The sequence below is a fragment of the Geotrypetes seraphini genome, chromosome 11, assembly GCF_902459505.1.
Source record: "Geotrypetes seraphini chromosome 11, aGeoSer1.1, whole genome shotgun sequence".
Classification (NCBI taxonomy): Eukaryota; Metazoa; Chordata; class Amphibia; order Gymnophiona; family Dermophiidae; genus Geotrypetes; species Geotrypetes seraphini.
This window is the reverse complement of record NC_047094.1, coordinates 65,846,746-66,076,650: the sequence shown is the minus strand read 5'-3', so window position 1 is coordinate 66,076,650 and position 229,905 is coordinate 65,846,746. Positions and strand designations below refer to the sequence as shown.

Genomic DNA, 229,905 nt, shown 5'->3' with positions numbered 1-229,905 from the left:
AAAGAAAAATCTGATATAATCCCTTGCATTATTAAACAAACTTGCATATCTCCTCAGATTATTAAGAAATATAAAAGACATCTTCCATTGCTTAAAACACTTCCATGCTTTGAAAATAAAAAATTTATTTTTCCTCAGTCTAGAAATAGAAATTTAAGTGATTGGTTGTGCCATACATCTAAAGAAAAATTTGAAAATGAGAGAATAGAATCTATTTTAGGACACAGCCCATGTGGCCATTGCACTAATTGTAAAATCATGGCCACGATTTCTAATTTTATCAATCCAATTGATGGAAAAAATTATACCCTTAGACAGACTTCTACTTGTCAAACAGCCAATGTGATATACATAATACAATGTCCATGTGAATTGTTTTATGTGGGCCAAACATCACGTAACTTAACGATAAGAATAACAGAACATAAAAGCTGTTTGAATACACGTAAAATTACAGCACCAATAGTAGCCCATTGTTTAAGTTTGGAACACAAGTTTGAAAGTCTGAAATGTTGGGTCCTTGAGAAAGTCATCCCATCAATGAGACGAGGAGATATTAGGAAGCTTCTATGGCAAAAGGAACAACAATGGATAAATTGTCTACATACTATAGAACCACAAGGTTTAAATTCTGAGCATGAATGGCAACCTTTTTTGTGAATATGCGGTTTGTTTTTCTTGATTTTGCATGTTATCCGAAATGCTGATGTTTGACCTATCATTCATCGCGTTACAGCGATGATGTCATGACGCCCGACTCCTTCCTGTTTTTTAAAAGAGCCGGGCTCGTATCTCAGTCTGAGGTCCATTTTGAGAGAAGCAGGCCTCCCGTTATGCAGCTGAGAGCGTGGAGATAACCTTGTTTAAACGGATCCCCTGAAGTAGCCTGCTTTCAGGCGAAATAGAAGATCTTTTCTATCGGGACGAAGATTCTACCTTCAGATGAGTGTTTAACTCTCTTATATATGTTATTACGCAGGTTTTACAGCCACGCTATGAAATCCTGTTTTGAATGTGTTCACAGCTGAAGCTAATTGCCATAATATAGTGAGTTTGGGACTGTTTCACCGAATTATAGAACATTTATGGACGTTGAAATTCAAATCCTTTGAGTATCTTTGAACTTTGAATATTATCCTTCTAAAGAGACATTGAAGTGTGAAAGTAATTTATGATTGTACGGAGTTTTTTATAAACCCGTGATGAGGTGGGGAGCTTAGGGCACTTGTGTAGTCCCGGTGACCCACAATTGAGGTTTATTTTTCTCCGTTTATTTATGATTTTGTCAACTGTCCTGTACTTGTTATTTATTATTCTTTTGGTGTGAATGAATCCCTACTACAACTATTTACAACGTTTATATCTACAATTTTTCTTCACGGAATACGATTGTACCTCTATTATATTTAGTATTCTATAAAAAGCACAATGTGAAGAATAATAATAATAATTTTATAAGAATCATGCTTAGTGTCACCTAAGTGGCATTAGGCATCATTTTAGGCACACTATTTATGCCAAGATTTTCTTGGCCAAAATATTAGGTGCACAAAAGTGCCTAGGTCAAAAACAGGCACCTAACTCCAAAACATCCATGATCTACCCCCTAACCACACCTACTTTCAGGTAGGCACTTTGGGCAAAGTGTTTAATGTTTAGACTAGAGAATCACAACTACCAAGTTAAGCACCTGTCAGTTAATTCCTATTCCTATTAACATCATTTATGAGGTGTTAAGTGCCACATATTGGCACCAGTTGAGCCTATTAATTAGATGCCTACATTAGCTAAGTACACCGCTATAGGCACTTATAACTTTAAGTGGACTTTATAGAATTCCCCAGTTATTTAATAGAACTAAGTACAATGTCTCTGCGCCTTAAAAAAAACTGAACATGGAAATAAATTTAAGGAAACCTGAAATTGAGGGGGGGGGGGGTGTTCTTGGTCAAATATAGCCTATAATTCATTTTATTCTTTGTTCTAAGAATATAGATAATGATGCTTTTTTGAGAAGATCTCAAAGGTATGTAGAGGGTTAACTTATTCTAAGTATTCTTTTCTATTTTTTTGTCTGAGGACCTTGAAAATCAGTTTAATTTAGCCCTGTTAAGGTACTAGTAGCCAGTGTAGTTGAGGATGAACTGATTGTCTGAATTGCAGACTTCTTATAATCAAAATGTAAACTAAACTAAACCTTAAGTTTATATACCGCATCATCTCCACGGATGTTGTAGAGCTTGGCACGGTTTACAAGAACTTAAAATATAGGAAGAGAAGGAAAAAAAAGGTTTACATGAACTTATATATAGAAGAGAAGAGTAAGGGGGGATAGAATTACATTTTAGTGAAAAGCCAGGTTTTCAGTTGCTTGCGGAATAATTGGAGGGAGCCCAGGTTCCACAGTGGGGTAGTAAGGTCGTTCCAAAGACCTGTGATTCTGAAGAGAAGGGATTTTCCCAGTTTGCCTGCATAGCGAATACCGTGTAGAGAGGGGAAGGATAATTTATACCTTTGGGCGGGTCTGGTAGTCAGGACTCGAGGAGTTATAAGATAGTGGGATTAAGGGAGGAAGGATGCCGTGAATGATCTTAAAAGCCAGGCAGGAGCATTTGAAATGGATTCTGGAAATCACTGGGAGCCAGTGAAGTTTGGCTAGGAGTGGGGAGACATGGTCAGACTTGCGTTTGCAAAGATCAACTTGGCTGAAGTATTCTGGATTAGCTGGAGTCTTTGAAGACTTTTTTTTTATAGACTTAAGTAGATGGCATTATAGTAGTCTAATTTGGAGAGGATGATGGATTGGACAAGGACGGCGAAATGTTGTTGGCGAAAATAGGATCTTACTTTCCTCATGCATGATTTAGCCAAGGAGTTGAGGTGGTCATTGAGGGAGAGAGAAGAATCGATAATGATGCCAAGGACCTTGCTTGAGAAATCAAGCTGCAGTGCAGCGCCTGAGGGTAGTGCGAAGAGAATAGGCAGGTGTTCTAATTTTGGGCCGAGCCAGAGTAATTTTGTTTTTGATTCATTCAATTTCATCTGTACCAAGAAGGACCAGGAATGGAGTCTCATTATGCAAGCTGCAATGTTCTCGTGGAGGTTGGTGAGGTTCTGGTCTGTCTCAAGAAGGGCAAGGATGTCATCAGCATATGTGTAGATTGTTTCAAGGGGGGGATAATTGGAGGAGTTTCAGGGAGGACATATAGATGTTAAAGAGAATAGGGGATAGGGGTGATCCCTGAAGGACACCGCAAGATGGTGTCCAAGGAACGGACATGGTGCCATTTGTGTTGACAGTGTAGGAGCGAGAGCGTAGGAAGTTTGAGAATCACTTTAGGACGGTGGATTCAATTCCTATCTCGGAAAGTTGATAAAGTGGTATGTCGTGGTGGACAACATCGAAAGCTGCAGAGAGATCGAATTGTAATAGGACAGCGAATTTGTTACGAGAATGTAGTTGTTGCACCTTAGAAATTAAGGAAACTAGGAGGGATTCGGTGCTGAAGCTGGGTCTGAAGCCATATTGGTAGGGATGGAGGATGGAGAATCTCTCTAGGTAAGATGAGAGCTGGGTGGCGACTATGGCCTCTAGTAGTTTAGTTAGGAGAGGGATATTTGCTATGGGGCGGTAGTTAGATTGTAAGGAAGGGTCGAGATCGGCTTTTTTCAGAAAAGGGGACAAGGCAATGTGTCCCATTTCTGTGGAGAACAGGCCCGATAATAAAGCAGAATTTATAAGTCTGGTAAGGGAGGAGATGGCCTGCGCGGGAATGTTTTCGTAAAGGTAGGAAGGGAAAGGATCCAGGATGCAATTGCAGGATTTCAGTTTGCGACAGAGTTTAGAGATCTGGGATTCGGATACAAGTTCAAAGGCAGTCCAGGATCTATCAGCAGGAATAGGGTTGGAATCGTTGGGAGGCAGAGAATTTTTAAGAGACTGCTGGGGGAAAGAACTCCGTAAGGTAGTAATCTTTTCATTGAAAAATTTAGCTAGGTCGTTTGCGGATGGGGGGAAAGGGGAAAGGTGGAGTCGTTTTTTGAGGTTAGATTGCGCCAGATGTTGAACAGTATACTATTTTGTTTTTTTTTGATCTAGTGATTTTATCTCCATAGAAATTCTTCCTTGCTTTTTTTAGTACTGTGTTATAGAACTTGATGTTGTCTCTCAAGGATTGTCTGTCTGAAGGGGCTTTCGATTTTTTCCATTTACTTTCCAGGCCTGACATTTCTGCTTTAATTCCCTGTGGTATGGAAGATACCAGGGAGCCTTGCGGGAGTGGGAGATAGGTTTAGTAGACAAAGGGGCAAGAGCACGGTAGGTAGTCCCGGAAAGGGTTACCCAATTATGCCAGTTGGAATCTGGGTCAGCATGTTTAGGAAAAGGGGGGAGTTGGCTGAGAAACTGGGTCCAGAACAGTTCACTCGTGATTTTTTTGCGATAGGTGATAGTTTGTAGGTCGGGGTGGAGTGCCAAGATGAGACATGAAAATGGGAAGGCAGAAAGAGCCTAGAAGATGATCAGACCAGGGGACATGTTCCCAACGGGCCTCTTCGGCAGAAGTTTTGTGCTCGGTCAGGTCAAGGAAGCTGATGATGTCTAGTGTATGCCCCTTATCGTGGGTAGGGGTGGGCGAAGGAGCGGTGAAGCCTAGGGAGGTGAGAAAGTCTTTAAATTCGATTGCATTCTTGCTGGTGTTATCGTCTAGATGGAGATTAATATCTCCATTTGTAGTCTGTGGTCGAGGTCAATAGGTTGTAGAGTTGGAGGTCGAGTGTTGCAGCTCGAATGGCTAGGAGGTTGTCGAACAGTTTTTTTCTTTTGACGTTTTTGGTTGGAGGGTGTGTGAATGGTTCGTGAGTTCTCCTATGTCTGTTTGAGGTGGATTGAATTATTTAGCTGAAGAAATTAGTTACCCCCTCATCCCACACACATTAATTGTCTTCCATTTTTGTTCCCATTATAAAAAACACTGATAAGTTCCCAGAAAAAAAATACATTAAAATAAGTGAAAACATAGGCCCCTACAGATGAGAACATAACATAAGAATAGCCTAACTGGGTCAGACCAATGGTCCATCATGCCCAGTAGCTCATTCTCATGGTAGCCAATCCAGGACATTAATACCTGGTCAAAACCCAAAGAGTAGCAACATTCCATGCTACCGATCCAGGGCAAGCAGACATAGAGAATATCACTCTACGAGGAGAAGCTGTACTGCTAGGGGACTTCAATATGCCTGATGCAGACTGGAACTCATTTTCAGCGACAACCAGCGGTAGCAGGAGGCTCTTAACCTCCATAAAGGGAGCACGTCTCAAACAAATGGTAACGGAGCCCACTAGGGCCCAGGCGATCCTCGACCTGGTACTCACCAACGGGGAAAGCGTTTCAGAGGTCTCAGTAGGAGATACGCTAGCCTCCAGCGACCACAATATAGTATGGTTCAACCTTAGGAAAGGCTTCCCTAGATCAAACACGAAAACAAAGGTACTCAATTTCCGGGGCACAGACTTCGCACGCATGGGAGATTTCGTCCATCAGACGCTGCAGGACCAAGTGGAGACCGATGATGTAGAAGCTAAGTGGTTAACACTGAAATCAACCATACATGAAGCAACTAGCCGCTTCATAAAATCAGTAAATAAACGACAAAGAAACAATAAACCCCAATGGTTCACCGCGGAGATCTCGCACCTCATTAAGGAGAAGAAAAAAGCGTTTCTCTCCTACAAGCGCACGGAGAAAAGAGAGGCAAAAGTAGAATATAGGACCAGGTCTACAGCGGTCAAAATGGCAGTTAGGGAGGCAAAACTTCGAATAGAAGAAATTCTGGCAAAAAACATTAAAAAGGGGGACAAATCCTTCTTCAGGTATATTAGTGACAGAAAAAGGAACACAGGCGGGATAGTACGCCTTAGAAGACCAGACGGAAGTTACGTGGAAGCAGATTCCGATAAAGCTGAACTACTGAATGAATACTTCTGCTCAGTCTTCACCTGTGAGGCACCGGGACACGGTCCCCAGTTGAAGGCAACACAAAGCACAGAAGACCCGTTTCAGAATTTTGAGTTCACACCAGGTGAAGTTTACAGTGAACTGGCAAGACTCAAGGTGAACAAAGCCATGGGACCAGACAATTTGCACCCAAGAATGCTCAGAGAATTGAGCGATGTCCTGGCGAAACCGTTGGCTGAGCTATTCAATCTCTCCCTAAGTAAGGGGAAAGTTCCCCTGGACTGGAAATTAGCTAATGTCGTTCCTCTGCATAAAAAGGGTTGCAGGGCAGAGGCTGCGAATTATAGACCGGTGAGTCTCACATCAATAGTGTGCAAACTCATGGAAACACTAATTAAAAGCAAATTGGACACGATCTTGAATGAAGGGAATCTTCGGGATCCCAGTCAGCATGGATTCACCAAGGGTAGGTCCTGCCAATCCAATCTCATCAGCTTCTTTGACTGGGTAACAAGAAAGTTGGACTTGGGAGAGTCTTTGGACGTCGTGTACCTGGACTTCAGGAAAGCTTTTGACAGTGTCCCACACCGCAGGCTGCTAAGCAAGATGGAATCGATGGGGTTAGGAGAGACACTAACTGCATGGGTCAATGATTGGCTGAGTGGCAGACTTCAGAGGGTAGTGGTTAATGGTACCCTCTCTAAAACATCGGAGGTGACCAGTGGAGTGCCGCAGGGCTCGGTCCTGGGTCCACTCTTTTTCAACATATTCATAGGGGATCTGACTCAAGGGCTTCAAGGTAAAATAACACTATTCGCCGATGACGCCAAACTATGTAATATAGTAAGTGAATGCAGTTTACAGAATTATATGGCGCAGGACCTGCTTACATTGGAAAGTTGGTCCTCAACCTGGCAGCTAGGCTTCAATGCTAAGAAATGTAAGGTCATGCACCTCGGAAGCGGAAATCCATGCAGGACGTACTTCTTGAACGGAGAAACTTTAACTAGGACTTCAGCAGAACGAGATTTAGGAGTAATCATCAGTGCAGACATGAAAACGGTCAATCAAGTGGAGAAGGCTTCATCTAAGGCAAGGCAGATATTGGGTTGTATCAATAGAAGTTTCGTCAGCCAAAAGCCTGAAGTCATAATGCCGTTGTACAGGGCCATGGTGAGACCTCATCTGGAGTACTGTGTGCAATTCTGGAGGCCACATTACAGTAAAGATGTGCGCAGAATTGAATCGGTTCAACGGACGGCCACCAGGATGATCTCGGGGCTCAAGGGTCTCTCGTACGAAGAGAGACTGAACAAATTGCAGCTCTACACTCTTGAGGACGTAGGAAGAGGGGAGACATGATCGAAACATTTAAGTACCTCACGGGACGTGTCGAAGTGGAAGATGATATTTTCTTTCTCAAGGGACCCTCGGCCACAAGAGGGCACCCGCTCAAACTCAGGAGCGGAAAATTTCATGGCGACACCAGAAAGTATTTCTTCACAGAGAGAGTGGTTGATCATTGGAACAAGCTTCCAGTGCAGGTGATCGAGGCAGACAGCGTGCCAGACTTTAAAAATAAATGGGATACCCATGTGGGATCCCTACGAGGGTCAAGATAAGGAAATTGGGTCATTAGGGCATAGGCAGGGGGTGGGTAAGCAGAGTGGGCAGACTTGATGGGCTGTAGCCCTTTTCTGCCGTCATCTTCTATGTTTCTATGTTTCCCCCATGTCTTAATAACAGATTATGGACTTTTCCTCCAGGAATTTGTCCAAATCTTTCTTAAAACCAGCTACACGATCTGCTTTTACCATAACTTCTGGCCACTTCATTTTTAAGTTTAGATCTTTCCTTTCAAACAGAGACCTTGCTAGATGTCAAATACAGCACAAGGTAACTTCACATGGACTTAGCTGTGCAGGAAATGTGAATCTCCTCATACACCCACCATATAGTGCAAAAATGTGCAAAGGTCTGTTTTTTTCTTTCGATCACTACATAGCCTAATGCCACACAAGCAGCGCTGTTACAAACATATTCTGTAGGTCAATGCTAAGGATAACAAAGTTTCCTTCCTTGGACCAGAAGGAGATACTGATAAACCACTGGAAGAGATCCCAAAACAACACCCAAAGACCCACTCAGTGTGTGAATCAGTTGAGTAGAGTGGACTAACTGGGGGGTGGAAATGGGCCCGGAGTTTGCTCAGCAGAATTTCCCAGACCACCTCTTCCTCTCAACACATTGACACGCTGCCACCACCACACTAGGAACACTTCACTGGGTAGGCCAGCTATGCTATAAACTTTATAAAACACATTATTATATTTTCTTATAAAGCACATATTTTAACTGAACTCTCTGACATCCTCAGCCTTTCCATTCACAAAAATAGAAGGAAGAAAAGTTCCCATTTCCTGCTGTCTCATGTCCCCGGCCTATACAATATTTTTTTCTGCAGACCCTTCAAAAGTCTGACCAAATCCTCGTTTCACTTGCATTATAAAGTACTGAGGATGCCATCTCTCCCCAATCCCAGGTCCTAAAGTCTAAGACAGTAGCGCAAACTAATGCTGCCAGATTCAGGAAAAAAAATTTCGATTCGACTCAGCCTATTGAATTGGTTTTTCAATTCGATTTTCCTGCCCAGTTGGGTGATTTTTTTTCAAAAATCCTGGTGGGTTTTATAGCTTTTTCACCCCCTTTGGCTTCTCCTAACCACACTTGCGCTGTGGTGTAAATAAAATAAAGAAACAAAAAGGACTTTTCCTCTCTCTGTTAAATCCTAGCTCACGTTTGCAGTCCAACACCAGCTCTGGCAGGATACACATTTCAAATCTGACATATTGTAATCACAAAACAGAAAATAAAATTAATTTTTCTACCTTTTGTTGTCTGGTTATATTTCAAATCTTGTTGGTCCAAGGCTCTGGTTTTCTTCTGATAACTTGCTTGCCAGGGTCTCCTTCTTTCTTCTTTCTGCATGCTAACCATCCATCTGCCAACTCTGTCATCCCTTTCCATTTCCCTTCCCTCCCCAGGAAGTCTGGTATCTTTCCTTTTTTTCATCTCCCTGCACAGATCCACCTTTTCTTAACTACCCTTTCATCCGGCATCTCTCCCTCCTTCCCCACCACCCCAGAATCCACCATCTCTCCCTTTCTTTTCCCAATTACCCTCCTATCCAGTATCTCTATCCCTCCTCCACACCATCCCTTGTGTCCAATTTCTCTCCCTTTCTGTTCCTTCCCTCCCTAAATCCCATGGTCCATCATCTCTCTCCCTCTCCTCTATTTTCAGACCCATTATTTCTTCCCCCCCCCCCCAAAGTTTGGCATATGCATGTCTCTTTGAACACCCCCTTCCCTCCTTGTACTTCTAAACCAGGGTCCCCCCTTAAAGGTCTGCCTGTCCCCCCTTAAAGGTCTGCCTGTCCCCCCTTGAAGGCCTGCACCCCCTTGAAGGTCTGCACCCCCCCCCCCCGAAGGCCTGCACCCCTCCGAAGGCCTGCACCCCCTTGAAGGCCTGCCTCCCCCCTTGAAGGTCTGCCTGTCCCCCCCTTAATGGCCTGCCTGTCCCCCCCTTAATGGCCTGCCTGTCCCCCCCCTTGAAGGCCTGTCCCCCCTTGAAGGCCGGCCTGCTCGCCCGCCCACCCCACCCTGAAGGCCTGATGCCCCGACCCACCCGAAGGACCGCTCGCCTCCCTGGCCTCCCCGCACCACCTATGAAGCAGCCCGCAGCAGGATCGCGATGTCAGCGATCCCTGCGCTGCTTCGGCGCTGCTTCCTGCGCCGCAGTCCCACCCCTCGTCTGACATCAGAGGTGGGGCGGGACCGCGGCACATGAAGCAGCGCCCAAGCAGCTCAGGGATCGCTGACATCGCGATCCTGCTGCGGGCTGCTTCATAGGTGGTGCAGGAAGGTCAGTGGGGCGAGCGGTCCTTCGGGAGTGGGGGGGACTGAACGGCAAGGCCGGGAGCACCCCCCTCAGGGCTGGCACCCGGGGCGGACCGCCCCCCTCCCCCTCCCCCTCCCGTCCCCTCCTTAGTACGCTACTGCCCACTCAGTATTTATATAACTCTATCATATCTCCCCTGAGCTGTCTCTGCTCCAGGCTGAAGAGCCATAGCTGCTTTAGCCTTTGCTCAGAGGGAATTGATTGATTGGGATTTATTAACAGCCTTTTCATGAAAAGATTCACCCAAAGTGGTTTACAATACATTGAATAGTAATCAGGTACTCTTAAGTACTTTCCTTATCTGTACCAGCAGGCTCACAATCCTATCCCTTTTATTTTTGTCACCCTTCTCTACCGTTTCTAATTGCACCATATCTTTTTTGAGATGCGGTGACCAGAATTGCACACTGTATTTCAGGTTCAGCCACATCATTAAGGGCATTATAACATTTTCATCTTTGTTTTCCATTCCTTTCCTGATAAATCCTAGCTTTATATTTGCTTTCTTAGCTTCCACCACCCACTGAGCAGATAGTTTTAACAAATCCTCAACAAACCCAAATGATCCTTTTCCTGGGTGGTGATGTCTAACAGAGAACCCTGTATCGAGTAGCTATAGTTCAGGTTCCTCTTTGCCACATGCATCGCTGCACTTGCCCACATTAAATGTCATCTGCCATTTTGATGAAGTTTCCCAGTCTCACAAGGTTCTCTTGCAATTTTTCACAAACCTTTTGCAATTAACAACTTTAAACAACTGTGTCATCAGCAGATTTAATTATCTCACCAGTTATTCCCATCTCTAGATAATTTATAAAAATGTTAAAAAGCAGTGGACTCAGTATAAACCCCTGGGAAACTCCACTATTTACCTCTCTCCATTGAAAATATTGACAATTTAATCCTACGCTCTATTCTCTTCTGAGAATATTGACCATTTAACCCTATGCTCTGTTTTCTATCTTTTAACTAGTTCCTAATAAACATAGTAACATAGTAGATGATGGCAGATAAAGACCCAAATGGTCCATCTAGTCTGCCCAACCTAATCCATAATAAGACATTACTTCCTATCCCATGAATTCCTAATTTCCTCAGAAATCTTTCCTGAGGTACTTTGTCAAATGTCTTTTAAATATTCAAATACACAATATTGACCAGCTCACCTTTATCCACGTTTATTCATCCCTTCAAAGAAATATAAGATTGGTGAGGCAAGATTTCCCTTAATTAAATCCATGTTGGCTTTGTCTCTCCTATTGCCCACCACTTATGAGGTATTCAGGAAACGCCTCAAAACTCACCTATTCCTGAAATACGTAGACAGCTGACCCACTTCCCTCTTTCCCCTCTCTTGCCCTTTCTCCCCATTGTTCCCACATCCCTTAAGTTAACTCAACTTGTACGTCAACTCAACTTGTACTCCACTAATCTTTTGTAAACCGCATAGAACTTAACGGTATTGCGGTATATAAACTGTTATTATTATTATTAATCCATGTTTATGTACAGTCATGTGAGAAAATTAGGACACCCCATTAAATATTCAGTTCTTTCTTAAGAAATGTTCACATATTGATGTTAAATCTTAAAAAAAAAAAAAAATCTATCTCTGGAAGAAAAAGTGATGTAATTCCAGGTAAACAACAAAAATTTTCCTTGATTTACTCATGAACCAAAAGATATCCACAAAAATGTGTATTCTAATTGAGGAATAGATTAGGACACCCTAATACCCCTTTGGCTGAAACAACTACAGGGAGATGCTTCTTGAAGTCATCTACACTTCTCCCTCAATATTCGCGGGGGTTAGGGGCAGAGCCAGCCCACGAATATTAAAAAACTGTGAATAATATTCAGGCCAGTTCTGATCCACCCCCTGCCTTCCCCCGGAATCCCGGACCTTACCTTAAGCCCTCTGAGACTTGCCGGAACCGTACCTGGTGGTCTAGTGGGCTTTCGGGGCAGGAGCGATCTTTCTACACTCCTTCCCCGTGCAGATCACTCATAGGAAATGGCTGCCGTGTGCTCCCGTCATAGTCTCGAGAGACTACAGGAGCTCACGGCAGCCATTTCCTATGAGTGAGATGCATGGAGCAGGAGTGTAGGAAGATTGCTCCTGCTCCGAAAGCCCGCTAGACCACCAGGTAAGGTTCTGGGGAGTCTCAGAGGGCTTAAAAATAGCCAAAAAAATTAAAAACAATAAAAAAAAAATCACGAATAACCGAATCCACGGATACTGAAACTGTGGATTCGGAGGGAGAAGTATACCAGTCTCTGACATTGGTCTAAGTTTGGCCCACTCCTCAATGTAGAATTCTTTCAGCTGTGAGTTGTTTGAGGGTTTTTTTTCATTTACAGCCTGTTTCAAATCACCCCACAGCATCTCAATGGGATTAAGATCAGGGCTTTGACTCGGCCACTCCACTTCTTAGTTTTCAGCCAGTCCGTGGTGGATTTACTGGTATGTTTTGGGTCATTGTCATGTTACACAGTCCAGTTCCACCTCATAAGAACATAAGAATTGCCACTGCTGGGTCAGACCATAGTCCATCGTGCCCAGCAGTACACTCCCGCAGCCTTACCTGCTTACGTTCTGGTTTAGCAAGAACTTGGCTAACTTTGTCTTGAAACCCTGGAGAGTGTTTTCTGCTATAACAGCCTCCGGAAGAGCGTTCCAGTTTTCCTCCACTCTCTGGGTGAAGAACTTCCTTACATTTGTATGGAATCTAACCCCTTTTAACTTTAGAGAGTGCCTTCTTGTTCTCCCTACCTTGAGGGTGAACAACCTGTCTTTATCTACTAAGTCTATTCCCTTCATTATCTTGAACATTTTAATTATGTCTCCTCTCAGTCTCATTTCAAGGGCGAAGAGGCCGTTTCTCTAATATCTCACTGTACGACAACTCCTCCAGCCCCTTAACCATTTTAGTCGCTCTTCTCTGGACCATTTAGAGTAGTACCGTGTCCTTCTTCAAGTACGGCGACCAGTGCTGGATGCAGTATTCCCGGTGGGGGGGCGTTAATTTCTTACAGACTGTCTCACATGTTCCTCAAGCACCCTCTGATACAAAGTAGAATTCATGGTGGATTCCAAGATGGTGAGCTGGCCAGGTTCTGCTGCAGCAAAGCATCCCCAAATCATGACACTTCCATCTCCATGCTTCACAGTTGGTATGAGGTTCTTTTCCCGGAATGCAGTATTTGGTGTACTCCAAACTTGTCCTCTTTTCTGGTGTCCAAATAATTCAATTTTAGACTCATCTGTCTATAGAACACTATTCCAAAAGAACTGGTGTTTGTCTATGTTCTCTCTGGTAAACTTCAGTCTGACCTTGATGTTTCTCTTAAGAGAGCAAAGGTTTCCTCCTTGCACACCTCCCATGCAAGTTAAATTTGTGCAGTCTCTTTCTGATTGTAGAGGTATGCACTTTCACATCAACAGTAGCAAGAGCCTGCTTCAGGTCCCATGATGACATTTTAGGGTTTTGTGAGACTTCTTTTAGCATCTTGCTCTCTGCTCTGGGGGTCAACTTGTTTGGACAGCCAGACCTAGGCATGTTGGCAGTTGTTTGGAAAGTCCTCCACTTATACACTATTTTCCAGACCGTGGAATGGCTAATGTCAAATTATTTCGAGATCTTTTAAAATCCCTAACCAGACTTACAAGCTGCTACAATCTTCTTTCTGAAGGCGTCAGACAGCTCTTTTGACCTCACCATGATGTTCATACTCACCGTTGCAGTCAAAAGCACACCAAACTAAATGTCTGAGGTTTAAGAAGGGCAACCCTCTTTCAAAATGCTGAGTAACGATGTACTAATCATATGCACTTGATGTGATACACCTGTGTGTGATTTGAGCCACTTTAAGTGGGAGGATATGTGGGGGGTGTCCTAATTTATTAGAATACACATTTTTATGGATATCTTTTGTTTCATGAGTAAATCCGCCTTGAACCACAAGGTATTGGCAGAATAGAAATCATTAATGTAATGTAAATCAAGGAAAATTTTGTTGTTTACCAGCAATTACATCACTTTCTTTTCCAGAGATAAATAAAAAAAATTGACATCAATATGTGAACATTTGTTAAGAAAGAACTGAATATTTCATAGGGTGTCCTAATTTTTTCACAACTGTATATGCTCTGTAATTTTGTTCTTTATAACAGCTTCTACCTATTATGCCAGCACCGACGTCAGATTCACCAGTCTATAATTTCCTCCTCGACCCTTTTAAAATATCAGTGTCATGTTTGCCACCCTCCAGTCTTCTGGTACCATGTTGGATTTTAAAGAAAAATTACAGTACAAATTACAAACAACTCTGCAAGTTCATTTTTTCAATTATATCAGTACTCTGCGATATATACCATCCAGTCCATGTGATTTGCTACTGTTCAAGCAGTCAAATTGTCCCATTACATTTTCCGGTGTTATAAAGATTTGTTTCAGTTTCTCTGATTCATCAGAATTGAATACCATTTCTGGCACTGGTATCTCCCCCACATCTTCCTCTGTGAAGACCGAAGCAAAGAATTTATTCAATCTCTTTGCTATGGCCTTGTCTTCCATAAGCACCTCTTTTATCCCTCAATCATCTAGCGATCAGATTCTTTTCCCAGCTTGTTTTTTATTATACCTACAAAACTTTTATTATGTGTGTTTGCTTCCAATGTAATCTTCTTCTCAAGGTCTCTGTGGTAATGTGTGGGAGCGATGTGGGAGCAAGGTCTTCATAAAACACAGACAAGATGAAACAAAGCTCTTTATTAATATCTCTTAGGTTCAGGGGCAAACTGCACAGTACTCAAACTCTCAGTAAATACAGCTTCTTGGAAAGATGCACAAACACAGGTATGTCTCCATCCAGACCTCCTAAACAGGATTCTTATATAGCCAAAGGTAAAGCTTGTCCTACCTTAGCTGACTTCTCATGACTTACACACACAAGAGAAACCCAAACTCCCAGGCAGCTTCCTTCTTCCCAGAGCCTATAATTAAGGCTTACTCCTGAAGACCTCTTGCCTCAAAGTCTCTCTTGGAAACCTCTTCCTTCAGGGCTTCTCTATTCTGTCCTCCCAGATTTCCTCTCTTGACACAATTCCTCCTCTAGCTTCAGCCTCTCGCTCGTCACCTGTAAGCTACCACTGATGTCAGCAGTAGGCGGGGACAGCTCTATCCCTGCAGGGGCAGCAGCTGCGATGGCAAATGGAGAAAGAATGAAGCACAGTCACAAACAGCAGATGTTACATCCCAATCTGGCACATAGATGTTCCTTCCTGGACAGCACAGTGGTCTGAGAACCTGGGGGACCAGGTTCAATTCCTTTTGCAGTTCTTTGTTACTCTAGGTAAGTCACTTAACCCTTCATTGCCCCATGTACAAAAATTTAGACTGTGAGTCCACTATGGACAAAGAAAAGTACCTGCATATATGAAAATCGCTGAAAGGTGGTATAGCAAATTCATGTTGCCTGAGTAAGACCTGGGCTTCAGTGTCTCTCTCTCTCTCTTATATTTTTAAGTTTTTAGTTCTATTTAGTTTCTACTTTATTTTGTTCCTTTCATCTACCTTATTCATAGTTTTACAGGGTTCTGTACTTTTTTCTTTTAATTTTCACTCAGGCGAGTCAGAAAACATCTTGGATAGGAGTTTGACAGTTATAGAATCACAGCATAACTGTCTACTAACCTAAAGGCCTGGAACGGTTCATTTTCAGCAGAGGCCCTTCCTATCTGCGTGTGGTGACTGGAGATCACTGCGAGGCCAGTGGAGGCACAGTGGATCGCTGCTGGTGGTTGCCTAGGATGGGGCGTCGTCTGCTCTCTCATTAGGGAGGAGCTGGTGGTGTCTCCGGATCCGTGGAGTGGGACCGTGCCTGGACTCCTCCTCCCAGTTGTCCGATGGAGGCAGGGTGCTATATTCTTCAGGAGCTGCCCATGAGCATCTGCCGCCGAGAGCAGTGCAGCCCGACGCTGGATTGTTCTATCTCTGTGCATCTTCTTCCTGGAAGCGATGAGTCAGGGCTGCAGCAGCTGGAAAGCCCGAGCTGATATCTGTCCCATCTGGACTTTTGCCATTGGGATTATTTAAAATATGCTTAGGCAACAGAGCTGCTTCAGGAAATTGGACTTCTGCCAGACTTATTTGATTTTGTTTTTCAATTTTTTCTTCCAGTTTATGAATTATTTTAAATTTTATTCCATTGTTTTTACCCCTATTCTTTTTATTTTATTAACTGAATTCTATTGTTTTAACAGTTCCTCCCTTCTATTCCTTTTTACATATTACTTTAATTCATTTAGATATCATTTACATAGATGTTGCTCCAATCTATTAAATATTCTACATACTTCTCTCCACTCCTTCCTGTCCTCCATAGTCCTCCCTACCCTCTTCTAAGCCCATCCTCTGTAATGTCGCCTAGAGCTACATAAAAACAGTGAGCAAACGGTGAAGAAACAATAGACCCCAATGGTTCACTGCGGAGATCTTGGACCTCGTTAAAGAAAAGAAGAGAGCATTTATTTCCTACAAACAATCTGGGAAAAGGGAGGCTAAAACAGACTATATAGCCAGGTCTAAAGCAGTCAAAATGGCAGTCAGAGAGGCCAAGCTTCGAATAGAGGAAAATCTAGCGAAGAACATTAAGAAGGGGGACAAATCCTTCTTCAGGTATATTAGTGACAGAGAAAGAAACACAGACAGGCTAGTATGACTTAGAAAACCAGATGGGAATTATATAGAATCAGATTCCGAAAAAGCAGAACTTCTAAATGAATACTTCTGCTCAGTCTTCACTTGCGAGCCAGATTTCATTAACAGGCTCTTGATTCCTTATTGTCCTCAACAATCTCTTCGCTCGGTCAGTCAAAATTTGCTCTCAATTCCCTTTCTAAAACATATCAATACAATACATTCTAATATTTTTTCTGTAGTATCCCTTCTTGCTCAAAGATGTCTTTAGTATATAATCGTCCTTTTAAGAACGCTTTAGATGTATCCTGATGCATTCCTGTATAACTATTAAATCCTGTCTTCCCTCCCTTATGTTCCATCCTTCTCCTTTCTTTTCTAAATTGTAGTTCTTCCCCTTAGCCTTTTGTTTCTGTTGCCTCATTGGTTTTTTTTTTTGTATTTTGCATAATTTGTTAGGGTTTTTTATGACATTGACCATATTAACTTTACTATGTTTTTAATGTATGGATTACCTTCATATGGTTTTTACCTTTGTAAACCGCCTAGAAGTTTGATTAGGCAGTATAACAAATTTAATAAAACTTGAAACTTGATCATCTGCAAAAAAGCAAACTTTTCCTTCTAACCCTTCGGCAATGTCCCTCACAAACATATTGAACAGGATCAGCCCCAGCACCGATCACTGAATGACTTCACTACTCACCTTTCCCTCCTCCGAGCGAATTCCATTAACCACCACCCTCTGGCGTCTGTCAACCAGTTTCTAATCCAGTTCACCACTTTGGGTCCTAGCTTCAGCCTGTCAAGTTTGTTCAAGAGCCTTCTTGCTGAAATTAAGTAAATTGCATCTAGCTTATGCCCTTGATCCAATTCTCTGGTCACCCAATCAAAAAATTCAATCAGATTTGTTTGCATGATTTACCTTTAGTAAAACCATGTTGCCTCGGATCCTGTAACCTATTTGATTTTAGGAATTTCACTATCCTTTCTTCCATTATTTTTCCAATAACTGAAGTAAGGTTTACCGGCCTGTAGTTTCCCACTTCATCTCTATGACCACTTTTGTGAATACGGACATCTGCTCTTCTCCAATCCCCAAAACCACTCTCGTCTCCACAGATTTTTGAATAAATCTTTAATAAGATCCGCCAGAACCTCCCTGAGCATTGTTTCACCATAGGAAGAATAATGCATCTGGTCATGCCCCCTTTTTTTTTTTTTTAATGTACTGATCTTTGTATATAGCTAGAGGATATTTGTTTAGATGAGGGGTCATGACGTTTGGTTTTGTGTGCTTTATGATGTTATGATGGTGTTTCACTTTGTACTTTATGTTTTCAAAAATAATAAAAATTTATTTAAAAAAAAAAAAAAAAAAAGAACCTCCCTGAGCTAGATCCCGTCCGGTCCCATTGCTTTGTCCACCTTCAATTTTTCAAGTTGTTCATAAACACTTACTTCCGTGAATGGCACGGTATCTACTCCGTTCTCATGTGTAACTTTGCCAGACAATCTCGGTCCTTCTCCAGGATCTTCTTCCATGAACACAGAAGTATTTAACATATTTGATTTTCCTCATCAGTCTCCACATATCAATACATATCATCTTTTAGTCTCGCAATTCCATTTTTCATCTTCCTCCTTTCACTAATATTTCTGAAAAAGTTTTGTCTCCCTTTTTTATATTTCTAGCCATTTGCTCTTCCACTTTCGCCAGACATCTCTCTCTTGGCTTCTTTCAGTTTCACCTAGTAGTCCTTTCTGTACTCCTCTTCTTGGGTATTTTTATATTTCATGAATGCCAACTCTTTTGGCTTTATTTTCTCTGCCAAAAGTTTAGAGAACCGTTTAGGTTTCCTTTTTCTCTTGCTTTTATTTATTTTCCTCACATAAAGATCAGTAGCCATTTTTATTGCTCCTTTCAGCTTAGACCACTGTTTTTCCACTTCTCATATGTCCTCCCATTCTAACAGCTCTTTTTTCAGGTACGCTCCCATTTTACTAAAGTCCATATGTTTGAAATCTAAGACTTTGAGTTTTGTGTGGCTGCCCTCCACTTTAGCTGTTATATCAAACAAAATCGTTTGATGATCGCTATTTCCCAGATAGGCACCCATTCGAACATTAGAGATACTCTCCCCATTTGTGAGGACCAGATCTAGTATCGCTTTTTCCCTTGTGGGTTCCATCACCATATGTCTGAGCAGTGCCTCTTGAAAGGCATCCACAATCTCCCTAATTCTTTCTGATTCCGCAGATGGAACTTTCTAGTCCGCATCCGGCTGATTGAAGTCAATGAAATATAAAGAGTTCGCCTGTTGTCCTAATTAGAATAATTGACAATAAATTAAGACTATAAGTAAAGAAATGAGCTAGGGGTGGGCGGGAGAGGGGAAACGGGAGGAAATGGAGACTAAGCCAGACACTGCCAGAAACGATCTCTAGCAGAAGGTTCACGCTTACAAAATTGTATAACTATAAAAGGTTATTATTCTATGGAGACTAGCTAAGTAAAGTAAACTGTCTATAGAAGGGAACCTACAATTTAGCTTTTATCCCCAAACCTATCAAAGCTCAGACAATGACCTCTTTCTCCGGTCTTCTCGCAAGGAAGTCTGCAAATATGTCTGGGAGGGGATGGAAATACTCAAGCTTGTACCCCTCCTGAATAATGTTCACCACCTAGCGGTCTGTGTTAACCTTAGCCCATTCTTCCCAATAAACCATTAACCTCCCTCCTATCTTGGAGGTTATGGCTACCGACTTGGCATCATAATTGCTTTTTGGGTGCCCTTGTGGCACAGGCTTCGGAAGACTGGGGATATATAGCTCCCTCAAATCTCTTCCTCAAGCTCTGGAAAGATCTCTGGGCCGATGATCCTGCTGAGTACAGATTAAAGTGACTAGAGCCACGAAAATAACTGACCTCCTAGAGGTCTTTGGTCTGCTATCTAGAAGAGAGTTGAGTTTTCAAATCTGTACTATAACCATCAGATCATTCAGCCCCTTACCAAAGAGCAAATGACCTCTGAAAGGCAATTTGCTCAGAGTCGCTTTAGAGGCAGAATCTCCTTTCCACTGTCTAATCCACAGCATTCTTTGGTAAGAAAAAGCATATTCAGAGATTTTACTGAGTACTCTGAACAGATCACACAGTGCATCTGCCATGTAATCCACTCCCTCCATAAGGAATTGAGTGTCTGCGTTGCTTTCTCCTGCAGGGGTCCAACGTGACTTCGAGTTGCAACATAGGATGCCACTGCTACTGCAGCTTCAAATTGTCTCCTATGAACAAAATCCTGCATATTCTTTAATACAACTCCCCCTTGCTTGGTAACTTGTGCCACTAGGCAATCCACTTTAGGCGAGATGAAAAGCTGTTGAAATTTGGCTTGTATGGAATACTTCTTTGTCATGGCCTTTGCTACCCAGAGGGGATCCTCTGGAACATCCCAATGCTACATGGGCATCCTATTGATGTCCAAGTGGGAGGGAAAGCATGTAGTCTTAGCTTTAGTGCTGCTCATAAGCGAGCACTGAGTCATAGAAGACTGGGGCTACTCTATCTTTAATTCTAAGAGATACTCCATGATTTACCCCTAAGAGTGCTGAGGGCTTAAGAAATCTGCACACTGTTGGGTCACTATCTGGTCAGACTCTGGTATCGCTACTGCTGCTACTACTACTACTACTACAATTTATCAACTTATATAGAACTAAAAGGCTTGCGCAGCGCTGTACATTTTGACATTTAATAGACGGTCCATGCTCAGAAGAGCTTACAATCTAACTTGGACAGACATGACATATAGGGTTAAGGATGCAGAACCCAAGGAGTTAGGAGTTGAAAGCAGTCTTGAAGAGGTGGGCTTTTAACAAGGCCGTGTACACTGCCAGAGATGGAGCCTTGTTCCAAGCAAACAGCACAGCAAGGTTGAAGGATGGAGTCTGGAATTGGCGGAGAAAGAGAAGGGCACAAATAGGAGGGACTTGCCAGCTGAGCAGAGCTTGTGGGGGGGGGGCGACATAGGGGGAGATAAGTGGAGAGAGATAGAGAGGGGCAACAGAGTGCATTGATAGGTCAGTAAGAGAAGTTTGACTTCTATTCAGAAACATGAGAAGCCAATGAAGTGACTTTAAGAGAGGGATAACATGAGTATAGCGGCTCTCATGGAATGAGTTGTGTAACCGAATTCTGGACAGAATGGAGGAGAGTGAGATGGCTAAGCAGAAGGCCTGAGTGTAGCAAGCTGCAGTAGTCTAAGCACGAGGTGATGAAGGCATGGATAAGGATTTTGGCAGTGTGCTCAAAGAGGAAGGATCAAATTTTGGTAATATTATAGAGGAAGAAGCAGCAGGTTTTAGCGATATGTTGTATCTGGGCGGTAAAGGAGAGAGAAGAGTCAAATATGACCCCGAGATTGTGAGCAGACAAAACAGCAAAGATGAGCATGTTGTCCACAGAGACAGAGAATGGGGGAAGCAGGTAGGTAGGTTTAGACAAGATGAGCAGCTCAATTTCAGCCATATTCAGTTTTAGATGGTGGTGAGATATCCAGGCGGCAATGTTAGACAGGCAGGCTGAGATCCTGGTCTGGGTTTCAGTAGAGATACTTGGTACGGAGAGGTAGATCTTGGAGTCATCAGCATAGAAGTGATACTGGAAGCCATGGGAGGAGATCAGCGCTCCAAGTAAGCAAGTATAGATTGAGAAAAGAAGTGGTCCCAGGACAGAGCCTTGAGGTACGGGACGGCTATGGAAGAGGAACCACCATTGCATACACTGAAGGTGTGATGGGAGAGATAGGAAGAAAACCAGGAAACAGCAGAACCCTGGAATCCCAGTGAGGACAGCGTATCAAGGAGTGGGCGGTGAACAACAGTATCAAAGGTGGCTGATAGATTGAGAAGAATGAGGATAGAGTAGAGACTTTTGGATCTGGTCAGAAGGTCATTGGAAACTTTAGTAAGGGCAGTTTCTGTGGAGTGCAGTGGGCAAAAGCCTGATTGAGGAGGATCTAGAATAGCTTGGGAGGAGAGGAAGTCCAGGGAATGGTGAACAGCACTTTCATGTAACTTGGATAAGAAGGGGAGGAGGGAGATGGGGCGATAGTTGGAGGGGCACGTGGAGTCCAGTGAGGGCTTTTTGAGGAGGGGTATGACAACAGCATGTTTGAAGACATCAGGGACAGTTGCAGTGGAAAGAGATAGGTTGAGGATATGACAGATAGGAGGGATGACAGCAGGTGAGATAACATTGAGTAGATGAGTGGAAATCAAATCGGAGGAGCAGGTAGTGGGTTTGGAGTAGCAGATGAAGGAGGTCAGCCAGGGTTGGGGCTTGGCACGCTTAACAGGACATGAAATTGGAGGAGCAAGGATATCTAGAGCAGAGGAGAAAATGGTACTATAGGAGAGAACAGCTTCATTGACGTGTGATATGATAGTTGAGGAGAGGGATGAGACAGCGGTGGAGAGGGCTCCAGCGTCAATAGTTTGAAAGTTTCTGAACATGTTTGGTGGCAACTGGCCAGATCTAGGGGTGGTGGTGTGATGAATAGTGAACGTTAACAGGTGATAGTCGGAGAGGGTAAGGGTGGCTCTGCAGAATTTGGTGGTCAAGAAGCTGTAGGAAAGAATTAGGTCCAGGTAGCATCCCTTCTGGTGTGTAGGGGTGGTGGAGCACAGCTGGAGATTGAATGAGGATGTTAGGGCTAGGAGCCTGGAAGCAAAAGAGTAGGAGGGGTCGTCGACATATGTTGAAGTCACCAAGGATGAGTCTGCTAATAAGGACCCTGACTGGGAAAGTAACAGCATAGAACCTGAAATCTCCTCCTCTGTCTTCATCAGACTGCCCTCCTCCCAAAAAAATATCTCAAGCATGGCTTTGCTGCAGGGCACATGCGCTCTATGTGGGAGAAATCCCTGCCACTACAGTTGCCAAGACCCCCAAGGTGTTAATGCGGCAGCTGTAATTCAAGTATGCTTCCTTACATCATGCTAATAAAATCCAGAGCAAAGCCCTGATCAGGATGCCTCGAGGGACCCTATGGGCACTCCTATTTCCTTCTGGAGGTACCTATATTGGCGTAGCTGCGCTTCACCGGGGCTGCACTATCGGCGTTTTTCAGCTCTGACCAGGATTTCTGACATGGGACCAGACTATCTGGGATCCCCAACCACCAGAGGGACCCAACCCCTCACGTGCTGTGCTGTATGTGGAACATGGATGGTCCTTGGCCAGCCATTCACTGCAAATCTGGCATGAATCCAGAGTATCCTGGCCTGAGGAGTCCATCTAACCTGATTTTGCGCAAAATTGAGGTGTTTTGAGGCAGACAGATGCTTTTATTCAAAAATTGGGAAATCCAAGATGGCTGTTTCAGCAGCGATGTTGGCACTACAAATGGCATGTGGGAACTACACTTGGGGAGTCAAAAACTAGCAATTTTAGGAGTAGGGGACCTTGGCTCTTGTCCCAGAACTGGAAAAAAAAACAAACCCTACTTCTGGAGACACCTCCTTCCTCTCCCTCCCCCTGATTTTGTTTTGTGGGCTGTTAGCCCTGTACTCACTGTGCAATGCTGTGCTTTAAGCTGCCTAGGCTGACACTGCAGCCAGTTGAAGAGAAGAACCTCTGCCTCAGGCAAGCCTGGAAACCAGATTTCTTGTTTCTTCCGACTGCCTCTCGATCCCTCAAGCGGAACTAAGACCTCAACCCCCACTGGGAGGGGAGGAAACATAGTCAACCCCAATCCTGGAGAACTGCCACAGAGCTGCTCAGCACTGTGCTCAAGCCCACTGGAGTGAGCCTTGCTCCCAAGGGATCAATCCCTGAGCTCCCGGACTGTTAGTACAGGCCGGCCAAGTGGGTACACTGAAAGTCTGTGTTCTCCCACAGCCTGAGATGTCCCAAGATTGGGAGCCTCTGCAGCACCAAAAAGCCGCTAGAATGGATGAAAACCCCAGAAAAGAAACACGAGCAGAACAGATATTCTCTCTAGATGTGAGGTGGTAGGAGCCATCTGAGAAGTACAGGACAGCCCAGAAAGGAGGTGGAGCAGAAGCATGCAAATGAGACTCTCAAAACACACCATGCGGATGAAGGTGCATAAACCCAATGATTCAAGACTGACATTCCTACTGAACTAGAATAAGCTCTTACCTCTACCTCAATTACTACAGGTTGATTTTAATGGATCCATGGTTCCTTGTAATATTTTGCAAAGATTATGGCAAACTGTATATTTGTCCATTTACTTCCTGCCCTGCATTCTCTCAGCCAGTGGTCCTAAACTGGCTAATAAACTTCAGAGGGAGTACAGCCTGAATCTAAACAAACTACTAGCAAGAAGCGCCAAAAAAGTTTAAAAACCTACAGGTAAATTTTCAAAAATATGCAGGAAAATAAGAAAGTAGGAAAAATGTATTTCTTCTATGGACATATTTATTATAGCTCAAAGGACACAAAAATGCATATTTTAAGGGAATAGTTTGAATAATATTAGGGAAACAACTACACAAAGATAGAGAAAGGAATAGAGGAGCCTGCTCTCAACCATCAGTGGAATGTACCCCCTTTTTTTTTTTTTTTCCAAAATATTTATTAGTTGCTTAGCATACAATTAGATACAATAAAAAGAACCAAAAACTCTACAGGTATAAGTATGAACAACTAACATCCTTTTCTAATGTCAGATAAACAACAATAAATCTAAGCAAAAAGAGAAAAATTAACTGCATCAGTCAGTGCAGAAAACAAAGGAGAAAGACTGCACTTAAAGAGCATTATCTGCTGGCCTTTGATTTAAAAAGACCTAATAGTCATGCCATTAAGAGGATTTTATTGGTTAATTTATCATTGTCAGAGCCTCTTAGTATCGTAGTAATAAAAGTACTGACATATTGTAAACAATTTTTCAATAAACTTGTTTTTCCAAAACTCCGACCTGCATTTGACTCATTTCTGAATGATTTAAGGAAAAATTCATGGGTATGCGTGCAGCAGCAAATCCAGTCCCTCCTCTGTGGTGTGTAGCAGGACCACAGGGAGCCTGCCCTGCAGGAGGCTGTTTGTTGAATTTGAAACCTTCATTTTTGCGATTGCGCCGCCGTGCTCTAGTGCGGCTTCCTGGGCGGTTGTTCCAGGGACGCCCCTGTCCTCTTCCTCTGGATGGGTCTGCTTGCAGCTCAGATGGTGGAGGCACTGCCACCCACTGCTTTCGGGGTGGAGACACTGCTGCCCGCTGTTCATGGGGTGGAGACACTGCCGCCCACTGCTCATGGGATGGAGGCACTGCCGCTCGTTGCTCATAGGATGAAGGCACTGCCGCCCGCTGCTCATAGGATGGAGGCACTGCCGCCCGCTGCTCATAGGATGGAGGCACTGCCGCCCTCTGCTCGTAGGATGGAGGCACTGCTGCCCGCTGCTCATAGGATGGAGGCATTGGCACTCGCTGCCCATAGGGTAGAGACACTGCTGCTCGCTGCTCAAGAGGTGGAGTTATTGTTACCCACTGCTTACGGGGTGGAGACCCTGCTGCTCGTTGTTCACAGGGTGAAGGCCCTGCTGACCACTGCTCACGGGTTGAAGGCCCTGCTGACCACTGCTCACGGGTTGAAGGCCCTGCTGACCACTGCTCACGGGGTGAAGGTCCTGTTGACCACTGCTCACGGGGTGAAAGTCCTGATGACCACTGCTCACGGAGTGAAGGCCCTGCTGACCACTGCTCACGGGGTGAAGGCCCTGCTGACCGCTGCTCATGGAGCAGAGGCACTGCCGCTCGCTGCTCATAGGACAGAGGCATTGCTGCTTGCTGTTCAAGGGATGAACGCATTGCTGCTTGTTGTTCAAGGGGTGGACGCCCTGCCGCTTGCTGCTCAAGGGGTGGACGCCCTGCCACTTGCTGTCCATGTGGTGGACGTCCTGATCCTCGTTGTGGACGCCCTGTTCCTCGTTGTGGCCGCCCTGTCCCTCGCTGCTGACTGCCTCCTCCTCGCTGCTGACTGCCTCCTCCTCGCTGCGGACGGCCTCCTCGCTGCGGACGGCCTCCTCCTCGCTGCGGACGGCCTCCTCCTCGTTGCGGACGGCCTCCTCCTCGTTGCGGACGGCCTCCTCCTCGCTGTGGACGACCTGCTGCTTGCTGCTCACGGGGCAGGTGGCCTGCCGCTTGCTGCTCGTGGGGCGGATGTCCTGCCGATTGCTGCTCATGGGGCGGACGTCCTGCCGATTGCTGCTCATGGGGCGGACGTCCTGTCGACTGCTGCTCACGGGGCGGACGGCCTGCCGATTGCTGCTCACGGGGTGGACGGCCTGCCGATTGCTGTTCACGGGGCGGACGGCCTGCCGATTGCTGCTCACGGGATGGACGTCCAGCTCCTCGCTGTTCACGGGGCAGACGTCCAGCACCTCGCTGCTCACGGGATGGAGACCCTGCAGCTCTTTTCTCACGGGATGGAGACCCTGCTGTTCGTTGCTCACGTGATGGTGATCTTCGTCTGCTGTAGCTGGGCTGTGATCTGAAAAGCAATGAGAAGAGAATAATGCTTTAAAAGCATACTGTTATGAACTGCTGCTCCAAGGATCTGAATGTGATCAAGAGTTGAGAGCAGTACAAAAAACACTTTGCCTAAGTTTCCAATATGACAAGCAGAGCTGGGAGTAGCAACTGACTCTGGATCATTTAATTTACCTGCATATAAACTTAGATGCTCAGCAGTCATGTTTTACATAGTTCTCCTAAGTCCAAGTAAGTCTAATCAGAGAATGCTTTTTAGCAGACATATCTACAGCTATAAAGGGGGGATGGATTGCAGAACTCTAAGCCATTAATGAGTTTTAAAGTTTCAAAAACTTACTTGTGATACAGGCAAAAATATAAGCCATGTATTCAAGTAATATTTGGCTACCTAGAATAATACATAGGTTCATAACCAGCACAATGGGAAATTACAGTATTGATAGAAATTAAAATTAAAATATTAGTGCTGGAGGCATGGTAGACCCTGGGGGAGGGAAAAAAAGATGGAAGGGAAGAAGACAGAGATGCCATACTATGAGGAAGCAGAGGGAAGATGACAGGTGCCTGTTCAAAGGAGGGGTAGGGCGAGGGTGGAGGGAGAGATGGAAGGGAGAGGCACAGTTTATGGTAGAAGCATAGAAATAGAGCAAATTCCATAAGGAAGAGGCAGAGAAAAGGCAGACTGTGGATGGAAAAAACAGAATGATGAGAAGATGAGGAAAGCAGAAACCAGACATCAAAGGTAGAAAAAAAATTTATATTTCTTTTCTTTTTTTGCTTTAGGAAAAAGTAGTATATTAGTTGTGTTGATAAACATTTATAAACAAAGCCCTACCAGATGAATATCTCTTCCTCTAGTTCAGCAGCCAGAACTTTGATTTATAAAATGACAGGGGTTCATAGGGTGGACGAGTTCCAGGACGGGCAAGGCAGGCGCAAGGGAGGCCTCAGCCTCCCAGCCCCTCCGCAAGAACTGGACAACATCCAGGTGAGAAACCAGAGAACCCCTGAATGAAAAGGGACCTAAACAGGAGAGTCCCACAATCTGAACATGCAGAGAAGAGATCGCCAGACCCTTCCTGAGGCCATCCTGCAGGAAGTCCAGAACATGAGCCACCGACGGTACCAATGGGTCCACATGAATCCTCCAGGCTTTTTCGTTGGCCGATACTGTCGATTTCCACTTGCTCTACAGGAGCGTGGCGATAACCGCAGAGGAATAACCCCTGGCCGTCAAGGCTGCCCGTTCAAGAGCCAGGCCATAAGACCAAAGCAGTCCAGATCTTGAAGTGCAATCGGGCCCTGCGTTAGCAACCTCTGATGACATAAGAACATAAGCAGTGCCTCCGCCGGGTCAGACCATAGGTCCATCCTGCCCAGCAGTCCGCTCCCGCGGCGGCCCAAACAGGTCACGACCTGTCTGAATCACCAGAAGGGGCCCCCTTGCCACCTTGGTTTCCTATTGAGTCCTATCTTCCCATCGAAGTCCTAACCCTCCGGTCTTGCACATGCACGACCTGGTTGGGTTTCTATACTTATTACCTGGTTAGCTTTCTCAGTATCCCACGATCCCTTTATCCCTCAGGAATCCGTCCAGTCCCTGTTTGAATCCTTGTACCGTACTCTGCCTGATCACTTCCTCCGGTAGCGCATTCCAAGTGTCCACGACCCTTTGGGTGGAAAAAAACTTTCTTGCATTTGTTTTGAACCTATCTCCCTTCAGTTTCTCCGAATGCCCCCTCGTACCTGTTGTCCCCTTCAGCCTGAAGAATCTGTCCCTATCCACCCTCTCTATGCCCCACATGATCTTGAAGGTCTCTATCATATCTCCCCTGAGCCTCCTTTTTTCCAGAGAGAAGAGCCCCAGCCTATCCAACCTCTCGGCGTATGGGCAGTGTTCCAGCCCTCTTACCAGTTTCGTTGCTCTCCTTTACTGCCATGTCCTTCTTGAGGTACGGCGACCAATATTGAACGCAGTATTCCAGATGTGGACGCACCATGACAAGAAAGACGCAGACCTCTCTCCGTGCTCAACCTCACAAGGTTTGCATACCAAGCTTCTGGGCCAATCCGGAGCCACAAGGATCCTGTGAGAGGATACCCGGCGCAGAATGCTCCCTATCATGGGCCACGGGGGAAAGATGTACAGAAGTTCCCCAGTGGGCCAAGGTTGAATCAGAGCATAGAGTCCTTTGCTGCCAACCTTTAGTCTGCCACTGAAGAATCTGTCTGCCTTTCTGTTCATTGATGACGCCATCAGATCGAAGGTGGAACGACCCCAGCGGCGAACTATCACCGTGAACGCCAGCCCTGACAAGGACCATTCTCCCTGGTCCAGAGTCTGATGACTGAGAAAGTCTGCCTGTCATGCGGGACCTTGTCATAGTAACATATAGTAACATAGTAGATGACGGCAGATAAAGATCTGAATGGTCCATCCAGTCTACCCAACCTGATTCAATTTAATTTTTAAAAAAATTTTTCTTCTTAGCTATTTCTGGGCAAGAATCCAAAGCTCTACCCGGTACTGTGCTTGAGTTCCAACTGCCGAAACTCAGCTAAAACCTACTCCAGCCCATCTACACCCTCCTGGAAGAAATACCCGGTTCAGACCTGTGTGGAACTGGATTCCCAGGTACTCCAAGTCTTGGGTCAGCTCGAGGCGACTCTTCTTTAGATTGATCACCCATCTGAGATGTTCCAGCAAAGACACCACTTGGCGAACCGCCAAGCAGCCCTGCGCCCACGAGGGAGCTCTGATCAGCCAGTCGTCGAGGTACGGATGCACTAGCACACCCAGAGATCGCAGCTGGGCAGCCACCACCACCTTGATTTTGGTAAAAGCTCTGAGTGCCGAAGCCAAATCAAAAGGGAGAACCGCAAATTGGAAATGCCTCCCGAGAACATGAAACCTCAGGAACCTCCGATGATCTGGGAAAATCGGAATGTGGAGATACGCTTTTGTGAGATCCAAGAAAGCCAAAAACTCCCCGGGTGCCACTGCTGCTATGACAGAATGCACAGTTTCCATCCGGAAACGCGAAACACTCAAGAATGCATTCAATGCTTTGAGGTCCAGAATTGGTCTGCAATCAACGGAGTTCTTTGGCATGATGAAGTAAATCAAGTATCTCCCAGAGCCCAAGACGTCCCGTGGGACCGGCTCTATGGCCGCTAGATCTAATAACCGGCGCACCATAGTGCACACCTTGCTGGCCCTGTCCGGATTTCCCTCGGGAGAGGACATGAAGAAGTCTGCCGCCAGCCAGAAGAACTACAGTCAAAGACCTTCCCTGAGCACCTGTAGGACCCACTGGTCCGATGTTATCTTTAGCCATTCTGGAAGGAAGGCTGAAAGCTGCCCCCCCCCCCCGATTCAGTGGGGGGGGGGAGGGGCCTCTCCTGAGCCCTGGCGTTATACTTTTCTCTTGGAAGGAACAGAAGGCCAAGAGTTGGAAGGCTGTTGGAGTGCTACACCTCCAATGTGAGGTTTGTAGGACATTCCGAAACACTGTCCCGCTACAGGGGGTCTAGCATACTGTGAGGTTCTCCAGAAGGGATGAAAATTCGGCCATCCCATCCCCCTGGTAAGACAAGGTCTAGGGCCAGGAAGCATCTTACACTTACGATCCTGCACACTTACATAGAAACATAGAACATGACGGCAGAAAAGGGCCATGGCCCATCTAGTCTGCCCACACTAATGGCCACCTCCTAACTACCTCCATGAAGAGATCCCACATGCCAATCCCATCTTTTCTTAAAATCTGGCACGCTGCTGGCCTCAATTACCTGTTGTGGAAGATTATTCCAGCGATCAACCTTTCGGTGAAGAAATATTTTCTGGTGTTGCCATGAAATTTCCCACCCCTGATTTTCAACGGATGCCCTCTTGTTGCCGTGGGTCCTTTAAGGAAAAAGAGATCCTCTTCCACCTTGATACGGCCTGTGACATATTTGAACGTCTCGATCATGTCTCCCCTCTCTCTGCATTCCTCGAGTGAGTACAGCTGCAACTTACCCAGTCGTTCCTCATACGGGAGATCCTTGATTCCTGAGACCATCTTGGTGGCCATTCGATGAACCGACTCAACTCTCCGCACATCTTTTTGATAATGTGGCCTCCAGAATTGTACACAGTATTCCAGATGGGGTCTCACTATGGATCTGTACAACGGCATTATGACCTCGGGCTTACGGCTGACGAAACTTCTACGGATACAGCCCATGATTTGTCTAGCCCTGGATGAAGCTTTCTCCACTTGATTGGCAGTCTTCATGTCTTCGCTAATGATCACCCCCAAGTCACGTTCTGCTGCAGTCCTTGCTAGGATCTTACCATTTAGGGTGTAAGTCCTGCATGGATTTTTGCCGCCAAGGTGCATGACCTTGTACTTCTTGGCATTGAAACTTAGTTGCCAAGTCTTTGACCAATGCTCCAGCAGGAGTAGGTCCTGCGTCATACTGTCGGGCATTGAGCTTTTGTCGGGCACTGTGCTTTCATTTGTTGTGCGGTTGCCTACTATGTTGCATAGTTTGGCATCATCGGCGAATAATGTAATTTTACCTCGAAGCCCCTCAGCCAAGTCTCTTACGAAGATGTAAAATAGAATCGGGCCCAAGACCGAGCCCTGCGGCACTCCGCTGATCACCTCCGTCGTATCGGAGAGGGTACCATTTACCACTACCCTCTGAAGTCTACCTCTAAGCCAGTCCCTAACCCATGCGGTTAATGTTTCACCCAGTCCCATCGAACCCATCTTGCTCAATAACCTGCAGTGTGGGACACTATCAAACGCTTTGCTGAAGTCCAAGTACACGACGTCCAGGGACTCCCCTATATCCAGCTTTCTTGTTACCCAGTCAAAGAAGCTGATCAGATTTGATTGGCAGGACCTTCCCTTCTTAAAACCATGTTGATGGGGATCTCGTAGATTCTCCTCGTTCAGGATCATATCTATTTGGCGTTTGATTAGTGTTTCCATAAGTTTACTCACTATCGATGTGAGACTCACCGGTCTATAATTCTCAGACTCCGTCCTGCATCCCTTTTTGTGGAGTGGAATGACATTAGCCATTTTCCAATCCAACGGGACTCTTCCTGTACTTAGGGAAAGATTGAAGAGCGCGGATAACGGTTCCGCCAGGACGTCACTCAACTCCCTGAGCACCCTGGGGTGCAGTTTGTCCGGTCCCATAGTTTTGTTCACCTTGAGTCTTGATAACTCCTCGTAGACACTGCTGGGCGTAAACTCGAAATTTTGAAACGGGTCTTCGGAGTTTTCCCTCGCCGGCAGCTGATGGCCGGATCCCGGCACCTCGCAAGTGAAGACCGAGCAGAAGTATTCATTTAAAAGTTTGGCTTTATCGGAGTCCGATTCTACATAGTTCCCGTTGGGTTTCCTAAGGCGTACCATCCCATTTGTGTTTCTTTTTCTGTCACTAATATACCGGAAGAAGGATTTATCGCCCTTCTTGATATTCTTCGCAAGGTTCTCCTCCATTCGGAGTTTGGCCTCCCTGAGTGCCGTTTTGACCGCTTTTGACTTGGCCAGATAGTCTTCCTTGGATTCTCGCTTCCCTGATTGTTTGTAGAGGATGAACGCTCTTTTCTTCTTTTTTATGAGGTCTGAGATCTCCACAGAGAACCACTATGGTCTATTGTTTCTTCGCCGTTTACTTACTGAATTGACGTAGCGGTTAGTTGCTTCGTGTAAGGTTGATTTCAGAGTTGACCACATTACCTCTACATTATCTGTTTCGGCATGGTTTTGTAGCACCCGATGGACGAAATCTCCCATGCTTTTGAAGTTTGTGCCCTTAAAGTTGAGGACCTTGGTTGATGTGCTTGACTTAGTGAAACTTTTCCTGAGGTTGAACCATATCATGTTGTGGTCACTGGAGGCCAATGTATCGCCTACTGAGACCTCTGTGACACTTTCTCCGTTGGTATTAGGTCTAGTATCGCCCGATCCCTAGTGGGCTCTAATACCATTTGTCTGAGTCTCGCTCCCTTTATAGAGGTTAATAGCTTCCTGCTGCCACTGGTCGTAGCGGAAAGATTGTTCCAATCCACATCAGCCATATTGAAGTCTCCTAACAATACTGTGTCTCCATGCAAAGTGATATTCTCAATGTCTTCGACTAATTCTATATCCATGTCCTCCTGTTGTCTTGGTGGTCTGTATACTACACCAAGATACAGGCATTTGTCCTTCCCCCTAGCCAAATTCACCCAGAGGGATTCCCCAGTGTACTTGACATCTGCGATTTTGGTAACTTTGATGTCCTCTTTAGTGTATAGTGCTACCCCTTCTCCCGTTTTGCCCTCTCTGTCCCGCCGAAGTAAGTTGTATCCCGGTATAGCCATATCCCACCATGGGAGTCTGTGAACCAAGTCTTGGATATTGCCACCACATCTGGGTCGGCGTTCCTCATTTCAGTCTCTAATTCCAGAATCTTATTGCCCAAACTGTGGGCATTAACGTACATAGCACTCCATACCTTATGTTTGCTATGTCTCTGTGTAGATATTCCTGTTGAGCTAATTGGACTCCTATAATACTGTTTGCAATGTGTGTACTTACCTCTGACTCGGAAATGCAGTGTGCACTTACCTCGGACTCAGAAATGGATTGGCAACTTACCTCGCCAAGTTGGTTACTTGCGACAGCACATGAGTGGTTACCCTCCCCCAACTTACCTAGTTTAAAGCCCTACGAAGTACACGGGCTAGTCGGTGTCCAAAGACGTTCTTTCCCCTTCTGGTCAGGTGAAGTCCGTCAGGTCCCTGTAGTCCTTGCAGCGCCTCCTCATGGTTCAAGAATCTGAAGTTCATCTCCCTGCACCATCCGTGCAGCCAGTCGTTTGTCCTCTGGATACGACCCTCCCTGGTTCTCCCTTTGCCTCTCACTGGGAGGATTGAGAAGACCACCTGCGCTTCCATCCTCCTCAGCTTCTCACCCAGGGCTCCAAAGTCTACAGATATGTTCTCCGTGGTGTTCCTGGCAGTGTCGTTCATTCCAACGTGGATGAGAAGCATGGGGAAGTGGTCATGGGCAGTGTTCCCTCTAAGGTGAGCGCATGAGCGATCGCTCACTATTTTCAGTGGCGTCGCTCATACGCTTTCCCTTGTCGCTCACTCGAGGGCGGGCAGAGGTGAGAGGAAGCGGCGGCGGCCTGTAGTTTAAAGTTAAAAGATGCAGCGGCGGCTCCTCTCAAGATCCCCGACTGCATCGGACTTTCCGACGCAGGTGGGGATTTGTGAGAGGAGCCGCTGCTACGTCTTCAGTGTCCTCCAAGGGGGGGGTCGGTCCGCCCTGGCTGTGCACCCGCCCTAAGGCTGCAGTCGGAGAGGAAGTTCGGGCCAGCCAATTGCTGCCTGGCTGGGCGGAACTTCCTCTCCGACGGCAGAATTGACGTCGGGGGAAGCTGGTCGACCCGGTGTGAAGCAGAGAGAGGTTTGGGCAGCTGTGGCGGTGGCTTTGGGGCCTGTTTCCCCCGATGGTGGCAGCAGTGGCTTTGTGGAGGGTAGGGAGAAAGAAATAAAGAAAGGGAGCAGGCAGGGAGACAGAAGGGAAACAGAAAAAAAGAAAGGAGGCATCAAAAGAGAAAAAAAAAGAAAAGGCAGGGAGAGAGGAAGAAAAAGTTAGGGAAGGGAATGAGGTCTGGAGGAGAGGAAGCATACAGGCTGAAAGAAGGGAAGAAAGATTGGATGCACAGTCAGAAGATGAAAGTGCAACCAGAGACTCATGAAATCACCAGACAAGGTAGGAAAAATGATTTTATTTTAAATTTAGTGATCAAAATGTGTCTGAATTTATATATGCTGTCTATATTTTGCACTATGGCTCCCTTTTACTAAACCGCAATAGTATTTTTTAGCGCAGGGAGCCTATGAGTGTCGAGAGCAGCGCTGGGCATTTAGCGCAGTTCCCTGCGCTAAAAACTGCTGTTGTGGTTTAATAAAAAGGAAGGGAGGTATATTTGTGTATTTTTGTATGGTTATTACTGAGGTGACAATGCATAGAGTCATCTGCCTTGACCTCTTTGAAAAAACCCAGAATAGGAATGATAATTAACATTTTCTCAGCGTATAGTGTGCTTTGTGTTTTTTTATTTTATTGTTGGTAGATCATTTTGACTTGGTCATTTTAAAGTAGCTCGCAAGCCCAAAAAGTTTGGGCGCCCTGAGCTAGAGTGTTGAAGCTCTGTATTTCTATTTTATCCCCCCTTTTACAAAACTGTGGAGCGTTTTTAGCGCCAGCCGTGGTGGTAGCAGCTCTGATGCTCAGAATTCTATGAGCCTCAGAGCTGTTACCACCGTGGCTAAAATCCACACTTCAGTTTTGTAAAAGGGGGAGGGGTTAGTTTGTGATGACATATTCCATACTAGGCGAAGGTGTTTTCTGGGTTCTGTGTGTTCAAAAGACATGGTTTTCTGTTAGGATTGAAGGTGTAGGATTGATCTGTGTTGGTCTGGCTTGTTTAGTTTTACAATGGGTGTATTGATGTACTGCTCACTACAATATGTAAGATGCTGCCTTTTCCTAGGTACTCATGTGTGACGTGTGGCTTGTTACTAAAAATCATGTTTTTCGTACAGATGGGGGGGGGGTGCCAAAAAATGATGGGCCCTGGGTGTTACATATGCTAGGTATGGCACTGTATGTAAAGATACCAGAAAGCTGGCAAAACAAAAACTTTAAGTAAATTGTTATTCTTCTAAGTTTTGAGTATTTAACCCTCCCACAATCTCATGGGCACTCGTTTCAAGTTTATTGAGATTTTGATTTAAACGCAATATCAAATATTTTCAATGCGTATAACAAAAATAAATTTGGGGAAATAAATAAAACCATTTGAACAATAAACATACAAACATATCCATGGATGATTAAAAATGCATAAGGAGTACAAGGATAAACTACATTTGTTTAAAAATGCGTCCTCTGCGCCTGCTCATAAATTTGTGGAGTATGTAACTTGTCGCTCATGCATATTTTTTTTTTGCACACACCTCATCAATCCTTAGAGGGAACATTGGTCATGGGGCTTGATAAGTCTGTCTAGGCAGGCGGTTAAATCTCGGATCCTGGCTCCTGGCAGTCAGCAAACCTCTCTAGATTGCATATCTGGTCTGCAAATTGGTCTCTCGGTGCCCCTCAGCAGGGAATCCACAATGACTACCACTCTGCACTTCTTTGGGGGGAGCTGATCTGTTATCTCCGGAACCGGAATCGTCTGGTGGACAACTTCCTGTACCTCATTGGCAGGTTCCTCCTGTAACAGCTGGAATCTGTTCAAGGTGATTAATGGGGTCGATGTTAAACTGCCCTGTGAACGAGAGAAAGAGACAGAAGAGGAAGGTCTTCTACGTTTGCCGGGGGAGGAAGTTACCAGCTGCCAGGAGTCAGCGTCTCCATCCTCTTCTTGTACCCATCATTGGTTTCAGGGTTGCAGGTTCGGACAGTTTGGACGTCCTGAGGATGGTCTTGTCTGGCTCAGAGTGCCATAAGGTCATCCAAACCCTGGCCAAGTAAGAGCAAATCTTTGAAGGGCAATTTGCTCAGTATAGCCTTGGATGACGAATCACCCGACCACTGGCGAATCCATAACATTCTCCAAACAGAAACTGAATAAGCTCCCAGCTTAGCAAAAACTTTCAAAATATCATAGAGTACGTCTGCCAAATAATTTACTCCAGAAACCAGGAAATTGAGATCCCGAAGGACAACCTCCTCAGGATCCTGACGAAGTTTAGTATGAAATGCCCGAGCCACAAAGGAAGTGGCCGCTGCCACTCGCACTCCCGCTGCAGCGGAATAAAGAAGACGCTTCATGACAAAATCCAGTCTTCGGTCCTGGACATCCTTCTGGTCAACCCCTCCATCCAAGGGCAAGGAGGTTCGTTTAGTGGCTTGAGCCACCGCCAAATCTACCCTGGTTGGCAGGACCAGGTGCTTGGAAAATTCTGAAGCCATGGGATACAATTTAGCCATGGCCCTAGTGCACTTTAGGGGACCCTCCGGGGCCTCCCAAACCTGCAAGAGCATTTCTGCCAAATTCACATGATCCGGAAATGCAGCGGAAAGCAGGGGCTTAGAACTTATGACGGAACACTCCGCCTGAACCACTGAATCAAGTTTCAATGGCCGCAGAGATTCAGCGATAAGATCAGGAAGGCGACTGGACTTAAAGAGCCTGTGCACCATCTGATCCTCTCCCAGATCATGGGAATCAGTGTTCTAGGAATCCCTGAGATCCGTCAGACTAGCTGCGTAAGCGGAGCCCGCCAAAGAGCCGTGTGATAGCAACAGCATAGAAATTGATGCAGGCACCGAGGCAATAGCAGGAAGTTGCCACTGTCATTCAGGCGGACCAGCAAGGGAGCAGACTGACATGCTGGAATCCAAAGGCTGCACAGACTGTTGCACCAGAGTCTGAGGAGGAGACACAAGCATAGACCGCTTTCGCAAGAAAGCCTGATGCATCATATCCACAAATTCAGGCGGAAAAAAGGCCCGAGCGGCTAAGCCGATCTGTGGAACTCAGATTTAGAATGTTTTGAAGACTTATGAGACTTTTCCCCAGAACTGCGCTTGCATTTTGCGGAAGCACCCTCCTCACCCAAAATTGGTGTCCCAGACGCTGGAATTGCGTCTCCGGAGGAAAGCAGAGCCTCCCCGGAGGATAGTGAGGCATCTACACACAGTCCATGGGCTGCAGCGCACGTGAGACATGGCTGTGAATCCATCCGGCATCTGCCACATTTACGGCATAAATCCATGCTATCCTATCCTGAGGTAGCCATCTGTGAAGTTTGGAGCAAAAACGAAGCTTCTAAGTCCAAAAAATATAGTTTAAAAAAATTTAAAGAAAATCTACGATGGCCACCACGGGTGCCAATTTTGACTAAAAAATGCTTGTTAAAAACACAGGAAAAAGCAAAAAAACTGGAAATTTTAGCATTTTATAGGTTGGGGGACCAGGGCATGCAGGGAAACCCCCAAAACCCTGATTTGAGCACCATGTCTCACGTGCGCTGCAGCCCATGGACTGTGTGTAGATGCCTCACTATCCTCCGGGGAGGCTCTGCTTTCCTCACAGACACCACAGAGACATGTGCTGCAATGAAAGTCTATGGCAGCCTGCAATACACAGTACAAACAAGGAGATCAGTACCTCAGGAGCTGATTAAACTGGATTTTTCAGGTCTTCTGACCGCCTCACCTTCCCTGCCACCTCAGATCACGACCACCAGGACCCCTCAGGGAAATCAGGGAAGACATGTGTCGGGGTTCCGATCCCAGAATACTTCTTTGGAACCGCAGCAGCCTGCATTCTACCCCTTTGCAGATGAACCAGGGGAGAGACGGCTCCCGATCCTAGAGACCCGATCCAATCTGCAAGCTGTCCAGAGAGCTTACTGCAGTTTCAGGCTTACAGAGCATCCTTTAGAAGCAGACAAAATTTAAAATGTCTGCGATCTCTCGCCAAAGGATCACTTGCACAGAGTTGATCCGCAGTACGTTGGCAAAAAAAATCAACAAAGACTAGGAATTGAAAACAAATCATGAATAGAATTAACTGATTTCAACCATGCAGCAAAGCTGCAGGATCACAACTGAGAAAGACAGGAAGCTCCTGGCCAGGAAGCCCAAAGGGGAGGGATCATCTTTTAGTTGCCCTGCAGTAGAAGCTATCAGACATACAAGAAACACTCTAGTTCAGCCTCCAGAGGGATTGTACAAGAAAGATTATTCAACAAATCTCTGCAGACAGGAGTGGTTCCTGGGGATTGGAGGAGAGCGGATTAGTCCCTATTCACAAAAGTGGTGATGAAGCGAGAAACTACAGGCTGGTAAGCCTCACTTTGGTTGCTGGAAAAATAATGTAAGTGTTGCTGAAAGAAAGGATAGTGAACTTCCTAGAATCTAATGGGTTACAGGATCTGAGGCAACATGGCTTTACAAAAGGTAAATCGTGCCAAATGAACCTGATTGAATTGTTTGATTGGGTGACCAGATAACTGGATTGAGGGCATATGCTAGATGTAATTTACTTAGATTTCAGCAAAGCCCTTGATACGGTTCCTCATAGGAGGCTCTTGAACAAACTTGAAGGGCTGAAATTAGGCCCCAATTGGTGAGCTGGATTAGAAACTGGCTGTCGGACAGATGCCAGAGGGTGGTGGTTAATGGAAGTCACTCAGAGGAAGGAAAGGTAAGTAGTGGAGTCCCTCAGGGTTCGGTGCTGGGGCCGATCCTGTTCAATATGTTTGTGACATTGCTGAAGGGTTAGAAGGAAAAGTTTGCCTTTTTGCTGATGATACCAAGATTTGTAACAGAGTAGACACCGAAGAGGTAATAGAAAATATGAAAAAGGATCTGCAAAAGTTAGAGGAATGGGGGTCTTTCCTTATTTGCACCTGAAGGTTAGGCCTCTCTGACATCATCAAGCCTGATCCATTGTCTGCAAGAAATCATTCCAGCCTAAACCTAGCAAGAGAAAGAAGAACACATCTTTGCTATTTCTGCCTGATGCATTCTGGGTATGTACCAGAACTGTATTCTAGTCAAGGACATCCAGCTATGCCTTACATGATCTGCCTATGTGAATCTTGGGGGAGTTATGCTCCTGTGCTTCTTATCTAACGAAGGCGCCTCTGTCTCACAGCCGGTACGAGACTCTATACAGAAAGGCTATTCATCTAAGTTATGTTTATGGATTGGTCCGGAGAAGTCATCTGACGAGAACCAGATAGAAGGTGTGAATTATTAATTAGTCTATGCCAGGATGTGAGGGAACTCGCATCTTATCATAGGTTACTCTGCATTTTCTATAATAATTAAGACCTGAAAAGTTATCTCTTGTGACTCTCTGCCTGAGAGAAAGTGAAACCGGACTTTTATACCTCTGGATTCCATGGCTGCCAACCTAAGTTACAGCTTCTACAGTTGCTGACGGACTGTTCCTAAACAGAAGGATCTCCATATCTGCTGAGCTGAGGGAAGACGTCTTCCATTTCACCTGATTCTGTGCTACAGCCTAATTGGATGGTGAGGATAAGGAATTATATGTCTTTTCAGCTGGGTTAGAGGGAGAGAATCCTATTGTTTTTAGGATAAGAATTCGTAAAGCACCTGTGGTGATAAGCGATATATTTAGTTTGCTGCTAATCAGGAATTATTATTATAAGGAATTATTTACATTACATTACATTAGAGATTTCTATTCTGCCATTACCTTACGGTTCAAGGCGGGTGTAAGAATTAGTTTATCTCATTTATCTAACAAGTGTTGTGTGATAATTATGTACTGAGTTTTATATATGTAATCGGATATTTTGTGAACAATATTTAGTTATTGCAGCTGGCTTATGAATTATATTTTTCTATTTTCATAATAAAAGTATTTCTCATTAGCCTGGGTCTGGTGTCGTGTAAGTAGGCAAAGGTAGCTGAACCTGGATGAGATATTATGGTCTTCCCTAGAAAACTAACAGGCACGTATTTGTTTATGTAACTGATTAGTGCACCATAAATCTTTCTACAGGTCTAATATCTGGCAACTAAAATTCAATGAAAAGAAATGCAGAGTAATGCATTTGGGGATTAATAATCGGAAGGAACCTTATATGCTGGAAGCTGAGAGGCTGATATGCACGGACGGGGAGAGGGGCCTTGGGGTGATTGTGTCAGAAGATCTAAAGGCGAAAAACCAGTGTGACAAGGCTGTGGCTGCTGCCAGAAATATGCTGGGCTGCATAAAGAGAGGCGTAGCCAATAGAAGGAAGAAGGTGTTGATGCCCCTGTACAGGTCATTGGTGAGGCCCCTCTTGGAGTATTGTGTTCAGTTTTGGAGACCATATCTGGCGAAGGACATAAGAAGACTTGAAGCGGTCCAGAGGAGGGCGACAAAAATGATAGGAGGTTTGCGCCAGAAGACGTATGAGAAGATTGGACGCCCTGAATATGTATACCCTAGAGGAAAGGAAGGACAGGGGAGATATGATTCAGAAGTTCAAATACTTGAAAGGTATTAACGTAGAACAAAATCTTTTCCAGAGAAAGGAAAATGGTAAAACCAGAGGACATAATTTGAGGTTGAGGGGTGGTAGATTCAAGAGCAATGTTAAGAAATTCTACTTTACGGAGAGGGTGGTGGATGCCTGGAATGCACTCCCGAGAGAGGTGGTGGAGAGGAAAACGGTGACTGAGTTCAAAGAAGCGTGGGTTGAACACAGAGGATCTAGAATTAGAAAATAATAGTAAATATTGAACTAAGGCCAGTACTGGGCAGACTTGCACAGTATCTGTCTGTATATGGCCTTTTGGTTGAGGATGGGCTGGGGAGGGTTTCAAAGGCAGGGAGGATGTAGATGGGCTGAAGTGAGCTTTAACGGAGACTTCAGCAGTTAGAACCCAAGCACAGTACCGGGTAGAGCTATGGATTCTTGCCCAGAAATAGCTAAGAAGAAAAAATTAAAAAAAAATTAAATTGAATCAGGTTGGGCAGACTGGATGGACCATTCGGATCTTTATCTGCCGTCATCTACTATGTTACTATATGTTACTATGACAAGGTCCCGCATGAACGACTACTTTGAAAAATTGGGAGCCATGGAATCAAGTGTGAAATACTCATGTGGATTAAAAACTGGTTGGCGGATAGGAAACAGAGAGTGGGGGTAAATGGACAATACTCGGATTGGAAAAGCGTCACGAGTGGACTGCCACAGGGTTCGGTGCTTGGACCCGTGCTCTTCAACATATTTATAAACTACCTGGAAATTGGTACAACGAGCGAGGTGATAAAATTTGCAGATGATACAGTTATTCAGAGTGGTGAAGACACAGAAGGATTTCGAAGACCTCAAACATGTTCAAGAAATAGGCTGCAACATGGCAAATGAGGTTTAATGTGGATAAGTGTAAGGTGATGCATGTTGGTAACAAAAATCTTATACACGAATACAGGATGTCCAGTGCAGTACTCAGAGACCCCCCAGGAAAGAGACTTGAGAGTACTGGTCGACAAGTCGATGAAGCCGTCTGTGCAATGTGCAGCAGCGGCGAAAAGGGCAAACAGAATGCTAGGAATGATTAAGAAGGGGATCAAGAACAGATTGGAGGAGGTTATCATGCTGCTGTACCGGACCATGGTATGCCCCCACCTGGAATACTGCATCCAGCACTGAGAGATTAGAGAAACTGGGCCTCTTCACCCTTTAAAAGAGGAGACAGAGGGGACATGATCAAAACATTCAAGATAATGAAGGGAATTGACTTAGCAGATAGAGACAGGCTGTTCACCCTATCCAAGGTAGAGAGAACGAGAAGGCACTCTCTAAAATTAAAAGGGGATAGATTCCGTATAAATGTAAGGAAGTTCTTCTTCACCCAGAGAGTGGTGGAAAACTGGAACGCTCTTCCGGAGGCTGTTCTAGGGGAAAACACCCTCCAGGGATTCAAGACAAAGTTATACAAGTTCCTTCTAAACCAGAATGTAATGCAGGTAAGACCAGACTCAGTTAGGGCACTAGTCTTTGACCTAAGGGCCACCGCGGGAGCGGACTGCTGGGCACGATGGACCACTGGTTTGACCCAGCAGCGGCAATTCTTATGTTCTTCAGTTAGTGGAGGATGTTCTAGAATACAGTTCTTCAACCGCCGGTCCGCGGACCGATGCCGGTCCACAAAAAAATCTTGCCGGTCTGCGAAGGATTCGGGCCCCCGCTGCAACAAAAGGTGCCGATGTCAGCCGACTTGCAACTTCCTGTTGCCGTCGCTGTGCCGGGACTCCTGCCGCGTATGTTTCCTGCCTTGTCTCCGCACCTCCAGACCACCAGCGGCAGCTCTGTGTGCTTTTAACTTCGGCACAGAACTGCCTCTAAGCAGTTTCATGAGGCAGCCTCGGGGCCTTTGCTATGCCGGCCCGCTTCGATGATGCAATGTGGGCCGGCCTAGCAAAGGCCACAAGGCTGCCTCATGAAACCGCGCTAAACTACTGCTTAGGGGCAGCTCTGTGCCGAAGTTAAACGCACACAACTGCCGCTTGCCTAAAGACTCTTGGGCTGCTGAAGGAGGGCAAAGAGCAGCTGTCCTGGAGGTTTCCCTTCCTCTCACCTTTGCAGGTCCCTTTTTTCCACGTTTTATTTTTTTCTTCAAACGGCAACGGGCCCCAGCATCGACATCAAGTATGTTCCACTGTTCCTTGCAAGTGGTTCTGCTCGGCCAAAGCTTCCCCTCTGACATGAGCCACCCTCAGGGGAAAGAAAGTGACCCGCAAAGGTGAAGGGAAGGGGGGCAGATGATGGAAGTTGGGGGGGGGAGAGAGAGAGAAGGGGCAGATGATGGAATGGAGGAGATGAGAGAGAGAAGGGGACAGATGATGGAAGTGAGAAGGGAGAGAGAGCAGAAGGCAGATGGATGTCAGTTGAGAGGGGAGAGCAGATGCTGAATGGAAGTGGAGAAAGAACACATACTAGATGGAAGGAGGAGATAAATAAAGGGGAAAGAAAATAGTAAGATAATGGAAGGGTGAGGGAAAGGGGTGACAAACTGTGGGTAGACACAGTGAAAAGAGGGAAACAGGACTAAATAGTAATAAAGAATTTAATTTAGATGGAGGCAGAAAATAGAGAAGGAAGACCAGAGAAGAAAAGGGAAGAGAAAGCAGAGAACGACATCAGATCTGAGTGGAGGAAATGAGAAGAGAGAGATGCTAAAAACCACAGGGTAGAGGGAAGGTACAGAGATGCCAGACCATGAGGGGAACAGAAGGAAGATGATGGATGCCAGACCAAATTGGGGGGGGCAGGAGGAGAGATGGCAGGGAAAGACAGACAGTGAATGGAAGGGGCAGATGCTGGACTGAAGAGACAGAGAAGGTTATTATGCCGCTGTACCGGGCCATGGTACGCCCTCACCTGGAGCACTGCGTCCAGCACTGGTCACCGTACATGGTACTACTCGACAGGGTCCAGAGAAGAGCGACTAAGATGGTTAAGGGGTTGGAGGAGCTGCCGTACAACGAAAGATTAGAGAAACTGGGCCTCTTCTCCCTCGAACAGAGGAGATTAAGAGAGGACATGATCGAAACATTCAAGATACTGAAGGGAATAGACTTAGTAGAGAAAGACACTATTCACCCTCTCCAAGGTAGGGAGAACGAGAGGGCACTCTCTAAAGTTGAAAGGGGATAGATTCCGTACAAACGTAAGGAAGTTCTTCTTCACCCAGAGAGTGGTAGAAAGCTGGAACGCTCTTCCAGAGGCTGTTATAGGGGAAAACACCCTCCAAGGATTCAAGACAAAGTTAGACAAGTTCCTGCTGAACAAGAACGTGCACTGGTAGGGCTAGTCTCAGTTAGGGTGCTGGTCTTAGACCAGAGGGCCGCCACGTGAGCGGACTGCTGGGCATGATGGACCACTGGTTTGACCCAGCAGTGGCAATTCTTATGTTCTTAGGGCAGACGCTGGATGGAAGAGAGTGAAAAGGCAATGAAAGCATAAACCAGAGACGACAAAAGATAGAAAAAAAATAATTTTATTTCTATCTTGTGATTCGAATATATCAGATTTGAAATATGTATCTTGCTAGACATAACTGGGTAGTGCAAAGCCCATGCAGTGCTTCTTTAGCTTCCAGCTGGCTTAGGGCTCTCTCTGACCAGGGGGCAGTTGCCTTAGTTCCACTCCCCTAACACCATTCCTGTCATGTGTGACTGTGGTATTCTGTTACATGATATTTGTGTAGCATTCTGTAATAATTTGGCTTATTCAGTTTTCTTGATAGTAGAGGGGATATATGTGAAGGGGAGGGGAGACAGGGGTTTTGTTGATCTTTGCCCTGTATTATTTGTATTTATAAAATGACAATTGTATAGAATGTTTTTATACTTTAATAAAATATGTTCAATGTAAAATCATAACTATTTGAGGCTTGTGCGGATGGGATCAGATGGTTTGTGGGACCAAGCTCGCAGGGACGAGGCGGCGATGGTTTTTAAAAAAAATTTCAGTCTTAGTAGTTTGCCGGTCCACGAAATAATTCTTTTATTTCCACCGGTCCATAGGTGTAAAAAGGTTGAAGAACACTGTTCTAGAAGATTTTGAAATTAAAAAGGAACAGATCCTCTTGGAGACAGAGAAGATTGCTGAACATTCTAGAATGCCTTAAGAACATGGCCTAGAATGCCTTAAGTGGCAAGTCACAAGAAAATTATTTTCTTCTCTTTCTCCATCTGTTCGTTGACATATTAATCCAATGCTCCAGGACTGATCTGATATGGACGCTAAGAAAAATGGCTTTGCTCCTAATTAACAACCATGAGAAACTTTAAAGTTAGGGGCCCTACTAAATATTTACTCAAAATCTCAAGAAGGTGTTCAGACTAATTTAACTTCTTGGAAATCATAGTTTGAAAGCACAACTGTAAAAACTAGTGCTATCCGATTCAGGAAAAAAAATTTTTGATTCGATTCAGCCTATTGAATAGATTTTTTGATTCGATTTTCCTGCCCAATTGGGTGGGTTTATTTTTTCAAACATCCTGGTGGGTTTATTTTTTCAAACATCCTGGTGGGTTTATTTTATAGCTTCTTTACCCACTCCACCCACTTTGCCCTCTCCTACCCATACTGGCACTGTGGTTTAAACAAATTAAACAAAAAAGACTTTTCCTCTCTCTGTTAAATCCTAGCTCATGTTCACGGTCTAACACCATCTCTTGCAGGATACACATTTCAAATCTGACTTATTGTAATCACAAAACAGAAAATAATATTATTTTTTCTACCTTTTGTTGTATGGTCATTATTCAAATCATGTCGGTCCCATGCTCTGGAATATCTTCTGATAACTCACTTGCTAGGGTCTCCTGCCCATGTGTCGTTTTCTTCTTTCTCCATGCTAACAATCCATTTTCCAGCTCTGTCCTTCCCTTCCCTACCCTCCCGGAGGTCTGGCATCTTTCCATTTTTTCATCTCCATCCCCGCAGCTGCAGCGATGGACCCCACCATCCCCAGATCCACCATCATCTCCTTTTCTCAACTACTCTTTCATCTAGCATCTCTCCTTCCTTCCCCACCACCCCAGGGGCCACCATCTCTCCCTTTCTCTTCCCAACTACCCTCCTATCCAGTATCTCTATCCCCCCCATACCATCCCTTGTGTCCAACTTGTCTCCTTTTCTGTTCCTTCCCTCCCTAAATTCCATTGTCCACTATCTCTCTCTCTCTCCTCTGTTTTTAGACCCATTATTTCTTTCCCCCTCCCCTCTCAGTCTGGCATATGCACAACTCTTTGGATCCCCCCTCCCTCCGTGTGCTTCTACACCAGCACACCCCCCGAAGGCCCTAATATTTCCCTCTTTCTAGTGTCCTCCGGCTTCCCCTTTGGCCTCCCAGTCTCACTTTCAGCTAAATACAGCAGCCTGCAGAAGATCGCCGGTGCTGTAGTGATCCTAGCAGGATGCCGTTGGCCTCCGCAGCATGTTCCCTGTGCCGCAATCCCATCCCTCATCTGACATCAGGGGCAAGACTGTGGCAGAGGGAACATGCTGTGGAGGCTGACGGCAGCCTGCTAGGATCGCTACAGCACCAGCAATCCTCTGCAGGCTGCCATAATTCGCTGAAGGTGAGACCGGGAAGCCAGGGGGGAAGCCGGAAGACACTAGAAAGAAGGGGGGAACATGCAGGCCTTTAGGAGGGCCTAAATCTACGGAGCCGAGGGTACCCAGCGTTGGTGCCTTTGCAGCACTTCCCTACTGACCCTCCCCCCCTCAAGCAGAAGCAGCAGCAGCAGTGGACGTACAGCAAGAGGCAGCGCTGCCGCTCCTGCTTTAGGAGACCTGAAGGCATGGGGAGGACGGTTGGTCACTGTATCGGCGAGCCTAATTTTTATTTTTTAACAAATCGATTCACCAAAGTGATTCGATGAATCGATTCTAATAGGCAAATCGGGCAGCACTAATAAAAACTCGTGATTTTGTAGGACAAATAACAAACCATACACACACAAAAGACACTCACCCCCGATCTCTGCTTCTAGATCTGGACCTGAAAAAGAGAAGAAAAATTAGGGTAGAAAATATGACACTGCATTTGCTATTCCCTGTTCATAAAGCACCATTCTACACAGCATTATACAATCAGAGAGATGGTTTATAAAAACCTTATTTGCTCATATTCTGTGTCCTCATCACTCTGTCAAATCCAGCCAAATCTGCATTAAATCCCACTACAAGCAGATAAAGGGAAAGAACCAGAGCTCTCTGTAAGGTATGCACAGTTTAAGGAGTAGGTCTGTTCCAATAGGCTCTGTCTTCAGCAGATGGTGAGCATGCACTGAATTGCTACTGCATCAGGTTTTGGCCTAAACTCCCAGGGAAACAAATACAGGTGACAGAGGAGGAGATCTGAGTGTCAGCTGGATTGGTGATCACCATTCCAATCAAATACCTCTCCCCCTCAAACATTTAAATTGGTGTGATATACAGACCTCCTTCACAGATGGAAGAAGTGGGCAGAGATTTAACAGTAGACATTCAGAATAAATCTAAAAAAAGGGGAAGTTTTACTAATAGGTGATTTTACATGCCAGATGTTGATTGGGTAACCCTATTGCAGAGTCTTCTATTTGTGTGATGCTGAAAGAGAATGCTAACAGTAACTACATGGTACTATACTCCTGGCAAACTGAAAGTGATGTTTCCTTATACAGCTATCGATGTGTGTTGGACATATGAAAAAAGTCCATCTCTCAATACCACATTTGGTGGCCTGTGAGAAGATCCAATAATTCTGGACTGTGGTCACTAATCGTTTGTCTGGGGGTTTGGGGGAACTTTTTTGAAAGATCCTAAGTAATGCTTACTAGGCTTGGGTAATAAACATGAATCTAAATAGCAAAGACAGTTAAAGAGTATGAGTGTCTGCAGCAAAAAGTGTAATTACAATTTCAGCCCCTTCACAGCAAAACTCTGGAGCCAAGATAACTGACTGGCTCTTGAAACTGAGAACTGTGGAAGAGATGGAGAAACTTAGCGACAGAAACCTGGGACATTATGACCCAACACATGAAGAATGGTCACAACTAACCCTGATTGTTGATGATATGTAGGATTAGGGGAGGGTGAAGGGTTACTGCAATTAGTAAAACAATGGTGGGTACTCTGAGGTGCTTGGATGATAGAGAAGGGAATACACCAGAGGGGGCTGGGAGGTTGTTCTGTTTTTTGACATACCCCAAATAAATGTTATTTTGCTTACTGGAATGTTTATATTTGTACTGCCTATATTCTTTGATAAAAAAAGAATATTGATACAAAAAAAAAATCAAAATCAAGATCGGTAACACTTATAAATATTAAGTACAACAAAGTACAAAATACATCTAAAAGTAAAAATCAAAACAAAAAAAAAAACACATGCAGAGTGTTATAAGCTTCCAGTATACATTAGGCAAGAAAGAGATCGTGCAGTTTAAAAAAAAAAAAAGTTAAATCATCACCTATTTTGTAAAATGAAGTATGATGATTGATACTTTCTACATGACCTAGTACTTTTGATGATTTTGACATGTCTATTTTGTCTTGGCTTTTGTTGCTATTTATTTTAATTATGTATGTATGGTTATAATCTGCCTTGTTTAAAGGTGAAATATAAATAATAAACTACAAAAGACAAAACAATATTAAAAATATTAATCACATAACTGGATGATATTCAAAGCAATTTAAAAACAACTATAAGAGGCTTGAATGTCCCTCTAAATGTCTTTTCCCGGTCGCTAGTGCTGTTTAGCACTGTCTTCATCGGGACAGGCAGTCCCGCAGCAGCCCGACCCAGCCAGCTGAGAGGGTCCTCCGGGGAGCCTTGAAAATCGGAGCAGCTGCCGAGGGAGCCTGTCGCTAGTGCTGTTTAGCACTGTCTTCATCGGGACAGGCAGTCCCGCAGCAGCCCGACCCAGCCAGCTGAGAGGGTCCTCCGGGGAGCCTTGAAAATCGGAGCAGCTGCCGAGGGAGCCTGTCGCTAGTGCTGTTTAGCACTGTCTTCATCGGGACAGGCAGTCCCGCAGCAGCCCGACCCAGCCAGCTGAGAGGGTCATCCGGGGAGCCTTGAAAATCGGAGCAGCCGCGGTACGCGGCCCGCGGTCGCGAGCCTTGGGTCGCGAGCCGAAGGGGCGTGGCTAAAGGGGCTAGCCCCTTTTGAGCCCCTTCGGAGCCTAAGAGGAGCAGGGAGCAGGATTACCATCTCTTCAGCATGGGTAAGAGGAAAGCTAAGGCAATACCATCTGCTGCAACAACAGGCCCGATGGATCGCCATCTTGTGGTTCCCATCTTGCCTCCTGTTGAGGAACAGGTAACTTTTAATATTCAAGCTGTCTCCTTATCCTCTGGGGAACCAACACCACCTCCTCAACCATCATATTCCTTACGGTTAGAAGAATCTCCTTCCCCTTTTAAGGAAGGAATAATTTCTTCTTCCCTTCAATCATTGTCAGTATCTGGTCTGGAGGTTTCAGGACAGTCCCTGGGACAGGCTAAAGAACTAACCCCAGTGCAGATGAGTACTGGGCAAAGCTCGGATGCTCTCCCCAGGGATAAAGTGATCACTCTAAATGATGTTTGGCTTAGTATTAACAGAATAGAGTCATCTTTACAAAAAACCGTTTTGAACTTATGTCAATTTTCATCTGATGTAACTGTGAAAATTAAAGAACAAAATAATAAAATTGGAGAAACAGCTGTAAAGGTTGAAAAGTTAGATCAGGCAGTAGGTAATTTACAAGTTAGCGCTGTTTCTAATATAAAGGATAGTATGATGTTACATGCTAAGTTAGAAAAAATGGAAAATGCTATTAGAGTTAAAAATCTTCGCTTGCTAAATTTTCCTACCACACATTACCTTTCTGCAATGGAACTTTTGAAAATGTATTTGAGGGAGATATTACATTATAACAAAGTGGAGACCTTTGAGGTCGATAATTTATATTACATTTCAAGAGATTCCAAAGAAAAGGTAGAGGAAGGTGGAATGGATAGAATAGTATCACCAGAGAGTCTGAATGTATCACAGTTTTTGGAGTCTTCTAAAGACATAATTGAGAAACGAGCAACTCTTCTCGTGACCTTCAAGACAGAACTTGAGAAACAAGATATTTTGAAATTATATTTCCTGAAAAAGCAAGAGATGTTTTGTGGTCAACGGGTGATAATTTTTCCAGATGTCTCTAGACAAACCTAGTTTAAGAGGAAACAGTTCCTTCAGCTAAAGCCTAAGGTTTTGGCAGTCGGAGCTACTTTCTTCTTAAAATTTCCATGTAAATGCCTGATATCATATGGAAATGATAAATATGTGTTTTTTGATCCAGCCCAGGTGGAAGATTTTATCAAAGAGAAACCTTTGTTGAAAGTTTAATTCCTTATTTTGGTTTACTTTTGGAGGATGATGTATAATATATATAATAGCCATTTGCCTGTTCCTAGAAAGTAGATAGAAGTTTTGCTTTGATGTTTTATTTGTACTGGCGATCACTTTTAATGTGGACTAGGATACGGTTGAATTAGTTTTCTTATATTATGTTAATTCCTATTTTGGAATTTACATCTTGTATTTTGTATTTTTTTTGTGTTCATTCATGTATGTTTGTTACAGAGATATTGTAATGAATAATCCAATAAATAAAGAAATAAAAAAAAAAAAATAAATGTCTTTTCCCTAACAATGAGGGTGATTTGCTATTTTTCAGATCACCCAGCCTATCATGGCCAGGGTGGAAAAACATACAGTAGCCCAGTCTCTGGCCCTGGTTGAAACAGAGCATCTAGTCCTGCACTTTGCACTTCTGGGATCACATATTCGACTGAAGAATCACGTCCTTTTGTTCTTTGAAGTTGCCATGAGGTCAGACGCCGGATGACCCCATCATCTCACAATGGCCTAGAATGCTTTCAGGGACAACGACCACTCTCCTGGATCTAATGTCTGTCTGCTAAGATAACCCACTTGAATATTGTCCACCCTGGCCATATACACCGCAGAAACTACAGGTGTTTTTCTGGAGCAAAATGCTCCTGGTGCCTCCCTACCTGTTGACATAGGCCACTGCAGCAAAGATTGCAGTCAGTGCAGCACAAGATGAACAGCTGAGGTAGAGTCCATTATTCTTGGATTGGGTCACTGTTGTAATAGTCGAACAAGCTGGCGTCCATCAGGATGACCCAGAAATTGATCTGGAGCAGGATTCCCTTTGCTAGAGACTGTGGGCGGAGTCACCAGGTCATGCTGCTTCTGGCTGGCACTCTGGGCACTGTCCAGAGAAGTGGAACTTGCAGGGAGTCTAAGGTGAGACAACAAGGCATCCTGGAGGGGACACATGTGCATCTTTGCCCTGGGGACCACCTCTATAGTGGCCGCCACTGACCCAAGAACCTGAAGGTAATGCCACGCAGTACGCTCTAGCTTGGTCAGCAGGTCTGTAATCTGACTACGAAACTTCTGGAAGAAATACTCGGCCTTCTGCCAGGTTAAATAAGACTTCCAGATATTCCAGGGACTATGTCGACATGGCTTTTTTGAAAGTTCACAATCTATCCCATATTTGTCTCCACAACTGCTACTATCACCTTTTCTCCTTCCAGTCAGGACAGTGCTCTGATGAGCCAATCTTCCAAGTACAGATGCACTTGCTAACCTGCTCTGTGGAGATGAGAAGCAACTACCATCATAATTTTTGTGAAAGTTCAGGATGCTGTTGCTAGCCCAAAGGGAAGTGCTGAGAACCAACAGTGATTCTCCAACACACAGAATCTCAGGAACTGTCTGGGTTCCAGGAATACTTGGATGTGAAGGTAAGCTTCCATCAAATCTAGGATGACCAGAAGCTTTCCTCGCTCCACCGCTACGATGACAGACAGAATAATCTCCATCCAGAACCAAAGAACTCTCAGGGTTGTGTTGACATGTTTGCGATCCAGGATGGGCCTCCACTCCTTTGTGTCTTTCTTGGGTACCACAAAACATATGGAATATCTACCAGAGCCCGAGTCTTCTAGAGGGATAGGTTCAATGACTTGAATATCTAGCAACCTTCGTAATGTTGCCTGGACCTTTTCTGCCTTCTCTGGCTAGCCTGCTGACAAATCCACAAGCCAGCTGGAAAAAGGGTGCACAAACTATCTTGTAACCCTCTCTGATAATCTCCATGATCCAGTGATCAGACATTATCGATTCCCAGGTCTCCAGATAGTACGAGAGCCAACCTCCAAACTTCAGAGAAGCGGCTTGAGGGTTTGTGTCATTATGCAGAGATATTCGAGCTGCCAGTCGGACTATAGTCAAACTGATCCTCAACCCCCCAGGCCAAGAAGCAAAACACAAAAAAAGAGGGCGAGGGGAGGCAAAACTGCAGCTGACACCTTGAACAATCCAAAGGACCTCTATTGATATCTAACAACCTGTGCTCAAGCTCCCGATCAAGTCAAGGAAGCAAACAAGTGCCAAGGGCCTGGAACCCTGTACTCCACAAATCTTCAGCAGGCTGGTTGTACAGGTATCATTACTAGGAACTATCTCCATCAAATCTATCCCACTACATATGGAATCTAAAATTAAATTACTTGGCGTCATTATTAATAGAGATCTCTCCTTTCACGATCATATTAGCTCTATCGTAAAAGTCTGCTTCTTTAAACTCCGCATCATCAGATCATTAATTTCCATTCTGAATACTGACTCTATTACCATCTTGACCCACTCTTTAGTAATTTCTCACCTAGACTACTGCAACTCTCTCCTTAATGGCCTCCCTCAAAAAGAATTACGACGCCTTCAACTGATACAAAATACCGCAATAAAACTTATCTATAAGAAAAGCAAATTTGATCATGTCACTCCTCTCTTAAAGGAAGCCCACTGGCTTCCCATTTCCCACCGTATCACTTATAAAATTATTCTACTCACTTTCAAAATCAAACTCTTACATCAACCTACATTTCTCGACAAACTCCTTATTCCTCAAAGTTCCACTCGTACATTAAGATCATCAGACCACAAACTTCTCTATATTCCATCCCTAAAAGACTTCTATTATACTCGCAAAACAAATTTCGCTATAACCGCCCCTACATTATGGAACTCACTTCCACAATACCTCCGCGACGAACAACAATTAGCCAAATTCAAGACCAATCTAAAGACTTTCTTATTTCGGGACGCTTTTAATCAAACCTAAATGTTTTGGGTTTTTTTCTCTCTTTTTTCTTTCTCTCATCAGGCAAGCATCCATCATTTTCACGCTTCCCCTTCCCTTCGTTCAATCCCCCCCCCCCACTTTTCCCATCTCATCTATACAATGTAACTTTTTCCCTTTCCTCCCCTATTGCCCTCACACTCCAGTACGTCAAGTCTTTGTCATTTACGTTTAATTTTAGACATCTTTATGCACATTCTACTACATTTAAACTCTTTATTAATTTTATTGTTAACCGGCCAGACAATTGTTTGATGGTCGGGATATTAAAAACTAATAAACTTGGAAACTTGGACCTTGAAGGATACACTTATCAGCTGCAGACTCCAAACAGGCAAAGAAGTCCCTTGAAGCCATGCAAAAAAATCCACAAATTAAAAAAAATGAAAAAGACACACTGCAAAACAATAAAGAAAAAATAGAGCAGATCAGAGACACCTTAATGCTCACCTGCAAAAGGAAGAACTGAAGGGGGCAGCAGAAACCATGGAGAAGGAGTTGAAGAGCAGTGATTAACATCTTCTGCAAGTATGCTTGAAAGCACAGATGACTAACCCTATGGTTAAGCAAACCAACCCTATTGCACTGGAAGTGTGGATAGATATTGAGGGGCTCCAGAGTGAGTGCACTTGTGGGTCTGTAAGAGGAGTTTGAACTGTATTCAGAAATGGCTGGAGAGTCAGTGAAGCGATTTGAATAGAGGTGTAATATGAGAATGGTGGCTCTTGTGGAATATAAGTTGTGCAACTGAATTCTGCATAGATTGAAGGAGAGTTAGATCTGTTAGAATTTTGCAGTCTGTCTCCACATTCTGGACAGGTGAACAGTAGTATACCCCTACTACTAAACCCTTCCCTATTACCCTTGGAATTTCTATCCATAAAAGATTTCAGAGTAGAACTTTCATCTTGTGCAGCTCTATAAAATCCTTAATAGTGTCAGCCCTCCAATTTGCTCTGCCTTTTCATGTTAATACCCAAGTATTTAAGGTTTGTACTTCTTGTATTATGGGAGTTTTTGTATTGTGGGAGTAGGTTTTGTTGATGGAGTAGGTTTTGTTGATGGTGTATGTAATGTTTGATGTAATGTTATAGGGCTAGATTCACTAAGCTCACTGATCGTGTTCCGACCAGTTTGCGACCCTGATGCGATTCACTAACTTTCTTGCCCAATCCAATCCGCACCCAATCCGATCCGGTCATGCAAAGTAGGAAGGCAGCGATTCACTAAACAGAAGAAGGAACGCCAATTGGGCTGGCAAATCCAAAAAGAAGCGACTGCTGAGGACCAGTCGCTCATGTCCTTGCCGACTGTCCTGCTCTCTGCCGCCCTGAAATCCCAGCCCTGCACCTCTGAAATCCCAGTATCAAAACAAAAATAAAACCAACAAAATAAAATATTTTAAATACATCTCCCTAGTGCAAAAAGCACAAGAAGGCAAGTTCTACCGACTCTCCTGCTCTCTGCCACCCTGTCTCTGCCAACTTTCCTGCTCTCTGCTACCCTGTCCCTGATGACTCTTCTGCTCTCTGCCGCCCTTCCCTGCAGTTCAAGCCTGTGGTTTTAACCCACGGATTAAAAGCGTGTTCCGTTCCTGGCTACAGCGTGTTCTGCTCCATTAATACCCCCCCTTGTGTTGATCTCGCTTGTGAGGAGAGCGGACCACATCTACAGGCAATGAAGATGACTGCGCAAGCGTCTGGATCGCTCTGCAGCGATCTGTGGGGTTGCTGTAGGGCGTGCGCCAATTGCATTAAGTTGCATGAGGACTCGCAGTGAATCGGTCATCCAAGGAGACTCGGCCACGGATCGCCCACGGATCGGATCAGTGAGTTTAGTGAATCTAGGCCATAGTTTTTGTATGTAAGTTTGTAATCTGCCCTGGTTAAAGGCGGTATATAAATGAATAAACAAATAAACATCCCATTTTGTACCCTTTTTTCTACCAGGTCTCAGATATTACTTTATGTTTACGTTTGGTCATTTTACTATTATATTCTTAACAAAATTGTAAGTTTTAAGTTAACTATACTTGCTGTACATTGCTTTTTCTCCAATAAATACATTAATTTTTTATTATGCCAAAATATCATTCTTTAATGCCATAAAGACACCACCAGAGGGAGCCACATCGCGGAACAAGTTAGGGAGCTCGAGATGTTCATTGAGGAGGCCTGCAGGATGGTGGAGGCACGAGACCACCAACACACCAGGAGAGAACCGACAGTTGGACAACAGGAACTACCAGACACCATGGGAATAGGACCTTGCGGAGGACCTGGGCAGACAGAGGAGGAGGAGACCCATCAGAGCCAGGAGAATGGACTAGCGGACTGCGCAGAGGACACAGACCTGAGACCAGGGGCGGAGACACAGCTGAACCCAGACGACGGACGAATGGACTGCACATATGACACAGATCTGAGACCAGAGAGACAGTTAAAGAAGGGGAAATCAGCAATCGTGGTTGGAGACTCAATCCTGAGAGGAGTAGATAGTCACATATCCGGAGGGAGAGAGGACCGACTGGTAACATGTCTCCCGGGGGCAAGAACAAAGGACGTCATCAACAATATCGAGAGGATCCTGGAGGGAGCCGAGACGGAGGAGACAGCAATAGTGATCCACATAGGAACAAACGACATCAGCAGGAGAAACTTCAACAGGACTACACTAACTGACCAGTTCAGGATCCTGGGGAGGAAACTGAGACTAAGGACAAGGAGGATAGCCTTCTCAGAGATCCTGCCAGTACCGAGAGCGGACACAAGGAGACAGAGCGAACTACAAGCAATTAATGCTTGGCTGAGGAGATGGTGCGATGAGGAGGGTTTCCACTTTGTTAGGAACTGGACTACTTTCCTGGGGAAGAACAAGCTCTACAGAAGAGATGGACTACACCTTAGCACAGCTGGGACGAGGATGCTGGCACGCAACGTCCAGAACGCCATAGACTTGGCTTTAAACTGAAGAGAAGGGGAAAGCCGATAGTCGAACTGACCTCGACACATCGGACATCAGTACCTGACAAGGATACTGACCTGGGACATTGGGAAGGAAAGCTTGGGACTGAGTGTGTATGTTTTGAAAAAGGACATCGGACATCAATACCTGATAAGGATACTGACCCGGGATATTGTAAGGGAGGACTTGGAACGGAGTGTGTATGTTTTGAAAAAGGACCTAAGGACGCATTGCAGGGACCGAGGGCACAAATGGAACTCGTAAGAGGCACCAACATGGAACAACAGGAGCCAGAGGAGCAAGGACCTTGTGAAATAGAGACCAGAACTGAGAGAAAATTACAAGAACAAGTGGTGCAAGGGAAACAGGCTGAGGACGTCACAGACACACAGCAGCAGGAGGAGGATGAAACTCGAGGGCTGGCAAACCATGAGGAGGACTGCAGGAGTACCAAAACACGAGGAGAACAAAAAGAGAGGGCAAAAAACTGGGTCTTAAACTGCCTGTACACAAATGCTAGGAGCCTGAGGGCCAAAATGGGAGAACTAGAAATCACTGCTAGCAAAAAGGACCTAGACATAATTGGAGTCACAGAAACATGGTGGACTGAGGAAAATCAATGGGATGTGGCCATACCAGGGTACAAACTATACAGGAGAGACAGGGCACATAAAAAGGGTGGAGGAATAGCGCTGTACGTAAAAGACTCCATACCCTCAACCAGGATGGAAACAACAGTTCAGGCGGATGGCTTGGAATCACTATGGGTTAAGCTACAGGGAGGAACTGGGGCAGACATTAAAATGGGTCTGTACTACCGCCCACCAGGACAACCTGAAGAAATCGACCAGGACCTGGAGGCAGAACTGAGGCAGGTATGCAGAAGCGGAAAGGTGATGGTGATGGGGGACTTCAACTATCCAGGGATAGACTGGAGTATTGGGCACTCAAACTGCGCAAGGGAGACCAAATTCCTAGAGGTCATGAGGGACTGCTTCATGGAGCAACTGGTCAAGGAACCAACACGGGGTGACGCCACTCTTGACCTAATCTTCAACGGACTAGAGGGGCCAGCAAAGGAGGTGACAGTATTAGCCCCGCTAGGTAACAGTGATCACAACACGATCCAGTGCAGGCTAGAAATTGGATCATCAAAGGGGAAAAGAACCACAACGACAGCACTCAACTTCAAAAAAGGAAATTATGATGCCATGAGGGAAATGGTGGGAAAAAAACTCAAAGGTAACATAGGGAAGATGGATTCCGTAGAAAAAGCCTGGACCTTACTCAAGGGAACTGTGCACGAAGCGCAAAACCTGTGCATCCCCAAGTTCAGGAAAGGGTGCAAAAAAAACAGAACAAAAAACCCAGTGTGGATAACAAATGCAGTGAAGAAGGCGATAAGCGACAAGAAAGCATCGTTCAGAAAATGGAAAAAAGACAAAACAGAGGAGAACCAAAAAGTGCACAAAGAACACCAGAAGGAGTGTCACCGAGCGGTTAGAAAAGCAAAAAGAGAATATGAAGAGAGACTGGCAGAGAAAGCAACAAACTTCAAGTCTTTCTTCAGATACGTCAAGGGGAAGCAACCGGCAAGAGAAGAAGTGGGACCATTGGATGATGGAGACAGGAAGGGAGTGGTAAAGGAAGAGAAAGAAATAGCTGACAGGTTAAATGAGTTCTTCACGTCAGTTTTCACGAGGGAAGATATAACTAACATCCCAGAACCTGAAGAGAGCGGAAAAGGAGACCAAGATGTAAAACTGGTCAATTTAGAGGTAAGCCAAGAAGATGTACTCAAGCAGATAGACAGACTAAAGAGCGACAAATCTCCAGGTCCGGACGGCATTCACCCAAGGGTACTCAAGGAACTAAAAAACGAAATAGCGGAGCCACTTCGACAAATATACAGCCTATCCTTAAAAACCGGAGAGATCCCGAAGGACTGGAAAATAGCAAATGTCACGCCCATCTTCAAGAAGGGCTCAAGGGGAGACCCAGGAAACTACAGGCCAGTGAGCCTGACCTCAGTCCCAGGAAAGATGATGGAGGCACTGATTAAGGACATCATCTGTGAACACATCGAAAACAATGAGCAGCTAAAACCGAGTCAGCATGGCTTCTGCAAGGGTAGGTCATGCCTCACAAACTTATTGCACTTCTTCGAGGGGGTAAACAGCCAGGTGGATAAAGGGGAATCTATAGATATCATTTACCTTGACTTCCAAAAAGCCTTCGACAAGGTACCACACGAAAGGCTGCTTAAGAAGATATGGAACCACGGGGTACAAGGGGTGATCCACCGATGGATCAAAAACTTGCTGGCGAACAGGGAACAGAGGGTTGGCGTAAAGGGCCATTACTCAGACTGGAAAGGGGTCACGAGCGGAGTTCCGCAGGGGTCGGTGCTGGGACCGCTCCTGTTCAATATCTACATAAACGACCTAGAGGCGGGAACCAAGTGTGAGGTTATTAAATTTGCAGATGACACCAAACTATACAGCAGGGCTCAAACCAGGGGAGACTGCGAAAATCTCCAAAAGGATCTAACGCAGCTGGAAAAGTGGGCCGAAAAATGGCAAATGAGCTTCAACATAGGGAAATGCAAGGTCATGCACGTGGGGAAAAAGAACCCGATGTTCACATACAGAATGGGGGGAACACCGCTAGGGGTCAGTAACCTGGAGAGAGACCTGGGAGTGATGGTAGACGCAACACTGAAGACATCGGCGCAGTGCGCTACAGCCTCAAAGAAAGCTAACAGAATGTTGGGTATCATTAAGAAGGGTATTACGACCAGGACGAAGGAAGTCATCATGCCGCTGTATCGTGCAATGGTGCGGCCGCATCTGGAGTACTGTGTCCAGTACTGGTCGCCGTACCTCAAGAAGGACATGGCAGTACTTGAGGGAGTACAGAGAAGAGCAACTAAACTGATAAAGGGAATGGAAAATCTCCCATATACCGACAGGTTGAAGCAGTTGGGACTTTTCTCACTGGAAAAGCGGAGACTTAGAGGAGACATGATAGAAACCTTCAAGATCCTGAAGGGCATAGAAAAAGTAGACAGGGACAGATTTTTCAAATTAAGGACCACCACAGGTACAAGGGGGCACTCGGAGAAATTGAAAGGGGACAGGTTTAGAACAAACGCTAGGAAGTTCTTTTTCACTCAGAGGGTGGTGGATACATGGAACGTGCTTCCAGAGGCTGTTATAGACAAGAAAACATTAAATGGTTTCAAAGAAAGTTTGGATAGATTCCTAGAAGAAAAAGGGATTGAAGGGTATAGATAGATATAGACCACTACTCAGGCGATGGGCCTGATGGGCCGCCGCGGGAGCGGACCGCTGGGCAGGATGGACCTATGGTCTGCCTCAGCGGAGGCAACTTCTTATGTTCTTATGTTCTCTAAACTTATTTTTTCCAGAATTCTGGCATTTGCATAGACATGTTAAAGTATGCTTTAATTTATATAGACAAACTGCTTATTAGCAGATGTTACAGTCAATTTGGAGTTGTTCATATCTGCATATTCTGTCTTTGGCGACCTCTCCCAGGGTAAGTTTTTCACATATCCTTTGAACCATGCACTTTTGAGGAACATAAGAATAGTCTTACTGGGTCGGACCAAGTATCCCATCTTCACAGTGGCCAATTCAGGTCACAAGTACCTGGCAATTCAGGTCACAAGTACCTCGCAAAAACCCAAATAGTAGCAGCATTCTGTGCTACTTATCCAGGGCAAGCAGTAGCTTCCCCTATGTCTGTCTCAATAGCAGACTATGGACTTTTATTCCAGAAATGTGTACAAATCTTTTTTTTTTTAAACTAGCTACATTAACTGCTCTTACCATATCCTCTGGCATTGCATTCCAGAGCTTAACTATTCTCCGAGTGAAAAAATATTTCCTCCTATTGATTTTAAAAGTATTTCCTTGTAACTTCATCGAGTGTCCCCTAGTCTTTGTAATTTTTGATGGAGGCAAAAAAAAAAAAAAAATCAATCCACTTATACCTATTCTACACCGCTCAAGATTCTGTAGACTTCAATCATATCTCCCCTCAGCTCTCTCTTTTCCAAGTTGAAGAGTCCTAACCTTTTTAGTCTCTCCTCTTACGAAAAGAGTTCCATCCCCTTTATCATCTTAGTCGCTCTTCTTTGAACCTTTTCTATTTCCGCTATATCTTTTTTGAGATAAGATGACCAGAACTGAACGCAATACTTAAGGTGAGATCACACAGAGGCATTATAATATTCTTAATCTTGTTTACCATACCTTGTTTGCTTTTTTGGCCGCCGACACATATTTGGTGGACGGTTTCAGCATACTGTCTACAATGACACCCAGATTTTTTATTGGGCGCTGATTCCCAAGGTGGACCCTGGCATCTGGTGACTATGATTTGGGTTATTCTTCCAAATATGCATCACTTTGCATTTGTCCATATTAAATTTTATCTGCCATTTGGATGCTCAGTCTTCCAATTTCCTAAGGTTTACCTGCAATTTTTCAGAGTCTGCATATGTTTTAACAACTTTGAACCGTTTAGTGTCAACTGCAAATTTAATCACCTCACCTATTGTTACTATTTCCAGATCAAATATAAATATGTTAATAGCACCGGTCACAGTACAGATCCCTGCAGCACTCCACTATTTATGACAGATATAATTTGAGTTCTTTACTCTATCAGCACTCCTGGCTTTCTTTCACTATTACTGAAACCACTCTATTGGGACTCCCTAAATATCCTGCTTCAAGGATACTCCACACCAAACTATCTGATCCTGGGTGACTGTCTGCTTCCCCTACCTTATTTTATAAGCTTCTCTATCTCCTTTTTAAACATTAGTGTCAACAGTCTGATTCCATTCCAGTTAAGGTGGAGTCCATCCTTTCTGAATAGGCTCCCCCTTTCTCAGAAGGTTGCCCAGTTCCTAACAAATCTAAATTCCTCATTCATGTACCATTGTCTGAACCACACATTGAGAGTTCAGAGCTCTGCCTGCCTCTTGGGTCCTGCGCATGGAATGGGGAGCATTTCTGAAAATGCTATCCCAGAGTATCTGGATTTCAGCTTTCTAGCTAAGAGCCTAAATTTGGCTTCCAGAACCTGCTTCCAGAACCTCCCTCCCACATTTTCCTATGTCATTGGTAATTACATGTACCAAGACAGCCGGATCTTCCCCAGCACTATCTAAAATTCTGACACTTGAGGTTCAGGACCTTCACACCAGGAAGGTAAGTGACTAGGTGATCCACGCCCACCAGTCACCCAGCAATCTACATGCTTAATGATCGAATTACCAACTATAACAGCTGTCCTAACCCTTCCCTCTTGGGCAGGTCCTGGCTATAAGATTATTTCTTACTTCACTATGGTGATGTTCTCATTTTAGGAGAACCTACCCCCCCCCCATCTTTCAAGACAGTACAGGGGCTGCCAGATTGACGGTGGGACTTTTCTACAACATCCCTGTAGGTCTCTTATGTACTCTTCCTCAGCCCCTCCAAGTCTGCTACTCTAATGTCAAGAGAACATTCTCTGAGAGCTAGGAGCTCTTTGCAGTAAGCACACACATATAATTTCTCACCACCTGGGAGATAATCATGTATGTGACACTCTGAGCAAAAGTCTGGACAGCATCCCTCTTGCTGTCAGCTAAAGACAAAAGTCTGTGAATTCTCAAGCAGGCAGAGTTTCAATTTTGCCGGATGGTCTCAGGACTCAAGGATCTCCCGTATGGGGAACGGCTGGATAAGTTGCATCTATATTCACTCGAGGAACGCAGAGAGAGGGGGGACATGATCGAGACGTTCAAATATGTCACGGGCCGTATCCAGGTGGAGGAAGATATCTTTTTTCTAAAAGGTCCCATGGCAACAAGAGGGCATCTGTTGAAACTCAGGGGTGGGAAATTTCATGGTGACACCAGAAAATATTTCTTCACCGAAAGAGTGGTTGATCGCTGGAATAGTCTCCCACTGGAGGTGATTGAGGCCAGCAGCGTGTCAGATTTTAAGAAAAAATGGGATTGGCACGTGGGATCTCTTCGGGGAGGGAGTTAGGGGGTGGGACATTGGTATGGGCAGACTAGATGGGCCTTGGCCCTTTTCTGCCGTCTGTTTCTATGTTTCTATGTAAATGTAAAAATACCTGCAAAGGGGACATAACTACATCAAATTTAAAACAATAAAATGAGGAGAGCAGAACACACACAGCTGCAGTCATGTGTAAAGAAGGAAAAGACTATAGAGGGCACTAAACTGTGAAATACACTGGAGGAAAAGTGAAAAATCCAGAGTGAATTCCTTCTGCAGCATGCAAGTATGAGGAAATAACCCTATTGTCTAGAATGTCTCACCTATTGCACTGGAAAAGCAGTTAATAAATCCCAATCTTAAATAATAAAATGCTAGCCGCGCATGCGCACTTGCCTCGCATGTTCCCTGATCCCTTTTCTGTCGGGATATGGCAAGACAAGTGCGCATGCACGCTTATTACGTCACTGACGGAGAGCAGCGAATGCAGGAAGCGGAGTGGCCAGGTAAACAAAACAAAAAAAAACAACCGAGCGAGCCGGGCCACTGAGAAAGCGCGGGAGACCTGGCCGCGGCTGCGGACGGGTAAGGAGCTGGGGCAGTGAGCCTTCCCTGCGGCTGAAATGGAGCCTGGCCACCCTCCGCGACAGACCACAGGAGTCAGAGTCCTTTTCTGCTCACTCCCCTTCCTGCGGACCCGACTACCTTGGCGATTCAAGCAGAGTGTGCAGCAGTCTTCACACGCTGCTTCGGGCCCTTCTACTTCCCTGATTTGCTCTGCCGCGTCTCTGATGATGTCATCAGGGACGTGCCAGAGTAAATCAGGGCAGTAGAAGGACCCGAAGCAGCGTGTGAAGACTGCTGCACACGCTGCTTGAATCGCCGGGTAGGTAGTCAGGTCCATGGGAAGGGAAGGGGGGGGCGCAAGGACTCTGGGGAGAATGGCAGACACCGGCCCTGTACTAACTCCCGTGGACAGGGGGAGCAGGAAGGGGTGCTGATGGACAGGGGGGGAAATGAAGGGAGGCCTATTTCTGGACAGAGGGAGCAGGAAGAGGTGATGATGGACGGGGGGGAAGGAAGGGAGGCTTATTGCTTGACAGGGGGAACAGGAAGAGGTGCTGATGGGCAGGGAGGTAAAATGAAGGGAGGCCTACTGCTGGACAGGGGGAGCAGGAAGAGGTGCTGATGGACAGGGGGGAAATGAAGGGAAGCATACTGATGGACAGGGGGAGCAGGAAGAGGTGCTGATGGACAGGGGGGGAAATGAAGGGAGGCCTACTGCTGGACAGGGAGCAGGAAGAGGTGATGATGGACGGGGGGAAATGAAGGGAGGCCTATTGCTGGACATGGGGAGCAGGAAGAGGTGCTGATGGACAGGGGGGGAAATGAAGGAAGGCCTACTGCTGGATAGAGGGAGCAGGAAGAGGTGATGATGGACATGGGGGAAAAATGAAGGGAGGCTTACTGCTGGACAGGGGGAGCAGGAAGAGGTGCTGATGGACAGGAGGGAAGTAAAACAAAGGGAGAAGGGCTGCTGCTGGATAAGGGGAGCAGTGAAGGGGGGGTGGTGGACACAGGGGAGGTAAAAATAAGGGAGAATGGACAGGAAAAAGCGGCTAAGGAGACAGAGAGAGAAAGAAATAAAGACAGACACACATATATTCTAGCACCCGTTAATGTAACGGGCTATAAAGCTAGTAAATAAATAAACTTCTTTCATTACTGTGATCACTAACCGTCTCTTTGGTCTTTCTTCCCGTACTTTTGCTGTCCTCCTCAAATGTTCAAGATCTCGCTTCTGTCTTTCTGACACACCTTTCTAGATTTGCAAAATAAAGACAGATCCTGCAATTAAAAAAAATCTTTGGAAGAAAATAGCTTATAATGCATATAATATCCCGAAAACATATATTATTCCCACACTTCAAAAAATGTGTCCACTATTGCAGTAATAAGATACAGCACCAAAACTACCATGAAGTCATAACATGTACATTGTACATGGATGCTTCAAGTTCAGTGACCATACCACTATTTGTTCTGGTCAAATCAGCTCTCAATGAATAGCCAATTTAAACTGGCTCCACAGTTATGCTCATATCACTTTACATCATTTTGCTCCAAATAAACAAAGCAGGTGTCTATTAAATTATCCAAATATCAGTGAAAGCCAGCAAATAGTGAAATAAATGTTCATAGGTCTAAAATATCTATTTGAAACAAGATTGTGACAAAATAAACATTTTTGTCTATAATAAGCACAAAATGGCACTTATCTTGTAAAAATACTACCAAAAAGTCCAACAGGATGGGAACCCACAGGCACGATGCAGCAAAGAAGACAGTGGGAACGGACAATGAGCAATCCACCATAGCCAGCAGGGTAAAATCAAGCCTTCTTTATTTCAGTCTTTATTACTGTACATCCTAGATTTAAATAAAGAAGGCTTGATTTTACCCTGCTGGCTCGCTCATTGTCCGTTCCCACTTATCTTGTAGACACATTTTTTGAAGGGTGGGAACAATATATGGTTTTGGAATATTCTATATTCTACCTTTATATTGGGTTTTGTTAAACTCTGAAGAGATTCTACACAATACAAAAATACATATAAGCTAAAAGTGTTTTAAGGGGATGAAGATAGACGATCAACATGACACCAGAGAGTGGATATCACAAAGTATGAAATTCTATAGAGTGAAAGACAACAGACCCATCAAGTCTTATGAAGCTAGAGTCAAGCTTCACAAGGATATGATACAATAAGTGCTAGTAAACAAAGGCTGGGTCTTCTAGATCCATGATTAAAACTGTCTAAGTTTAGTATTCACTGCTTTACAAAAACTGAGGAAATAAAAGGTATCTATATCTAAATGTCTTCTTAATCAAAACTGAAGCCTCTGTTTTAGCATGCTCCTTATCATCAGGGATTTATGGTTATTTGAAATTTAATCTTACCTGTTTATTTCCTTTCCTTGAAGTCCACTAGACCAGTCCAGATGAATAGGCTTATGCTAACTTGCCAGCAGATGAAGGCAGAGAACATAACTTTGCAGTGACATCACCACTGGCTATAAGCCACTATGCCAATAAGACAACAGCCCAGTAATTTATAACAAAGCTTGATAAATTCAAATAGTCCCCAAAATATACTAAATTAAAAACATCACCACCTAGAACCAAGGAAATGGATGGTAGTCTTGAAAAATACTATAAAATAATAAGGAAAAACCACATAACACACTCACAATCAGAAAACAAGAGATGAATTTGTAACAGAACAAAAAAAAAAAAGGCTAGATAAGAAACAAGCACTGCAGTACAGTATTAATGGCTTCCAGGGTGGGCCCTGGACTTGTCTAGCAGAATTCAAGGAAAGGAAATTAGCAGGTAAGATTAAAATTTCAGCTTCCTTATCATCCTGCTAGACAAATGGGATGTACCCAAACACCTCTATCACTTAGGGTAACAAGAAATCATGGCTGTTCAAAGTACGCTAGCTCCAAAGGCAGTGTCCTCTCTTGCTTGTACTTCTAGTCTGTAATGCTTCACAAAAGAATACAGCAAAGACCAGATAGCCTGCAGAGGAATGGTCTGATATTCTTCCCACGAAGATTCTTATGATCTAGTGGAGCGAACCGAAGCTCTTCATAAAAAAGACTGAAGCAATGGCCTCCTTCAACATGCAAGCCAAAGAAGCCTTTGACACAGTTTCTGCTCAATATGGTCTGTGAAACAAGATGAAGAGGTGCTGACCTGTAAAAGGAATCTGTAATCCTCATAAGAAAACCCAGTGAACATTTAACTTGAGCAATTTATTTATTTGGTTCGTTTTATATCCCATCCTCCCTAACAAGCTCAGAACAGGAGAGTGTGGTGCAGTGGTTAGAGCTACAGCCTCAGCATCCCAAGATTGTGGGTTCAAACCCATGCTGCTCCTTGTGACCCTGGGCAAGTCACTTAATCCCCCCATTGCCCCAGGTACATTAGATATATTGAGAGTCCAGCAGGACAGACAGGGAAAAATGCTTGAGTACCTAAATAAATTCATGTAAACCGTTCTGAGCTCCCTTGGGAGAATGGTATAGAAAATTAAATAAATAAATGAGCACTTTTTGTCAGCTTACTTCTTGGAGGATGCATGCAAGGTTACAGCCTGACTCATGGGAAAAGGGGAGACTACCTTGGAGAGAAAAGATGGTACTTCATGGAAGATAACTGCAACCAGCAAAACAAAACCAATAAAGATCCCTGCATGACAAGGCTTGCTTGCAGTTCTCAAATGTAGTGAACTGAACAAATAGCCACTGAGAAAAGCACCTTAAGAGGCATCCTTCAGAGAAACATGGCTCAACAGTACTTTGAACAGTTAGAAAGGCAGCACCATCAAGACATTCAAAACTAAATTTGAGACCATTAAGGAACCATAGCCTTAAACAGGGGTCTAGTCAGTCACCTCCACACCTTTTTAAAAAAAAAAACCAACCTCAGCAAAGAGCCCTGCAGCCAATTTCCAAAACAAGAAATTGTTTCCAGCTGCACTTTCATCAAGTTAACAGTCAGGCCCTTAAGAGATCCTTCTACAGAAGAAATATGACAGAGAAAAGATCAGCCTTGAGGAAAAGGTCCACTATGACTGTGCAGAGCTCCTCAAAGTGCTGTTAGATTACAGGCTTCAAAAGGTGATGACTGCTGGGGCATACCACTTCTGCACAAACTGCACCCTTTCAAGTGTGAAGCCATAAGATAGAATTAAGCCATCAGGATAAGACCCTCATGCAAGTCTTGGGCTGAGAGGGAGCTGGAGAGACTCGGTCACTGCAAGCCTCATGAGATTCACATACCATGGCCTGTACAGCCAGTTGGATGCCACTAGGACCACAACCATAGGGTGATTTTCTATTTGTTGGATCATCTAACCTATCAGTAGCCAAAGGGGAAAAGCATAAAGCAGCTAATGTTTTGACCAAGGCTGCATAAGTTCAACTGTCAAGGAATTGAACTCCTACCAGAAGAGTTGAATGCATTTGACATTGATTCACTACCAGATCCATAAACGATTGATCCCAGCCCTTGACAACTTTTTGAAAGATCTCCTGACTTAGTTCCCACTCTCCCAGAACAAGAGTCTGGCTGATAAACTCCATCTTTGAGAGTTATCCACTCTTGTAATGTGAGTTGCTGTGAGCCCCGTGAGGTTGAGCTCCACCCAGCCAAGAAGGCAGTTCATTTCCTGAGCACCTGCTATGCTGTGCACTCCTCCTTGTCTGTTGACATAAGCCACTGTGGTTGCATCAACACAGTGCAGATAAACTGCCAAATGGCTCTGGTCTTGAGCCTATTTACAGACCACCTGGATGCCACAGGAGACCAGTTCTCCTGAGCTACCTAACTCAGACAATGAACTCCCCAGTCCTACAAACTCGAAATGGATAAGAGTAACTAATCTGGAGGTTCCAAATCCATCCTCTTGATCAGATTCTCACTGATCAGCTGCTATGTTAGGCTTGTCCAAACCTGCAATGTTATGGGTAAGCAAGACAAATGCCCTCTGTATGGACTGAATATGTACTTTAGCCCATGGCACCAGCTCCAGAGAAGCCACCAGGGACCCCGAGAACTGGAGATAACTCTGTGCAGTTAATGATTAGTGGCCAAGGAGACTCTTGACCTGGGCCTGCTGCTTGACCAATCATGAACACCTGGCCTATGCTAGTGTCAAAGGATGCAGGAAGATACTTCAAGGACTGGATTGGATGCAACTTGATTTTTTTTTGTAATTCACGAACCTACCTAGCAACTCTAGGAGGCCCACAACTCTGGTGGTGGCGGACCATGCTTCCTGCTCTGACTGCCCTAACCAATCATCCAGATACTAGTGAACTAGAATCCCCTTTGAAACAAGAAGGCTGCCACCATTACCAGAATCTTAGAAAAGGTGCAGGGGGCTGTGGCCTACCCAAATGGAAGGTTTTGAACGGAAACCCCAACTCAGGAACACAAAAGTGCAGAACTAATAATCCTTTAGATCAATCTTCAAAGCAAAGCCCAGGGAGCCAATGGGGAACCCCTGAAGATCTGTGGGGTGGCCCCCATCATCATTCAGGATTTTTTTTCTGCTATGTGTTTCTCTATCCAAGCTCACTACAGAAAGGGGAAATGGAATAAGGAAGAAGAGCCACATGTTTGGACAAGACATTTCTCAATAGACATAGAAACACAGAATGTATTTGGAAATGACCACCTACTTGAGGATATCCCCAATGAAATGTTTTAAGGTGGACAGGTAAGGAGTCTGTAACTGGTCAACAGTGTCTCATCTCCATATGGGATAATATTTGATGGCTCGCCTTCAACTCATGTAGATTCAAAGTAGTTGTGACTTAAAAATCAGTGAAGACCATTATTTTAGATATATCAGATGTGAAGAGACACCATAATCACTGGATTTCAAGCATTTCCATGAGAAAACATAAAACCCAAAGTTGAGCACTGATCCTTCTGATCCTTTTTTGGGAACCATAATATATCTGAAATATTGCCTGTACCCTCAGCTTAGCCTATGGCAGCAGCACTTCTGTCTCCAAAGTCACCAGTATGGACTCTGCCTTTTTTGTGCTTGAAGCACAAGGGGAGACGAAAATATTAGGAATGGGAGAAGATGCTCTGAGGCATTGTCCACATGAATGAAACCTAGGAACCAAGCATCCAAGGTGCTGTGGGACCACTCTTGATAAAAGGGCTGGAGATGCCCCTCTATCAGCTGCATGTCAAGAATGGACCTAATGAGGCTCAATGGACAAATTTTGGAGCCTTGGAGGAACCAGAACCTCTGAACTCAGTTTTCCATGCTCCTCAAAGGGGTTGCACTTGGCTGTAAAGAAGTCCAGCTGCTCATGACTACTACCCTGGCAGGTAGCAACTGGGATCCCAAAGTTGATTGGTTTTTGAGACTCCCTATGAATGAATATGACGAATCCTGAAGTAACATCTGGGGCTTGGACTCCCCCAAATCCTTCACAAACTGTTTCAACTCCTCCCCAATAGAAGTCAACCTAAAAAAAAGGAGATTATGTCCTTACCTTGATAATATCTGGAAAACCAGTAGATAGGTGTGTCATTCTGGACAAGTGGGTTATCTCCCCATGGCCACGAGCCACATGCAGAAGGAATCCACTCTGGATTTTTTCTGTGATCCTCCTACTTCACTGGGAGCTCTACGGCCACCTGCAGTTAGTACCCAAACAAGAGCTCCATCGACATTATGTGAAGTAAGGACCAAAATGGGAAATTTCCCAAACAAGGCAAGTGTTCTGCTCAAACATATTAACACTTGTACACTCAACGAACAAGTAACAGCCAACAGAAGCATCATAAGAACTGCCGCTGCTGGGTCAGACCAGTGGTCCATCTTGCCCAGCAGTCCGCTCATGCGGCGGCCATTAGGTCAAAGACCAGTGCTCTAAATGAGTCCAGCCTCACCTGCGTACGTTCCAGTTTAGCAGGAACTTGTCCAACTTTGTCTTGAATCCCTGGAGGGTGTTTTCCCCTATAAGAGACTCCAAAAGAGTGTTCCAGTTGTCTACCACTCTCTGGGTGAAGAAGAACTTCCTTACGTTTGTACGGAATCTATCCCCTTTCAGCTTTAGGGAGTGCCCTCTCGTTCTCCCTATCTTGGAGAGGGTGAACAATCTGTCTTTATCTACTAAAGGAGCTCAGATAGTACCCTGTAAACACTACAAACATATTCTTCAGGGCCCAAAGGGCTGACTGGTATCCAAGATGCAAACTTGGATAAGCATAAACAGAATGACACAGTAGGCAGGTGCAGGAAGGACAGGGCAGGGGTCCAGAATAACATATCTATCTACTGGAAAAGATATTATCAAGGTAAGGAAATCTCTTTTTCCAGTGTAATAGGTGTGTCATTCTGAACAAATGGGACGTGCAATAGCTGTGTTATTCAGGACAAAGCAGTCACAGAAATCTATGGCAGGTTGACTGTGCTGGCCCCTAACACTGTATGCAGAGTGGACCAAGTCACAGCTCTACAAATCTCCTCTGGAGAGACTGCCCTAGCCTCTGCCTATGACGAAGCTACACTTCTAGTCAAATGCACCTTAACAGAAACAGAGGGCTGTTTCCCACAGAGAATGTAGGCTGGCAAAATGGCCTTACAGATCCATCTGGAAATCATGGCCTTGGAAGTAGGTGTGCCTTGCTTAGTCAAATGAGTCAGCACAAAGGGATGGTCAGAGAGTCTAAACACATTGGTGCCCTCTAGAAATCGAAGAAGCACTATTCTCATGTCCAACTTCTTCAAAATGCAGTTCTGTTTCTTAGAACCTGTAGGCTAGAAGACAGGTAAACACACCTCTTGATGAACATGAAACTCAAAAACCACCTTCAGCAGAAAAGAAGAAACAGTGCATAGGGAGATTCCAGTCTCTGAGATCTTAAGTAAAGGCTCTCTACAAGAAAGATCCTAGAACTCTGAGACTCATCAGCTGAGGTTACCGATACCAGAAAACAAGTCTTTATCATCAAGTGCAAGAGGGACACTTCTTCCAGTGGCTTGAATGGAGCATTGGTGAGGGCTCGCAGAACCAAATTGAGGACCCACAAAGGTGGTCTGATGCGAAGAATACCCTTCAGAAATCTGGCGGTCTGGATGAGACGCCAGCGTAGGTCTATGGCTCCAAGCTCTGAAACAACACTTTGAAAGAACACTTTGAAAGAAGCGGTGCTAACGGCTCACCGAGACCAGCAGCAGTATCGGGAGCCCCTCTCCAGCAGGGCACCTGATCACAGTTACACCCCTCCCCCGATCCAGCAGGGGAGAACACTTTAAAAGAAGCAGTGCTAACGGCTCACCGAGACCAGCAGCAGTATCGGGAGCCCCTCTCCAGCAGTCACAGTTCCACCGCATGTAGATCTTCACATTAATATTGAAGAGTGTCAGCTCAGGAGTGGCGTGTGAGCACCGCTCCGCCTCTCCCACGACCCAGCAGGGAAAAAAAAAAAAAGATTGCTTTCAAGCAGCGGGCTGACATCTTTTCGCCAGCCCGCTCAGGAGAGGAGTGCGATCACCACTCCGCCTCTCCCACGACCTAACAGGGAGAAAAGATTTAATCTCCTCTCCCTGCTGGTAACGGGGAGGAGGTCGAGATGGCTTGACCGACCTGCATGCTGGTCCGATGTAGTCCCTCCATGGCGGCATGGGCTGGCTCCCGCCTTCATCTGCCCTCAGCACGCCGTTGTTGCAGCTTGAATTCAACGGAGCTGGTCCTATGCTGGTTCGGGAGGGGGCGAAGCAGTGCTCCCACACTCCTCTCCGCTAGTGGCTGGACATGAACACAAGGAGCCGAAAGCCAGAACTCTCCCATCCACCATGAAAAGAAACAGGACCCAATTCTTCAACTCTTAACCGCCACAATAGAACCATTCAGGCATCAGGCAACGGCTCCCTCAGCTGCCAGATCGGAGCAACTGTCAAACTGGAAATCGGTAGGTGAGCTCAAAAGAAGCAAACACTAACGAGACTGGAAGTTCCAAATGAAAACAGCAGAGACAGAACAAAAAACCAACAAAAAAGAAATTTAAAAGAAAAATCAACAAAGGCAAAATAAAACAAAAACAAAAACAAAAGCAGGACAAGGGAGACAGCACAGAAGATGGCCTAACTGGCCACCATCTTGTTGGAATATTCATTTCTATCTCTATCTCCACCTCTGTCTTTATATTTTTATCTTTACTTTTTCATAAATTGTTTCTTCAGGTACTTTAGTTAGATTGTGAGCCTTTGGGACAGTTAGGGAATTTCCAAGTACCTATCTTATTTATTGTATCTTTTAATGCATCATTTTTGAAAACCGCTTAGAAACCTCACGGTTATTAGCGGTATATAAGAATTAAATTAAATTAAATTAAACAAGAAAGCCACCTGAAGTGAAGCCACAGTAAGGCCCTTGTCAAGGCCTGCTTGGAAAAAACCTAACAACTACTGAAACTGGAGCTGAAAAAGGCTCCAAATGTTCTTGGGTGCAACAATGCTGGAAAGTCATCCATACTTTAGCATATGGAGAGATTGTAGTCGACTTCTTAGACTTGAGAAGGGCGACAATGAACACTTCTGAGTAATCTTTACACTCTAACACTTTGACTTAAGAGTGTGCTGTAAGAGCAAAGTTATCTGGATCCCCCATGCATACTGGACACTGAGAAAGGATATCTAGATGCAACTGCAATCGGAGGCTGTAGACCTGTTCAAAGACACATAAGATCTGCATACCATGGCCTGCGAGGCCAATCTGGAGCCACAAGAATGACTCTTCCCTGAGGAGTTGCAATCCTTTGAAGGACCCAGCCTTTCATGAGCCAGGGAGGGAAGACATACAGCAGGATGCCCCGAGTCCATGGCTGGACTAGAGTGTCTACAGACCCTCACTTCCAGGCTCAAATCTTCGACTGAAGAATCTGTCTGCTTTCTTGTTTTTGCTGTTGCCATGAGGACGAAGTGTGGACAATCCCAGTGCTGAATGGCCTGAAACACTGCCATTGACAGCATCCATTCACCTGGGTCCAAGGTCTGTCTGCTGAGGAAGTCGGCTTAAACATTGTCCATGCCTGCAACATGTATTGTCAATAGCGCCTGGAGATGATGCTATGCCCAGTAAAAGAGCATGCAGGCTTCCAGAGAGATGCACTTTTGGTGCCTCCCTGGTGACTGACATATGCCACCACTGTAGCATTGTCGGAGAAGAATCTGATCGCTTGACTTTTGAGAGTCTTCTGCAATTTCACCAGATCGAACTGGATGGCATGCAGTTCTAGCCTGTTGATCAACCACTTGTTCTGAGAAGACGACAGTTGGAATGGGCTCGCTAGCCCAGGAGACTGGCATCTGTCGTTACAACCACCCAGGAAGCAATCTGCAGAGGCACGCCCTTGGAGAGGAACTGAGGACGGAGCCACCAATCCATGCTGGCTCAAGCCTCCAGTGTCCATGGCAGAAACTAGAGAATGACACAGTGGTTGTTACCCATGGTTAGCCACGGGTAACCCGCCGAAACGGGGAGAGAAAAAATAGTGGTCGCTGTGGGGACGGGGACATGGCCATTCACCGCCCTATGGAGCAGTGAATGGTCTTGTCTCTGCAGTGAAGCAATCATGGATCGCGCGGTCCAGCATCCCCACCCGATCACCGCATCCTGCCAACTCCCTCACTCCACCTCACCTTAGGTGATGACTTTAATTCTTCTTCTCCCAGTCGCACGCTTTCAATAAGCTGTGCACGCGGCTCACGCGGCTGCTCGAGTTGTTGAATCTTCTCCTCTGATGCAGCTTCCTGTTTCCGGTTGCATCAGAGGAGAAGATTCAACAATTCAAGCAGCCATGCCTGCGCGGCTTATTGAAAGCGTGCAGCTGGGAGAAGAATTAAAGTTGGCACCTAAGGTGAGGTAGAGGGAGGGGGATGGCGGAACGCTGCGATTGGGCGGGAGGTGGGCTGCTGGATCGTGTTCCCGGCTCACACTAGGAAGGAGGGAGTTAAAGGGAAAGAGATTCTGGGCCGAGGGGATGAAGAGGGAGAGAAGGAAACCCACAGCAGGAAAGAAAGGGGAGGACAGGCAGGTGAGCCAGATGCTGGAAGCAGGGGGGAGAAAGAGGGGAAGAAGCTAGATGGGGTTGCAGAGAAGAGACACATTGGTGTAGAAGAGGAAGAGAGGGGAAATCTGGACACAGGAAGGTAACAGAAACAGAGAAGAAATTATGTATATGGGGGCATAGGGATAGAGACATAAAGGGGAGATACATGGGGGGAATTATGTGCATGGGGGCATAGGGACAGGGACATACATGGAGATGGTATATGGACACAGGGGGGGGGGCGATGCCAGATACACAGGGGAGATATTAGAAATGGGGAAAATAGGAACACAGATGCAAGATGGTTTGTCGGGATGGGACGGGGACCAAGCTCGCAGACTCCGGCGGTTTGCACAAATTACATTGTAATGCGCCATGAAGATAAGAGGGAGGAAGGGAGATGGTCGGACCGCGCGAGGGGTGCTGAACGGCAGTAGAAAGGAAGACACTGAAAGGGGTGGCGAGAGGGAAGGGGGTGGTGGAAAGGAATAGAACAGACGCTGAAGGGAAATGTGGAAGACAGAGTGGGGCGAAGACGCTGGAAGGAAAACAGAGATGCCAGACTATGGGGGGAGCGGAGGGAAGAAGATGGGTGCCAGACCAATTGAGGGAAGGGGTGTGAAGGGAGAGGCACAGTAACAGAGCAAATGGAAGACGCAGAGAGAAGACAGACAGTGGATGGAAGGAATTGAATGAGAAGATGAGGAAAGCAGAAACCAGACAACAAAGATAGAAAAAAAAAATTCTATTTATTTTCTTTTTTTTGCTTTAGGATAAAATAGTATATTAGTTGTGTTGATAAAAATTTATAAACAAAGCCCTGCCAGCTGAACATCTCTTTCTCTAGTTCAGCAGCCAGAACTTTGATTTATAAGGAAGGAATAAGCTAAATATTGCAGTACTGAGGCTTGTAATGGATGCTATGGGGACAGTAGTCGCGGGGATGGGGCGGTGACGGGGACAAATTTTTTCCTCGTGTCATTCTCTAGCAGAGACTTCTGTAAGGTGGCTGCCTGTGGAGACCAACGGGAAAGTAACATGTTCTGGAAAGGTCACATGTGGGCTCTCACCCAAGGCACCACATCTATCTTGGCCAACATGGACCCCAGGATTTGAAGATAATCCCACGCCAATAAAGTTAACTTTTCCAAGAGACAAGAAATTTGAGAGCACAGCATCTGTCTGCATGCCTTTGATAAATAGACTTGTCCAACAGCCATGTTGAGCAAGATCCCAAGGTACTCCAGGGACTGAGTCTGTGTCAAATTGCTCTTTTGGTAATTTACAATCCAACCCAGATCCTCCAGGATTCAGATCACCTGATTCACTGAGCGCTGATCCTCAGATAAGGGGACCCTGATTAGCCAGTCATCCAGGTAGGGATGAACTTAAAGTCCCATCTTGCACAGGTGAGATGTTACCACAAACATCCATTTGGTGAAAGTGCGAGGAGCTGTCACCAGGCCAAAGGGTAGAGCTGAAAATTGATAATGATTTTCTAGAACATGAAATCTGAGAAACCTACTGTGGTCTCGGAAAATGAGAATATGCAAATAGGCCTCTGTCAGATCTAAAGAGGCTAGGAATTCTCCTGGAGTCATCACCACTATGACAGATTGAACCGATTCCATGCAAAAGCACTGACCTTTGAAAGCTGCATTTACATAAGGTCCTGAATGGGTCTCCAATCATCAGAGCCTTTCTTTGGCACAATAAAATATATGGAGTATCTCCCTGGACCTGAGCCTTCAAGTGGCACATGTTCTATAGCCTGAATGTCTAATAACCTTCTCACAGTGGCTTGTACTTTGACCGCCTTTTTCAGGTACCCTGCGGGCGAGTCCACAAACCAATCCATCAGAGGCCGGGCAAATTCCAGCTTGTAGCTGGACCGAATGATGTCCAGAATCCAGTGGTTAGACAAAATCTGGAACCAGGCCTGCAGGGATGCTGAGAGCCTCCCCCCTCTATGAAGAGGGGCCTCCCTCCGCCTTGCGTCATTACGATTTCTTGGTAGATGGAGCAGCATAGGAAGCAGAGGCCTGGGTATGCCTGGATCCAGAAAATCTCTTCCTGTAGCCCTGGAAGAATCTCTGTGAAACCACGAAAATTAGAGCACCCTGAGCCTCTAGAGGTTCTGGGTCTACTATCAGGCAGGGTCTTGGGGTGATGATTCACTACACAATTCATAAGATCATCCTGGCCTTTACCAAATAATAGTTACTCCTTAAAAGGGAGTCTGGAAAGAGCAGCTTTAGAGGTGGAATCACCGGCCCACTGTCTGATCCACAGCATTCTACGAGCAGAAATTGAATAAGTTGACGCTTTCCCAGGACACGTATAATGTCATACAGGGTGCCATTTTTTATATTACCATCCACCAACCTCAGATAGCATTGTGTATAGCAGCTATAAAGTACATTAATATTAGTTCTTTTAGGGATTTTCAGATTACCACCCAAGTAGCATAACTTCGTGGTGGTGAAGATCCTCATTAATTCCGTCTTAGCATTTGTCTTATCATAATTATTTGCTTTAAATATGCAGCATAAATAGAATTTGATAACTTAGCTTATATGCAGTTTATCCCCTTGCTGACACGTTTCGCTTAAATTTTAAATTGTTGATACTTATTTTTAAAACTTTGGGTGCGTTAGCGTTTTTTGTGCATGCACGAAATTATCGCGCAGTACGCTTCTAGAATAATGCCAGCTCAATGCTGGCGTTAAGGTCTAGCGTGCGCTATTCCGCACGTTAAGGCCCTAACGCAGCTTAGTAAAAGGAGCCCTTTGTCTGGCATATCGCCTGTGTACCGTATTTTCACGCATATAACGCGCGCGTTATACGTGTTTTTACAAACCGTGCATACCCTTGCGCGGTATATGCGTGAGCGCGTTGTACAAAATATTTTTTACATAGTTCCCCTCCCCTGACGTCCGATTCACCCCCCCCGCAGGACCGCTCGCACACACCCGCACCCCCACCCCGAAGGACCGCCGACTCCCCGACACGATCGGGGCAAGAGGGAGCTCAAGCCCTCTTGCCCCCCCCGACTCCCCGACACGATCGGGGCAAAAAGGAGCCCAAGCCCTCTTGCCCCGCCGATTCCCCAACTCCCCGACAATATCGGGCCAGGAGGGAGCCCAAACCCTCCTGGCCACGGCGACCCCCTAACCCCACCCTGCACTACATTAAGGGCAGGAGGGATCCCAGGCCCTCCTGCCCTCGACGCAAACCCCCTCCCCCCAACGACCGCCCCCCCAGCCGACCCGCGACCCCCCTGGCCGACCCCCACGACACCCCCAACCCCCTTACCTTTCTGTAGTTGGCCGGACAGACGGGAGCCAAACCCGCCTGTCCGGCAGGCAGCCAACGACGGAATGAGGCCGGATTGGCCCATCCGTCCCAAAGCTCCGCCTACTGGTGGGGCCTAAGGCGCCTGGGCCAATCAGAATAGGCCCGGGAGCCTTAGGTCCCTCCTGGGGGCGGGGCCTGAGGCACATGGGCCCAACCCGACCTTCAGGGTGGGGGTGCGTGCGAGCGGTCCTTCGGGGTGGGGGTGCGAGCGGTCCTGCGGGGGGGGGGGGATGAATCGGACGTCAGGGGGGCATCAGGCTTTCAGGGTGGGGACAGGACTTCAAGGGGGAGAGGAGAGTCGGGGCGGGCGAAAGAAGAGTCGGGGTGGCCAGAGGAGAGTCAGGGCGGGCGGCTGGAGAGTCGGGCAGCATGCGCGGTATACGGGTGTGCGCGGTATACAAAAATTTCTGTACATAAATTTGTGTTTTCCGCGCGCTGTACCCGTGTGCGCGTTTTACACGGGTGCGCGTTATCTACGTGAAAATACGGTACTTTCAGCAAGCCCTACAGTTTTATGAATTGGTCTGTTCCCTCAGATCTGTGGGGAAACAGCAATTGACATTGCTCTCATTAACGAAAGTTTGTTACTCAAATATTGTAATAGTCCTTTGTCCTTAATTGGGCCTTTACTATGAAATAAATTACCTGGCAATTTGTGTCTTTGTTATCTATGCTTGAATTTAAGAAGTTATAAACAATCTATTTGTACAAGCATATGTCTGATGAGAATAATGGGGTATAGAGTTGTGATTCACAATTATTGTTTGGTATATATCTGTTTGTTAAATTGTGGATGTTTTTATTGTTACCCATTTAGTTAGTGAATGCATTATAAATGAGAAATAAACAAATGAACAGCTCAGCTAATAGGTAGAATACTTGCTTTGTTGTCCTGCAGCTTCCTGCATAGGACAGCTGGACCGCAAGAAGTCTCTGACCCAAGTCAATGCTCTGAAGGAGTCCAAGCTTCTCCCATGTGAAGTTTTTTTGCACTGCAGTCCCTGCACTGGCAGCTGCACTTGGCACTGCCCAATATCTTTGCATCCAGGCTGCCCAGCAAATCTATTGGCACTGCACAGTCCTCTCTACTGTGGCCAGACCCATACCAACTCAGCAAAACAGCTCACCAGATCCTAGTCTTCACTACAGACTTTGCTGTCAGCCTAATAAAGAACTTTTTTTAAGTTGCAGCTCCAGGCAAACACGAACTATTGACACTCACCATCAGCCTCACAGTTTGGGTGGGGGGAGAGGGAGGGAAGAAAAACTATGAATACCAAGCCTGGAGATCCAAACATACCAGGAAGCGGAGGCTCCGTGAAGTATTCTGTGCGGCCCCGGTCAAGGGCGATGCAGTGTTTTCCTCTGCTGCCCCCGGGTGTTTACTGTCTTGCCAGCTCCCTCCTCTGTCTTGCTGCAGCATTTATGCGGCCCCAGAAACATATTTTTCAGCCAATGCGGCCCAAGGACACCAAAAGGTTGGACACCCCTGACCTAAAGGCTACTGCCCTGGGAAACAGGTCGATAAGCGCTCAAACTTCAGACTAAGCCAAGCCTAGAGAACCTTAACCTTGCTAGACCAGAACAGTATGTACCATCATTTGCTGAAAGCAGAGAATAACTGGGATGCTGTCTAATGGGCACATTGACTTATAGGCAGTAAAACTGCAATATTGTGTTATCTGCCTCCATCTGCTAACAAGGTTATCATAAGCCCATTTGTCTGGACTTGTCTAGCAGGATGATAAAGAATGACTTCATTCACCGTAATCTGGATTCATTTATGAGCAGTTGTATAATCTTTGGAACCGGAGATCATTTACTGCAGTTGGGAAAAGCTGGAACTGGTTTTCCTGTGGATTGTCCTATTGGTTTTAGTCCATGCAGGTACCCATAAAGTAAAAGATCTAACTGCATTAGAAAAAGTGGAATTATTATACTATAATGTTCATTATTTAATGCCGTACTGCATACCTATATTAAACATTGTGGCATACAAACCTTCATGGAATAAGCACTGTAGACATGGCCAGAAGAACTGAAAGGCCCATCATTCCCTTCACAATTTAAAAGAACAAAGGGAAAGAGGGAAGAGAGACATAGATGGGCCTGTCACAACAGAGCAGTGTTCCAATGGTTTTATAAATAACCAGCATGGAGAAGTGGCATAATGATTAGAGCAGTGAGTTAATAACCAAGGGAGCCAGAGTTCAAATCCCTATCCTCCTACTGAAGCTCCTTGAAACCTTGGGCAGATAACTTTACCCTCCATTGCCTCAGATACAACTTAGATTGTAATCCATCTATGGCAGAGATGCCCTTTGTACCTGTATATAAATCTGCCCTGTGCTTGGATTTGGAAAAACAAGAGATCAAGTCTAACATACAAATCCAGACATGTCAGTGTTACAGTAGGAGGAGCTGGCTTTCAATGAATGTGGTCACACACAGACAGCATAACTGTTGCTGATTTGTGTTCCTCCAGTAATTACTTATTTCCATGGCTGTTTCTTTGGCTCCCGTGGCAATGAAGATGACATACAACTAGCATTCACTCACTCTCTTCTCTCAACTGTTTAATATAGGCACATCACCCTTCTGCCCTTAAATCCTCAACAAGTCTTATCCTGTAACAGAAACTGAAATGGTGCTTACCTGTAGCTCTGCCAGTTTGGTACGAATGCGTGAATATCCAGTGTGCAATTTGCCTTGATAGTGGTCAGTAAGATAGTCATCATCTTGAAAACAAAGGTATGCAGAACAGACCTCACAGACACGCAACTTTGGCACACGGAAAGGAAGGTTTGGCATGGCATTTTGATATTCTTCCTATTTAAAAAAAAAAAAAGGGCATGTTTCCTGCATGAAGGCAGTTAAGGTGAAATTTAGTCTTACCTGCTGATTTCCTTTTGAATATTACCAGACCAATTCAGACAAGTGAGTTTAAGCTCTCTGTCAGAAGATGGAGACAAATCCTGAATCTGTCTCCTTCCTCCCATAAAGTTGGCACAGGCGTAACTTCAGTCAGTATGGTCTAATAAAGCTCTAGAAAAACATATCCTTGACCATGATTTTTGAGCTACAGCCTCAGAAAAATCACAAGAAAAAAAAAAACAAAAAAACAACAAGTTAAAACCATCACAGGATTGAAAACCAAACTGGAAAGGCAAAGGAATAATGCTCAACGGAACACCCAGCTTTCACTCCCTCAAACAATATGTACATCCCAGGCCTAGACTTCTACTAACCCTTTCTAATTCAATGTCTTCTTTCTTGTGACAGAATGCTTCTGTATCAAGGCTTCTGGAAAGGCCCTGTACTGGTCTGGTAAGACTTAAGGAAAGGAAATTAGCAGGTAAGATTTAATTGCACCTTCCTTATCACCCTTACCAGATCAGGCCAAACAAAAAGGATGTACTCATGCTCAGAGTTTTGAAATAAATTCTTAGATTAATTCTTGCACAATATGTATATATTTTGATAAACATACAAAATAAAGAGATGTCTTGACCTGTGATGGCATAAATGTGTTTGTGTACATCAAACAGTAACCCATCTAGATCACTGGGTGGAAAGGGATATACATTTTAGAAACAAATAAAACGGCAGCCAAGTTTGTAGTTTGCATTAGCTTCTGAGGTCTTTTCCTCAATTATTACATAGCTTAGAAGATTACTTTGAAGTTTCTATATCTAAAGGCTTATCATTCACTAACTGTTCACTCTACTTGTAGGGATTGATGTACTCAAGATCCACCACTAACTATTGAGTGCAGGCAGAAGTCAAGATGGCACAGAGTATTTCTTCCCCCAAAAGAATCCTTTTCTTTCACCTGAACATCCAATCTATCATTTGGCGAAGGGATGCAGTAAGGCCCTGCCAATATCTGTGGATAACATCCTAAGTATTCTGCCCATGTAGAAGCCTGTGCTCAAGCAGAATGAGATCAGAACATAACTAACACAAGAAATTCCTTACAAATAAGAAGCAATGGCTTCTTTAATTCATCTAATGATCATAGTAACATACTAATATATAATAAATGTCGGCTGATAAAGATCTACACAGTCTATCCATTCTACCCAACAAGGTGGCCAGAGTTGAATTTGGTATAAGTTCCAGTTCTTCATGATTTAACACTGATATACTTAATCTCTGACTCTCTCTGACAATTTTGGGGTATAGACTGTAGTCATCTGCCCAGCACTGTTCCTACGTCCCATCTACTGGAGTAGCTGTCAAATCCCACTCAGTCTTGATGCTTTTCAGTTTTTGCCATAAAGTAGGACTTGAACCTGCAAACTGGTTCTATGTCTGGGTTCACAGACTACTTTAACCATTAGGTTATATCTTATAGCCTTGGATGCATCTTTAGGTTATATCTTATAGCCTTGGATGCATCTTTCTCCCTGTCTATTCATGGAAAGAAATTACACACCTTAAGGTAGTTCAGCAAAACATGCTTTACATTCAAGAGATGCAAGACCCCTCCCCTTTTTTCACAACAGAAGGAGGACAACCCTTGATTCAGGTGGGAAAGTGACAGAGCTCTGGCAGAAATGATAATACCAGCCAAGTTTGCTGTTTTCACAGGAAAAGATAAAGAATCTTTTCATGAAGCTTGCCTGCAGCTCTGAAAAGCGATGGACCAAACAAATCACCACCAAAGACTGTTTCCAAGGTTGCCTCGCTGACTGATTCAAACAACACCATAGACAAGGTCCAAAAGGACCAAATTAACATCCCAGTGTGGAATGATGGGGCAGTAATGGGAGTGTTCTTATGTTCTTTACCTGTTTAATGAATCTTCAATTCATCCGCATCCATGACTAGGAGCTTCCAATAATGCTCTCCTGAAAGTTAGACAGAGCCATCATCTGGACCTTTAAGGAATACAGATCATTGTTCAACTCCTGCAGAAGGTAAGATAGATAGTTCCTTACAATTTCCTGCATTGAGATGATGGCCCTCTATTGAAATCATCCTTCAAATGTCTTCCAGACCCTTGTATAAGCCAGAGAAGTTGAACATTCTTGGCCTAATGAGGCATAGATAAAAAACTGAAGAATATCCTTGCTTTCTTGGTCTGCACCTCTCAATAGGCAAGTCATAAGTGAGTATGAAACTCGATCTTCTAGAAGAACTGGTCCCCAACACAACGGACCCTTGCTAAAATCAAAGCAAATAGGATACTCCATCAGAATTCTGATGAGATCAACATACCAAGGATGTCTCAGCTATAATTATAATAATCAACCCTCACAATTCATCACCTTCTAAATCAAAAATACTGAAGATAATCAGTGGGCCACAAAAGAGAAAGGGTGTCTTTGCCCAGAGTACCTGTCTTCCCTTCTGCCTTAATTTATTTATCATTCATTAATTGTTATACCGCTAAAACTGACACACAGGACTAAGCAATTTACAATCTAAAATAGAAACAAGGAAAATAACCATTGGTATACAGGAAAGAATCTCATTCATGAAAGGACAATAAGCAAGCATCTTCAGGGAGAGAGAGAGGATCACTCAGCGACAGTCCAGGACCCAGTTAAGAGGAAAAAGTGTGTTCAAAGAGCTAGGTTTTTAAACAGCCCTTAAACTTTTTGATGTGTCCCTTAGCACACAAGTCCAGAGGATGGATACTACAAATAACAACGCACAGTCACAAGTTGATTCAGTTGATCCATGCAAGGCCCAGGTATAACCATCCAGTAATTGTTTAGGGAATAAGATATTGTCAGAGAGGAGAGGTAATCTGGGGATCCTTGACAAAAAGTATTGAAAGCAAGGAAAAGTGGTTTGTATTGGATTTTTGGTAGGCATCTGGAAGCCAATGATAGTGTTTTAATAAAGGCGTAACATGATTTTTGGAATAGGAATGAGTTAAGAGGTGTATAGCTATAAAGTCTGAACTCTCTTAACAGATTCATTGGCACTGAGAAGCACTATGTTACAATAATCAATTCTTGTTATCAACAGGACTAGAATTAATGATGAAAAAAATTCTGTTACAAAATGGGTGAATGGCACAAAATTTCTGTAATATAAAGAAGACAGTCCTACAAAGGGAAGAGACATGCAGGGCAAATGATAACTTAGATTTCTTATGACTAGCCATCAAATCCATTTAGGGCTTTCCCCCACTTTTGAACTACTCTTGCAAAGACCTTGTCTTCCAGTTTCCAATCTCCTATGTCCAGACACTGTCAACTGAGAAAGGTTGGCTTGCACACTGTCCACCTTTGATGTGTGAATTGCCAAAAGGACTGACAAATGCGTCTCAACCTTCTTAAGAAGCATGGTTGCTTCCTGGGCTACCAAAGAACTGCTAGTACTCTTGCTTGTTCACTCAAGCTACCACTCTCATGTTGTCAGACAGAATCCATATCGTTTTTCCTTGAATCCTAAGTTTTTACCACACTGGAGCTCTCTGGATTTAAGACAATTTATACGCCACTTTTCCTCCATCTGGGGACCATCTGCCTCTGGCAATGAGTCCCACTGCCACTGAGTCTGGCATCCGAAGTGAGAAACATCCATTCCAGTGTTCATCAATTCAGACTGACTGCTAGAGGCAAGGACAGCGAAATGTCCAATCTCTGCATCCGAGGTGACCAGTCAGAGAGGAGTACTCTAAGCAGCTGCATATTGGCATGCACCCATGGAATCACATCCAGTGCAGAGATCATAATGCCCAACACCTGCAAGCACTGCCCTGCTTCCAACCTTTTCCAAGGAAGCAGTTCCTGGATCTAAATGTGCAACTTGGCAACCCTCTGATTTATCATATGAGCTTTGCTTTTCCAGGTAACAAACTACACATCTAAATATTTGATTTGCTGCACCAGATTCAGCTGGCTCTTTACTTCACCACCCAACCTAAGGACTTCAGGGTGCTTACTAATGTGGCGACTATGGTAAGGTTTTTGCTATAAGACATAGCCTAGGATTAATTACTGTAGTTGTCAGGGTACAAGTGTACTAACACAGTGGTTCTCAACCCTGTCCTGGAGGACCACTTGGCCAATCGGGTTTTCAGGATAGCTCTAATGAATATGCATGAGAGAGATTTGCATATAATGGAGGTGACAGGCATGCAAATCTGTACCATGCATATTCATTAGGGCTATCCTGAAAACCCGATTGGCCTGGTGGTCCTCTAGGACAGGGTTAGGAACCACTGTACTAACACACCCTTCTGCACAGATGGGTTGCTACAAACACCATCACCTCAGAGAAGGTTGTGGGTGAAATTGTCAAGCAAAACAGCAAAGCCTGAAAATGAAAATGAGCACCCAACATTGCAAATTACAGAAAATACTGATGTGTGTATTGAACCTTGATAAGATCCAGGGAAATAAGAAATTCCTTGATAAGAAATGCCTTGATATGAAATAAGAAATGCCTTGATAAGATCCAGGGAGATAAATTCCTCCTACTGAACTGCTATATTGATGGATACCATGTTTCCATTCTAAAAATGGGCCTTACGAATGCTCACTTACTTACCCAAGATTGAGAATAGATCTGAATGTGCCATCTATTTTGGCATCATGAGAAAAACAGAGAATATCTATCACATTACACTCTTCTGGTGGAACCTGGACCACTATACTGAACTGAAGCAGCCCATCCAGAGACTTATGGTAACCTTCTGTGAGGAGAATCTCCTGAAATCCCAAAGCTCTCCGGAGCACAGGTCTCGTGAATAATCTCCTGAACCCAATCGTCAAAAGTGATCTGGCCCACTCTTTTAAAAAACTGGTAAGCCCCCCCCCCCAACCACTGCAGAAGTTCAGTGTCAAGTTGCCTACCCTTCACTGGACAGATTTGGACCCAACAGAGATTCCAGTGGCACCTTCCCTTGTATCTCTTTGTTTCCAAGAAATGAAGTACTTCAACCACCATTCTCATTCCACTGGTTATATTCTGATCTGGCAGAGCAGAATCTCCAAAGGTCTTTCCCCCTGCTCCTGAAGGCTCACAATTTTCAGGAGCCCCAGCGTCAGAGCTCCTGTCGGAGGTTAATGATTCAGAGTAGTTTTTGTGAGAGTTATCTCACTCCTTGTGCAGCAGAGGCATCTTCAGCATGGGTCCAGGAAACATCCTGTTTCCACTCTGAATAGAAACACTAGCCCCCTTGCCCCATCTGGTCTGAACTCTGCTGTATAGAACAAAGCATCATCAAAATAAATCTGGAAGAAAATCCATTCTTTCTGTAGCAATTTCTCAAGGGTAGCAGAGACACTAGGCCTTCTCCCCAACCTGCTCTCTCTCCATGTGGTTGAGAATCAAAAATTCAGTTTCTAGGGCCTTCACACATTCCGCTCACCAAGCTCTTGCTCCAGCCAAGTGCCTTACAAAACACGTGAAGTCAAATTCAGTCCTTGCTAGTGGCAGCTGCATCTTTCAGACACTGGAATTGAATAACGCTTTTCTTAAACGCAATCCATTTTTGTCAGTTTTGAAATATGTGATTAACTTTGTTCATCAAGGCAAGATTCATTTACTGTAGTATAATGCATGAATTTTGGCATGGGAATAAACTACAAATCTTGCCTTGATGAACAAAATTAATTGCAAAGCTCAAAACTGACATAAAAATGAACTTGAGTTTTGAAAAATCCTATCCCCCTCATGATGCTCCAGTGCACCAAGTCACACTCTGATCAGGAGCTACACTCCACTTACCCATCCCAGAGCCAAAGTTGGAAAGTCTCTTACTGTCTCAGAGGTTTTCTGATCAAAACTCTAGAGCTAAAACACAGAACTCTAACCCTACCACCCCAAACAGAACTCTAACCCCACCACCACCAAACTGAAGATGACCACAGCCAATTCAAGGGCACAGAACCCCAGTCAATCCATCCAAAGAGATTGCTCTGGGGAGTGGGGGACTAGGAAAACAGCCCCTCCTGACTAGGAAAAGATCCCCCTAGCTTCAATCCCTGCTCTGATGTGGAAAGTAGAGCAAACACCTTCAGAACCTTTGGCTTACTTATGTGGTCCACTGTACCAGATCAGATCAGACAACTGCATCCACCTGCTAGAAAGAGAAATACTGACTGAAGCTTTGCCTGCATCAACTTTATAGGAGGAAGGGAGAAGCTTCAGAGTTTTTCTCTGTCTCTATGTACTGGCAGGGGAACATCCACTTGTCTGGACTGAGCTGGTAAGGACAATAAGGAAGTAGATCTTAGTGATTACTTACATCACCACTTATTAAAAACAAGAACAAAGCAGACCCCTCACAGATCACTAGAACCCTCATGCCGTCACTGTAAAAAACCAAACATGGAATCACAAAGTACCAGATGTACAGCGTGAAAAACCAACAAGGAGCACCAGAAAAGGAATAATGTCATTTATACATACATATGAATAAACCACTAAATCCCACATAGCATTCAATGTCATCAATGAAACTATTTTTTTTTTTTTTTAAATCAAAATTAAATTAAAATCACTGCATTACATTTTTAAGAATATAAAATAAAAAGAGATTAGGTTCTCTCCTTAATATCTTTTCCAGTAGATAGACAGGGATGGTATGCTGAACCATACATAGGGTTGTCCATGCCTGCTCACAAGCATTCTACAGAAGATGTCAATCACAGCTTTACAGCTCCGCCGCTCCCTGATCTCTGCTGACCCCTTTAGTTCGTACCAAATCCAGCAACAGCCCTACAGACGAAGATAGGAGAAGGAGGGGTATGGGAAATTTCCCAACACCACTCTGATTTGCTCAGCATTTTAAGACAATCACTGCCCAAACAGTAATGTAGTGAAAACATTAACAATGAATGTAAGAAAAATACATATTAAACAAGAGCAAAATAGTCTGAATATTTATGGAGCTCAACCATTCTTCCCTTTTAATTATATATATATATATATATATATATATATATATATATATATATATAGATTCTTCATAATCCCATAGTCTGTTTGACAGGAAAAATCTTAGCTGTGTAGCTGACCACTAAGCTTGAGGCAGAAAGCAGACATATCAGATAATTACTGGACAGGGGGTTCAGCATATCATCCCTATCTGCTGGAAAAAATATTATCAAGATAAGAACCTAATCTCTTTTTCCAGTGCAATAGGGATGGAATGCTCAACCATAGGGTCATACCTAAGTAGTCCCCAAACTCTAGGGTGGGATAGGGTGCTTGTAGTACTGAAGACAAGAAAACAGCATCCTCCTGTACTGCTATATCCACCTGTAGAATTTGGTGAAGATTTAAAGGGAGGGCCAGGCTGCTGATCTACAAATCTCTCAGGAGGCACCCAAATCCACCCAAGAGGAGGCCACTCTTCTTGTTGAATGCACTTTCAACGAGATAGGCAGTTATTTGCCGCAACAGATGTATGCAGAAGATATACTACTCTATGAATCCATCTAGAGATGGTGGCCTTGAAGTGGGTCTGTCTTGTCTTGACTGGTTAACATGAAAAGATGATCTGAGAGACAAAACTCATTAGTCACTTCCAGGTAACGTAACAGGACTCTTCTGATGTCTAAAACCTTTAAGGTCTTGTCTTTCTTCTTGGATCCTGTGGGGTGAAATGCTGGCAACATGAAATGCCAAAACAACCTTCAGTAAGAAGGAGGAAACCATAGGCAAGGTTGTTCCTGCGATCTTGAGGAACAGCTGTCTACATGACAGTGCCTGAAATTCTGAAACTCTCTCGGCAGATGTAATTGTCACCAAGAAGACTGCTTTCACCAATAGATTCATAAGGGAGGCTTCCTGTAAAGGCTCATACATTCTAGGATGGAAATGAGTCTTGAATCGGTGACCTTAGTCTCAAGTCACCATTCAAGAACCTGACTACGTCAAGATGGGCTGCTAATGAAGCTCTCTTCTCTCAGCTCCGGAAACAGAAGAGTCCTGCCACTTGAACTCTAAGGGATGCCACTGCCATTCCCTTGTCAAGGCCCTCCTGTAGGAATGCCAGTATTGATGATGTGGGAACATTGCCTGGCTCTAACTTTTCTATGTGGTACCAGCACTGAAATGTCTCCCATGCTCTAGCATACACTGAAACCATCGTTGGCTTTTTGGCTCTTTGTAGAGTAGCAGTGACCATTTCTGAGTATCCTTTTTGGACTAGCGCTGTGCACTCAAGAGCCATGTCGTAAGACCAAAGCGTCCCAGATCAGTCGCTGTAAAAGTAATTCTGGATGCACTTTGAGCTTGAGCCTCTGCTCCTTTTGTAGTCAGACAAGATCCTAATACCAAGGGCGCCTGGGACAATCTGGTGCTACAAGCACTACTGGTTCCTGGGTGATGAGCTATCCAGCGGATCACCCGGCCTATCATGGTCCAAGGGGGAAACAAGTACAGTAGTTCAGTCTCTGGCCATGGTTGAACTAGGGAGTCTAGCCCTGCACTTCCAGGCTTGTGTCTGTGACTTAAGAACTGATCCACCTTCTTTTCTTTTCAGTTGTCATGAGGCTGACTGTTGGGCAATCCCATCTTCTCACAATTGCCTGGAATGTTTTCAGAGACAACATCCACTCTCCTGAGTCTAATGTCTATCTGCTGAGATACCCTGCTTGAACACTGTCCACTCTGGTCACGTGCTCTGCAGAGATCGCCTGAAGTTGTATTTCTGTCCAGCAGAACAATACCTTTGCCTCCTGTTGGAGCACAGCACTCCTGGTGCCTCCCTGTCTGTTGACATAAGTCACTGCCATGACACTGACAAAGAAGACTCTGACTGCTTTGCCTTACAGAAAAGACTGCAGTTGGAGCAGCGCCATTCAAATTGCTTAGAGTTCCAGCCTGTTGATAGAACACTTCTGCTGAGATGGAGCTCATTGGTGAGTGTTGCAATGAATCCCCAGCCGACAAGCTGGCATCCATTGTCAAGGTGACTCAGTAATTGATTTGAAGCAGAATCCCCTGTGCCAGAGACTGTGAATAGAGCTACCAGATCATACTGCGCTTGGCTGCCGCCGTCCAGGGGAACAGAACTTACTGCGAATCTCTCTGAGGCAACCAGCGAGTTAGCAAGGCATCCTAGAGGGGGATCTTATGTGCCTTTGCCCAGGGCACCACCTCTATCATGGCCGCTATTGACACAAGGACTAGAAGGTAATGCCACGCAATAGGTTCTGGCTTGGTCAACAGGTCTGTAACCTGACCATGAAGCTTCTGTTTGCGTACTTCAGGAAGACTTGGACTTCTGCCATGTTGAATAAGACTCCCAGATATACTAGGGAGTGTGTCAGAACCAGGTGGCTCTTTCGGAAGTTCACAATCCATCCCAGTCTCTGCAGCATCTCCACAACTGCCGCTACTGCGCTTTCTCCTTCCAGTCAGGATAGCACTCTGATCAGCCAATTATCCAAATATAGGTGCACCTGCCAACCCTGCTCTGTGGAGATGAGCTACCACCACTATAACCTTAGTGAACATTCTTGTGTTCCGGGAAAATCAGTATGTGAAGGTAACAACCATCACATCTTAAGGTGGCCTCCTTACTAAACTACTGCGATGACGGACTGAATGGTCTCCATTTGAAACCGAGCTACCCTCAGAGTCACATTAACATGTTTGAGATCCAAGATGGGCCTCTACTCCTCTGAGCCTTTCTTTGGCACCTTCTTCCTTGGGGAAGAACAAATGCCTTTTCTTGGTCTGTGAAGCATTTACACCCTTATGCTGCACAGAGCTACTGTCCCGGGGTTCCTGAAGGTGTTTCAATCTCCTTGACAGAACTGTCTGCCATTCTCCAGCCCTAGAGACCTATGAAGGGGCTAAGTCTGAAACTCCTGTCCCTCCACCAATGCCACGCAAGCATGGTGCAAAGGAGCTTTTCAGCTGCCCATCCAGCACAAATAAGGCATGATATATGAATAGTAGGGTCTGAGGACTCCATCCCTACCAATTTTGAGGAAATACGAGGTGTTTTAAAAAAAATTTGAAAATGTAAGAAAAAATAAAAAAATTAAAAAATCATGAAATCCAAGATGGTCACCGTTACTCAGTGCCCAAAAATGGCTTTAAAACACTTCAGGGTTGATCAGAAGCTAAATTAAAAAAAAAAAAAAAGATTGTAGAGTGTAGGGGAGGGTAACAATCAAAACACAGATTATCAGACCCCTCCCATTGATTTTCCCATAGGCTGTCACAGCCTGTACTCACAGACCATGTACTGGAGTAAAGGTGCTTCAATGAAAGAATAGCTGGATCTGGAAGAATTTTCTGCCTCAAGTCACTGGTCAGTTGCCATGCCGAGATCGTCGGGCTGCCAGTTGGACCTTAATCGGACTGAACTCCACGTCAAAAGGAGAAGGGGGAGACGAAACTGCAGTCAGCAACGTGATCGCCCCAAAGAACACTGTTGATGCCCAACAGCTTGTGCTCAAACTCCTGACCAAGTCAAGAAAGCGATCAAATGCTGAGGACCCAGAACACTAAGCTCCACATATTTTCAGCACGCTGGCTGAACAGGTCCCCAAATGATTCACCTGCCAGCTGCAAACTAAAGTTTGCTCCACTCCAAACATGTACAACAGTTCCGGGGAAGATGGCCGAATCATTGATCAAGAACAGTATCAGTGAGCACATAGAAAAAAAATAAGCTGATGAGAACAAGCCAGCATGGTTTCTGTACTGGAAGATCCTGCCAAACAAACCTACTGCACTTCTTCGAGGGGATAAGCGGACATTTGGACAAAGGTGACCCCATAGATATAGTATACCTAGACTTCCAAAAAGCCTTCGACAAGGTACCTCATGAGCGCCTTCTAAGGAAACTGTGGAACCACGGAGTGGAAGGGGACATACACAGATGGATCAAAAACTGGTTGGCAAACAGGAAACAGAGGGTAGGAGTAAAGGGACACTATTCTGACTGGAAAGGGGTCACAAGTGGCGTCCCACAAGGGTCAGTGCTGGGACCGCTGCTATTCAATATATTTATTAATGACTTGGAAACAGGGACAAAGTGTGAAGTTATAAAATTTGCGGATGACACAAAACTCTCCGGTAAGGTTAGATCTGTAGAGGAATGTAAAAAACTCCAAAGGGATCTGGACAAACTGAGTGAGTGGGCAGATAAATGGCAGATGAGTTTTAATGTGGAGAAATGTAAAGTTATGCACATAGGGAAAGGGAACCTGATGTACAACTACATGATGGGGGGGATGACATTGGGAAAAGGCAACCTAGAAAAGGACTTGGGGGTTTTGGTGGATAAAACAATGAAACCGGCAGCACAATGCGCAGCGGCCTCAAAAAAGGCGAACAGAATGTTGGGCATTATCAAAAAAGGTATCACTACCAGAACCAAGGAAGTTATCCTCCCGCTGTACAGGGCAATGGTGCGACCGCATCTGGAGTACTGCGTCCAGTACTGGTCGCCGTACCTAAAGAAAGATATGGCGATACTCGAGAGGGTCCAGAGAAGAGCGACAAAAATGATAAAGGGCATGGAAAACCTCTCGTATGCTGAGAGGCTGGAGAAGTTGGGGCTCTTTTCCCTAGAAAAGAGGAGACTTAGAGGGGATATGATAGAAACTTATAAGATCATGAAGGGTATAGTGAAGGTAGAGAGAGACAGATTTTTCAGACTGGCGGGGGCAACAAGAACTAGAGGACACTCAAAAAAATTGAAGGGAGATAGTTTTAGAACAAATGCTAGGAAGTTCTTCTTTACCCAGAGGGTGGTGGACACCTGGAATGCGCTTCCAGAGGGGGTGGTTGAGCAGAGTACGGTTTTGGGTTTCAAAAAGGGATTGGACGAATTCCTGAGGGGTAAGGGAATCCAGGGGTACAATTAGAGGGTTACTATACAAGACACAATGCTCTTGAGTAATAGATCACTACAGGTCATTGACCTGGGGGGCCGCCGTGGGAGCGGACTGCTGGGCATGATGGACCTATGGTCTGACTCGGCAGAGGCCATGCTTATGTGCTTAACAGTTTCTTGAGCTGAATAAAAACTGTGATGAGCTGAAAAAAATGAAGAACAATGCAAAATAATAAAGAAATAAAGGGAGCAGATCAGCACACCACCTTCATGCTCGCCTGTAAAAGGAAGAACTGAAGGGAGCAGCAGAGACCGGGGAAGAGGAGGAGGAGCTAGAAAGCTGTGATTGAAATATACTGCAGAATGCTCGCAGGCAGATATAGTCACATGAACAGAATTTTACAATTTGTGATATAAAATCACTTAAATTTGTCAAATTAAAAGCAACCCCCCCAAAAAAAAAACCACACAAGTTACAATGTTAACATTAAGTCAAAAAATGGCAGCATAGCAGCAGCAAGAGATAAAGCAGAGAAGCAAATATATTAACAATAATTTTTTGTGGTAAGTGACTGTTCCCAAAGTGTTCTATATCAAAGACTGCAAAAACAAGATGGATTGAAAGCTGAAATTTTAAATTAAAAATTTATGAGTTTTCAGGATAACGAATGTAGAAGGAAAGGCTAAGTCTAAATAGGATCTTCTTTTTAAATCCTACTGTCATTCCTAAGATATCATTTATACTCAAATATAAATCATCCTAATATAGACTGAGATAACATTCCTCCCTCCTTTTTTTATTTTAGGAGAAAAATGCTGAATATATACCAAGGAATTATATTCCAGCATTCTTCCCCTTCTATCCTTCTCTTTCCCCTGTAGTGGCCGGCATTCCCCCTCACCCCCTTCCACTCCCATGATGTCCGGCATTCCTCCCATTCTCTCCCACCCCGTGATGTCTCACCTCCTCTGCTGCTACCGCCATGAACCCTCTGAACCAGCAGCATTCTCATCGATTTCCATCCTCCCTCCCCCTGAACAGGCACAGCTTGCACTTACTTCCTCCCTCTCTCCTTTGCAATGAACAGACAAATGACTCCCTCCAACCCCAGACCTACCATACATATCTGCTGGTCTAATAGCACACTTAGGCAGGAATGATCTCTACTGTTTCTGTGGTAAAACTGTATGCTGTGACTTCCAATGGCAGTCTTGCAAGACTGCTGCTGGAAACCACAGGAGATATTTTTACCATGGAGATGGCATGTGCAGGAACGAATGGGGATTGCTCCTGCCCCAAAGTGCCACTGAACCCATGAGAGCTACAGTGTGTGTGTGTGTGTGGTAGGTGTGGTGTGGTGTCTGTAGGTGTAGACTCTGAAGGAAAAATGGGCTAAAATAATTAAGAACATAAGAACATAAGCATTGCCTCTGCCGGGTCAGACCAGGGGTCCATCGTGCCCAGCAGTCCGCTCTCGCGGTGGCCCCCCAGGTCCATGACCTGTAAGTGATCCTTTACCTAAATCGTGTATTCCCTATTCATTTAGTGTCCTGTATAGTTACCCTCTATCTGTACCCTGATTAAGCATTGTTAGCTTACCCTAAAATGATTAAGCATTGTTAGCTTGCCCTACAGCTGAAACAAATTTATACTTCAAAGGGATTACTTACTGCAATTTATCTTACCCTAAGACAGAAACTCGAAAAGGGGGTTCTTCAATTCCAAAGATTCTGCCCTAGCTAGGACTGAATCCTAGTAGGTAATATAAAGTGACATTTCTCAACTCAGAGAGCACTTCTAGTGGAGTAAGTCACAAGTTAAGTGAGAACTGCTGAAAGTTGGGCTACCTTGAAAGCAGGAACTAGGTATGATTTTATTAAGCTCTCGGTAGCCTTAACAGAATCAAACCCTTGAGAAGCTGGTTGTAATCAAATTCCTATCTTCTAAGGCTAGTAGCTATTTGCGTGACAACCACACTTGAGTATTATGTAGGATCTTTTGGTTTACAAATATAAGTAAAACCAGTAAGAATCAGATTTAGTAATAGGACGCTTATGTGTGGAGTTCAAAAAGATACTTATTTTATAAAGGCAATATCTATTTTATTTCTTCATTACTCTACTAATTGTCATTTTTCCAGGTACTTTAGTTAGATTGTGAGCCTTCGGGACAGTAAGGGAATTTCTAAGTACCTATTTTACTTATAATTTTATTGCACCAAAAATTAAAAAAATATATTGTCTATTTTTCTGTAAACCGCTTAGAATGTTTAGCGGTATATAAGAAATAAATTACATTACATATAATATAATATAGACATCCAGAATAAGCTCCAGTAGCACATAAACACCAACACAATTCCATCCTCTGAAAAGCTTATATGCAGTGCTATCTCATTGCTGTGTGTACTTATAGGGGTGTATACAATTTTACAAAAGAACTTATCCATGTGTACAGAAGGCTTTACATGCAGAAAAACCTTTACAGAATTAACCCCTAAATGGCAATCATGTAAAAGAGTACTTCTCAAAATCCATACCTTCCTGTCATTTTCTAATCAAAATCCATACCTTCCTGTCATTTTCTAACTCAAGCAGCTTTTTTCTCTGTGAATAAACCAGACAATGTTATCTATGTGCAGCTTCATCAGTTGACTGCTTTAGATTAGATTTGCTCTCCTAGAAATCAAAAAAGTCTAGAAAGTTTATTGGGAATTTCTGTACACTTAAGTTACCAAAACATCTGGATTTACTGGACATGTCCTCTTTTTAGAGGACTGTCCAGTGTCTGGACGGTTTCCTGAACTGGGAGAGGCCCTCTCTCTCTTGTGATTTCCTGTTCCTGTTTAGGTGAGATGCTGCAGAGAGAAGGCTTCTGGGGCAGGCCGTAGGCTCATCTCGCTGATGCTGCTGGCAAGCCAAAAATTGCAGTGCCGAAGAGGTAGGTGGGAGACAGGGGAGAGCTATACCCAACTTGGGGAGGGGCGTTGGGGGGTAGGAGAAAGGGAGAGGCAGGCTGCACCACACCTGCAGAGAAGAAAAAAAGAGAGCGAGAGAAAGAAAAATCTGCAGGGGTGGGGGGTGTTGGAAAGAGAAAAATGAAAGATTAGGTTTCTTATCTCTGCTAATCTTCCTTCTTGTAAATCTCCTCTGGAGGCTGAAGTAGAGGGATCTTGCAACTGCAACATCGCCTACCTGGGTATCCCAAAAATTAAGATTAGTGCAAAACACTGCAGTTCGCTTGATCTTCGGACTGAGAAAAAAAGACCACATTAGCCCCTATTATAAGAAATTACACTGGATGCCTGTGGAGGCGCGAATACTATTCAAATTCGCTTGTATCTGCTATAAACAAGTCTGGGGCCTTGCACCTTCCTACCTGCAAACTCACTTCACTCTACACAACCCCACACGAACAACTAGAAACAAAAACATCTTTGCATACCCAAAGATCACAGGCTGCAAATACAAATCCTTCCTAGACAAAACCTTCATGTTCCAAGCAAACAGACCGCAATCCTGGCTGGGAAACCACATAAATAAAGCCAGACAGACCTACAACACATTCCGAAAATCAATTAAAACCGCTCTATTTGACAAATTCCTTGCTTAATCAGATGACCTCGCTCAGGTATTCTTTCCCTTTTCTACCCCAATGTATTATGTAACATCTTTCTTCTCTCATATATTCATGCTTCTCCAATTTACTATGTAACATCCTTCTTCTTGCATTTTGCAATTCACTGATTGTCCAGCCTTCTTTCTATGTGAACCGCCTAGAAGTCAGTTTGACTATGGCGGTATAGAAAAATAAAGTTATTATTATTATTATTATTATTAATAAATCTTGTTCCCTCCCCTTCAGGCTATCTGCCTGGGAGCTTCCTGTCATGCTCAGTTAGTAGTAAAGCCAGGTAGGTCTAGTACAAACAGGAAACAGAAGAAGAGAAAGAGAGGGTTCGGGAACTCCCGCTACCAGTCAATTCTGCTCATGAGTATATCACACAAGGAACCACAACCAAAAAGGCCAATTGTAATCAAACTATAAATTTGAGCATTTATAAACTGCAAAACACAGTAAATGTACCTAATGTAGACACAGCATGAAGATCAGATGGGGCACCACCCAGGAACCCCTCCAATCCTTAAACCTTACATAAGGGGACATGCATATAATTTTTAGTGAGGCTGGTCAAAGACAATAATCCAGGTTACCAGTTACTGAAAAGGCGATCTGCAAATCGGACAAAACAGATGGGCGGGAGTTCAACCTCCAGAGGAGATTTACAAGAAGGAAAATTAGCAGAGGTAAGAAACCTAATCTTTCATTCTTGTACAATCCGTCTGGAGGCTGAACTAGAGGGACATATCAAAGCAGTCCCAAGACTTCAGGGGGAGCCTGATGAGCTCACCGCCAGATCGGAAGCGCTAAAGGCCACATCACTCATAGCTGCCACATCATGCTAGTAAAACCTGGTAAAGATATGAAGTGAAGCCCACTGGCCGCCCTACAAAACTTCTCAGGCAAGACCACCAGAAACCCTGCAACTGAGGAAGCCATGCCTCTAGTGGAGTGAGCTTTCACCCCAAGAGGAGGCTTCTTCCACGCTGACACATAGGCAGCGGAAAAGACCGCACATATCCAACGTCAGATGGTAGCCTTACAAGCAGGTCGACCCCTGCGCGCGGGGTCCGCTAGGACAAAGAGATGGTCTGACATTAGTGGCCTCCAGATATCTCAAAAGGAGATGCCATACATCCAGGGACCGCAAAACACAGTCCTTAGACTTGGAACCTGAAGGAACAAAGGCGGGCAGCTGAACTTCCTGGTTGACATGGAAAGAGGAAATCACTTTCGGAAGAAAGGAAGGCACAGTCCTCAAAATCACCGCAGACTCCGTGATGCAAAGAAAAGGATCCCCGCACGACAGAGCCTGAAGCTCCGACAAACTCTGACACCCTCCAACCAAAGTGACCACCACAAGGAAGTCGGCCTTAATGGTAAGATCTTTCAGAGAGATCCCATCCAGGGGTTCATAGGGTAGACGAGTCAGGGAGCATAGGACCAAATTCAGGTTCCATGTTGAGCAGTCTCCCTGCTCCCTTCAAGAAGCCGGCAACGTTCGGATGAGATGCCAGAGAACCCCTGAATGAAGAGGGATCTAAACAGGAAAGTCCTGTAATCTGGACACGGAGATAAGAAACCGCCATACCCTTCCCTGAGGCCTGCGGGAAGTCCAGAACATAGGCTACAGAAGGTGCCAAAGGGTCAACCTGAACCACCCCACACTAAACCTGAAAGCACCTCTAGGCTTTTGCCTAGGCCGACACAGTTGATTTCTGCTAGCTCTGAAGGAGCGTGGCGATAACCACAGAGGAATAACCGCTGGCCGTCAAGGCCGCTTGCTCAAGCGCCAGGCTTTAAGACCAAAGTAGTCCGGATCTTGAAATGCAATTGGGCCCTGCGTTAGCAACTTCCAATGGAAAGGAAGACGCAGACCCCTCTCTGAGCTCAACCTCACAAGGTCTGCTTACCAAGGTCGTCTGGGCCAGTCCGGAGCCACAAGGATTAACAAACTCCTGTGAGAGGACACCCGGCGCAGCACACGCCCTTTCATGGGCCATGGGGGAAAAGACATACAGAAGTTCCCCTTTGAGCCAAGGTTGAACCACAGAGTCGAGTCCTTCGCTGTCAACCTCTCGTCGGCAGCTGAAGAACCTGTCCGATTTCCAGTTCTTTGAAGATGCCATCAGATCAAAGGTGGGACGACCCCATCAGCGAACTATGGCCTTGAACGGTAGCCTGGATAGGGACCATTCTCCCTGGTCCAAAGTCTAGCGACTGAGTAAGTCTGCCTGAACGTTGTCTACGCCGGCCATATGAGCCGCGGACAATGCCAACAGATGATGCTCCACCCAACCAAAGAGCATCTGAGCCTCGAAGCCCAGCAGAGGACTTCTCATGCCCCCTTGACGGTTGACATAGGCAACATAGGCAACATTGTCCAAGAACACATGGACGGCCTTCCGGTGGAGACTCCCTTGAAAGCTCAGCAGAACTAGATGGATCGCTTGCAGCTCTAGTCGATTGATTGACCATCTGCTCTCCCTCGCCGTCCAGCAGCCCTGGACCAGTATAGACTTGCAAACTGCTCCCCAGCTGGAGAGATTCATATCCATAGTCAGGGTCACCCAGTCCAGAACTCACAGAGGGAGTCCTCTGTTCAGAGTTACCGGGGTCAACCACCAAAGCATATTGCTGCGCGCCGCTGCCAACTAAGGCAGCTTCAACCACAGTGCATTCTGCTGAGGATTCCACCGAGTCAGAAGAGATAACTGAAGAATACGTAGGCAAGCTCTTGCCCACAGAATTTCATCTATGGTCGCCACCATGAGACCCAACACCTGCAGATACTGCCAGGCTGTCGGGGCTGGAACCGCTAACATGTCCCAAATTGTATTTTGGAGTTTGAGTTTCCTGGATTCTGGTAGGAACACCTGGTTCCTTCCCATTTGGAACTGGACTCCCAGGTACTCCAAGTCCTGCGTCGGCTTGAGGCGACTTATCTTGATATTGATCACCCAGCTGAGACTTTCCAGCAACACCACCACTTGGTGAACCGCTAACTGGCCTTCCTGCCTTGAGGGAGCTCTGATCAGCCAGTTGTCAAGGTACGGATGTACAAGCTCACCCAGTGAGCGCAGATGGGCAGCCACCACCACCATTACTTTGGTGAATGACCTGGAAGCCGATGCCAGCCGAAATGGTAGTGTCGCAAACTGGAAGTGCCTCCTGAGAACATGAAACTTCAGGAACCCCCAATGATTCAGAAAGATAGGGATGTGGAGGTACACTTCTGTGAGATCCAAGGAAGCCAAAAACTCCCCGGACGCCACTGCTGCCATTACTGAATGCACCATCTCCATCTAGAAACGCGGAAATCGAACGAAGACGTTTACTGCCTTCAGGTCTAGAATCAGTCTACAATCCTCGGAGTCTTTCTTTGGCACAATGAAGTAAATCGAGTATCTCCCAGAGCCCAAGTCTCCCTTTGGGACTGGCTTTATAGCCGCCAGATCCAACAACCTGCGCACCGTAGCTCGCACCTTGCTGGTTCTGTCCAGATTTCTCACGGGAGAGGACAGGAAGAAGTTCGGCGGTGGTCGGAAAAACTGTATAGTGTATAGTTTATCTTTTGTCATTCCGGAAGGAAGGCTGAAAGTCGCCCCCCGATCCAGGGAAGTCCCGTCAGAGACCTGGCATCATAATTTTTCTCTTGGGAGGAGCAGAAGGCCAGAAGCTGGAAGACTGCTGGTGCGCTGCACCTCCAAAGTGAGGTGTGGAGGGAGCTCCAAAAAGCTGTCCCGCCGCTGGGAGTCCGGTGTACTGAGAAGCACGCCGGAAGGGATGAAAATTCGGCCAGCCCATACCCCTAGTCAGACGAGGTCTAGAGCCAGAGAGCACCTTAGGCTTACAGTCCTGCACACTGGCCATAAGGTCATCCAAACCTTGGCCAAGAGTGACCCTTTAAAATGCAACTTGCTCAGCATAGCCTTAGACTAAAAATCACCCAACCACTGGTGAATCCATAACATTTGCCGTTCGGAAACTGAATAAGCTCCCAGCTTAGGAAAAACTTTCAAGGTATCATAGAGTACATCTGCTAAATAATTCACTCCGGATACCAGGAAGTCGAGGTCCCGAAGGACCACCTCCTCAGGATCCTGATGGAGTTTGGTATGACATGCCCAGGCCACAAAGGAAGTGGCCGTCGCAGCGGAATCAAGAAGACACTTCAGAACAAAATCCACTCTTCTGTCCTGAACATCCTTCAGGACAACCCCTCCATCCGAGGGCAAAAAGGTGCATTGAGTGACATGAGCCAATCCACCTTCGGCAGGACTAAGCGCTTGAAGAACTCCGATGCCATGGGATACAACTTCACCATGGCCCTAATGTACTTCATGGGACTCTCTGGGGCCTCCCAAACCTATAAGAGCATTTCTGGCAAGTCCGCATGGTCTGGAAATACAGCAGAGAGTAGGGGTTTAGAACTCATGACAGAACACTCAGCCTGAACCACTGAATCTGAATCAAGTTTTAATGTCCACAGGGACTCTGAAATAAGATCAGGAAGGTGGTTGGACTTAAAAAGCCTGCACACCGCCTGACCCTCTCCCAGATCGCAGAACTCAATGTTCTGAGAATCCACGTTTCGGTTAGGAATAGAAAGCCAGTTTGTATTTCACTGAGCAGATCATTTATAATTTCAGTTTTGTTGACCACTGATCTCACATTAATATAGCCACATGGGATTGAGGCGAGTATGACTTCATTAGTGTAAGTGGTTGGGATTCTTATTAGGTTGTCTGAGTTTGGTTTAGTGATGCAATTGTGGCGTGGTCTTTGGTGTTTGGGTGGTCCAACCAGTGTTGGGATTATCCATTACATGATCATATGGTGAGCACATTTCAAGGGACCCCTCAGGAGTCTTCCAGATGTCCGTAAGAATCCGAATGAAGTCAGATGAGCAGGAAAAGAACCAAATTGTAGGCTCTGGTCACTCATGAGGGAACATTCTGCAGTGACAGGCTGCTCAGACTACAGCTTTAACTCCTGGAAAGATTCAGAGATCAAATCCACAAGAGGCGCGTGCTTGAAAAATCTGTGCACAGTAGGATCCTCTCCCAAATCAGGGATTCCGTACAGATCCTGGAGATCCGCTAGATCTGCGGCCGCTGCAGTGCACCCCTGCGAAAGCAAAGGTATGGAAAGCGTATCTGGCGCAACCTTGGACACTATCTGCTTATCTGCCAGCACCCCTGAGGGGAGGCAAAAGACCACAGGAGCAGGAGTCCCTGTGACAGGCACGGAGGTCGGCAGAAGGGAGACATGCAGAGATTTTTTAGTCAAGTATGCCTGATACAGCATATTAACAAAATCCAGGGAAAACCCATCCTCCGCAGCGGGAGCCAACCCCTGCATACCAGTTTTGGAATGTTTGGAGGATTTATGAGGATTATCTCCCAAGAAGCACTTGTGTTTCACTGTAGCATCACCTGTGCACTCTCCAAGGCACCCACCCCCCCATTTTCAGGGGAGTCAGGGCATAAGGCGCTAGAAGACCCTCTTTCAAAGTTGAAGGCAACAGATCTGGGCAAGCCTCACACCCCTCGCAGGCTACAACGCACATTGAACACAGCTATGCGTCCAACAGCCATCCACTACAAGTGAGGCATTAATCCATCACATCCTGCCCTGGGGAGGCCATCTATGTAGTTTTCTTTCAAAAACAAAGCTGGCAAGTGTAAAAAAATAACTTTAAAATCAAATCAGGAAAAATCCAAGATGGCAGCTATGGGTGCCGATTTTGACTAAAAATAGCCGTGGAAAACCACAAAGAACCTTTAAAAATGGCGATTTTAGAATTTTATGGGTGGGGGTAGGGCATGCAGGGAAACCACCCCAAATCACTGATTCAGGCTTTCAACCTGTACTCACAAAAACATGTGCTGACTGGAAAACACTGCAGACAGAGCTGAAACAGCTCACAGAGAGATCCTCTGCCTTAAATAGCTGGACATCGAGACTTCTGACTGCCCCACCGGCTGGACCGCCATGGCCGTGTACCTCAGCCATCCTCGGACATGCTGCGCAGGTGCCTGGTAGAGGAACGTAGTCTGGCTCAAATTCCAGGCGCGTCTCCACAGAACCAAGCAGCCTGCACAGCAAGCTCCCAAGGGAATGGTCCCCGAGCCCTGATCGGATGTCCAGAGGGTTTACTGACAAGCAAGGAACCCCCCCAGAAGCAGACTCTTCCAAAGATCTTCAATCTCTTGCAATCAGAGCTGTCTCCGCAAGGCATTTCCACAGCACGAGGGTGAAAACCACAAATACAAAGACCAAAATTATACGAAATAAAACACGAGCAGAAAAGACAAGCTTCTACAGCCTGATGCTTACAGGGACAGTGATGAGGTAAGAAGGGGAGGGGTTTAAGTCTCTGAATTTTGATGCGTCCTACAAAATCCTGGCAGGTATACAAAAATAAACCACTGGTCCCAGAATAAGGTGGGATTGTACAAGAATACCTTTCATGTACTTAAATGCTTGTATCATATTACCTCTCTCTCTCCTTTATTCTAGCATATAAATATTTATGTCCTCAAGTCTCATCTCATATATTTTTGGGTACAAACCCTGTACCATTTTTGTCACCTTCCTCTGAATTGCCTCAAATCTTTTTATGTCTCACAATGACGTACAGGGGCATCAAAATCTCCTTCCTTCGGCTGGTTCTACCTCCCTCTATGCAGCCTAGCATTCTTCAGGCAACAGCCTCGTCACAGTATTTTGCCACCTTGAGATCCTTAGACACAACCACCCCACTCTCTCTCTAATCCATGTGAGTCAGTCAGTCTCTCAGCTTCTAGCACATAATGCTCTTTTGGATTTCTACACCTCAAGTGCATTACTTTGCACTTCTTCTCCATCAAACATTCAACCATTCTAAATTTTTGTTGATCTTTTCTCATGTTCACCCCCTCTAGGGAGTCCACTCTGTTACAAATCTTGATTGTCATCCACAAAAGGAAAACCTTTCCTTCTAAACCTTCAGCAATGTTGCTCACAAATATGTTGAAGAGAATTGACCCCACTACAGATACCTGAGGCACCATAGACAGTCTCAAGGTTTGGATAAGTTCTTGGATAGAGTGTCCATTAACTGTTATCAAAACAGACTCAGGAAAACCCACTGCTTATCACAGGGGGGGTAAATAGCACAGAATGTTGATACTTCATGGAATTCTGCCAAGTACCTGTGATCTGGCTTGACAACTTTTGGAAGCAGGATACCGGGCTAGATAGACCTCTGGTCTAACCCAATATGGCAACTGTTTCTTCAGATAAATATCATACAACACAAAGGAAACCCACAACCCCATATGTGAAAATATAAACCAAAAAAAAGGAGTGGGGAAGGGACACAGTCAACCAACTTAAGGGACAATCAATTTATTAAAACTATATGAATAACTGATGCATATACATCTATATGAAATGATAATAATAGATAAAACCAAAGAGGAAAACTCTCTATATCTTGTTAGTGGCTTGCTACTTAACGCGGTATCAAATGAGAAGAAATACAGCCACACCATTCAGCTCATGCGGAAGCTCGCAGCGTTTCTTCTCATTTGATACTGTGTTAAGAAGCAGGCCACTAACAGGATATCGAGAGTTTTCCTTTTTGGTTTTATCTATATTCTGGCGCCATCTACTGGGTTTTGCTCATACACCCCTGAGTAAGGCTTTTAAGCCGAAACACGGACCCTGTTGGGGTCCAGCGCAAAAAAAAAAAGGATTGAAAGACTCTGCTATGCCTGTATTATTTCATACAGATGTTGTATATGCATCAGTTATTCATATAGCACAGTTACTTACCGTAACAGGTGTTATCCAGGGACAGCAGGCAGATATTCTTAACACATGGGGTGACGTCACCGACGGAGCCCTCGGTACGGACCTTTTAACTAGAAGTTTCTAGTTGGCCGCACCGCGCGTGCGCGAGTGCCTTCCCGCCCGACGGAGGAGTGCGTGGTCCCCAGTTAGGATAAGCCAGCTAAGAAGCCAACCCGGGGAGGTGGGAGGGACTTAAGAATATCTGCCTGCTGTCCCTGGATAACACCTGTTACGGTAAGTAACTGTGCTTTATCCCAGGACAAGCAGGCAGCATATTCTTAACACATGGGTGACCTCCAAGCTAACAAAGAGGGAGGAGGGATGGTTGGCCATTAGGAAAATAAATTTTGTAACACAGATTGGCCGAAGTGTCCATCCCGTCTGGAGAATGCATCCAGACAGTAGTGAGTAGTGAACGTGTGAACTGAGGACCAAGTGGCCGCCTTGCAGATTTCCTCGATGGGCGTGGAACGGAGGAAAGCCACAGAAGCAGCCATAGCTCGGACTCTGTGGGCCGTGACAGATCCTTCCAGTGAGAGACCGGCCCGAGCATAACAGAAGGCAATACAGGCAGCAAGCCAATTTGAAAGTGTCCGTTTGGAGACAGGACGGCCCAAACGGTTGGGATCGAAAGACAAAAAGAGCTGGGGGGATGTTCGGTGAGCTCTGGTACGATCAAGGTAGTAAGCAAGGGCACGCTTACAATCCAGCGTGTGCAACGCCTGTTCTCCAGGATGCGAGTGAGGCTTAGGAAAGAAGACGGGAAGCACAATGGACTGGTTGAGGTGAAAAGCTGAGACCACCTTGGGAAGGAATTTAGGGTGGGTACGCAGAACAACCTTGTCATGGTGAAAAACAGTGAACGGTGGGTCGGCAACCAGTGCATGCAGTTCGCTAACCCTCCTGGCAGAGGTGATGGCAATTAGGAAAAGCACCTTCCAGGTAAGAAGCCTGAATGAAGTTGTGGCAAGAGGCTCAAACGGAGGTTTCATAAGGGCAGAGAGAACCACATTCAGGTCCCAGACGACGGGAGGAGGCTTGAGAGGCGGTTTGATGTTGAAGAGCCCTCTCATAAATCTTGAAACCAGCGGATGAGCCGTGAGGGGTTTTCCGAGAATAGGCTCGTGAAACGCAGTGATGGCACTGAGGTGGACTCTGATGGAAGTGGTTTTGAGGCCAGCGTTGGACAGCGAGAGCAAATAGTCCAAGACAGTTTCCACCGCCAAAGAGGTGGGTTCTTGATGATGCCGGAGACACCACGAGGAGAATCTGGTCCACTTCTGATGGTAACATTGAAGAGTGGCCGGTTTCCTGGAGGCGTCCAAAATGAGGCGGACCGGTTGAGATAGATTCTCCGGAGAGGTCAGCCCGAGAGAAACCAAGCTGTCAGGTGGAGGGAAGACAGGTTGGGATGTAGTAGAGACTGATTCTGCTGTGTAAGTAGAGTAGGAAACACAGGAAGAGGAATGGGCTCCCTGGAGCTGAGTTGAAGCAGAAGGGAGAACCAGTGTTGACGAGGCCACCGAGGGGCGATGAGGATCATGGTGGCATTGTCCTTGCGGAGTTTGGACAAGGTCCGCAACATCAAAGGAAGTGGAGGGAAGGCATAGAGGAACCGATCCCTCCAGTCGAGCAGGAATGCATCCGGGGCCAGACGGTGAGGAGAGAAGAGTCTGGAACAGAATTGGGGCAGCTGATGGTTGTGAGGTGCTGCAAAGAGGTCCACCTGCGGAGTGCCCCATCGAGCAAAGATGGAGAGTAGAGTCGGAGGGTCCAACGTCCACTCGTGAGGTTGAAGGATGCGGCTGAGATTGTCGGCCAGAGAGTTCTGTTCGCCCTGGATGTAGACCGCCCTGAGAAAGAGATTGCGGTCCGTGGCCCAGGTCCAGATGCGCAGAGCCTCCAGACAAAGGGGGCGAGATCCGGTGCCGCCTTGCTTGTTTATGTAGTACATGGCGACTTGATTGTCTGTGCATAGGAGGAGGACTTGAGGACAGAGAAGATGCTGGAAAGCCTTGAGGGCGTAGAAAATGGCTCTGAGTTCCAGGAAATTGATGTGATGACGACGCTCCTGTGGGGTCCAAAGTCCCTGGGTGCGTAGATCTCCCAGGTGAGCTCCCCACGCGTAGGGGGACGCATCTGTGGTGATGATCATAGAGTGGGGGGGCAGATGGAAAAGTAGACCCCTGGAAAGATTTGAGGAGTTCAACCACCATTGGAGAGATTGCTGAAGAGATGATGTCACAGAGATGGGATGAGAAAGAAGATCCGTAGTCTGTGACCACTGGTTGGCGAGCGTCCACTGAGGTGTACGAAGGTGGAGACGAGCCAGAGGGAGGACATGCACTGTCGAGGCCATGTGACCCAGGAGGACCATCATCTGTCGAGCAGGAATGGAGGGATGCAAGAGTACCTGACGGCAGAGATGGAGCAGGGTCTGCTTGCGATCGGAGGGGAGAAAAGCCCTCATTAGCGTGGTGTCCAGAACTGCTCCAATGAATTGAAGTCGCTGGGTGGGAAGCAGATGCGACTTGGGGTAGTTGATCTCGAACCCCAGGAGGTGGAGGAGAGAGATGGTGTGATGAGTAGCCTGTAGCACAAGTGGAGACGTAGGTGCTTTCACCAACCAATCGTCCAAATAGGGGAACACCTGGAGGTTGTGAGACCTGAGGAAGGCCGCTACCACTATGAGGCACTTGGTGAAGACCCTGGGTGAGGAGGCGAGGCCGAACGGTAGCACCTTGTACTGATAGTGGTGGTGCAGTACCTGGAATCGCAGGTAGCGGCGAGAATGTGGATTGATGGAGATGTGAGTGTAGGCCTCTTTGAGGTCCAGGGAACATAGCCAGTCGTGTTGAGAAAGAAGAGGATAGAGTGTGGCAAGGGAGAGCATTCTGAACTTCTCCTTGACCAGACACTTGTTGAGGTCCCTTAGATCGAGAATGGGACGGAGGTCTCCCGTCTTTTTGGGTACCAGGAAGTAGCGGGAGTAGAATCCCTGCCCCCTTTGATCTGGAGGTACTTCTTCGATGGCATTGAGAAGGAGGAGGGATTGAACCTCCCTCAGGAGGAGGGGGGTTTGAGATGAGTTTGAAGCAGACTCTACGGGAAGGTTGTCCGGAGGCAGAGTCTGGAAGTTGAGAGAGTAGCCGTGGCGGATGATGTTGAGGACCCACTGGTCCGACGTGATGACTTCCCAACGGCTTGAGAAAATGGTGAGACGACCCCCGATAGGCTGTGGAAGAGGTAGCGAGGGTGGATGACTGGCTATGCCCTGGAGAGAAGAGTCAAAAGGGCTGAGATTGTTTAGCAGGCTGAGGAGGCTTGGAGGGTTGGGTGGCCTGAGACCGAGCCTGGGCATGGTGCTGCTGTTGACGGGGTCGCCGAGATTGTTGGGGAGGCGGATTGAGTGGCCTGGCTGAGAACCTCCGCTGGTAGGATGATTGAGGCCGATAGGGTCGAGCAGGTGGAGCCTTCTTTTTCGGCTTGATTAGGGTGTCCCACCTAGTCTCATGGGCGGAGAGTTTCTGGGTGGTGGAATCCAGTGACTCTCCAAAAAGCTCATCCCCGAGACAGGGGGCGTTGGCCAGGCGGTCCTGGTGGTTGATGTCCAGGTCGGAGACTCTGAGCCAGGCCAAGCGACGCATGGCTACAGCCATGGCAGAGGCCCGAGAGGTGAGCTCGAAGGAGTCGTAGATCGAGCGGACCATATACTTGCGCATTTGGAGAAGGCCAGATATGTGCTGCTGGAATAGCGGGACCTTGCGCTCAGGAAGGTACTTCTGGAGGGCAGACAGCTGTTGGACCAAGTGTTTGAGATAAAAGGAAAAATGGAAGGAATAGTTGTTTGCCCTGTTGGCAAGCATGGCATTTTGGTAAAGCCTCTTGCCAAACTTGTCCATGGTCTTACCTTCTCTGCCAGGAGGGGTAGAGGCATAGACACTGGAGCCCTGAGTCTTTTTTAAGGTGGATTCCACCAGAAGGGACTCATGGGGCAATTGAGATTTGTCGAATCCTGGAATAGGGATGACACGGTAAAGGTTGTCCAGTTTACGGGGAGCTCCCGGTACCGTGAGGGGATTTTCCAAATTTTTGTAGAATGTCTCCCGTAAGATGTCATGTACGGGAAGTTTGAGGAACTCTTTAGGAGGTTGCTCAAAGTCTAAGGCTTCTAAAAAGGCTTGGGACTTTTTGGAGTCAGATTCAAGGGGAAGTGACAGAGCAGCAGACATTTCCCTCAGAAATTTAGAAAAAGAGGACTGCTCAGGTTTAGAGGAGGCATCAGGCGCCGATGGTTCCTCATCAGATGAGGAGGGATCCTCCTCGGTACCGAGAGGAGTCTCCTCCCATAAATCCGGATCCCTGACCTCTGGTGCGTGTCGGGACACCGGGGTGGAGGGTGCGGTGTGGTGAGTTTTGGACAAAGATTTACCAGAGCGCACCGAAACGGCACCAGGGGAGGACGATCGGCGTCGTTCTCGGTCCCGAGAAGAGTGCCGTACCGCCTGGTGCCGAGCAGGATCCACTGTGGTTCGAGAATGAACCACAGGATCATCAGGAAGTTGTTGTTGTGCCGAAAGGATCGGCATCGAGGTGTTTACCGGTACCGAAGGAGTGGACACCGGGGGCTCGGTGCGGGGCTCGGGTCGGTCTGGTACCGGAAGGAGCGGTGCCAGGATAGAGGGTAGCAGTTGTTCAAGCTGTTTCTTCAACTGCTCCTGAAGCTGAGTTTGTAGGATGGCCGAGATACGGTCATCCAGGGGTGGCATCGGAACCGCTTTCTTTTTCTTCGGTTCCTTGGATGCCGCTCCACGCCCCGGCGATGAGGAGGCCGATGACGAGGCACTCACCGTTATCGGGGCGGAGCGTTTACGGGACCGGTGCGATGCCGGTATGGACGGTGTCGTCACCGTAGCTGGAGGGCGCTCGAGGGAAGAGGAAGGCTTCTTAGCCGGCTTACCTGGCGCCAGTGGCGCCGATGCGGGATCGGTCGGTGTCGAGCTGGACGGTGCCGATTTCTGCGGTACCGCCGCTGAGGGTGATGAATCCATCGCCGACTCGGAGCCGAAGAGCAGGGTTTGCTGGATTCTTCGGTTTTTAAGAGTACGTCTTTGTAAAGTGGCACAGCGGGTGCAGGAATCTGCCCGATGCTCCGGACCCAGGCACTGCAAACACCAATTGTGTGGGTCAGAAACGGAGATCGGGCGTGCACACCGCTGGCACTTCTTAAAACCGACCTGCGGGGGCATGAAGGGGAAGATAGCCTCCGCAAAATCGAAGTCCGAGGCCTGTATAATGGCAACAGGCCCCGCCGGGGCAAAAACGAAAGAAACAATAAAAATCAAAGTTTTTTTTTTTTTTTTTTTTTGCAATTGAAAGAAAAAGGAAACCCGAAGGTAGAGGAAGAAAAAAATATAACAAAAGCGCGAGCGGGAAGGCAAAAAGTGATTTCAACGGCCGTTGAAAAAATACACGCGTCTTCTTCGCTCCGCGGAAACGAAGAAACTGGGGACCACGCACTCCTCCGTCGGGCGGGAAGGCACTCGCGCACGCGCGGTGCGGCCAACTAGAAACTTCTAGTTAAAAGGTCCGTACCGAGGGCTCCGTCGGTGACGTCACCCCATGTGTTAAGAATATGCTGCCTGCTTGTCCTGGGATAAACCGTATATACTTTAATATAAACCGGGATTTTTGGCCCGGGGTCCCGGTTTATATTCTAGTCAACACCCCCCTACCAGAATTTTGCAGGCCGCAGTCAGGTTCTGCCTTCCTCCCTGCCCTATCCTAATACCTCTGCTGAACCCTGGTGGAGATGCAGTGAGCAGGAGCAAGCTTTCCAAACTCCTGCCTTGCTGCTAACCGGCTGCTGCAGATTGAGTTTCTTCGGCTGAACAACACAAGCAGGAGCGCGATTTGGCACTGCTGCTCGGCACTGAGCAGCTTCCTTACTGGCTCCCGCAAATTCTTGCAAGAATTCGTGGGAACCAGTAAGGAAGCCGCTCAGTGCCGAGCAGCAGTGTTAAATAGTGCTCCTGCTCGTGCCACTCAGCTGAAGAAACTGGATCTGCGCAGCCAGTTAGTAGCGGGGCAGGAGTTCGGAAAACTTGCTCCTGCCCACTGCACCAGGGATCGGCAGAGGTATGAGGGTAGGGAGGGTGCAAAGTCTGACAGGGGAGTAGTGCTGCCCGATTCTAATCAGTTCACCGATTCACTTCAGTTGAATCGATTTGAATCGATTCAAAACAAAAAAAAAATCAGCTTCCCGATTCAGCTGACCCTCCCCCCTAAAGAAGGAGCGGCAGCGCTGCTCTTGCTGGCTGGCCGCTGCTGCACCTGCTTTAGAGGGCGAGGGGGGAGCATCAGCCGGTTAGTGCTGCTGTCCGGTTCCCTCCCTAGCATCTGGCTTTCCCCCTTTGGCATCTCACTTCCCCCCTGGACTCCCCGCACCGTTTACCTTATAGAATCATCCTGCAGCAAGATCACGATGCCAGTGATCTTTGCACTGCTTCGGAGCTGTTTCCTGTGCCACGGTCCCGCCCCTCCTCTGATGTCAGAGGAGGGGCAGAGGAAACAGCTCCGAAGCAGTGCAAAGATCGCTGACATCGCGATCTTGCTGCAGGCTGCTTCTATAAGGTAAACGGTGCAGGGAGGCCAGGGGGAACACGCAGGCCTTCCCGGGAGGGGGGGAGGGGGAGCAGTCGGCTTCCTGTAGTCACGCCATCAGAACCAGGAAGTGTTTGTCGGCTGAGCACTGAGAGCAAGAAGCACCATGGTACTGGAACCCTGACTATCGATGCAAGATGCCACTTGTCAACTTGCACAAGACATTGCAGAAAAAAATCCATGAACGCAACCGATGTCAGCGATGAGGGGAAAATCCAGCTAAGGTGAATATGGTAATAAGAAACTTCTTACAGAATCTCAAAGAAAAGATCGAACATCTAAAAGATTCATTGTTGAGAGCTGTATCAACACACCAGATAACACAGCTTGAGGGAGATCGTAGGCAAAATTTAGTGGATGAGCTTCTGACCAGAGAGAGGCAGCTTCAGGCATCTTATAAAAGTCCTTCAGGTTTGGGGGTGGGACGGGCAGGCCTTCAGGGGTGAGATGCAGGCCTTTAAGGGGGGAGACAGGCCTTCAGGGGGAACAGGCAGGCAGGCCTTCGGGGGTGGGATGCAGGCGTTCGGGGGGGGGGGACAAGCCTTCAAGGGAGGTAGACAGGCCTTCAATGGGGGACAGGCAGGCCTCAGGGGAAGGACAGACCTTCAAGGGGGGGACAGGTCTTCAAGGGGGGGGATAGGCCTTCATGGGGGGAACAGACCTTCAAGGGGGAAGACAGGCAGGCCTTCAGGGGGGATGCAGGCTTTCAAGGGGGGGGGACAGGCCTTCAGGGGTGGGATGCTGACCTTTAAGGGGGGGACAGGCCTTCAGGGGAGGGAGGCCCTAGTGTAGAAGTACACAGAGGGAGGGAGGGAAGGGGGGTTCAAAGAGACGTGCATATGCCGGACTTTGGGGAGGAAGAAATAATGGGTCTGAAAATAGAGGAGAGGGAGAGAGATGATGGACCATGGGATTTAGAGAGGGAAGGAACAGAAAGGGAGAGAAGTTGGACACAAGGGATGGTATGGAGGGGGGGGATAGAGATACTGGATAGGAGGGTAGTTGGGAAAAGAAAGGGAGAGATAGTGGACCCTGGGGTGGTGGGGAAGGAGGGAGAGATGCTGGATGAAAGAGTAGTTAAGAAAAAGTGGATCTGTGGAGGGAGACGAAAAAAAGGAAAGATGCCAGACCTCCTGGGGAGGGAAGGGAAACGGAAGGGGAGGACAGAGATGACAGATGGATGGGGAGGACGGAGAAAGAAGGAGACTCTGGCAAGCAAGTTATCAGAAGACAACCAGAGCCTGGGACCAACAAGATTTGAATAATGATCAGACAACAAAAGGTAGAAAAACTAAATTTTATTTTCTGTTTTGTGATTACAATATGTCAGATTTGAAAAGTGTATCCTGCCAGAACTGGTGTTAGATCGCAAACGTGAGCTAGGATTTAACAGAAAGAGGAAAAGTCTTTTTTGTTTATTTTGTTTACACCACAGCGCCAGTGTGGTTAGGAGAAGGCAAAGGGGGTGAAGAGGCTATAAAATAAACCCACCAGGATGTATGGAAAGAAAACATCCAATTTGGCAGGAAAATCGAATCAAATCGAATAAAAAAACCAATTCAATAGGCTGAATCGAATCAAACTTTTTTTTCCTGAATTGGGCAGCACTACAGGGGAGGAAGGGAAGGATGGGTGCCGGGTGCAGAGCCTGACAGTGGAGGGAGGGAAGGGTGCTGGGTGCAGTGCCTGACAGGGGAGGGAGGGAGGGAAGGAAGGGTCCTGGGTGCAGTACCCGACAGGGGAGGGAAGGAAGTGTGCTGGGTGCAGTACCTGACAGGGGAGGGAAGGAAGGATGCTGGGTGCAGTGCCCGACCGGGGAGGGAAGGAGGGAAAGGGGCTGGGTGCAGAGCCTGACAGGGCAGGGCACTCGAATATTAAGCTGCCCGATTTATATTAGAGTCAATCATTTTTCCTCCTTTTGGGGGGGTCTCGACTTATATTCGGATCAACTTATATTTGAGTATATACGGTAGTTTTAATAAATTGATAGTCCCTTAAGTTGGTTGACTGTGTCCCTTTCCCACTCCTTTTTTGGTTAACTGTTTTTCAGAAACATTTATTTTTGAAGGTATAATACAGTTTAACTTTAATTACAGATTTTGTTATAATTGTGAACCTGTAACTCCTTGTTATATTTTTTAACCAGACATCTTTTTTGTAATCTGTGCAGAACTTGTATAGATAGCTGTGGAATACAAACGTGAAGTAACATAAAAAGTAATGGCATACAACTATGACCTATGGTAGCTATCATAGCTTACCTATATTTCTCCTCTATTAGCAACATCTGCACAGCTGTTCCATGGTCTCCTTCACACATCTTCACAAATCATTACTGTCTTAACCAATCTCTCAGAACTGATAGCACCTTTGGTTATTCCATCTTTCAGAGAGCAACTCCATCTCTGCTTCACACAGATGAGACCTTACACAATTTCTTTTCTTGTAAAGTGATTTTTGTGAACTTTCAGAATATTTTTCTTCTGACATTTGTGCTTAAAAATAAATTTAAATTTACTCCTGCTAAACAAATTTATTTTTTTTTAATGCAGTTTTTACTTCAGCCTCCCATAGCAATTTCTGGGTGGCAAGGGGAAAGACATTCCTAAGCAATTTTAAAATCCCAACAACTTAACTTGGACTTGCTTCATAACAATAAAAGAATATCTAAAAAGAAACAAAAATTTGTACCAAACTTTACTGGACCCCAGGCATAAAACACCTATTTCTCCCCTAACTAATGTACATGTACAAAAAGCTTTTGGAATAGTTTCAGTTCTCATACCTCTGCTGCTTTTTTCTGTTGTCGAACCGTGTCCAGCGTTGCCAAGGTTTTATGGAGTTCCTGAATATTTCCTTCTTTAGTCACTTGCTGAGCTTTTGCTGTTAGTTTCTCAATTTCTACATTGAACTCATGAACTTTTTCAGCCTAAGAAAACAAACATAAAAGTAGTAATCTAACACAACTTTAATAAAACTCTTCAGGCTTTATATAGCTCAATATTAATATTCTGTAGATCAGTGTCTCTCAAACTTTTTTAACTCTGGCACACTAAACAGCAAATGTTTCTCATGGCACATTATAACTGAAATTATAAAATTGCGAAACCAACAAATAATTAGATCTGAGAGTTATTTATTTAACGTTCTTTAAGCTATGTATGGGTAATTGTAACAACGGAGAAACTAAAGTAGATAGAATTTCTAATCAATGCAATGGATGTACAGTGGTACCTTGGTTTACGAGCATAATTCGTTCCAGAAGCAGGCTCGTAATCCAAAGTACTCGTATATCAAAGCAAAGTGCCCCATAGAAAATAGTGGCAACGTAGACGATTCATTCCAGAACCCAAAAGGTAACCCAGGGGTCTCTGTACCTGTCGGATGCCGGGTGCTGCAGCGCTGTCTACTCCATCCGTCATCCGCTGAAGAACTCCACAGTGCCGTTTTGGGGGGATGCTTCTAATGTCTGGAGAACCCCGCAGTGCCACTTCGGAGGGATGCCTCTTCCGTCCGCCGGCCAGCCTTTCACGTCGGATGCCTTCCACATGTTGGAGAGCCTCTCTCTGAGCCTATGCAGCTGAATGCCGTCCCACCTGCACGATGATTGACGTTCGTGATCATATGCAACGTGCAGGTGGGACGGCACTCGGCTGCATAGGCTCAGATTGAAGCTCTCCAACATGCGGAAGGCACCTGACGTGGAAGGCTGGCCGGTGGACGGAAGAAGAATCCCCTGAAGCGGCGCTTCCTACAGCTGAAAGTGCTCGTTTATGGGGGCAGTGCTTGGTTTGCGAAACAAAAGTTTGCTGAGTGTTTTGCTCGTCTTGCAAAACACTTGCAAACCACGTTACTCGCAAACCGAGGTTCCACTGTACTTGTTTTTTTAGTTCAAATTAACTCAAAACGCAGCTCGATAGTTGACAAGCAAACACACATTTCATTATCCACCATCTGCAGTCCGTTCTTTTTTTTTTTTTTTTTTTATTTCTGTCAGAGCTGAAAATCCAAGTTCGCAAAGATAAGAAGATCCAAACAGTAACAAAGCCTTGATTGCTTTGTTGCTCGTGTTAGGATAACTAAAAATAAGTTAGGATAACTGCATCATAAATAAAAATAAAACTAATTTTACTTGCCGTTAATTTTCAAAGACCAATTACATCAAAGAATGATGCTTGTCTTGGTGGCTGTATCCTTACGCCCACAGATGCTCATAAAACCAACAGACTTTTGTGTATGCAATATAGATGTCATCTATTCTAGTGTATATTTATGAAGGGAATTTTTAAAATAAAGTAAAATTCTGGAATCTCTCATGCACATGGGGAATCTCGTCGGGGCACATGGTTTGAGAGACACTACTGTAGATAATGTATCTAGGTCTCACTTCCAAGTATATCTGACCTTTGACGGAGCTGACAAAAAATTGCTTACTGCCAAGCTCTCTGCATACATATACTTCCTTAAGTTCTCTCCCTCTTGCTTTCTCGATTTCCTTTGCCCTCTCCTCATTCTCGTCAGCCATTTCCTTGAATGCTTATTTTTTTTAAGTATTCACTAGAGTTGCCCGATTCAGGAAAAAAAAATTTCAATTCGATTCGATTCAGCCCATTGAATCAATTTTCCGATTCGATTCGATTTTCCTGCCCAATTGGGTGTTTTTTTAAAAAAAACATCCTGGTGGGTTTATTTTATAACTTCTTCACCCTTTTATAGTCTCTTCACCCCCTTTGCCTTCTCCTAACCCAGGGATAGGGAACTCCAGTCCTCGAGAGTCGTATTCCAGTCGGGTTTTCAGGATTTCCCCAATGAATATGCATTGAAGCAGTGCATGCAAATAGATCTCATGCATATTCATTGGGGAAATCCTGAAAACCCGCTGGAATACAGCTCTTGAGGACCGGAGTTCCCTACCCCTATCCTAACCACACCGACGCTGTGGTGTAAACAAACAAAAAAGACTTTTCCTCTCTCTGTTAAATCCTAGCTCACGTTTGAGGTCTATCACCAGCTCTGGCAGGATACACGTTTCAAATCTGACATATTGTAATCACAAATCAGAAAATACAATTATTTTTTCTACCTTTTGTTGTCTGGTCAATATTCAAATCTTGTTGGTCCCAGGCTCTTGTTGGTCCCAGGCTCTGGTTGTCTTGCTTTCAAGGATCTCCTTCTTTCTTCTTTCTCCGTGCTAACCATCCATCTGCCATTTCTGTCCTCCACTTCCATTTCACTTCCCTCCCCTGGAAGTCTGGCATCTTTCCTTTATTTCATCTCCATCCATAGATCCACCTTTTCTCAACTACCCTTTCATCCAGAATCTCTCCCTCCTTCCCCATCACCACAGGGTCCACCATCTCTCCCTTTCTTTTCCCAACTACCCTCCTATCCCTCCTCCACACCATCCCTTGTGTCCAACTTCTCTTCCTTTCTGTTCCTTCCCTCCCTAAATCCCATTGTCCACCATCTCTCTCCCTCTCCTCTGTTTTTAGACCCATTATTTCTTCCCCCCCCCCCAAAGTCTGGCATATGCACGTCTTTTTCAACCCCCCTTCCCTCCCTCCGTGTACTTCTACACTAGGGCCCTCCCTGAAGGCCTTCACCCCCCCCGAAGGCCTGCCTATCCCCCCTGAAGGCCTGTCCCCCCCTTCAAGGCCTACACCCCCCCTGCCCAGGTTACCCCATCCGCATTTACCCATTTTCTTATTTACCATATTTTCACTCATATACCGCGCACCCGTGTATAGCGCGCGGGAAACTAATTTATGTAAATAAATTTTTAAATACCGCACACACCCGTATACCGCGCATGCCGCCCCGACTCTCCCGTCGCCGCCCGACTCTCCTTTCGCCCGCCCCGACTCTCCTCTGGCCACCCCGACTCTCCTTTCGCCCGCCCCGACTCTCCTCTCCCCCTTGAAGTCCTGTCCCCACCCTGAACGCCTGATGCCCCCCCCCCGACGTCCGATTCACCCCCCCGCAGGACCACTCGCACCCCCACCCCGAAGGACCACTCGCACGCACTCGCACCCCCACCCCGAAGGACCGCTCGCGTCCCCACAGCCTCCCGACCCCCCCCCATCATGTAGAAGCTCCTACCGTTGTCCTGCTGCTTCCTCTTGGCAGTCCCGGCCCTTCTGTGAGCCCTGCGTCTGCGCTGCTTCCTCTTCCGGCGGTCCTGCCCTTTCTCTGACGTCAGAGAAAAGGCGGGACTGCCAGAAGAGGAAGCAGCGCAGACGCAGGGCTCACAGAAGGGCCGGGACCGCCAAGAGGAAGCAACAGGATAACGGTAGAAGCTTCTACATGATGGTTGGGGGGTCGGGAGGCTGTGGGGGTGCGAGCGGTCCTTCGGGGTGGGGGTGCGGGTGCGTGCGAGCGGTCCTTCGGGGTGGGGGTGTGAGTGGTCCTGCGGGGGGGGGGTGAATCGGACGTCGGGGGGGGAACTATGTAAAAAAAAAAGTTGTAAAACGCGTTCACGCGTATAACGCAAGGTTATGCACGGTTTGTAAAATCGTGTATAACGCACGCGTTATATGCGTGAAAATATGGTACGTCTTTTCCCCTTCTTGCTTCTCTTCTTCTACTCTTCACTGTTCTCTTTCTTTCCCTTTCTCCCACCAGACATTTTTCTCTGCTCACTACATCCCTCTCTGCAAATACTCTTTATCCTCTTTCCAACCCTATATTTCTCTTCCTGTTTCCTTTCTCATTTCCATCCTTTGTTCAGTATTTTTTCACTCCTTCATAGCCTAGTCCTATTGGCTCTTCACTCCTTGCCTCCTTCCCCTCAGCTCTCCTCTCATGGCAAGAGTTGCAGGATCCTTCCTTCCTCACCCCGAAGCCTGCCTGCCTGCGCTTGCGCTTGCGCTCTGACCGTTTTGAAGCCGCTCGGATCATCGTTTCCCTGAAATCGTGGAACTGAGTTTTAAAGCACGACTCGCGCCGCTGATAAGAAGTTACGAGAGGATGGGCAGAGGCTTGACGGGTTGCTCTTGCCATTTTCTTCACCAGATGAGACAAATGTAGATTGCATAGTTTGAGCTGTCCTCAGCTGCCTATGGAAAACTTAGCAGGGAGTGTTTGGTTCTGGCACCAAACCGACCTGCCACCGATTCTGCCTCCCGCCACTTACCCCCTGCTCGCCACCTCCATTTAACCCTCCCCCCGCTACTCCAAAAGGGCCAGGCAGCGTGCAGCGATTGCACCCACCGGTCCATAAGCCTTCCCCCGATATCAATTCTGATGGAGAAGGCTTATGGGCCGGCGACGTGCAATTGCTAAATACGCCTGGCTCTTTTGGAGCAGCAGCAGCAAGCGAAATTAAATTGAGCCAGCAGGTGGGCCGCAAGCAGATGGGCCACGGTGCAGGCAAGCACCAACAGCAGGAGCATTGTCTATCGAGGCAGTTAGTAGAACCACCACTGCCGCCTGCAGTCATCGTACCAGCGGAAGGCTAGGGGGGAAGCCGGACACCAGCACTTTCCGACTGACCATCCCCCCTCACCCTGTAAAGCAGAAGTGGCAGCGACCGGCCAGCTAGAGGCAGCGCTGCTGCTCCTGCTTTAGGGGGAAAGGGGGGAGGGTCAGCGAATCGGGAGGACAATTTTTTTTGTTTTGAATCTATTCGAATCGATTCGAATCGTGAATCAGGCAGCAATAGTATTCACCTCTCTACTTGTCACTACTCCCTGTCTGTGACATTAGTATAACAGACAGATGGGGCAAACTGAAAAAATCAAAAGGTAACTTACCTGTAGTTCTTCTCCAAGGACAGCAGGCATATATTCTCACATGTGGATGACATCCATGGAACCCAGTATGGATACTGACAAGTGCACTGTCACTTTAAATCTTTAGGCAGTGTCTATTCATCATCTTGCAGGATCATCAGTTCAGTAAAAAAGCTAAGATGACAACTAGGGGAGGTGGGCGGTACCGTTAAGTACCTTTGTTTTCTCCAAGGACAGGCAGGCATACTTTTCTCACATGTGGGACTCCCAAGCTGCCAGGATCATGTCTCTGGAATAGGTTAAACGTTGAATATACAGGAGCCTGACAAAACCCTGTAAGGTTGGTGAGAGAGAACGTTGGCTTTAAGTATAGCTGTTGCAGAACTGCTTGCCCAACTGTCTCTTCTGGAGTTGTGCTCTAAACAATAGTGAGAAGTAAATATATAGACTTAGGACCAAGTAACTGTTTTACAGATTTCTTCAATAGAAGCAGAGCAAAAACAAGTTACTGAGGCAACCATAGCCCATACACTGTGGGTTATCACACGGCCTTGAAGTGTTAACCCAACCTGAGTATAAAGGAAATACAGTCCACTAATCCAGTGGAGATGGTTCATTTGGTGGATCCCTAATATGGCTTAGTTTGGTCCAAGCTGTATGTCAAAGCACATTTGATTTTTAAGGTGTGAAAGGTTGCTTCTCCAGGATGAAAGCTTGACTTTGGAATGGTTGAGGTGGAATTCTGAAAGTACTTTAGGGAGGAATTTTGGATGTGTTTGAAGGACTACCTTATCGTGGTAGAACTTTGTATAGCAAATATCCGATACAAGAGCTTGAAGTTTACTCACCCGGCATGCAGACAGGAGGGCTATGAGGAAAACAACTTTCCTAGTGAGTAGTTTGCAAAAGCAAGATGTAAGTAGCTCAAATGGAGATTAAGATCCCAAGTGACAGAAGGAGGCTTGATAGGTGATTTTGTGTGGCATAGGCCCTTCTTGAAATGGGCTACTAAGGAATGTACAGAAAGAGGCTTCTTGTCCACGTGGGAGTAAAATGCATTGATAGCACTAAGATGAACTCTAACCAATTGGTTTTTAGACCAGAATTAGAAGTAGAGAAGGCAGTTGAGGAGAGATGGAAGTGGACATGAGCAGAGTCCAGAGAATGCAATACGCACCAGAAAGAAAATTGTATCCACTTAAAGCTATAACAGCACTGAGTAAAAGGTTTCCTAGACGCTTCAAAGACATCAGATACTATAGCCAAGGAGAATGCATTTATTGAGGGATATGGGTAATCAGGGTCTCCATCTGGGAGCACCTGGCTTGGCCTCCGCATGTGCGGGTCGCCGGAATAGATGGACCTAAAGTCTGATCCGGTGAAGGCGTTTCTAGTACAGTATTGGGGTTCAAGAAGGGATTGGGCAACTTTCTGAAGAAAAGGGGATAGAAGAGTACGGATAGAGGACTACTACACAGGTCCTGGACCTGATGGGCCTCCGCGTGTGCGGACTGCTGGGCATGATGGACCTCTGGTCTGACCCAGCGGAGGCACTGCTTATGTGCTTATCTGTTCAGTGAAAGAAATCACACTGTTACTGCTAACGAGCAGAGGTTGGGATAAAGTAAGGACCCTTAGTTCTGAGTTAGCAATGTTGGAAATGGTTGCAGTTTCTGTGGTTTCCTGGTCGAGAGCTCTAGAAGAAGTGCAATGAGGATCATGGTGCCCCAAATTTGGTGAAGTTTAAGTAAAGTTTTCCCTATGAGACTGATTGAAGGAAATACATAGAGGAACTTGTCCCCCCAATGAACTACGAGATGTCCAATGCCATGTGATTGAGGGCAAAGAGTCAGGAATAGAATTTTGTTGATCTGAGAGGAAGCGAAGAGCTCTATGTCCGGCATTCTCAACCAAGAGAAAATCAGATGCAAAACTGTTGCGCTGAGAGACTATTTGTGAGGTTGGAGAAATCAGTTCAATATGTTGTCAACACATTCTGCTTTCCCGTTAAATAAACAGTCCTGAGAAGTATCCCATGAACAGTGGCCCAATTCCAAATATCAACTGCCTCCAGACAAATAGAACATGGCAACCTGGCTGATCATATGGACAAGTATTACCTGTTGAAGGAAGCAGTCCTGGAATATTTTGAGAGCATTCTCTATCGCTTATAGCTATAGGAGACTGATATGAAGGATCTGTTCATGGTGAGATCACATGCCCCAGCCCAGCATTAAAGCATCTATAGTTAGAAATATTTAGTGGGATGTGCACTGGAAAGGGAGACCCCAGGTAAGACTGTGGGCTACCATCCACCATTGGAGAGAGTGCCGAGAACTAGGGTAAGTTGTTCTGGAGCAGATAGGGATCCTGTGGCTTGGGACATTGGGTCAATAAGGTTCTTTGTGGAATCCTGAAGTGAAGAAGTGCAAATGGGGGTCATGTGAACTGTAGATGCCATGTTGACTGAGAAGGCATAACATCTGGCATGTGGAAATGCACTTGAGAGTGGAGACTGTTTGTCACAGGTAAATGAGATTGTTGACCCTCTGCTCAGGTAGAAAAGCACAACCCTAAATTGTGTTCAAAAGTGTTATCAATGATCTGCTACCTCTTAATAAAACCTGCTTGATCATCCCAGACTAGTGTCCCCATAAATTGTTGTAAACTATGAGCTAAAATTTGGTAAAGAGTTTATAATCTGTACCCAAAAGCAAGAGGATCTGCATTGTCAGGTTTAGGAATCAAAATCACCCCTGCCAACCACCACAAATAGGGTAGCTCATCCCCTGCCTGAAGGCTATTAAACATCTCAGTTAAAGGCTTAACAAGGAGGCCCTGAAAGAATGTATAAAACTTAGTGAAATATCTATCGAATCCCATATCCTTACCATGGGGCAAGTTCTCAATAGCCCAAAGTGTTTCAGACTCTTCAATGGGTCGGAAAAGCCAAGATGCCTCATTTTCTGTAAGACAATGCATGGACACCGAATCCAGATAAGCTTTCACCTCTAAATCATCACGCTCCAATTGAGAACTCAGACAATTTCAGCAGATTGAAAATGTCGGACCCCTTCAGAATCAATGATGGACCTGCCTTCGCTTTAACTTATATGCCCGAAGACGACACGCCCAGTTCCCCTGCTTAAAATAATGCTTTAGGCAGATATGAATTACTTCTAATTCCAGCTCCTGCAGCTCTCCCCTCACCTTTTCCAACTGATGTGGAGTATACCTCTCCCTCCTTTACCTAGTTTATTATGTTGGCTCTCTTAGTGTTTTAGTATCTCAGTTGCTGTCATAAGGAGTCCTGCTTCTGCAAGCATTCCTTTCTCCTATAAGCCATAAGGGAAATAATTCTCCATCTCATCACTACCTTTAATCCTTCCCAAAATGTACTGGGTGAGACTTCCTCAGCGGTATTATATTGGATATAATCCTTTAAGTTAGCCTCCAGATGCTGCAAATTACAGGGATTCATGTACCCCCAAACATACCTTTAAAAAAAACCCTCCCCACAACCCTATCCTCCTCCCCTACCCAACCTCTCAATAGTATCCAAGTCCCCTAAGGCTTCAGGAAGAAGTCCCTCTTCCCCACCTTTCTACCTTGTGCATTAACAATTATGTGCATATACATAACAGAACAACCTATACTTCTCAGATTCCAGTCCCTTGTCAAATCTAAGGATCAATAATGTCCCAGTCCATCAGCCTTCCACCAATAACAAAGAAGAAATAAGATCCCAGAACTATTGTAGTCTCATCCACAAACAGTACATACTCAAAATATTCGCAAGCAACCGGGCTAAACAGAACCAGTCAGGTTAGACAATCCACTGACAACTGGCCAGACTCAGAATGATGTTGGAGCCTTAGGTCCTGATGTTCCACCGATGCTATCTCTGGGGTAAAGGAACCTATCAGTGTAGCTGCTGCAGTGGCTGATCACCCTCCATCAGGTCTCTCCAAAGTTTCATGTCACACAACCCCCTGCTTCCTGCAGTATAGTTACTTTATGAGTTTTATTATTCAGGGCAAAGGACAGTCCAAAGGAATAGTAGTGCCAACGCTATCTGATGTTATTGTCCATAAGGCATTTTGTGACTGCTTTAAATTTGCACCTCTTGTGCAGTGTAATAGCAAACATGTCAGCAAAAATCTCCACCTTGGTGCCATCCCACTAAATAGGACCCACTTTCCTCACCGCTGCCAAAATGCACTCCTTGATAAGGAACTGAAGGAAACAGGCAATCATGTCTCTAGGGCGCCCCGAAATAGGAAGGCCTATAGCCATGTGCACTCTTTCAAACTCCGTTTGTGGCAACTCCAAATCTGGATCCGCTTCTCTAAGAAACTGCACACATACGGCTCGCATTAGTTCACTAACAGGTCAGCTATCTTGGGATTCTGGTAGTCCCTGCACCGTCAAATTATTGCAGTGCACCCTGTTCTCACCATCCTCCAACTTAGCAAGGAGATTGTCCTGTTTAGATTCTAACTGATCACATCTTTTTTGCAGCTCAAGCAAGTCACCATCATGATCAATTACTTTTTCCTCAAAGTCATTCAAGCACTGATCCATATCCTCCACCATCTTATGCAGTCCATCAAAATCTTTATGCAAATTGTAGTACATAGTTTGCCTGGTAGTTTTCAGCTTATTAATCCACTCACGAAGTTCTGTGCACTACTACCATTTACTACTACTATTATTTCTATAGCGCTACCAGATGCAAGAAGCGCTGTACAGAGTTACAAAGAAGAAACAAGTCCCTGCTCAAAAGAGCTTACAATCTAAACAGACAAACAGCTAGATCAGGGGCTCAGGCTTCCCTGTCATCCTCATCTCCATATGCAGGGCCCAATTGCGCTCCAGGATCCTGAGCACTTTGGTCTTACAGCCTGGCTCTTGAGCACATGGCATTGGTCTACTCTCTTGCGCAGTAATAAGTAGTCAACTATGGCAGCCTATGCAAAGGTTTGGAGATGTTTTTCAATCTTGGTGTGTCCAGAAGGACGAGTACCCATGTTTGAGGACCTGTGCTCAATGTCGGTACCACCAATTCTCACCTTCCTGCAAAACGGGCTGGAAAAAGGGCTTGCCATCAGATCTCTGAGAGTTCAGATTGCCGGCCTTTCTTGCTTCGCTCCTAAACCTCTGGGAGGCTCTCTAGCCATTCATCCAGATGTGGTCAGGTTTCTCAAGGGCGCATTGCGTCTTTGTCTTCCTTTGCGTTATCCATGACTGAATTGGAATCTCAATCTGGCTCTCCGGGCACTTATGCGTCCACCTTATGAGCCTCTGGCCAGGTTACCTTAATGAATCTTACTGTCAAGACGGTTTTCCTGGTGGCCATCACTTCAGCCTGTAGGGTCTTCGAACTTCAGGCTTTGTCCTGCAAGGATCCTTTCATTTGAATTACAGACTCCAGTGTACTTCTGCGCACTGTTCCCTCCTGTCTCCTGAAGGTGGTCTCTAATTTCCACATCAATCAGGAGATTCAGTTGCCCACCTTTACTCCCTCAGGATCCAGCAAGCATGAATGTGTTTTGAAATCTCTAGATGTGTGCAGACTTTTGTTGAAGTACTTGGAAGTCACCAATGAGTTTCCTATGTCCAACCATTTATTCATACTGGTGTCATGTCCATAAAGGCAGGTGGCTTCAAAAGCAACCATTTCCAGGTGGATCTGTACGTCTATCTCCTCCAACTATGTTTCAGCCAGGAAAAAGCCTCCGCTTTCAGTGAAGGCTCATTCTACTAAATGTGTTTCCTCCTTGTGGACAGAGTCATCGGCAGTTTCCTTTGAGGAAATTTGTAGATCAGCAACTTGGTGCTCCTTACATACTTTTACAAAGTTTTATAGGATTGACATGGCAACCAAGCAGGATGCTGCTTTTGGTTCTTCCGTACTGGCAGCCGGCTCATTAGTCCCACCCTGACTTTAAGGGACTGATCTGTTATGTTCCACTTGTCCAGGAATAGAGTGGGATTGTACAAGAACAAAAGATTAGGTTCTTACCTTTGCTAATCTTCTTTCTTGTAAATCCACACTCTTTTCCTGGAACCCGCCCTGGGAGTTGCTGATTCGCCGATTGTCTGCCTCGTTAAGTACTGGTAAGCTGGACTTATGGTTTCTTGACCAGCCTTTCCAAGAATGCCATCCAAACATGTTGTGCACTTTGTCTTAAGGGTCCCTAGTTGTGGCATCCCCTTCTGATACTGCAGGCTGTGTCTCCTTATAGCACAGTTCTTTTCAGGTTTATACTGTTTGCTAACCTGTTTACATTGTTTATGATTGCTCTAAAATTTCATTTTATGAGCAGATTAGACTTGTTTGTTGAGGAGTTTCCCCAAACCCTCTTTTGTCTGTATCCTTTTGTCTGTATCCTCTACAGGTGTAACTGTCCCACAGGGAAATCCTGAGGTAAGAGGGGAAAGTCAGAAAATTATGTAAACGAGGCTTCCTACAAACTGTCTCACGACGTGGGATGCATAACCCACTTGTCCATAAATAGAGTGTGGATTTACAAGAAAGATTAGCAAAGGTAAGAACCTAATCATTCGATAATTTGTATGCCATTGTGCTGAGCATCAGTAGTAAAAGAAAAATCGCTCCCACCACAGTATTTTCTACCTGTGGTGTCAGAGTTTTGTGCATCTGGCCCTGCTCCATTTCCAAAAATTCCTGCTTTCTTTTGGTTCTCCACTCTCTTGCTCTAGGTTCCTACTCAACTCCAGTCCCCCTATTCTAACTCTGCTTTCCATGATTCTGCTATCCCCTCAAACCCCACCCAATTTCAATGTCTCATTTTAATTCTGATGTCATTCCCTCAATTTCAAGTCTCCCTTCATCCTCTAATCTCCCTACCTTCCCCCTCTGTCCCCAAAAATCCAATTTATGAATCACCAATCTCCCTCCCTCCCTTTCTCTCTTCCCAGTGAGCTCCAAAGGTGTTTACTTCACCTGCTTTTCTCTCCTTCAAAGTCTGAGTAAGTCTCTTTCTCACTGTTCCTTCTCTCACTCATCTGGTGTTTTAACCTGGTAAAAATTCCTTTGCATTAGGCTCATTGCCTCTTTCTTTTGGACAGCAAAATTCAAACATCTATATCTAACAAAGCCCAGGAAAAGGTGTGTATTGCAGAAGGCATCTTCACTTGGTTAATAGTGAACTGGTGCTAGGAGGGTAAGAACAGCTGAGGAAAAGAGATGCATGCAGGGCCCATGCTGGGGGGAGGGGGAATACTATCAACAATGGGAATTGTCTTGTTCCTTTGGGTCAAAGGAAGCTCCTGGACCACATTAAACTGAAAAAAGCATAGCTTGCAGTAGAGCTGTACCGAACAGCATATATTCCTATTATTCGGCCAAATACATTAATTGGTGTTTATTTCAGTCAGATTCAGTACCCTAGAGTCCCAGAGATTATTCTTATTCTCTTTTATTAAAATGTATTTATGGAACTATTTGGTACAACCATAGCTTGCAGACAGGTAAGGGGGAGTTCCTATCCTTGGTTCTGTCTTGGTCTTTAGAATGTCTAACAGTAGTCATGGATACCTGGTCTGATCACGGATAGCTCTGGAGGGGGAATGTTCACTTTTCAGATTTCCCTATTGCTGGGAGGCTGCAATGTGTACATAGATGATCATTTTTAGTATTTCGAATAGATTCACGGGGCTGATAGCTGGATATGCCAGCAAAGAACATCAACTAAAGTATGAGGATGTCAATACTGCAGAATAAAACAGAGAACTTGCACAAGCCCAGTTATGAATGGCTACCTTATATCAAATCAGAGTTAAACACACCATACAAAATTTAATGTTTTATTATAAAATTAACACAATACCTTTTCAATAACTTCCTCACTTATGTCCTGTTGTGTCTCGGCCAAACGTTGCTTAGCTTGTTCAATTCTTATATCACACTTGGAAATGAATGCTATCAGATGATTCATCACCTGTGTATTTAAATTTAAAAAAAATCTGTTATAAGGTCATTTTTTCATTCATTCTTTTCTAAATGAACCCTCCACACCCTTTGAGGAGAGCAATTTGTACAACTACCCCCCAATCTGGCATTATAAAGACTTGCCACATCAGAATGGAAGAGTTGCATAGTGGTTAGAACAGTTGTAGGGTTGTCCACAGTGTGTCACCTTTTGTGCAACTTAAGGCCTATGAACCAAACTCTGACTAGGCCTGAATAAAACTATCATAGCTGCCTCTCTGCTTCCTGCATCTACATTCTGATTGCAATCTAAAGGACACTAGCATACTGTACCAAGGAGAATCTGTACTTCATTGCTGAGTGTGAAGTTGTAAAGAAGACAGATTTACAATAACACAAAATGTGATAAGCTTCATGGGTCACCTTTGTTTGGAGTCTGTAACCATAAGGAATGGTGTCTGAACCAACACCAGAGTGTTTTCCAGGCCTACTTTCATCTCCTGGAAAGGAGGAATGTGGGATCTGATTGGACCTGAGGACAGTGGACCAAAGTCTGAGCAGATTTGGTGTGAACAAAGAGAAGAGTTTTGGTACTTGGAGAGAGTGGACTCAGATCTGAGGGTTTTGAAAAGAGACTCTCTCTCTGGGCCATCAAGTACTGAACCTCTCTGTATCACTGAATCAGTATAGAGCGGTATAAAGAAGTGTAAGCTAATAATCATGGCTTCAAACCTTGTGTAAGTAACTAGCTGCCAGTGCTGGCTGAGAGCCAAGGCTGTCTCTTTACTAGCCAGATTTTATCTGGGTGGCTAGTTGTGTGTACAGCATTATCAGGGTAAGAACTCGAGATTTATTCCTATAGTTAGGGATTCAGAATTGGTTTTCTGCCAAAGTCAGTGTTATTACATGAGGGCATGGTTTACTAGTATATTTGGCTGCAAGTAATCTTTTCTCAGAAATTCTTTTTAGTACTGTAACAATATTTATAAATTCCCCCTTCCCTTTTTATGAAGCTACACTAGAAATTCTATGAGTGTCGGAACTTTACTGCTGCGGCCGGTGATAAAAAAAACCCTAACACGGCTTCCTAAAGGGGGGGATTTATTTTTTAAAAATATGCACTGCCTAAACCTAGGCGGTTTATAAATAACCATATATAACATAAATCACAATCTCAAACACACAGAGGCCCTGATTCTACAAAGTGTGTCCCGATTTTAGGTAGCTGTAGGCGTCCTACAGCTGTCTAATCAGCCAATCGGGATACACGTTTTTTAAAAAAATGCTCCCCAGGCAGGCCGCCTATATTGAAGGCGCCTCCGGGAGCCTAGGGAGGCCCGCAAGACGCCTAAGCTCGCCTAAGGGCCTTAGGCAGGCCTTAGGCGACCCTACGCGTCTCCCTAGTCGAGGAAGAGACGCTTACAATGTAGGCCAACAAAATGCTGGTCTACATTGTAAGTAGACGCGGCCGCTATACTTATTGCGGCAAGAGATCTCTCTGCCACTATAAGTATGGCGGGCCGCAGCCGCCTGTCCAATTGCCGGCAGGAGGGTGCCCAAACCCTCCTGCCAGAAGATGCCCCCCCCCGACACTACCAATCGCTGGCAGGAGGGTGCCCAATCCCTCCTGCCCGAAAATGCACCCCCTCCGCACCCTCCCCCCCGCGCTAACAGCCCCCAAACCTCCACCCCACCAAACTAACCTTTTCTTTTGGCCAGACGGGTCTTGCCCGTCCAGCCGGCAGACCCGCCTCGTCTAAATGAGGCGGGTCCGCCCCTTCCCGGCCCATCCCGCCGAAGCCTAAGGCCTGATTGGCCCAGGCTCTAGAAGCCTGGACCAATCAGGCCTAAGGCATAGCGGGTCCGCCCATCCCCACTAAGTCTAAGGCCTGATTGGTTGGGGGCTGTTAGCGCGGGGGGAGGGTGCGGAGGGGGTGCATCTTCGGGCAGGAGGGATTGGGCACCCTCCTGCCAGAGATCGGTAGTGTCGGGGGGGGGGCGGTCGGTAGTGTCGGGGGTGGGGTGGTCGGTAGTGTTGGGGGGGGCATCTTCTGGCAGGAGGGTTTGGGCACCCTCCTGCTGGTAATCGGACAGGCGGCCGCGGCCTACTATACTTATAGCGGCAGAGAGATCCCTTGCTGCGATAAGTGTAACGGGCCGTGTCTAATCTAACCCGATTCTCTAACCAGCGTCTGTAACATGGACGACGGTTACAGAATCGGGGTTTAGTGTAGGCCCGATTCTGAATAGGACCCCTCTCCCGGATGTCCTATACAGAATCAGGGCCAGAGTGTCTCTGCAATGCCATAAGCAATCAAACATCATTACAACTTCAAATTATACATGGTTAACAAAATACAGTTGCAAACAGTTGGGTCTTCAATAATTTTTTAAAATTCAATCAGTTAGCACACATCTGCAAGTGGCAAGAAAGACAATTCCACAGCCTCACTCCCACAATAGCCTACAGTAGAAGTTCTGGTATCTGCATAACAAGCTTTCAGCATCCTATCCTGTGACAGCAGCATGGCGTGCTTACATCGTAATGATCTGCCTGAACAATACAGTCAAAGACTCTTTAAAATACAAAGGAGTAGGTGCATACAGGACTTGGTGAACTATGGATATTACAATGCAAATGGTCATTGCTAATTTTTAAGCGAGGGTCATTTTGAGTCCAAATGTGAACGAGTACCGACAAATATCTTCCTACTTTGGACCATGATATTAATAATGCTTCTCAACATTCATTCCTGGCCTAGGTCACACAAGCAGACCACAGATAAACCCTATGCAAATACTAGGTAAATACAGGACCACAAACTAAAAGTACAAATCTACACAAACAAAACCCTAATATGCCATTCTGCATGCAGTACAACAGAGAAATAGAAACAAGTGCATTACTTCATGAACAGTGCAAAATATAGGCAGCAGATGTAAATTCTCAAAACTGACACATTTCAATCACTAAACTGAAAATAAAATCAATTTCCTACCTTTGTTGTCTGGTGATTTTATTTTACTAATCATCTTTTCCCAGATTCCGGTTGTACTTCCTTCTGTCTGTGTTCTTAACTCTGTTTCTAGGTCTTCCTATGCATTTCTCTACTTCACTTTCTACCCTGCATCCATTTTTGACATTAATTTAGAATATTCAACTTTCTTCTCAAATCTATTTACCGTATATACATACTCAAAATAAGTTGAGATTATTGGGCCAATGAAATGGCCCAAAAATGGGGGTCTCTGTTTTAATTCGGGTCAGCGCCCACCCGTCCCCCTCCCAGACCTGTTGCAGGGGTTCATAGACAGTAACGCGGAAGACAAAGGCGCGCGCCGACAACTGAGCGCAAGACGTAGGCGTGCGCCGAAGAAAAAGACTGTTTTTAGGGGCTGCGACGGGGGTTTTTGTTGGGAAGCCCCCCACTTTACTTAATACAGATCGCGGCGGCATTGTGGGGGGTTTGGGGGGTTGTAACCCCCCACATTTTAGTGAAAACGTAACTTTTTCCCTAAAAACAGGGAAAAAGTTAAGTTTTCAGTAAAATGTGGGGGGTTACAACCCCCCAAACCCCCCACAACGCCCCCACAACGCGGCTCGATCTGTATAAAGTTAAGTGGGGGGTTCCCCCCACACACCCCGTCGTAGCCCCTAAAAACAGTCTTTTTCTTCGGCGTGCGCCTCCACGCTGCGCTCAGTTGTCTGCTCGCGCCTTTGTCCCGGCGCGCTTTTGACCTGACACCGTTGCAGGACTCCACCGGGCCTGCCAAAAGATCTGGTGGTCCAGTGGTGGACCAGGACAGGAGGGATCCCACCTGCCTCCTATTATATTGTTTCTTTTTATACTTTAATAAATTGATTTCAATATAAAATCATAACTATTTGAGACTTGTGTGGATGGGATCAGAGTCTGTGGGGACAGGACAAGGACAAACTTTGTCCCTGTGTCATTCTCTAAGTGCCACTTTCACTAATATAAATATCATAAAATATATTACACTATGTAATCAAAGAATCTGACATCAAAATATATTCTAAAAGTAAAGCATATCCTGAAAAAATGGATCAAATTATTATCAGTGAAATAAGAAATTTAAGCAGTATAATATTTGCATGACATACAATTTAAGCTTATTAGGAGTCGGAGTTGCAGACCACACCGCAGGTTTCTGAGCAAGATGAGTTCTATAGGATTGGGCGACACATTGACGAAATGGGTTGGGAACTGGCTTGGAGGTAGGCTTCAGAGGGTAGTGGTGAACGGCACCCCCTCCGAAATGACGGAGGTAATCAGTGGAGTGCCGCAGGGCTTGGTCCTGGGCCCGATCCTATTCAACATCTTTATAAGAGACTTGGCAGAAGGGCTGCGAGGTAAAATAACATTATTCGCCGATGACGCCAAACTAAGCAATGTAGTGGGCAAAAGCACAACAGACATAAATTCAATGTCCGACAACATGATGCACGACCTACTCCTACTGGAGCGCTGGTCTAGGTCCTGGCAACTCAGCTTCAATGCCAAAAAATGCAAAGTCATGCACCTGGGCAGCCAAAATCCATGCAAGACTTACACCCTTAATGGCGAGATCCTAACAAGAACTGAAGCAGAACGAGACTTAGGGGTGATCGTCAGTGAGAACATGAAGACTGCCAATCAAGTGGAGCAAGCTTCATCCAAGGCAAGGCAAATCATAGGTTGCATACGCAGGAGTTTCATCAGCCGTAAGCCTGAAGTCATTATGCCATTGTATAGATCCATGGTGAGGCCCCACTTGGAATACTGTGTGCAATTCTGGAGGCCGCATTACCGTAAGGATGTGCTGAGACTGGAGTCGGTCCAGAGAATGGCCACCCGGATGGTCTCGGGATTCAAGGATCTCCCGTACGAGGAACGGCTGGATAAGTTGCAGCTGTACTCACTCGAGGAACGCAGAGAGAGGGGTGACATGATCGAGACATTCAAGTATCTCACGGGCCGCATCGAGGTGGAAGAAGATGTCTTCTTTTTCCGTGGAAAATCAGGGGCGGGAAACTGCACGGGGACACCAGGAAATTCTTTTTCACTGAAAGGGTGGTTTATCGCTGGAATAGTCTTCCACTTCAGGTTATTGAGGCCAGCAGTGTGCCTGATTTTAAGGCCAAATGGGATAGACACGTGGGATCTATTCACAGAGAAAGGTAGGGGAGGGTCATTGGGGTGGGCAGACTAGATGGGCCGTGGCCCTTATTTGCCGTCTATTTCTATGTTTCTATGAACATTTTTGTCAACTGGTTATAGTAATGCAAAAATTTGCTTTTGACTCCAAATCTACAGCCTTGTTTGAGACACACCTAACCAGTCAGGTTTTCAGGATATCCACAATGATTATGCACAAGATACTGCCTCCATTATATGCACATTTATCTCAAAAGAACAGTCTTACTCGGTCAGACCAATGGTCCATCAAGCCCAGTAGTCCAATCCAGGTCTCTAGCACCTGGTCAAAACCCAAAGAGTAGCAACATTCTATGCTACCGATCCAGGGCTTCCCCCATGGTTTTTTCAATAGACTATGGACTTTTCCTCTAGGAAATTATCCAAACCTTTCTTAAAACCAGCTACACTATCCACTCTTACCACAACCTCTGGCAATGAGTTCCAGAGCTTCACTATTCTCCGAGTGAAAAAATATTTCCTCCTATTGATTTTAAAAGCATTTCCCCGTAACTTCATCGAGTGTCCCCTAGTCTTTATAGTTTTTGACGGAGTGAATAATCGATCCACTTGTACCCGTTCTACTCCACTCAGGATTTTGTAGACTTCAATCATATCTCCCCTCAGCTGTCTCTTTTCCAAGCTGAAGAGCCCTAACCTTTTTAGTCTTTCCATCATTTTGGTTGCTCTTTTTTGAACCTTTTCTAGTGCCGCTATATCTTTCTTGAGATAAGGAGACCAGAATAGAATGCAATACTCTACATGAGGTCGCACCACGGAGCGACAAAGGGGCATTATTCTTAGTCTTGTTAAGCATCTCTTTTTTAATAATTCCTAGCATTTGTCCACATTAAATTTCATCTTCCACTTGTCTTCCAATTTCCTAAAGTCTGCCTGCAATTTTTCACAATCCACATATCTTTTAACATAGTAATATAGTAACTTTGAACAGTTTAGTGTCATCTGCAAATTTAATCCCCTCACTTGTCTTTCCAATTTCCACATCATTTATAAATAAATTAAACAACACCGGTTCCAGTACAGACCCCTGCGGCACTCTACTGTTTACTCTCCTCCATTGAGAAAAATGACCATTTAACCTTACCCTCTGTTTTCTATCCAATAACCAATTCCTAATCCACAACTGAACTTTGCCACCTATCCCACGACTCTTATTTTCTCAGGAGCATATCATAAGGAACTTTATCAAAAGCTTTCTGAAAATCTAGATACACTACATCAACCAGCTCACCTTTATCCACATGGTTATTCATGCCTTCAAAGAGGTCAAGCAAATTGGTGAGGCAAGATCTTCCCCAGCTGAACCCAAGCTGACTCTGTTTCATGAAATCATGTTTGCCTATGTGATCCACCATTTTATTTTTTATAAATGGTTCCACCATTTTGCCCAGCACTGAAGTCAGGCTTACAGGTCTATAATTTCCCAGATCTCCCCTGGAACCCCTTTTTAAATATTGGCGTAACATTGATGACAGGTTGCAGATCACTAACAGAAGGTCAGCAATTTCATGTTTGAATTATTTTAGTACATCTTCCAGATTCACCGAGCTTTCTTTCAGTTCCTCCGCATCATCGCCCTTAAAATCCATTTCCGGTTCAGGCAGATCTTTTGCATCTTCCATAAAGACTGAAGTAAAGAATTTATTCAATCTCTCCACTATGGCTTTATCCTCTCTGAGCGCCCTCATGCACAGTAATTGTGAATATGCTAAAAACCTGATTGGCTTGGTGTGTCCCAAGGACTGGATTCAAAACCCATCTTCTCTAGTTTATTCAAAACTCAGATGCACAATAAGGTAACCTCTCTTCTCAAATGATATTGGCTCCCCATTCATTTGTGCAAACAGCTCACGCTTCTCCATTTCACTCTGCAATGCTACATTATCTGCCTTTATTCATGCTACACCCTATTAGAACGTTTATCCTCATTTGCCAAATCTCAAGTCCGTGCGTTCCACCTCGCCAAACCACATACAGTCATATGAAAAAATTAGGACACCCCATGAAATATTCAGTTCTTTATTAAGAAATGGTCACATATCTATGTCAAATCTTTTTTTTTTATTTATCTCTGGAAAAGAAAGTGATGTAATTGCAGGTAAACAACAAAACCTTTGCTTGATACAAAAGATATCTAGAAAAATGTTTATTCTGAGGAATAATTTAGGACACCCCCACATATCCTCCCACTTAAAGTGGCTCAAATCACACACAGGTGTATCACATCAGGTGCACATGATTAGAACATAGTTACTCAGCATTTTGAAGGAGGTCTGCCCTACTTAAACCTCAGACATTTAGTTTGGTGAGCTCATGACTGTTGCGGTGAGAGTGAACACCATGGTGAGATCAAAAGAGCTGTCTGAGACCTTCAGAAAGAAGACTGTAACAACTTATAAGTGTTGGAAGGGATTTAAAAAGATCTCGAAAGAATTTGACATTAGCCATGCCATGGTCCGGAAAATAGTGCACAAAAGGAGGACTTTCAAACAACTGCCAACATGCCCAGGTCTGGCCGGCCAAGCAAGTTGACCCCCAGAGCAGACAGCAAGATGCTAAAAGAAGTCTACCCAAACCCTAAAATGTCATCACGGGACCTACAGCAGGCTCTTGCTGTTGATATGAAAGTGCATGCCTCTACAATCAGAAAGACTGCACAAATTTAACTTACATGGAGATATGCAAGGAGGAAATCTTTGTTCTCTAAGAGAAATATCAAAGCCAGACTAAAGCTTGCCAGAGAGAATGTAGACAAACACCAGGACTTCTGCACTAGTGTTCTATGGACAGATGAGGCTAAAATTAAATTATTTGGACACCAGAAAAGAGGACATGTTTGGCTTACACCAAATACAACATTCCAGGAAAAGAACCTCATACTAACTGTGAAGCATGGAGGTGGAAGTGTCATGGTTAGAGGCTGCAGCAGGACCTGGCCAGCTCACCACCATAGAATCCAGCATGAATTCTACCGTGTATCAGAGGTTGCTTGAGGAACATGTGAGACCATCTGTAAGAAAATTAAAACTGAAGCAGAACTAGACCCTGCAATACGACAATGACCCAAAACATACCAGTAAATCCACCAAAGATTGGTTGAAAACTAAGAAATGGAGAGTCCTGGAGTGGCTGAATCAAAACCCTGATCTTAATCCCACTGAGATGCTGTGAGGTGATTTGAAACGGGCTGTACATGCAAGAAACCCCTCAAACATCTCACAGCTGAAAGAATTCTGCATTGAGCTCAAACATCTCACAGCTGAAAGAATTCTGCATTGAGGAGTGGGCCAAACATTCCTCAGACCGATGTCAGAGACTGGTAGATGGCTGCAAGAAGCATCACACTGCAGTTATTTCAGCCAAAGGGGGTAACACTAGCTATTAGGGTGTAGGGTGTCCTAATTTATTCCTCATTTAGAATACACATTTTTGCGGATATCTCTTGTTTCATGAGTAAATCAAGGAAAATTTTTGTTGTTTACCTGCAATTACATCACTTTCTTTTCCAGAGATAAATAAAAAAAGATCTGATATCGATATGTGAACATTTCTTAAGAAAGAACGGAGGGGTCCTTTTACTAAGGCTTGCTAGCTGTCATCTTCAAATTCGCCTGCCTCTGCTTTAAAACCTTGACTGGATCATCCCCGATATACCTGTCACGTCACTTTGTGTTCCCAGGCTCTAACCGAACACGCAATGCCCACCTGTTTGCCTTTCATTCGCCAAAGGGATGTATTTACAAAAGATTCCTGGACAAAACCCTCTCTTTTCAAGCTGGCAAATGGAATGATTGCCTTACCACCCTCATCTCTCTTGCCCCATCCTACCCATCCTTCAGAAAATCTCTCAAAGCTTACCTCTTTGATACATTTCTCTAACCCCATCCTTCCTTCCTTCCTTCCTTTCCTCTCCTTCCTCACCTATATACCTCTTCTTCCCTGGATCTTACTATCCTCATCCTGCACTCCCTTGTAACTGTATATATTCCTTTCTCTCCTCTCGTCATCCTTCCAAAGTATTTTAGATCAATGTAGTCTTGTTAGAATGTTTATTTCGTATTTTTCCTCTATCTCTATTTTTCACTTCTTTGTTATTCTCCAGGTACTTTAGTTAGATTGTAAGCCTTCGGGACAGTAAGGGAATTTCTAAATACCTATCTTACTTTTTAATTTTAATTGTTACTGTTATTGGTTACTTTACCCTGGTTAATCTGACTCTGCATCTCCGCTGTAAATGTACAGTCTCTTCTCCTGTAAACTGCTCTGAACTGTTTTATGGTATTGCGGTATACAAAAATAAAGTTATTATTATTATTATTGCTTCCATTATAGTCTATGGACGCGTTAGCATTTAGCACTTGCTAAAACAGCTAGCGCGCCTTAATAAAAGGACCCCTGAATATTTCATGGGGTGTCCTAATTTTTTCACATGACTGTATCTGGAAGAGTATGAGTTAATACATCATGTTCCCTTTTTAGCTGTGATCACACGACACCTGAAAACCAACTATTTAAGGATGCTTTTAAATCTTAAACGCTGCTCTCGCTGATCACAACTTTTTGCTTTTTAAATCATCTAAGAGTTCTTCAATGTTGTCTTTTCAAATTCCCAAGGAGTAAGAACTCTGTGTAACTGAAAAATACATACACTGCTTCCCAAACTGTAGGTTGCAATATCAAATAGGATTACAACCAGGTTGGAGAGGATAGTCAACCTGCACTATAACTAAGCCTGCCCATGATCCTTGGAAGGTGGGGGCTGATGGCAGCATAAGAACATAAGATTTGCCGCTGCTGGGTCAGACCAGTAGTCCATCGTGCCCAGCATCCCGCTCATGCGGCGGACCTTAGGTCAAAGACCAGTGCCCTATTTGAGTCTAGCCTTACCTGCGTATGTTCTGGTCCAGCAGGAACTTACCTAACCTTTTCTTGAATCCTGAAGGGTGCTTTCCCCTATAGCAGCGCTGATGACATGGGAACGCCAAAGCAGAAGCACAGATAGTAAGATAGAGTTTCAGGGTCACATGCTTGTGTGTGATCATTAAATGGGGTCATGGCTTAGAAAAACAGAGAAGCACCGATCCAGTAGCAATATAAAAATATGTTTTAATAGAAGAAAATACTTTGATGTTGTCAATATAAATGCATATTTAAAGGCAGCACTGTCCCTCCCTTCTGCTTAGGCAGGAAGCCATTCATTAGCAGGGTATACTAGTGTGAATTAAAGTAGACAATACAGCAATATTAACTTACCGATAGATCAAAACAGTGGTCCTTCTCTTTACTGGCAACTTCATAATCTCTTCTCAATCCTATGTCATGAATCTTTGCACATCCTCTCAAACCCAAGCGCTGTTGAACAAACAAGATAAATAAACAGAAATAATATCTGAAGTAGAACACATTTTAAAATCAACCAAAAAGGAAATAAAGATATTTTAGAAACAAGGCAAATGTGTTTCACATCATTGCTTTTTCTTTTGACTATTTTGTTACATATTTCTTTTGTCCATTTTTACTTTTCATTGCCTTACATTTCCCTCTTCTGACACTGTCCCCCCCCCATCACCACCTTCCTTCTCAGCTTTTCCTTTCCAGTGCTCTCCTTTCATATCCCTTGATTAAGATCACAAGTACACACAGGAACACAATGACAGCAGATAAAGAGCCTCACAGTCCATCCAGTCTGCCCGCCACACTGCACAACCCCAGTCACCCATGCTTAAACACTGGCTGTCAAGTCTCCATCATGCCAACCACATAAGCAGCCAAGCATGATAGAGATGATATGTGGTTAAAACTAAGACTCCAAGTATTGTCAGGTGTTTGGTGAGGGACCGTTGCTCTTCAAAGGAGTACAGGTTGCTGCTAGTCTTCATTTCCTGCCTTAACGCTCCTTCGTGCAGTGCCAGCTTTCAATCAGGCACTGAGAAGGACGGAGAGAGTGACGTCATCCGGGGCTTGTTCAATCCCTTCAAAAAGACGCCACGGCTGCAGCGCACGGCCATAGGGCACGGAGACATACAGAGTCGCACCGCATCAAGGACTGGTAAGACTTTTATATTACTAGTTAAATTTTGTTTCCTTTCCCCTTAAAATCTGTAATAGGCAAAATAATAATAATAATAATAACAGTTTATATACTGCAGGACCGTGAAGTTTTATGTGGTTTACAAAGATGGTACAAATTGAGTAGAATTAACAGAATTAAAAGCTAGTTATTAACAGCTCTAGGGATCAGTTATTGTGGAGTAAGAATTGTAAGGGTCAGCTGCCTAGATACTTCAGGAACAGATATGTTTTTAGGCATTTCCTAAATTCCCCATAAGTAGTAGGCATAAGCAATTGTTCTAGATCTTTACTCCATAATGCTGCCTGATGTGAGAAAAGGTGTTGATGATGTCTTTTAAATTTACATCCTCTAACCCAAAAGTTTGATGCCAGTAGTAACTGGACCAATGGATCGTCACGTTCTACTGTCCAACCCAGTGACTATTCCTGCTGAGGAGTTAGATACCGCTTTGGGAGCATCGTTTAGTCCTCCCCCACTCCTAAAAATCCTAGTGTTTTGGCCCAGGATGACACAGGCCCTCAGGACTCCTATAAAATGTCCTTTAAACCTATGCCTCAGATTTTATCTATGCAAGAGGATGTTGTTAGTGGGTCTGTGTATCCTGAACCTCCACAGGATATTTCCCTTAAGGATATTTGGTTGACAAACTTTAGAGTAGAGGGGATGTTAAAATCAGTCATAAAACAAAATGTTCAATTTTCACAGGAGGTGGACCATAAGTTTGAAAATGTTGACTCTAATTTAAGACTGCTAGATAAACGTATGTTGGTGTCAGAAGGAAATGTTTCTACTTTGCAGAAGGTTTCTACTTCTGCAATTAAAGATTCAACTTAAAGTTATTGAAAACTTGTATCGTTCTAAGAATCTGAGATTGGTAAATTTCCCAATGACATCTTATTTCACCAGAAATTTTACTTTACAAATACTTTAAAGAGATATTGGGTCTTCCAAACTCAGATACCTTCGTCATTGCTGTTTCTATATCCCACAAAAAAAGAAAGTAAGCCTTGAAAACAGTGTGGACCAACTAGTATCAATAGAAATTAAACCTTACTGAATTTTTAGAAGATTCTTCAGATGCTATACAAAGCAGATCCACCCTGGTATTAACCTGTGCAAACGAGGTGGATAATGGCTTGATAATGAAACTTATTTTAAATTTAAACAAGCAAAATTTTGTGGTGATTTGGTTCTAATTTTTCCAGATGTGGCTAGAACTACACAATTGAAGAGGAAGGCTTTCCTTGATTTAAAATCGAGAGTTTTGGCTCTAGGTGCCACGTTTTTTTCTTAAGTTTCCCTGCTCTTCAGGCCTTTCATCCATGGATTTCCAAAAAAAAACATTCTCATTCAGGGGCATCAATACCTCCCTTTTCCTACTAGCCATACCTCTTCCTATACCCCTAGCAACCAAATAGACCTTTTTTTCTTACTTTTATTTTTCTTATTCTCATTTATTCATCCATGCCTCCAGGAGAAGGGGACCACATCTGGTGCCTCCTTGTCTGTTCACATTTAGCCACTGCAGAGGCATTGTCTGAAAACTCCCTGACTGTCTTCCCTGAATGCAACTCCTTGGAGAATATCTGTGATAGGAAGAAGTGCAAAAGTGGCATTGTGAGACTCAAAAGTGAAGGGGAGGAATATGTACAAGCTGATAAATAAAAGGCTGAATTGCTTAACAAATATTTCTGTTCTGTGTTCACAGGTGAAGATCAGGGAGCGGGACCACAGAAGACAAATTCGAATAGGAATGGTGAAGTGGTAGACCCTGATCGATTTTTAGAGGATTGTGTTCGTGAGGAACTAGCTAAATTAAAGATAGACAAAGCAATGGGACAAGATGGTGTACATCCAAGGGTGCTGAAGGAACTTAGGGATTACAGGACTAGAGGCAGCATGGATTCACTTAAGGTTGGTCTTATCAGACAAATCTGATCAATTTCTTTGACTGGTGGACCAGAGAATTGGGTAGAGGGAATGCGCTAGATGTGGTATATTTAGATTTTAGCAAAGCCTTTGACAGTGTTCCACACAGACGTCTAATAAATAAACCAAGAGCTCTTGGGATGGGCCCCAAAGTGACGGGCTGGGTCAGGAACTGGTTAAGTGGAAGACGACAGAGGGTAATGGTCAATGGAGATCGCTCTGAGGAAAGGGATATTACCAGTGATGTGCCTCAAGGTTCTGTTCTATACTTTTTAAGCGGTATATCAAGCCATAAGAAACTTGAAACTTCTTTTTAATTTTTATAAGCAATATTGCTGAAGGGCTGTCAGATACAATTTGCCTCCTTGCAGATGATACCAAAATCTGCAATAGAGTAGACACCCAGGATGGTGTGACTAACATGAAGAAAGACCTTGCAAAACTTGAAGAATGGTCTGAAATTTGGCAGCTAAAATGCTAAGAAATGCAAGGTCAAGCATTTGGGCTGCAACAACCCAAAGGAACGGTATAGTTTAGGGGGTGAAAAACTTATGTGCACGACAGAAGAGTGAGACTTGGGTGTGACTGTATGTAATGATCTTAATCCAAAATGCCAATGGAAAGGCTCGCAAATGGGAGCGGACTGAAGATTCACAGGGAAGGAACAGAGTTCCACAAACACAATGAAAATATCCAAGTTCCTGGACGGTCAAGAAGTTAATATATAAGTTTATTACACAAACATTGTAAAATATAAAATACACACAAACAAATTGGATCAGACAGTACAATAACCACACCTAGTTTGATGCTTGGCTGAAGGCCAGACCCAAAACAGGCCATGTTTTGGCAAATAATCTGCCTTCCTCAGGGGTCCTTAAAAATAAGGGAAAAACAAAATAATGTGTATGGAAAATATTAAAATTATGGAAATGAACACTGTTTGTAAAAGTAATGGTTTGTGAAACTACGGTCTTTATGATAGGAATGGTAAAAAAAAAAATAATGAGATGCAAATGGATGGAAATAAAAATAAATGAAAAAGAATAAATGAGAATAAGAAAAATAAAAGTAAGAAAAAAAGGTCTATTTGGTTGCCAGGGGTATAGGAAGAGGTATGACCAGTAGGAAAAAGGAGGTATTGATGCCCCTGAATGAGAATGTTTCTTTTGGAAATCCATGGATGGAAGGCCTGAAGAGCATAATAAATTGCTCAAAGTTCTTTCTACGCGATTGATATGCAAGGTCTTTTTGTTTATTGACCACTGATCCTGAGTTTTGAGGCTGCTGAAGTGCGCCCCTCCCAGTCCTGGTTGGAAGCATCGGTTGCTCTGGTAAGTACTGGAGGTGGAAGTTGGAATGGACATCTTTCTGCAGGAAGATGGAATGAATCCACCACAGAAGAGAATCCTTGATCCTTGAAGGCAGAGAAATCAGCTTTGAAAGTGGATGACTCTGAATTCAAGACCCATCGTTGGAATCCAGCACAGTGAAGGGGAAGGAAGATCGAGGCATCCCCCTTCACTGCACCGGAGGAGCCCGAGATCGGCGGTTTGCCCCGCCCCCAACAGCCACTTTCGGCACAAGTCTGCCTTTGCAGCCCTCTTAAGGGCTCTGAATTCAAGACCCATCGTTGGAATCCAGCACAGTGAAGGGGAAGGAAGATCGAGGCATCCCCCTTCACTGCACCGGAGGAGCCCGAGATCGGCGGTTTGCCCCGCCCCCAACAGCCACTTTCGGCACAAGTCTGCCTTTGCAGCCCTCTTAAGGGCTCTGAATTCAAGACCCATCGTTGGAATCCAGCACAGTGAAGGGGAAGGAAGATCGAGGCATCCCCCTTCACTGCACCGGAGGAGCCCGAGATCGGCGGTTTGCCCCGCCCCCAACAGCCACTTTCGGCACAAGTCTGCCTTTGCAGCCCTCTTAAGGGCTCTGAATTCAAGACCCATCGTTAAAATCCAGCACAGTGAAGGGGAAGGAAGATCGAGGCATCCCCCTTCACTGCACCGGAGGAGCCCGAGATCGGCGGTTTGCCCCGCCCCCAACAGCCACTTTCGACACAGTCCCTCCTTCCTCTACCCCTCAAGCAAGAGAGATTTATCCTGCACTGCTCATTTAGGAGCCTTGCTCTCCTCAGCTCATTCGAGTGCTACTTTTTTTTTTTCTTTTCTCAGCCCACTGCTGGTCGTCGAGGGGGAAGAAGAAAGGGAAGAAAGAAGGAAAGGGAAGGGAAGGGGAAAAAAAAAAAATGGGGCGTGGCCTGATTGCCGCGGTGATTACACATATGGTGTAACGGCTCCTTACACCCGCACCTAGTTTTAAATTAAACCGTGCTTTTATATCTTATATTTTTATACAATCGGAGAGAACTTGATGCAAAGAACTTTAATTTGTATCTGAAACCGAATATCTTGGAGTTATTGAACTCGTCTGCCTAATAAACAAAACAAATCAGATCGCCACAACTGGGGTCCCTGTCGACGGTTGTTGGTAAGTGAGCCCTCTTTTAGTGCGCAACAACCCGTCATGCCAGTAAAATCGGCGAAAACGCCGAAACACAAAATTGACTACTCCATGCTCAAAATGGCGGCGTCACCAATTCCCACTCCAACCTCGATACACTGGAGTGAATGGGCACAGGAAATTTCAAAAATGGTCACTAATCCTTGGAAGATAAACTTCATAAATTACAATCAGCAGTTGACTGCATTAATGACCGCTTTGAAACACAGGCTGGCCGTATTACAGCAGTAGAACAGAGGATATCTGAAAATGAGGACGCAGTACTACATGAACGGGAGAGTGTGATTAGTTTACAGACCCAGGTGACAGCACTGACAGAACGTTTAGATGCTCAGGAGAACCGTCAGCGTCGTAATAATATACGAGTAGTGGGGCTACCTGAGCTCCAAGCAGACCAAGACCTCTATCACTTCTTCCAAGTTTGGCTACCAAAGCAACTTGGCCTGGTGACCCCAACGACTGGTTTTTTATGCGAACGGGCACACCGTTTGGGCCAACGTACAAGTGATAACAACCACCCGCGAACAACAATTGCTAGATACATCAACTGGAAAGAAAAGGAGCTTATCATGCAAGCTTTTCGGAAATCTGGCCGGCTTGAATATAAAGGACAAAAATTGCTACTATTCAATGACTACTCTTTACATGTATCCTCCCTTCGTAAGGCGATGGCACCACTATGCTCCATACTTCATCATCGAGGAGTGCGATTTGCACTTATATATCCTGCATCCCTACGCATTTGGCATGATGGGAAATCACACACCTTCACAGACACAATAACTGCTCAACAATTTATAGATTCTATACCTGTGACAGTAGCTGGCGGCGCCCTGGCGATGGATCCAACGGTCTAACTCCTCTTATTTTTGCATCTTTTAAACCTACCTTAGATTGATCAATATAGAGATATGACATCCTGCTTGGATAGCTCCAAATTCAATGTCTATTTTGTCTATTCATCTTCTTATAATTCGTAATGAATTGTATATACTATGTCATATATTCTGCTAAATCAAGCACACTAATCTCAAATTTTCTATTATTGAATAGGTGTGGAATTTACTAGTTGTTCCATATGTGTTATTATTCCGTGGTCACAGGATCACATTTAAAATGTTTTAAAATATGTAGAATAGTGTGGTCCATTCTTTTTCTGACCATATACTATGCTGATATTATTGATTTCTTTTCTTTTACTTTCACACTTTTTTTTATCTCTCTTCTTCTTAGACAGGAGTGTCTGCCCGAGCTTACAATTATATCAGTTATTTTTCTGGACAGAGGAGATATAATCTATGATTCAACAATATATATCATATATTATGGCTGATTTACATGTTTTTTCCTTTAATGTGAATGGTCTTAACCATCCCATTAAAAGGAAAAAGATAGCTAATTATGTATCCAATAAACATCCTGATATAATTTATTTGCAGGAAACCCACCTCCTACCCGCTGCTGCCTCGAAATTTCAACTAAAGGGATTTTCAACTCACTTATATTCCCCTGCAACTCATCAAAAGAAAAATGGTGTGTCAATATTTCTCAATGATAAACTATTTCCCGTTATTCACAATTTTAAAATAGACACTGAAGGAAGATGGTGTCTAGTACATGCTGCGATACACTCAACTAATTTTATTTTTCTTAATATATACGGCCCGGTCAAAGACCACCCAAACTTTTTCAAAGAGCTTCAGCTGGCGATAGTTGAATTTGATACTTGTTCTCTGATATTGGGAGGGGACTTTAATCAAATTCAAGATCTATATATTGACAGATCTTCTTCTTGTAAACCCTCCAAATCCAAGTCTTTCACAGCTCTTCATGCTTTAAAGGACGCCTTTTCTCTTGTGGATCCTTGGCGCTTGCTTTACCCGAAAGGTAGAGAATACACACATTTTTCACCTCCACATAATACATACTCGAGAATTGATTATTTTCTCTTATCCCCTTCTCTTATTCAAGATCTCACCAATACCATTATACATCCAATCTCTCTCACTGATCATGCTGCCATCTCTTTATATATATCCATCTCAGCCCCACATAAGGAATCCCCCTCATGGCGGCTAAACAACGTCTTACTGCTAGACGAGGAAATTATTGAAAAAATCAATTCTTTCACTGCGGAGTTTTTTGAAAATAATTCTAAAGATCCTGAAATTTGCCCTTCCATTGTCTGGGAAGCATACAAAGTAACCCTTAGAGGTGAATTGATTAAAATTGCCTCTTGGAAAAAGAAACAGTCCATGAGAAAGGAAAAAGATTTAGAAAACTCCATCAAAACCTTAGAATTACAACATATGTCTAATCACATACATGACCCAAATACTTTCCAACGTATTCAAAATCTTAAATATGAATATAATACTTTAGTTTCATATATAGCTAGGCGTGATATTTTTATCTCTAACTCTGGTCATTACATGGGAGATAATATAATGGGTCGTCCTTTGGCCAGATACCTTAAAAATAAATCTAAAAGACTACATATAACGGCTATTCAGAATCCATCAGGTCAATTAGTCAAAACCAGATCTCTAATTTCCTCTCAATTTGAAAAATTCTATACTTCTTTATACCAATCCGAATCTACCACTCCTGAAGCAGATATAGACTCATTTCTTACCTCCTTAACTCATCCGACCATTCCAGAATCTGTTAAATTGGAACTTGATTCTCCAATAACTATATTAGAAATTGAAACTGCCATATCTTCCTTACCTGCTGGGAAAGCCCCTGGCCCAGACGGCTTCACGAACGAATTCTTTAAGCAATTTCGCACCCTACTAGCTCCTCATCTCCTTAAATATTATGACTTCCTCCACTCCACTCCGGACAAGCAATTCAATTTCACCGAGGCCACCATTGTAGTAATCCCTAAACCTGACAGAGATGACACTTTAGTTAAAAACTTTCGCCCCATCTCTCTCCTCAATTTAGACTACAAGATAATGGCAAAATTACTTGCATTAAGACTTACCAAAATAATCCCATTGCTTATACATAAAGATCAAACAGGGTTCATTAAACAAAGATATATAGGAGACAACCTGCGCCTATTTCACTATATTAACGCTCATGCTAAAACAATGTCAGACCCTGTAATAGGCCTAGCTATTGATGCTGAAAAAGCCTTTGACCGAGTGGAGTGGCCTTTCCTTTTCCATGTCCTGAAGTGGTATAATTTTGGCCCATTTTTTACAAACTGGATAAAAACGCTATATCATCAACCCACAGCTCGTATTAGGATTAACAATTCTTTATCCAATAAATTTCCCCTCCATAGAGGTACTCGACAAGGCTGTCCTCTCTCACCATTGCTATTTAATTTAGTGTTAGAGCCACTCCTTTCAGCTATACGACAAAGTCCCTCAATTAAAGGTATTCCCTCCTCTGATCGAGATTTCAAATTAGCAGCTTATGCTGATGATGTTTTACTTTTTCTGAGAGACCCTTTACTCTCCCTTCCCAATCTTATTCATATTATCACTCAATACTCCCTCCTTTCCGGATACTCTGTTAATTGGGAGAAATCAGAGATCTTCCCTCTAAATGATAATATACTTCCATCAGATTTGGCTCATTTTCCTTTCTCATGGTCACATGAAGCTGTGAAATACTTGGGGATTTTAATACATAAAGATTCGGTTCATGCTCAAGATCTTAATATATCTAAAGTCAAAAATCTAGTTCTAAACACTACATCTCGATGGACTCCACTCTTTTTATCCTGGTGGGGTAGAATTGCATCCATCAAAATGACTCTGGCCCCTCAAATTAATTATATCCTTTCTATGCTCCCTCTGTTATGCCGGAAATCATTATTTAATTGGCTAAATATGAAAATATCTGAATTCATTTGGAACAAGAAAAAACCTCGAATTGCTCTCGCCAAACTGAAAGCCTCTAAGATCAACGGTGGTCTCAACTTTCCTGATTTCTATCACTATTATATTGCTTCATTAGCCAAATATGGAGCTTACTGGCTCACTAACTCCTCCACTCAAAATCTTCCCACTCAAGATCTTCCTGCCTGGTTTGAAATGGAATGTTTTTTATGTACGCCTTTACACTTCTCATGCTTACTAACGGTGTCAATACCAAGGCACTTAAAGAGATACTCTTTATTGGGTGCAACGCAGCATGCTCTTTATCTTATAGATACATTGACTGAAATCTCAGTTAATGTTAGTCCACTCATGTCCCTTTGGAACAATCCCAAAATTCAAAATCAAGACAAATCTCTATCATGGAAAAGGTGGCAGCGGGCAGGTATATGGTTTGTCCATCAATTGTCTACCCTCAACTCGTTAATTCCATTCGATATACTGTGCTCTACATACTCGCTGCCTCCTTCTACTTATTCACAATGGCGTTCTCTCACTGGAGTGTTGCCTTCTTTGCATATACGATTTGACTATATGACTTCCAAAAATACTATTTACAACTGGCCTTCTCTGTCTCTATTAAAAGGCAAGGCGATATCATCCTTCTACAGTATTTTAAGAGATCACTCCTTCACTTTTTCACCTCACTCTATGAAGCACTGGGACGCTATACTTACCACTCCGCTTTCTGACATTGATTGGGAGCTTTTCTGGTCATCAACAAATCGCCCGCTTTTATCTTCTAGAGTATCACAATCAATGTACTTTCTTATGTGGCAGGCAATATGGACCCCACTTCGCATGTGGAAAGCTAACTTAAAGCAAGACTCTGTTTGCTGGAACTGTTTGAAAGAGGAAGGAACTCTTGATCATATGTTATTTCATTGTACTCTAGTCCGCTCTTTTTGGACCTATGTCTGGAACACCATACAATCTATTACTAACTGCTCAGAAGAAATCTCTATAGACATTGTAATCCTTCGCTCTCAACACCCATGTTTCACACAATCAAATTGTCCACCTAAACTCATTGATACCATGTTGGTGACTGCTCTCATGCACATTCTAAAAAATTGGAAATCACCCTCGCTATTAGATTATACCTTTTGGTGGAACTCTCTGAGTATGTATCATAGATTTGAATCCTATGCATATGAGAAGAGAGTTACATTCCGAACCTGCATGAACTTGAAATACAACAAATCTCCATGGTCATTCTTAGACTCCTATGTACGCTCATCTTCTTAGACACTCCTGTTATCCTTTTCTTCTCCTCTCTTCTCTCTTTCATTTTTCTTTCCTTTTTCTTTACTGCTCTCTCTCATCTTTATCTTATATATCCCTTACATACATTTTTAATAATTGGAGCCTTTGCTCCTATACAGTTAAACATAGATTTATATATTTTATATACAGAAAGCTTTATTTTGTTTCTATGTACTTTAAATGATTCTTGTATCCTTTAAAATACTTAATAAAAATTATTGAACTGACAGTGTTGGTTCCAGTCTAGCTTCAGGTGCCACTGTAATGGACACATGTGGAGTTTGGCATATGGCACCAGCGAAAGCGATGCTGCCATGTGGTCTAAAAGGCGTAGTATAGTTCAAGCTGGTAGGGAAGAAGATTACCTTACTTGGTCTGCTATGGCCTGATGTTGTCTTTCCTGAGGAAGATAGACCCTTGCAGATATTGTGTTTAAAAGTTTGTGTGTAAAAGATATTGTGTTTAAAAGCTCCAATGAACGTGAGGAAACGAACTGGAGTTAGCTTGGTCTTCTCTTAGTTGATTATGAAACCCAGTGTTTGCAATGTGTGCACTGTGGTTTGAATGGTGAGTAGCAGACGGTCTTTGGAATGGTCTACCAACAGCCAATTGTCTAGATAAGGAAACACTATATGGTGCTGTTTTCAGCACCACTACCACAGCCAGGCAGTTTGTGAACACCCGTGGTGCTGACAACAGACCAAAGGGCAGGACTTTGTACTGGAAATGCATGTTGAGAAACTTGAAATGCAGAAAGTGCCAATGGGAAGAATGACTGGCAATGTGAGTGAATGCATCCTTGAGGTCTAGGGCGGCTAACCAATCGTATTGTTTCAGTAAGGGAAGAATTGCTGGAAGTGATATCATTTGGAACTTTTCCTTCTTGAGGCAGGCATTAAGAGGTCTGAGATTGAGTATCGGGCAGAGACCTTGCGTCTTCTTGAGGATTAGGAAAAATTTTGAATTAAACCTCAGATTTATTTGAAGAAGTGGTACCCTTTCTATACCATTGTTCTGAAGAAGAAGAGATAACTCTGCTGCAAGTTGAGGAATGTGCTGATAAGGCACTGTGGATAGTGGCGGCGTCTGCGAGGATAGGATATGGAGAAGGAAATTTAGTAAATATCCTTGAGAAATTATGCTGAAGGATCTGTTGTGATGTCCTGCCAAGCTGAAAAGAACTGGGTTAGCCACCCTCCTACTGGCAAAGGGTTAAGAACTAGGCAAAGGCTTAAGTGCAGGCAGTGGAGATACAGAGGACTACTTATGGTCTGAAGGACATTGTTTTGGTGCATAAGACGAAGACTGTGATCGCTGCATATTGGTTATAGTATAAGGCGTGAACCGTTGCCTAGGATAATATTGTTGAAAAAATTGTTGATGGTAAGTTCTACGATAGGAAAAAGCAGAGGCAGGGTGACGAAACTGCTGGGAGTGATCCACAGGATGCGCTGAGAGTTCTCAACTGGTAGAGGAATCCTCTGTTAGCTGTGAGACTGTGGCTTGTACCTTTTCTCCAAACAAGCAGTCTCCTAAACATGACGCATCTGCCAACCTGTATGGAGGTCTTCTCTGAAGTCCAATATTCTCAGCCATGCTATGCGTTGGGCAGCTATAGCCACTGCCACAGTTCTGGTCATCATATCATAGGCATCATAATTGGTTTTAATCAAGTGGTAAGTAGACTCCTGAAGTGCTACATGAAGATTTGGAATGGCCTCAGGAGAAGCAGTGTCAAGTTGTTGAAGGACTGAATGTTGAAAATGCAGGATTTGAAGCTGATGAGCCATAATCCTAGATGAAAGCATAGAGCCCTGATATATCTTGCAGCCAGCGGAATCCAGGAGACAACAATCTTTTCCTGGGGGAGCAATAGCAGGAAATTTTGCTGCTTTTGATTTCTTAATAGCTGACTCCGAGACTATGGAATGGTGAGGGAGCTGAAGCAGGTCATGACAAAGTGCCACTTTCACCTTGTATTTTAATTCAAGTCTCTTAGAAGTTGTGAAGACTGATAGGGGTTTTTGCCAGTTACTAGTTGTAGGTCTTGTAATATCCGATGTACTGGCAATTAAATAATTCTCTTTGATGGAGTTTTACAGGACTGAAGGATAGCTTGAAAATCCTTACTGCCTGTGGGCACAGAAGCCTGATGAAGATTCAGAAGAGTAGAAACCTTTTGTAAGACCTTAGGATAAGAAAACTCCTCTGTTGGGACTTGCTGCAAAAGAGGTAAAGAAGGTTGGTCAAGGTCTGATACAAGGACATCATCACGATCTGACCAATCTTTAGGAGAAACTGCCTGCATTGGAGATGAACAGATGGGGGTGCAGGGACCCCAAACAATGCTCTGAGGAATAGCAACAGAGTTTGATAAAACAGAATTGTCTGATGAAAGTTGTGCCATAAAAGCAGGGCACTGCTGTGATTCGAGGAGAGGAATAGCAGGAACAGGAGTAGAAGGCTGAACTAAAGCAGCACTATCCTGCATAAACTTTTGTAAAAGATTCAAAAAATTAGAAAGTGACTGAATAGACTTGGAATCCTGAAAAGGAATTTCTGGAGCTAAAATAGGCAGAGCAAGATGTTTAGGTGGTACCTGGTTGTGGTCCAAAGTTGCTGGAGAGGCAACCTATTTAGTCTAAGCATGGGTTTTTGCCAATTTTTGATGTGGTTTTTCAAAGTTGCAGCCAAATCTTTCAGCATGGAGCTGGGAGAGGACCATAAGACCAAAACTGAGTCCCTGGGAGCCTTCCCAGGAACATCCACTTAACAGCATCGTCCCCATGTCTTTCTGTGAGGGATGTGCTGTGTCACACCCTCGCTCTCTGAGAACACCTTGAGCCGTCGGGTAGTGACATGAAGCTTGCTACTGGCGTGGTCCCTTTAGAATTAGGGTCACCTTTCAAGTTGGTAGTCGCTGGCAAATGCCCCACTAAGCTTATTCTCCAAGGATTTTGGAAAAAAATCACACTGTCAGAATGGCCTTGGTGAAAACATAAGCTTTTATTCGGCCACCGGCCATGGAATTACTGTGCCGCTCCAGGTTTTCCTGGTAGCATGAACATCATACAAAAATAACAGAAAAAGTTCATTTCATTCCTGGTCACCAAGCAAGCAGCTCTGGGCTTGATTGGTAAAACACATACAGTCCTTAATATGCCATGAGGCTAGGCAGTGAAATAGTTAACACAATTAATTCTCCATTGTAGCTTTACAGGAGAGACATTCTTGTTCATGATTGAGAAATATGTTGTGCTGTCCTGCAGTGCATTCACTCTCTCTAGCTAGGTTGGACTTTCTCCCTAGTCCCGAGCAGGCTTTTCCCTGAGAGGGTTAATTTCCTTCTTCCTACGAGGCAGGCAGACTAATTGAATTAGTTAGTTGTTATGGCAATTTCTTTACAGCTGGGCACTTTCACGGAGTGTGGAAGTCAGGAAATTCTGGGCTTTAAAACTAGCCAGCATTACAACCTGGCGTTTGGTTCAGCTGTGCACATACCCTGCAGAGGAGATTACTGTATCCTTTCCACACTTCAGCAAAACAGCATGTGAAATTGCAGTACAGGATTATTTCCCTAGTAACTCCCACAGTCATTAGCGCAAACAGCAAAATACAGCCTAAACAAGACCTCTGTTCACAGACCTTTTCAGGATATTCAGCTTAGAGAATGACACGGTGGCGGTTTACCCGCGACCACCGCATTTTAGCCGCAGGTCACCCGCCGAAAACGGGGAAGAAAACTAGCAGTCGCTGCGGCGACGGGGACAAGGCCATTCACCGCCCGCGGGGCGGTGAATGGTCTTGTCCCCGCAGTGAGGCATGAAGGATCGCGCGGTCCCCGCAGCTCACACCCGCCTGCCCAATCGATTCTAGTGTTTAGCCAGCTCTCTCCCTTCTCCTCACCTTAGTTTGTAGATTTTCTTTTTCGGCGACCCGCACGCTATCAGAGAGCCGCACACCCGCTGCTGCTCAGTTTCGATCTTCTGCTCTGACGCAACCGGAAACAGGAAGTTGCAGAAGATTGAACACTGAGCAGCCGCGCGTGCGCGGCTCTTTGGGAAAGCGTGCAGGTCGTCGAAAAAGAAAACCTATAAACTAAGGTGAGGAGAAGGGAGAGAGCTGGCTAAACACTAGGATCGATTGGGCAGGCAGGTAGTGGCTGCGGGGACCGTGCGATCGCTAGTGTTCCCGGCTCAAATTGGAAGGAGGGAGTGAAAGGGAAAAGGATTCTGGGCCAAGGGGATGAAGTCGGAAAGAAAAACCCACAGCAGGAAAGAAAGGGAAGGACTGGCAGGTGAGCCAGATGCTAGAAGCAGGGGGGGGGGGAAAGAAAGAGGGAAAAAAGCTAGATGGGGTTGAAAAGAAGAGACACACTGGTATGGAAGAGGAAGATAGGGGAAATCTGGACACAGGAAGGTAACAGAAAGAGGGGAAATTATGTGCATGGGGCATAGGGACAGAGACATAAAGGGGACATGCCATGGGGATGGTATATGGACACAGGGGGGGCAATGACAGATACATAGGGGAGATATTAGAAATGGAGAAAATAGGAGCACAGAAGCGAGATGGTTTGTGGGGATGGGACAGGGACCGAGCTTGCAGGCTCCAGTGGCTTGCACAAATTACATTGTAACGTGCCATGAAAATAAGAGGAAGGAAGGTAGATAGGCCACGCGAGAGGAGCTGAAGGGTAGTAGAAAGGAACAGATGGTAAAGGAGGGAGGGAAGGGTGGTGGTGGAAAGGAATAGAACAGACATTGAAGGAGGGTGGAGAGGAACAGACCCCCAAGGGAAATGTGGAAGACAGAGTGGGAAGAAGACAGATGCCAGACTATGCGGGAGCGGAGGGAAGAAGATGGGTGCTAGACCAATTGGGGGGGGGGTTAAGGGAGAGGCACAGTAACAGCAAATGGAAGACGCAGAGAGAAGACACACAGTGGATGGAAGGAATTCAATGAGAAGATGTGGAAAGCAGAAACCAGACAACAAAGGTAGAAAAAAAATTATATTTATTTATTTTTTTTTTGCTTTAGGATAAAATAGTATATTAGTTGTGTTGATAAAAATTTATAAACAAAGCCCTGCCAGCTGAACATCTCTTTCTCTAGTTCAGCAGCAGGAACTTTGATTTATAAGAAAGGAATAAGCTAAATATTACAGTACTAAGGCTTATATGGATGCAGCGGGGACGGTGACGGGGCGGTGAATGGGATGGCAGTGGCGGTGACGGGGCGGTGAAAGGGATGGCGGTGACGGTGACGGGGCGGTGAAGGGAACGGCGGTGACGGGGCGGTGCAGAGGATGGTGGGCCGGTGACGGGGCGGTGACGGGGACAGATTTTTTCCCCGTGTCATTCTCTAATTCAGCTCTCCATCTCCTCTGGCCAGCTTTCCTGTATAGCCCCACTTTCCTCCAACACCATGGGTTCTGGGGGAAGGAATTCAGTGGCCAAATTACCAGCCTGTCCCTCAGTCATTTCCCAGTCAGTGCTGAGGAACTGCTCAGCCCCGTCCTGCCTCTGCTCTACTGCCAAGCCTCGTTCTGCTCCTCCTCCTTCCTCCTTCTGCTCTCTAACGAGCCTGGCTTTAAGCTGAGGGGAAGAACCACTCCCCCTTGGCTTTGGATGGGGGAAGGGAATTCCTTCCTCAGCCCATGCCGTTCCTCTGAGGGGAAACTGCCTACGAGCTTTCTGCCTTACAGGCAATGGACAATAGCAAGGCAGCTTCTTCCTGCCTGGCTCTGGAACTGCTTCAGGTAAGTTTAAGCCTTCCTGTTCTATTTCCATTTCATTGTCACTCACCAGGTAGTCAGCTAATTTATTGTCCTGGAAACTGACCTGGTCAGCCCTTCTGCACTGGGGTTTACATACTTTCCTTGATTTCCCTGTGGCAAACCTTGGGAAAGACGTCCGTTTGTCACAGCTGCTAAAGTTGTCGCTGGTTGAGAGGGAGTATCACCCCTCTGGATAAGCTTCTTTATAAGTCCTGCCGCAACTGCCGGCATCAGTGTCGCTGAGCTTTCCTCCCTCAGGAGTACTAAGACAGGGCCCTTGGGGAAAGAAGCAAGCAGTGAAATTGGCAGTCTTGACGTCTTTGCTACAGTTCCAGCGCGAAGGGAGAGTCACCTTCCATGGCGTCAGCCTCAAAGGAAAAAAGATTTTTTTCCCCCTCGGTCTTAAAGCCCGCAGTATTTAGGCAGCTTTTAAAACCGTATATTTTGTACGTTGATATTTTTTTTCTTTGAGAGGCTTTCTTCACTCTCTCTTCTTTTTCTTTTTTAAATAGTGGAAAGAACTAATGTCCTAAAGGACAGAAAGCCTTTTGGCTTTCCTTTTTTTAATGAGGAGATATAGGAGAGAGCTGTGACTGTACAGGAGCGGTTGAAGAAAAAACTGACAGGATGAGGGGAGGAGCTCCAGGTGTAGGGCATCCTGCACTTGCTCATTAAACCAAAAGCTTACTATAGCTAGAGGAGAGCACCAATATACAGGCTCAGTCAGAGGACTTCACCAATAAGTGTGCCTGCATATCCCCTGCTTGTCTCCAGAAAATGCACCAGGAAGGAAGCTTGGGACAATAAAGGCATGGGACCTGATCTCCAATCCTTCCAGATCTGCTCCACTTGGTCACACAGGCTGGGAGTAGTCCTCCTGCGCGGCAGAGAGACATCCTGAAAAGGTATCTCTCCCCGGTCCTTTACTAGCATACTCCTAGGCAGCGCAGTACTTCCTGGTTCAGTCAAATAAGCTTTTCACAGAAGATTCACAAATTCTGGAGTAAATCCTTGGACAGAAGGCCCCAAGGACCCCTGCAGGACCTCAGACTGGCTTCTCTTGGGCTCTGCAGTGCCTACTCACTTGCATCTCGTGCATTCACTTTTGAGGACTCTGGGAAGGATTTTCTCCCTGCCATCAGCCCCCCTGTGGTTCCTCAGCTCTAGAGGATTCAGAGGAGGCTAAGCCCAAGGCTCCCACCCCTCCCTCACATGCACCATGGTACACGGACGCTCCTTGGCCAACCTTCCAGCGCAAAACTGGTATGATATAGTAGAACAATCTGAGGAGTCCATCCCAGTCGATTCTGAGCCAAATCGAGGGTTTTTGAGGTATATGGAGGCTTTATTAAAAAAAAAAAAAAGATTGTTTAAAATCCAAGATGGCCGCAACCAGAAACCCCCACCACCACCACCAAAAGTGGCTCATGGGGGCTTACTTGAAAGTTAAAAAGCTGAGGGAAAGGGGTTTTGGAGGTGGAGGACTGTATCTCTGGCCCTAGAAACCCTTAAATTCAACTTTTTCAGACTTCCACCCCCGATTTTCTCCATAGGGAATAATGGATAGTATACATGGTGCTGCTGCTGCAGATGCCTGCCTGTGTCATCTTTGCTTCAGCCTGACTGAAGTGGAGAGAACTTTCTCCCTCAAATCCTTGTGGAAGAGTCCAGACCTAGAAATCTTCGGGCTGGCAGTCAGAACAGAACCGACTGAAGGCTCAACCCACACAAATCCTCACGGTGCAAAAGGGGAGAATAAATTGCAGCCTGCTTCGTGAAATCCAAAGGGATTCACATAGGGGCTCCATAATAAATCAGAAGGCGAGCAGGCTCCAAGGGGAATGGACCTAGAGCCTCAAAGTAGAGAATGACATGGTGACTGTTACCCGCAGCTAGGGGACAAGGCCATTCACCACTCCATGGAGTGGTGAATGGTCTTGTCCACGCAATTAAGTATTTTGCGCACGTTACCTCACTTATCACACCCTCGTGATCACGCAGTCCAGCAGCCCCTTCCTCTCAATCGCCGCAGTCCAGGCATCTCCCTCCCTTCCCCTCACTTTCACTGGCAATTTTCACTTTTTCTGTCTCTGAGCACCACAAGCCTTTAAAACAAGTCACGTGCGGCTACCTGAAACCTCTCCTCTGACGCAACTGGAAACAGCAAGTTGCATCAGAGGAGAAGTTTCAGTGCAGCCGCTTGCGACTTGAGAAAAGACTCGGGCCGCTCAGAGACAGAAAAATGAGAATCGCCTGCAAAGGTGAGGGGGAGGGAGATGCCTAAACCACAGCGATCGGGGGGAGGGGGCTGCTGGACAGCGCAAAGAGTGCTGAAGGGAAGTGGAGAGGGGGAGGGGGAGAGGAACAGACGTTGCATGGAAGTGGTTAGGAGAGAGAAAGGGGAACACGCTAGAAGGAAGTGGAAAGGGAGTGGGAGGGGAGGGATGAGCAGATGCTGCAAGGAAGTGGGTAGGAGAGAGAGGAGAAGACACTGAAGGAAAGTGGGAAGAGGAGAGAGTGGAACAGACACTAAAGGAAAGTGGGGAGGAGAGGGGGGGAGCACATACTGGATGGAAGGAGAAGAAAAAGTAAAAAAGGGCACATGCTGGATTGGGGAGACAGATACCAGATCTGAGGGGAGGAAAGAGATGCTAAAAACCACCTGGGGGAGAGAAGGAAAGATGGAAGGGAAGAAGACAGAGATGCCAGACTATGGGGGTAGCAGAGGGAAGAAGATGGGTGCCAAACCAATGGGGTGGGGTGGAGGGAGAGATGGAAGGGAGAGGCAGTTTCTGATAGAAGCATAGAAACAGAGCAGATTCCATATAGAAGAGGAAGAGAAAAGGCAGACAATGGATGGAAGTAATAGAATGAGAAGATGAGGAAAGCACAAACCAGACAACAAAGGTAGAAAAAAAATTTCTATTTCTTTTTTTTGCTTTAAGACAGGGGTGTCCAACCTTTTGGCTTCAAAAAATTTTTCTGGGGCTGCACAAACACTAACACTAGCCAATGAGCCAAAAAAAGGTTGAGCAGGTCCCAAATTTGCAATCATTAATATAGAAGACGTACGTATCTAATAATAAACCTTCATTAAAGGGAAACTGTGGAGAGGAACCCAAAAAAGCAGTAATACTTACCCTGACTGAGTGATCCTCCACGTGCACCGCTGACAGTGGGAGCAGCCACAGGCTTTCACATCCCCACTCTGATGAGCAGGGATATGCGCTCCTGGTTCTCCCATTCACTTCTATTACAGCTACGGTGAGCCTCTTCAGAGGTGAGCCTCATCAGAGTGGGGATGCTGAATCAGCTGTCAGGAGCGCATGTGGAGGATCGTTTAATCAGGGTAAATATTACTGCTCTTTTGGGCTTCCCACTTTGAGCTTAGGCTCCCTCAAAATGAACATATCCCCTGTTGTGGCTAGTAGGGAACCCCAAGCCTCACCAACTGACAGCCACCTCCTCCCCCTCCAACTTCCCAAGTTCTGCAGCTGGCAGCAATATTGCAGAGCTGCTGCCTTCCCTCCTCCCTGCTCCCCCCCCCCTTTGGCTTTCAAGCATGCATGAAAGCAGGGGCAGCTTGAGGATATTGCCATTGACTGCAAAGCTTGGAGATTGAGTTGCCAGACTGGAGGAAGATCTCTTCAGTTGGCAGGGCTTGGGAATCCCCACTAGCTCAAGGATTTATAAATTGCACTCAGGCAGGGAGAAACTTTGGTGCCCATCCACTAATTTTGGGCTAGTTCCTCCCCCAAATCAGCTGTATATGACTAAGCCACATACAAAAATAATTGTGATGCACATATCCCAAAGCTAACATATTCTAGTTAATAAATTCCAAATAAAACCATTTTTTCTACCTTGTTGACTGGATGTTTTGTTTTTCCATTATCTTGGTCCCAGTTTCTCTTTCTGTTTTTTCTTTATCTTCAACTAATTCTCTTTCCAGTGTCTGCTGTCCATTTTTTCCTCCTCTTCTCTCGTTCCATTTCCTTCTTATGCCTGTCTCCAACGTATTGATTTTTCCCTTTCAGCTTTCTTAACTTTTTATTTTCTGCCTCTGTCTACTGAAATCTTGCCTTCTTTCTCACCCTTATTCTTTTTAAATGTTCAGCTATCTCTCAATACTCCATCTTCTCTGTCTCTACCTCTCCCATTTGCCATCTCACTCATTTCCCAACCTCCTATTCCCTTCTATCTACTCCCCATTACCACATTTCTACCACTGTCACTGCTCTCTCACTCATCTTGTCATCTCCATTTTGACCTCATCCACATGGCTCACCACTTTCAGAATCCCCCTCCCTCTCTCCACTGGTCAGGCTATAACGCCGTCCCTTTCTTTCCATCCCCTAGCAATATCTTATCCCAACTCTCTTCCCTCCTGCCCTCCCATGGTTCCATCTCTCCTCCTCTATCTCCATGGTCCCACAATTTGCTCCCTCTCTTTTCTGTTTTTCTTCTTCCCTCCCCCCTTGATGCTGAATAATGAAATGGAGGAAAAAAGAGAGAGATGCTGCATCTCTCTGCCTTCCATCCACAGGCCTAACACTTCTCCCTCCCATCCCCAGATCCAACTTCTCTCCCTTTCTCTTCCCAACTGTCCCCCTTCCCATCTCTCCCCCTGCCTGCCTCCCTTCTCCAGGTCCACCATTTCTTTCTTTCTCTTCCCAACAGTTCTCCCTTCAAGTATCTCTTTTCCCTCTTCCTCCGCACTACTCCAGGTCTAACTTCTCTCCCTTCAGACCATTGCCTACCATCTCTCTCTGTCCTCTGTTTCTGGTCCCATAAGCTCTCCCCCCACGCTCAATTGGCACTTCTTTTAATATCCTCCCACCCAAAAAAAACCCCATCTCTGAACAAATCCCACTTGCTTTAATCATCTTATCCTCACTCTCTTCTTTCTAGACAGCATCTGTCCTCTCTGTGTCTTCCATGCAGCATCAGCCCCTTCCATCCACTGTCTGCCCTCTCTCTCTCTCTGCCCCTTCCATTTCTCTGTCTGCTCACTCCCCATTCCATATGATAGCTTCCCTCTTTCTATGCTCCTCCATAAACTGTCTATCCTGTGCCCCTTCTCTCCTTTGTATATGATTCAGTTCAGCTTCACCCCCTCTCCATTTTTCTGTCTCCACCCCTCTCCAATGCTCTGACATCTCTTTCTTCTCCTTTCCTTCCCTCCCCCATGCCCTGGTATCTCCTCTGTGGCACCTCTTCTCCCTCTGGTCTGGCATTTGTCTCCTTAGTTTCCCTTCCCTCCCCCCTTGCCCTGACATCTCTCCTCTCCTTCAAACTCCCCCTTCCCCTCCATTATCTGGCATCCCCTATCATTCCTTTCTCTCCTTCCTTCCTTTCCCCTGGCATCTGTCTCTTTCCCTCCCCTGGCATCTCTCCCTCCCATGGACTTGACATCTCTCATTCCTATCCCTTTTCCTTCTCCATCCTTCCCTCTCTCTCCCCAATTGAGTGCAGCAGCAGCAGCAGCATTTCTGTTCCCCCCTTCCCTGTGCAGAAGCAGCATTTCTCTTCCTCCCCCCCCCACACACACACCCATCAGCAGCACAGCATTCACCCACAAATTACTCCTCAGGGCCAAATGAAGCATTTGCTTAATACCGCTGATCCCTTACCCGTTCTCCAGCAGGGTCATGCAGAGTACTGGGTTGTTGGCCTTATCGATGGAGCAGCTTGTAGGTTCCACGTGGCCACGCGCAGCAAGGGTCGGCATTTGTGCACACCGGGGAAGGGCTCAATGGGTGCACGTGCCACCTGCAGCTGCCCAGGCCCGGCTCACCCCCGGCAGGGTCATCAGCTCCTCCTCAGTGGCCGCGTTGATGTTCGGTCACTATAGGCTCCCCAGGATCAGGCTGAAGTTACAGGCAGTACTGAACTTGCAGCTCTTGGAGCAAAAGCCCTGCCAACAGTGTTTGCTCAAAGCTGCAGGCAGCGTCTTCCATGCGCCTCCTGCGGCTGATCTGGAAGCGTTCCCTTTGATGTCAAAACGTCAGAGGGAACACTTCCGGGTCAGCCGCAAGAGGCACATAAGATCTGCTGCTCGTGGCTTTAAGCAAATGCTGCAGCAAGACAGAGGAGGGAGCCAGCAGAGGAAAACACCACATCGTAAGCGGGGGCGTACAGAATTCTTCACGGGGCCACATTCGGCCCGCGGGTTGGACACCCCTGCTTTAGGATAAAGTTGTATATTAGTTGTGTTGATAAACATTTATAAATAAAGCCCTGCCAGCCAGCTAGATCAGCAGCCAGAACTTTGATTTCTAAAATGACACTTGTACAGAATATTGTTTCTTTTTATACTTTAATAAAATAAGTTCAGTATAAAATTATTTGAGGCTCGTACGGATGGGATCAGATAGTTTGCGGGGACATGGCAGAGAAGGGGACCAAGTTCGCAGGGACAGGATGGGGCCCGAGCTCACGGAGACGGGGAAAAATTTTTTCCCCTTGTCATTCTCTACCTCAAAGTAACACAAAACTGGCTGGCTCATCAGGAACACCCGGGGGTTGCCTTGTGAACTGCAGTCCACCCTTGTGGAGTCTGCATTCTCTCCCATGCATTCTCTTCCAGGCAGAGTGGCCTCTGGCATCAAAGCCTCCCAAAAGCCTTGCAAACTGTAGTCCACCCTTATGGAGTTTGCATTCTCTCCCATGCATTCTCTTCCAGGCAGAGTGGCCTCTGGCACCAAAGCCTCCCAAAAATGAAGTAAAAAGACCCAAAAATAATAATAAAAAAACCACACAAAGCAGATCAGAATCTCTCTTCTTGGTTCGCTTGCTGAAGAAAAAATTGAAGAAGGAGCTATACTCCACTAGTGAAGGAGGAGGAGCTGAAAGATATGATTGGCACCCTTCTGCATGAATTTATCGCCTAAAGTATATTCTGTGTTTATGCAACAATTTTTTTTATTTATTCCTTCTGTTATGTCATATTTTATCTGTCTATATCATACATGCCCCTTTGCAGTGCATTATAAAATAGTTACATATGTACTGTGTGTATTAAAGATACAAATTGTATATTTTCAAGTTTACCTTGCTAGTCTAATTGGATACTATCCTATCCCCTCCTTTTACAAAAGCGCAGAAGAGGTTTTTAGCGCCGGCTGGCACACTGAATGTTCTGTGTTGTTCCAGCGCACATAGGCATTCTATGACCGTTGGAGCAGCGCAGAGCATTCAGCTCAACTGACAGCACTAAAAATCTCTTCTGTGCTTTTGTAAAAACAGGGAGGGGGGGTTGATTTTTGTACATCTTATCATTGTAGCTATAATTTGCCGACACCCACTTACACTTGTTATGCATTACCTTGAGTGATTTACATCGAAAAAGGGAAAAATGTGAAGAAGTCTATCAACAGATATGCTGCTATAAAATATTGCAAAAACATTATCCCATGAGATTCCTGAATTTTATAGATACAGCCTAATGGATGTGTCTACTAGGGATGGAAGAGCAGTCTAAGGGTTAGTGCACTGGACTGAGAATCAGGGGAACTTTGTTCAATTCCCACTGTAGCTCCTTGTGACACTGGACAAGTCACCTAACTCTCCACTGCCCCTGGTACAAAAAAACAATAAAAATCCCTTAGATTTTGAATCTACTATAAACTGAAAAAATACCTGTATAATATGTAAACTACTTTGACTGTAACCACAGAAAGGAAGAATATCAAACTCCTTCCCTTACAGGGCATTAAAAGCGTTTTGCAGTAGGCAACTGTTTGGTATGCACTTTATTATTTCCTATTCATTTTTCTGTTGGGGGGATTGGAGAGACACATACAATGATGCAGGCCAAGTTTATTTATATAAAACAATTGAGTGCGGTTGATAATACCACCTTAAAAACAAACCCACCCATGGTGTAAGGCAGTGATCCAGCCTTGTTCTTTAACCTCCATGGATTGTTTTCCGTTTTGCACATCTCTACAGGCTACTGGTTATTTTTATAGCTTTTTGGTTGCGGTTTTATTTGACCCTCTATTGACCTGGGACCCCTGATGAAGGCGTGTTAACCACGGACCGTGTCGGGTCCCTGGGTTTGTTTTTAAGGTGGTAATATCAACCGCACTCAACTGTTTTATATAAATAAACTTGGCCTGCATCATTGTATGTGTCTCTGCAGTTCTCCTTGTTTTCGTTTTGTATTCTTCACTGCAGATATTGTTGGATTTTCCTTTTGTTTCTGTTGGGGGCATGGCATTTGTCAGGGAAGCGTTAACCAGACAGCTTGTTCACATTAGCATGGACTATGTGGTTAACACTGGCTTAACACAAGCCTTTACCACCTCCTAAGTAAGAGACAATAAGGGACAAATTCTATAAACAGCGTCCCGATTGTAGGCAGCAGTAGGCATCCAACCGCTGTCTAAGTAGCCAATCAGGATGTATGTTTTCTTTAAAAAAAAACAACACACAACAAACCTGAGGCATACTGCCTACACTGTAGGCATCTGTTACAGGTGCAGGGAGGTGACTATGGATGGGCGAGCTTAAGTGACCTTAGGCGTCTCACTAGGGCCACAATAGGCACCTGAAACGGAGGCCATCAAAATGCTGGCCTACACTTCAAATAGATGTGGCCGCTAAACTGATCGCAGCAAGGAAATCTACCTGCCGCAATCAGCTGAGTGGCCACAGCAGGGAACCAACTAACCCCACTGCAAGTCACCCCCCCTCCCCTCCCCCCGACACTGTCTGTGATAGTAGGGAAGCCCAATCCCTCCCGCCGCCATCCCCAAATCCCCACCTGACACTATCAACGGCATGAAGGATGCCCAATCTCTCCTGCCACCATCCCTGAAACAACCCCCAGCAGGAGGGATGCCCCTAAGTGCTCCCTCTTTAGTTAGGGGTTTTGGTTTTATTTCAGGTAATGAGAGCTAATGCAGACATTAGTACACAATTTGAAAAAAAACTGAAAATACCCTATATCATGGGCACACTAGAAATTGGCTCAATGTGCTGTAAATTCCTATGCACTATGCCCCTTTCCTAGTGTCCTTTATAATAGTCCATAAAAATGTGCCTGCAACATGTTGTATTAAAATCAATAGCCAGAAAATATGACCATAAATACTAACAGAAATAAAATATTCAACAAAGAATCAAGACTAAATAGCAGGTATAAATAAGATTTAACGTTTATTACAAAACACTTACTGTTCCAGCCAGAACATCATGTGGACAGCAATCCATGAGAAAGCTCTTACAAACACGATCATCGTTAAACTCCACTTTTTCTCCATCTTTTTCTCCTGTAAATCAGTTTAATATTTCAATAATTCAGATTTAAAAAGAGAAATATTGGTGCCTTTGGTGCCAGCCCACCTTAAGCAAACCTGCGTGATTTTTAGTAAACAAGCACAACAATTTAGCATAAGGGCAGAATCAGAAAAGGCAGCAGCCAGTGACAGATCCTGGGATTTGTCGTCTGCTCAAGCTGAGACTCTGTAGGATGCACATCATAAAAACAGCAGAAGAGGATTTGGATTCCGAGAGTTGCCGTCTGTTCAAACTAAGGCCCTACAGGACGAGCATCATAAAGATGCAGAGGAGGATCGTGAGGCGGGTCCCGATCGAACGATGAGATAGCGCGGGAAGCTCTGAAGCTCGATGAAGGAGAAGCACAAGACTATGACGGCCGTCGTCATAACATATAACTCGTAACCTAAAGGGATCATAATGCCAAAACTGTTATCCCCTAGAATCCCCACATCTCAGGCTTGTGGTAAATAAAGTAATACACCGACGTTATAACTTGACAGTTATGCAACAGCCAACGCACTATCCGTCATGACAGAGCACTAGGAGGGAACGGATCTTGCTGCTTCTCCAACTATCCTTCTAGCACAACTCAATTGTATTCCACCACTCACCATCCCGGTTACTCCCCATCAACTCATCCAACAAAGCCCGCATATGATCCTGGGCCGACATCTCGGAATTGCGGCAGCGAACAGGCCTCACTGCGACGCAAAGGACACTGGGCAAAAGCGCGCGGCATGGCGGGAAACGTACTTTTGCCGCTGAGGCGAATGGGATATTTTACGCATGCTCTGTGGGCTCCAATAGAGAAGGATCGGAAGTGTAGCGGTTTGGTTGTGCCCGTATGGTAATAACGGATTGGAGCTAACTGGGTGAGTTACCGAAATTTGATAAGAGTTGTGTAAAAGAAGTAATTTGTTTCTAGTGTCCAGTCTTAACCCTAGAAGAAACTATAGAGATCCTACCTGGGCAGTGCTGTTTGTTTATTTGGGCCACCTTTTATGAAGCCGCGGCAGAGCGTTTTAGCCCTAGCCTGCAAGGTAGATTTCGTATGAACGTCGGAACGTTTACCTCGCCGGTCAGCGCCAAAACGCTCTACCGCGGCTTCATAAAATGGGGACATAGCTCTGGGTAAGAGAGTAGTATGTGGTCCAAAAATACAGCTTTTTGAGGGTAGAGTAGTGAAAGGCCAAGGTTCCCTCTTACAAAGTTGCGGTAGTGATTTGCTGGGCCGGAACTAGCTATCGCGGCTTTGGAGGCCCCGAGTGCAGAAATAGTTAATGATTACAGATGTTCGTGCGACTTGATCTCTGGGAGAAGGGTCCGACTTGCAGTTCTACCGCTTTATGGATTTCAAAGACAGGTGTTTTAACTCCAGCCTCTCATCTAGACAGCTCTTTTGTTGCAGGAGCTAGGAAATGAGATGGAGTTCAGATACAGTATAGATAGATCCACCTTGTGGTTACAGTCGAAGTGGGTTGCATGTTATATATAGGGGATCTTTTCGCCAAAAAGTTAACCCCCGCCACAGTTTTAGCTAACACCATGCTAAGTGAATACTTGGGGAAAGTGATATAAGGTGGTGTGGCTTAAGTTTTCGCCCGTGCACTTTTTGCATTAGTGGTGGCGAGGCTTAAGTTTTCGCCCGTGCACTTTTTGCATTAGTGGCGGGGCTTATCTGGAAAAGACCCTATATAGGTCCTTATTTTTTTCACTTTTTATTCATTTTATAATTGCATAGCAATACAATAATGAGGAACATCGCAGGGAAAAAATTTATTTGAAACTATTATTATAGGAGCCAGATCTGTGGGTGCTCAAGTACACTCAGTATCAAACAAACTCCTTGTCTGTGTCCAGGGAGAGGTCATTTCCATTGGGTTTACCACCCCCAATAATTTTGAAAAGTTGGGCCCTATGATTGGAGAACAATATAACAGTTTACTCTTGGCGGAATTCTCCTTGATTGTGCAGTGCAGAATTTGCACAGACTTGCAATGCATAGTCAAACAGAATTCCCCCCTTTCCTGCGCAGAATCTCAGACAGTGTCAGCTATTGGGTTGCAGTATAGGCAGTGTGAGACGGTGTCAGCTGTTGGGTTGCGGTATCAGCAGTGTGTGAGAATCTCTGCCAATACCATGACCCGATGAAGCAAGCCTTACTGCGAGAGTGGAGGGGAGGAAGGAAATATGCTGGCACAGGAGGAGGGAAGGGAAACATGCTTTGTGAGAGGAGAGGGTAAAATGTTGTACATGATAATGGAGGGGAAGAAGGGAGAGAGGATGCATGGAAAGAGAGAGAGGTTTGACCCAGAGCACAAGGCAAGGATAGCCTTAAAAGGGGCGGAGCCAACGGCGAGCGGCCTTTGCGAAGGGCCTTGAGAAGGGCCAGGGCACTACACCAAGGTCAGCACACAACCAGAGGCAGAGAGTGAGTGTGGGTGAGAGGTCACAGCAGCAGCAGGCAGAGGGAGAGAGGACACAGAAGCAGCAGGCGGAGAGTGAGAGTGGGAGAGGGGACACAGCAGCATCAGGCAGAGGGAGAGGGGACACAGCAGCATCAGGCAGAGGGATAGGGGACACAGCAGCATCAGGCAGAGGGATAGGGGACACAGCAGCATCAGGCAGAGGGAGAGGGGACACAGCAGCATCAGGCAGAGGGAGAGAGGACACAGCAGCAGCAGGTGGAGAGTGAGAGTGGGAGAGGGGACACAGCAGCACCAGGCAGAGGGAGAGAAGACACAGCAGCAGCAGCAGGCGGAGAGTGAGAGTGGGAGAGGGGACACAGCAGCACCAGGCAGAGGGAGAGAGGACACAGCAGCAGCAGGCGGAGGGAGAGCGAGGGAGTGAGGACACCAACAGATCAGAGGAGACCAGAGTGGTGAAAGCCAGAGGAGAGAGCAGAACAGGCAGACGAGAGAGCGGAGAGCAAATAGACGGACCAAAGGAGCAGAGCAGAGAGCTGAGGGAGACCGGAGAGCGGATAAGATGGAAATGGAGGCAGCCGGAATACACCAGAGCTTTCCAGTATACTGCATGGGGTGCCATATGTACGACTACCTTCCCTCGGGAAGGCGGGAGTACATATGCGGTCGGTGCCGGGAGCTGGAAGGCCTGAAGTATGAGGTCGCGAGATTGCAGGCCAGGGTTCAGGACCTGGAGGGGCTGCACGCTTCAGAGGAGCCATGCCAGGCGTCTGAGGATCCAGACAGAAACAGCTCCATTGAAGATCAGGTGAGGGACCTTGAGAGATTCATCGAGGAGAGCTACAGGAGGGTCGAGGAGCAGAACCAGCAGCAACTCAGACAGGTGTCATCAGTCGAGAGCCAGGACCCACGGGAGGATGGACCTAGTGGAGAGGCCAGTGGAGAGGCCAGGAGGGCAGAGGAGGCCAAGGACCCCGAGGGAGGAGCGCCCAGATTCACCATGGACACGGACATGAGGCAGAGGAGGCTCTTAAGGAAGGGAAAGACTGCAATTGTTGTGGGAGACTCGATCCTGAGGGAGGTGGACAGTCACATAGCCGGAGGTCGAGAGGACCGGCTGGTGACATGTCTCCCTGGGGCCAGGACAAAGGACATTGCCGACAGAATCGAGAGGATCTTGGACGGAGCCGAAACGGAGGAGACAGCAGTAATTGTCCACGTCGGAACAAATGATGTGAGCCGGAGGAATTTCAGCATGCCTGCGCTAACAGACCAGTTCAGGGTCCTGGGAAGGAAGCTGAAACGGAGGTCACAGAGGATAGCATTTTCGGAGATCCTGCCGGTCCCGAGGGCAGATGCAAGGAGGCAGGCCGAGCTCCAGGAGGTGAATGCGTGGCTGAGGAGGTGGTGCAAGGAGGAGGGCTTCCACTTTGTGAGGAACTGGTCGTCCTTCTGGGGAAAGAGCAAGCTCTACAGGCGGGATGGCCTGCACCTGAGCACGGCGGGAACAAGAATACTAGCAGCCAACGTAAAGAAGGAGATCGAGAGGGCTTTAAACTACAGAGAGGGGGAAAGCCGACAGCTGACCTGATGACGCTTCGGACAGCAGTATCAAGAAAAGATGCTGAATGGACTGACTGCAGGGAGGAGGACGGGGGTCCGATGGAACTCGCGATCAGACAGCGAGGGAAACACCAGGTAACAGCAACTTGCTGGGAGAAGTCTAAGGGGAAGGGGAAAACAGGGGATTCAGGAGGACAAGATGGCACCAGGGTGCAAACAGAAGGCAATAAGGTGGAGCCACAGGGCAAGGGGGAACAAACCAAGGCCCAGGGGACGATAGCACAGGAGGGGGCTGGTACTCCCCGGGGAAAAGCGGGGAGGTGGGGTGGAGGGGACATGGGGAGGAAGAGAGTTGCGAGGGTAAAGGCGGAGGGCACAGCAGAGGCACCGGGAGCGGGAAAACGGCCCGAGACCCAAGGGAAGGCGGCCCAGGTAAAGGCAGAGGTGGAGGACAAACACCGGGACCTACAGTGCTTATACGCAAATGCAAGAAGCCTCATGGCTAAGATGGGTGAACTGGAAGTCATGGCCAAGGGGGAGGACCTGGATATAATAGGAATTACAGAAACCTGGTGGACAGAAGAAAATCAATGGGATGTGGCGCTGCCAGGGTACAAGCTCTACAGGAGGGACAGGACCCGCAAGAAGGGGGGAGGCATAGCGCTGTATATAAAGGACTATATCTACTCGATTGGGATCGATACGGCAACAAAGGCAGAGGAGCTAGAATCGCTATGGGTCAAATTGCCGGGAAAGAAGAGTGCAGACATAAAGCTGGGGCTGTATTATCGCCCGCCTGGTGCGTCAGAAACAATAGGACAAGACTTGGAAGCAGAACTGAGACAGGAATGCAGGACTGGAAGTGTAACAGTGATGGGGGACTTCAACTACCCGGGGATAGACTGGAGTACGGGACACTCCAACTCCACGAGGGAAGCAGGATTCGTAGAAGCTGTGAGGGACTGCTTCATGGAGCAACTAGTCAAGGAACCGACGCGAGGGGATGCTACTCTTGACCTCATCCTTAACGGATTAGGGAGGCCTGCAAGAGGGGTAGAAGTGGGAGGAACACTAGGCAACAGTGATCACAACGTGATCAGATTCACATTAGAAAGGGGGTCACCCATAGTGGGGAGGACCGCAACGACTGCGCTCAACTTCAGGAAAGGGAACTATGTTGCTATGAGGAAAATGGTGAGGAGGAAGCTCAGGAACGGATTTAGGATGGAGACTGTAGGGAGCGCCTGGACCCTTCTCAGGGACACACTGCAGGAAGCGCAAAAACTGTACATCCCCAGTTTCAGGAAAGGCCGCAAGAACAAGCGGTCAAAAGACCCGGTTTGGATGACACCTGAAGTAAAGAGGGTAATCAGGGACAAGAAAGTGTCCTTCCGGAAATGGAAAAGGGATCCAACGGAAGAAAATCACCAGGAGCACAGGAAATGCCAAAAGGAATGCCACCGAGAGATTAGAAAAGCAAAAGGGAAATACGAGGAGGGGCTGGCCAGGGAGGCGAAAAACTTCAAGGCATTCTTCAGTTACGTAAAGGGGAAGCAACCAGTGAGAGAGGAGGTGGGGCCATTGGACGATGGGGATAGGAAGGGAGTGATTAAGGAGAATAAAGAGGTAGCTGAGAGGTTGAACACGTTCTTCTCGTCGGTCTTCACGAGCGAGGACACGTCCAATATACCGGACTCAGAGGAGCTCATGAGTGGGGAGCAGGCCAAAAGATTGGGGCATATAGAGGTAAGTCGGGAGGATGTCCTCAAGCAGATTGACAGACTGAAAAGCGGCAAATCACCGGGACCGGACGGGATCCACCCAAGGGTTCTAAAGGAACTAAGTCAGGAAATAGCGGGCGCAATCCAGCATGTTTGCAACCTATCCTTGAAAACTGGAGAGGTACCAGAGGACTGGAAACTGGCGAATGTCACACCTATCTTTAAGAAGGGATCGAGAGGTGACCCCGGGAACTACAGGCCGGTGAGCCTGACTTCAGTTATAGGGAAGATGGTGGAAGCAATGATCAAGGACAGCATTTGCGAGCACATCGAGAAAAATGGCCTACTGCGGACAAGCCAGCACGGATTCTGTAAGGGAAGGTCGTGCCTGACAAACCTTCTGTACTTCTTTGAGGGAATAAGCAGTCAGGTGGACAAAGGGGAACCCATAGACATCATTTACCTCGATTTTCAAAAGGCCTTTGACAAGGTGCCACATGAAAGGCTGCTTAGGAAGCTGTGGAACCACGGGGTGGGCGGGGATGTACACAGATGGATCAAGCACTGGCTGTCAGGTAGACTACAGAGGGTCGGAGTAAAGGGCCAATATTCTGACTGGCGGGGAGTCACGAGCGGTGTGCCGCAGGGATCGGTGCTGGGGCCGCTACTCTTCAACATATTTATCAATGACCTGGAAACGGAGGCAAAGTGTGAGGTTATAAAATTTGCAGACGATACCAAGCTCTGCGCCAGAGTTAGGACCAGGGAGGAGTGTGAGGAACTGCAAAGGGACCTCGATAAGCTGGAGGACTGGGCAAACAAATGGCAAATGCGCTTTAACGTAGATAAATGCAAGGTCATGCACATAGGGAAAAAGAACCCGTTGTTCGAGTATAAAATGGGGGGGAGATTGCTGGAAGACACCGGACTTGAGAGAGACTTGGGTGTGCTAGTGGATCCATCCATGAAACCATCCGCACAGTGTGCAGCAGCCTCGAAGAAAGCCAACAGGATGCTGGGCATCATCAAGAGGGGCATATCAACCAGGACGCGGGAAGTCATCATGCCGCTGTATCGAGCGATGGTGCGCCCACATCTGGAATACTGCGTTCAATATTGGTCGCCGCACCTCAAGAAGGACATGGCAGTTCTTGAGAGAGTCCAAAGGAGGGCAACGAAACTGGTAAGAGGGCTGGAAAACTTCCCATATGCTGAGAGGCTGGATAAACTGGGGCTCTTCTCTCTGGAAAAAAGGAGGCTCAGGGGGGATATGATAGAGACCTTCAAAATACTTAGGGGCATAGAGAGGGTGGACAGGGACAGGTTCTTCAGACTAAAACGGACGACAGGTACAAGGGGGCACTCAGAGAAACTGAAGGGAGATAGGTTCAAATCAAATGCAAGGAAGTTTTTCTTCACCCAAAGGGTCGTGGACAAATGGAATGCGCTCCCGGAGGAAGTGATCCGGCAGAGTACAGTACAGGGATTCAAACAGGGATTGGACAGATTCCTGAGGGAAAAGGGGATCGTGGGGTACTGAGGGAGGTGCTGGGGTGTTGCATAAGTATAGACAGCTCACCAGGTCGTGCAGGTGCAAGGCCGGAGGGTTAGGACATTGATGGGAAGATAGGACTTCGATGAGAAACCAAGGGGGCCCCTTCTGGTGATTAAGGCAGGTCATGACCTGTTGGGCCGCCGCGGGGGCGGACTGCTGGGCGGGATGGACCTCTGGTCTGACCCGGCAGAGGCACTACTTATGTTCTTATGTTCATCTTTGACTCATATTTTTCCTTCTCTTTATATGTCCAACAGACCACCAAATCTTGTTTCTTTCTCTACAACATTGCTAAAAAAAACTGTCCTCTCCTTTCTGAGCACGCTCCCAAGACCCTCATCCACCTTCTTGTCACCTCTCCCTTAGATTACTGCAATGTGCTTCTTGCGAGTCTTCCGCTATGCCATCTATCTCCCATTCAATCTGTTTAGAATTCTGCTGCATGCCTCATATTCTGCCACTGTCTTTATGCTTCACTGGCTCCTTGTACATTTCTGCATATGGTTCAAACTCCTTTTAATAACCTACAAGTGTATTCTTTTTACAGCTCCTCAGTAGCTCTCCTCTCTTGTCTCCCTATGCTCCACCCATTAAGCTCCATTTATTGGGTGAGTCTGTCTTGTCAATGCCCTTCTCCTCCACTGCCAACTCCTGATTACATTCCTTCTGCCTTGCTGCGCCGTGTGCCTGGAACATCTTACTTTATTCTGTACGTCATACCCCATATCTGATGGTGTTCAAATCCAGACTTAAAACCCACCTTTTTAAAACTGTTTATATCCGACTCTACCAACTTGTAAAAGCACCTATATTTGTTGTCATTCCCACTTTACTCCCCTATCTCCGAGTCCTTTGTGTTTTCTCACTTGAGTTGTATGCATGAATCATTTTTGTCTTGTATGTCTGTCATATTTAGAAAGCTCTTTGAGCAGGAACCATCTCTTGCATGTTTGTTGTACAGCGCTGTGCATCTGGTAGCGCTTTAGAAATAATAAATAGTAGTAGTAGAGAGAGATGGTGGATAGTGGGGGAGGAAAAACAAAAATGTTGGATATGGCAATGGAAGGAAGAGAATGCTGCAGTAGGGAGGGACGTAAGGGAAGGGGAGAGAATTGGGTTGGATGAGGGAGGGAGAGATACACAGGCGGAGGAGGGAGAGAAGGAGGGAGATAACATAAGAACATAAGCATTGCCTCCACTGGGTCAGACCTGAGGTCCATCATGCCCAGCAGTCCGCTCATGCGGTGGCCCAACAGGTCCAGGACCTGTGCATTAATCCTCTATCTGTACCCCTCTATCCCCTTTTCCAGCAGGAAATTGTCCAATCCTTTCTTAACACCCAGTACCGTACTCTGCCCTATTACGTCCTCTGGAAGCGCATTCCAGGTGTCCACCACACGTTGGGTAAAGAAGAACTTCCTAGCATTCGTTTTGAATCTGTCCCCATTCAACTTTTCCGAATGCCCTCTTGTTCTTTTATTATTCGAAAGTTTGAAGAATCTGTCCCTCTCTACTCTCTCTATGCCCTTCATGATCTTGTAAGTCTCTGTCATATCCCCTCTAAGTCTCCTCTTCTCCAGGGAATAGAGACCCAGTTTCTCCAGTCTCTCAGCGTATGAAAGGTTTTCCATACCCTTTATAAGACGTGTCACTCTCCTCTGAACCCTCTCGAGTAACGCCATATCCTTCTTAAGGTACAGTGACCAATATTGGACGCAGTTCTCCAGATGCGGACGCACCATCACCCGATACAACGGCAGGATAACTTCTTTCGTTCTGGTTGTAATACCCTTCTTGATTATACCTAGCATCCTATTCGTTCTCTTAGCGGCCGCTGCGCACTTTGCCGTCGGCTTCATTGTCATGTCCACCATTACCCCTAAGTCTCTTTCTTGGGTACTCTCATTCAATAACATCCCTCCCATCGTATAGTTGTACCTCGAATTTCTGCTTCCCACATGTAATACTTTATATTTCTCAATGTTGAACTTCATCTGCCATCTCGTCGTCCATTCCCCTAGTTTGTTCAAGTCCCTTTGCAATTCTTCACAGTCCTCTTTAGTCCGAGCTCAACTAAATAGTTTGGTGTCGTCCGCAAATTTTATTATCTCACACTTTGTCCCTGTTTCTAGATCATTTATAAATATATTAAATAGCAGCAGCCCAAGCACCGAGCCCTGTGGGACACCACTCGCGACCCTCTTCCAGTCTGAGTAGTGGCCCTTCACTCCTACCCTCTGTTTCCTACCCGCCAACCAGTTTCTGATCCATCTGTGTACATCTCCTTCCACCTCATGGTTCTTCAGTTTCCGGAGTAGACGTTCATGGGGCACCTTGTCAAAGGCTTTTTGGAAATCTAGATATATGATGTCTAGGGGGGGTCCCCTTTGTCCATCCGTTTGTTGATTCCTTCGAAGAAGTGCAATAAGTTCTTTAGACACGATCTCCCCTTGCAGAAACCATGTTGGCTGGTTATCAGAAGTTTGTTTCTTTCAAAATGTTCGATACTTTCTTTTATCAGTGCTTCCACCATTTTCCCCGGAACCGAGGTCAGACTCGCCGATCTGTAGTTTCCTGGGTCCCCTCTTGATCCCTTTTTGAAGATGGGCGTAACGTTGGCTATCTTCCAATTCTCCATGATCACGCCTGTTTTCAGGGACAGGTTGCCAATTTGCCGCAGTAGTTCCGCTATCTCTTCCTTTAATTCCTTCAGAACCCTTGGATGGATTCCGTCCGGGCCCGGGGATTTGTCAGTTTTTAGTTTTTCTATCTGTTTGCGCACATCTTCACGGCTCACTTCCATGGATGTTAATTTTTCTTTTTGGCTTCCATCGAAGAATTGCTCAAGTTCCAGTATGTTAGATGTGTCTTCGTTTGTAAATACAGATGAAAAGAACATGTTAAGCCTTTCTGCCACTTCTTTCTCCTCCTTCACCACTCCCTTCCTGTCTTGGTCGTACAGCGGTCCCACCTCCTCCCTAGCCGGCTGTTTTCCTTTAACATATCTAAAGAACGATTTGAAATTTCGTGCTTCCCTGGCTAGCCTCTCTTTATACTCTTTTTTTGGCTTTTTGAACCACACGGTGACATTCCTTTTGATACTTCCTGTGCTCTTCCCAGTTCCCCTCAGATCTGTCCTTTTTCCATTTCCTGAATGAATTTTTCTTATTCCCTATTGCTTCCTTCACTATTTTAGTTATCCATGCCAGGTCTTTTGCTCGACTCTTTTTGCAACCCTTTCTGAATCTGGGGATACACAGATTTTGCGCCTCGCTCACCGTGTCCTTGAAAAAAGACCAGGCATGTTCTACCGTCTGCCATTTTTTGGAAGTGTTCCTAAGTTTCTTCCTTACCATTTCCCTCATTGCTTCGTAGTTTCCTTTCCTGAAGTTAAAAGTTGTCGCTATGGTTCTCTTTCCTTTCGGTATTCCTACCTCAACCTTGAACTTGATCATATTATGATCGCTGTTTCCCAACGGTCCCACTACTTCCATTTCCTTTGCAGGTCCTCTTAACCCATTTAGGATTAGATCCAGAGTGGCATTTCCTCTCGTCAGTTCTCTAACAAGCTGCTCCATGAGGCAATCTTGTGTAGCCTCCAGGAATTCTGTCTCCCTAGGGCATCTTGAGCTTCCAAGACTCCAGTCTATCCCGGGGTAGTTGAAGTCTCCCATAATAATCGTATTACCGCTTTTGCATTCTCGCTTCATCTCAGCTTCCATTTCTTCATCGATATCTCCAGCTTGCCCGGGTGGACGATAGTATAGGCCCATCTTTATTTCAGGCCCTTTCCTTCCCGGTATTTTAACCCATAGCGATTCCAGTCTGTTGGTCATCTCTGCTGTGTCCATTCCTGTCGATTGTATGCTTTCTTTTATGTATAGGGCTATTCCACCTCCTTTCTGTCCTGACCTGTCCTGGCGATAGAGCTTGTACCCCGGCAATGCTGTATCCCATTTGTTTTCCTCATTCCACCATGTTTCAAAGAATCCAATGATGTCTATGTCCTCTGCATTGGCCATGGTTTCTAGTTCCCCCATTTTGTTTCTTGGGCTCCTGGCATTTGTATACATGCAATTTAGATCCTGGTTATTTTGTTGTCTTCATTTCCTTTTCCTGTGCTTCGGTCTTTAGTTTCTTCTCTTTTGCTACAATCTTTCTAACCTCCTCTTCTGGGTTAGTCAACTCCTGTAATTTGTCCCTTGTTTCTTCCCAGCCCTTTTTCCCCTTAGTATCTTCACGGGATACCTTCTTCCGAATCGCCGACTCTTGGTCAACTGTTGGCTTTCCCCTCCTTCTTAGTTTAAAGCCTGTTCTATTCCTTTCTTGATGTTGTTTGCTAGAAGTCTAGTTCCCGCTGCGCTCAGGTGCAGTCCATCTCTCCTGTAGAGCTTGCTCTTGCCTCAGAATGTTGTCCAGTTCCTCACGAAGTGGAATCCTTCTTCCTCACACCATTTCCTCATCCACGCATTTATTGATTGTAGTTCCTCTTGCCTTCTCACATCTGCCCTTGATACCAGTAGGATCTCTGAGAATGCTATCTTCTGGGTCCTCATCTTCAGCTTCCTTCCCAGAATCGAACTGTTCTATCAGCGTGCTTCTTCTGTAGTCTCTCCTGATGACATCATTGGTCCCGATTTGGATCATTACTGTGGTCTCTTCGTCTTTGCTCCTTCCAGGATCTTTCCAATTTTGTCCACGATGTCCTTGGTTCTCGCTCCTGAGAAGCAGGTCACCAGTTGATCCTCTCTCCCTCCTGCTATGTGGCTGTCCACATGCCTCAGGATTGAGTCTCCCACTAGAATCGCTGACTTTTCCTTCTTCAATGTTTGCTTCGGTCTCAGGTCAATGTCCTTGGTGTGCTTCGCTCTTTCTTCTTCTGGGCATCGACTAGCCAATTTCTCCCCCTTGTGCGGTATTCCTCTGTGGGTGTCTTCTTTGAGGTCATATGCTTCTTGTTCTCCCTTCCATGTTGGTGTAACTTCTTCTTTCATCTGAAGTTCGTTCTCTTCCACCCTCCCTCTCGAATTCCCTGACTTCTTCCTCAATGTGTCTCTCACTCACGAAGTCTTCTGCTCTCCTGATTGGGTCGTCCGTGGTGTAAAGTCCTTCTAGCTCCTGTATCTTGTCCTCTAGTCGCTTGACTTCCTTCTTCAAGCTTTTTAGCTCCTGACACCGACCGCATACATATGACTGTCTCCCCGAGGGGAGGTAGTCATACATACGACAGTCTGTGCAGAACACTGGAAAGCTCATCTTCTGGTTTCCCTTTGCTTCCATTGTCGTTCCTTCTTTAAGATAACAGTTAAGATTACGTGTGACCTGTAAGTGCCCTCTGTGACTGCTTTGTTCTCTCTGTCTCTGTCTCTCTCCGCTAGTTATATGTTTTTCCCAGTATCCACTTCTAGTGTGCTGTTTTTGTCTAGTGTTGTGGTGTTCTGAGTTGGTTGGATTTCCTAACTTTGGGATAGCAGTTTGTGTCCTGCTGTTGTCACGTATGTTTGTGCCCTCTGTGTCTGCTTTGTTGCAAAGGTGCTTTCGCTAAGGCGAGCTGCGCACCGTTGGCTCCTCCCCCTTTATGGAGAAGTTTAGCCCTGATGTGCTGCTGACGTCGGAGGGGTGGGCGGAGCTATCTCTCGCCTCTGCCCCTCTCTGTGTCCTGCCTGCCTCTCTCTTTTCTCCTTCACGTGCTGTTTTCTGCTCCTGCCTGCCTCTCGCTCCGCTCTCCTCAGCCGCCTCCCGACTCTCTCCGGATGCCTCCTCCGCTGCTCACAAAGGTCTCCGCGCTGTTGACTCCTCCCCCTTTATGGAGGAGTTTGGCCCCGATGTGCTGCTGACGTCGGAGGGGTGGGCGGAGCTATCTCTAACCTCTGCCCCTCTCTGTGTCCTGCCTGCCTCTCTCTTTTCTCCTTCGCGTGCTGTTTTCTGCTCCTGCCTGCCTGCCTCTTGCTCCGCTCTCCTTAGCCGCCTTCCGACTCTCTCCAGCTGCCTCCTCCGCTGCTCAGCAGAATGGAGTGATGGAGAGATGCTTGGCAATGGGAGTGAGGGAAGAGAGTGGAAAAAATGCTAGACCATGGGGGAAAATGAAGGAGGGAGAGAGATGTCAGGTTAACAGGGTGGGGAAGAAGAGGGAGCAAATACTGGGCTATAAGGGTGGAGAAAGGAAGATGCTGAGGGGGAGGGGAGGGTGATAAGGAAATTGACGAGAGAATAGATATTACAGAGGATAGAAATATGGTAATGGGGGGCATGTTGAAGATAAGGAATGCAGGGCTGAGGAAGGAATGAGATGGGAAATAGGAGAAAAGATAGAAATTTGATAGGTAGCTGAAAAGTGAATAAAAGAGGAGAAGGGTAAGAAAGACAGACAGGAAAGAGCTAAAAAGGAATTATCAATATGTAAGAGGCAGGTATAGTGAGAGAATAGACAGGAGAGAGGAGAAAAGTCAAATGGATAGCAGCCACTTGAAAGAGAACTTGCAGACGACAGGAAAGCAGAAAAGAGAAGCTGGAACAAATATGATGGAAAAATAAAACATCCAGAGAACAAATGTAGAAGGAAAAACAATTTTTTTTTTTTTAATGGAATATGGATAAGTTTAAATTTTGATCAATTACCTTGTAGAATTTGCTAATTTTGTTCACAGAATTTTGACTTTTTTATTTTTATTTTTATTTATCATCATTTATTCATTTTTCAACAAAAACAATTATTGAACAAATCAAGGGCCCAATTTCATTATGAAAATAGAATATCTAAATAAGTTAGAGATCACTACAAGAAATTAATAATTTTCAAGACTCTTCCATAGCCCACATTAAGGGAGAGACAATCAATCACACATATCAGAAGGAGTGATATTAAAGCAAAATTTAACCAATTATACCAAAAATTATTAATAGTGGCTCCTCCCCATTCATTAAGTGGACTAGCTAATTTCTCAATCTCCTACAATGATACTCCCTTTCCTTCCTGAAAAAATTGTAATTGGGAGGGTTCGTAAAAGACATAAGTATTTTGATTCAAGTAAACCATACATTTACACGGAAAGCATAATTGGAATTTTGCCCCCAATGCTTTCACATTTTCTTTCATCTCTAGGAATCTCTTCCTTCTTATTTGTGTAGATCTTGAAACATCTGGAAAAACTGAGATCTTTCCATTCAGAAAGGAGACTTCTTTATGCCTAAAAAAAAGGCATCATTGTCCTGTTGGAATACAAACGTTACAAATAAGGTTGAACGTAGTACTACTTCTTTCTGAGAGCTTTCCAGTAGGTTTGAAATATCTAATGGAGTAGAAGAAATCACAGAAAGTGAATCTGCTAGTTCAGAGGTGGAAGATGTTGGTGTTTTTTTTTTTAGAAACTGGTAGGAAATAAATCTTATGTAGAGGAGGGAGACCTTCTTCAGGGTATTGGAGAACTTCCTTCAAAAATGTATAAAATATATCTTTGGGTAACATAGTAATCATTTTAGTAAAGTTCAACAATTTTAAATTCAGTTGTTTCATATAGTTTTCCAAATTTTCCATCTGCCTTAATAAAACTAACTTATCTTGAACCACAGTTCCACAAGTTGTTTGAAGACCTTGCACTAATGTCTTTAAACTGCTGAATTTCTCTCCTTGGGTCTTCAATGCCTCTTCACACTTTTACACCTTTAAAGTTTGTTGCTGAACAACCTTTAAAGTTTGTTGCTGAACAAGAGGGAAGGTTCCCAGGTATACCTAGTACAGGGAGCCCAGTGCAGTCCAAATCGAGTCCAAGGTAATCTCAGCGGAACTAACAAGGGGCTGAATAGATGGCATCACCCCTCTCTGCACCGAGATTACTGTATCCTTCCTCGGTAAAGTTCCTCTGGCCACAGTCTCCTGGGGGGCCAGCCAGCCCGAAAGCTCCACCGGCGGCGTTGAAACCGCTGCCACTGTTGCTGCTAGCACTCCCCTCTCTCTCTCAGCTGCAAGGAAGGCGCTGGTCCCGTGGGGCTAAGTGAAGTCTTGCTTCCCAAAGCCGACGCCTTCTTCACGTTCAGCTGAGCGGGAGCGCCCCGAGATGAGGAAGAACTTCTTGCCACATTAGGACAGGTTCCAGTTGTTGGGCAGAAACTGCCACCAAGTTCTTTGATTAAGGTTTATAAATGAATTTGTAGTGAAAGACTTTGTATACAGAATCTCTATTTTTATTTTCTTTTTTCCCCAGCTATGCCATTACATAAGTACCCTCCTGCAATCTGGGAGACTCTGAAACTGAAAGAAGGCATCTATTCCCGCTTACCAGCTCACTATCTGCAGTCTCTGCTAGAATCTAAGAAACCTACACCAGTTCACTGGCGACCACATGGGGTCAAATACAAGCTGAACCCAAAGACAGGACAGCGAGAGCGTGTGCAAGATGTCCCTATTGAGCCTTACTTCCCCCCTGAAGCTGATCAGGGTCTGTGGGGTGGCGAGGGCTGGATCAGTGGGTTCAGATATGCAAATAACGACAAGGTAAAATGAAAGAAATTGTCTCTGTCATTATTCTGCACATTAAAGAGAAAAAAATTGAAAACGTAGGTTAACATGGGACTGGAAGTCAGTTAATGATAGAAACATAGGCCACATGGTCTTTATCTGCCTTCATTTTTCTATCTAGTTTAATAGAGAGGTTTCAATAATGGTGAAAGGAAGTCAGGAGTGTTTAAGAGGAAGACAGAATAAAGGACTCAAATTATTTATTTATTTATTTGATTTCTTTTCCTTCTCCGGAGACAAGCAGGGGAAAATGTAGCCACACTTGAAGGTAAAGTCTCTTGACTGAGCCTGAATGTGTGTGCTCTCCCCATTATATAGTAAGCACTGAGCATGTGCTGGGAGACTGCTTCTGGAGCCCCTCCCCTTAAGTAACTAGTTTTTTTTTTCTTTGCCGCTCCTGAATGGACGCAGCTCTCCCTCTCTTTGACTTTCTCCTCATGGGAAGAATTATAAAAAGAGAAAACCTAAACATTTTTCTTATTTTCAGGAAATAGTTTTAAAACTCCGTAACGAAAAAAAAAAAAAGAATAAACAGAACTAAGACGTGAGCCGTTCTGTGAGAGGGATAAAAAACTATATATCCATCTCAGGACAAGCAGGCAGCATATTCACATGTGGGTGATGTCATCCAGGGAGCGCTGTTGCACTTTCAGAACTTAAGAAAGTTTGTGACTGACCGTACTGCGCATGCACAAGTGCCTTCCTGCCCAACGTATGCGCGCATCTTCTCAGTTTTCCGCAGAGCTACGAAGTCATGTGTCAAACATTCTGCATTTTATTTTTGCCTTCCCACTCACAAAATTACAGATTTTTTTTTTTTTTGATTTTCTTTCTTTTGTCTTTCTTTTTCTGTATTTAATAAATTGTTTTTAAAAAAGAGCTTTACTTTTCTTTTTACATTTAGCCGTTTTTGACGGCAGGGCCTTTGTCTCCGTCTCAGTTTTCCCTCCCATGTCCCACCCCTTAACTGACTTTAAAAAGTGTGGTAGGTGCCAGTGCAGTATTTCCTTAACGGATCCCTCACAAGTGGTGTATCCAGTGCCTTGGCCCAGACCACCACATAGAGTCTTGTTCGCATTCCTCGACGCTTCAGAACCATTCTATAAAAAGTAATCTTCTGCAACAAAAACTACTTTTCGGTACCATGGATGCATCATGGGTACCTTTGATACCGTCCAAGCCCTCAATGTCGAAGGCATCACCATTGTCTGAGGTACCTTCGTCCATGTCAGTGTCGCAGACTATAGCTCCTAAGAAATCACCAGCTTCCCGGACAGTGTCTCAGGTCAATATGGTACAGAGTCTAGTCGTACCAGCCAACAGAAACCACTGATGTGGCTCGCTTCAACTTCGAGGGGTGTATCTTCATCCATGTCATCCTCTCAGGAGTGAGCCGCAGCACCATTGATACCAGCGTCCAAGCTACAGGTATCAGTGCAGGCCTTCAAGGAGAAGCTCGATGCTCTCTTTAAATTGAAGTTTGGAGGTATGTTCCAGATGCTTACCCCAATGTCAGCTCCTCTGGCACCGACCCAGCCTGAGCATCGCTGCATGTGAGATACAGGTACCACCACTGCCTCATTGGTACCGCCTTCTTGGCACCAGTCATCGTCATCAAGCCATGCTTTAGACACCATTCTTCAAGGTACCGGTTTCCTTCCCCGAAGCATCATTCTTCAAGGCACCGGTCTCCTTTTCCAAAACTTATGCATAAGAAGTGTCGTTCTTCTGAGCATAGATCCAGCTGTTCCAGACATTCGTCTCCGTCTTCCATCTACCAAATCTGGCAAACATTCTTCTAAGTCCATGTACATTTCTCCTATGTGTTCAGACAAGCGCAAGAAGTCCTCTCTTCTTCAGGAAGTCGAATCACTGCTCATTCTCAATGCCTTCGAGAAGGTTCCTCTGGACCAGCAGAACACAGGGCTTTATTCCTGATATTTCCTCATCCTGAAGAAGACGGGAGGTCTTCGACCAATATTGGACCTCTGAGCTCTCAACAAATTTCTTGTTGAAGAAAAATTTCAGATGCTGTCTCTGGCGTCCTTATATCCTCCTTCTGGATCAAAAAGATTGGTTATGCTCTCTGGATCTCAAGGAGGCTTACATTCACATTCACCCAGCCTCTCGCAAGTTTCTCAGATTTTGGGTGGGAAATCATTATCTCCCAGAGTCTTCCCCAAATGCTTGGTGGTGGTGGCGGCAGCAGCTTTACGAAATCACTGTTTCCAAGTTTTTCCATATCTGGATGATTGGTTCATCAAAGACCCTTCGTCTCAGAGTGTTACTGTAGCGATGCAACAAACCATCCTATTCCTACAAAATTTGAGATTTGAAATCAACTACCCCAAATCTCAACTGCAGCCTTCTTGAGCTCTTTTAGATACTGTGCAGCTCAGAGCATTCCTTCCCCAGCAACGTTGGGATGCTCTCATATACCTTTGCCATCAAGTGTCTCTCTCCTTCCTTCGCTATCAGCAAGGCATATGATGGTTCTTCTAGGCCACATGGTCTCCTACAGTTCACATGACTCCTTTTGCCAGACTTCACCTAAGGATTCCTCAGTGGATACTAGCTTCTCAGTAGTCGCAGGCTTTCGATCCGCTTTCCCAGCACATTACAGTCACATCTTCTCTTCGGCAGTCTCTTCAATGGTGGATGCTCTCTTCCAATCTATCCAGAGGTTTGCTGTTCCAAACACCCCTTCACCAGAAGGTTCTCGCGACAGATTCATCAACCTAAGCTTGGTGAGCTCATCTGTATGGTCTCCGTACTCAAGGACGCGGGTCTGCCACAGATCGTCGCCATCATATAAATCTGTTGAAGCAGAAGACAGCAGGTATCCAGAGACAGAAATTCAGCCAAAGGCTTTACCAGAAAGACTCAGGAAAGAAAGTAGCAAAGAGAAAAGTATGGTTGAGACAACAGGAGGGTCAGGTAAAATGAGATAATGTATAGGATTGGAAAGGGGGAGGCATATGAAGCTGAATGAACAAATGGAAAATAGATTCAGTATGTATACTAGTCTCAAACTAAAATGAAATAGATTTAATGGTCCTGCACTGGAGAACAGATGGTTAGGGCTTAAGTAGTTTATTCCTTTGAATAAAGTGGAAGTTGTTCACAGATTGCTGCAGGAATTGCTGGGAAGAGCAGAAATTGTTAATTGTTGCAATACTTTTTTTTATTTTTTTTATTAGCTTTCAAATAGACTGAGGAAGACATGGAAACCACAGCTGTTTAATCGGGAGCTTTATAGCGAAATCCTTGATAAGAAATTTACTATCTCAGTCACCATGAAGACACTGGATCTCATTGATGCAGTTTATGGTTTTGATTTCTACATTCTCAAGGTAAGACCTATTTCCCTTTGGCAGGTGAATCCTGCCCCCCTCCCCCCCACACACACACACCTCCCCCTGCACTTTGGACTTCCCAGAACAATAATTGAGCCAGTTAAAATGAACTCGCAAAATAAAGAGTCTGAGAGAATTTCCAGGGTGAGTGGGATATCCTGGCACTAATTGCTGCATAAATGAAAAGTTTTCTTCCAGCTATGAGAACATAACGTTTTGAATGCTCAAGAACTAAAACACTGGTTTTGAACTATAACACTGGTTTTGAATGCTCAAGAACTGCATGAATAAGAATGTAGCTAAGGCTCTTCAGGGTCTGAGATAGTATACAGATAAGAATGCAGGGTTAAAAAAAAAGTATGTAGGGAAGACTGGGATGTCTGCAACACTTCTGCACTGTTATCTTGAAATTTCCTGAAACATCAGAGTTTGTACAGGCAATTAATATGCTATATGTTCAACTGTTTCTATAATTGTGTTTTTTAGACTCCAAAAGAAGATCTGAATTCCAAACTAGGGATGGATCTAAAGAGAGCTATGCTTCTAAGCCTTGCTTCTAGGGATCATCGTCTCCACCCCAATGATCCAGCGAAGAGAGAAGCCATTTATGATAAATATAAGGTTAGCATTTTAGTTTTATGCAAGCTTTTATTTTGTATTTTTTTTTTCAGCATTGTAATCCTTCCTTATGAATTAACCCTTAAGTTTTCTGAAGCCTGGTATTGCTGTTTATTTAAATAATTACATTGGGGTTGGGCATACAAGAGGGGTGCTCTTCTACCCTAGATGGTGCAGTAAAAAAGAGGATATATGACAACAGAAAAACACTGTTGTGGATAAGGTATGTTGCTGGTAACTGATATGGGCTAGTTGGGCTTTTTCACTCTTACTGTGGTGCTTTGTAGCTATGAAAGGCATATTATCATGCCTGTGTTAGAGACCGACATTGCTAGAATGTGGCCAGGGAGAGGAACATTATATACTGTCCAACATGCCCAGTTAGCTGTTTAGGCATCAGTATTGTATACCTGTAGTGCCTGGATAACTTGGGGGTTTGCCCTGGCACTAACCAGATAGAGCTACAACAGTCAGTACTAATGTTCAGTGGCACTGAATGTTGGCGATTAGTAAGGCCAATAAAACTTAACTTACAGTTAGCTGTTTAGGCATCAGTATTGTATACCTGTAGTGCCTGGATAACTTGGGGGTTTGCCCTGGCACTAACCAGATAGAGCTACAACAGTCAGTACTAATGTTCAGTGGCACTGAATGTTGGCGATTAGGAAGGCCAATAAAACTTAACTTACAGGAGCTATTTAGATAGGTAGCTTTGTAGGCGGAATATCAAACTATGAACTTGCTGCACAGTTAAATCATGCACTTGCTTTTTGCTGGAGTTACTGTTGGTTATTTTATGGAGGGGTGGGAGAGACTGCAGTCATATCATTTTGTCCTTAATTATTATGAATAATAAAAATGTTTATTTTGTGAAGCATTTTGATACACATTGAAGGGCAGTATATGAAATAGCATTAATTGGGCCTCAACAAATTTTCTTCTAGGACCTAGGAGCCGGAATGACTGGAATTACCGTATTTTCACGCATATAACGCGCACACGTGGATAATGCGCACATGGGTATAGCACGCGGGAACAAGGCATTTATGTAAGAAAATTTTGTTACAGCGCGCACAAGCGTATACCGCGCATTCTCCCACCAACCCAATTGGACTGCAATTTGAGTTTGAACGCTTGAATAGGGTGTTTACATTCATAAAGTCGGCCCACCGATCAAACCAATAGAAAGATCAACAAAGACCCGGGATGAATAAAAGACTCCATATTACAATTATTCCCTACACCTTTTACCTATAGCTGACGGGTCTTTCTATTCATCCCATGTCTTTAATTCCTCCATTGGTTTGGTTGGTCGTCCAACTCCATAAATGCATCACCCCGATTCACCTTTATGAACTCAAATTGACCCTCCTCATAATGCCAAGAATGAGACGAAAGTCATATACAGCGGACTTTAAGCTTAAAGTCATAGCGAAAGCTGAGGAAATAGGCAATCGGGCAGCGGCGAGAGAGTTCAATGTTGGAGAAACATTGGTGCGTGAATGGAGAAAAGATAAGAAGGAACTGGAGAGATGCAATCCGCTAAAATGGGCACGTCGTGGGGCCAAACCAAAATGGCCTCAGCTGGAGGATGACTTGAAGCAGTGGATTCTGGGGAGAAGGGAGCAAAATTAATCAGTCTCTACTGTTGCCATTCAGATGAAGGCAAAACTCATTGCCAATGGAAAAGGAATACCCTGCTTCAAAGCAGGCTTCACATGGATCTCGAAATTTATGAAAAGGAACGGACTATCGGTTCAAATGAGAACTACTGTTGGCCAGCGACTTCCGGATGATTGGCTTCAAAAATTGATCGATTTCCGTGGGTTTGTCGCCAAAGAAATTTCAGAACTTGGCATCACTGCAAAGGACGTCATCAACATGGATGAAATTCCAATGGCATTCGACATTCCAGCAACAAGATCCGTAGCCCTCACAGATACTAAATCTGTTGCCATCACCACAACCGGGCATGAAAGAGTGTGTTTTACAGCAGTTCTTGCTTGCTCAGCTAGCGGGGTTAAGTTAAAGCTTATGGTCATTTTCAAAAGGGTTACTATGCCCCGTGAAAAACTGCCCACCAGTGTGGTTGTGCACTGCAACAGGAAGGGATGGATGGACTGCGACATGATGAGATTGTGGGTTGATAAATGCTTTAGGGCAAGACAGGGTGGATTTTTTTTCAAAAAAATTCCTTGTTAATTTTTGATGCCATGGCTGCCCACAAAGAAAAAAATGTTCAGGCCTACATTAATTCTAATGCTGCCCACATCGCTGTGATACCGTACGGGTGTCGCCGAATGGGTGTAAAAAAAATGTATAACGCGCTCACGGATATTACGCGCATCTTCTTCCGCGGTTTGTAAAATCTTGTATAGCGTGCGCGTTATATGCGTGAAAATACAGTATTTATGAACTTTGTAATTATAGGAATATAACTTAATAATTACTAATCACGTACAAAAACAAATAAATTTTATAATGTGAAGTGCTCAGACCCACAACCCTAGTGCCAAGTATTTTAAGTAAACCCAGCAAGGGTTGCCGATGGAACCATCACAGCACCCACTGTCTCAGCCGCCTGCTGTTAAAAATAATATATGCATTGAGTTTATCAAATACACACAAAAAAAACTTCTCTCAGTATCCTTGGTGGCAGTGACATCTCATCGGCACACCCTTGTTAATATAAATTGTGCTTGTGACTCCTGAAGCTGCTCTTATCAAGCTAGACCCCCAACTCGAGTTTTGTCTAATGATGCTTCATCAGAATGGGTCGCTAAAGAGAAATAATAAATAAACTCCGATCAACACTCATAACACATTCACACACTACATTTACCTCCTTTTTTTTTTAATTTATCGATTTTAAACATTATCATTTTATACAAATAATAAGAGAAAAGAAATACCAAAATTTTACAAACATTGAAGGATATTCCTTACAACATTACCCTTTGATCTCCTCTAGTCCACATAATGGGAGAATACTCCTGAAATTAACTTAGGAATACAATAAAAAATAATCATGATCATTTACCTCCTTCTTATCTATACAACTACTAAACACTCCTCCTTTAGTAGCACAGAGCATTCAGCACGCCAGCCTGCCCTAAAAACCGCTTCTACAGTTTTGTAAAAGGGAGGGTAAATGATCAAAGATTGGTCCTTTCTTCACCAATTTAGGCATGATGGGAGACTAACAAGCATCAGTATTCTGTTTCCTTGCACCAAGTGCATGGAATGGTTTGCCTTCTCATTTACGTTTAAAGTCATCTTTGAAGCAGTCTAGATAAATTTAAAAATACATTTATTTTTGGTAGCTTTTAATTTGTATTGCATTGTTGAGTGTTTGGGGGGGGTTATAGTTTGGTGTAATAGTGGATGTTGTGTGATTCTTGATATGAATGAGCTTTACTTGTTCCTTTTCAAATTTTTTAATAGATTTTTAATTTGTACATCGCTTAGGTTTAGTTATAGCAAGATTTAGCAATCTATCAAAATTTTAATAAAGTTAGAATATTGTGTAAAATTCTGGAGACTGCACCTTCAAAAAGATATAAGCAGGATGAAGTCAGTCCAGAAGAAGGCCGCTTAAATGATCTGTGGTCTTCGTTATAAGGCATATGGCAACAGACTTAAAGATCTCATGCATACTTTGGAAGAAAGGCAGGAGGGGAGATATGATAAAAGTATTTATTTGAAAATACCTTTTTTGTTTTCAGCCTGTTCATACAATTATCCATATGAACAACAAATATCCAAAATATTAGCTACAATGATAGAAACGTTTAAATACCTACGTGGCATAAATATGCATGAGGTGAGTCTTTTTTTTCATTTGAAAGGAAGCTCCAGAATGAGAGGGCATAAGATGAAGTTAAGAGGTGATAGACTCGAGAGTAATGTAAGGAAATACTTTTATGCAGAAAAGGTGGTAGATGACGTGGAATAGTCTCCCAGTAGAGGTGATGGAGACAAACTGTGTTTGAATTCAAGAAAGTGTGAAATAGGCACGATGGATCTCTTAGGGAGAAGAGGAGATAGTGGATGATGCAGATTGGTAGACTGGATGGGCCATTTGGTCTTTATCTGCTATCATGTTTCTATGTGAGCTGCCTTTCCAGAGCGAACAAGTCTATCTCTTATCTCGTTCTCACATCCCCATAACTCATTGCCTTCAACAGCACCATTCCAGAGCTTGCTCTCTCAAAACCTCCTCCAGCACACCCAGCTTTCTCTCAGTCACCACTTCCAAATTCCCCACAGCACACCACCATAGCTTTTCTTGGTGACCTCTGTAGTTGATTCCTGACAGCCATTACTGAATCCCTTCATACATCTCTTGAGCTTTATTTCTCCTCCACCTGAACATAACTCCCCAACTCCTGTACCCAAGCACAGAAAATAGGGCTGCGCCCATCTCCACTACTGCAGGATCAGACACCTAACTCGCTCTTCCTCTCTCCAACTCTTGCAGCATAGAGACACCCAGCTCTTCCTCTCTTCCCCCTCCCCACCCCCTTGATATACTGATGTCCAGGTCTATCCCTTCCCACTGCACCTAGTTCCAGAACAATTTTCTGTTTTTCCTTTTGTTCTGACAACCATGCCTCTCAATTGCGCCAAGATAATAGTTGTGGCAGCAACATACCTACGCATGGCAGGGATCTAGATGCATCCATACTTGGCCGATTGGCTCATCCCCAGTAAGAAAGTCATGGTGCAAGTTATCAATCTACCGCAAGACCTGGGGTTTGTTTATCAGTTTATCGGAAGAGCTACTTGGAGCCAACACAATCCCTAGAGTACTTGGGGGGGGGGTCTGCTTTAACATGTCTGGAAGGAGTGGAAATGCAGTGGACAAAACTGAAAGGAGTAATTGTAAAAGTGACAAACCTTTTTGTGAGGCAAGTAAATAAAAGTAAGAGGCAAAGAAGCCGCTTTGGTTATCAAAAGTAGTATCTGAGAAGGTAAGGAATAACAGGTTAGCTTTCATAAACTATAAAAGATCACAAAGAGGAAGACAAGCAAAAATATCTGGAAAAGTTAAGAGAGTGGTCATGTAGTCAGGAAAGCAAAGATGCAAATGGAAGAAAAAAAATAGCTGATACAGTAAAATGGGGAGACACAACATTTTTTAGATATATTAGTGATAGGAAGAAGTGCAAAAGTTGCATTGTGAGACTCAAAAGGTGAGGGGGAGAATTATGTAGAAGCCGATAAAGAAAAGGCTGTATTGCTTAACAAATATTTCTATTCTGTGTTCACGGCTGAAGCGCCGGAAGCAGGACCACAGAAGATAAACATGAATAGGGATGGAGGAGTGGTAGACCCTGATCGAATTTCAGAGGGTTATGTTCGTGAGGAGCTAGCTAAAATAAAAGTATACAAAGTGATGGGGCCGGATGGTGTACATCCGAGGGTTCTGAAGGAACTTAGGGAAGTTCTGGTGGCTCTGCTGACTGACCTTTTCAATGAGTCTCTAGAGTCAGGAGTGGTACTTGAGGACTGGAGAAGGGTGGATGTTGTCCCTCTCCACAAAAGTGGAAGTAAGGAAGAAGTAGGGAAATACAGGCCGGTAAGTCTGACTTATATGGTAAGCAAATTAATGGAAACGCTTTTAAAACAGAGAATGGGGAAGTTTCTGGAATCCTGTGGATTACAGGACCGAAGGCAACATGGATTCACTAAAGGTAGGTCTTGTCAGACAAATCTGATCAATTTCTTTGATTGGGTGACCAGAGAATTGGATAGAGGAAGTAGTCTAGGTGTGGTATATTTTAGATTTTAGCAAAGCCTTTGACAGTGTTTCACACAGGCATCTAATAAATAAACTGAGTGTCCTCGGGATTGGTTCCAAAGTGATGGGCTGGGTCAAGAACTGGTTGAGTGGAAAGTGCTAGAGGGTAGTGATCAATGGAGATCGCTCTGAAGAAGGGATGTTACCGGTGGTGTGCCTCAAGGTATTTTTGGCGTTATTATTTTTAACATTTTTATAAACAATATTGCTGCAGGGCTGTCAGGTAAGATTTTCTTCTTTGCAAATGATACCAAAATCTGCAATAGAGTAGACACGCTAGATGGTGTGAATAACATGAAGAAAGACCTGGCAAAGCTTGAAAGGTCTGAAATTTGATAACAAAAATGTAATGCTAAGCAATGCAAGGTCATGCATTTGGGCTGCAAAAACTCAAGGGAAAAAGGAGTTCTGATCGACAAGTCGATGAAGCCATCCACGCAATGTGCGGCAGTGGCGAAAAGGGCAAACAGAATGCTAGGAATGATAAAGAAGGGATCACAAACAGATTGGAGAAGGTTTTCATGCTGCTGTACCAGGCTATGGTACGCCCTCACCTTGAGTACTGTGTCCAGCACTGGTTGCAGTACATGAAGAAGGACATGGTACTACTCGAAAGGGTCCTGAGAAGAGCGGTTAAGATGGTTAAGGGGTTGGAGGAGCTGCCATACAGCGAAAGATTAGAGAAACTGGGCCTCTTCTCCCTCGAACAGAGGAGATTGAGAGGGGACATGATCGAAACATTCAAGGTACTGAAGGGAATAGACTTAGGGCTCCTTTTACTAAGGTGTGCTAGCATTTTTAGCGCATGCACAAGATTAGCATGCAGTAGCCGAAAAATTACTTAAAAGGAGGCGGTAGCGGCTAGTGCACGCTATTCCATGCGTTAAGGCCCTAACGCACTTTTGTATTTTAAATCAGATTTTAAATCATATATTCAAAATGGAAAGAGCAATAGCAATACAAAGAGGGATATATCCTAAATTTATAAAAATATGGGGGCCATTGACAAAATATTGTAATGAATAAATAGTAGGATTTCTCTTCTTCTTTTCTTCTTTTCAATATCTTCTTTGTGACACACATGGAGGGGGGTAGTGAAAATAATTTTTACACAACATGTTATAATATGGTATACAATATGTATGGGATGATTGGAAAGTACTTGAAGGGTGGGGGGAGGGAGAGGGGATAAAAATATGTTTAGAATATTATGTATTAGATATAAAAGTGATATCGTGTATTCATTAGTTGTAATTCAATATTTTGTACACTTCATGTAAAATTTGAAAATGAATAAAAAATTATTAAAAAAAAAAAAATCAGATTGAGCTTTGGATGACTGTTCCTTTTTTTTTTTTTTTAATATTTTATTTATAAATTTTTCATTCTTACAATATTTTAATTGTACATATAAACTTCAAATAATGCATGAAAAATTGTGATTACAAATAATTCAATTATCAGATAACATATATCCCTCCCATTTTTCCAATACTTAAAACCATATAATATACATTCCCTTCCCCTCCCCATTCTAATATAATCATTATTGTGATAATTTATTTATTAATTTTATATTCTTACATCAATTAATTCATATATAATATAATTAATTATTTCATAACATTTGTAATTACATTCTATATATCATATCATAAATAGTAAATCCAAAAATTATATAAGTCCCTCCCCATTCCTATATACCTATTATAAATGTGCTAAGAAATCTAATCAGTAGAATAATTTGTCAATGGTTGCCAAATTTTCATGAAATTATGAAGATTCCCATGTTGTAATGCTATTACTTTTTCCATTTTATAGATATGACAGACAGAGTTCCACCAGAATGTATAATTTAATTTGGTGTAGTCCTTCCAGTTTTGAGTTATTTGTTGCATGGCGACTCCTGTCAATATTAATAGCAGCTTATTATTATTTGCTGAGATCGGACTCTGAGTTCTCATTGCAGTGCCAAATAGTATGGTGTCATATGAGAGTCCTACATGATTTTCTAATAACTTATTAATTTGGGGCCAAATTAAATTCCAAAAGGCATTTACACAGGGACAAAAAAAAATTAAGTGATCTAACGTCCCTATTTCTGTTTTACAATGCCAGCATCTATTGGATCTAGTGCTATCTATCTTTTGCAGGCGCGTAGGGGTCCATAACACTCTATGTAATAAAAACATCCATGTTTGATTCATAGATGCTGACTTTGTAGATCTTAATCTCCAGGACCAAAATCGTGGCCATTGAGAAACAGAAATTGTCTGTCCAATCTCAATACTCCAAATATCCCTAAGTCCATTTTTCTTTTTTTTATTTAAAAATCCATATATTAATTTGTACCATTTTGCGGCTTGGTGTCCCAAGAAATCCGCCTGGAAACATAGAACTTGTAGACTATATTGAGTATTAAGATTTTTCCATTCAGGGAACCCTGCCTGAATGGCCTGCTTCAATTGCATCCATTTAAAATATTGTGATTTATTTAAGCCAAATTTATTTTGCAATTGTGAAAAACTAAGCAGTGAACCTTCTGAAATGACATCATTTAATGTTCGTATACCTGCACTTATCCATTGTTTCCAGACGATTTTAAATCCGCCAATCTTGATCCTGGAGTTTACCCAAATAGACTGATTTAGTGATTTAGAAATTGGATCTGTTGATAGGTTATTTATAAATCTTAATGTTTTCCAAGTATCTAATAAAATTCTGTTATCTTTATATCTTCTAGGCATTGTTATACTAATTAAATGATCTAAATGTAATGGGAACAGGAGCCGCCATTCTAAATATAGCCAATCTGGTACATTCTCCATGAGATCTGGGAGGATCCAATACATACCCTGTCTTAGAATATAGGCTTGATGGTACCTATAAAAATTTGGAAAATTTACCCCTCCCTCCACAATTGGTCTTTGTAAAGATACTAAAGCTATTCTGGGTCTTTTCCCAAACCAAACAAATTTTGTAATAATATTATTTAATTTTTTATAAAAGGACCCCTGAAAAAATATTGGTATCATACTCATTTGATAACAAACCACAGGCAATATCATCATTTTAATTGTTTGAACTCTTCCCCACCATGAAAGATGTAAAGGATTCCATTGTTCACACATTTCTGTAATTTTTTTCAATAAAAGTTTTTCATTTTCTTTGACTGTATCATCTATTGTATTTTTGATCATAATTCCTAAATATTTTATTCCTTCCTCTTTCCAAATAAATGAATATGAATCAAATAATCCTTTGGTGCAGTGAACATTAATAGGAAGAATTTCTGATTTACTCCAATTAATTTTATATCCAGAAAATTTTCCAAATTCCTCTAGAAGATTAAGTAAATTTGGAATAGTATTCCCCGGTTCTCTTAAATATAATAAGATATCATCTGCATATGCAGAAAGTTTATATTCCCAGTAAGAAAATGGGATTCCCTTTATCTCCTTAGTTTGATTAATTGCAATTAACAAGGGTTCTAAAACAATATCAAACAGTAAGGGGGACAAAGGACATCCTTGTCTAACTCCCCTTTGCAAGTTAAATCTATCTGATAAATTGTTATTTATATATAATCTTGCACCAGGAGAGCTATACAAAGTCTGAATCATTTTAATAAAATCGGGTCCTATTCCAAACCATTCTAGAGCTTGATACATAAATTTCCATTCTACTCTATCAAATGCTTTTTCTGCATCTAAAGATAGCATAAAAGTTGGATCATTCATAGTTTTTGCTAGGTTTAAAGAATGAAATGCTAATCTAGTGTTGTGTGATGAATGTCTTTTTGCAATAAATCCTGTTTGATGTACATCAATAATGAAAGGAAGAGCTTTAGCCAATCTTATTGCTAGTACTTTAGAAATTAATTTACCATCTACATTTAGTAAGGAAATAGGCCTGTAGTTTGAAACCAAAGTAGGATCTTTGTTTGGTTTTGGTAAGACAATAATTAGTGAATCAGCCATTGTACCTGATATATTCCCATTATTCATTTGATACTGATATAACTTTAATAGATATGGTAAAATAATGTTTTGAAATGATTTATAAAATTCAACCGTATAACCATCACCACCCGGAGCGGATCCAGCTCTAAGAGACTTCAATGCTGATTCTATTTCTTTTAAAGATATAGGTTCTTCTAAACTTCTTTTTATATGATCTGGAACGTTTGGTCCAATAAATGAATTTAAAAAACTTAGTCCATCTCTTTCTTTATTTTCATAAGATTCAGAAGAATATAAATCTTTATAAAAATCAAGAAATTGTATTAAAATGTCTTTATTATTAGTGTGTGTATTACCTTGTATATCTTTTATTGCAATAATCTTGGATTTTCTTTTTTTTTTCTTTAAGAAAATTTGCCAATAATTTCCCAGCTTTATTTGAATTTCCATAAAATTGAACTTGTCTATTAAATAAATCTTTCCTCACAAATTGAGAAGAAATCTCATTATATTTAACTTTTAGTTTTAATAAATCTTGTAATGTATTATTTTCCCATTTTTCAATTAATTTATTTTCTAATACTTTAATTTGTTTTCCTAATTCAAGAAACTGTTTTTTATGTTGTTTGTTAATATATGCTGAATATGAAATAATATTCCCTCTCATTGTTGCTTTAAAAGCATCCCATAAGATTTCAGCATTAATATTATCCAAATCATTAATTTGAAAAAATTCTTTTATTTTTAATTTAAATTCTTCCAGAAAATTTGAATCTGCTAAAAATTTATTATCAAATCTCCAAATTGAATTGAAATGTTCAATATCATTATTTTGAAGATTAATCCACACACCAGCATGATCCGAAATTATAATAGGATCTATTACTGCTTTTAATACACGCTGCGCTAAGTTATTGGAAACAAATATAATAATCAATTCGTGAAAAGGATTTGTGGACCTGAGAACAAAAAGAAAATTCTTGATCATTAAAATGAAGAATACGCCATATATCTACTAAATCACAAGATTGAGTCAAATTATCTAAGCCTAATGATTTCATAATTCTACTTGGTTTTTTATCCAAAATTGGATCCATTACAGCATTGAAATCCCCTGCTACTATTAAATTAGATGTAGCCAGTGGTAAAAGTAATTGTTGAATTTGTTTGAAAAACTCCATTTGATTCGTATTAGGAGCATATAAATTGAATAAATCCATGGTAGTATTTCCCAGATCCATTTTGATATGCACCCATCTACCTAAGGGGTCATAATTTATTAATTTGAAATTTGCATTACATTTTTTGTTTATCAATATAGCCACTCCAGCTTTTTTCTTTAAAGCCGGTGCAAATAAACATTTAGAAATCCAGCCCCCAGATAATTTTTTAGATTCAATTTCCGAAAGATGGGTCTCTTGAATGAAGTAGATGTCCGCATTTTGATTTTTAAGGAACGATAATATTTTTTTCTTCTTAATAGGATGATTTAAACCATTGACGTTCATAGAATAAATTTTTATATCCATCTATTTATAATTAAAATTTTAAGCAATATTCTATGATAATAAACATGATTAGATCTTAGCACAATTAATGTATATTGATCCCCATTCCCACCCTTTATTTTCCCACCCCACCCTCCCACTATCAATGTTTGACTTGGAACACACATTGGACATGGAAAACCTATATACCCTCTCCCAGGCAACTAATCATTCAAAAATTATTTTAAAAATTAAGTTCTAATTCAATATATTCTATGTTTCTTTACCCACCCTATTATTCATTTTCCCTTCATTAATAATCCCATTATATATTATAATTCATATCAATTATAATTGAATAAATCATATAATATTTTGAAATCATTAAATATAACTATTATGTTAATCCTTCAATAATACAATATTTGTACACAGTTCTAATTCGTATATATTAAATATTCATTTAAATAATTAAATATATTTGTTATTAATTCAGAATTAAAATAAAATCATTATTAAACCATTTTTTTTTTAAATATCATCATTCATAGTAATATAAATAGATAATATATAAAATATATCTTTAAGATTCTATACTTAATGTCTATATTATAGTGATTTCCTACTAGTTAATCAATTTTTCCCCTCAATTAATATTAGCAGTAATAAATATAGAAACAATAATTCTATAAATAAATTGATATCTATTATTAATATAATATATATAATAATATCCAGTATATTAATAATAGCTTAATTAAAATTTATCAATGTTTTAAAATTGGATGGAATAAAATTTATAAATAATTTAATTCATAACATCCAAAATATTTTAAAAATTGTTAAATCAAAGATTTTCAAACATTTTTAAAAATAATTCATTTTGTTAATAATCATTGTTGTCTTCTTTCTTTTTAACCATTTTTTTATATCTTGCATTTTTATCTCTTATCTTCAGATGAATCTTCTCTTTTATTTTTCAGTTTTCCAGGATCTTGAAAATCATTGTCTTTTTCTTCTTTTATCCATCTTCTTATTTTTTATGTTATCTTGTATTTTCTCTTTCTTCTTTAGTTGAAAGTTGTCTTTTAATCAGTTTTTTATGTTAACATTGGTTCATCTTGTGTCAAAAATTCTTTTAGTTTTGCTGGATCTTGAAAATAAATGGATTTATTCCCAGTGGACACTCTCATTGTAGATGGATAATATAGTCCATATATGTAGCCTTTTTCTTTTAGTTGCTGTCTGAATGTAAGAAATTGTTTCCTTATATTTGCAGTGTATTTGGCGAAATCTGGAACCAAGATTAATTTAGATCCTTTATAATTTAGGTTTTTATTTGCTTTTGCAACTTTCAATATTTCCAAGGCTTGTTGGTATCTTAATACTTTGAAGATTAAAGGTCTAGGAGCAGTCTGGTTTGCTGATTTTCTTTTGGGGATTCTGTGGGCACGTTCTATTTCTAACGGCCATTTAGAATTTAGTTGAAGCAGTTTAGGTAAAAGATTTTCCAGAAACTGTACAGGGTCTCCCCCTTCAAGATTTTCAGCCATACCTAGTATTCTAATGTTCTTTCTTTTCCCTCGGTTCTCCATATCTATCAGTTGATTTTTTAAAGCAGTTACATCTTTTTTTTCTTCTTCACACTTTTGTGTGAAAGTTTCCAACTGCCCGATTTTTTCTTCTATTACAGATATTCTCTGCCTGTCAGTTTGAAATTCCTGTTTCAGACTAAGCAGTTCTTCCTTGACCTCTGAAAGTTTGCAGGCGTTATCTGTCAACATAAGTTTAATTTTAAATAGTTCAGCCATGATATCCGATGTTTCAGTTAATTCCTCAGCTTCCAGTGGGATCGGCACACTCGACGGTGACACGGGGGTGATCTTTGACCTCTTCGCCGATGTACACGGCTTTTCAGGCTTCCCCTGTCTCGTCGCAGCCATTTCCTTAGTTATATTTTATTATTTTTAGCTCGGGTGAGCAAAGTAAAACAGTTAGTTTTCTCGAGTTTGTTGCCTGGGTGTGAGGAGCGATGCGGTTAAGCTGCCATGTTGTGCGCGCTCCAAGCCACGCCCCCTGGATGACTGTTTCTAAATTAAAATTAAATACAGAGAAAACCAAATTCTTTTTAGCAACGCCCAACAAAAAGATAAAAGAAAACAAGATCCATGTGAGCAGGCGAGTGTATAACATTGAACAAGCTATAAAAATACTGGGTTTAACTCTCGACAAACATCTGACTCTGGAAAAACATATAGACCTACTGTTTAAGAAATGTATCTCGGTTTTATGGAAGCTCAGCACCATCAAAAAGTTTTTTGACGAACCTTCGTTTCATTTGCTGGTGCAGACATCCATTTTGAGTATTCTAGATCACAGTTCTTCAACCGCCGGTCCGCGGACCGGTACCGGTCCGCAGAAAATTCCTGCCGGTCCGCACAGGACCAGCAAGATCAACTTCTTCAATTTCCTGCCGGTCTGCGCAGGACCGGCAAGATCGAGGAGCTGTCCTTTGCTCTGGGCTGGAGAGATAATAGGGAGCCTCACACTGTGCTTTCTCCCCTCCCAGCGGCTCTCCTTACAAATGCAGCGATTGAAGAAGGAAGCCTTGGAGCTTTTGCTGAGTCGGGCCGCCTCTGATGATGCAATTTCCGCTTTCCTCAGAGGCGGTGCGACCCAACAAAGGACCCAAGGCTGCCTTACTGAATCGCAGCGCTGGCAAGTAAGGAGAGTTGCTGGGAGGGGAGAAAGCTGCTGGGCCTGGTGAAAAAAAAAAGGGACAGCTGCTACTGGACCTGGATAGGGAGAAGGAGAGATGCTGCTGGGAGGGAGGAGGGAAAGGAGTCTGGGAAGCTGCTGGGCAAGGGGAAAAAGGGACAGCTGCTCCTGGACCTGGATAGGGAGAAGGAGAGATGCTGCTGGGAAGGGAGGAGGGAAAAGAGTCTGGGAAGCTGCTGGGTAAGGGGGAAAAAGGGACAGCTGCTACTGGATCTGGATAGGGAGAAGGAGAGATGCTGCTGGGAGGGGAGGAGGGAAAGAAAAGGGAAGAGAGTTACTGCTGGACAGGGGGAGGAGGGAAGGGAGAAGAAAATAGGAAGGAAACAACTTGCAGGGAGATTAGAGGAGGGGAAGGGGAGAGACAGGAATGAGATGGGAAGGGGGGTCAGCAGAGAAATTGAGAGGGACAAAGATGCTAGATCTGGTGTAGGAGAGATAAAAATGAAGAGAGCAATGAAGCTGGAGTGAATCGTGTAAAAAGGAGAGAGGGGCATAGAGGGATGGAAAGGGGAGAGGGGCATAGAAAGAAGACAAATACCATATGGAAGGGGGAGAGGTCAGACAGTAGATGGAAGGGGCAGATGCTGGATTGAAGAGACAGAGAGGGCAGACGCTGGAAGGAAGAGAGTGAAAAGAAGATGAAAGCAGAAACCAGAGACAACAAAAGATAGAAACAAATAATTTTATTTCTATTTTGTGATTAGAATATATCAGATTTGAAATATATATCCTGCTAGAGACATAACTGGGGACTGCAGTATTCTGTTAGCATGATATTTCTATGAACTTGGCTTGTTCAGTTTTCTTGATAGTAGAGGGGATATATGTGAAGGGGAGGGGAGACAGGGATTTTGTTGGTCCGTGCTCTGTATATTTGTATTTATAAAATCACAATTGTTCAGAATATTGTTTCTTTTTATACTTTAATAAAATACGTTCAATATAAAATCATAATTGCGGCTTGTGCAGATGGGATCAGATGGTTTGCGGGGACCGAGCTCGCGGAGATGGAGCGTAAACGGGGTTTTAAAATTTTAGTCCTAGTAGTTTGCCGGTCCACAAAATAATTCTTTTATTTCTGCTGGTCCACGAGTGTAAAAAGGTTGAAGAACACTGTTCTAGATTATTGTAATATTATATATTTAGGGGTTTACAAAAAAATACTCAAACTGAGACTAATTCAGAACACTGTGGTTCGCCTCATTTTTAGACTAAAAAATGGGAGCACATTACCCCTTTTTATCAAAAACTTCATTGATTGCCAGTAGAGTCCAGAGTCCTGTTTGAGTTTTCCTGCATTTGTTACAAAGCAGTTTTTGGGATGCTACCAGATTATCTTGCTTTTCTGTTTTCTTTGAATTATTCTTATAAAAGCACACGTAGAATAAATTTATTTAATTACTCTTCTCTAAAATCGTGTCACTATAAGAAGTTTTTTGATGTAATGTATTCAATTTAGCGGCCTGAAATGGTAACATTCTATTACATTACATTAGGGATTTCTATTCCGCCATTACCTTGCGGTTCAAGGCGGATTACAAAAGAGTTAAAGAGGGTGTTTTACAAAAAAGATTTTCTGGTTCTTTATGCATGGCTTGGAAAACCTATATTAGAGCTACTTCTTATTCTGACTTTAGAAAATCACTAAAGACACGCCTGTTTGACATGTTTACATCTTAGTTGTGGCACTGTTTGTTCTCCTGCTTTTCAACTTTTAATTGATGCATTTTTTGACTGTTTTAATGTACTTTATATATATTGATTGTATGTATTTTTTTACTCTGTTGTGAACCGCTTTGAACTTTTGGTATAGCGGTATACAAAAAAATAACTTATTATTATTAAAAGGAGCCCTTAGTAGATAAGGGCAGGTTGTTCACACTCACCAAGGTAGGGAAAACGAGAGGTCACTCTCTAAAGTTGAAAGGGGATAGATTCCGTACAAACATAGGAACGTAATAACCAGGGTTATTACGTTGGATATTGCTTGATGGGTGAAATACGGTTTAAGTCCTCTGACCCAGTAGTTTGCCATATGCGTTTTTCACAGTACATTGGATCTGTATTGTCATATCTGTATTGTCATGTCTGGCTCAGCTGATGTTTCCTCAAAAGCTACTATTTTAACACTTGAAATCTTAGTCCATGTGTATACCCTATCATATTCATAATCCTTTTCATCTCTCCTAACACTGATCATTCCTTAAGGGAAGTCCTTTTCAAAATGGAACAGGACTTAAAAGAAAAACACGAATTGGAAGAGTACCAGAAACGAATGGAGGAATCACAGCAAACGACAATAAAGTTTAAAGAGTCCTTGAGGCAAAAAAAGTTAAAGAAATGTAGGAGAGACCCTACTGTGTCCAATTCAATCCCGATGCTGATGCAGTAGGGTCAGGAGATTTCCTTTTCTCTTGGGAGGGCCAGTATCCCCTGAGGAAGGCGTTCCCATTCGCCAAAACTGGGATCTTTGTTGGGCTTATACTTGGTTAATAAAGATTGTATTACTGGTTGAAAAGACACCACCCTTGCCTTTTTTGTTTGACTGTCCTTATAGTGACTTACCCAGAGTGTCACTGGAAAAGTGGGACTTGAACTCTGAATTCCCTGTTTCTCAAACTACTCCCCTAATCACTACATTGCTCTTTCTGTGCATTGTACAGTATGCACATAAACTAATACAATATCAGTTACAAATATAGCTGTGCTTTAAGCCATCCTCTACAACTCCTGTAAACCCCCAGGAGTACTATATTCAAAACTTAGTCAAACTGAACCAAGAGGTAATGCCATGTATGATACTGTTTGAGACATAATAGGTTCTTTGATCCAAACAGAGCCAGCAGTCAACTCATTTGTTTTGCTAGTGTGGTTGCTTGTAGAGAGGTAGGGCAGCTGCTTTCTAAAAGATAACTAAAAAATGTTCTGGACTATATTTAAGAAGCTATTTTACATGCTGATGTTAACGTTTCATAATTTCTTGGCAATTCTAGTATCTTCCTGCGTAATATAATCACGTTTTATTTGTTGACCTTGTTTGCATCCTAGGAATTTGTAATTCCACAAGAGGAGGCTGAATGGGTGGGGCTGAGTTTAGAAGAAGCTGTAGAGAAGCAGAGACTTCTGGAGAAGAAGGTTGGTTCTGAAAGTCTGCATCTTATCTCTGCCAAACAGTTAACTTTCTCACGCTGTCTACAGGATCCCTGGCACAAGAAGATACATCAGAAATTGGCAGAGATGCCTTGTTTTTATTTTTTTGTGGTATGAGCGACAGTAGCCTTTTTGTTACTGGTAGAAGTATAAGGGAAGAATTAACTCTCTCGGATCAAAAAGAGGCTGAATGCAGTGCAGCATAAGAATTACTGTATTTTTTGCTCCATAAGACGCACCTGACCATAAGCTGCACCCACCACCTAGAGGAGAAAAAACCAAGGAAAAAAAAAATTGTGAACCTACCTTGCAGACAGTGCTCGCAGCCTTCACTCTGCCGGGCTCCTCCTTATTTCCCGGTCAGCAGCGCAGAGATCTGCGCGGATGTCGGGAACAAGCTTTACGCTCCCGCTCTGTCCCGCGCTGCTTTCCGAATGGCTACCGTAGGTTCTCGCGAGTCCCACAAGAACCTATGGCAGCCATTCGGAAAGCAGCGCGGGGCCGAGCAGGAGAGCGTGAAGCTTGCGCCTGACGTCCACGCTGCTGATCTCTGCGCCTCTGGCCAGGAAATAAGATGAGGGAAGAAGGATACACTGTGGACCACCAGGTTAAAAAGGGGGGCAACGACGATGGGCAGCAGGCGGGTGGTGCGGGGGGGGTTAACAAAATTTGTACCTTCGCTTCATAAGACACACCAAGATTTCCACCCACTTTTGGGTGGAAAAAAAGTGCGTCTTATGGAGCAAAAAAATACAGTAGTCCAGTAAGCCATTTCCATTATTGGAAATGCTCTATACAGTGTGATCATGCAATCCTCTTCCTTCCAGTCAGAGATCTCTCTGAAAAAGTACCATTTATTCAGCCTAGGGGCACAATGTTCATAGGGGGCAGAATATATGAAAAACAGAATCATTTACAAATTAGAATACTGTACTCAATTCTGATTGTAAAATGATGTTTTATTGTGGAATTGTTCCAGTAGGCTGACATACCACCTGTTGCCAGGGATTTAAAAACATAAAGCTGAATGGTGAAATTACAAGCGAAACCAAAAATTATGGTAAAACTAGAGGGCATAATTTGAGGTTACAAGGAGGAAGACTCAGGAGCAATGTTAGGAAATTATTTTTCACGGAGAGGGTGGTACATGCCTGGAATGTCCTCCCAAGGGAAATGGTGGAAAGGAAAACGGTGATGGAATTCAAAAAAGCATGGGATAAACATAGAGGATCTCTATTTAGAAAACAAGAATGTAAATTAAAGAACTAAGGCCGGTACTGGACAGACTTGCACGTTCTGTGTCCCATATGTGGTGATTAGGTATAGGATGGGCTGGTTAGGGCATCAATGGTAACTCCACTAACTTGGAACATGAGGATGTCACTGGCCAGACTTATGGTAGATATCCTGCAAACAGGATGGTTGGATAGGCTGGAGAGAGCTTGGACGGCAACTTCAGCATTTGGAACCTAGGACAATACCAGGTGGACTTTACAGTCTATGACCCAGAAATATCAAAGAAGAGACAAGTTAATTTAATCATGAATTTTTAATAGATATAAAAAAATGGGCAGATTGGATGGACTCTTCCTATGTTACTATGTTATCTAGAAGTTGCAAATTGTTTCTATAAGTTTGATCAGCTCTTTTTGTTAGTGGTCCAGAGCATTAAGATCACAATTGAGTCAGCATATATGCTGAATCGGAAGATTAGGCCGAAAATCTTCAGGTGAATTTGACAGGGTTTCAGGTGACCTCTTTGGTGGAGGCTCAGGCTATAGCACCAAAAGATTATGTAGCTCTGGTGATGTAGTCCTTATTGCGCTCATTTGTTAAGCACTCAGGACTGATATTGGGGAACACTTGGCAGGATGGTTTTGGAGGGAACCTTCTCTTCCACCCACTCTGAAGGATCGAGCTTTGGTATATCCTGTCAATCTGGGTCTAGCAGGCTGAAAAGAAAGGTGAAATTTGTTCTTACCTGCTAGACCAGACCCCACCCAGGAAGCTTTCAGAATTTGGGGATCTCTCATAGCATCCATCTTGCTCTCGGTTGTATCTGTAATACTCTGTTTTGTTGCAGAGGGTTTCTTTAGTGGGTCCTGCATTTTGTGTATATTCTGTATATACAGTATTCAATTGACCAAACAGCACAATAATTCAAGTTAAATTTTCTGTGAGAGTATAACCAAACTTCATATTGGAAGGGTATAGATTCTCTTACCTCTCCTAATTCTCTTCACAGTGAGTAATAAAACGTTTATAGATCCTCAGAAGTATCACCTAGCACTCATACAAATTCATTGTGTCAGGCTTTATGTACTACTTCCTCACTGGATCTTCTGTACTTTGCTATTAAATTTATAAATACTTCTTTCCACCTTAGTGTATAAATAGTTTAAATATTTAGCTTAAAACAGAAAGCATGACCACAAAGTTTTAAGCTAAGTATTTAAACTATTTATACACTAAGGTGGAAAGAAATATTTATAAATTTAATAGCAAAGTATGGAAGATCCGGTGAGGAAGTAGTACATAAAGCCTGACACAACAAATTTGTATGAGTGCTAGGTGGTACTTCTAAGGATTGATAAATGTTGTATTACTCACTATGAAGAGAGTTAGTAGGAGTAAGAGAGTAGATACCCTTCCAATCTGAAGTTTGATATTCTGTATATTAACATACTGATAAGTTCCAGGCTGCATCACTCCCTTATAGTGACAATGTTCCTGGAAGTTCAACTTTTCCTCCATCTGTTGGTAGGGTAGCATAAACTATCACTCTGGACAGGTCTAAACAGGCAACAAGAAAAGGAAATTAGTTGGTAAGAATAACATTCATCAAACAAAACTCAAAAGAACTTCTTTATTCAGATGACTTTATTTTTTCTTGTTTTGGGAAATTAAATACAAAAATTTCCTTGATATGCAGATACTATAACTATGTGGTGCTATGTAAAGAGAAACATTGTAATTCTTCTATTTGAAATAGTTGTGATTTAAGCTTCAAATTGCTGTTTGCTGTACTATTAACTGATGTTACTAAAAGGGTTTGAAACAAGCTATGAAACATTCCCCGCAGGCAAGAGTAGCATTTGAAGTGAAACTTGCATGCCTACTTTCTCTGCAGTGGGTGAGTGTGCTTTAGTTGCTCACCTTTGTAATGGGGACTGCATTGTTCCAGGATTCATTCTTGGGAGAAAGAAAGGGATGGAGGATATAATCTCTCAGCTCTCTAACAAATATATGTTTTTAAGGGATGCTTATCAAATTCCTTCTTCTCCAGTAGCCACCACATCTCTGAGTGAATGAATCTCCAATCTTAATGTCACCTTAAAAAAAAAAGTGGTTTGTGCACAACTATTATACATCTTTTAAAACTAGCTCATTTGTATTTGTATTTCAGGATCCTGTTCCTCTCTTTAAAGTCTATGCAGAGAAACTTGCTCAGCAGTTGGCAGCACAGCAACTTACAGAACCAATGCTAGTTCAGAAAAAATAATTTTGACTCAAATATCTGCTGCAGTGAAAAGTAACTCTCCAGAGACTACCAGCCCCAGAGTTCTACTGCTGTGACAAGCGATTCCAGGAACTGCAAACACCAGATCTATGTATTGGTGACATGCCATTCTAAAGGAGCCACTGATTACAATCTTCTGTTGTTGTTAAATGACTCTCCAGGAATTATGGTTGGCCAGCCTTAAAGCAGGGTAAACTCTTGGTTAGCTGTTGATGCCCAGTTGTCACAATCACAAGAACTGGTTATTCTCAACTGGTAGAAGATGTGGATTAGAGAATGACACGGTGACAAAATTCATCACCGTTCCCGTCCCTGCGGATAACCGCGGGAAACCATCTTCATGTCATTCTTTAAGGAGAGAGGGAAGAATCAGAGTATGAATGGCCACAACCAGTGACCCGCAAGCTTTGCTTTGAATAATGCTGGTGTAGAAGGACTGAGGTTGAAATAAAACACTAGAAAATGACATGGGTTTATTTCCCGCGGTTATCCGCGGGGACGGGGATGAATTTTGTCACCGTGTCATTCTCTAATGTGGATATAAGAGGCAAAAAAAACCCCAAAAAACAACTGCACATCCAATGCAGACAAGTAGAAAGTGACAAGTGATATAAAGGCTCAAAATTCATCTTTGTTAAGAATCCAAACAAAAGTGGTCCCATATGTCTAGACTTCAAACTCAATTTCTATACAATGCCCAGCATGTTTCAGTGACACAGTACCTATATCAGGGGCAACAATAAACAGTTGACTGAGTTTAAACTTTATATATCCACCTTTTAAATTGTACCACTTCTCATAAAATATAGAGTCTTTTACAGCACTGAAAGTCAGTTTTTCCAGCTGGCCACAGTATGACTTTCGTTGAATTCTTAGCAAAAGACCAATTTTAAGCCTTTATATTCCTTGCTGCTATCTTATTTGCCCCAACTGATAGTGCCCAGTTTCTGATTCAGTTGCATGGAGAATATCTGCTTTTCACTGTGACATGAAATCTTTAATGAAGCAAGAACAAGTGCACCATATTTTTAAAAGAAAATTTAAAATCTTGCAAATCTATTCACACTAAGCTGAACAGCAAGAAGAGGAACAAAATAGTGTAAGCTTTGAGGTAATGACTGCATAGTTTACAGGTTTCTTTTTATCACTTCAAAGCAATGTGCAAGAAGCCTTAAGTGGGATGCAAGGACAGAAAAATGTCCCAGGAGCACCTGGCTAATACAACTTATGCTGAAAACTTCACAGCAAGCAGTATAAGATCTGTGAGAGTCAATTGCTAAAGTCATGCTTCAGTATGAATTCTAGCTGTAAAGCATAAACCATAGTAATAAAGTTTATTTATGTGTGCATGTATCTCTGACTTCTGGTTGTTTTCAAACTGTACACAGAATCCATGGCTCTGTGTTGACCTTTGCCTCCCAGGCAATAGTGTAACCTTTAGAGTTTATTAGGGTTTAATACAAAACAGTGTTTTAGACTAGATTAATGATTTAGGTTGCATTTCAGGGCATATCATCAGATTAGAGCACAAATAGCTGTTGAGGAAAGGCTCTGGTGTTAATTTAATTCCCTCCCACCCCAAGGCAGAGCTTTTTGATTTATAGACTCTCCAGCCGACCAGGAACAGGGAATTACTTTGGTAGGATTTTTCTGCCCTTTTCATTTTTTTCTTCCAGGTATAAGTACTTCTGCACCACAGTATGGCTGGGAAACATCGTATCACCAAAGCTGCTACTCAGGTTACAACTTATGTCTCTGTGCAGACAGAAAATGTTACCCAGGCAGAGGGAGTAGTTCCATGTGCAAGCTGTCTTCAGCTTGAATCCCTCATGAAGGAAGTAAAAGAACTGAGAGAGGACGTGGTAAGACTAAGAAGCATCTGTGAGAATGAGAGGTACATTGATGAAATGGTTCATGAGGCATCAAAGATTTCCAGCAGTGGGGAAGAAGAGGATGTGCTGAGGGAAGGCAGCTAGACTCAAGATTACAGAACACTGCAACCTTGGTACTGTGACTCCCCCCGCCCTTGAACTGAAGAACCGATATGCTGTCCTGGAAATGGAGGAGATGAGAGCATCCCAAGGAGAGGAAGGACCAAAACTTGAGATCCCAAAACTTACTTAATCCAGGACCACTAGGAGGCGTAAGTTAGTGGAAGTTGGCGATTCCCTTCTGAGATGTACAGAAGCGTTCATCTGCAGACCAGACATGTCACGAGAAGTATGCTGTCTACCTGGTGCCAAAATCCAAGATGTTACAGAAAGCTTGCTGAGACCAAGTTACGTTTAAGACCCAGCTTTCCTCGATTTGGAAAAATTCATGTGGTGTCCCTCAGGGATCTCCTTTTTCACCCACATTGTTTAATGTCTATCTCTCATCGTTAGGATCGTGTCTGAGCAGTTTGGATATTGTAATGTGTAGCTATGCTGATGACATCACTATCATGATACCCTCCAACTCGGTTCTGTCTCAGATTACCACCAGAATTGAGCCTATAATGAAACAGATGTCCACTTGGATGCAGCAATTTAAACTCAAACTCAGTCCTGACAAAACAAAGTTTTTTGTGGCGTCTTCTAGTAAAATTCTTTCTGCACCCTCTATTAGTATAAATTCAACTTCATATATGTTACTATCTTACTATGAAGACACAGATAGATGCAGTACTTGGAATTTGCTGCTTTCTGACTATTAGTACAATCATTATTACTCAGTCTTCTTGATTATTGCAACATTGTCTATTTGTCAATTACTAAGAAAGAACTAGGGAGATTGATACTAATACAGAATACAGCGGTCAGGTTGAGTTATGGCCTGAAGAAACATGGCCATGTCACACCTTACTATCGCGAACTACATTGGCTGCCCATGGAGGCTCGGGTACTGTTTAAGCTGGGTTGTTTCTGTTATAAGGTCCTTTATGATCAGTTCCTCCTTACTTGGTCAATATAACCACAGCAGAAACGCATATAAAAAAACATATAAACACAGCAGAAAAACATCCTATGTTTAATTTTCCTTCTGTTCAGGGCTGTAGAAGCAAAAAATGTCTTGATCATACTTTTGCATACCAAGCAACTTCCCATGACAAAGAATTTTGAGCATTACTGCTCACATCTGATTCATATAAACATTTTAGAACACAGCTGAAGACCTATCTTTTCTCCAAGTATTTGATTAACTAACTTATTCTTTTGTATTATGTTTACTGTTAATAGTTTTTTATAAACCGCGTTGAACTTGTGGTTATGCGTTTAATAAGCACAATGTAATGTATCCGATGCTGCTCATCTACATTGGCACTAATGATACTGCCATGTACCCCTGCAAACATGTCAGAAGTAACTTTGTGGCTCTGGGAGAGAAGGTGAAGCAGTCAGGTGTGCAGGTGGTATTCTCGTCTATCCTCCCTGTTGAGTGTAAAAGGCAGAGAAGCTCGCATCCTGGAGATGAATGCGTGCCTACATGGATGGTGTTGCCAAGAGCGTTTTGACTTCCTGGACCATGTGATGATTTTCCAAGGGCTGCTAAGCAGGGATGATGTGCATCTATCAAAGAAAGGAAGAAGTGTCTTCACCAGCAGGCTGACTAATCATCTGAAGAGGGCTTTAAACTAGAAGTGATGGGGTAGGGTGATCAAAGCTCCTGGGTGAATATAAGCCCTCAAGTAAGGGCTTATATTCACCCAGTGATTCATATATATTCATATATATATAAATCACTGAATACCTTTACACGGATAGCAAAAGGGGGCAATGTCTGGAAAGCAGTATATATGAATGCTCAAAGTATGGGAAACAAGATTCTGAATCTAGAAGCTGTGATGGAAGAAGAGGAGATGGCTATACTGGCGATCACAGAGAACCATGATTGGGATGTAGTTATACCGGGCTATAATCTGTTCAGGAAAGACAGGGTAGGAAGAAAAGGAGGGGGAGTAGCGTTATATGTTAAAGATTGTATTAAAGCTAGACAATTACAGGATCTGTAAGGCAAGGAAGAGGCACTGTGGATCAATTTGGAAAGGATGGTGAATATATTTATATTGGCGTGATATACAGGCTTCCTTCACAGATGGAAGAAGTAGACAGATTTAATAGACGTTCAGAATATCTCTTAAAAAGGGGAAGTCTTGCTAATAGGTGATTTTAACATGTTGGATGTTGATTGGGGTATCCCTATTGCAGGGTCTTCTAGAAATAGGGAGATTCTGGATTCTCTACAAGGAGAACTGTTCCAGCAATTGGTAATGGAAGCCACACGGGATGGGGTCATACTAGACTTAGTGCTTACAAACAGGGAAGGTGTATCAGATGTTACAGAGGGTGATCATCTGGCATCTAGTGATCACTGCATGGTGCGGTTTAATATTAAGATGGGTATAGATAGGGCTCATTAAAAAAGAAAAGGTTCTTGAATCTTGGAGTTCAGCTACAAGGATTGACACAAGGACTGTTCTATAGGAATTTCAATTAACTTATTAATACATCTCAAGGTCTTCCAAATATCCAAAATAATATTGTCCTTAGCATAACTAGATAGCCTAATATCCAATACATGAGACAATCGCATTGGGGACATAATTTTCCATTCCAAATATAACCAATCTGGAAGATGTTCCATGAGCTCGGGCAGGATCCAATACATACCCTGATGCAGAATATAGGCCTGATGCTACCTATAGAAATTTGGGAAATTTACCCCTCTCTCCACAATTGGTTTATGTACAGATACTAAAGCGATTCTAGTAGTTTTACCCAGCCAAATAAATTTGATAAGAATACTATTCAATTTCTTGTAAAAGGACCCCAGAAAATAAATTGGCAACATACTCATTTGGTAGCAAACCACAGGCAAAATCATTATCTTAACTGTTTGGACTCTCCCCCACCCCCACCAAGACAGATGTAGGGGGTTCCATTTTGCTCACACATTTCTGTAACCTTTAGCAATAAGGATTTTTCATTTACTTTCATTGTTTCTTCCAGCATCTTGTAAATCCAAATTCTTAAATATTTTATACCCTCTTCCTTCCAAAGAAAGGGGAATAAATCAAACAATCATTTTTGACAATGTACATTGAGAGGAAGAATCTCTGATTTACTCCAATTTATTTTATATCCTGAAAATTTTCCAAAACTTTCAATCAAATCCAGTAAATGTGGAATGGTAGTTTCAGGATTCCTCAAATGAAGTAAAATATCATCTGCATATGCAGAGACTTTGTATTTCCGACCTTTGTAAGGAATACCTTGAATTTCCTCTGATTGTTGAATAGCCAATAACAAGGGTTCCAGTACAATATCAAACAGCAAAGGAGATAACGGACACCCTTGCCTAACTCCCCTCTCCAGACGAAAACAGTCTGAAAAAGTATTATAATCTGGCAGAAGGGGAGTTATACAAAGATTGAATCATTTGAATAAATCCATATCCCACACCAAACCAATCCATTGCTTGGTACTTAAAGGTCCATTCCACTCGATCAAAGGCCTTCTCTGCATCCAAAGATAACAGAGAAGGCTGGATCATCCATGGTTTTTGTTAAAGTCAACATGTGAAGAGCCAACCTAGTGTTATTTGAAGAATGTCTATGAGCAACGAACCCTGGAAGGAGTGGATGCAGGCAGGTATACAAACATTAGATGATGTTATATTAAATGGAAAATTGCTTTACTTTTCACGGTTGCAACAATCTTTTGGTATTTCAAAATTTCAATTTTATAAATGGTTGCAGCTGAAGCAGGCCATTCAGAAAGGGTTCCCTGATTGGTGAAATTTTAAAAATTACTACAGCTTGCAGTTCCTCTGTTTTCAGACAGATTTGCTAGGGCATCAGGCTGTCAGGTGGTATAAATTAATATCTGAACTTTTGAATAAGAAACCCAAAAACGCTCTTTGGAGACATTTGGAGCATTGAGATTAAGCAGTATATTTCTGCATCTTGATGGCCACGTATTTGGTCTTGGAGGATGAGAAGTACAGCGGGAAGGGAGGGAGATGGGCCTGGGGTGGAGGCTCGGAGTGGGAGAGAGAGAGAAAGGGGCAGTTGGGCAGATGATAGAAGAGGGCAGACGGATGTCAGTTGAGAGGGGAGAGCAGATGCTGAATGGAAGTGGAGAAAGAACACAATCTGGATGGAAAGAGGGGAGAAAGAAAAAGGCATATGCTGGATGGGTGAAGAAGAGAGTTGGTGAGATAGTGGAAGGGTGAAGGAAAGGGGTGGCAATCTATGGGTAGGCACAGTGAAAAGAGGGAAACTGAGGACTGAATAGTAAGAGGGAATTTAATTTAGACAGAAGAAAATAGAAAAGAGAGAGATGCCAGAGCATGGGGGGAAAGGGGGAAGGAGACAGAAATATCAGATCTGAATGGAGGAAATGAGAAGAAAGAGGGAAATGAAAGGAGACAAACCCTGATGGCAGTTGGAAATGGAGTGCCTGGTACATGTTACTTCAAGCAATGCTACAACAGCTGTTTTGGAGGGTTTCTGTTCTCTGTTGTGTTCTCGCTCTCTTACAGCCATTTCCCCTTTTGCGAGCATAGCCCTACCAAGTAGCACAATAATCTACTCTGAACCAGAATATTGTGACTGGCTACCGTAATGTGCCCTTTATAAGGCAGGACTCAAGTTATTTTCTGTTTCCATCTGCTTGCTAACGGACATAATTTCTGAATTGGTCCGGGGATGATAGGAAAGTGGTAATGTACCCTGACTTTAGAAATACAGCCACCCTATTTATGCTCTTCTCAGAGCTAGAGCAATCTAGCTTTAAGGGTTCTGTAATAGAAAAATGATGGCAGATAAAGGCCAAATGGCCCATCTGGTCAACCCATCCGCAGTAACCATTATCTCAGTGTATCGCAAACTGTGTGCCGTGGCACACCAGTGTGCCTTCTGAGGTTTCTGGTGTGCCATGACACACTGGCGAGGAGAGTCATCCACGCCGGCTGCCTACCTACAGGACACAACCTCTCTCGGCGAGAGGCACGTCCTGTAGGAAGTCAGCTGGCACAACTTACTCTCCTGGCCAGCGTCTCTCTTCGCCCTCCACCTCCCGGATCCCTGTAACAGTGGGGTCGTGGTCAGACGGACCTCCGCGCATGTGCATGATGTCATTGTGTCGACCTCCGGGTGCCTTCCAGCCAGTTGTGTACCTTAACATATGTGACACCCGAGGCCCATCATTTTTTGACACCCCCCCCCATCTGTACAAAAAACATGATTTTTAGTAACAAGCCACATGTCACACATGAGTACCTAGGAAAAGGCAGCATCTTACATACTGCAGTGAGCAGTACAACATCAATACACCTATTGTAAAACTAAACAAGCCAGACTAGTATAATCCTGCAGTAAATCCTAACAAAAAACCATGTCTTTCGAACACACAGAACACAGAAAACACCTTCGCCTAGTATGGAATATGTAATCACAAACTAACCCCTCCCTCTTTTACAAAACTGTAGTGTGGATTTTAGCCACGGTGGTAACAGCTCTGACGCTCATAGAATTCTGAGCATCAGAGCTCCTACCACCATGGCTGGTGCTAAAAAACGCTCCACAGTTTTGTAAAAGGGGGGGATAAAATAGAAATACATAGACAAAGGTTAAATTGAACCAGTAAGAAGCTGGACTCTGCATACAGTGCACCACAGAAACGGTGGCATGTCTCCTAAAGCAATAAATAAATAGAAAAATTTTTTTCTACCTTTGTCTTCTGTGGTTTCTGCTTTCCTCATCTTCTTGTAACTCTTCCTTCCATCCACTGTCTGCCGTCTCTCTTCCCCTATATGGCATATTCTCTCCTATGCCCCTTCCAGAAACTATATGCCTCCCCCTTCCATCTCTCCTTTCACCCCCATTGGTCTGGCATCTCTCTCCTCTCCTTCCCTCTCCCATACCTCTTCTCTGCAATCCCTTTCCCTTTTTCCCTCATTTTCCTTTTCAATTTATTTTCTGCATCTGTCTAGATTACGTTCTTACTACCCACTCATCAATATCCTTTTTTACTGTCTACCTAAAGCTTGCCACCTCTTTCCCTCACCCCTCCAGTGTTTCCCTAACTCAATGCTTTTCTCCCCATCATGTGCCCTTTTATTTATCCCCTCCTTCCATCATGTACCCTCTTTCTCCAACCCTTCCATCTAGTACCTTCTCCTCTCTCTGTCCACTTCCATCCAGCGTCTGCTCCCCTCTTTCTTTCCTCTCATTTCCTTCCTGCATTTGCTCCCTTATCTCTCCCATCTGCACTTCCATCCAGCATAGGCTCCCCACTACCATCCAATGTCTGCCCTTTCTCTCACCATCCACCCCTCTTCAATCAGCATCTGTCCCCTTATCCGACTGGGCTTCTGTACCCTGCATAAACTTCAATAAACTTGAACTTGACCTCTTCTGGAGGGTGTGCATTTGAAGTGAGTAAACCCCCTTGCATAGCCACTGGCCTTCATTCTACCAGAGCCTGGGAACCCCGCCAATTTAATTAGGCTGTCCATATTAGACTTACAAACTTAAAGGTAAAGCCCTGATTAGAATACTTCTTCATGACTTCCTGTGGGCTCTGTTGCGTTCATGCACCTGTGCTTCACCGATTGAAATTTAGAGGCTCTAGAGAAGATTTTTTTCCCCAAGGCAGCTATCTGTGATCCCCCAGCCCTGGATGTACTAGAAGATGCTAAACCCAAGGTTCCCGTCTGCCCTCATGTACCCCACGGCATGTGATGCACAGATGCTCCTCAGTCAACCAATGAAAATCTGGTATGATATAGGAGTATCACAGCCTAGAGGGGGGGGGGTCTATCCCAAGTGATTTTTAGCAAAATCAAAGGGTTTTGAGGTAAATGGCGGCTTTTAAATAAAAATCGTGAAATCCAAGATAGCTGCCATGGCAATGTAGTTGTGTTAAAAATGGCCCGGGAAAACCAGCTCAAAAGTCAAAAAATTCTGGGAAAGAGATTTTAGAGGTGAGGGACCCTATATCTAGTTCCAGAAATACTTAAAACATGCAATTTTAGACACCTCCCTCCTTCATTTTCCCATAGGCTACAATAGCTTTACTCAGTCTGTGCTGGTGCTAGCCAGCTGCAGCTATCACAAGAGCTGGAATTTGGAGAGGACACTGCCTCAGTCAGCCAAAACAAATCCATGTGCTGTAATCTTTTGGCTGCTTTCCTCCATGGAGCCACACAATAAGGGAGCAGGGAAAAATGCAGCTGGCACCTGCCAAAGCCTGACTGGACTGCTATGGAGGCCAAACAGCCTACACTCTCACCTAATAAATCAGGTTGGGAGCCAGCTTCCAGGGGAATGGACCCCAAGCTCCAAAGTGCTACTGCAACCTGACCAGACAGGTACCCTGAGAGTTTCCCTGCTAGCTGCAGCCTTCTCTCCCAGAGTCTGCATCTTCTCCCAGGCAGAGCTGTCCCAGAGCCAATGGGAACCTCTTGAGCACCGAAAAACCTCCAGATTTCAATAAAAAACCCCAAATACAGTAAGCAACATATGATAGAGCAGATCAGGAAAAAAACAGAACACCACCTCAACTCGCTTGCAGATGAAAAAACTGAAGGGAGCACTACAGCCATTTGAGAAGGAGGTAGAGTCAGTGGCATAGTAAGGGAGGCGGACCGCCTCAAGCACCATCTTGGTGGGGGCACTGGCACCTCTCTGCCTGCCCTCCCTTCCCCCTACATCTCTTTAAATCTTTGTCAGAGTGAGCAATTTCTCTGGCCTGCTGCTTGTGCCAGCCTGACTCCCCTCTGAAATCATTCCTGGTTGTGAGACCAGGAAGTGACATTAGAGGGAAAGCCAATGCCAACGTGAGCAGTGGACCAGAGAAGCTCATTGTGCTCAAATGGAGACCCTTGGAACTGGAAACCGCCGCCCTTAATCGTTGTGGCTTCTCCAAGCATATAATGCAGTGTTTTTCAACCTTTTTTGGGCAAAGGCACACTTGTTTCATGAAAAAAATCACGAGGCACACCACCATTAGAAAATGTTAAAAAATTTAACTCTGTGCCTATATTGACTATATATAAAGTAATTCTCTTGAATAGGAATCAAATAAACACAAAGAAAGTATTATATAATTACTTTATTATGAAATATTAAGTAAACAGAATAGTGAAAAATTATAAAATACTTTATTCAGTGCGAAACCTGGGCCTGTTTGGCTGAACACAAAGCTGATATTCTGGCTGGAATCGAAGAAAGACACACACGTAGCTCTTCGTCAACAGCTCTCAGTCTCTCTCTGTATTTGGTTTTTATAGCATACAAAAATAGACAAATATACTACCCTCCATCCTTTTTATTAAACCACAATAGCAGTTTTTAGTGCAGGGAGCTGCGCTGAATGCCCAGCGCTGCTCTTGACGCTCATAGGCTCCCTGCGCTAAAAACCACTATTGCGGTTTAGTAAAAGGTGACCATATTGTAAAATATAGACAGCAGATATAAATTCAGAACTGTGCATAGTAAGTGAAGGGAAGTTTTCATCTCTGGGAATTTACCCAGTTAACTATTAAGTTATTTGGGCAAATTCCTTTGAAAACTGTGGTAATACTGCCTCCACTTTGCTAAATTTAAAATAAAATCATTTTTCCTACCTTGTCTGGTGATTTCTGGTTGCACTTTCTTCTTCTGACTGTGCATCCAATCTTTCTTCCCTTCTATCAGCCTGTATGCTTTCTCTCCTCCACACCTCATTCCCTCCCCCAACTTTTTCTTCCTCTCTCCCTGACCTTTCTTTCTTTTTTTCTGTTTCTCTTCTTTCCTTCTGTTTCCCTGCCTGCCCCCTTTCTTTCTTTCTTTCTCCCTGCCGTTCCCCAAGCCACTGCCACTGCTGCTGCCATCGGGGAACAGGACCCACCAATGGATAACAGGCCCCAAAGCCGACGCCGACGCATGCTCTCCCTGACGTCAATTCTGCAATCGGAGAGGAAGTTCCGCCCAGCCAGGCAGCGATTGGCTGGCCCAAACTTCCTCTCCAACTGCAGAATTGACGTCGGGGAGAAGAAGACTTATCGGCTCGATAGATTAGATCGCCAAGACAAAGTGAGTCCTGGGTGATTGACTCACTTTGCCTTGGCGAGCTACTGGCGCCCCTGCCTCGGGCCCCCTGTCAGCTCCGGGCCCCTGAATGCAGGACTGGTAGTACTGCCCTGATGGCGGCCCTGCGGCACACCAGGCAACATGGTTGAAAAACACTGCTTTAAGATCCAAACATGGTATGCAATTTGAAAAGACTACCTGTTACTGTTTTGATAAACTTGAAACTACAGATGAGAAGTTGTAAAATGATGTGTAGCTTAGCGAGAATGCAGCATGTAAAGGAAAGTAGGTGCACTGGCCCAAATGATTTTCCTGCTTGTGCTGAATATTTGCTACACTCTATCCATTGTGTTGTAAGATTTTAGGCGGATAATAAATGTTTGAAATAAATAACATCAAGAAATGGCAATATGTGCAGGTTGGCTGAATTTTATTCAGAACTTTCAAAGAGTCTTTAGAACAGAAATGTATTTATTTGAAGGATTTATATTCCGCATTATCATTTAACACCCCCCTCCCCACCTTTTATGAAGCTGTGTTAGGCTTTTTTATCACTGGCTGTGGCGGTATTAGCTTTGATGATCATAGATATTCTATGAGTATCCGAGCTTTCACCGCCGTAGCCAAAGATTTTTTTAAAAGCCTAACGCAGCTTTATAAAAGGGGGTTATTTTCTAGACGGATTATAGAATTGCATACATAATCAAATGAGTGACATAATGATTTCAGGGGTAAAAGATAAAGGGTAGGGGGTACATTATAGATAGTAGGGTGAGATAAGACAAAGTCACTTACAACATTTGTATTGCAGGTGCAGGACTCAAGGGAACCTGCCTGTCCCTAGAGATTGAAAACACAATACTGAAGCAACACCTCCCTACTAGTAGCAATGCTGTTGGAGGATACCTGCTCAGTTTAGAGGGAACAGTTGGTATAAGTGGGTGCACCTAAGTTCATGCAACTATAAGTTGCCCATGTTGCTAGGTGAGATGTCCTTGACACCCTTGCCCCTCCCATGTGCAATTGTGTGTTATATGATATAGGTAACTGTTTATAGATTAGCATCTTTATACATAAATGCCATTTGTACATAAATGCCAATTAGTGACATCATTTATATACATAGGTATGCCCTATTCTATAAATTAGTACATGTACATGACACCCCTTATAGAACTACCCTTTAATTGTAGCAGTCCTACCTGCAGAAGCTGATTTTATATATTTCAATAATCTGCCAAAGCCAAGTTTATTATGTTTTTGCTACCCTGCGCCTTGGTGAAAACCTGGCAGCTTACAGTCTATAGTGTAATAAGACACATACTATAGTCATAGTTAGGTGTAACAAACTGGCACATAAGTAGGTCAAGGATGAGCTACATAGTATAGTAGAAAGGAGGGGAGGGAGAAAACATAAGGAAGGTTCCATATTACATGATGCCCTCTGCGCGATGTATTAAAGAAGGGGTTAATATGCATCAGCAAAGAGGAATGTTTTTAGGTTGTGGAAGAATATACTAACATAAATCTTTTTTGAAGTAGCTAAACCTAGGGAAGAGTGTTTTGATATACTAATAAGCAGAGTTTCATGGATTAGTTGCTGAAGGAGAATTGAAAATGCAACACTGCTGAAAATTCAAGATTTTCTGTAGGTAGTGCATTAATGATTGTGCTGACTTTGGTGCTGTTAGCAGTGATGACATTGAAGTGGGCAAGAAGGTCGTAGTAGTATTGCAAAAATACATATATGTGAGCAGAGGCATGGCCTAATGGTTAGAGCAGCAAGATGAGAACCAGGGGAGCTAATTTCAAATTCCACTGCACCTTCTAGTGATCTTGAGCAAGTCACTTAACCTTCCATTGGCTCAGGTAAAAGCTCAGGTTATGAGCCCTCCAGGGACAGAAAAATACCTACTATACTTCAATATACCCCACTTCACTAGCTTTTGCGCTTGCAGACATATAAGAAATTAAAAAATAAAATGAATATGTGAGACAAAAGCAAGTCTGTAACAAAGTCTCAAGAATTACATAACATGCAAATGGTCTTTCACTACAGTTTGTACCACTGTCAATCAAAAATCTAATCAATTCACCTCCTGAAGGCTTTTTCACAATCAACCAGTCTTTCTGTGTAGGAGTCATAATTGGTATGGCACAGCAGCAAGTTGTTGAAAAAAATAGACTTCCAAATTTTCAGAATCTAGCCAAGGGCTTTTCTACAAACTTACAATGGAAGTGTTAGATAATTTCACTTTCTGTTTGATTAGGGTTACCATTTGGTGCCAGAAAAAGGAGGATGGATTGAAACATCCGGGTTTTACTTCCATTCAATGGAAGTAAAACTTGGATGTTTCAATCCATCCTCCTTTTTGTTGGTTAACCCTATGTTTGATGCATAAACTGAATAGTTAATTAAGAATCCTGTTAGGGACCAAGATTCCAGGATGTTTCAACAACACTATAGAAGCAGTGATAATACCAACATTCCATAAGAACAGCCTTACTGGGTCAGGACCAATGGTTCATGTAGTCCAGTATCCCATCTTCATGGTGACCAATACACATCACGAGTACGTGACAAAAACCCAAATAGTAGCAACATTCCATGCTACCAATCCAGGGCAAGCAGTGGTTTTCCCCATGTCTGTCTCATAGCAGACTATGGACTTTTCCTCCAGGAATTTGTTCATACTTTTTTTTAAAACCAGCTACGCTAACTTCTCTTACCTCATCCTCTGGCAATGTGTTCCAGAGCTTAGCTATTCTCTGAGTGAAAAAAATATTTCCCTGTAACTGAGTGTCCTCTAGTCTTTGCAATTTGTGATGGAGTACAATATCAATCCACTTGTAACTTGTTCTACACCACTCAGGACTCTGTAAACTTCAATCCTATCTCCCCTCCCCTCTTTTCCAAGCTGAAAAGCCCTAATCTCGTTAGCCTTTCTTCATACGAGAGGAGTTCCATCCCTTTTATCATCTTGGTTTCTCTTCTTTGAACCTTTTCTAGTACCACTATATCTTTTTTGAGATAAGGCGACCAGAATTGAACACAGTACTCAAGATGAGGTTGCACCATGGAGCAATACAGAGGCATAATAACATTCTTAGTCTTGTTTACCATCCCTTATTTAATAATTCCTAGCATCTTGTTTGCTTTTTTAGCTGCTCCTGCTGCTGCACATTGAGCAGAAGGTTTTAGCATATTGTCTACAATGACACCCAGATCTTTTTCATGGGTGCTGACCCCCCAAGTTGGACTCTAGCATCTGGTTTGGGTTATTCTTCCCAATGTGCATCATTTTGCATTTGACCAAAACAAGGGAAAAAAATCTGCAGATTCGATGTCCAAGGTGTAAAAGTCTTTATTCCAAAAAAAAAAATTAAAAATGCAATGTAGCTTTTCAAACAATGGTTTTCTTGTATGAGTACACAGGTCCCAACATGGTCCGTGTTTCAGAAAATACTTCTTCCTCAGAGATCCGGGATGTTGCAACTCTAAAGAAGTATTACGTTGCCAGTTTTAAGGATTACCTGTTTTGTTTTATTTTAAATAAGGTTCTCTGGGTTTATGTACCACAATATCCCAGACCCCCTGAGGAAGAAGTATTTTCCAAAACACAGAAAAAAACAAAACAAACTCTGTGGAGTGACGATGTTCCTAAATGGACTTTATTTGGAAGTGTCAAAGTTCCAAAGGTACACTGAAATCATCCACAAAAAATAATTCCATCCACATAAAAGTAAATCATCCTCATAAGAGCCTTAAAGGACCTAGTCCGCTAGGGATACAGGACCCAACACCGTCTGCGTTTTGACAAAACACAGACCATGTTGAGTCCTGTGTACTCGTACAAGAGAACCATTGTTTGAAATGCTACATTGTATTTTTTTGAATAAAGATAAGACTTTTACATCTTGGACATCGTATCTGCAGTTTTTCCCCCTTGTTTTGGTTGTTTGACTCTTCACTGCAGACCCATTGGATTGTTTTTTTTGTGGTTGTTTTTTCACTTTGCATTTGTCCACATTAAATTTCATCTGCCATTTGGACGCCCAGTCTCCCAATTTCCTAAGGTCTGCCTGCATTTTAACAACCTTGAACAGTTTATTGTCATCTGGAAATTTAATCACTTCACTTGTCATTTCAATTTCCAGATCATTGTTAAATAGCACTGTTCCTAGTACAGATCCCTGCAGCACTCCACAATTTACCCTTCTCCTGAGTTGTTGTTTAACCCTAACCCTAATAAACATAGTTGAGGTGTCATAGCAATGGAGGCAGAAAATATTTTAAACATTTCCAGCCCCACCCTCAACCAGAACTTTTGAATCGAGGAACAAATCTACCACCAGGCCTCTGACACTAATGGAAGCATTTTCTTCAAACATTCAGGAGTATAATACCATTGCATTACTACTTTATAAGCATTTTCTTGAACCAACATATATACAGAGGATTTCCTTCTAAAAAAAATCTTAGACCACTCTTGTGCAGTAATAATTACTCCTAAATCCTGCTCCTATTTGTTCATGAACTTATGCCTTATAGTTTTAAGGCCTCTAATATATTTATATAGCAATGAAAGAGGTTGAGGTACTCTTCCCAGAACTAGCCACATATTTTCCCAGTGTTCTAGGGGTAAAGGGTTTTCAGTTAACCACCCTTGGGATAATATAAAATGGCTTAACTGAGGGTAAGAATATTAATCTGCAGCCCCAAAGATACCACAATCCTGTAACTTTTGGAAATCCACTATAATCCCTCCCTCCTGCCTACCTCCTAAAGCTAGGTTGAAATGTGGGTTCATCACAAATACAGACAATGTCAACACCCTTCCAACTCAGCCCCACTCCTATGTAGGTCTGTAACAAATGCTTCATGAAAGGATTCTCCAATTGTGTCTCCATATCTTTCAGTTCTAAAGAAGTCCATAATAAATGGCAAAGAGGAATACCGTATTTTCACATAGATAACGCGCACCCGTGTAAAACGCGCACACGGGTATAGCGCGCAAAAAAACACATATTTATGTACATAAATTTTTATATACCGCGCACACCCGTATACCGCGCATGCTGCCCGACTCTCCTTTCGCCCGCCCCCGCCCCGACTCTCCTCTGGAGACCCTGACTCTGTTTTCGCCCGCCCCGATTCTCCTTTCCTCCTTGAAGTCTTGTCCCTACCCTGAAAGCCTGATGCCCCCCCCGACGTCCGATTCACCCCCCCGCAGGACCGCTCACACCCCCACCCCGAAGGACCGCTCGCACGCACCCACCCCCCCCACCCCGAAGGAGCGCTCGCACTCCCATCCCGAAGGACCGCTCGCACCCCCACCCGAAGAACCGCTCGCACCCCCACAGCCTCACCCCCTCCCCCATGGAGAAGCTGTCTACCTTGTTTCCGGATGCCAGCGAGCCCAGCTGTTTCCTCTGCCGGCGTTCCCACCCCTTCTCTGAGCCCTGCTGTGCTGCTTTTTCTTCCAGCGGTCCCGCCCTTTCTCTGACATCAGAGAAAGGGCGGGACCACCTGAAGAGGAAGCAGCGCAGCACAGGGCTCTGAGAAGGGGCAGGACCGCCGGCAGAGGAAGCAGCTGGGCTGGCATCCGGAAACAAGGTAGACAGCTTCTCCATGGGGGAGGGGGGGAGGCTGTGGGGGTGCGAGTGGTCCTTCGGGTGGGGGTGCGAGCGGTCCTTCGGGGTGGGAGTGCAAGTGCTCCTTCCAGGTGATGAATCGGGCGTCGGGGGGGAAACTATGTAAAAAAATTTTTGTACAACGCGCTCACGCGTATAACGTGCAAGGGTATGCGCGGTTTGTAAAAACCACGTATAACGCGCGCGTTATATGCGAGAAAATACGGTAATGGGAAATAATCTCTGCTTTAATTAAATGCCAGGCTTGTCCTCCCTGAATTTCTACTCCACCAAAAATGGTAACTGCTGCCCAATAGTGCCAATATATATTTGGGGGACTGCTCTTCCTTCCTCCTCCTGACTACTACAAAGTGTCTTTAAATACAATTTAGGAGATTTCCCTCCCCATATGAAAATCAAAAAAGCTCTCTGTATCTGATGCAAACCCATAGGAGGGACCTGAACTGGCAACATTTGAAAAAGAAACAGCAGCCATGATAGAACATACATTTTAATGACTGAAATGTGGCCCCATCAGGATAACCAAAGTCATTTCCATCTAGAGCAATCACTATAAATTTGCTTTAAAATATATGACTAATTGCAGGCATATATATAACGTTGTAAGATCCTGAGGTAACTGTACCTCTAAATAGCCTTCCTCTCTCTCACTAGTGGTCAATCCCAGTAATTCTGATTTCCTCATATTCATTTTAAACCCTAAATTACCTCATAGGACTCGAGTTCTCAGATGAGAACTGGCAAAGTTAATCTAGGAGATTGCACAGGCAATAAAAGGTCATCAGCAAAAAAGAGCTATCTTATTTTCATCCTCCCCACCCCCAGACCCCTCACATAAGAGAATGACACGGGGACAAATTTTTCCCCATCCCCACGGGAGCTCATTTTCCCATCCTAGAGTGTTCTTTTCCTGTTCCTGCAAACTCTGTCCTCACCTGCACACGCCTCAAACACTTTAAAATCAAAAGTGTTTGAGACTTGTGCGGTTAAGGCAGAGCTTACAGAAATGGGACAGGGACTAAACTCACGGAGATGGGGAAATTGAGTTTTTGCGGGGGCGGGGACAAATTTGTCCCCGTGTCATTCTCTACCCTCACATCTTATTGAGGCTGACAAGGGCTCAAGATAAAGGGCAAAAAGAAGAGGGGACAAGGGACAACCCTGTATTATCCCTCTCTCAATCTTAAAAGGTGCCTTATCCCCCCCCCCCCTTAACCTTCATTTGTGCTTGCGGGGATGCATACATAGCTTTCAACCCTGCAGAGAGCCTGTCTCCAATCCGGGTGCACTGGGCCTCCCAAACCAGGTGTAACGTATGTCTAATGTTATCACAATCATGACCTCAATCAGGAGACTCTGGAATACAGAATGAAAGTTCATGTCTTTGGCAATAGTCTGTCACCTGCAGTGGCAACATATGGACTTTGGAGGACAGCCAAAGGAGAGAGAGAGAAAGAGTATGACACAGATGCCAAATGCTTTATTGAAAAACACTTTTATCTAGATCAGGGGTGTCAAAGTCCCTCCTTGAGGGCCGGAATCCAGTCGGGTTTTCTGGATTTCCCCAATGAATATGCATTGAAAGCAGTGCATGCAAATAGATCTCATGCAGATTCATTGGGGAAATCCTGAAAACCCAACTGGATTCTGGCCCTCGAGGACCGACTTTGACACCTGTGATCTAGATGATGGCTTGAAATCATTCCCTACAACTAGAAAGGCAATTGAGCTGCTCTAAAAAGTACAAGCAATGTTGGCAAAGGCCAATCTCAGACTTCACAAAATCGCTTCTAACAGTCCAGAAGTAATGGCAGCATTTCCTGCGGAGGATCATGCCAATGATTTAAAAGCTCTAGATCTCAGAATAGATACAAGCCTTGGTCTGCATTGAGACCTAAAGAGAGACAGTTTCACATTTCAAGTGTCTACCCAAGAAAAATCATACACATGCAGCGGTGTCTTATCAACAGTTAATAGTCTTTTGATCCACTGGGGTTCGTGGCTCCAGTAACTATTCAAGGGAGATCCTTACTAAAAAAGCTTTTCCAAACTATTAATGAGTGGGATGTTCCATTGCCAACAGAAATGTGACAAGAATTGGAGAAACTGAAAAGTCTTTTAAGACTCTTGAACAACTGCATACCTATGCACTTATATTCCTGCAGTACTCAGTACTATCTGTCACAAAGAAATCTGCATCTTCTCAGACACGTCTAAAAATTCCATAGCAGCAGTAACATAGTAGATGCCAGCAGAAAAAAGACCCGAATGGTCCATCTAGTCTGCTCAACCTGATTCAATTTAATTTTTTTTTCTTCTTAGCTATTTCTGGGCAAGAATCCAAAGCTCTGCCTGTACTGAAGTCTCCGTCAAAGCTCACTCAAACCCATCTACACCATCCCAACCATTGAAGCCCTCTCCAGCTCATCCTCAACCAAACAGCCATATACAGACACAGACCGTGCAGGTCTGCCAGTACTGGCCTTAGTTCTTCAATATTTACTATTATTTTTCTGATTCTAGATCCTCTGTGTTCATCCCATGCTTTTTTTTTTAAACTCTGTCACTGTTTTCGTCTCCACCACCTCTCTCGGGAGCACATTCCAGGCATCCACCACCCTCTCCGTAAAGTAGAATTTCCTTACATTGCTCTTGAGTCTACCACCCCTCAAACTCAAATTATGTTCTCTGGTTTTACCATTTTCCTTTCTCTGGAAAAGATTTTGTTCTAGGTTAATATCTTTCAAGTATTTGAACGTCTGAATCATATCTCCCCTGTCCTCCTTTCCTCTAGGGTCCTCGAGATCTACTGACAGGCCAGGTTTTCTGGATATCTGCAATGAATATGCATGAGAGAGATTTGCATACTAAGAAGGCAGTGAAGGCAAATCTCTCTCATGCATGTTCATTGTGGATATTCAGAAAACCTGGCCTGCCAGTAGATCTCGAGGACCGGACTTGGGCAGCCCTGCTCTAGAGTATACATATTCAGGGCTTCAAGTCTCTCATATGTCTTTTGGCACAAACCTCCTAACATTTTCATCACCCTCCTCTGGACCACTTCAAGTTTTCTTATGTCCTTCGCCAGATATGGTCTCCAAAACTGAACACAATACTCCAAGTGGGGTCTCACCAAGGACTTGTGCAGGGCCTACTTGAAAGCTACAGATACATTTGGAGTGTTCCAAGTGGGATTCATTTTTAACAAAGCTAAGCTATCGCCTCAACCTATTCATACCATTCCACACTTGGAATTGTGTGGAGCAGTACTAGCTGAAGTAATATTTAAAGAACTTGACATTCAAGTAAATGCAGTCAACTTCAACACTGACTGCAAAGTCATCCTGGATACATCTACAAATGAACCAGGAGATTTTATGTATATGTTGGCAACAGAATTGAATGTACATGAAAGTCAACAAAACTAGAGCAGTGACATTACTTACCAGAGCTGTGCCAATATCGTGGCTAATGGAAACTACCTGGTTAACAAGACCAGAATTTCTCCTGAAACCTGGGCATACATCTTCAGCTATAAAGAACTCTTTTGTGCTCAGAGACCCTGCTTCTGATACAGAGAGTCATCCAAAGGTGACCAGTCTTGCCACCAACATTGTGTCTTCAGCTCATGGACCAGCAGATGAAGGACCAGATACGTATCGGCGAAGTGCCGGCTAGAGAGGCAGAGTTTCATCATATGAGCACCCAAATGTCAGTCTAGGATATCAAATCCTCTCCTATGGGTGTGGTCTTAAGCATCTGGGCCAATCAGAACCTTAGGCTCCTTGCTGGTACATCCAGGGAGGGGGTTGAGGCTTTGATTGGCCCATGTTGTTTAAGGCCCCTCCTATGGGATGCACCGGGGAGAAAAAGGCCCACTATTTTGAAGAGGCGGGCCTGCTGGCTGGAGGGAGTAGGCATCCTTCTGGCCAGCCATCTAAGTAAGGTAAGTGGGAGCAGGCGGGGTCATCAGAGATACGGGTAGGGGGGGTTGCATGGCGGCGGGAAAGAGCAAGCATCTCTCCCGCTACCGAGGGGATGTTAGAGTATGTATTGCTTAGCGGCGTGAGAGAGTTGGCATCTCCGCTGCCAGGGGGGTGTTGTTTGTGGCAGGAGAGAGTGGGCATCTCTCTTGCTTCTGAGGAGGGCTGCACCGAGGGGTGCTCAAGACGCGTGCTTTTACCACTCCCACTAAAAAAAAAAGACTATAATTTATGAGAATCATGTAAATTTTATTTATTTTCATTAGCCATAGTCAAAACATATGCCTCAAGATTAATTTCTAATAGTGCTGGCACTGTACCAGCACTCCTCTTGGAGAATGACTCAGTGATGTTTAAGAATCCACCAGAGTGCTCGTTTCAATATTCAAGAGCCCATTTGCATGGCAGTGTTAGAGACTGCTAGAAAGCTCACTAAAGGCTGCGATAAGCTATTTTGATAATCCGCTGCTAAAATGCATGCAGGCTAAACTGTCTGGAACCAGTTTAGCGACTGCGTTAAAGGCATCCTTAAGTTTTGAGAATCTGGCCCATAGAGATGAGTCAAAGATGACCTCAAAGTTAAGAGCTGAGGAGACAGACATGATGACTGTGTTATCCACAGATACAGAAGGAAGGGGATATATGGCTTTAGGTAGGCTTTTTAGAGGATTGTCCAGGCTCCCAGATGGACTTTCCAAAACCTGGCATTTGTCCAGGTTTAAGAAAGCCACAACCAGTTCCGACCACATCTAGAAGGCCTCTGAGCATACGTGGATGACGTTGCACAAATCTGCGCATTCTCCAGGCCCTCCAGATGCGGCTGAAGCTGGCTGTGGAAGAGAGGAGGCTTGCGGGGGGTGGAACAGGGTGGGGCCAGAGGCGGAAAATGGCAGGACTGGCCATTTTAAGTTTCAGGTGGCAGAAGGACATCCAGGCAGCAATGTCAGACAAGAAGGCTGAGACATGAACCTGGATTCCTGGTGAAATTTCTGTCATAGTAGTAGTATCAGTGGTAATAGTTGAGCATGTTTTTTTTTTCTTTCCCTAGTTTAAATACAGTATAATACCCTCAAACAGTTGTAAGTTTTGGACTAGAAAAGGCTGTGGAGAAACTGATTAGAAGTTCCTTGCATGATTTTTGCTGCGGTTACTGTAGGCCACAAGGTCCTGGAGACTTATTTTTTAAACTTCTGAAGCTAGATAGAAGTATGTTTTGTTTCTGCAGAACATAGGATACCTCAACAACTTAAGGATTAAACAAATACCAGTAGATCCACAAAGGTATGAGAGCAGGAGACATGTATGATGGTTTCTGCTAAAGATTAACTGCTGGTATGATGCTGCTCCCTACACTGATAACTGAAGAAAACTACTATTTATCAAACAGAGCAGCACCCATCTGTGAATGTTTGCACAGCAATTATAAGTAAATCGGTGACACCTGAGGGCTTGTTACCATAGTTATGATAGGATTCTAAGAACTGTCATCTGGTCCTGGCCTCAGCCAATCACGATGAGGAGCCAAAGCTGCGATACAAAGTACTAATTTCCATCTTTCTGCACCACCCCACCAAAGAACCGAGGGAGGCTGAGGATTGCTGGGCAGTGCTCCGACCAGCAGGAGAGTGGCTGAGCCTCATCATGGCGGACGGCGAGGAGCCGAGCTGGAGGCAGGCGCAGCAGGAGAAGCCGGTGAGCAAAAACATCAAACTCTGCGGCTAGCTCTCGCTTTATTTTATCTATTGTTTGCAGAAGTAGTGTCTGCTCCCCCTCAAACGTCGCCCCCCTCTTGCCCCTGACTCTTTGAAGCCAAAAAGAAAAGAAAAATGAGAAAAAAATAAGGGGAGATAAATAATTAAATCTGCAACCTCGCTCTCAAATGATGCGCTCACGATATTTGAAATGGTCACCATAGGCCTTTCAAATCAAATTTTTCAAACAAAATCATCAAAGCCTTCCAGCTGGGCTCCACTGTGCTGATGATGGCTTTTTTGTTCCTCTTCAGGTCTTGGATGCTGTGATAATTCAGCGAAAAGTCTTTCTGGCATGAAAAAGTCAGGGGGAGGGGGATAGAGGGAAGAAGGGTGGCTAAACTGATCAGAGTATTTCAAATCTCATTATTTGGAACATCTGGGAGATGCTATTTTCAATGGCTTCTATTAGTGAGTTGTAAATCGAGTTCGTTATGGGATCGAAATAAGGAGAGGGAAAGGTTGTGATGTGCGAAGGCCAGCAGGTTGCAAAGATGGACAGTGAGACAGCAGCAGGATGGCAGGAGGCCCACTGCAGAGCCGCGGCTCTTTGAGCACTCCTGCTGAGCGGTCCATGTCACTGCTGATGCTGCCTGCATGATGTCAGTCTTAAGCCAGGCACAGGGTAGCACAGAAGGCAGCTAAACCAGATCTGAGAGGGATTTCTTTCATCACAATGTGACAAGAAAAAGCAGCTTGTGTGAAAAGACAAGTTGGCAGAGTCTCGCTCTCTCAACTGGACTTGAGAAATTGAAATTAAAGAGGCGATTTTGAATAATATTATTGTTCTCCATTTTAACCACAGTGCTTTGCCTTGAGCTATCACTTTAAAAGCAAATAAGATACATAAAGATATAGCCTGCATTATTTGCAATGCAATTTTAACTCGGCCATATCGCAGTCATTTTTCAAAAGGAAACAATGTGCATCTTTCCTGTTTTGAGCATTTGCAGTCATAAGGTTCACACTATTTGTGTAGAAGGCTGAGAGGAGGTAAAATAGTATGCATACTTTTTAAAATGTCACACATGTTCATTGCTTTCTATCCACACCCCCCCCCCCCACACCTTGATCCAATCTAAAATTGCCCATATAAACACCTCTTTCAACCTGACTAAATGCATGTGTAATGTAAAAGCTGAGACATACTTTTGGCTGAGCAAAACAAGGCAATTTGCAGTCAAACCGTTTTACCTTACCAAGTAACTTTGTCTGAGAAGTCTCTAGGATGCTGGCAGGTACGGGGTGCAGAATAAGAACAGGTATTCTGCCTCTGGGTATTGAACTGTTGTTACCTGTTGTCAGAGAATTAGAATTTTTTACATTTACTACACTTTAACAGTGGTAAGTGCATGGACTGTGCCATATTTCTTAGGGGTAAACCCAGCATGTCCTCTACAGTTATTTTACTGATAATTTTACTATAGTAGCCCAGGTGACCTTAAATGCAGAGCAGACAGATTTTAAAGATTGCAAATTATGCATGTCAACTGTTGAGCAAGCTGTAAATAGGAATGATAAACATTGTTTGAAATGTCTGTATGAAAATGCCAGAAGCATAAGAAACAAGATGGGAGAGTTAGTCTATATTGCACTAAATGAAAAGATGGCTATAATAGGCATTTCTGAGACCTGGTTGATGGAAACTACCAACGGGATGCATAATGCCAGAGTAGAAATGATATTGCAGTGATTGGATAGATTGAATTGGTGGAGGCATAGAAATATATATTAAGGCAGGCCTTGAATCAAATAGATTAAAAATTCTACAGGAACCAAAACACACCTTGGAATCTCTATGGGTGGAAATTCCTTGTGTAAAGGGGGAAAGAATAGTGACAAGAGTGTACTACTGTATGCCTAGCTAGAATGAACAGGCAGATGCTGAAATGTTATTAGAAATTAGGGAGGCTAATAAACTGGGTAACACAATTATAATGGGTGATTTCAATTACCCTGATATTGACTTGAGTAAATGCAACAGCATGGCAGTCTAAAGAGGTAAAATTCATTAAGGACTGCTTTTTGGAACAACTAGTTCAGAAAATGACAAGAAGCAAGGCAATTCTGGACCTAGGGCTAGATTCACTAAGCAAACCATCGGTTTGCGAGCCCTTTGTGACCAGATTTCCCTCTGGCCTGATTCACTAACCTCTCCTACGATCCGCTTCCAATCCGTGCATGCAAATGAGGGGAAATGCATGCAAAGTAGACAGGGATGCCATTCACCAAAGAAATTTGTGAAACCGACTGGGCGGGCCGATCAGCTCAAGAAGCGACTGCTGGGGACCAGTCACAAATGTCTTTCCGACTCTCCAGCTCCATTGAAGCCCTGCTCTCTGCACACCCTGCTCTCTGCTGCCCTGAATCTCTCCTGCCTGCTGCCCCAATGCTCTTCCCCAGATCTCTCCTACCTGCTCTGCCCCAAATTGCCACCCTGCTCGTCTCCAGATTTCTCCTGCCTGCTGCCCCGAATCTCTCCTGCCCTTCCCCGCACTGCGAGCCTTGTGGTTTTAACCCATGGGTTAAAACCATGGGCTTGCTGGGCTACAAAAAAGTAAAAATTAAAAAAAAAAAAAAAGTCATGGCTCAGAGGGATCGCACACTAGCGATCCGTGTTGGCAAATGAGGGCATTCCTCCAATCGCCCTCATTTGAATTTTTTCCTGTTGTGAATTCGTCAGGCCTGCTGGAATCAGCCATGGATCGCTGAAGAAAGACAGGTTAGTGAATCTAGCCACTAGTCCTTAGTGGAACACAAGATTTGGTAGAGGAGGTAATGGGGCTGGGGCCGCTTGATAACAGTGATCATAACATCATCAGATTTGATATAAACTCTGGAGAAAGTACACACAGGAAACCCAACACAATAGCATTTAACTTTTAAAAAGGAGACTATGATAACATGAGAAGAATGGTAAAAAAGAAACACAAGAGGAGCAGCTGCAAAGGTCAAAAATTTACATCATGTGTGGAAGTTAAACAAAAATATAAACCTGGAAGCCCAGACAAGATATATTCCATGTTTTTAAAAAGGCGGAAGGAAGACCAAACAGCAGCCAGCATGATTCACAAGCAAGGTGAAGGAAGCTATCACAGCTAAAAGAAAATCCTTCAGAGTAAAAGAAGGATCCAACTGAAAATAGGAGGATACAATATAAGGAATGGCAAGTCAAATGCAAGGCTCTGATAAGGAAGACAAAGAGAGACCTTGAAAAGAAGATTGCATCAGAGGCAAAAAACACAGTAAAATATTTTTAGGTATATTAGACGTAAGAAGCCAGGACAAGAATCAATTGGACCTCTAGATAACCAAGGGGTAAAAGGGTTGCTCAGGGATGACAAGGTCATAGTGAAGAGATTAAAAGAATTATTTGTTTTGGACTTCAAAGAAGATGCGGGGGGAGGGGGGAGGGGATACCGATGCCAGAAATGATATTCAATGCAGATGAGTCAGAGAAACTGAAACAACTCTCTATAACACTGGAAGAAGTAATGAGACAATTTGAGGGGACAGATAGAAGCAGAGGTAGGTTATAGAAATGGTCAGGAACCATTTCACAGGTCATAGACCTGATGGGCCGCCGTGGGAGCGGACCGCTGGGCACGATGGACCTCTGCTCTGACCCAGTGGAGGCAACTTCTTATGTTCTTAAATAACCTGGACTGGGTGGTATAAGAATGTAAGAACATAAGCAGTGCCTCTGCTGGGTCAGACCAGAGGTCCATCATGCCCAGCAGTACACTCACGCGGCGGCCCATCAGGTCCAGAACCTGTATGTAACCCTCTATCTATACCCTTCTATCCCCTTCTCCTTCAGAAAATTGTCAAATCCCTTCTTGAACTCCAATACCATACCCTGTCCTACCACGCCCTCTGGAAGCGCATTCCAGGTGTCTACCACTCGTTGGGTGAAGAAGGACTTCCTAGCATTGGTTCCAAATCTGTCCCCTTTTAATTTTTCCGAATGCACTCTAGTTCTTGTAGTTTTCGAAAGTTTAAAGAATCTGTCCCTCTCCACTTTCTCTATGCCCTTCATGATCTTGTAAGTCTCTATCATATCCTGTCTGAATCTCTGCTTCTTCAGGGAAAAGAGCCTCAGTTTCTCCAGTCTTTCAGTGTATGAAAGGCTTTATATACCTTTTATCAAATGTGTCACTCTTTTCTGAACCCTCTCGAGTATCGCCATATCCTTCTTAAGGTACGACAACCAATATTGGATGCAGTACTCCAGATGCGGGCGCACCATCGCCCGATACAACGGCAGGATAACTTCTTTCGTTCTGGTTGTAATACCCTTCTTGATTATACCTAGCATTCTATTCGCTTTCTTAGCGGCCGCTGTACATTGTGCCGACGGCTTCATTGTCTTGTCCACTATTACCCCCAAGTCCTTTTCTTGGGTACTCTCACGCAATAACAGCCCTCCCATCGTGTAGCTGTACCTCCGGTTTATGTTTCCTACGTGCAAGACTTTACATATCTCTATGTTGAACTTCATCTGCCATCTCGTCGCCCACTCCTCTAGTTTGTTCAGGTCCCTTTGTAAATCGTCGCAATCCTCTGTAGTCCTAGCCCCATTAAATAGTTTGGTGTCGTCTGTGAATTTTATTACTTCGCACTTCATCCCTGTTTCTAGATCATTTATAAATACATTGAATAGCAGCGGTCCAAGCACCGACCCCTGCGGAACACCACTCGTGACTCTCCTCCAGTCTGAGTAGTGGCCCTTCATTCCTACCCTCTGCTTCCTACCTGCCAACCAATTCCTGATCCATCTGTGTACATCTCCCTCCACCCCACGTTTCTTCAATTTCCGAAGTAGGCGTTCATAGGATACCTTGTCAAAGGCTTTTTGGGAAGTCTAAGTATACAATGTCTAATGGGTTCCCTTTGTCCATCTGTTTGTTAATTCCTTCGAAGAAGTGCAATAAGTTCATCAGGCACGATCTTCCCTTGCAGAAGCCATGTTGGCTTGTTATCATAAGTTTATTCCTTTGTAGATGCTCCTTGATGCTATCTTTTATCAGCGCTTCCGCCATTTTCCCCGGAACCGAAGGTCAGACTTACTGGTCTGTAGTCCCCGGGTCACCTCTCGATCCCTTTTAAAGATGGGTGTAACATTGGCTATCTTCCAATCCTCCATGATCATGCCTGTTTTCAGGGATAGATTACAGACTTGCTGTAGTAGTTCCGCTATTTCCTCCTTTAGTTCTTTCAGTACCCTAGGATGGATTCCGTCCGGGCCCGGTGATTTGTCAGTTTTCAATTTTTCTATCTACCTGTGTATGTCGTCAAGGCTTACTTCCATGGATGTTAATTTTTCTGCTTGGTCTCCTTTGAAGATTCATTCGGGTTCCGGTATGTTGGATGTGTCCTCTTTTGTAAATACTGACGAAAAGAACATGTTTAGTCTTTCCGACACTTCTTTCTGCTCCTTCACCACTCCCTTCCTATCTCTGTCATCCAGAGTATTACAGAGTACTGATAGAATTGAAAATTGAACTTGCAGAGCTATTAGTAATTTATCCTTAAAATCCAGCATGGTACCAGAAGACTGGAGGGTGGCCAATGTAATGCTAATTTTTAGAAAGGGTTCCAGAGGTGATCTTGGAAATTAGACCAGTGAGTCTGACGTTGGTGCTGGGTAAAATTGTAAAGACTACTATAAAGAACAAAATTACAGAGCATATACATATTAATGAGATAAAGCCAACATGGATTTAGTCAACGGAGATCTTGCCTCACCAATCTACTGCATTTCTTTGAAGGGGTGAATGTGAATGAAGGTGAGCTGATTGATATTGTGTATTTGGATTTTCAAAAGGCATTTGACAAAGTGCCTCAATGTGTGGCGGCAGTCAAAAAAGCAAACAGGATGTTAGGAATTATTAAAAAAGGGATGGTTAACAAGACTAAGAATGTTATAATGCCCCTGTATCGCTCCATGGTGCGACCTCATCTGGAGTATTGCATTCAATTCTGGTCTCCTTATCTCAAGAAAGATATAGTGGCGCTAGAA

The 229,905-nt window shown here is 44.3% G+C and overlaps 3 protein-coding genes across 5 annotated transcripts; 1 reads left to right on the top strand and 2 right to left on the bottom strand.

Moving 5' to 3' along the window:
- Positions 1-24,198: 24,198 nt before the first annotated feature.
- On the bottom strand, positions 24,199-161,727 carry LOC117369344 (serine/arginine repetitive matrix protein 1-like). 2 transcript variants are annotated; one of them, XM_033963807.1, is made up of 9 exons: positions 161,596-161,727; positions 160,880-160,974; positions 135,485-135,583; positions 124,912-125,022; positions 112,111-112,254; positions 79,081-79,254; positions 63,158-63,240; positions 46,185-46,211; positions 24,199-26,143 (listed from the first exon to the last, which is right to left on the bottom strand). In XM_033963807.1, exons 1-9 carry the CDS (start codon positions 161,654-161,656, stop codon positions 24,544-24,546), a joined length of 2,394 nt encoding a protein of 797 aa, XP_033819698.1. In that variant the 5' UTR covers positions 161,657-161,727; the 3' UTR covers positions 24,199-24,543. The 2 variants fall into 2 exon arrangements, with proteins under 2 accessions (XP_033819698.1, XP_033819699.1); XM_033963808.1 differs by lacking the exon at positions 79,081-79,254.
- MRPL28 (mitochondrial ribosomal protein L28) lies at positions 161,705-201,708 on the top strand. Of its 2 annotated transcripts, XM_033963811.1 has the most exons (7): positions 161,705-161,856; positions 176,451-176,740; positions 179,965-180,117; positions 180,607-180,741; positions 197,817-197,903; positions 200,683-200,743; positions 201,325-201,708. In XM_033963811.1, exons 2-6 carry the CDS (start codon positions 176,453-176,455, stop codon positions 200,713-200,715), a joined length of 696 nt encoding a protein of 231 aa, XP_033819702.1. In that variant the 5' UTR covers positions 161,705-161,856; positions 176,451-176,452; the 3' UTR covers positions 200,716-200,743; positions 201,325-201,708. The 2 variants fall into 2 exon arrangements, with proteins under 2 accessions (XP_033819702.1, XP_033819701.1); XM_033963810.1 differs by lacking the exon at positions 200,683-200,743.
- LOC117369345 lies at positions 192,898-200,711 on the bottom strand. Its single transcript, XM_033963809.1, has 2 exons — positions 200,605-200,711; positions 192,898-194,080 (listed from the first exon to the last, which is right to left on the bottom strand). Exon 2 carries the CDS (start codon positions 193,931-193,933, stop codon positions 193,091-193,093), a length of 843 nt encoding a protein of 280 aa, XP_033819700.1. The 5' UTR covers positions 193,934-194,080; positions 200,605-200,711; the 3' UTR covers positions 192,898-193,090.
- Positions 201,709-229,905: the final 28,197 nt, after the last annotated feature.

Excerpts from the sequence above, each read along its gene's own strand:
- LOC117369344 (XM_033963807.1), bottom strand. The coding sequence starts at position 161,656 with ATGTCGGCCCAGGATCATATGCGGGCTTTGTTGGATGAGTTGATGGGG. Across the intron at positions 79,255-112,110 it reads AACAGAAAAAAGCAGCAGAG|GAAGAATATCAAAATGCCAT; the intron begins GTATGAGAACTG and ends TTTTTTAAATAG. Across the intron at positions 46,212-63,157 it reads GAAGAAAGACCAAAGAGACG|GTCCAGATCTAGAAGCAGAG; the intron begins GTTAGTGATCAC and ends TCTCTTTTTCAG.
- MRPL28 (XM_033963810.1), top strand. The coding sequence starts at position 176,453 with ATGCCATTACATAAGTACCCTCCTGCAATCTGGGAGACTCTGAAACTG. Across the intron at positions 176,741-179,964 it reads GATATGCAAATAACGACAAG|CTTTCAAATAGACTGAGGAA; the intron begins GTAAAATGAAAG and ends TTTTTTTATTAG. Across the intron at positions 197,904-201,324 it reads AGAGACTTCTGGAGAAGAAG|GATCCTGTTCCTCTCTTTAA; the intron begins GTTGGTTCTGAA and ends TTTGTATTTCAG.
- LOC117369345 (XM_033963809.1), bottom strand. The coding sequence starts at position 193,933 with ATGGCTGCGACGAGACAGGGGAAGCCTGAAAAGCCGTGTACATCGGCG.